Source organism: Phallusia mammillata, chromosome 6, assembly GCF_965637545.1.
Source record: "Phallusia mammillata chromosome 6, kaPhaMamm4.hap1.1, whole genome shotgun sequence".
Classification (NCBI taxonomy): domain Eukaryota; kingdom Metazoa; phylum Chordata; class Ascidiacea; order Phlebobranchia; family Ascidiidae; genus Phallusia; species Phallusia mammillata.
This window is the reverse complement of record NC_137257.1, coordinates 15664931-15947888: the sequence shown is the minus strand read 5'-3', so window position 1 is coordinate 15947888 and position 282958 is coordinate 15664931. Positions and strand designations below refer to the sequence as shown.

General features: G+C 36.9%; 25 protein-coding genes across 33 annotated transcripts; 14 read left to right on the top strand and 11 right to left on the bottom strand.

The window, feature by feature from the left end:
- Positions 1-2987: 2987 nt before the first annotated feature.
- LOC145232547 (GRB2-associated and regulator of MAPK protein-like) lies at positions 2988-26086 on the bottom strand. Its single transcript, XM_080097190.1, has 15 exons — positions 25968-26086; positions 25217-25325; positions 24709-24797; positions 24067-24190; positions 23104-23271; positions 20397-20488; positions 18746-18947; positions 16026-16133; positions 13436-13536; positions 9260-9748; positions 8378-8514; positions 7423-7779; positions 6410-6507; positions 6268-6338; positions 2988-5635 (listed from the first exon to the last, which is right to left on the bottom strand). Exons 2-15 carry the CDS (start codon positions 25316-25318, stop codon positions 5449-5451), a joined length of 2325 nt encoding a protein of 774 aa, XP_079953316.1. The 5' UTR covers positions 25319-25325; positions 25968-26086; the 3' UTR covers positions 2988-5448.
- A 2108-nt stretch (positions 26087-28194) lies between these two features.
- LOC145234396 (uncharacterized) lies at positions 28195-30347 on the bottom strand. Its single transcript, XM_080099133.1, has 4 exons — positions 30092-30347; positions 29321-29462; positions 28793-28899; positions 28195-28518 (listed from the first exon to the last, which is right to left on the bottom strand). Exons 1-4 carry the CDS (start codon positions 30338-30340, stop codon positions 28252-28254), a joined length of 765 nt encoding a protein of 254 aa, XP_079955259.1. The 5' UTR covers positions 30341-30347; the 3' UTR covers positions 28195-28251.
- Positions 30348-39019: 8672 nt separating this feature from the next.
- Positions 39020-41699, bottom strand: LOC145233171 (uncharacterized). Its single transcript, XM_080097843.1, has 4 exons — positions 41406-41699; positions 40628-40769; positions 40295-40401; positions 39020-39694 (listed from the first exon to the last, which is right to left on the bottom strand). The coding sequence occupies exons 1-4, from the start codon at positions 41652-41654 to the stop codon at positions 39419-39421; spliced, it is 774 nt and encodes a 257-aa protein (XP_079953969.1). The 5' UTR covers positions 41655-41699; the 3' UTR covers positions 39020-39418.
- A 392-nt stretch (positions 41700-42091) lies between these two features.
- LOC145234697 (uncharacterized) lies at positions 42092-51774 on the bottom strand. The gene is made up of 24 exons (XM_080099423.1): positions 51494-51774; positions 51066-51191; positions 50701-50832; positions 50296-50400; positions 50093-50209; positions 49522-49641; positions 48966-49082; positions 48441-48557; positions 48073-48189; positions 47883-47999; positions 47607-47726; positions 47152-47268; positions 46964-47080; positions 46698-46814; positions 46497-46613; positions 46158-46274; positions 45967-46083; positions 45686-45802; positions 45494-45610; positions 44974-45093; positions 44254-44373; positions 43779-43895; positions 42661-42774; positions 42092-42370 (listed from the first exon to the last, which is right to left on the bottom strand). The coding sequence occupies exons 1-24, from the start codon at positions 51717-51719 to the stop codon at positions 42342-42344; spliced, it is 2850 nt and encodes a 949-aa protein (XP_079955549.1). The 5' UTR covers positions 51720-51774; the 3' UTR covers positions 42092-42341.
- Positions 51775-62450: 10676 nt separating this feature from the next.
- Positions 62451-73042, bottom strand: LOC145232645 (caspase-6-like). 2 transcript variants are annotated; one of them, XM_080097309.1, is made up of 6 exons: positions 72721-73042; positions 72428-72543; positions 71814-72002; positions 69428-69593; positions 69117-69206; positions 62451-64695 (listed from the first exon to the last, which is right to left on the bottom strand). In XM_080097309.1, the coding sequence occupies exons 1-6, from the start codon at positions 72983-72985 to the stop codon at positions 64496-64498; spliced, it is 1026 nt and encodes a 341-aa protein (XP_079953435.1). In that variant the 5' UTR covers positions 72986-73042; the 3' UTR covers positions 62451-64495. The 2 variants fall into 2 exon arrangements, with proteins under 2 accessions (XP_079953435.1, XP_079953434.1); XM_080097308.1 differs by lacking the exon at positions 62451-64695 and adding an exon at positions 65392-66898 and having other exon boundaries at positions 72721-72989.
- LOC145232647 (THUMP domain-containing protein 1-like) lies at positions 73014-74353 on the bottom strand. Its single transcript, XM_080097310.1, has one exon. It carries the CDS (start codon positions 74087-74089, stop codon positions 73175-73177), a length of 915 nt encoding a protein of 304 aa, XP_079953436.1. The 5' UTR covers positions 74090-74353; the 3' UTR covers positions 73014-73174.
- Positions 74354-74772: 419 nt separating this feature from the next.
- On the top strand, positions 74773-83083 carry LOC145232159 (protein DENND6A-like). The gene is made up of 10 exons (XM_080096685.1): positions 74773-75010; positions 75247-75441; positions 75922-76108; positions 76382-76521; positions 77137-77333; positions 77682-77759; positions 77971-78217; positions 78850-78993; positions 80497-80709; positions 81491-83083. The coding sequence occupies exons 1-10, from the start codon at positions 74885-74887 to the stop codon at positions 81686-81688; spliced, it is 1725 nt and encodes a 574-aa protein (XP_079952811.1). The 5' UTR covers positions 74773-74884; the 3' UTR covers positions 81689-83083.
- Positions 83084-83501: 418 nt separating this feature from the next.
- On the bottom strand, positions 83502-95578 carry LOC145232160 (E3 ubiquitin-protein ligase ARIH2-like). 2 transcript variants are annotated; one of them, XM_080096686.1, is made up of 10 exons: positions 95272-95578; positions 94664-94837; positions 93943-94169; positions 91183-91420; positions 90061-90178; positions 89188-89238; positions 88999-89020; positions 88354-88505; positions 87340-87483; positions 83502-84920 (listed from the first exon to the last, which is right to left on the bottom strand). In XM_080096686.1, the coding sequence occupies exons 1-10, from the start codon at positions 95424-95426 to the stop codon at positions 84696-84698; spliced, it is 1506 nt and encodes a 501-aa protein (XP_079952812.1). In that variant the 5' UTR covers positions 95427-95578; the 3' UTR covers positions 83502-84695. The 2 variants fall into 2 exon arrangements, with proteins under 2 accessions (XP_079952812.1, XP_079952813.1); XM_080096687.1 differs by lacking the exon at positions 94664-94837.
- A 614-nt stretch (positions 95579-96192) lies between these two features.
- Positions 96193-108580, top strand: LOC145232328 (DNA replication licensing factor mcm2-like). Of its 2 annotated transcripts, none has more exons than XM_080096920.1 (18): positions 96193-96347; positions 96731-96939; positions 97301-97470; positions 98675-98757; positions 98917-99091; positions 99336-99555; positions 100625-100791; positions 101171-101346; positions 101720-101911; positions 102669-102776; positions 103686-103922; positions 104272-104361; positions 104486-104620; positions 106476-106610; positions 106807-106881; positions 107208-107429; positions 107982-108137; positions 108340-108580. In XM_080096920.1, exons 1-18 carry the CDS (start codon positions 96342-96344, stop codon positions 108448-108450), a joined length of 2667 nt encoding a protein of 888 aa, XP_079953046.1. In that variant the 5' UTR covers positions 96193-96341; the 3' UTR covers positions 108451-108580. The 2 variants fall into 2 exon arrangements, with proteins under 2 accessions (XP_079953046.1, XP_079953047.1); XM_080096921.1 differs by lacking the exon at positions 96193-96347 and adding an exon at positions 96516-96617.
- Positions 108581-109246: 666 nt separating this feature from the next.
- Positions 109247-111015, top strand: LOC145232330 (putative protein-lysine deacylase ABHD14B). Its single transcript, XM_080096923.1, has 4 exons — positions 109247-109726; positions 109973-110113; positions 110434-110541; positions 110749-111015. The coding sequence occupies exons 1-4, from the start codon at positions 109537-109539 to the stop codon at positions 110910-110912; spliced, it is 603 nt and encodes a 200-aa protein (XP_079953049.1). The 5' UTR covers positions 109247-109536; the 3' UTR covers positions 110913-111015.
- LOC145232329 (germ cell nuclear acidic protein-like) lies at positions 110436-113832 on the bottom strand. The gene is made up of 2 exons (XM_080096922.1): positions 112250-113832; positions 110436-111414 (listed from the first exon to the last, which is right to left on the bottom strand). Exons 1-2 carry the CDS (start codon positions 113770-113772, stop codon positions 111147-111149), a joined length of 1791 nt encoding a protein of 596 aa, XP_079953048.1. The 5' UTR covers positions 113773-113832; the 3' UTR covers positions 110436-111146.
- Positions 113833-114642: 810 nt separating this feature from the next.
- LOC145233966 (COP9 signalosome complex subunit 6-like) lies at positions 114643-117840 on the top strand. The gene is made up of 6 exons (XM_080098732.1): positions 114643-114847; positions 115075-115206; positions 115269-115420; positions 115826-115988; positions 116427-116620; positions 117351-117840. Exons 1-6 carry the CDS (start codon positions 114733-114735, stop codon positions 117489-117491), a joined length of 897 nt encoding a protein of 298 aa, XP_079954858.1. The 5' UTR covers positions 114643-114732; the 3' UTR covers positions 117492-117840.
- A 759-nt stretch (positions 117841-118599) lies between these two features.
- On the top strand, positions 118600-125299 carry LOC145233869 (uncharacterized). Its single transcript, XM_080098637.1, has 10 exons — positions 118600-118947; positions 119006-119071; positions 119453-119574; positions 120158-120308; positions 120381-120495; positions 120707-120816; positions 122207-122386; positions 122924-123124; positions 124199-124292; positions 124989-125299. The coding sequence occupies exons 1-10, from the start codon at positions 118851-118853 to the stop codon at positions 125119-125121; spliced, it is 1269 nt and encodes a 422-aa protein (XP_079954763.1). The 5' UTR covers positions 118600-118850; the 3' UTR covers positions 125122-125299.
- An 11573-nt stretch (positions 125300-136872) lies between these two features.
- Positions 136873-147094, top strand: LOC145233713 (testis-specific gene 13 protein-like). 2 transcript variants are annotated; one of them, XM_080098489.1, is made up of 8 exons: positions 136873-136990; positions 137560-137768; positions 138041-138164; positions 138223-138323; positions 140762-140881; positions 142206-142345; positions 144346-144559; positions 146583-147094. In XM_080098489.1, the coding sequence occupies exons 1-8, from the start codon at positions 136984-136986 to the stop codon at positions 146865-146867; spliced, it is 1200 nt and encodes a 399-aa protein (XP_079954615.1). In that variant the 5' UTR covers positions 136873-136983; the 3' UTR covers positions 146868-147094. The 2 variants fall into 2 exon arrangements, with proteins under 2 accessions (XP_079954615.1, XP_079954614.1); XM_080098488.1 differs by lacking the exon at positions 136873-136990 and adding an exon at positions 137045-137361.
- A 1204-nt stretch (positions 147095-148298) lies between these two features.
- LOC145233844 (mitochondrial-processing peptidase subunit beta-like) lies at positions 148299-154030 on the bottom strand. Its single transcript, XM_080098623.1, has 11 exons — positions 153850-154030; positions 153375-153587; positions 152737-152866; positions 152566-152678; positions 151879-152012; positions 151648-151795; positions 151017-151121; positions 150256-150389; positions 150118-150183; positions 149277-149451; positions 148299-148575 (listed from the first exon to the last, which is right to left on the bottom strand). The coding sequence occupies exons 1-11, from the start codon at positions 153916-153918 to the stop codon at positions 148435-148437; spliced, it is 1428 nt and encodes a 475-aa protein (XP_079954749.1). The 5' UTR covers positions 153919-154030; the 3' UTR covers positions 148299-148434.
- A 753-nt stretch (positions 154031-154783) lies between these two features.
- LOC145232137 (histone-lysine N-methyltransferase NSD2-like) lies at positions 154784-178088 on the bottom strand. Of its 4 annotated transcripts, none has more exons than XM_080096649.1 (33): positions 177917-178088; positions 177218-177624; positions 176968-177013; positions 176765-176870; positions 176548-176677; positions 175574-175763; positions 174979-175117; positions 171476-174733; positions 170862-171015; positions 169922-170025; positions 169013-169174; positions 168823-168952; positions 168278-168355; positions 168089-168202; positions 167363-167631; positions 167068-167188; positions 166031-166208; positions 165494-165607; positions 164562-164728; positions 163890-164049; positions 162825-162969; positions 162119-162286; positions 161201-161360; positions 160585-160694; positions 160390-160506; positions 159789-159930; positions 159117-159223; positions 158744-158945; positions 157778-158049; positions 156331-156473; positions 155902-156017; positions 155556-155719; positions 154784-155132 (listed from the first exon to the last, which is right to left on the bottom strand). In XM_080096649.1, exons 2-32 carry the CDS (start codon positions 177618-177620, stop codon positions 155556-155558), a joined length of 7869 nt encoding a protein of 2622 aa, XP_079952775.1. In that variant the 5' UTR covers positions 177621-177624; positions 177917-178088; the 3' UTR covers positions 154784-155132. The 4 variants fall into 4 exon arrangements, with proteins under 4 accessions (XP_079952775.1, XP_079952773.1, XP_079952774.1 ...); XM_080096647.1 differs by having other exon boundaries at positions 155560-155719; XM_080096648.1 differs by lacking the exon at positions 177917-178088 and adding an exon at positions 177833-177910 and having other exon boundaries at positions 155560-155719.
- Positions 178089-180540: 2452 nt separating this feature from the next.
- LOC145233194 (D-aspartate oxidase-like) lies at positions 180541-183154 on the top strand. The gene is made up of 5 exons (XM_080097871.1): positions 180541-180683; positions 180874-181055; positions 181158-181365; positions 182290-182432; positions 182611-183154. The coding sequence occupies exons 1-5, from the start codon at positions 180547-180549 to the stop codon at positions 183021-183023; spliced, it is 1083 nt and encodes a 360-aa protein (XP_079953997.1). The 5' UTR covers positions 180541-180546; the 3' UTR covers positions 183024-183154.
- Positions 183155-183829: 675 nt separating this feature from the next.
- Positions 183830-187863, top strand: LOC145232644 (CD63 antigen-like). The gene is made up of 5 exons (XM_080097307.1): positions 183830-185574; positions 185668-185798; positions 186060-186168; positions 186247-186388; positions 186752-187863. The coding sequence occupies exons 1-5, from the start codon at positions 185328-185330 to the stop codon at positions 186987-186989; spliced, it is 867 nt and encodes a 288-aa protein (XP_079953433.1). The 5' UTR covers positions 183830-185327; the 3' UTR covers positions 186990-187863.
- Positions 187864-188864: 1001 nt separating this feature from the next.
- Positions 188865-206839, top strand: LOC145232643 (uncharacterized). Its single transcript, XM_080097306.1, has 9 exons — positions 188865-189886; positions 190539-190721; positions 191044-191184; positions 191865-192399; positions 193804-193934; positions 195335-195415; positions 197558-197715; positions 203986-204127; positions 206176-206839. The coding sequence occupies exons 1-9, from the start codon at positions 189017-189019 to the stop codon at positions 206260-206262; spliced, it is 2328 nt and encodes a 775-aa protein (XP_079953432.1). The 5' UTR covers positions 188865-189016; the 3' UTR covers positions 206263-206839.
- A 3040-nt stretch (positions 206840-209879) lies between these two features.
- On the top strand, positions 209880-213898 carry LOC145233726 (small ribosomal subunit protein eS8-like). Its single transcript, XM_080098500.1, has 3 exons — positions 209880-210285; positions 210747-210882; positions 213710-213898. Exons 1-3 carry the CDS (start codon positions 209951-209953, stop codon positions 213863-213865), a joined length of 627 nt encoding a protein of 208 aa, XP_079954626.1. The 5' UTR covers positions 209880-209950; the 3' UTR covers positions 213866-213898.
- A 1476-nt stretch (positions 213899-215374) lies between these two features.
- LOC145233329 (uncharacterized) lies at positions 215375-217043 on the top strand. The gene is made up of 3 exons (XM_080098039.1): positions 215375-216167; positions 216502-216572; positions 216635-217043. Exons 1-3 carry the CDS (start codon positions 215739-215741, stop codon positions 216864-216866), a joined length of 732 nt encoding a protein of 243 aa, XP_079954165.1. The 5' UTR covers positions 215375-215738; the 3' UTR covers positions 216867-217043.
- Positions 217044-218476: 1433 nt separating this feature from the next.
- LOC145232405 (maternal embryonic leucine zipper kinase-like) lies at positions 218477-235030 on the top strand. The gene is made up of 16 exons (XM_080097017.1): positions 218477-218727; positions 219019-219135; positions 219202-219345; positions 219947-220089; positions 220442-220559; positions 220891-221058; positions 221428-221514; positions 222983-223104; positions 227427-227514; positions 228734-228891; positions 229450-229569; positions 229916-230043; positions 231226-231301; positions 231884-232058; positions 232827-232930; positions 233897-235030. The coding sequence occupies exons 1-16, from the start codon at positions 218578-218580 to the stop codon at positions 234102-234104; spliced, it is 2106 nt and encodes a 701-aa protein (XP_079953143.1). The 5' UTR covers positions 218477-218577; the 3' UTR covers positions 234105-235030.
- Positions 235031-235912: 882 nt separating this feature from the next.
- Positions 235913-239223, bottom strand: LOC145232406 (uncharacterized). 2 transcript variants are annotated; one of them, XM_080097018.1, is made up of 7 exons: positions 239095-239223; positions 238843-239033; positions 238326-238586; positions 238059-238207; positions 237889-237974; positions 237633-237746; positions 235913-236331 (listed from the first exon to the last, which is right to left on the bottom strand). In XM_080097018.1, the coding sequence occupies exons 1-7, from the start codon at positions 239213-239215 to the stop codon at positions 236006-236008; spliced, it is 1248 nt and encodes a 415-aa protein (XP_079953144.1). In that variant the 5' UTR covers positions 239216-239223; the 3' UTR covers positions 235913-236005. The 2 variants fall into 2 exon arrangements, with proteins under 2 accessions (XP_079953144.1, XP_079953145.1); XM_080097019.1 differs by having other exon boundaries at positions 237889-237959.
- Positions 239224-239427: 204 nt separating this feature from the next.
- LOC145234395 (uncharacterized) lies at positions 239428-247153 on the top strand. The gene is made up of 10 exons (XM_080099132.1): positions 239428-239854; positions 239915-240258; positions 240352-240562; positions 242405-242530; positions 243154-243356; positions 243607-243766; positions 244915-245021; positions 246048-246222; positions 246721-246842; positions 246932-247153. Exons 1-10 carry the CDS (start codon positions 239461-239463, stop codon positions 247151-247153), a joined length of 2064 nt encoding a protein of 687 aa, XP_079955258.1. The 5' UTR covers positions 239428-239460.
- A 3809-nt stretch (positions 247154-250962) lies between these two features.
- LOC145232156 (bone morphogenetic protein 1-like) lies at positions 250963-277818 on the top strand. The gene is made up of 21 exons (XM_080096678.1): positions 250963-251787; positions 260159-260424; positions 261009-261189; positions 262176-262334; positions 266883-267000; positions 267635-267813; positions 267891-267998; positions 268768-268893; positions 269522-269675; positions 269957-270021; positions 270549-270658; positions 271327-271479; positions 272097-272250; positions 272790-272946; positions 273400-273571; positions 274256-274412; positions 274495-274644; positions 275091-275218; positions 275608-275821; positions 276518-276768; positions 277342-277818. The coding sequence occupies exons 1-21, from the start codon at positions 251382-251384 to the stop codon at positions 277480-277482; spliced, it is 3549 nt and encodes a 1182-aa protein (XP_079952804.1). The 5' UTR covers positions 250963-251381; the 3' UTR covers positions 277483-277818.
- Positions 277819-282958: the final 5140 nt, after the last annotated feature.

The following is a 282958-nucleotide window of genomic DNA, read 5'->3' as shown; positions in this document are numbered from 1 at the left end:
ATCCAACGACCTGTACAACAAATAGATATGGTGGTTAAATATACAATCAACACACTTTAATGTCAAAATACTGAATATTTCTTACCTTAAGTATGATGCTAAGACCTATGCGAAATGCTTTTTGGTAAGATTAAATTTAAAAATATTTTTACCCAAATTATGTTTCTTCTAGGAGGCAAAATATTCGTTGAAGTCATTTTTATCACTATTACTCAGTTTTTTGTCACTTTTCACCTGTTTAACAAATATTAAGACAAATAAAACAAATGCCAATTAACCTAAATCAACAATGCCGAAATTTGTACACCTAACTTATGAGCTTTGAAAACTTTCTACGGATCTGTTCATAAGTTTAGTGATAAAAATAACGACCTAAATAGACGAAAAAGGCGACATGCTTTATCTTTCAAACGATTCGGCAAATGCTCATGCTATCATCAGTGATATGAAAGGCACATCAATTATTCCCGGTAAAAAAAATCAATTATTCCCGGTAAAAAAATCAATTATTCCCGGTAAAAAGGCGAAAACTAGGGCTGTTATCAAACAAATAATTTTATTTGATTATTTGAAAATTTTAATTATTTGAAAATTTATCAAATATTTTTTTACTCAGTTTCAAATATTTTTTTCCTGTGCAGTAAACCTCAATTTAGGTGCGAAATCAATTGATTTGAACAGATTGGTGACAATGTTTTGAAATAGAGAGTAAATAAAAGCACTGCAACATGTGTTTCCACCCTTATATAACCCTTTTCCCAATATATTTTGGACTAAAGCATGATAATTTATATTTGAGCTTATATTTTGGGATTAATTACACCTCGTAACATTTAAGGTTATTCAAGCAAGTGATTGAAATGTAAAAGACCAAAGTTTAATTAACTAAGTGTCCACGAAGAACCTGGTAAAATGATGAGAAAAAATACCTGTGGAGAATTACGGAGAATAACTGAAGCACGTCTGTACCATTTTTTTACCAAAAAAAGGTTTAGCATAAATTTAATGACAAGGAGCACAACCACATTGCCATTTTTATTTAATAAGTTTGAAATATCCTGATCCTTTAATGGTTCTGGGCTTTACATCGTTGGATTTTAAAATTATTTAAATTATTCGATTATTTGATTTAAAAGGAAAAAAATTATTTGATTATTTGAAAAATTCGAAACGTTTGTTTGATAACAACCCTAGCGAAAACCATCGAAAAATAAAGCATGTCGCTTTTTACGTCTATTTGAGCCGTCGTTTCATCATTATGGGTCCCCTTCCCTGAAGGGGACACATATTGTTTTTGTCTATATTTTTTTTCCTTTTTTTCTATCTAACGCGGATTTGTTCCCACGTTTTAGTCAAGAAAAAATGGTTCAAACTTTTTCAAATTTACACACATTATAGATATTGATCTAAAGATGGTCCATGTGAATTTTGACCCCGTTTGATCCCTCGGTTCACCCACAGCCCCCCAAAACGTGAAATTTTTAAACGGCTATACTTGCTAAAGTACTTCATTTAGGAGTTATATGCTTTGTTGTTTGGTGCAATATAAGGTATTTCAAAGAATTTTGTACCTTAAAAAAAGATTTACCCATTTTCACCCCTTAAACCCCAAAATATTCGTTTCTGTCTAACGCTGGTTTGTTAAATGCGTTTGGTCAAGAAAGAGTGCCTATAAATGTATTCAAATTTGCACAGATGTTAGTTATTGTTCCGAATTTAATCCTCCTGAAGTTTGACCCCAAACGACCCGGTGGTTCACCCACAGGCCCCCAAAACGAAAAAAATTAAAAACGGCTGTACTGACCCAAGTACATAATCTGAGGGTTTCATGCTTTGTTGGTTGGTGCAATGTAAGCTATTCTAAAGAATTTTGTAACTTTTTATGGGATTCACCCATGTTTACCCCTTAAACCCCAAAATAATAAGTTTTAGGCCAGAAATACAAGCCCCAATGTGCTGAAATGTTAAACAATTGTTTGCAGTAGGTTGTTCGTTTAGTATTTAAAAATTTGCCTTAATCGGCCAAATAGTTACTTTTACAGTCCATAACATGTGTACACTGTCAGTCAGATAGAAGTCTCAAATCTCAAGGTAGTAATTCACTTGTTTACGATTAAGGCGGGTGAATACAGCGGGAGTGCTCAGAATTCACTCGTTTACGATTAAGACGGGTGAATGCAGTGGGAGTGCTCAGCTTGACGTCTGGATGGACGTTTTACGAGACAGTCGTGTTGGTGATTAGAAATCAGCTGTTTTTGCGCAGCCATGCTATGTCGTTTTGTTAAATTATCAAGCTCATTTTCAGTTTCGGAAAATTGTGTTTAAAAACTGACCTTGAACGACAATATCAAGGTCAAAGCATGAGATTAAATTGAAAGTATTTTTCTTGTTCTTATTTACTGTTTTTTTTTGTAATTATATGACAATAATGATGCAAAAAGAATACAGACAAAACTTTTAAAGTTGGGTTAAGGCTAAAGTTGGTTAAGTTTTTCCTTAAGAATCTAAAAATAACCAGGATGTTTGTTTACCATAAATCCGCACAAACGCGCGTGTGGGGACCCATTCATTTTTGCCTGCAAAAACAATCATATGTGTAGATCAAATGATGTGTATAGTAAATTGGTAAATATCTAACAATGATTGTGCCCTATTTTTACTGTTACCAAATCGCATATGCATATGTGTGGGGACCCATTAGATTATGCTTGCAGAAACAATTATGTTATAAAGTGCCAGGAAAAAGATAGGGACCCAATGCCAAATATATATCTATTATAAATATAGTAAATGGTATATGTGATACATCGTTAAATATGATGTAGTATATATAAACTGGCAATATATAGGAAAACCACTATTCTAGTTAAACGTATGAGTTCAGGTTTGACAGGAAACAAAAAAGTTTTTTTTACCTATTTAACATGCGTTTAAGCTTAACACTTCAAACTAGAGGAGCAACTATAACAGCATTTAAATACTATAGGTCACTCGGGTTTAAGACTTTTAACTCTTTTAGCAATAAACACGAACGGCATGAAATAATTCAATACATTAAAAGCAGCAAAAAGGGATACAGAAAAGATATTCGGAACATAGTGTAAAGATAAATCTTGCAATCGCGAAAACAGAATTGCGAAATAAGTTAATTTAAACCTTTCATAAATATAAAGTCCGAAATAGGTCTTTTAAACGGATAAACGAACACTTAAAGATAGCGATTTACAAAATTCAAAACAAATAAGTTGTAAATTAGCGATTAATTTGCAAATTTTGTAAAATTTACGGAACATGAAAGGAATGATTACGGTGTTTAAAGCCTGTAGGTTGGTAAGCAATTTCAATCATTATTCTACATCGAACAACAAAGTCAGCAATAAACACATTTTTCGGTAATCTAAATCCAGGGCGAGATAAAGCATTTAATTTTAAGCACAGTCTTACAATAGAATACGATAGTTCCATAAAACAGACCAACTTAATTATTAGGATTACTCGTATTTCACATATGGCAAGAAATAATGTTCTTTTCACTTTTCTTACTGCACATTGTAAGTTATATGGATTTAGCAGGTACAGATTTTTCACAAGTAAGAGTAAGGATTTCACAGCTGTAAAAACGAACAGTGTCACAAGTTTGAAGATAAGTACGTTAAGTGTTGCACATAAAACTATTTAAAATCATTTTGGCGCAGAATTCGGTAAAATTGGCGTTTTTTCCTTCGGTAAAATTGGCGTTTTTTCCTTTTTCCTATAGCAAATTCATTTTTTTTTTAATTGTCAAAGTTAAATATTTAAAATAGTAACGAACTACAGTAAACCTCGGTTACGCCGAACTCGGTTAATCCGGATCTTTGATTAATTCTGACAAAACTTAAGGTACAAATGATTTGTAATGTGGTAAGACATGGATTAATCGACATCGGTAAATCCGGATCTTCGCCTAGTCCGAATAAATTTTTGGTCGAATAGGGTCCGAATTAACCGAGGTTTACTGAATATGACATACGAGAATACAACATCGAATACTGCAGGGTTAAACAATAGTTGTAAGTTGACCCGAATCCGACTCAAAAAGTCCGGCCCGACTTGAATTTTTGGCCCGGGCTATTTCGTATTGCGTAGCTTAACATACAATAACGGTGAAAATATGTTTTGCAACCAGTCAGTTGGGTGTTTGAAATAGTGCCACATGAAGATTCAGTTGCTAAATGCAAATACAAAACCACTTGTGGTAGAACAGTGGACAGCTGCATGTGAATGAGTTTGCGGTATTATTATCGGCGTTATGCAAGGTGCATAGAACCTTTGCAGAAACAAGGCGACGTTCGTAGTAGAAAAGTATTTTGCACGGAAATACATACAGCGATCTCGTAACAACAACTTAACACACAAAAAAACGATTTCGGAAACAGAATGACGTCATAGTTTGCTTGCGATGACGCAACAACATTGCACTAACATTATTAGAGAGAAATTCTAAAAGCAAAGCAGTAGAACGGCGACAAGGCCAACACTAAATGTCTAAGAGTTAAATATTGCAAACAGGGGCGGATTCGAAATAACCTGTGAGGGGGTTTAGGGGGCTACGAACCCTCCCGCCCAAAAATCACGTTCAAGATTTTTTTTACTGCCAAGCATAAAATTATTTCACAAGTCGACCCCCTCTTGGTAATTTTTTTGCACCAGCCCTGATCAGTGACAACACTTCTTGTATCGAAATAACACACAATGAAACTTATAACTGCGGGAGAAAAAACACAATACACAATCTCACAATGATCATCAGTAATCGGGATACAGCATGGTCTTGCAATGAGTAGAAAATAAAGCACAAGTCAATAGAAAATCTGATATTTCTGTCTCAGTTTTATGCATCTTTGGTCGTATATTATCATAAATAAATCAGAACTCATTGGCAAAAATCTTTAGCTTAAAGTACTGCTATAGGAACATTTTAAATAATAACAAACCATTAAAAAATATAATTTGTTGAAGAAATATGGAAGCATTTGTTGAAGAAAATTGGTCTCGTACCTAAAATGTTTTGTTTGCCATCATAAAATTCTACAATAAACTCTGAATTAAAACACTTTGCTTTTGGGGGGTTGGGCCAAAACTGCAACGTTTTGATTAGCTGGGCGCCCCACTGGTGGAGGTATTCTGACGTCATAGTCATATGACGCAATCAAATTCGGTCGCCTTTTTTCATAAGTGGAAAACTCAAATTTTAAGGTAAATCTCCATCTATAAGGGAGAAAACGTTTCAAAGTTTTTGCGTGGTAATATGGTCAGCACAAAATATTTTTGCAATCTTTAGCTGATTCCAGTCGAGTACCGAGCACCAAAATAGGAAATGCTCGGTACTCAGTAACGGACCCAACCCTTTTCAAAAACTTCACATATTCGTGAAGGAAACAGACAGAGATCCCAATTTTCCGTGCTTTTTTACGTAGCAGTGCAGTGGTCAAGCTTGGGCCTCCATCCATCCGCAAATCGTCGAATTTTGAGACGATAAAGTTTGCCCAGTTCAAAATCCTCCTCTAGTATTGCGTCACTCAGTTCAGTTAGCATTTGTCCGTCAATTCTCTCGTTGTAAAAGTACTGCACCACGTCTTCACTCAAACCAATAAACCTATGTTGTTGATAGACGGGTTATACCAGACATCTGCATATTGTCTAAGACAGCGGTTCTCAACCGGGGGTTACGAGTTGTATTCTAAGGGGCCAAGAGGTACATTCGCCAAAAGACATTAAGAAGTTTTTTTCCACTGTGGCGTTTAACTTCTTTTCTTTTGCAAGGCATAGAATTAAGAATTGAGGATTACTTAAAGGGGGTATGAACCGGGGGTTACGAGTTGTATTCTAAGGGGCCAAGAGGTACATTCGCCAAAAGACATTAAGAAGTTTTTTTCCACTGTGGCGTTTAACTTCTTTTCTTTTGCAAGGCATAGAATTAAGAATTGAGGATTACTTAAAGGGGGTATGATCTATAAAAAGGTTGAGAACCAAAAGGCATACTGAATAGGCAAATATAGACAACGGCTGAAACAGAACTTTTTAGGGGCTGTTAGGCATAAGTTCAAGTCCAACTAAGCAACTAACTAATTAGCTAGGCAATATATATTGAAAAAAAATTAAGAAGACAGATTGTAAAGTTAGGCCCGAATTAGGTCCGTTTTTAACAAAATGCCTAAACCCGAATCCAACCCCGCTTCGACTTACAACTTTGAGCTACACCTTCATGTCGCAAAGAGGTTTACAAACCTTAATGAATGAACAACGTCTTCAACGCTCATCGTGGCCACTTGTTCAGGAGGTTCCCATCCTTTAGGCGACTGCAACAAGTATTTATCATTCTGGTCACTTCATTACTGGGTAAATTGTCTGAGAAAAAAATATCGCCTACCGGTACGTAATTCTTCTGAGACATCTTTGACCGTAGCGAGGTGAGGTCAATGTCTTCACTTAAACCTGAACGGGATCCGTCGTCAAATGGCGCCAAACCTGAAACAAAAGATTTTTAAGAACCATTGTTTATGATAATGTAACACAGGGACCAAGACTAAGAGAATGAAGGGCCACATTGTGGTTTGGTAAATACTTTGTTTTGAGATCTAAATTATTACCACAGAGCACATCTGCTAGCACTCATTTGAAGATTTTTTTGTTAGCCCGCGAAGTCCAACGTTTTAGTGACAACTATTTTTTTGGTTCTACTGGTCTAAAAAGGAGAAGTTTAAACGACACAAAATGCTGTAACATCTTCCATTGTGAGGCAAGAAAAGGCATTGTTATGTGTATTAAAGAGTTTCTGTATCAACAAACTCGTTGCGGTCGGTTATTTTTGCACGGTGTTACTGAAACTGAAAGTTTGTGAACGGGTTCTACTTACTAAAAATGAATAAAAGACAAAAGGGGAGCCTTCGAATGGCCCCAACCAACACTACTGTGGATACAAAGGCATCAGTAAAGGAAGCGCCTCAGCCACAGATGTCGCCTCTATGCTGGAATGGGGAATACTTTGAAAAAATACGTTCCAAAACTTACGTTGTAAACAAACTAATAAATGTAATGTATGAATTTTGGTATTGGTGTAATAATCTCGAGTCGAGAAACAGTATTTGTTGGGCACTCGTCCGCGGAGTTAGTTGACGATTTGTAATGGCCATCAGCAACAAAAGTTGGACCACACTGCTATAGATGACGATTAAAAATACAGACTGTTTCTGTATTTTAACGCCTGGTATTGGTTAAAATTCAGTCTCTGTAGTAATTGATGTCATGAAATTGAGAAATATGTTTTCAAAAAATTATTTTGGCCACTTAATACAAAAATTGCGCTCTTTCAAAATAACTACTTTAAAAGCTGTGCTTTTTGGCAGAACATCTTCCCATTTAAGTAAAAGACCACTAGCTCACCGTTAAGAGTATCAGGTGAACCCACAGCATCAGTGCTCGACACCGTCAACTCCCCCATACCGATGTGACGCGGGATCCTTAACATGTCACGTGACCCAAAAATATGGTCGCTAGGCAACTGACTGACGTCATCACCGGTTGCCTTGGCCACCTCTGGCGGCTTCTGCTCTTTAACGTCTCCTGCGGAAGCATAAATCGGGTCCAATGTTTGTTGAGGCTCATCAACTGGGATTTGAGAGATGGGAAGTTCAAAAGATGGGGATTCGGGTCGTGCTGGTGGAAGAGGTGGAGGTTGCGGACTTGAATTTGCGTCTTCTGGAGTTTCATGTTCCTCGCCGCTGACCTCATTGGATGAAACTGTAGAAAATAGGTGTTTAGATTAGGTCAGGGGAAACCTACGGCTTGAAGGCCAAATTGATGGAGCTACTAACACCATAACTCATGTCAGCCGCACATTTAGCTAAGTTTATTTGTTTATCAACAAATTTTTAGCTCTTTTAGCAATCTTTATTACAATATGTCGACGTTTCGATGTTTCGACCACTGACTACAAAGTATTGTGCGACAATCATGATAATTGATTGTTCAGTAATACGCGTGGTAACAAACAGCGGTAAACGAGAAAATGTTGTAGACTAGACAGTGGATTACATAAAACCCTTCTTTTGTTATTACGTCAACGCTACAGCACTTCGTGCATTTATTTACAAATAATTAGTTTTAAGTAAGTTATGCAGTTAATTTTTGGACATGTTTTTCTTATGTTTTCAACTGGGAGATCTCGAGCTATTTGGTGATCTTAAGGTAACGGTCATTCAAAAGGTTGTTTAGCTGAGTGAGTAGGGTATGGGCCAAAAATGTTAGAAACCCGCAAACGAAACATTAAAAAGTGTCTACACAAGTGGTTCCCAATCGGAGTGAATTTACTTTAATTTACACATATGGAAACTTTTACCCCCATTCATCTCAGTGGAAGTTCCAGCAATGCCTTCTCCATTTAATTGTGGTTCGACAGACGGTTCATTCCGATGTTCCACAGGCCTCCAAACATCCCATATCTCTTCTTCCTTTGATTGTTCTGAGCTTTGTTGGCTAAAAACAAACGACTGTGACACTTTCGATAGCAATTAATAGTAGTGATGCACCAAAGTTCGGTTCCGAACTTTTTATGAATGAAATTAATGCCTAAATTTCAATATTTCCAATTTTAAACATCATATGTAAAGGCATCGAGCCAATAAATGGCAGTACCAGAGTTGTGAGCGAGCCAGAAATTTGAGCTCGAACCCGGCCCGAACCTGAAAGTACAAGTCCAAAGCCCGGCCCGAACCCGAATCGTCTTGGAGAAGCCCGTTTAGGCTCGAAAGTTTAATTGCCAGGGCTATAATATAAAGAAGAAATACACAATGGACAATGGTAGAAAAAAATATCTAGAGCACGCAGTAATTAGGTAAACATTATTTCAAAATAGTTTAATCCGCGGGTAAAGAAACAATTTTGATGTGTTTAATGCTAAACAAAACACCTAATGACAAAGTCCGCGGTTACAGAACAAAAGTAATAATGCCCCGTGAAGTGAATTTGGGTGGTGAACCATGCATTTGTGCACGACAGCACTACCAAATTCAAGAATGTACACACTTTTTTTAACATCCCAATCTAATGTCTTTGGCTTCGTCAGTTTATAAGTCCGTTTCAATTAACACTTTTGCTATTTTTGTTCCACTGGAAGCCTTATCCATTGTTACGCCATACATTAGTGACGTCATGACATCTATGTGAGGAGAAAACAGCACGCAATATTGACTAATTGAATAAAAAGTATAACTGAACTTACATTGCTGTATCTTTGGCAATAGGTGTCGGTGGTAAACTGCTTGGAGGCGAAGGTGCCTCTTCCGAATGTGGAACTGGTGCAACCCTCAATGGCATGTCGCTTGGAAAGGCTTGAGAGTGCCGGTTTCGGGCCTTGGGTGGCACAGGGGGCACCCCACCTGTCCGCAAGCTCCTTCTGGGTGAAATAGGCGACGTACCGGCTGCGTTCCGTGGGGGCAAGGGTGGGCCGTCCATGCGGGCTGGTAACATGTTAGGCGTGGGTAGAGAACGGCGGGAGAGGCTTGAACCGCGCGCTGACGGTCGTGGGGTCGAGGATTCAGCAGGTTTTGTGAGAAGTTCAATGGCAGAGACGCCGCCGAATGGGTTTTTGCGTGGCAGGTTGGATTTGGGAGTCAGATTTGGAAGATGGGGTTGTCGGATATTGGCAATGGCAGGCAAAGGTGTTGGGTTGGTGGGACGAAGATGCCTTGGTACATGGAATCTTACCGATCTGTTGTACACAAAAGTTACATAACGTTTTTTTGCGGTATGAAAAACACATCTAACAAAAAAGTCCTTAGATTCTTAGAACATCTTGGAGAGCAAATATACTTTAGACAGTGGTACAAATTGGTTTAATAAGGCTTTATAAAAAACATTCAATTTAATAAAAATTTCAACCAGTTGCTGTATTTTACCAATGACCAATAAAGCACATAATAAATCCACCGAGAGTTGGCGCCCGAACCCGAAAGTACAAGCCCGATGCCTGACCCCAAGCCCGTTTAAGCCCTAAACAAAGGGTCTAAAGATTGATTTGACAGGACTACAATGAAGGAGATATACACAATGGATAAAAAAGGTAATGGCCTAACCAAGACGTTTTAAATAAGATTGTTAGGCATTAGTTATAAACAGCAACTAACTTCTTAGCTAAGGAATACATATTCTAAAAAATTACTGAATGTGGGGCCCGAATTAAGCACGTTTATAAAAGAAAACAGATCCCGACCTGACAAACACCGATAGATGGCGTAAAGAGCACAGTTATTTAAATTAAAAGGAGCTAAATTTAACATAAGAAACTAAGTTTTTACTTTGACTTTATTGTTATTATTATCATTATGAAACCTCAGCCCAAGCCTAATAGCCCTAACCGTAAGCATTTTTTACACAAAATGCATTTCAAATATTTGCGAACGCTCTTTGCGCCACCTAACGGTATTTAGCAAACTTGTGTGAAGTTCTTGTGTTAGTAGATTTGCTGCCATAATCTGGCAAAGTTTTTTGGTAATTCAATGCCGCTAAAGTAAAAAAAAACTCGACCTAGCGTAAGTATATCCCGTCTATTTTGCGATTGTGTGGATAGTCTTATGAAAGGCCCTGTTTTTTGTCTGACACTCACTTCCTGGTTGCAATTTAACAAAGCTATCATTCACTGTCATAGTTCCTCGTAAACACAATGCTGTACTTGCGAAACTATCATCCATTTTGCGCCATATTAAGTAAATGTATGTCCCCCTATATTTTCAACACTCATTATTACTGTTATTATTCATTCCTAAATCCAATTTAGATATGTAACTGCCATTTTCGTTCAGGTATAAGGCTCTACAATGTCTGAAAAAGCATGCCTAACTTAACTAGACTTACTTAGTTCGAAATAACATGACTGTTTAAAACACAGTGCACGCTATACTACGAGCTATAGACTTGCCCTAGTACAGAATACACTAAAAAGCCGATTTTGTTCTTAAACAAAGCTTAAACTGAAACTAATCATCTACAAGGCGTACATAAACATATTGCGTAGGTGATTCATTGCCGTGGCCTTCTGCACACTGACAGGCGTTGTTATACACACAGTAGCTACAAGAGTCAGGCCTAAACCAGGAAGCACTGTAATTTACTGAAGATATACAGAGGAAAAGGGTTTGTAAAGATTTTGGAAAATACAAGACAAAAGACTGCTGTCTCATTTGACACAACATGAAGCCCCCCCAAAAAAAAAAATTTTTTTTTTTTTTTTTTTTTTTCGAAGGGATAATGTGTGAAATTTGGATAAACTTCAATGGTGAACATCAGGGCCCAAATAGACGTGAAATGCGACGTGCTTTATTATTCAATCGTTTCGGAAAATGCTCATGCCATCATTGGTGATATGAAGGCCACATCAGTTACACCCCTTTACACGGATCTGTTCATAAATTTAATGATGAAAATAACGTCCCAAATATGGATAAATTTTACCAACAAAAAACCTGAAATACATTTCAGCATTCATTCAACCACTAAACTTACAAATACATAAACTGTGCTTATACAGAAATCGTCCTGGACCAACGGGCCCTCATTGCAAACGATTCCAGTTGTGGAAAATATATACTAAACTGACGCTATAAGTACACTTAATTTAGTCTGTGTTTAAGGAACTGAGGAGCAATTATATCAGCGAAATCGATTTTTATGTGTTACATTGCATAACGAAAAACACAGACTGAATTAAGTGTACTAAAAGCCTAAGTTAAGTATACTAAAACGAAGAGCTATGTAACGTTAGAAATTTTGCTGGTTTTAATATCCTACATTTGTGAAGCGTTATCACTGAAGGCTGCTGCCAGATTTTCTCCAAAGTTGCCCAATATTCGTAGCGTTATTATTTTATTTCCCAAGACTTCATTATGTTGCCCAATAATAATTTTGTGACAACATGATGTGATAATAGGAAATTCTGTTTGTGACGTCACAAAGTATGTGTTAGCTTACTGTTGAGAGCTGTCTGACTGATAATGTTTTGAACCCGCTCTCAAGTTCGGGCTAAATGGTAATGTTTGGTCGATAAAACGATTATTATTTGTTTGATAACTTAATTTTCAAAACTGGCGTTGTAATTTTCAAAAAACTTTCCTGAAAAAAACCTTTTCCTGACAAAAATACAACCAAAATAGTAAGAATGTATGTCCATGAGTCGCGAGAGACCACAAAACAAAATTTTGGGAAGTATTTGGGTCGCGTCAAAAAAGGTTGGGAACCACTGTTCTATTGTGTTGGTTGTCTTGGTATTTTCTGAGGCTTCACGTATAGGCATGTCAATCAAACTTTCGGGCCTAAACGAGCTTCTCAAAAAGGATTCGGGTTCGGCCCGGGTTTTCAGGCTTGTACTTTCGGGTTCAGGCCGGGTTCAGGCCCGTTTACAACACTGGGCTAAAGATATAGGGGTATTGCAGAAAATGGTTTCAGTCGTGACCAGTGCTCTATATGCTCAATATATTGACCAGTACAACTTGCATAGCCACATAGAGGAAATAGATAATGTTGAAATCAAAACACAAAGAACCGATGCAATCTGCATGACCTATGCTTAACCGTGCATGCACAACAGTCATCGAAGGACTCATATATGATTGAATAATATGATTCATATCACACAGTAATCATATCTGAAATGATGCCTGGTCTAATACGGGTTACCTAGCGGGCTTCATGCGGTCAAATATTGGGAGGTCGTTAAATTGATTCCAGGAATTTGCGGCCAATTAATATGCAAATTTGCACACTATGTGGTTTCGCTTGTGGCAAATTGCCCTTAATTTATTGCATAAGGGTCACAATAAATTCAGGAAATCTGTTTAGGCGTGCAGAGTCAGTCACCTTGGGCTTTTGGGGTCAGGTTCGGGCTTTGGTTTGAATAAAACGGGTTTGATTCGGGCCTGACTTTACGAAATTGTATCATAACTTAACCTGGTGAATTTGTTTCAGACTTAACCCGGGCTAAATCGGTGGTTCCCAGACGGGGAGGAATTGTTCCCACGAGAGGAATTTAAAAACTTAAGGGCAGAAATTTACATTAATTTTTGCATGTGGTTTGTAAATAGACACTTTAGCTCTGGGAATATAACCTGTGAAGCTGAAAAAAGACTCAATATGAAATGAACTTTGTATGAAGTAGCGTCTGCTATGTAGTATGTTGGGGAGAAACGAAACTGTTTTGGATTGTTGAGGGAGGAATCCGTCAAAATAGGTTGGGAACCACTGGTTTATAAGTATTAAAAAAGGGTTTTGGGCTTGTGCTTACGGGTTTGAGGCCCCGGTTTTGCCTATGGCATATATGACTCAAGTGCACAATAACATTTGCTGGTGAAAACAATGTCATAAAACGAAACGTACACCACTTCATACTTACAACAAAACCACTTACTTGCAGTAATTGTCGATATTGGTAACACTGGATTGGAGTTGGGTCGCCATGTACGTGCTTTGCAGATATGTCTGATATTGATTCCTATCTTTCTCGTTGCCCTGTTGAAAAACAGTGTAGGTTGATAGAGATTCCGTAAATCGATTGATTTCCACACAGACTGGGTGGAATCAACTGTGATAGCATTTTTTTGCTAAAAAGCGTTGGTCAATTGTTTTATCATTTTCTCCAAATGTTTTATAGGAATACTGTACATTTTCAACTTAAAAAAAGAACCTCCCAGCTCGTTGCTTGGTGGTTGAAGACTATAACAGGGTTCCCGCGCAATTTTTGTTTATAAATTCCATGACTTTTCCAAAACTTTTCAAGAAAAAAACCCCGAATTTCCACAACCTTAATCGAAAAAATCGAGCAATTCCCATAGCAAAACTAGAAAAAAGACTTTGATATATGTAGCCAATTTACCATACTTGCAACGAATATACAAACGTGACGTAATTTGAAATTCCTATCTCTATCTGGCATTTTCAGGCGCCAAATTCCACACTTTTTCAAGGACTTTTGGAAAAGTTGGCTTTTTTCAAAACTTTTCCAGGCCTTAAAAATACCACTTTAAATTCCATAACCTTTCCAGGTTTTCCATACCCGCGGGAACCCTGCTGTAATAAACTAAAGCTCATTGATTTAAGTGTAGGAAAAACATTATATCATTTATCCTAAAGATTTAAAGCATCATCGGTTCAAATTCAAATAGAATACATTCAGATTCTTAATGATGAGTGACTAATGTTTTCATAAACTGAAATTCTTGATAGGTCTACACAACGTGCACAAAAGCATGAAGCAGTTACTATCAATATTTGAGGTCAAATGGCTTTAAATTGACCAATATGTAAACAGTACAACTCATACTTTGCTAATACTCTGTTTGCAATTACAAGTGCCTTTAAATACATGTCTATTGGAATCTTAACAATTAAAAACAGTTATTAAAGGACCAATTGGCAAAACAACATCTACATCTTTCGACAAAACGATTTTATTAACCAATTCATCGAAGCTAAAAGCTGATCTACCACTATACTGCAACTGGCTGATATTCGAGACATGCATTTGCAAGGGAGAACGACGTTATGCGTTTTGCGGGTTTTCTTAACCAGTTTCCGGTAGCCAAACATGCCTATGTGCGAAATATCAGGAAATGGCTCCAGTTTATGGAAATTTGCATAACATATAATCAAATGCATTAAAAAAAGAAATTAAGGCCACTTTAGACATATCTTAACGATTGATTGCAAAAACCATTATCAAAACCACGTTTATTCACGGTCAAAAATAGAAGCAATGCCTTTACAATATCTAAAAGGAAAGGCAACCATTTACCCCGCGAGCTCAGGCGCCGTGTATTTACTGCACCAAAATCAGAAAAGACAAGACTGTCGGAAGTATATGCATGAATTGACCAGTAGGTAATACATGCTGTTATGCTAAAGGCAAGGTCTGTTTTCGAACCGATTGTGTTGTTTCATGTCATGTTTATATTGTAATGTCACGTCTTTGGGTTACATATCTACATTAACAATTTGCAAGAAAAAAACAAACTAAGCGCACCTTTTTATCAGCCTTTTGTGACTTAAGTCGCTATAAACGGGTGTTACTGATGTGGCCCCCTCATATCACCGATGGTGGCATGAGCATTTGCCGAAACATTTCAACAATAAATCATGTTGTTTTTATGTCTGTTTGGGTCGTTTTATGTTCGTCATTTATAACTTCGTGCATGTCACGACATCTATAGATTTACTTTTACTTGTAGCAGGGATTTGAGTTGAAATGTTAAATAAGATAAAATACGGACTCAAGTAAAAAAGGACATTTCTTAAAAGGACAATAAAGTTTTCCCAGACAATGTCCTTCAAAATAGGGCAAATCTTAGAAATAGGAAACGGTTTGGCAACCCTGAGTAAATAATTTACGTCCTTGCGTTAACACATTAGCGGCTACCGCTTCAATGGGAAAACGAAATCCTGCCATCAACATGTCCGTTTGTTATTATGACGTCACAACACGAACACGTGAAACAATAGCAAGGGCAATTTTTAATTGATAAGTGATTAATAAGGCATGTCGCTATTTAAGTCTATTTGGGCCGTGATTTTCCTCAATTAAGTATATTAATGTCCATTAAAACTGCTTATCATGCAATAAAATAATAACATGCAGTTTTATGGAATATTTAGTACAGTGGTTCCCAAACTATGCGCCGCGGCACACTGGTGTGCCGCCAGATGTCATTAGGTGTGCCGCAAAAAATATTGAAATTAAAATCAATCAAGTAGAGTAGTAGTACCAGGTGCTTAGACCACTAGGCCAACATGCTCCACGTCTCTGAGATGTTCAACTAGGCTATTTAACTATGAAAGTGACCTGTATAGCGGCTTTATGACCTCATAGTTAGTGCCTTTGTCAGCTAAAAAAATTATTCAAATGTTCGAAGTGCGCCAAATAAGTTTTGTTTTTCTAAAATGCGCTTTAAAAGAAAAAAGTTTGGGAACCACTGATTTAGTACCACCGTTCAATCATAATTTACCTGTGGATTTACGACTGAGGCAGGCAGGGAAAACGTATCACCATTGGCACTGAACTCGATGATTCTCTGGAAAGGCGTAACCGCAAGTACCACATCATGGTCTTCAACCTGTACCACAACACAATAGTTAGATACCACCATCCGCAATTCACTGGTCTGATAACTTAATCTTGAAAAGGCATTTTTGGAATTGTAGCTGGTCTTCTTAGTATCGCAGCAAGCGTACTGTTGGCCTTTGCACTGAGAACCTTGTGAAACTGCAGAGTGTTTGATCGAATAGTCTTAGCTGCTATGGTACACCCATCGAAAAATCGTCATATTTTTTAGGAAAACAGAACTGTTGTTGTTGTTTTTGGGAGGGATATTATTTATTGTACACAGTCCTCGGTTAATCCGGACCCGTTTGGACCCAAAAAATTACTCCGATTAGGCTAAGATCTGGATTAACTGATGTCAAATAGTTAAAGCCTTACCACATTACAAATCATTTGTACCTAAGTTTTTCCAAATTAGGCGAATATCTGGATTTACCAAATCCTGTTCTTTTGGTCCACCGCATTAGAACGTTTGTCAAACACAAATTATAATATAATTTTTACCATATATTTGACCTTTTTACAACAAAAACCCTTCAACATAATAAAAACAAAACAATTTATTGTAGCATAAAAAGTCAATCAGGAAATGTATTTGAAGCACACAAAGGCCTAGTTCATAAATTTTGACTCTTAAGAGCCCATTGGAGGTGATTAATAATCGGCTTTTGTATCACGATTTAATCACATAATTATGGAAATGACGACTGATTCAAAAGACCAGTCACGTTTGGGCAAAGTGCTTGAATGACGTATTAAACCAATTTCCTTTACCTCTGTGATCAATGCTGGTAATTGGTAATATCTCAGATGTAAGGTTCGGTGTAAAAAAACAAGCAGCAACTGGGTAAGAAAAGCTTTACCCAAAGATCGTTTTTTGACTGTATACTTAGCCACTACCCAGTAACGAAATGCGCTAAATGACGACCAATTACACAATGTAAGAATATTTATACCTAGAATTTACAAAAAAACATTTTAATGGTGAAAATAACGGCCCAAATAGATGTAAAAAGTGACATGCTTTATTGTTAAAACGGTCTGTTTTCGAATCAATTGTGTTGTTCCGTTTAATGCTTTATTGTTAAAACGTTTCGGCAAATGCTCATGCCATCACCAGTGATATGAACAGATCCGTATATAGTGTTCCAAAGACATTTTGGCCATACATCTGGGCAAATATCGAGAAATATCCTTCAATAGACGAGCATTTTTGAAATAAATGAGTTGTTTACGGCTTGCTCTTCAAGAGACATGTGCTTAATGAATGATAAAGGCAATTCATAAACCTGAATTTGTAAATATTACTCGGCAGCATTTACAGTTTCCGTGTTTTTTTTTCATTCCGAACCGCTTAACTACACTCTACTACGGTGGTTTTCAACCTGTGGAAGTGAGGAGCTTTCAGGTGGTACGTAAGTACTCAATTCCAGACATATAAAGAATTGAAACTCAAATGGCCTAATTGACCAGTCCTGGTTTTGGGCGAAAATCATGTCTTTGACGTTCGTTTGAAATTACTAACTTCGTTGGTTTTACAAATATGTTATCCTAGTTAAGAATAACATGCCTATCGTTTGGTCTACCATTTAAAAAGGGTTTAGGACTTTATGTGGTGTGCAGCGATAGAAAAAGTTATCAGGTCTAATACGATGAATGCAAAAACAGAAATTTCCAAACACTTGTACAGCACTAAACAACCGTTGTAACAGAATGTTAGCGTGGTATTTGCATCACTTTCGTTTTGCAGTCTTTATTGTGAGCTTATGAAACCAGCATGTTTTGTACGGTTTATTGTTGTTTTTAAGAGTTGAACGGGCGATTCTGTTTAGATAGGGAATCATGTACGCATTTACAACAATCACGTTTCAGTCCATTTTTTGTGCTTGATAAGAAGTAAGAAATTTTCTAAATGTGATTTGTAATAAATGGCAAACGTTACTCTATAACAGTGGTTCTCAACTCGTTTCGGGCCATGGACCACCGGTAAAAATAATATCGTGGACCACTTCTGTTTGGAGCAAGATTGAAGTATGCATACGAAATAACCACTTGGGCTTAAAACAGAACTCTTTAAAACCGATTTTTAAAAAGTGAGATATAATTATTAACAGCTAACATGTTGATACACTTTCAATATGTAATATGCAATCATCTCCAGTTTATCAACAAATTTAGTGGACGTCCTGTGGACCACCAAAAAACTCATCATGGACCGCTGGCCAGTTGAGAACCACTGCTCTATAAGCTTCCGCCTAATGCTAAACCCTTAAACTTTATCCTTTAAAAACCTTCTATATAATAGTTTCATCAATTACACATACATATTAGTTGTAACAACAAATACATTTCGTTAAAAAGGCATCTTCAGTGTCTATAAAAGTCAACAAAATTGATCAAAAATAGAAAAAGCTAATAGTTAAATAAACATTTCCCCAAGTGGTGATATATACACATAATGCAAGGTGGAAATCGTTGCAAGAATGGTAATAGAACAGGTGATGATTCACAAAATCAATTTACCAGGATTTACATAATAAGTAACTACGTAATAACTTAGTGCCGCCATTTAAATATAGTTCAAAATCTATTGCCCCAAGCCACAAAATAAAAATTCAAACTTACTCCTAAAAACTTGAGGTGCATTCCCGGTCTCAAGACAAATTCGTCTTTTGGTGAGCGTGTACGGTTTGACGTCACCACAACCGTTATGGGGTAGTTGACTTGTGACGTCAGATCTGCTAGTGACATGTCACGTGACCTGTGAGCTTGAGCAACCTCGATGGGAGTACGTGTGGCAAATTTTCCTCGCAAGGACAATGGCAACCTAAATAACACCTTGTTACTTAATCCAGTGGTTATCAACCTGTGGTACGCGGTCCCTTAGGTGTCCGCCACGCGATTTCAGGGAGACCGCAAAGACCTTAAAGTATTTCTACAATCTTATGTAACATGAGATCTTGCGAGCGTACAAGCAAAAATTAGATAGACAAACGAGTTTTCTTTAACAAGAAGTGGTTCTTTACTTCATTTCAAGTAACAAACAGAGGCAATTGTTCGCGCACTATGTTTATATTGCTTTAGTCTTGTTTGTGACGTTATAAATTGCCTTTGAAACATTCCCACGCAAAGTGATCTTACGAAACTAAACTAAATTCATTCTGTTGTGGAAATGCTTCCGAAATAAATAAATAAATTTTTATTTTGGTAACTGGACAGTTTTATTTTCCCCAGGTATTTTAAATTTTATGAGTATATTTAGCTTGGACCGCGAGTGCTCAAAAAAATTGCGAAAGGACTGTTATGACAAAAAATCAAAAAAGTTTGAGAACCGCTGCTCTAGTAGTACGCCAAAGCTTTTGAGGTGGTGCGCAAGTATATCTTTCTACTATACTTAATTCAAGTCAAACCATAAAATGCAACTTAACTAACCCCACTAGATAGTCCAGTGGTTCTTAAACTTATACTGATTGCGTACCACCTTGTAACTTTTTCTATCACTGTGTACCACCTAAATCTTGTTTAAATGGGTAGATCAAGAGTTCTTCTTGACTACTCTAGTTAATTTATGAAACCAGCATGTTAGTAATACCTAAAAAAATCCTGGACAACGCTTCTGCAAAAAAACAGGGCTGATCAGTTGGGTCAGTTGAGCAGCAATTCTTGATGTGGCTTGAATTAAGTACAGCAGAAAGCTACCCGTGTATCACCTAAAAAGCTTTGACAAACCACTAGTGGTACATGTACCACAGACAACCAACTAGATAGCCCCTAATTTTGGACCAAACTCGCGTCTTGAACATCGTTTTTGGAATTGTTAACCTTCCTTATTTCAGAAATATGCTTGCATATTCAAGCAGAATAGGCCTATCTCTTGGTCTACCCACTCAAACAGGGTTTAGGTGGTACCCTTGATAGAAAAACTTGTTAAAAAATGAATCGTTTCTATAAATTGCTTTATTGGTTTAACCTAGTGGTTTGCAACATGGCCGCTAAACAATAAAAGGGCAATTAAGGGTGTTGAGAGAAGATTAAGCAGTTAAAACAAAATAGAAACAACAAAGTAGTTTTTGTCATATCTCTTTTAGCGACCAGTGAAAAAAAACTAGACAAAAGTGTATTTGCATTGGTACAGTAAACCTTGATAAGAAACATAGCTTTCAGAAACATTCACTTAAATGCACTGTTTAAAATGCACTTTAAACTGCACTACTACCTTCAAACATGATTTGTACATGGGTAAATTTCGTTGAACAGAAAGAAAACCGAAACTTACGTTAGACTCTCATTAAGTCGAGTGTTGTGGACTATTAATGCAACATGTTGTGGCGATCTTGAGCGAACTTTTGAAATAAAGCGACTTGCTGGCTGTAACAAAAAATAAATCACTTTTAAACATTGGTCCCAACCCTCCTGCACTAACTTGTAATTATAAAAATCTTATGTGTATTTTACATTCAGGTAACCTTTTGAATCAGGGTGGTCCAACTTTATTTTGTTGCGGGCCATTTAAAATCGTTAACTTACTACGCGGGCCAAGGTTTAAATTTTTGCAGGAAAAACTTGTTTCTGGGTCAAACTCTACGGTAACTCTACACCTTGTTTTATCTATACTAAGTAGAAGGGTAGAACTACTAACACGATATGTTTCAGCAGATCCAAAAGTGCTTAATTTTCGATAGGTGGCGCCAAGAGCACTTTTTTCATTTAAAACGGTATATCTCAAAAAATGCTAACGGTTAGGGCAGGGGTTCTTAACCAGGGGTACATGTACCCCTTGGGGGTACGAAGCACCAAAGTAGGGGGTACGACAGTCAGTGTGAAATTATGCATTATTTAGGCATATTTGTGAAGAATGCGTAACAAGTTACTTTGTTATGTGTAGCTGATTTCAATTGACTGATTGTTGGTGTTCTGTAAATTTTGTTGAACTTTCAAGACTATTTTAATGCATGCATTCAACACGTAAGTTATAAATACACTGAGTTTAATTCCCATTATTGTTTACTTCCGTTGGCCATTGTAGACAGGGGGTACGAGAAAATGTCATGAAATCTCAAGGGGTACAAGCGCTAAAAAGGTTAAGAAACACTGGGTTAGGGCTATTCGGGTCGGGCTAAGGTATTAGCATTTGAAATTCAATAAAACTAGTTACTAATGCAATATTTTCAAAAACTTGCATCCCAAACCAACCCCTCTTTATCCGCTAAATAAATAGTTCAGCTCTTTACGCTACCTATCGAAAAGTAAGCACTTTTGGATCTGCTGAAACATATCGTGTTAATAGCTCTACCAAGTAGAAGCTGTCAAAAACATCCAGTTTCCACTCTAGCGCAAAAATGCCCCTGCACGGTTTAAAGAAGAACCCTTTATTACATAACAATGCCTTGTCATACGTCACAATAGGAGATTTTGCAGTATTTAGTGTGTGTAAATCCTCACACTAATAAAACATTGAATTATTGAAAACAACACTTATAGTTGTCTTTAAAATGTTGGGACTTTCGCGGGCCAACAAAATTATCTAGCGGGCCACAATTGGCCCGCGGGCCTGCAGTTGGACCACGCTGTTTTGAATCATCTACAGGTTCCCAGGAGTTTGTAAACCCAAGGACAGGAACCACTATTTGAAAACTTTTGTGTAGACCAGGGGTCACCAAACTACTACCAGCAGGCCAAATGGTCCCGCAAAGGGGGATTGTGGATCACTTTTTGGAATTGCATAGTGTTGAGGCTTAAAACCTAGGTGGCCCTCTCAAGATATTTTTAATGTTATCCAGCCTGCCATGAAAAAAGTTTGGTGACCCCTGCTATAGTCCGTTTCCAAACTTTATCGATGAATTTCTCACTTAACAATGCAAAGTATTCACATTATTTCCCATAAGACTACATAACAGATGGTAAACCATACAAAAATCTGAGGATCAATCGCTTAAACATATATAACCCTCTAACAGGAAGCATACTTATCAGAGATCACTGTTTTTTTCATATTTAGACCATACTAAGGTCATTTAAAAGTGTGCCGTAACAAACTTCTCAGGTTATATTCCCAAAGCTGAAGTGTCTATTTACCAACCCCCAAAAAATTCAAGTAAATTCTTCCCCTAAACTTTTACAATTCTAACCCGGTTGGGAACTACTGTATAATCCAATAATGCAAAATACAGCAATCATCATAAACAAGAAATAAGTTTAAGCAGATCATACATGATATGAACATGTATACAAGGGACACCATAGAAAACAATAAAAGTATTTCACATAACTATGACCAATAGGTGTAATAAATACAAACTGATACACCCACCACATATTCATGCACAATGTTGTTGCTTAAACAAGCAAGCGAAACAAAAACACATGTTACTGTTCAAACAGATAACAGCTATGCTAACAGTAGTACAAGTTTCTAGTTCCTGAATGTCATATTAAATACACCTTATCACTTTCTGTTGCTAGGAATTTACAACTTAACAACACCATATATGGCATGTTGAAAAATGCATATTAGTTGAGTGCGTATGTGTGTAACAAATTATTTATGTATGTACTACAGTTGTGCTTCTTTTACAAAATAATCACAGGCAAATTTTGAATTATTCATGTTTTGCAAACAAGTATATAATTAAAATATATCGAACATGCAAAAATTTAAAATTGATAGCGTAGAGCTCTTATGGTCTGGTGAACCAAACGGTGTAATTTATACACTTTTAGTAAGTGGTAATAAAGAAGCAAATGCTTCTGACTCAAAATTAGTAAACATGACTTGTTAACTATTTGCTTCTTTATTACCACTTCATGATAGACTTGGACTTAGTGATCAATGGATAACATTAACATGCTTACTATTTTTTTGTCCGAAGGGCGCTATTTTTAGGTTCAGATAAAAAAATTCAAAGTGTGCCAATTTTAAACTGTACATCTAATTAAAATGTGCAACACGTTAAAATAAACACAAAAAATACGAAAAAATGTACCTTATTGGGATTTCCAACCACTGGTTGAGCATCAGATCTGCTCACTAAGGTAAGTTCATCTCCATGATCAAGAAATACGTTTTCATCATTAATAGATACTGTCATCGCTACTTGGACATAAATCTTCGAGGGAAAGTAATCTGCCACTTCTTGTATGGATTTAAACATCTACAACAAAACAATAATACAAGACAATTGTAATATTTTATGTAATGTTCAAACCATTGTTTGCAAAACCTTTATAAGTTGCAGTAAGTTCATAGACAAAAAATATACAAAGACGCTAATTAAAACTGGTTTTAATTAGTGATGCACCGAAGTTTCGGTTGGCCGAAACAATTCAGCCGAATACGCTGTTTTTCGATGTTTCCTTTTTGATTGCATGGAATTAATCCCTAACTGTCATTTTCACCTAAACAGAACGTCATAAATTAACCAATTGTTGAATCCATAAAATACGAGCCATGTTGTCTGCAAAATATTACAAGTTTAGTAAAGCTTCCACATTGTGAAAGTGGTTTTGATTTGTAATAATTCACTTCACTCGCATTAACGACACAAGTTTCAGTTGAAAACATCCACAAGAACGGGGATTTTAGGTTCGGCCTGATTCGGCCAAATTTATTCGGCCTTGTGGCCGAATATTCGGTTTCAGCCCGAACCTGTTTAGGTGGGTTTGGTGCATCACTAGTTTTAATCTTTTTTATAAAACAAAAATGATTTTCTTATTTGTATATCTGCATGTTGTCGTCAATCCATAAAGCATTCCATCGATACCGAGCATCGGGTACCCGCCTCATTACTACTCTGTGTGTTTAAATTTTTTTAGTGTATGAATAATAATGTAAGAATAAAAGCTTTCCACATTAAAAGCAAGCATTCAGAGAAACACAAACCATTTGCATTAGAATGAGGACAGATAAAAAGGAAGGGGAATTAGACATTTTTATATTGATTGATTACCTTAAGAGGAGCTTCATCTCTTTCATAATCACTGCTAATGCGAAAGGATCCTATAAACTCATTGGAAATTTCAATTTGTTTTCCCATCACATAATGTCCTTCTTCAATTGTTTGTGCCACAGTCCTGACAAAAAAAACATGAAGTTTAAAGTGCTGAAAAATAGCCGCTCAGCATTGAAAAAAATGGCTGCTCAAATGTAAAAGCATAAAAGCACCAATACACCATAAGCTGCAGACAGTGCACACTGTTTCGACCTATTCTTCTGTCGTTAATGCCAAGTTGTGGCATCCAACAGGTTGGTGAGGCATGGCTAAACCTGAGGTCTCTATTTTCATTAAACTCGATTGTATGACAAGTTACAAACAAAATTAGTTTAAGGGTCAGGCCTAATGTACAAAATACTGGTGCCATAATCAGTCTATCTCTATTTCTAATGAAGGTGAACCATACCTAAATTTGCATAACAATCACATTGTTTTTATATGGTATATATATATTATTTCTTTTAAACTTGTTTTTTCATACGGTATTATTTCTCCATTTAGGCCATAACAAAATTGAAAAACGTTTTTTATCTGGTAACTATCTGTGAACAGGCAAAGGGTATTAAAGTTTGTATGAATGTATACTTGGTTGCCCACCTCAAGAGTTGACGTTTTCCATACAACATAACTGGTTCATTTTCAGGTAGTCCATATTTTTCTGAAGTTTCAGCAGTAACCTTCACAATCTGAAAATAAAACAGGTTAACAGAAAGGAAAACTTTACATTCAAAAAGACCCAAATATTCAAGCACAGTTTATGACTACAGGAAGCATTTTAAATCTATGAGTATTCATTTGTTTACTTTGTGAAAGAACACATAGCTACACAAATGCACTGAAATCTAAGCTAAAAACAGCTGTGCAACTAAAACATTATGAAGCTGAAATAGTATCAGACCCCATTTGTGGATTATAATAATTATCACTAAATGTGCTGCAGCTGTACCATATTATGATGGTGCCGGGAACTCACCAAAGAGTGGGTTTGGCGCATTGTGAGTTTAATACAACTGGAGGCAGCATTGGTGGGGTCAGTTAATCGGGGCACTAGAATCCAGCCACCAATTTAATTTTGGTCATCATTGGTTGAAAAATCTCTACTAACCTGCGGAAACCCATACATTTGTCCAATATCATTAATATCCACTGCTTGTTTTGTCCATTGGACACCTGAACCTGCCGCCAATATGTTATCGATGCTGTCCATGTTGACACTAAAAATAAAATGTATTATATTGTATTAACTTTGATACCAGACATACAAATGGTACATAACAAAAACACAAGTGCCACAGAATCGGGAAACAGCTGCAACAACTTCGCGATTGAAAATTCGTCATTGTAATATGTGCATTTATTGGACATGTTAAAACATGCAGCAGCTGCACCGTTAAGAATAAATTTATGCTTAACATGTGGCAGAGCCCATCTACAGAACATGGCAGTTCCTGATGAGATCTCGCGCGTGCAGGACCTACATGTCCCGCGTGCAGGACCTACATGTCCCGCGTGCACGTCCAGTAAGTTCACATGCAAGACCAATTTCAGCAGGCGCAAAGCAAGTAAAAGAGGTCAAGACAGGCCAATTAAATACCTTTGGTGCAAAATTTTTGCGTGCGAACCCCAAAACTTGGCGTGCAAACATTTTTTCAAAAAAATTGCACGTGCAGCTGCCATACTGCAGACTGGTGGCAGAGGATGAAAGCGTCATTTTATTTATGTGAGATAAAGACAAAAGATAGCAAGTCAATTTACCGAGAAAATGTTTGCAATTTTGAAATGTGGCAACTATGCAAAATAAACAGTAAAAACAGTTAATTTTAGAAAAATGGCAATGAAAAATATAACACACCCACCTGCATGCACACTAACTTGCTGGTTGCAGATTTGAAAATGAAATTACATTATAAGACTTCCGTTTTTCAACAACCCTACAGTCGTGTTTAGATTAAATGCTATTGAACAATAAAAAGTAAAAGTTAATCGTTACTAGTTAGCTAACAATCTGTTTACAAAACACTTTAGTCTTGATAATATAATTATATAGGTATGGTAATGTAACTCATTAACGCAGTAAGGCTTCCATCCACCCACTAAAACAAAGCGGAAGAAGGCAAGAGACCTAATCCTGGTAATCCATTTTTTTTTTTTTTTTTTTTTTTTTTTTTTTTTTTTTTTTTTTTTTTTTTTAATCCTGGTAATCCAAGAGTTCCGAAAACCGAAAGTCACAAACGCATCTTCCGATTCTTCCCGGCTTTAACTTGCATTTGCACTTCCCGAAACTAATACGTATACTTGCAAACCCAACAAACTTAATAAAACTTGTTGAAAAACTCCAAAAATCAAAATTTAAACAAAGAAAGATTGACATTTAAGTAATCGCTCTGTTTAAACAACGTTTTTACGAATATTTATGCATCATAAACGCTGAGACAATTTGATGCAAATTTGCATGCTTTTTGGTAGCCGTAAATTTCCGCATTGAAATCAGTCATGTGGAACCATAACAATAAACATTTGTTTTGATTCCGAAAGCACGGGTTTTGTGAAAACGCTCTTTCTATAATTTAGTTTGTAAGCATATTAAAGAACACCTATAATTATCTGATTGACAAATTGTAGTATTGTATAAAAAAACATAAAATTGTACTGTGTATTTTTATTTTTCAGGCAAGCGTTTTTTTATAAATGACTAGAAGTTAGGGTTGCCATATTTTATGATACACAATCCCTGACAAAATTTATCTCGGTTGCGTTAACCCAGTTTTTCTCAAACATGCTCGTTATTTCTTCCAAAGGGTCGCTTTGCCATTATTTCGAGGGCTCGCGGTCCGCAAGCCTGAATGTCATATTTCAGAAAAACTAAAGTTGATTACAGAAATTTAGCTAGTTATGCAAAATTACGCATAACAATTATCCAAAGCTGACATCACAGACAAGACAAAAAGTATTTACCTTTTTGCGCGAACAATTGCATTTTTGTTAGTTGGCATGCAATAAAGCCTATTGTTTAGCAATGGAGACGGTCGATCCTCACTTTCATTTTGTTTTAAACTTATTTAGTTACACAAACTGACGCCAAATATAAATATAGAATCACTTCCACCTTTTCGCGGTCCCCGCAAACTACTCTAAACTAAAGGACCGCGGATCCCAGTTTGAGAACACTTCTATTCCGGAATAAATTTGGAAAAATAGTCACACGGACGGCGACACGAGAAAACGTTAGATACGGTGCTCTGATCCTTGTCAATTAACTTTCTGTGTAGGCATCCGTTTAGGTTTATTAGACTAAGCTCACTACTCAGTCTAATAAACCTAAACGGATGCCTATTCGTGAAAAAATAAAGCACATATATCAGGGGTCGCCAACCTTTACCACTATAAAAACCATTCAGACCAATTTTACACAGAAAAAAAAGCTAACAACGGGAGCCACAAAGACCTTTTTAAATTTGAAATAAAATATCACTGAAAAAACGTTTTTATGTCTCACGACATTCGACTTTTCGTTGTTAGTTAGTTCCTTGCATATTAGGTACACAGTTAAAGCAAATGAAATTTCCCATGTAGCATCGAATGCTGTATTTTCTTGAAACGCGAATTTTTATTTGTGTTTTTACAACTTTGTAACCTCTTTACGTTTTATGGCAAAGACGCGGTTGTAGCAAACTTCTCCGTTGGTACATTAATTTCATAGTGTATATTTTTTCTTCTTAAATTCCTGACTTTTAAGTGCATTTTAACATTTCTCCCTGACGTATATTTGACGTATGGCAATCCTACTAAAAGTAAACAAATTGATACGCCTGTATTTTTGAATTTATTTTGCGCTGGTAAACGGTTGGCAGTGAATATAAATGTGTGCAAACCGACATAAAGGCTTGTTTAGTCACAAAAATGTCTGTTTAACTAAAAAATAAAACAAAGCGCGGAACCATACGAAAAAACGTTATAGTTTCCAAGAAGATTTGTTATAAGTAACATTGGCTAATTGCTGAATAAATATAATAAGTTCAAATTCTTTCAAACAAAAAACAAAAAACGATTTTTAAAAACAAAAATAAACAGCGTGCAGAAAGATATTTGTTATTTTTAAACAATTTCTCCACAAACAAAACATCCTAATTGTTAAGGTTATTACATTTTCGTGACATACTTAACCGCAGTTGGATAAGCAAAGTAACATCCAGCAGCAACTAACAACGACAATCCTGTCATTGCAATGATCATTTCATTTTTTATTTTTACGAAAACTGGGTGTTTTTCGATTGCTTTTTCCAACCCTTTCCCACGAATATTCTTGTGTGGAAACGGTGTCATCGGGTTCTCGGCACCCAAAAAGTCACAGAGCGGTCCCCAACCGTCTTTCACATCGTAAATCAAAAGTTTTTCTTTGGGGGCATTCTAGTAATGAAAAAAAAACGTTTCCGATTCATCAACCAGTCAAAACGGAGCTTAGGCGAACACCGGTTTGACCGTAAATAAGAACAAAAAGTCATTAAGCCATTGTGTAAATATAAAATGTTTAAGAACCACAATACTAAGCAAAATATGCTTAAGCATACCAAAAGGCACAACAAAGGGTGTAGCCTACGGTAATCGTTTGTAGCTTTATGTTACTGCTGCTTTGGAATACTACCAAGATAAAACAAACACAAATAATAAGTTTGACGTGTACCTGTAAGACATAGTTGTTGTGTCTCCGATAGACCTGCAGTGCTTTGCCCTTATCCAACCTTTGTTTTTGCCAGGGCAGTAATGGAGGTGTTCCGAAAACTGATATTGCTGAAAAAAATTACTGTTTTAAAATGGTTTTAAATCGCACTAAAAATTTCTAAAATATACTACGACTTTTTTCCACAAGTAACGTTTTGTTAGAAAACAACAAAGTTAAAAACATTAATTGAAGAATGATCTTTTACTGCCAGGCATACTTACGCAACACTATGTCTAACTATATTACCAAAAAACATCTAAACGTCAATTTTTAACACCCTTATGTACTTCTCAAAGCAACAAAATCTGTATTTTTTATAAATAACTGACAATTCTAAAGTAGCCTCAGAACAATAACCTAGAAACAAACACGATTTTGATTCTATTGTAAGTGACGGTTTTCAACAGAAATATTTGTACACAAGGTGTCGCTAATTCGTTATTGCTGCATTTGTGGAGGCGCCCACCATTCTCATTGATATTTTCTTACCTACGTAGTTAAAAAACTGATGTAAAGCATATCCGGTGGGACATAGGCACAACAAACGATGTACAATGCTGCTGTTAGCGGTGTTTACTTGTGACTGAAGACTTCTGTACCACGATTCCTCGTCTCTTACCATCAATACTACCTTTGATATAACGTATTTAGTGTTGAAACAAGGAATTACTAACAAAATCTCTTAGAAAGCAAGAGCAATTTAAAACACATTACTGGTGTTTTGTAATATTCAAAATTGCATGATTATATAAAAATTGCCATCATTTGTTATGTTTTATATTAGAGTGGTTTAAGCCCTGACACACGGTCGACATGCCAGGAACTTTTGTGCAACACTTTCTGCAAACAGTCATCTAATCACAGTCATCTAATCAAATGCAGTAGACACAGCCCTTTATAATGCACTCATCGTCGAATAGCAAGTTGATTAAATACGTATTTATTGTGGGGCAACAATTTAGGGCGTTTGCGCTCTATGTGATGAAGCAAACGCGTTAATTTTTTTTCCTGGTTGCAAACATGGAACTTTATAACAGTTGTAACTGCTCGTAATTCGTTTGATCTTGGACCACCCTGTTTTGAATAAAAGTATACTCCTTTGTACAATTTTTACATGACCCTGGGTATAAAATGCTTAAGTGCTGTAAATAACTGTTAATCAGTTAATGGCTTATTAAGCATTTGCCGACTGAGGATATAGCAGATGGCTTTTAACGTTTGTTTTAGCCAGTATGCTCCTCACATATTTTGTTTATCTACCTTGGCTTCTGGGAAAATTTCGAGCAGTTCTTGCCAGTAGTGAAAGACTGGAACATCACAAACTGCGTCAACATTTTTGTATTTCTCCTTTAAGCCAGAAACGTCGCCCGATTCCATACAAGCTATCCATTCTTTTCCCGCGTAGAAGAAATGCTCGAAACAATCATACACATTATATCCAAGCTGGGTCAGAGCAGCGTTCATTGTTGTTGTGCCAGTTTTTGAAAATCCTGCTACAATAACCTTCATTTTTTTCTGGCCTATCTATAGGCTGCTAAACTTATTGTTTCAAATTCTGTGTGCATTAAAAGAAAATACATTGTCATTAGTAATGTAATATGTAATATCTTATCATGACGATGCCTCACATGTTTTGAGTTTGTCTTGGCGTAGTCAAAGTTGCAACTGATTTTTGATTTCATTCTTTAAAGTCGTTCATACACAATTTGAAGCTCTAAAACAGTGGTTCCCAACCTTTTTGCAGTCACGGACCCCTTTTATAAATTTTATCGGTCTGCGGACCCCCAACGTACTTTAGCCTTTTTTCGTTTCCTTCATTATACCTATACGTTATTATACTATTTGGGGGGCAGAATTATCAACCTTCACAGTCCTTTAATCTCAATAAAGTTCTGTACTGTAGCACAGTGCTCTTCAACCCTCTTTGGTCTGGTGAACCCTTAAAGTTGTTGTGACGAACTCATGCACCCTGTTTACTTAAAATCAAAACATTTGACGTAAACATTTTTGATCAAAAACTTTTGACGTAAATTAACGTCAATCTGCACTGTGCGCAAAGCGTCTTTTGAAGTAGATATACGTCGACTGCACTGAAAGTGTTAGACATAAACAGTCAAAAAAATAAAAGGTTCGTTTATACATCAATTGAAACCTACACCCTTTTTCTAATATCCTGCAGGTCAAACATTAATGGTTCATTAAAGTTTGTGATGCACCCTTGTATACCATTTCGTACTGGTGCACCCCATGCATATTTTGGTGCACCCTAGGGTGCACCGTGCACACCGGTTGAAGAGCACTGCTGTAGCAGTCAATGCAACAAAGAGATAAATTTTGTAGTGTACAATGCTTAAAACAAAGCACAAAGAATTCTATTGTTATTGTATGTTGTGATGTCACAATGGAGGAACAATCACAAGTTTTTCTTGATCCAAGGATTTGATAAACAGTTTGCACTCAGATGCAGGATTGTAAAAACGGTTTGGGAACTTAAAAAATATTGTACTGTTGTTAATACTGCTACAAATGTTTGTCTCCACACGGACCCCCTGAAACCATCTCACGGACCCCTTGGGGGTCCGCGAACCCCAGGTTGGGAACCACTGCTCTAAAAGAACGGTTCCCAACCTTTATCGATAAATTCCTTACTTTAAAAAATATAGACTACATAGTAGATGCTAAACCATACAAAAAATGGGTCTTATATCAACTTCACATGTCATATTCCCAGAGCTAAGGTGTCAATTTACAAACCGCATGTACAAAATTAACTAATTTCTTCCCACAAGTTTTAAATTATCTCCCTTGGGAGGCAATCCCGATTTGGGACCACTGCTTAAATATATTCTTATCTATTTCTTTCAAATTGATAACCTTACAAGCTTTTTTTTAACGGACTTTTTAACTAGCTTAGTTAGTTGGTCATAAGCTGTACCCAGTATTTAACTATAGAACATATTGTATTCAAAGCGGTGTAGTATAAACATTGCCTAAATTTTCACATTTGTGTCACAATACTGATCTCTTACATGAATAGCAGTTAATTATACAACTAAACCCACACACACAAACAATCATAATGACGTAAAACTCTGTTATTGTCTTGTCACTGTCCAGCACACAGTCGTTTCGTAGAGACGTATTCCGACAGAACGTAAGTCATACCAGCTTCCGCTACTCAATTTAAATAAAAACATAAGTGTTCATGTTCAGAACACACATGTTATTGGTCATTTTCTAACGGCACACTGTCCAAATATATTGCCATGACCAGGATTTTTGTGAAAGCAAAGGTACCTTCTGGGCGAAGATACTTTGCAAGAACTGACCACAATTAAAATTAATATAGAATGATTTGCCCCAGGGCAAGATCAGTAGGTAGGACAAGGCTTGAAAAGTGTATTAAAACATAAGTTTAAAATTGCAAAGGAATCATCAGTGCAAAGCTGCTGAAATAGATTTGTAGGTCGTTTTTAGATCGATTTCACTAAGTTTATTTTGCCACCAACAACGAAACAATTAAAAATGCTAATTAACAAGCGAAACTTTAACCACAGTTTAAAGGCGACGGCTTGCGCATATATGTTTTATATTCATATTGTAACAGTTGCACCAACTTTATTTTGATAAGTTATTTTCATTTTCCTTGTAGCCTACACCTTTGACTTCAAATTAAAAAAAAAACAATTTTCTACAATAAAAAACGTCTTATAACTAAGACCAAAACAAGTTAGTAATAAACTTAGCTGCAGATGGATAAGCGAAATAACACCCTGTAGCAATTAACACCGACAGCCCTGCAAAAGTGACAGCCATTTCTCTTTTAATTCGCAGGAACACTGGATGATTTTGTATCGCTTCTTCAAGCACCGCTCCCCGAATATTCTTGTGTGGAAAAGTTGTATTTGGGTTTTCGACCTCCAAAAACTCACATAGCGGCCCCCAACCGTCTTTGACGTCGTAAATCAAAAGTTTATCCTTTGGTGCATTCTGCCAACCAACAAAATTGAATGACGATAACCACTGTGCAGCTATTCAATTACTATTAATAAGTTTATAGAGCTCTTCTGGCAAATGTAATTTTATTCCGACGTTTCGACGTCCTATACAGGTCCTGTTCCTCAGGGTAAATAACACTGCGACTAGTACAGTGCACAATAAACAAAGGAAAAAAGAATTAAACGCAAGCATGTCACAACGCAACCATTCTTTTTTCCATTGTTTATCGTACACTGTACTATAGTCGCATTCAGTGTTATTTACCCTGATGAAGACGACCTGTATAGGACTTCGAAACGTCGGGATAAAATTACATTTGCCAGAAGAGCTCTATAAACTTGATATTATACATGGTAGCAATAGCTTATATACTATTTATATGATTCAGCAAAAGGTGAGGATTTAATGTTAATTGTAAATCATGTAAGCTGTACGTTTTGCAATTCAAGTCTCCGAAGAGATAAATTACAAAATGATTATTATAACCCGATGGTTTTATTGTTATCTACATTTAAACAATGAACATAGGATAATTTTGCTATCCCTGTAAGTGTAATACAAAAGCGAATTTAAAACATTATGTAACAAGAATCATGTCCTATTACGCTGTAGTGCCACAAATACTCTTACATTTTAATGATCCTGATGATTAAAAACGAGCTGATACTTCTCATTAGGCTAAGACAGGGGCGCTCAACCATACGGTCACATGCGGCAGTAGAGACAAGTTTGTGCGGTCATGAACGTGTATATTAAAATATATTCATGCTGATAAGCTGTTTTGTACGAATTTAGGCAGCATCATGCACCAAACCAAGCCTAGACAACAGGTAAAAACGTAAACTTTTTAGTCCTTCAGGAAAAGTAATGTGAAAAGATTTTACGCCGAAATTCCGGACATGTCGAGAAAAAAAATTCAGTCGTCTGGTAATCCTAGCTATACCTGAAGGAGTTAGCATTTAACACGTAGACTGATTGTGATAACACGTTGTTGATTGTGACCAGCGATTTGAGAAGCACTGATGCAAAAGTAAATTTGTCAAAACCTTTGCATCCTAATACCTGCAAGACATGTTGGTTGTGCCTCCGATAAGCCATTAATGCCTTGCCTTCGGCTGTAAACTGTGTTTGCCAAGGCCATAAAGGCCGAGTTCCAAATAGCGATATGCCTGAATACACAAACAACGTCATTAAAGTTTGGTAATCAAGGAGTTTATTTTATGCACAAGGTGTTGCTACAGAGCAATTGTTTCATTATTTGTCAAACCTTTAATATCTGATCAAAGTTATCTCACCAATGTAGTTAAAGAACCAATGCAAAGCATATCCCGTTGGGCAGAGGCGAAGCAGTCGAAATATAACATTACTGTTGGCGGTGTTCATTTGTGTTTGAAGACTTTTATACCACGCTTTTTCATCCCTCAACATTAGTATAACCTAAAATAGACACAAATTTGAATGTTTAGAAATCTGCACACACAAAACAGCAGTTGAAGAAATTTAACTTAGCAATGAGCGGGTAGAATGAACGGTAATGATTAAGCGGTACTGCAAACCAAAAACTGGCCACAATACAGCAGCCAATGTTGATACGGCAGAAATAAATTTAGCGCTTCTTGAAAATGTACCCTTGACTGAGACCTAATGCACCGGAAAGTTGATTTTACTTGGAACTCAAAGAATCATTTGAACCGTCGCTAAGGCCATTTACGTGACTTTATTCGTTATCTTTCGTTTAGGCAGTGGTTCCCAACCTGGGGTTCGCGGACACCCAAGGGGTCCGTGAGATGGTTTCAGGGGGTCCGTGTGGAGACAAACATTTGTAGCAGTATTAACAACAGTACAATATTTTTAAGTTCCCAAACCGTTTTTACAATCCTGCATCTGAGTGCAAACTGTTTATCAAATCCTTGGATCAAGAAAAACTTGTGATTGTTCCTCCATTGTGACATCACAACATACAATAACAATAGAATTCTTTGTGCTTTGTTTTAAGCATTGTACACTACAAAATTTATCTCTTTGTTGCATTGACTGCTACAGCAGTGCTCTTCAACCGGTGTGCAAAATATGCATGGGGTGCACCAGTACGAAATGGTATACAAGGGTGCATCACAAACTTTAATGAACCATTAATGTTTGACCTTCAGGATATTAGAAAAAGGGTGTAGGTTTCAATTGATGTATAAACGAACCTTTTATTTTTTTGACTGTTTATGTCTAACAGTTTCAGTGCAGTCGACGTATATCTACTTCAAAAGACGCTTTGCGCACAGTGCAGATTGACGTAAATTTACGTCAAAAGTTTTGATTTTAAGTAAACAGGGTGCATGAGTTCGTCACAACAACTTTAAGGGTTCACCAGACCAAAGAGGGTTGAAGAGCACTGTGCTACAGTACAGAACTTTATTGAGATTAAAGGACTGTGAAGGTTGATAATTCTGCCCCCCAAATAGTATAATAACGTATAGGTATAATGAAGGAAACGAAAAACGGCTAAAGTACGTTGGGGGTCCGCAGACCGATAAAATTTATAAAAGGGGTTCGTGACTGCAAAAAGGTTGGGAACCACTGGTTTAGGCTATATGCAGGGTTGCCATGCCGTCATTATGTCTAAGATTTGTCCTTATTTTGAAAGACAATGTCATAAAATAGTTATTGTCCTCATTTCTATGAAATGTTTTTTTACTAATTCCTTACTTTGTCTTACAGGGAACAGGTGAGTAGAATTACAGTTAAATTCCTGCTACAAGTAAAAGCAATCCTAGACCTGAGCTGCGCCGTCCGATGCACAAAGTAATTTGTATGAAAAAGGAGTTACTGGAACAGATTGTTTCAAAGATTTGTTCAAAAGCGTTTGCTTTGTTTCGTGTAAAAATTAATTTTCGACTGTCCTTATTTTGGAGTCCACGGCTATGGTAACCCTGGCTGTATGTCTCTTGAGGTGCAACACGATAGTATAGGGTAGTGTTTTTCAATCTTTTTTGAGCCACTTAAAAAATGATTTTGCGGAACACCAAACAAAATTTTAAATGAAGCAATAAAATAAACAAGTTTACACACACAACCACTGCAATGTACTTGAGCAGCAACAGGCCCACGCCATTGCATACTTATTATTACACAACAAGTCTTATTATTACTCAACAATAAATGAAGCAAATATATATGGAACATTTTACTGGTATACCACTATTATAATAGTGGACAATAACTTTCACAAAAGAAAAGCTATTTACGTCCAAAAGTTCGATTTACTAAAGTGGCCGAGTGTAAAGACAAGAGCTGTTTTGAAGGACCTTGGCCAGGGATTCATTAGCTTTTACTGCTGACAAAACTAGTTTGCCAAGTGTGCCTAATATACAAGAAACTAGCTAACAACAAAAAGTCGAATGTCGTTTCTCGTGAGACAAATAACGTTTTGCAGTGGAATTTCCATTTCAAAACGGCTTTGTTACTCCCAGTGTTTTTTTACCAGCCTATATGAAAAAGTTTGCCCGACTTAGAACTCTGAAAGAGCTTAGCATACTTTATGCTGAAATCTATATGTACCTTGGCATCTGGGAAAAGTTCAAGCAGTTCTTGCCAGTAGTAATATGCAGGAACATCACAAACTGCGTCAACATTCTCATATTTCTCCTTTAAGCCTGAGTAGTCGCCCGATTCCATACAAGCTATCCATTCTTCCCCGGCGTACCAGAAATGCTCAAGAAAATCATACACATTATATCCAAGCTCGACAAGTGCAGCGTTTAACGTTTTTGTGCCGGTTTTGGAAAACCCTGCTACGATGACCTTCATATTGCTGGACAACAGCAATCAGATATGTAACTTATGATTTGAGATTCTGTACTATATATGTCACCAGTCAAATTGTATTAGTCGTTTTAACCTCCTATTTTAATCAGGAGCCCTAATGGTAGCTGAGTTAATAAACTTGACTTTTATATTTAAAGCATTTAGCACTTTAATCTTTTTACTTAAAGTCCCAAATCAAGCCTACACTTTTCTGCCGTACTTCACACAGTTTTGAACTTTTACATGCTTTGCCTTGACTTATAACTCCAAGCTCTCTGTCAGCAAGGTAACTTTATGATACTGAAGTTGACTTTAGCTCCGTCAATAAATAACGAACGTAAGTATGTCTGTTGGGGCAAAACAAGACTGTTGGGACTTGAATTGAATCAAACCACAAGTAAGCCGCTTGGCAAAATGTATTGAAGCGCATTTTTAGACAGTAGCGAAGTTTTCCTTTGTAAAAAAACTGCCTGGCAACTCTAAATGAGATCTAACGAGCTTAGTTGCCAAGTTGGTATTTCTTTGAGCCTGCAATTATAAGAAAAGTGGTTTGCTATTACAAAATAATCATGGGTTCATGAGAGCTGCTGAAACAGATTTGTCGGTCGTTTTCAAATCAAATTCACTAAGTTTATTTTGCGATCAATAGCAAAGGCGGTAAAACGATTAACAGTGAAGTAAAAGTAACACAAAGGTACAAACGTAGATCATAAAAATAAAAGTAAATCATGAAATGCAGAAAATTTTCCAAGTGGTTCAGCGCGAGTTGTTAGAAGATGCATTCACTTTTAGAACCAACAAAGAAACAATTGAAAACAGATTTAACAGATTGTTTCAAAGATTTGTTCAAAAGCGTTTGCTTTGTTTCGTGTAAAAATTAATTTTCGACTGTCCTTATTTTGGAGTCCACGGCTATGGTAACCCTGGCTGTATGTCTCTTGAGGTGCAACACGATAGTATAGGGTAGTGTTTTTCAATCTTTTTTGAGCCACTTAAAAAATGATTTTGCGGAACACCAAACAAAATTTTAAATGAAGCAATAAAATAAACAAGTTTACACACACAACCACTGCAATGTACTTGAGCAGCAACAGGCCCACGCCATTGCATACTTATTATTACACAACAAGTCTTATTATTACTCAACAATAAATGAAGCAAATATATATGGAACATTTTACTGGTATACCACTATTATAATAGTGGACAATAACTTTCACAAAAGAAAAGCTATTTACGTCCAAAAGTTCGATTTACTAAAGTGGCCGAGTGTAAAGACAAGAGCTGTTTTGAAGGACCTGGGCCAGGGATTCATTAGCTTTTACTGCTGACAAAACTAGTTTGCCAAGTGTGCCTAATATACAAGAAACTAGCTAACAACAAAAAGTCGAATGTCGTTTCTCGTGAGACAAATAACGTTTTGCAGTGGAATTTCCATTTCAAAACGGCTTTGTTACTCCCAGTGTTTTTTTACCAGCCTATATGAAAAAGTTTGCCCGACTTAGAACTCTGAAAGAGCTTAGCATACTTTATGCTGAAATCTATATGTACCTTGGCATCTGGGAAAAGTTCAAGCAGTTCTTGCCAGTAGTAATATGCAGGAACATCACAAACTGCGTCAACATTCTCATATTTCTCCTTTAAGCCTGAGTAGTCGCCCGATTCCATACAAGCTATCCATTCTTCCCCGGCGTACCAGAAATGCTCAAGAAAATCATACACATTATATCCAAGCTCGACAAGTGCAGCGTTTAACGTTTTTGTGCCGGTTTTGGAAAACCCTGCTACGATGACCTTCATATTGCTGGACAACAGCAATCAGATATGTAACTTATGATTTGAGATTCTGTACTATATATGTCACCAGTCAAATTGTATTAGTCGTTTTAACCTCCTATTTTAATCAGGAGCCCTAATGGTAGCTGAGTTAATAAACTTGACTTTTATATTTAAAGCATTTAGCACTTTAATCTTTTTACTTAAAGTCCCAAATCAAGCCTACACTTTTCTGCCGTACTTCACACAGTTTTGAACTTTTACATGCTTTGCCTTGACTTATAACTCCAAGCTCTCTGTCAGCAAGGTAACTTTATGATACTGAAGTTGACTTTAGCTCCGTCAATAAATAACGAACGTAAGTATGTCTGTTGGGGCAAAACAAGACTGTTGGGACTTGAATTGAATCAAACCACAAGTAAGCCGCTTGGCAAAATGTATTGAAGCGCATTTTTAGACAGTAGCGAAGTTTTCCTTTGTAAAAAAACTGCCTGGCAACTCTAAATGAGATCTAACGAGCTTAGTTGCCAAGTTGGTATTTCTTTGAGCCTGCAATTATAAGAAAAGTGGTTTGCTATTACAAAATAATCATGGGTTCATGAGAGCTGCTGAAACAGATTTGTCGGTCGTTTTCAAATCAAATTCACTAAGTTTATTTTGCGATCAATAGCAAAGGCGGTAAAACGATTAACAGTGAAGTAAAAGTAACACAAAGGTACAAACGTAGATCATAAAAATAAAAGTAAATCATGAAATGCAGAAAATTTTCCAAGTGGTTCAGCGCGAGTTGTTAGAAGATGCATTCACTTTTAGAACCAACAAAGAAACAATTGAAATGCTAATTATCAAGCGAAATTTTAAACACAACTTAAGGATGCGGCTTGCGCATATATTTTTCCATTTATATTGCAACTGTTGCACCAACATTATTTTGATAAGTTATAATCAATTTTCTTATACACCTTTGACTTTAAATTAAAAAAAACATTTTCTACAATAAAAAACGTCTTATAACTAGGACCAAAACATGTCAGTAATAGACTTAACGGCGGATGGATAAGCGAAATAACACCCTGTTGCAATTAATACCGACAAGCCTGCAAAAGTGACAGCCATTTCTTTTTTAATTCGCAGGAACACTGGATGATTTTGTATCGCTTCTTCGAGCGCCGCTCCCCGAATATTCTTGTGTGGAAAAGTTGTATTTGGGTTTTCGACCCCCAAGAACTCACATAGCGGCCCCCAACCGTCTTTGACGTCGTAAATTAAAAGTTTATCCTTTGGTGCGTTCTGATAATAAACAAACTTGCAGTCATACATTAGTGTGACGTAATAAAATGCGATTGTTGCAATTGTATGTTTTTATATCGCTTTTGATTGCAGGGAAATCTACTGTGTTTGCTACTTTTAAGTTAAGATTCTACAAAGTCTGACCGATGCTCAAGCTTAGAACGGTGGAGAACCACTGTACAGCCATATTTACAGCTTATAAGATTCAGTAAATGGTGAGGAGTTAATGTTACAATTCAAGTCTCCGACAGAATAAATTGCAAAACGATTATCCGGCGGTTTTATTAGAATTAAACTTAAAGCAATGAACTTATCATATTATTGTTAATTATCCCTGTGATACTAAAGCGAATTAAAAACATTCTGTAACAACAATCATAGTTTGATACGTCATAGTACCACAAATAGTTTTCGATCCAGATAGTTAAAAATAAGCTTTAGACAGAGCATTTATTAGGCTAGAAAGCTCTGAAAATGTTTGCAATCAAAACGTAGAATACTGGTAGTTAATTCTGACCGGCGGTTTAAGAAGCACTGTTTTAAAGTATGCGTTCTGAGAAACAACAAAACAAAATGTACTACATTACAAGCAATATATACCTGTAAGACATGTTGGTTGTGCCTCCGATAAGCCATTAATGCCTTGCCTTCGTATGTAAACTGTTTTTGCCAAGGCCATAAAGGGCGAGTTCCAAATAGCGATATGCCTGAATACAATCGCAACGTGACAAAAATACACTTCTTGCAGAATTTATTTCATACACAAGGTGTTGCTATACTAAGCAATTTGGCCGAATGTTCCGGCGCGCCTGACCCATGTACAGACATAAAAAAACCTGATCGGGATTCGTCCCCGGGAGAGTCCTGGGTTCGAACCCCGTGAAAAAAATAAATAAATAAAAACCGCTATTATTCGGATCAAAGTTATCTTACCTATGTAGTTAAAGAACCAATGCAAAGCATATCCTGTGGGACAAAGACAGACCAGTCGATGTATAACATTACTGTTGGCGGCGTCCATTTGTGTCTGAAGACTTTTGAACCACGCTTTTTCATCTCTTAACATCAGTATGACCTAAAATAGACATAAATTTGAATGTTTAGAATTCTAAGTTTGTATGTTTGCAACTTACAATGCGTGCACAAACAGCAGTTAAGGAAAATTAATTTTGCTGCAATGATTGACAACAGACCAAAAACAACAGACCAAAAACTGGCCACAATACAGCAGCCAATGTTGATACGGCAGAAATAATTTTAGCGCTTCTTGGAAATGTACCCTTGACTGAGACCTAATGCACCGAAAACTCGATTTTACTTGGAATTTAAAGAAATTGTTGAACCGCCGCTAAGGCCGTTGTGACTTATATCGTTGCGCTGCGCTTGGGTTACGTCTCTTGAGATGCCACACGATAGCATAGGGTCAGTTGATATTATAAAGAGGCAATAAAATGAACAAGTCTACACACAACTACTGTATTGCACGACATTCTATAGTTATTACACAACAATAAATGAAGCAAATATCGATGGAACATTCAAACTGGGTAATTGAAAACTAACTTTTTTTGAAAAAAGCTTGCCCGACTTATAACTCAACATGAAATAGCTTAGCATAAGAGTAGAGCATTACGATTTGACTGAAACTGTCAAATTTGAAACCTCTGTTTAAGATTTGTATAAATTGCTGCATGTTGCAATATTTATGTACCTTGGCATCTGGGAAAAGTTCAAGCAGTTCTTGCCAGTAGTAATATGCAGGAGCATCACAAACTGCGTCAACATTCTTATATTTCTCCTTTAAGCCTGAATAGTCGCCTGATTCCATGCAAGCTATCCATTCTTTCCCGGCGTACCAGAAATGCTCAAGAAAATCATACACATTATATCCAAGCTCGACAAGTGCAGCGTTTAACGTTTTTGTGCCAGTTTTTGAAAAACCTGCTACGATCACCTTCATATTGCTGGACAACAGCAATCAGGTTTGTAACTTATGATTTGAGATTCCCTGCTATAAAGGAGATATTGTCACGGTTCAAATAGTCATAGTCGTTTTAGCTTGCCATTTCAGTCGGGCACCTTAAGGGTAATTGAATTAGCACACTTTACTGCTGTACCTACAGCATTTACCACTGTAATCCTTTTATTTAAAGTCCCAAATAAAGTACTTTTCTGTCGTACATCACACATTTTTGAACCTCTACACGCTTTGCCTGGACTTATAACACCAAGCTGTCTCTCAGCGAAGTAACTGTATCATATTAATGTTAGCTTCAGTTCTGTCAATGAGTAACTAACGTATGTATGTCAACAAAACAAGACTTTTAAGCCTTATTGTATCGAATCAAACCACACGTGAACCGCTGCCGCCGTGCTACTTGGCAGATCACAGTTCAATGAATCTCAGTACATATTTTTATTCAAGCAGAAAGTGCTCCTTGGCGGAACGGGTAGCGAAAACAATTTTATCACAAAGCAAGATAATTAACACTAAAGAAGTGGCTTAAAGGAGTAAAATCTTCTGCCCTCGAGCAAGATCGTTAGGGAGGGCAAGGTCGGCAAAATGTATTGAAACGCATCTTTAGGCAGTAGCGAAGTTTTCCTTTATACAAAGCTGCCCAGAAACTCTAAATGAGACCTAGTGAGCTTATTTGCCATGTTGGTATTTCTTTGAGCCTGCAATGATAAGAAAAAGTGGTTAGCTATTGTTTTAAACGATAGATTTTAAACAAGGGTATCGCTTCATTGACAAATATAATTCGAGTTATTTTTATTGCCGAGTTATAAAATAGGCACAGGAAGATTACACTTGTCATTTGTTATTTTTTAGGTCGTAATTTTCGGAATTGAATCGTTTAACATGTGTATTATGGATAAAAATCTCATGTATTATGGTTGTACAAAATGTCATGGTTTTGTGTGCTTACACTTTGTAAGTTATTTCATTAACTTTTTGGCATACTTACAGTATTGGGCATAATCGGAACAACAGCTCTTGGTGTTTTTACATGCAGGGTGGCATTGGCAACTCCATGCTTTGTTGTAGAGTCCACATCGATTGTGGCAAGTCTGTTTGGGAGCTAAAAATAAAATACATGCATTAGTGACAGAACAATAAAAAATGTCCTCAGGAAACCAATGTTTTATGCTGTGTTTTTTTTACATGCCCACCCGAAAAAACGTTCAGTATTCGGTAAGAGTCTGTAATATGACGTGATAACAATCTTAGTGACGAAAAATGTATACTCATGTGTGTTTTGAAACGTCATTTTTCTGAGTCATGTTATGCTTTGACTAAACCTAGATTTAAAACCGTTTGTAAACAAGTGTCAACACGCCTAGAGCTGAAAGACTAATCCTCTTTATGTGCAGAAAAGTCCAACCACCGCTTAACAACACTGACATGTTAGCTAAACATGTCAATGCTTCTATAAATTTCGTAATTCCACGTTATTTTGTTTGTTGTTATTTTTAGTCTGTGCTTTTTAGGCTTAACTAATATGGAAAAGTCTGTTTCCAACTGTATGAAGTCATTTCCCTAAAAAACATCAATAAAAAATCCCCCTAATATTATTTGCCCATTTGCGTTGAGTGTGTAGTGTCATTGGCGGCAACACAGTGATACCAATCACGACGCCTAACTCTTGTAATTAAAAATCAAAAGATGGACACTCTCGGAATAATTAGGCCAGACATAAGAACTGCACCACGATAAAACGGTCAGTCCTTTCAAGGCTAACAATTAAAAATGCGCCAATCATTACTCTTATAGCATGTCGCGACTCCAACACGAAAACAGAAGGCTCCTGTCTCAAACGAATGGTAGCTTTGTAATTGGACTACAAAAATCCCATTGCCGGGCCGCGCGGCCTGGCACGGTCTAAGAACTAACCCGCGGACACGCCTCATTGCTTAAGCAGAAGCTTTACCACTTAAAGTAGTGACAACAAAGAAAAATACACGACTCGGAAAGAATGCGTTTTATGATTTAGCGTTTTGATCTCATGGCGCGGACCGGTCGGAATTTGAACGTAAACATTCTTTTTCAAGGATCACTGAACTTGTGACGTCAAGGTGTCCTTACCTGCGCAATGGTAGCCGTTGCCGTAGTAACCGGGCTTGCAGCGACACGTGTAACCCCAGAAGAAGTTGGCGGTACAGGTTGCGTATTCGTGACAGTTGTTGTTGTAACATCGGTCAGCTGTAAGGGAGCAAAAAAATGTAATTGGTTTCTACCACAAAGACACTAAATAAATTTTCTCTGTGCGTCTTTTTTCGTAAAATTGATTGGGTGAAAAAAAATCAAAATTGAAGAGCCATTTTTTGATATTAAACAATTTTTTGAATACTTTTAAGAGGCATTTTCTAATTTTTAATAATTTTAGGAGGCATTTTCTGATAATAAACGTTTTTTGACAAATTTAGGAGGCATTTTCTGATATGAACGATAATGTTTCATTTAAATCCACAAAAAAAACTTTTCTCTGACAAATATTCAGTTTTACAAAACTAATAATTATAAACTGACAAAAACATGGTCGTTTTTTATACATACTTACCAACGCAATATCCTCCTTTGCCTTTAACGTAGCCAGGTTTGCATTTACAAACTGCTTTTCCGTCTTTAGGAATACAAATCGAGTTATATCCGCATGCTCCGTAATAGCAAGGGTCGGGCTCTGTAAAAAAATATACGTGTTTGTTGATCATGGGCTACTTTGAACACAGACAAACAACCAGGGTGCATGATGAGAGTTGATTGGTTAAACAGGTAACAATTATTGGGTGGGGCGGGGATGCGTCCCGCTTTAAAAATGTGTAAAAGCCTCATGAACATTTTTTTGCGATAGCAGTTAAATATTGTGTTTTCAGTGCGTGATTATTACGTTACAACATAAAATCGTTATGAATATTGTGGCCTATTGTAATACATCTTTGCAATTCCCCTGAAAAGAATCTTTATGGAGTTGTCCATACCAAGAAGTTACACGGTAAACGATGTTATCCCTCCGATTAAATTTCCGATCTTGCATTTATTTTTGCATAACTAAGTTTACCACCGTTTTTTTTTCAAAAAAACTAGGCTCAAGGCATAACAAACACTGCTTAAAAATCAGAACCGTAAATACATCAAGCTTTACTGATAAGCTATTGCTGCTAGGCATTAGTCTTGCAAGATAGGCCATTATCCTGATGAAGACGTCTTGTATGGGACGTCGAAACGTCGATATAATAAAAACTGCTGAAAGAGCAATACTCGTTAACCGGTCTAAACTTACTTTTGCAGTATTGTCCGTCTCCTTTGTATCCATCATTACAAACACACTTGGCTTGTTTGTATGAGCTCACCACACATCGTGCATATTCGTGGCAGTTTATGTTGTAGCATGGGTCAACAGCTGAAATAGAGAAGCACAAAAATGGTCAATGTTATCAATAGCAGGGCAACATTTTTATCTTGCTATCGTAAAATCGGCCATTATCAAGAATTTAAGGGTGTAGCTGCAGCGCGTCTACCATTTATCCATCAATTTTGCCCTCAACTTTTTTGCACTTCTTAACGTTTGTACGTTGTGCAGCTATTTCCGGCTTGGTAAATATTGTAGCGCAATTGTGCTGCTACGATTTTGCCGGGCGAAATAAACTCAACTCAAAAACACATAACACTGTTTAATAGAGTATCCAGTCATTTTTTGGAGAGGGTTTAGCACATATCGTTACATGTGCGTTAAATAATGTTGATTGTTTGATTAGAGATGGGGGGATTGCATTTATTGAACTTTATCATGCTATGTTTACGTTTGCAAATTTTTCCGTTGCCTGTGTAACCGTGCTTGCATACGCATTTGTAAGTTTTCTGATAGCTTGTGCAAGTTGCATGTTCACTACAGTCGTGGTTGGCGCATGGGTCTGGGCCTAAAATAAGCAAAACAATTTTTTAGACTTTTTTTGTCAAAAAGCAGTGCTGTTCAAAAACGTCACTATTCTTACGTTTGCATCCATATTTGGTCTTGATGTAACCGTCATCACAAACACATCGTCTAACCTTTCCACTGTAAGTACAATGCGAGTATGCTGGACATTGGTAGCCATCGCATGGGTTGATTGCTGTAGTAAATAGAAGATTGGTAAAGTAAAAAAGACACAAAATCATTTAGACCACGATACCAGGGCCAAGGTTTGATTCAAGCGATATTTTATGCAATTTATTTCAAGTCGTTACCTTTGGTTATTACGTTTTGTAAATATAATGCTACCAAAAATCTACTTACGTTTGCAATACTTTCCGTTGCCTTGGTAACCGTGCTTGCAGACGCACTTGTAGGTTTTTTGGTAACCGGTGCAAGTTGCATGTTCACTACAGTCGTGGTTGGCGCATGGGTCTGGGCCTAAAAACAAGTTAATTTTTATTACTTTGGCGTGCCAAAACAACAGTAGTTTTGAAAGGGGGATTTTTCCTTACGTTTGCATCCATATTGGGTCTTGATGTAGCCGTCATCACAAACACATCGTCTAACTTTGCCACTGTAAGTGCAGTGTGAGTATGCTGGACATTGGTAACCGTCGCATGGGTTGATTGCTGCGAAAAAAATACATATTCATTCCTTTGTCTTAAAGATTTCAAAACTAAATTCTAAAATATGTGTTAACAGTGAATTGTAGTGTAAATATGAAAGCTACAAAGAATAACCTGGTTTAGTTATAACACACTCCGTGATGGAGAACTTAATGATATCTCATCGCCCATTTTTTATTCGTTACCTTTGTTTAATTTGTTTTAAACTTATTGGTATGTACTTACGTTTGCAAATCTTTCCGTTGCCTTGGTAACCGTGCTTGCAGACGCATTTGTAGGTCTTTTGATAACCGGTGCAAGTTGCATATTCACTGCAGTCGTGGTTGGCGCATGGGTCTGGGCCTAGCAAAAGATTTAATTTTAAAATCTTGTCTGATTGACAATATGGCAAAAAACAGTGGCATTGAAAGGGGAAGTTTTCCTTACGTTTGCATCCATATTGGGTATTGATGTAACCGTCATCACATACGCACTTGCGAACCTTTCCACTGTAAGTACAGTGTGAGTATGCTGGGCATTGGTAACCGTCGCATGGGTTGATTGCTGCGTAAAAATAAGTAGAAATTCATTTAAATCACAAAAAAACTTTCTTCGGATTTAAAAATGTACTTTAACGACAATTTGAAAACAGCATTGTGTCGTAATAGTATTATTGGGTGTTTTTAGCACCATTGTATTAATTTTATACTTACGTTTACAAATCTTTCCGTTGCCTTGGTAACCGTGTTTGCAGACGCATTTGTAGCTCTTCTGGTAACCGGTGCAAGTTGCATATTCACTACAGTCGTGGTTGGCGCATGGGTCTGGGCCTAAAAATCAAATCACGGTTATTATTACGAAGTCATTTAACACCAGAAATAGTGTTGTAAAATATACTTACGTTTGCATCCATATTGGGTCTTGACGTATCCGTCATCGCAAACACATTTGCGAACTTTTCCACTGTAGGAGCAATGGGAATAGGATGGGCATTTGTAGTTGCTGCACGGATTGTATGCTGTAAAATATACAAGATTTTTAATATTTGTTTAGTGTGTCAAGCATACAACAGCCTGTACAGTAAACCTCGGTTGATCCGGTCCCATTTGGACCAAGAAATTGTTGGGATTGCCCGATGTCGATTAGTGAAAGTCTTACCAGATTATTTGTACCTCAAGTTTTGTCCGAATTAATCGAATCCGGTTTGGCTGAGGTTTACCATATTTTTATTTTAACTAAACAATCATATGTACACGCTTATAATTGTCACAATACGTGTAAGTGCCTGAAATGTCACAAAACCCTCATACGGATATCTAATTAACCCAGCATTCATGGCAAATAACACAAACTTACGGCGGCACTTTCCGTATGAGCTTACATAACCAGTCTTGCACACGCATCGATAACCGTATCCCTTTCCTGATTGGCATACGCTGTGTTCTGGGCAGTTGGCTCTTGCGCAAGGATCTTTGGCTGAAAAACACATACACAGAATCGTTAAATTCGAATCACTCTGTAGAATTTGCCGATTCAGCAAATTTTTTTGTGTATTTGCACCCATTTGTATGTTACGTTTTTTGCTAATTCATGAAAATTGCATAGAGACCTAAGAATCAAAGTTAAACTTACGTCTGCAAACGTATCCAACCCTGACGTAGTCATCTTTGCATACACATCGGTAGGATTTTCCATAACCTTTGCATACTGATCCAGTGGGACACGCTTTACCGTAGCATGGGTCAACAGCTGGAAAAAGGGTCCAATGTTTAGGTAGGGATGGTCAGCTAATCGATGCATGTATTTGAAATTGTGTACTTACGAGTGCATCCATAACCGCTGCGCTTGTATCCATCTTTGCAAACACATCTGTAAGTTTTTCCGTATGGCTTGCAAACGCTGTTGTCATAGCACTTTTTGTTGTGGCAGGGGTCGCTTGCTGTAGAAACAATATGCGCGTTAAATGTTGGTATCGGACTAGAAACCTTTCGTAAAATTCTTAAATTCGATTTTCAAAGAAAACTGTGCCATATAAACTGTAGCATTTCTTCTACTATTATACGGAAAGATTGTTTCAAACCTTTGCCACTTTGATTTATTCTCGTACAGCAAACTAAATTTATTTAGTTAATACAACGGCTTTCGAAAGTCCTTCGCCAAACAACATAAAAAATGAAACGCATGACTTACGTTGGCAACCGTATCCACTTTGTACGTATCCATCCTTGCAAACACATCGGTATCCTTTAGCCGAGGATTGGCAAACACTGTGAGATGGACAAGTCACTTTGGCACAACGGTCCGTAGCTAAACATTGATACAGATTTGTTAAACCCTAGTCATCCACCGTTTGTAAAGATTAATTTGTATGTATCACTTGTCTTAAGTAATAGGGTACATATCTTATTATGTATTTATTGATAAACAATAACAATATCTTATTCGAATAGAATCATGACTGTGTAGTTTAAAGTTTATTCGTGTTGGCTTTAAGCTTTCTTGTATGTAGTCATGATTAAACTAAATTGCCAACTTTTACGTAATATTTGCCGTTTCTTGGTTTGTTGGTGCATTTTTATAAAATACTAGTCAAGTTAAACAATTAGAAGAAAATATTCTAATTTAATGAGCAATTTGAAAAGGACAGCGAAAAAATCAAAGTACAACTTATGAACACAGGTGACAATAAACAAACAGATAATTTGTCATGCTTACATTTGCAGCCTTCAGGCGTTTTGTAATATCCATCTGAGCACACACAACTGTACGATTTGCCATTTGGTTTGCATGTTGAATATTGTGGGCATGTTGCACTGGCGCATGGGTCTTTTGCTGCAAATTAATAGCAATAAGCTTGTGACGAATGGTTTATTATTAGAATTCAATTTCAATGTAATCATGTTACCAAGTAATTTGAAATAATTAGGTAACGATTTAATTAATCTGTTAGCTATTTTAATATGTTAGCGACATTTTAAATTTCTAGAAACCTTATATGGTTGTGAAATATTAAGTTAAAATTAGATAACAATATCATAAATGCCAACGCATTTCATGATCCTAATGTGTAATGTTATTCACGAATTAACAAAATATTAGATTATGAAATTTTATGAAATGACTTTGCAAACAAAACATTGTTTCGCTTTAAATATAGACATGTAAAACGTTTCCAAGAGTTTTCTGCACAGTAAAAGTTTTTATTAAACACAGCTACAACCGGCAGTGCGAAGCTCGTTCGTGAAACAGTAATGTTTAAGTAAACACTTACGTTTGCATGCTCCATCGTGGCCTGCGACGTAACCTTCTTTGCAGACACATACATGTGATTTTCCATTGGGCTGACATACTTTGTGTTCTCCACATAATACAAGAGCACATGGGTTGGAGGCTGCAGAACACAAAGTTTCGTCACAATTGTCATTGTCACGACAGCAACAATAGTAAAAATTGCAGTTTAAATCATGGAGAATATGTTTAAAAGCATTTTAAGGTGAGCAAAACAGAAGGAACACCAAAAGTTTTTTTTTGCTATAATTTATTTTTGGAAAAATGTTATTTAGGCATTATTGTCAAAAAGGTTATTAAAAATCCTCGTCAATTAAATTAACAAAAAAATCCGCAAAATACAGCATAGCAATCCACCAAATTTGTCTTCAAAAATCACAAATCCAAACTTGGATTTAGACACTATATAGAATTTCCAGGTATAAAACTACCTTAAAAAGTCCATTTAAAGTGCTTATCATATATAAAACTTTTCCTTTTAATGCTACTTTAAGCTACAATAACTCGGCTAATTCTAAAAAGTTCCCTAGTTAGATTTTTACAGCTCAACTCACGTTTGCAACTGCCTTGCGATTCAACATATCCATCCACGCATTTGCACTTGTAGGACTTTCCCGAGGGAACACATTTTGTGTTGTCAGGGCAGCTTACGCCGTCACATGGATCGCTTGCTGGAAAAGGGAGAAAATTGGCAAAGTTAGCCTTACGTCGTGACCGATTACAGCGTTACTGCGAATTAATTGGTGTTGTATCTTACGTCGGCACTCATTTCCATTGCCATAGAACCCAGGCTTGCAGACACATCGTCTGACGGTTCCAGAGCTGTAGCACATAGCGTTGGCGTGGCACGAAAAGCAAGGATCTGTAATTAAACATGAAGTACATCAAGAATTTTGTTTCCACTGTGACAAATTTTTGCAGTAAAAAGCGCGTGTATTAGGTTTTTTAAATCTTTTTGGCCATTTTTTAAGAACTTTGTCACAAAAAAGTGAAAGTTTAATAAAATAAATAAACATTTTTTTGCGAGTTTAAGTACATTTTAAATGCGCTTTTTTAAGCTACTTTGTAGTAAGCGCAATTTTTGGGGATTCTTTTGATTTTTAAAAATATTTTTTCCACTTATGTAACAAAAAAAAAGATTTTTTTTTATTTCTCCACGTACCTGTCTCGCAGTTGCTCCCGTCGCCAACGTAACCATCATTGCAAGTACAGATGTAACTGCTGTGATCGACTGAAGAACAAGAAGCGTGTTCGTGACACGGTGAAGGGTCGCAAGGGTTGGAAGGAGGAATTGCTGCAAAAAGATAAACATTTGCGACATTTTGAACGCATTTCTTCAACAACATTACAAACACTGAAAACACAATTTGTTCAGAATGTTTTCCAAAAAACAAAGATTTACAGCAAAAAATAACCAAATAAATCATTTTTTAAATATATTTTTTTTTGCTTTTTCGACTATTTTTCAGGCTAATACAATCGTAAGGTATTTTGAGTTTTTTTGTTGTTGAAACTTTTAGTGTTTACCTGAGCATTCGACTCCAGATCCTTGATAGCCGGAGTTACATGTGCATACAGCTATGCCGGCATGTACAGCGCAAGTTCCGTATTCAGAGCAAGGGCTCGGTGAGCAGGGATCAGAGACAGGCTCGGCTGTAATACAAAAACAATCGGTTTAATAGAATTTTTATGAAATGCAAAATTTAGAAACTCAAAGTAAATCTGTGCAAAAAAATGTGTTAGGAAATTAAAGCATTGCGCAATTGTAAGTTTCAGGGAAACCCTGAAAGAGTCATCCTTTTTTGGGAAAACAACTTCCAACTTAAAAATACCGTTGCTCGACCAAATTAAAAAAAAAAACAAAGAAAAACAAAAAAATGCAATGTGTCAGTTAGACGACACCGTTACGAATTTAAGCACGGAATAATATTTAAAACAATTTAAAAAATGCTTACGACTGCAAGTGAGACCGTCTCCAGTGTAGCCGTCAGAACAGGTGCAGGTGTAACTTTGGCCGTTACTTGCACAAATGGCATTGATATCACATGGAAAGGGTGGCGTTGTGCAACGATTTGGATGACCCGGGCCCTTAGGTGAGGAGCTCCCTGCGTACTGCGCATGCGCAAAGTGCGCCAAACAGACGATCGCGGCAGACAAGGTGAAGACCTTTGCTACCTGCATCTTTTTTCTCTGTCAGTTTCTGATATTTCTTTGTACTTAGCAGTAGTCGTTGTTACTGTTGAGTGCGTTATGACTCAATTTAGTCCCGGTCAGTCGCTTATATACCCGCATTCGAACCGCTACGCCCACAACCACGTGACAGATTAATTGCTGTGGGCTAAGTGGCCACAAGAGACGCTAATTTTGGGAGAAAACCTACGGCGCGGGCGCTCACTTCGTAGCAAACAAATCAACCCTCGCTTTCATCTGAACTAAACACAATTACGTCAAATTTCGACGGAGCTAATTGATATTTCATGAAGCGAGGCCAAATGACTAGCGTAATTGCAGTACTAATTGCTCAGCGCACGAAAAATTCGACAACAAGATGCCACTGGATAGAAATAGCTAGGCCGTGGCTTGTGCATGTTAACACAGACTCCCCCTCCTAAGCGGCATGTCCCAAAATGGAGCAGTGGTATTTGTGTACAAGACTTCTCTCTCTATCATAGATATATTTTAATTGGGGCACCAACAGCCGATTTGTTGCTAAATTGGTGGCGCAATTACAAGTGGCGTTGGATGTGCGCCAGTTATTTCCACGGCTTCTTTTATATTTACGGCCTTTCTGAGTCCCGACGAGCTTTGAATGTAAGTTGTTTTGATTGGGGTATATTTCTAATTATCGTGATGGAATTTGTGGACATTAGAATCGCCGAAAAGCGTCCGTTACAGTTGACGAGTTCAACAAAATGTTACGCTGTCTGTATAAGTTTAATTTTTGGCATTGAATTTGCTGTGTCTAATTAAATCATACGCACTTATTTGAAAAAAGTTAATCGGTTTAATTTACTGTTCTCTTTTCAATATACAAATAAAGAGTTTATTAACGTTTGTTTAAATTACACTTCAAAATATTTGCAATGATATGATTATGACTGTTCACATAAATAAGAGTTGGAAAAAATGTTTTAGAAAAAGCAAGTAGTAAATTTAGTCCATACCTCAGTAAGGAATAAATCGTAAAATAAAGATTGGCGAACTATTTCTCTATCTTGGAATAAATTTAATTTTCTATTCTTGTTGTTAGAATGTGTATTTTTGAAATTAAATTTGCATTTAAATTATTTTTTTGCATGTGTTTTCGGAAATTAAATTCATATTACAGTTGGCACAATTGCATAATCGCATGCAAGTTTGTGTTCCCGCAAAAGTCGGTCAGATCCACCACAAATTTTCATGTAATTGCCGCTAAGGTTAGCGACTAAATAGGCACCGCTTAAAATTTCCCTTTAATTAGTCGTGGACTAAATTCTCCAAGCGGTGGTGCCTTTTGGTGCCCGGGGCATTACACATACACCGAATGCCATCCACTTGAACGAGCTGGAATTAAAAACTGCGGTCTACCGAACATCAACATTACACCATCCCACATGTAATCCTATTTTTACAGATGCGGTGGTTTTGTAGTGTAGGCCGCTTTTAACGACTTTCTGCGGAGGCGCTAAACTTCCCATTCTAGTTTGAACATGTACAGCAGTTGTTTTCAAACTTTAAATACGGTGTAGCTGCAGCGCGTTTAGTAATATTACACCAATTGTGCCATTCAATGTTTTTGGGTTCCACAACGTTTTAACGTTGCGCAGCTATTTCTGGCCCGGTGGTTGTTTTAGTGCAATTGTGTTGCTATGTTTTTGTCACCAAGGGAAATAAACTTAACGTAATTCAATTTTGACAGGCGAAGGTCTTCCAAGTGATAAACAAGCTCACAGAAATTAGAAGAATTTAGACAAATTTTATTTTTATTATTTCTTTCAACCTTTTTTGTCCTATTTAATTATTTTTTTCTCTTCAAAAACCTAAAAGATGCTTCAAATACCAAAAAGACGAATAAAAAAATGTCTGTTTGGAATTGCATCGCTTTTTTGCGAAGAGAAGGATTAATAAGAAAGCAAACGCAATAGCTATTTTTTCTCATAAAAATCACGATTTCCAAAAACAAACAATAGAACCCTAAAACAACAAAACGTTTAATACAAAAAACGACCTTTATTATTGATATAAATAATCTTTAACTATTAGGTGATTTCTGGCCGTCAGATTTGGGCCTTAATTGATGTTACCAAAACAGGTCATACACAAGAACGACCTATTACCTGTAAATTAGGCCAAACCTTGTAGGCAGTAATTAAAAGTCGATTTTAGTCGTAACTTGCACCGCCCTAGCCAGTAGTCGCTACTGCTACTTGAAGTGACGTCACGATTCAGAGAGTTGGTGCCATTGGTGATGGGCTCTTTAATCGCAAGGCGCGCCTAGATTAGAACAATTCGACTTTTGCAAGCCAAACTTTAAACTTTAAAATCGATTAACTTACGGGGAATTTGCCATTGCTAATCGCATTTCATTTGCAGCGAAATGCCAGATAGCAAGTACCAACTCTCCAGGCCTTCTAGAATAGCCGAAATCATGCGATCGTCCAAACTATATTTAAAACTAGAAAAAGTCCACGCATTTAGAGTGATATGAGTTTCGTTGTCCATAAATGTCGCGGGTAATTTATGGCCTTAAATAATGCAAGTCATAATGGAGGAATTATTGCCATATCGTTTTGGCACTGAACAGCTTTTGTTTACATGTACGGCTTTGCGTTTGTACACTTTAAAACTTTTTTTACCCATTTTAACTTCACCCAAATTTTTGCAAGCTGGTGATAGCCAAACTAATATTGTTGGCAATTGTATTTGAATTTTGTAAGTATGGGTGATTGCAAATTTTTTTACCTATTTTACCTATAACATTTTTAGCGCTTTTAACGTTTTATTTTCTAACTTTGCATTTAAAACTGTCTGCAGGCAAATTTACTTACGCGTTGCTAACATACGAAAATCTTCATTGGCCACGAAGGCCTCAAATAGCCTTTAGCGTGGAGAAGGGAATTATTTCAGATTGACAAAAATTAATGCTTGCAATTCCGGCCAAACAAGCTTAAAGCTGTACAACATGAAGTTTTAAGTAAAGTATAGATGTTTGTTAGGATTAAAAGCGCCAACGCAATTGTATTAATCCGTAGTGAACACAGTACAACCTTCGCAATGTATGAATTACACACACACCAAAACAACTAATTAGTGAAGGTCTGAATGCTATGAATGGCGTTAAAAACCGTTTGATATAAAAATGTTACGTTTTCTTGAGTTGCCAGTCTAATTACAGACCCAAAAAAATACATTTGTTTACTCGCAAAATATGAAACAATTACAAAATAAAACTAAAAAGGCAATTGCACCACTTTAAATGCCGTTAAGTTTTGATAGCACCATTAGGCCGAAATTACGCAATTACGCAATATCACTGCGAACACTTAATTGAAAAATCGTTGTTTTTGCGCCGCATCTCATGTAGCAAACGCTTGACATATTTTGTACTTAACCGTAAGAAAAGGTGTTTGTAAATTAAAGAGTTTTGCAAATTCAGTTTTTGCATTTCCTTGGTATAATTGTCACAGTACAAGGAATAACATGCCTTGAGTCAATTTGTATTCAAATCGCATTTAGTTCGGGTGTTTTCCTTTAACCATATTGGCTCAATATCATTTGCATAACCACAAGCACTCGACGAGCGTCAGCCAATAAAACCGACAGACGGCCGAAAGTTCCCGGAACGTCGGCCACTGACGTACCAAACAAGAATCCGAAATAAGCAAATCGTAAATATAGTCTCACAAATTCTGTTTCCTGGCAAAACATGCAATTACTGTGAATTGCAATTGTTGGATAGGGTCCAGGGTTATCGAATAGCAAATTAATGTTTCTGCATTTTTGTGCTGGTCGTTTCGTAACATGGTGATTATGGTCGAAAACAGTGTTTCGATTTAGGGAACGCGTGCATTGACGCATTTGTAGGGGATTTTCTTTTACAAACACAAATCTACAGCTATTGAACAAAAACGTTTTTTGGAACACTATACACGGATCTGTTCTTAAGTTTAATGCGAAAAAAGCCCCCAAAATCGTGTTTTGCAAATCGTGCTTCCAAGGGCGACAACATTATATTTTTTTTCAAATCAACGTAACTTAGTTTGTAAATGCATCATTTGGTTTTACACAAAGAACCATTGCAAACATTCAAGAAATTGCATCCTTATGCTTACAAATGTCAAAAACCGAATGTTTAATGCAGGGGTGTCCAACTCGAAAGCACCGCCGAGCCAATCTAGGTTTTATATATATACTCGCGTGACAACGTTTGGTAGGCCTATGTCTTAAACGTCTAAACGGTAGAAAACAATATGTTGTCAAACGCGAGTAAACTTGTTTATGATGCTCCAGAAACCTTTTATAACATACCATGTCGCTTAAAGCGCAGAATCCATAACATGGAATATAATACGACAGCATAAAGGCCCGGAATTATCCAGAATTCGACAGTTTCAAGCGCCTATAAGTAGACGGATCGAGTCTAAAAACGACCCTAGAATAAAGGCCAAAAAGAATCAATAGAAAAATATTAATTGCGTGACAAATCCCAATGTTTACGATCTGAATGTCCAAAAATTGCGTGCCATTTTCAAATGCTCTGCGTGCCACTTTTGGCACGCGTGCCACGTGTTGGACACCCCTGGTTTAATGTCTCAGAAATCGCAACTGATACGATAATATTTTTCTGCAGAAAGAAACTACCAAAAATACCTCGAAACTGACGGGTTAAGAAGCAAAGTGCAATCTAGTTACGTCGCATTTAGTAAAGGACGAAGTACCCTTTAACCCACGACCCGCACACGTTTCGAGTCAAGGGATTCCCCATGTTAAGCAAGCAACGCAGGCGTCCGAATTGTAAACTGGAGGAAGAAATTGGTTGAAAAACTTAAAGCATGAAAAAATCTATTTTAAGCTTGTTGCAATGAATCTCCCTTGACTGACAAGTTTATGGGACAATCAATTAACGTTTTTGTGGCCTAAAGGGAATTTCTTTGGACGCAATCGGGATTTACGTCACCCCTTATTTGATTGTGTCTTGTCACGACATTATATGATGCTGTTTAGCAAAACCATGCAGCCGCGCAATTGCAGTGATATGAGTCGCATTAACATTTCGATCTAGATTGATTAAATTAAAATTTAATATCGTACTCTGCTTTTGAAATTTTGATCCTTACGCCATAAGAGTCAATTTTAGAAAACATTACACCGCCGTGCCACAAAAGCAAGACTTAAAAATCTTTAGGCTAAAACGGTTAAAAAGGCAAAAAGAATTTAGCTAATTACAAAATTTTCCTAGAAGCAGATGAAACAAAAAAGCGTATGGTGCAGTTATGAATTCACTATGAATAGCCACAAGACCGTATCGTGAGTTGGTTAAACAAAGCGAAGTGGTAGAAAAACAACGTTGCGCAAATACAAGTGATGTAGGTACGGAGGCTTGAAAACATTACTGACACCACGTTGACCTTTAGTGTATTTTATGTGAGTTATTTTATTTCCACAAAAACATTTCCATAAAGAAGCACACCATCAAAATATTACATACGACATTTAGAATTTTCAGCACTTCATTGTGTAAAATACGATAGTTTTTAAGCAAAATTGAGCGAATGTTTTATAAATAGCGTTCCACACAGTACCTGGGAACAACTTAATTATGCGCATTTTAGCACTAACAATATTTTCATCGAATTTGTTTGTTTTCCCACGGACCAACAACTAATTTCCACCTACATATATAACCACATTGTTCAAGTTAGTGCGAAAAACAACATCAATGGCATTGGCGAGTTATTTGTGGTGACCCGTCAATTGGTTAAATATGGGCCCAGAAAGTCACAATATGGGCGCAGTATCTTAGCGCTAACAACCAGTACAGACTACTTGACGCCTTGGTCAAGCATCGTTTGGCCTTGTCACATGACAACAAGGTCACCGACGTCATTACTACGATGCCGTGACCCCTTGGCGGCCCATAATAGAAGATGATAGCCAAGAGGTTCCACTTTAGCTGGTAAATTACCACTAACAAGTTTAAGTTGTTGTACTACGAGGTACCAAGATATGTGGAAGCGTTAAACTGATTTTATCTGGTGGAATAGCTACTACTGGCGGGTTCGTGAAGATTCCTTCTTGTTGCGGAATTCTGCGGTGCTAAAACGCGGAGAAATTTTCTAATTTGATCTTGTTTTAGTGGTTATTGCCTAAGGATTAGAAAATTTCCACGGCGTGCTAAAATACGGTACGTTAAAGGAACTGTCTTGAAATCACATTTTAAGCGTGGAATTTTATGAAAAAATATAAGCGAGATAATTCGATTATGTTTTGCATAAAGAAATCCAACCGCGTTTCTCGTTGTAAATTTTATTTTTGTGTTTGTGGAAGAAAACACTTAAACGTGACTGCAACAACAATTATTTCGGAAATAATTTATGCAAAGCTTAAGGTTTAAAGCAAAATGTGGAAAACCGTTTTCTCTTGTCTGTTGAACTTGGGACGTACAGACAGCAAATGCGGTTTAAATAAATTTCCCTTCAACTTGAATTAAGTTTGAATAAATAAGGATAATAGCCTGGGAACCATCAGCTTACACTACAGAGACATTGCATTTTAATCACAAAGTGGGTGTTATTGTTTAAATATTTCCTTTCAATCTGGTGTATCGTTTAGTCAAGAAGTGAACTTAAATAAAATACCCCGATTTTTCCGCCGATTTTTCTCAAAAATCATCATTTTTAGATCTTGTATAGTTTTTAAGTAATGTATATTGTCATGTGAATCATAAGCAGCATAGGAAACCAAAACTTAATATTTTTACATTTTAAGTATTTTAAAATAATTAAAGGTAATCTCTTTTGCTTTTCATACCAAGTAATAAACAATTAACAACATACCCAACTTACGGAATTTGAATTCAATGAAGTCGCACTTAAACCAATTTCGACCCACACCTTTAATTTGCGTGATTTCAAAACTTGCTTTTAAGTAGTTCAAGCCATGAGGTAGGGCTACTTGTTATAATCGAAACCAATTCGTAACAACTTTGCATAATTGTCAAGGGCCAGCTCCTAATAAGGGTGCTGCGGACTTTAATTGTTATGTTTACACGCGACCGCATACTACAATACTTACGTACCAAGAAGGGCTAAGTCAGCACAAGAATGCCTGGTCTGACGATGTCACGAATCGTCAAACAGGGGATCCACCCCTGTTAACAGCTTACTTCAAGGCAGAAATGCGGTAGGGCCAGGTTTTTTTTAAGGTTTGGTTTGGGTGACCGCTAAGTAGTATTAAGAGACCGCAAGTGTTTCATTTAAATACCAAAAAATAGCCATATTTGCTTTTTGGGAAACCGCTGGAGAAATTTGGGGGACCGAAACGGTCCTTAAAAAAACACTGGGTAGGGCTACTAACACCATAACGCAAATGACAACCAAAGTCGATAAGGGGGCGTAAAGAGCTGATTTTTTTATTTAGCGGCTTTCAATGGGTTGGTTTGGGAAATAAGTTTTTAAAATTGTTACATTAGTAACTAATTTTTTGGGTTAGTTTTATTGAATTTTAAGTGCTAATACCTTACCCCGACCCTATAATAGCCCTAACCGTGAGCATTTTTGGAGATATAACCAAATCGACTTTGCTTGTCATTTGCGTTATGGTGTTAGTAGCTCTACCCAGAAATGCATTTAGCTGACTTTAGATAGGTGGCGCAAAGAGCTAAATTATTTATTTATTTAAGAGCCAAAGAGGAAAAGGGTGATGAGAACTAAGTTTTTTTGTGCGCCACGAAAATTATCATTTGTGTTTCTCGGAACAAAAAAGTTGAGCGAAATTGCTCCAACCGATTGGAACTAAATTCAAGTCGTCGTGAAAATCAAATAAATAAAATCATTTGGTGGACCTGCAATAAAACATAGCAAAGAATAAAAAATTGAGTCTGCAGTGGGATTCGAACCCACCACAGGAGTCTGCCCTGATCGCTGGTCTCCATGGACGCTTCAGGGCTTATCCCATTATGAGTGTATTCATTTTAGAAAACAAATTGGGAGAACCATAAAAGTAGACAAAGGTAAAGTGTAATCGGATACTCAAGTGTAATTAAAAGAGGCTTAACGGCAAAACAACTTTGCACGCAAATTTTAGAACAAAAACTATTTTTTTTGCTTCCAATCAGTCTGGGCAAATTCTCAAAGAGCTCGTGTATGTATATTATTAGAGCAACAAGACTATATTGGTGATCGAAAACAACCGTTTTATTGTATTTTCCATACACATTTTTCCTACATTCTACATGTGCCTTGGAATCCAATTTTGAAAGAAATTTTAAGTGTTTATGATTAATGTGCATTTAGGCGTAGTATTAGCTTATAAATTACATAATCACGATGTGAAACAAATACCAAAACGTTTTTCGTTTCAGTTACACGAACGCAACGGTTTAATCTTTGACCTTAATACTCATAAATGCAAAAATATGTGTGAAAAAGTAATTAAAGTTGCGTGCCTGATTGCGTTAAATAATCTCTTAAAAAAAACTTGTTTCTAAACTCTTGAAAAACAAAATTAAACAATGCCATTCAACTTTGTATGTAAGATTTAAATAGTAGTTCGTTGACTGGAATTTGAACGCAAATAAATGCGAGATATCCAATAACATGGCCAAGACATAAAAATCAAAAACAATGCCAGCTTTAACATGCCTAAAAAAATAACGACAATTTAATGCGCAAAAATATAGGCTACTCTCAACAAGCTAGGTTTTCGAAATAAGTGCAAAAGGAAGAATCGTTAAAAGATTTCCTTTGTCTTTTTTAAGGGGACACTACTAGTTGAAAATTTATAATGCAAATTTTATGCTTATTTCACATGTGTAATTATTATTTTTATATCTTACTCTTTATAACTTAAATATGCTGATTGAGAAACATCTTTAAAAATTTTTATAAGTTCGAATAGAATTATCTTTATAACGACGTCTTAATCTGCGACATCAAGGACATATTTTATAATCGTTCTGTCCCAGTTACCAAGATGCTATGTTTGGCGATTTGGGGTTTAATATCGTGAATAATGTGGTTTTATGGTGCCCCGGCTAAAAACGACCTAAGAACCGATAATTCCCTCCCTAAAAGTTTACTAAATTTCTAACAGCATGTAATAGATGCAAAAATTGCTTTGACCTTAGTAATTAATCTAAATGCATTTTAAACTTAATTAAAAACGCAATGCAATGGCGGATATTGGAAAACCGCGAGTCGAAATCAATTAGATCAGGCCGACATCAAGTATGAACTTTTTTGATGAGTGGAAAGGGGTCTTTTCGATGGAACCAATTTCCTGAATCCTTAATTGCATTTTGAAAAGTTCAAATTTCGTGTGCAAGTTAAATGGTGCTACATTTGAATTTGTGTTTTCAAAGGTTAAGTGAGTTTTAAAAATGTGAAAACATTTCAAAATCACGCAAAACGTTATTCAACACAAAATACGATAAACAATGGCCATTGCAGAGTTGTAGGCGAGCCCGAACCCGAATCGTTTTTGAGAAGCCCATTAGGGCCCAAAAGTTTGATTTTCAGGCTTATATATACAAGACATATACAATAGACAATAGTAGACAATGTCCTAAACCCGTAGTATTAGGGCTGTTGGACATTAGGTTATATCCAGCTGGGTAACTTAATGTAAAAGCATGTATGCCCAGTTGTGGCATCGCACAGGCTAGGTGAGGCATGGGTATTTTACCTTACTCCCAGCAAACTGGAGTGCCGTTGAATGGCTACACTAGCCGATATCTCCTCACCATCTGCACTGATGAGACTTTATAGGTCGAATGGAGAAAAAAACAAAAACAAAAAAAAACAGTGTGCACTGTCTGCAGCTTAGGTAACTTAAATTTGAAAAAAATACAGACACAGAGTGTGAAGTCAGGCCCAACCCCGACCCGTATGTTAAAAAATACCTAAGCCCGAACTGGGCCCGAACCCGAACCGACTTACAACTCTGAGCAACTTGATTGTTCAAAATCGAATTTTGGTTTTTAGTCAATGGTAGGCCCTATACGTTTGTTTTTAGGTGGAACAACAGAGAGTGTTTAAACAAAGGGGTTGGAACTAGGTAACTAACCGCAACCAAATATATCCGTATGAGCCTCAAAAATTCACAAAAAAATGTTGTCACGCAAGTTCGAATGTCGACAACTAGGGGCTAATCGCGCGGCATAACGGTTTGAGTATCACTGCAATATATGCGAAAATAAAATTGTTTTTGCAACCCATAACTTTATTGTAAAACGAACGAAACAAGCGTTTTCACAATGCTGTAGAGTGGAGTACAGGGCATTGAATTCATTTGGAGTTCAAAAAACCATCTAAATTTATCAGATTTTAAAGAAAGTGTTTTAAGCCATTGAACTTTACAGATTGTGGTTGGAAACAGTGGGAACTAACGGGTTTAGCTTTGAAAATACTAGTTTAAATATAGAGATGCACCGATTCGGCTTAATTTGTTCGGCTTTAGATTGCAAGCCTGCCAAAAATTATTGATTTTTTTGTCAGGAGTGGGAACAACAATACTGTTTTAAAATTATAATCATTAATAAGATTTTAGTTAAGGCGTAGTTTAAAATATTTTGTGGTAGTTTATTAAGCAGAAATGACAAGTTTTACTCTTTAAGTTTTTGGTAACTTACTTAAAAGACTCGGTTTCGGTCGAATCGCAATAAATTATTCTTTCGGAACCGAATCTTTGTAAAAAATGGCCGATTCGGTCAAATACATTCGTCGACCCGGATATTTTTTATTTTAAAGTTTAAAACGATGCATTTCAGCAAACCAAGAAAACAAGTGAATATACAGATATGTAGCTAACTCTGATGAAAAGAGTCAATAAATCACACACAATTTTGATGCCGAAAGTCCAAAAGCAGTGTACGAAATTAAAATCAAATCAGACAAAAGAGTTACGATACGATTTCCAAATTCACCTAAAGTTACTTGACAGCTTATCTTCGAAAGTACCATAAAAAGAGCGACACTTTAAGGAAAGGTTATATATGATACACTTATTTGCAAAACGTCAGGTAATAATGTACATTGTATTAGAGATGTTGTGGCTGTAAAAATGGAAATACAGAAGCAAACAAAATTATGTGTAACAATTAGAATGAGAGGTAAAAAGTGAGCCACGTTTTTGAAAAACAGCAAAATTGGCCATATTTTGTAAGCAAATGTAATCTTTTGAATTCACTTTATTAAGCTTATATTTTTTTATTAAAATCGTGTCTATATAACAACAAAAAGCACCATTGCAAATTTTGTGAACAACCTGGCATTGAATAGGTATTCTTTTGGTAAACATGTTATTTTTGTTTTCAATTTTGATGACATTAAAAAATTCACGTCGAAAAGTTATGCAAAAAATGTTTTCAGTTTTACATTTGTAGGTAAAGTTAAACTCTACATGATTTTTTTTTTGCTACTGAATAATGGCAATGAAGATATCGAAACTGCAGTTCAGCATGTGCGCAATCCATTTGGCTTATCAAATGACAAGAAATAAAGGAAAAATGAGCAGTTTTATGACAGTGGATCGAAGTTAGACAGCAAGAATAATTTGTGTTGCTAAGGGTTTGAGTTTTCATGCAGAAATATATACAAGGTGAAAAAGCAATAGACAATTTGCATGAACGTCGTTAAAATATTGTTTTTTGTTTTTTCGTTTTAATATACACTAAACCTCGGTTAAACTGGATTCGGTTAATCCGGATCTTCGCCAAATTTCAGCAAAATTTGAGGTACAAATGATTTGTAATATGGTTAGGCTTTGACTAATCGACATCAGTTAATCCGGATCTTCGATTAATCCGGACAATTTTTTTTTGTCTAAACCGGTCCGGATTAAGCGAGGTTTACTGCATATAAAAAATAGTCTAGATAGATTTACGGAAAGAGCTTTAGGATATTAAATTTGCTGGAAACCAAAAATTAACCACACTTTCAAAAAACACGAAGGCAAAGTTAGAATGACATAATTTCCAAAAAACAGAAAACAGTTCAATACTGTGAATTTCAATACTATACTGATGTGCAACGTTGTTTGAAAATGTATATGAATATGAATGGAGGAAAAAATTACAGCTTTCATTTTTTGAGTAGTTTTAAAAGCTAAAAAATCACAACAAAACTGAAATTTCGCGAAAATGAAACGTAAAACGAAGAACTAAAAATCCACAAGAATAACAATAACTATTTTTTTTCAAGTGTATGCAATGCTAAACCTATTACAGTTTGCAAGATAGCGTTTTTGCTACAGAAGACGTTAAAGTACCAAAATTCGATTATTTATTTTATGATTTTACTTACTAATACACCACACTAAATTACTTTGCAGTTTATGCAATATTTATAGTAGGTTGCAATACTGCAATATTTGCCAGTTAGACTCCATGCATACAATGATGTGAGAGACCTAAGCAAAACACTATAGAGATTTTTCGTTGAGTCTGAAATAGATTTTTTTTTACTTTTAGACACAATACGGTAATCGTGATCCATGAAAAATTCCGCCAACTATAAATCAAACTTTTAGGTAAGTTTATTTGCCAGTTAGACCCCATGTATACAATGATATTATAGAGTTGACCAAAACACTTAGAGATTTCCTTACGAAACTGCCTTCTTTGAGTCTTGAAATACATTCTTTTAGTTTTAAACACAATGCGGTAATTGGCTACCATGAAAAATTCCACCAACTATGAATTAAACTTTCAATCAAACTGTCCCTTAAAGAAAATCCTGCAGTGCTTTAAGCTTGGGTTTTCAAACGTTTGTTGATTTTCTTGTTCTTTTTCTAGATTTCGGCAAAAGGTAAAACTTCTTTGTGAGCATTGAAAGATAACATGGCATCTGCTTCTTGCCGTACATGTCACGTGAGTTGGTACGGGTCACGTGACGACACGCAACTTTGAGATTGACGGCCGTCATGACGTCAATGAAGTCCACGTCATCACGTTGCTCGTCTAAAAACCGACATTTTTTTTTAAAAAAGCGCTTCTTTGCAGACATAATAAACAATAAAACAGAACATATTTCGATTTCAAAAGTAGATCGTATAAAATATCCTTTTGTGGGAATTTTACCAATCTTGTCTACTGGTAGTTTGTGCATTTTTCTTGTTTCTTATTGTATAAGAGGGATGGGCCATAAACGCAGATGTTTTGTTTTGTCAAACACCGAACATCTCACGTTAATGCATGGTGCATTGTGACATCTCAAACATTGCCAAATCCAGTCTAGTTTTTTAGCTTTTCAAGATCCCTTACGTCACCAGCAGTGTATTAAGCTGTACAGGCCCGAGAAGTAGGCATTATTTACCATCAAACGCATTTGAAAAAGGAGTCATTTTTGTTGTTGGATACCCTTTCGAACACAAGTTGATTATGTAAGCAGGGCATGAATATGCAAATTTAATGCTCGGGTCCGTTTGTGCAACTGCTCGGCCGAGCACCGAGCATCAGAAACAGAGATGCTCCGTACCGAGTAGTCGGGTTCTGGTGAGAGTCGGCCCATCTCTAGTGTAAGGATCAGCATAACTTAGCTGAAATTTAAAATTCGCAAAACGTTTGGTGAAGACAAATTTTTGCAAAGCTAATAAGCTATTTTGGCTGCTCGGTTAAATTACGTATAAACTACTAATCAAAACTGCAGGAAAAAAGTTGACTAAACACATAAAGTTTAATTTTCCCTGGTATTATCACAATGTAGAATTTGTCCATTAAAAAGAAACAAAAACTTACGATGGAAATTTATGAAGTTTAATAAAGGCTACAGAATGTGTGAAGAACAAGTATTACATTACAATGAAAGCACAACAGCAATATACAAACGACGTTTGAAGATACGTTTACATCAGATGCTAAATGAAACAGACTTTAAAATTCATCAACATACACCAATACAGTGAAGCTCGCTAGCGCACCCTAGCGGTCAAGCATTATTGGTCATGAATTTAATGGCAGATAATCCCGCAAAACGCTTGGAAACAGCAAAAATTGTCAATTGTCATTAAGGTATTACCATTGCACCATTTAAGTAATTGCAACGAGCCTTTAATACTGCGTACTTAGATACAACAAACTAGAAAATTAGCAATATTGTTATGAAGACTGTAAAAGTTCAAGATGTGTTATATTAAAAAGCGACAAATGGCAAGGAATAATTTTGAAAATGGCAATAGCATTTGATGTGCATTATTATAACAAGTGCTGAATATGGAAAAATGACAAATTTACTTTGTATGGTATTTTATGCTTTAAACTAAAAGCCAGATTAATATTTGGCAACCAAAAACGCAATTTTGAGTCGTAAATTTATATTTGACAGGCGAATAGGTGTGTAAAAATTGAGATTGGAATGGCTAACATAAGACAGTGAAAAATTGTTGAGGCGACTGTATAAGTATGATTTGGATGTAGATATTTGGAATGACTTAATTGACACTAGTGACTACACATCAAAGAAAATCCTACAAAAGCAGTTTTAAGTTTAACGAAGAAAACATATATTTGTGGCGCTTATGCTCTCACTGGTTTTTTAGAACACCTTGATACGCTATATACAAGTTTAAGGTACAGTTAGCCTCGGTTAAACCGGATTTGGTCAATTTCGGATCTTCGTCTAATTGGGACAAAACTTAAAGTACCAATGTTTGTAATGTGGTAAGGCTTTTACTAATCGACATCGGTTAATTTAGATCTACGTCTAATCCGGACATTTTTTGGTCGCAACGGGTCCGGATTACCCGAGGTTTACTGTTTGTGTAAATTTGCTACAAAAGTATAAAGAAATTTAAGACCTTTTTTCGTTCATACGAATCGGTCAAGGTTTAATTTGTTTTTGCCAAAATAGGAAAAAGTAAAATTCTGTGCAAGACCAAGAAAAAAAATGAAGATTTTGTGCAACTAAAACGTGACAAAAACGAGTAGATGTGATATAAAGCGATTCTTTACACAAAAAAGTCAAGTAAACCATGTTTCTTCTTATGTGGCCTATCGCCATTTTTCGGTACAAGAACAAGCTTTTTAGTTAACATGGAGAGGTAACAGGGCATTTGTTTTTTGCCGCGCGCGTTGACAGAACTCGACCTTGACACGTGACGTGACGCAACTTTCCGGTTGACCGCCGTCATGACGTCACAGAAGTCGACCACCTCTCGCTTGGCGTCTACGAAGCAAGAGGGGTGTTACTTGTTTGACAAACATTCGCGAACAAAACACTCATGACGTCACAAGCAAAAGATTATGACGTCACAAACGTTTTGCGAAATGTGACGTCACTTTTATTACCTCTAACAAAATAGGACAAGTAAACTATGTGGGCGGCGCGAATCCTTTTTAAACTATTCCGGCCCGCAGTGAACAAAAATGTTTGGTGACCCCTGCTGTAGATATAATCGGTCTATCCCAACATGAAATCCAATGACACCTACTGCTACTTTGTCTGTTGCATTTCATGATTGAGAAGAGTTCAGACAAGCTATCACGTCACGCTTACGCAAAAGATGTGAGACATAAAACGCAAGGTTTTGGCCAGTCGGCGGTGCCAAGCGGTAGAGCTACTAACACAAGATCTTACAACCAACCCAGTCTCCCTCCTATATTTAAATTAGGAGGGAGACTGGGTTGGGGTTAGGAACTACGTTTATAGGTTGATTTTATTTTATTTTTTTATGAAACTTTACCCCAACCCCAATAGCCCTAACCGTCAGCTTTTTTGCACAAATTGCATTTAAAATATTCGCGAAAGCTCATTGCGCCACCTAACGGTATTTAGCACACATGTCTGGTGTGAGTTCTTGTGTTAGTCGATTTTTTGCGCGCAGCGATGTAGTAGGCAGTTTTCTATGTTTATATTTGAGCTGTCAGCCAACCTATCAAAGTTATATCAGAATTTTCCCACAATGTAGTTGAAAGAATTTGGAAAAAGAATCCGTCTGTTTGTTCTACCGTTTAGGACGCACCACATATAGTGACTTTAATCAGTACAAACATTTTCCTACTATTTAACATTTAAATTCATTTTAAATTCTTGTCACAGTTTACTCATTGGTTGGTTCATTCTCGGAATTTTGTGAATTACTTTTTTGAGCAACAACGATTAAGAGTTCTTTTTTATTTTTAAATTATTTTTTTTTAAGGGTTATAGCATTTACCACGCATCATCAGAAGAACGTTTGTCGGACGTAATCTACCATATATAGTCATTAGTAATCGTAACAATGGTTGAAACCAGTAGTTACGTCAACAACCGGTTTTGAATTTACGCCTGGCTGAACAGAACTCACCACCCCCTCATTTCATCTGCTAGGTTTACAAAAATCCAATGTTACGAAACGACGTGCGTAGTTTTGTACTGTAAAGCTAATCCGGATATTCGCCTAATTCGGACAAAACTTGAGGTACAAATGATTTGCAATGTGGTAAGACTTTAACTAATTGACATCGGTTAATCCGAATCTTCACCTAATCCGGACAAACCTTTTGGTCGAAACGGGGCCGGATTAACCGTGGTTTACTGTACACTTAATATTGTAGTACAGCATTAGTCGTTTCATTGCTATTTGTCAATAGCAGTTTATACAGACAGAAATACAACAACTGCTGTACACATAGAACACATTAAAGATCATTGGCATCTATTTTCGCACGAAAGCAGGAACGCATTCTTACGACACATGTTCGAATGGATTCAATTCGGCCGCTGTGCTTGTTTAGGCAGAAAAACGTAATCAAACTTGTTTTGCTGTTAGGTTTCGCCATAATGACACATCTGTTTTGGCGTAAATGTGTTCCGCGTTCGCAGAAATCCGCGGTTAAGCAAACGGTTCCTGGTTTTACGATATGAGAGTGCAAACACATTGGACACATCAAAACATGGTACGCACATAAACACAAGGCCTTCATCCAACGATTACGCCATCATAAAGATTTTATGTCAGCAATAAACCGAAATGTAACCAAGCAACAACAGCATTACTGCCTTAGGCGTTTTTAAGAGGATCCCTCTTGGAATTGCACCATTATACCACAACTTGCAACTTTTAGTAATAAACAACCAAACGTAAATGTTTAAAAATAGCTGAAAATGTGTGAATGCCGTTTTTGCATATAGTACAAACACTAGCTTTTTGGTAGAGCATGGCTTTTCAGTTTGCTACTCCCAACAAACTGGAGGGCCTTATGTGGCTACACTTGCCTATATGCCTATGTGGTCAACATCTTGTTAACAGCAGCAATTATGAGACCCCATAAGGTTGAAACAATGTGCAACTGCACTGTTGACTTTTCTTGGACATAGTTGCACCGTTTTGAGTGAAAGTCAAAGGTAATGGCCAGGAGGATTTAAACTAGTCTTTAAGAAATATTTTTTTAGCTTGCCTTACCTGGGACATCTAAAACGAGTGATTCCATAACATCTGTGAATTCTTGAATGTACCAAGATCCAAAAAGTGTGTCACGAAAAGAGTAGAAGCCTGCAAAACAAAAAAAAAACTATTTTATTATTTACAATGACCATGCAACATTCTGCCTAACTATAAAAAAGATGAAAGTTATATCATTTTGTGAAACATTGTATTTTTTACATGTGGAGTTAGATTACGAAAAGACAGCATTGTTTAAATGTTTGCTCCATGCATAAATGTACTGTTAAAGTTCAGTGGATTCATACTGAAATATTAATTTGCTTTGTTACCTTCAGCAACAGAATAACAGAACAGAAAGTCTGATCCACATGGCAAAGTGGGTACAGGGCCACTGTCAACACAAAGAACATTTTCATCAGAATCTCCCTCCTGGCCAGCATCTACAACATCAACTGCTGGGCTCACTGGTATTTCATATTCCATACCCCTGCATGCCTGAAATTAATGTTGGAATATTGAGTTTTTTTTCAAAGCAAGGTATTGATACTAGAATCTGCAGTGTGACAGAAAAATTAAAGCATTAAAAACTGTTGTGTTATGTACAACAAGAATGCTGCTATGATCAAATTTTCACAGCTGTATTTGATGTTTAATGTCTTGCAAGACTAACTAAATTACATTGGTGGTACTAAATACCACATAATACAGCATGGTGTAAAGTATGCATAGTGGTTTTAATGGACATAAATATATTTCATGGACAAAATAAAAACGATAATTTTGAGGACCTAAAGCGATTAGGGTTGGAGCTATTCGTGTTGGTGTGAGATTACATAATTGAAACTAGAAGGGTGGCTTAGCACATTTTACTATAGCATATACACTACAACCTATTCTGCAAACTGTAATATATTCTCTATATTTATTTATATTGGGTCGTATATTAGCCAACATTTTTTATAATCTTGATTTGTTTCTGCAGGCAGAAACTCATGGGTCCCCAAAACCGCAAAGTTGTAAACAGACAAGCATAAGAAACGGTGCTATAAAGTCAAACACAGTGATTGGTAGTGTTCCTAAAAAAAAAAGTTATGTAAAGTACAAACTGTCTAAATCTCATGCAATTGAGACATTGTTATAAGTTTGTGTGCCTAAATAGCATAAAACACTGACATCTCAAAATGGCATATTATACAAACTGTCAAAATGTATTGTTGATTAATTCACACATTTTGGGGGGTTGGTAGGGTAAATAATAGGGCTGCAGGGTGAAACACAATATTCGACAGCTACAAATGCCAAATTCATAAAACTATCAAAAATTCATCCAAATCGGACGTTTTTTAAAAAATAGGTGGCTTAAGCAGTAAATATTGGGCTACATGGTGAAACACAATAATCGACGCCCTAAAATGGCATAATGAAGAAACTGTCCAAATTTCATCCGAATCGGACATTGTTTAAAAAAATCACCCATTTTAGGGGTCTACTGGGGTAAATATTGGGGCTACAGTGTAAAACACAACAAACGATGCCTTAAAAAAGCACAATGAACAAACTGTCCAAATTTCATCCGAATCGGACATTGTTTAAAAAAATCACCCATTTTAGGGGTCTACTGGGGTAAATATTGGGGCTACAGTGTAAAACACAACAAATGATGCCCTAAAAAAGCACAATGAACAAACTGTCCAAATTTCATCCAAATCGGACATTGTTTAAAAAATCACCCATTTTAGGGGTCTACTGGGGTAAATATTGGGGCTACAGTGTAAAACACAACAAACGATGCCATAAAAAAGCACAATGAACAAACTGTCCAAATTTCATCCAAATCGGACATTGTTTAAAAAAATCACCCATTTTAGGGGTCTACTGGGGTAAATATTGGGGCTACAGTGTAAAACACAACAAACGATGCCCTAAAAAAGCACAATGAACAAACTGTCCAAATGTCATCCGAATCGGACATTGTTTAAAAAAATCACCCATTTTAGGGGTCTACTGGGGTAAATATTGGGGCTACAGTGTAAAACACAACAAACGATGCCCTAAAAAAGCACAATGAACAAACTGTCCAAATTTCATCCAAATCGGACATTCTTTAAAAAATCACCCATTTTAGGGGTCTAGTGGGGTAAATATTGGGGCTACAGGGTAAAACACAACAAACGATGCCCTAAAATGGCACAATGAACAAACTTTTCAAATTTCATCCAATTCGGACATTGTTCAAAATTTACCCATTTTAGGGGGCTAGTGGGGTAAACACTGGGGCTATCGAGTCAAACAAAACAAATGGCACATCTACATAACTATATCTACCATCTGTGAAAATTTTATCCAAATCCATCAAACATTTCAAGGCAAAACGAGGTGGACAAACTTTGGGCAGAAAAAAAAAATCGAGTAAAATCAATATGTGTCCCCTTCAGGGAAGGGGACCCATAATAACACTAAAATTTGGTCTCATTTACACTTGTTGGGGCACATATTTTTACATTCCACAAACCATCCAGCATACTATGCTTTTAACCTCGTATTTATTGTGTGGTATGGTAGTACTACCCACAAAAGGGGCTTTTCTAAAGTGCCCAATCTACTATCCAAACCATGCAATTCATGGAATTTATTTCATTGACAAAGGTGATGCAATAAAAAAGTTTCCAATATGCACACATTTCATACAGCATAAACAGTTTGTTAGAATTTTACCTGAAACATGAATATTTTCGGCTTTCCTGCTAACGAAGGACAAATGTCACCACGAAATTTGTCAACAAGTTGTTTGATCCTGATAGTACCATCTGTTCCGTAGATGCATCCATTATCACCGTGGCTCAAAATGGCAAACATAAAGCAATCAGAATTGGAATGATCTTCTTTTGCATATTTATCAATTAACTGCACAAAAAATTAGTACCTTATTTCAGTAATTTACAAAATGTGTGTCATTGGATAAATTCCAAGTGTGTTTGGAACTAATTATTTTGAGTGCAACTTTTATTTTTTAGGACTAACTTGAGGTTGTGGATGTTCAAGACAACACTAGAATCCTATTTTCGTTTTGCTACTAAAAAAGTTCTATTAAATTAAGCAAACATATTGTTTCAAACAACTATCATGTCTTTAGTATGTGAAATGCATCAGAGAAAATTTAAATTGAAAAAAATATATATATAAAAAATATAAATTTATACCCAGAATTACCATTTATTCTCCTGAATTGCTATTTTCAAAATTACCCAGAATTGTAATTTTTAGGAATATTTAAGCGAAGAATATTGAATAATGTTCTGAATAGAGATTCATAACCAACAGTATGTTACCTCATGCAAGGCAATACATTTGATATCCTTTTGCATGTCCACTTCAAAACCAAGTCTTGTAAATATCATCTGTAAATTCCTTGCATCAATATCAGTTCCAACTCGCTTGTTCATTCCTTAAACAAAATAAAGATTTATTTCACATCACAACAGTTTTGAAAGCCAATACAGCCTATGTCCTGTAACCAGCTGCACTGATGAGACCCTTTAGGTGGAAAAAGTGTTCACAGTCTGCAGCTTACTACATAGAAAAATTTTTTTTTTAGCAATATTTGAAAAATAACAAATTATACCTGTTGACCAGTGAAAGTTTTCATTATTGACTATGACAGCATATCCTCGATTCTGAAAATCCATTTTGTAATGTGATACACAAGAGGGGGTGGTTTTTCTCTTGGTGAAAAATCCACTATCTCCGCTCGATCCACGAGCGTCAACATCAACTTTATTTTCCAGCTCTTTGTTGTTGTTATTTTTGTTTCCATCCCCCGAAATTCCTTTCATTAAAACCTGACCAGCACCAGGCCCATCTACCATGTCTACACTGCTTTCCGCCATAGCGTTAGCTCAGACAACAAAAATTAAATCTGAAATCAACAAACAACACCATTGAAAATTGTTATACCACTTTTAATTGCTTTAAAGGCAATCAGTGCACACAATAAACCTAAATGCTGCTTTTGATAAAAACAACCAAACCTTTAAACAAAACAGGTAATAATACACAAACTATTATTTGTTAAGACATCACTGGTCAACTTTTTCAGTATTTTCCGCAGGTTTGATTAATTTTTTTTTTTTAATAATTCCTTTTTCTTGTTTTTGGTCCACAACTTTTTCTGCATGTGGTTTGCATAGTTCTCGCAAATTAAACTTTTTATGATAAGCGTAGTTCTGCACCACAGACATCATGCACACAGTTTGAATGACATCAATCAAAAGCACGACATCATCTGTGCGGCAATTATAACTCCACTCAGGAACAACCAAATTTGCACTGTCACATACAGCCTCCACAACTATGTGCATGCCAAGATGATCATTGTTCCTTCCACGGTACAAGATTGCAAATTCTTTCTTGCAAGTATCCTCATTTTTCTTTAAAATTTCAGCAAGGACAATAGGTAGATAAGTTTCAACTTCAGCTTTTATGTCAATTAAGTGGGCTTTGCAACTTTTTGCGACTGGGTGCATTCTGAGAACATGTCTTGGCAATGGAAGGTCATCTAATTCATCTTCTTTGTAAACTGTTTCCATAATTCTTTGCACAAGTTCACTTGGCTTCAAATCTTTTGTTTTTATAAATATAATATTGTTGCAACCACTTTTCAATGAACAGAACCTCTGCATACTAGTTTTTTGTTTGGAGTTTACATCTTTAATATTTTTTATTTCTTCATTTAAAGCGGAATCAATGTCATTTTCATCATCACTTTCAGTACTTTGATCTTCTGAATTTTGTTTCAATTCTGAACCATACCAAAGATCAGCAAAATGATTTAGCACCTTAAAAACGTCATTTCGACATAGTTTTTCTCTTCCTCTATCATGGGTTACAATAATACCAGTAACACCTGGCGATATTTTACCACATTCGCCGTCTTTAAAGCGTTTATATTGATCCTGCTTGGATCCATTGTAAAATTTTCTCTTTTTACCCATGAAACCGCTGGTGCTGCGAAAATTTAAAACTGCAATAGAACCAAAACGATATAATACAAAAAAGCTAACAAAAAACTTAAAAATATTTTAAAGTTAATGTCAGAGTCAGACCTCTTTAGCTCTTTTTGTAAAAGACAAGAGACAACACAACACAAACACAATACAAAACAAACTCGTGCACTCAACAATCAACAGCAAGCTTTTGCTTTTAACGCTTGACCAGTCATGTTTGCCAGAGCGTGCATTTTATTCGCAAAAAAATTGAACTAACAAAGATTAATTTTTACATTTCATGTGCAATTACTTTGATTTTTTCAAACCGTGTGTGAAAAAGCATATAAAACTAACAGTTTTGATTTTTAATTACGTTTAAATCAGAGCAAAAAACATGTTTGATACACAGACTTTCATTTTTTTTTAATTTTTAGGTAAAATCACAAATTACATTATAATACTTTTTAATTTAAAATAAAATTTGATTATGTTTTTTATATTTGTTGAAAAATTTTATCATCTGGTTGGTATATATGCGTTATTTTAAGGCAGAAATTTGATTTATGGCTGGAATTTTGACATACTTTTAAAAAAATGTAGTTTAGATGAAGAAAAATGCTAGTTTTGTGTGGTACCCAAGTTTGTCAAACCAAGCGTGAAATTGAGCAGAACATTTTCTGAAGGTTGTTTATGTTGACATTTGTCATTATTTGTGACTTGCTACAGTTTTGTTATCAATAGTAGGGGAAAAGGCAGCGAAGTTTGTGTGTTCTGTTGCACTTACAGCCTTGCTTAAATAACATGGAGACTGCCGAAAATACAGACACCAAGGAGGTTTTGTCGGTTCTACCATGGGATCAGTTTTCAGAATGGATGCATTGTGTTTGTGTGGTTACTTTTGATCTGGAATTAGGACAAGCCTTGGAGGTAATAAGTTAATAACCATGTTTAATGTTTTGATACAAATTTAATGTTTGTAAAGTAAACTGCCATGGGATGTATACTTCAACGTTTAATGTGATAAATCATTGCAAAAAATGCATTTTACCTTAATTTAAAATATTTTGCCAAGATCTGAATCTTGCGGAAACAAATTTTATATGAATATCATTGCTTTGTTGTAACAATTCTATGTGCTATCTGACCCTTTGGTGTTTTTTCAGTTTATCTATCCCAATCACATTGAATTAAGTGAATCTGAAAGAAGCAACATTTGCTACTTAGCTTTTCCTGACTCAAATTCAGGATGTATGGGTGATACTCAGTATTGCTTTCGTATAAGAAAGGGAAGGTCTACAAGACGAAAACTTACAGAATCTGATTACCTTTGCTCAAAGGATTGTCCTGTAACATTACTGGTAATTTTGTGCAATGTTCAGAGCCTTAATTTAGTATAGTCCAGTAAGAGCGATATGTTTTTAAGCCAAAGTATACTGATAACTGAATAGTAAAGTGGATATTTATTTGCAGTAAAAGGCCAACATTTTTACCTTTTCAATGTCAAAAAACTTAAGTTTTTTTGGTAAATTTGAATGTTAGGAGATTGTATCACAGGGTAACAAAAATTGTAGTTCTGAAGCAGTGCTTTGCTATATGTGCTGTCTAAATACGAACAAACGTAACCAAGTAAAAATTAAACTCAAAAAGCCATGTCAGAGCACCAAGCTATCAGTGAATGACCAAGGCATAGGCACATTTGCTCCAAGCAAAATGACAAATGGTCTATTCTCGGTCTAGATCCCTTAAAAGCAAATCAGTAGGAATAGAACATTTGTAATAAATCTAATGTGTTTTGGCTATTGTTTTATCCAAAAACGTTTTCACATTTTTATTCACAGAAAGATGATACCCATTATTATGGCTATGTGTATTTCCGCCAAGTGAGGGATAAGACCTTGAAAAGAGGATATTTCCAGAAGTCAGTGGTGCTTTTAAGCTCATTGCCCTATTTCAATTTCTTCAAAGACATCGCTGATATCATTGCTCCAGAATATTTTGACAATGGAGAACCATGCTTGGAAGCAGGTAGTTAAGGCTACATATACTCTAAATTTGCGGTACTGTGACAAGCATAAGAACCAAATATGCAGTGATGCTAACACATTATGTCTTAGTTGTGATGGTTGTTGTTATTTTGGTTTTCGATCCTTTCGCACTACTTGCAAACTGAATCATAGTATGTCAGGCTTATTGACGGTGTTGCACAGAGTCAAGTGATGTTAACTGTTCTAAATATAGCCCCCCTTTTTTATATAAATATTTGCCCCCCTTTTTTATATGTGTTGTTGTTAATTGTAGCTTGTCATGATATTGATCAATGGCCAAGTCCAGTTCCTGGTAAACCCCTGACTCTTCCACTAATGGGAATGATACTACATGTGAGAATCCCAACAAAACAAGACAAACCAGGAAGAAAGTTGATTGAAGCATCAGATAACGTAAGTCACATTTTATTGCCTTCCATAGCTGTTTGTATGGTGGAAGTAAAGATGTCTTCATAAATGTGGAATCAAACAGCTTTTTGGCAATGTAGTCAAAGGGCCATTGTTATGTCAAAATAATTTTGGCTTTGCATTTCACAATTTTTTGTGTGTGCAATAGTGTATGTGCTGTTTTGAACAGTAGTTAGAGAACAGACATATTTGTAGGTATAGGTTTAATTATTTTGTCTATCACCTCATAACAAATGCAAACAGTTCAAATAATGTTTAAAAGTACTTAAATGCGATCTTTTGAATCATTTGGTGTGTCATGAATAATCTGCCAATCTTGTCATATGAGCCAGGGGCTGTCGACCCCTGCTGTAGTTTTACAAGCTACAGTGCATTGAAATCTTTTCTAAATTTTTAATTCTGTACAGAATGTGTGCAAACAGTAAAAAATCCATATTTATTGTTTGTTATATATATACCATACACTAAACCTCGGTTACCCCGCACCTATTTAAACCCAACATTACAAATCATTTGTACCTCAAGTTTTGTCTGAATTAGGTGAAGATCCGGTTAACCAAATGCATTTTAACTGACTTTTACTGTGTTTCCATTTTTCAGGTTGCATCTTTAGCACCTTTCACTTTATCTTCAATCAATCGCATCGACCTGTTTGAGAGTTTACAAGGAGTGCTGCCCCACATACATCTGCTTTGGGAGCTGGTATTACTTGGTGAACCATTGGTAGTTATGGCTCCATCCCCCACTGTTTGTGCTTCAACAGTTTTAGCACTAGTGTCTAGCATAAGCCCTTTAAGGTGAGTTATTGTGGCCAATTAACCAATGTACAGTAAGTAAACCGGATTCGGTTAATCTGGATCTTCGCCTATTTCGGCAAAACTTTAGGTACAAATGATTTGTTATGTGGTAAGGCCTTAACTAGTCAACATCACTAATCAGATCTTCGCCTTAATCCAGACACATTTTTTGGTCCAAACAGGCCCAGATTAACTGTGGTTTACTGTATGTTTGACACAATAAATGTTTTTAGCAGTTAGAGTTAAATAAATTTATTTGTGTGTGAATTGTGTAAATGGGACAGTGTATTGGTTGTTTTGTTGTTTATGACGCAATTAATTATCATGTGAAATATTTTTTATTTTTAGATGCTACTGTGATTATCGCCCATTTTTTACCATTCACGACAGTGAGTTCAAAGAATACACAACAAAAACTCAAGCACCGTAAGTTTTATGTTTCATATGCAATTGTGTCAAGACCAGATATACCATGCCCTTAGTGTAAAAACTAAAAATTGAGCTACAATGCCAATTAGCCTGTACAGCATAAGGATGTTGGGTTTTTATCCTAAAAAATATTGTTAGCATTAGTTTGTGCTCAAGTCAGTTTTTACGTTGACATGCAAATCATGACACAATGGAACTTTGTTTACAGACCCCGTGTCATTCTGGGAGTTACAAATCCATTTTTTGCCAAAACTTTTCAGCACTGGCCCCACATTGTAAGAATTGGGGACATGGGCTTAGGCAACTTTGGAGGATCAAATCCATCGCTGCTTTCGAATGATTCAAAACTAAAGAAGACATCGAAATTAAAAGCACTTGATTCCAAGACTGGTGTCTACACCAAGTATAAACCATTCCTGAAAAAAGACAAATTGTTTTTAAAGACATTTGCCAAAGTAAGGTTTATGTGCTTTATGTTTGCATTTTAAATTAATGAACACAAGTTTGGGAAATGTTTATTTCCAGTTTAAATCAGTTGCCAATGTTTTAAAGAAAAACATAATTTCACTAAAAAGCATCTTCAGTGTCAATAGAGAGCAATAAAAGGGATTAAAATTAGAAACAGGTAATAGTTCCATCATTCCTCAACTGAAAGCATACAAATTTGATTGTAAACACGGAATAAAAGATAAGAAACGCACGAAAGATAAAAACCGTGAAAGCGCATAACGCGAAGAAAAGAACACACGTCACTTACACCTCAGTAAAACTATTTTTTAACGAAGTTTTCTTTTTGTAGCTGCGAAGAGGCTCTCTCTGATACTTAGGTGATGAATTATTAAATGTGCCACATACGCTTACAAACTGTCTTGTTTCAAAAGCAACTGAAAAAAATACTTTTGCCACAAAGCCACATAGCATACATCGTACCACAAAGTACAACTACCCAAAAAAGGAAAAAATAATTGCATTTTAATATGAGTAAAATTAAAACCTTTTTTTGAGCAAACCAATTTCCTTCAAGTTACATAGTCATGACCTTGCAGATTCAAATTGCTTTTAACTATTGAACTACATTTTTTGTTAGGGTCTTGCTGGTAAGAGACCAGGAACTGCACAATCCACACTTTTGGAAAGACATTTTCTTGAACTAACGCAGAGTTTTATTATACCGTTGGAACGCTACCTTGCTAGTCTCATGCCTTTGCAGAAATGTATTTCTCCATTAAGGGTGAGTCACCTGTATTTTTTGTGCAAAGTAAAGCATTATTTTTTCATAAAACACTAATAACAATCCAAACAGCACATGTATGACAAAAGAACATTAATGTATGGCATCGTTTTTCAACCTATGTGGTGCTTCGGTCATTTTATCCATGTCAAAAAATTTTATCAATGACTTTTCAATAACCCTGTAAAAAATTGCAGCTTATTTTGACTGAAAAAGGTTTAATATAGTATGACAATTGTTTTAAACATAACTACAGGTTTAACAGATTTCTAGACACCAAAAAGACTGTTTGTCACATTGATATTTGACCATAAATCACTGCATAAATGCATTCATGGTTATTTGTAGTGCTTGTAAAGAGCTTGAACAGGGTCATATTATGTTTAAAAATCCTAAAGAGGGTCACTAAGTAAAAAAAGGGTTGAGAACCACTACCTTTGTGTCAGTTGCATATGCTAGAAAAGTTAAGTCCTACATTAAACAAGTTCCCTCATATATGTGCATGTTTAAATTTGAATAAGGGTTAGTGCCTTGTGGCTGCTTTATCTAATTGTACATTATCTCTGAAAATTGGCCAAAATGACTGCTTAAATTAAACATAAGCAACACTTAGCATTAGAGCTTGACATACAATTACAAACAACGAAAAACTTTTAACATTTAGCACACTTGTATAAACATTGTAGTACATCAGGGCCAGCAACTGTTGGCAGAGGTGATTATTGATATTAAACCTTAAATGTGTTATGGTATTTTAGTACTGTGCTAAATTTGAGCCCTACCCATCTACATCTACTAATAAACATTACACACCAAATTGGTTGGTCTGCGAAGCTATGGCCATTGAGTGATAACAAGTAAACTGGCATGGCCTCATTCAAAAGGTTGCGGACTCCTTTAGTACACTATAAAGGAATGCACTTCTAGGCCCAAATAGGTATCTACTAATCCAGTATGTCTTTTGGTTAAATCTACTTTGACTTGTAAGAGTTGTAAACGAACCTTTGGCCATTGTAAACCAGTTTCCTTTGTGGTTAATACACACTTGTGGCATTGAACAGAATTGGTCGAGGTATAGCTTTTCTGCCTGTTACGCCTAACAAACTTGAGTGCCGTAAATCAGTGGTCGGCAACCGCCGGTCCGCGGTCCGGTACCGGTCAGCGAGGAGTTCGTTACCGGGCCGTACAATTTTTCAGGTTAAATGCTATGAAACATTTTGCCCATGTATCCCGGGCATGATAAACTAATTTCAGCGTTTTTATAGCTATATATTTGTAGTTTTTTTGAAAATCGGTCCGCGATAAAATTTTAGTTTCAAAACCGGTCCGCAGTGCAAAAAAGGTTGCCGACCCCTGCCGTAAATGGCTATGTGGCCTATGTCTTGTCACCAGCTGCACTGAAGAGACCCTACATGTCAAAATCGGCGTGCACTCTCTGCAGTTTATTTACCATTTATTGGATTGGTGCTTTTATATCAAACCTTGGTGATTTTGCATTTTTAGGCCCCGCCTTCTCTAAAGCCATTCAGACCAGAAGAGTTTTTCCAAATGGTGGAAAACAATGGACCTCAACTGACATCTGGTACCAAGGGTGATTGGGTTGGATTGTATAAGCGTTTTATTCAAAGTCCCAACTTCGAGCAATGGTTTCTGAGAAGGAGATCTGAAATCGAAGCCAAAATCATGTCACTCCACCTTGTGGCCTTAAGTGAAACAGTAAGTTGTAAATGAGTTTGCAGTACCCCAAGTGGAAAATCTTTATTTTAATAAGCGTCCAGTATTTGAACCAGTAGTTCCCAACCTTTTTGACAAAATCCTCCCTTTACAGTTCAGACAACATAGCAGATGCTAAACCGTACAAAGATGATTTAAAATTGTTTTTTTTATCAACTTTACGGTTCATCGTTTCAAAGCTGAAGTGTCTATTTACAAACCACCTGTACAAATTTAAATTCCTTCCTGGTTGGAAAACCACTGTTTTAACTAATCGACGTCAGTTAAAACCAGTGTTTCATACCGGAACGGAACGAAATACCGTTATTTTTTATTCCGGTATTTCGTTCTGAACATTTGATATGAAACAATTGCTGAAAATTTCGCGCCGTTAAGCTCTTACAATTTACATTTGTTTGACCATCATTGACAAATGTGATGTGACGTAACAACACAACCACCGACAATAATTTTTGTGTGTTGCAACTTTCTTTTTTCGCTTAAAGACCAGAAAGAAATGTTCTTTTGTTAAGACCGAAATACCGAAAAAAAAGAACGAATTATACGTTATTTCGTTTCGTTCCGTTCCGGTATGAAACACTGGTTAAAACGAATCTTCGCCTAATCCAGACAAATTTTTCGGGTCCAAACGGGTCGGGATTAACCGAGGTTTACTTTTCTTTGTAATATACATTTACACTTGTAATTCAACTCATTTTAAGTTTATTGTAAAATCTGTAATCCTGCACACTCTTTAGTTCGTTCATCGTTGTATTTATTTTAGGATCTTGAATCATGGTGTCATGAAAAAAGTGAAGTCGAAATCGTTGACATGGTGTTGCGATTACGTCAGAAAATCTCCATGGTGACATCACACAGGCTCGAGGTGCCCGCAGCAACGCTAGAACGACTCAACAACCAAATCACCTCCATAACAGATTCCCTCCCCCCAGATTTACGTGGAATCCTGATTAAGGCGTAGTCACCGTTTTAAGCATCTTCAATGACCGAGTAATGAGGAAGTTCAAAATGGATTTTGTTTTGTGCCCAAGTGCAATATTTGTTCTGCGGAACGCGTGTTTGCATTGAAAAGCAATTTTAGAACCTTTTTCTTTGTTGCTGTGTTTGAATTAATTGAACTATGGGTGCTTCATTGTAACTTTTTGTCATTTTTGTTTGCACACCAGGTGGTTCTTAGCAAGATTGGTCCGGTCAACCCAATTCGTTTTTTTAACTGGCGATTTTTTAGTGGATATAACGCAGTGGTTCCCAACCTTTTCCGACGAATTCCTTCCTTAAAAATTCAAAACATGTATATTCCTCCGTAATATACTACATAGTAGATGCTAAACCATACCAAGATCATTTAAAATTGGGCATTTTTTAACTTCTCAGGTCCTATTTCCGAAAGCTTAAGTGTCTATTTTCAAACTACATGCAAAAACTAAAGTAAATGTTTGGGGTGAATTCCTTTCGGGTTGGGGACCAATGTTATAACGGATTATGGTCATTGGTGTATTCTTAAATATTGTCGAAACCCATCTGTTGAACAGGCCTTTATTGTAAGCACCAATATGCTAATAATTTATAATAAACATCAAATTTTGCCTCATTTTTCGGAAATAGATATTCTATAGTTCACTAAAAGATGTTTTTTAACTTCTATTTTTGTTTTTAATTGTGCAACTTATTTCTGCATTTTTGTTAGAAAAATATAGTATTTTTACCTGCTTAAAGGCCTTACTGTTGTAGTACAAGCTAGCGGCCTGTGTTTTGGGACATTTTTCGCTGTCGGACGCCATTGCTGACAAATATTTCAACTGCCTGTGCACTTTTCATGTCTGTTTAAAGGTGTATGGCAAACCTTTATAATGCATATTTGAAAATTTATGAACTATTGTAAGATCGAACTTACCTGCTGTTATGTGACAGTGTTTTTTTTGTATTGTTGGGATTTGGGGCTATTAAACATCTACTGCAGTGGTTCCCAACCTTTATCGACAAATTCCTCACTTAGCAATTCAATCCATTCCCCCCCCCCCAATATACTACATAGTAGATGCTAAACCAAACAAAGATCATTTAAAATTGGGTCTTTTATCAACTTTACATGTTACATTCCCAGAGCTAAAGTGTCTATTTTCAAACCACATTTAAAAATTAAAGTAAATTCCTCACCGGTTGGGAACCACTGATGTAATATATTGTTGTTTGAACCTCATCTTAGGTAATCAATTGTGTATGGTTTCACTGAATAGTTGCGACATTGTTAAATTGTTATGTCGCAACTAATCATTGGCCTATTTGACACTGAGGATCTGTAGGAAAACCAATTTTTACTTTATGTTTGTTGCGTAAATACATCGTGTCATTTTTATTGTTTTGTGTTATTCAACTACCGTATTTTTATCAGGTAAATGACGAAATTAGAATAGAGGCTTAGGCCCTCAAAGCTGTGGCTCTCAACCTGTGGTACACCGGAGCCCTTCAGGTGGTACGTGAGTAGATTTCTGCCATGTTCATTTAAGTCAGATCAAGAATTGGCCCAAACTGACCAGCCCTGGTTTGGGGCGAAACTCGTGTCTTGGACATAATTGGTTACCTTGCTGGTTTTAGAATGCTAGGCCTGGCCAGGACAAATACACCTATCTTATGGTCCACCCATTCAAACAGGGTAAGATGGTACGCAGCGACAGAACTAGTCGCCAGGTTCAGACCATCGTATTAACCTAAAAACTAGCGTTCAATACTAAATAGCATACCTTGTGTTACAACAAGAAGAGTCATGAAAAAAAAACGTTTCACGATACGGTGTTATAACAAGGCAAAAGTTTGCAAATTGTACGGAATAAGAATAACAGATCGGAAAGCGCAACATCGAACATAAGCAAAAAAATCAAGACCTACAACTTAGCAATTGCTTTTTTCTTTTGTGGGAATTGGAATCTAACGTTTATGAAAAAGTTGTTTTTTTAACTTCTCTAACAATCGATTACCAACTTGTGCCACAAAAATTCACAGTCTTTAGAAATAAGATAAAAATTCCACAAGTCAGACATTAAAAGGTGCAGAATAATCTTTGAAATTCCAGTTTTTAGGTGTGCAACATCTCCATGCAGGCATAATAAGTAACGAGTTTAAAAAATTCGCTGTGCGCAAAACACATTTAGAAAAAAATCGATATTTTCTGCACAGTTTCTATTTATATCAACAGAAAGCACACAAGTGGAAATCATTTTTGGCCGTTTGTTATCACTTGACTAAAGCAAACAACAACAAAATTGTGCCTGTCACATTATTTCGTTCGGATAATAATTGCAAACGGCGCTTCACACAGCTAAGCGTACAACAAGACACGGTGCATAACGATTCACAAACTCGGCATTTCATTCCTTACAGACTGCATAAAAACACACATTTTTAATTTTCGCCAGGCTTACGATGGGTAGGTGAAAATGTGCTGAGTCAGCATTTTTTGTAATTTGACAAATTTTTATACAGAACAGTTTGCTAAATACCGATAGGTGGCGTAAAGAGCGTAGTTTTTTAATTAAGGGTGACATGGGGAATTAAATTTAAATTTAGAAACTAAGTTTTTATGTTGATTTATTGTTATTATTATTATAAAACCTCAGCCCAGCCCTAATGACCCAAACAAATTGCATTTGAAATGTTCAAAGAAGTTCTTTGTGCCACCTGACGGTATTTATTAAAACTGTCTGGTGTAAGTTATAGTGTTAGAAAATGTTCGTTACGACCGGGCTATGGGCAGTTACCATGAAAAAAGAACAAAAAATTGGTAAAAGTGCGTGTTAACATGGTCATGAACAAAATGTTTTTGATTTTAACATGGGAATCCAGTATCTATCGATTACCAAAAACAAGAACAAAAACGAAACACATTGAGTCTAACACTGTCGTACACAAAAAAAAACAGAATACCGATGATTTTTACAGCTCAGCGCATTAAAAAGCCAAACAAGAAGGGATTAGTCTGAAACGAAACGGGCCAGCAACGTTTGTCTTCGTTTTTCTGCAACGTCCATTTGATTTTCAATTTCTCCTCTTTGATAGTCGCCAGCGTGTTCAAGCTTCCAGGCTAAACCTTCGATTTCAACTTCGAGCTGGGCTTGTTGATATTCGAATAATGTTTTTTCAGGCCCTGCTTCAGCATAATACACCAATGGGTATGTGTATTGAAGGGTGTACCGGCACTGTAGGATCAAAAACAGCATTTTTTATGTATTTGTGGCAATCGCAACGACCATTGCCTGTTTTGTATGGGTTGTAGGTAAGTTCTTGAGGCCCAAATTTTAGACAGAGCTACTAGAAAAAAGAACACAACAGAAAAAGTTTGCTTAATGCCCATAGGTTAAATTGTGTATAAATGTTGACCGTTCGGGCTTTTAGGGTAAGGGTAAGGTTTTCTTTGTCTGTTGTAAGATCTAACGTTAGTAGCAGTAGGTCTACCTACAGTTCGCACCTGAACCTGAAGGTTAGGCAAAAAATCCGACCTAAACTGTTTCAAAAAACATATTGAAACTGCACGAAAAACAAAGCAACATTTGTGTGAGGCAATTATAACCAGGGAGTCGAACCGGTTTAAGCGGTTTATTTCATTAAATCTGAACTGAACCCGAACCGGAAAATACGATTGCCTTAAAACCCGAACGGAAGTTGAACCTTATATTTGTTTGGTGTGGAATAAAAAACAAATTTCATTGATTCGAAACAACGTACTAAAAAATATATGAGACAAGGGCTATAGGGCGTGTCAAAGTTGAAATATACAGTGTTGCGCAGTGCACAGTCTTTGGTAAAGCGTAGAGTTAAAATTAAACAGAACAGGATTAAACCAGTTTAAAATCGCGATTTCGTATGCTTTGATCGTAAGTGTGTTTTTGAAAAAATAATGACCACACCAGGCAGACCTGTATGTAAATTTAATTGTCTTGTAGTTTGGTCTAGGTTGTAATTGGGAACCAATTTTGAGGATAATTGCAAACAGTTTAGCGCAGTGGTTCCCAACCAGGGCCCATGGCCCCCCAGGGGGGCCACCTGCTGTGTTCAGGGTAGATTTGGTGTAGACCACAGGTGTAGATTTACCAGAAACACCCACTAAAAATTCCCTAATTTAATAAACTATTTTGCATACTATTTGTGTATATTGAGGCTTTTTACGAATGCGGACCCTTATTTACTCTATTCGACCTGCGTTTGAAGCCGATATTAGCATCCAATTTCCACACGAGTTTGCCATTTACATTTTAAGGGGGCCACAGGACTTACAAGGTTACATGAAGGGGGCCACGAGACAAAAATGACACTTTTAGGGGGCCACTGTCCATGGAAGGTTGGGAACCACTGGTTTAGCCAAACACAATAGTTCATCTTTGTTTGTCTCTCTGCTTGAAATGAGTGTCATAGTTTCAACAAATACATAAAATTTTCAAAGCAATATATTGTATGAACATTTTTTTTATGATCCAAGTGTGTCTGGTCTGGCCACCACCACACATATAGTTGTTGTCATTTTACTTGTAATTAACCATATTAATGTGGGTATTTTTTGCAAAAGTTTGTAAACTAGTGCTTTAAAACCTGTTTATTTGGTAAAGCCTTTTATGAGTTATGTTTCATATAACTAACCACTAGGCATTAATTTATTTAATTGGCAAAACTTTTTTTAATGGGATATGCATTAACTGCCAAATGTTAATCTTATGCTATTAAAACTTATTCATTCAGTTTTCCATTTCAGCTGGCAAATAAAAAAGTCCTAATATACAATGAATGCTATTAGTACTTACCGTTTAGTTCAATCATTATGCATTCAATGTAGCAAAAAACAGTATAGGATATGTTTCAAAAAGAACAATCACAAATTAGGTTTTAGTGTTGACTTCTAATAAAGTATTTATTTACTTGGTAGTCTAGTAGGTCACAGGAATTGTAAATGACCTACATTTTTGTCAAAGGTCTTTACAACAACAGAACCTAATACAAGAGAAAGCTTAAAACCCAAGGGCTAACTCTGCCACTTTAAACAAGGGATGTAAATTGATGTGTTAACAAGCCTTATTTGAGTGGGTTACATAACAGCTCCATGCAATAAACCACAATGAAATCTTTAAAGAGCTTAAAAAATACACTTCGTAACACAAAAATGTCATTTTTTTTACATATTCTTTAAATTTTTGTGGTCTGTTTTTGCAAAACTATAGAATACATTCAATTTTCCTGTTTCAACATGTATTTTGTAACTAAATATACAGTAAACTGTGGTTAATCTAGATATTCGCCTTACTCAGACAAAACTTGAGGTACAAATGATTTTTAAGATAGGCTTTTAACTAATCGAAAGCGGTTAATTCGAATCTTCGTCTAGCCCGAATAAATTTTTTGGTCCAAATTAACAGAGGTTTACTGTATAATATTTCAAGTCAAAAAATACAGAAGCCTTGCCCTACCTAAAAAGAAAAACCTAAAATATATACCTATCCATCATGCATAGAAATTCAAAGGAAACTTAATTGAATACTTACAACATAAAAGGTCAGACTTAACATTGCCAGACAGTAAAATATGTAAAAATAATACTCCTATAGTGAATAAAACCCAGTAAATATGCACCTTAGCAAGAAGCTCTCCAGCCCGCATCAGATATTGCCAGTCAATCCATGTCCCTTGACATTTATTCACTTTTTCTTCAATTTGTTTTTGTATTCGTGTCCGAGCCTGAGCTTCTAACATCAAGCTCTGGTTGTGGTTTTCCCACTGGAATGTATCAAAGCAACGTAAACTGATGAATATTGCATGGCAGGCAAATGGAAATTTCAGTTGTAACTTGTTTTCCAGTAGAAAATCTTTTCTTATTAATGAATCTTCTTGCAAGTAAAGCAAAATACTGTTTTATCCAGATACTACTTGTTTTCAGACACTCATGATGCTTATAAAAGCGTATTGCATGTGTTATCAAAATACAGCGGATGATTTGATGTTTTTACTTTGAAATTTTGTTGCCAGCATTGTTTACGTTAAAAGCACTAAAAGTTCACTTCAATAAATAATTTGTTTATTACTGAAGTGTATATTAGGAATTTCAGACCATTTTTATCGTGAGGCATAAAGTTATTTCAATTTTTTTTTGTTACTGTCGTAAACAATGGTTTTGCAAAAAACATATTAGTTTAATTTTTAGCAACTACTGATGCTATCAATTGATTATAAAATTGGTTACAACCTAACCATTTTTGTTACATTTTTAATTGTTTTCCTTTTGTAAGTTTGAATACAGGCTGTAATTTTATAATCAGTAATAGTTCAAGATTAAACTAGTTTAATTATAAACTTAAGATACAGACAACCTATTTTTGTTACATTTTTAATTGTTTTCCTTTTGTAAATTTAACTATAAGCTAACATAGTTATGCAACTGTAAATATTGCCAGTTCCAAAGAATGAAAACAATTTTATACTAATCCCAATCATTTAGTTTTAGTCATTACAAAGTAAATGTTGGTACTCGATTTTTTATGCCAGTTTTTAAATTAAAAACAGCTTGGAAATGACTTACATTAGAACAAACCATAACTTGTATGAGCATGTTGTAAAAAATGTCATATAAGCAATAACAAGTCAACTTACTCTTTGGAAATAAAACAAATATTTTTTCAGTGCTTCACGAGCCTGCGTTTGTTGGCTCTTCTTGGCAATCTTAGGATTTTCTTTGTATCTGCTACATTCATAATATGAGTTGCCATGGTTTTTCCAATCACCCAAACACATCCAACAAAAATCTGCAATTATTTAATTAAGTTAATTAAACACTATTAACAAATTACATATTTGTTTAAAAAAATCGCAATTATAGAAAAACCTCAGTTAAACCGGATTCGATTAATCCCCATCTTCACCTAATTCTAAAAAAACTTGAGGTACAAATGAATGTTGTAAACTAAACGACATCCGTCAATTCAGACAATGTTTTTTTGGTCCAAACTGGTCCGGTTAAACAAGGTTTAATGTCTCATAAATACACTTAAAAATCAAAACAAGCAAAACAATTAGAAAATTTAAAGCAATTAGAAAATTGATTTAAATATCATTTATTCAAACAGAGACACTTTACTTTTTGTTTAATAAACTTAGAAAATGTCGACTCGTAACTTTATTTTGGAAAACTTAAAATTCAAGTTGATGACTGAAAAAAAACTATCAGTTTTTGGATCCATTACAATTTTCTGTATAATTAAATGCGTAGGCATGTCTACTTAAAAACAATTTACTTACTGTGCTTGCATTTGGAACATTGCTGCAAAAAACAAAAAATAAATGTCAAGTGAGTACACAAACTATTTATATAACCTCACAGTTAAGTGTCAAATAACTATAAATAGCTATGCTCATCAAATCAACAAAACCGCATAAGTTTTCTTTAGTGTTTACTTAAATTGTCAACATGAAGTTATTTAAACTTACAATGTGATTGCATCCTCCATTCTTCTCAATGCATATGTGACAGGCAGGACACTATAAAAAAATGATAAAGTGATGTTAGGCGTAAAGTTCACTGTTCAGAAAACTCAGGTATAAACATACAAACCAATGTATAACAGTACAGCATTATGGCAATACATTGAACAAATGAAAAACAATACCTAAGCATCAGACTCAACAAATAGTAAAAACTACCATTTTTGCCAAATTTAGCAGTATGTGAAATTTTCTCACTTTTATTCCTCTTGCAATTCAGGTAAGCTAAACTTTATAGTTTAATGATTTTTATTTAAACTTCTCTCTTTTGTATGAATTATATCCGCAAAAGTTTTTGTGGTTAAAGCACAAACCTATGTAACAAACTTAATAATGCATATAGTGTTGCTAAAATTCATTATGAAGTGTCAAAAAAGGACCAAAATATTACTTCTTGCTAAAAGGCAGCTTACTGAACATAAGGCTTACCACACCACGGTGTTCAATTATATGTGACACACATAGAATGGCTTGAAAGCAAGTAAACAGCAGACGTCATAAACCTTTTCAATATTGCATGCCAAATTACTTGTTAATTCAAAATGACACTAACTTGGCTTGCAAACATTTTTGTATGAAATAGTGGTTTGTGTCAGCTAATTTAGAATCAACTAAAATGGAAGCAGAATCATGTGTGTAGCGTGGTTATTAAGGCTATTATAACAATGAAATTATTTCAAAAAGTATGTGAATATGAGATAGCAAATCATTTGGCGTGCTTTAAAAAAATAATCCCACATTCCAACATTGACTCTTACACCAGGGGTTGCCCAAAACACATTTCATTATAAATAGGAATGAGAAAATACAAGTTCTTACATCTTTTGTGTTTGCACTGATGTAGTTTGCAGTTTCGGAATCATCAGCACACTTTGTCAGCCATTTTTGAATCGTCGAACAATCGGCTGGTGTGTGATAGGGATGGCCACATTCAAAACTGTTTGGAAAATACGAATTAGTTAAAGGAAATAATATTATTTTGTCACAACAAAATTGGGTATTTTTGTTATTTATGTCCTGAATATTTTGGTTTCACTCAGATCAAGGACATAACAATGCCAGTTCTTACTTTTTACATTCTGTAACAAACCTCAAGACACACGCTTTTATTATGATTACAACTGGAAGTATTATGGTCAACCGGTTTAAACTGGCTTATTGAATTGTCATTGTCATGTGGGTGGTCTTTCTGACAACATAAATGAGTGACAAACTTACAATATGTATGTTTGTAACACCTGTGTTTTATTTCTTTTTTGGAGGAATACATGTCACCCTGTCACCGTAAATCTATGCATATGAGGTGATTGTATTATATAATAGAATGTATTTGATATCTTAATTATCTATCAAAAAAAATGGTTGGCAAAATCTAGAATAAGCAGTATCCAACAGCACACATCTGTAAATATATACCTTATAGTAGTAGGGTAGTTTTAGATTTATAAAAAAGGTTTCAAAATTTCAAAATTAAAGTTTTTATCAATGGCTTTTAATCTTGCCCCCAAAACAGAATGCTAACACAGAAAAACAACAGAAGACAGCTGTAAACCATTACACTGTACCACAAACCTAAAAAGTGTGTTTACTTAACAGCTTACCAACAACCGCATTCGCAATTTAAACACTAAGCTGTGCTAGGATTGGGAGGTACTAAATACTGCATGGTGTGTTGAATGTGAGAATACCAGCCCGAACAAGGGAATTGAGACCAAACTGTACTGTTATTTCAATCACAAACCCCAAATCCAAACCTTAATACTTCACTGTCAGCGCTTTCAAAAGTACACAAAATTATAATTATCGCAAGGTATATTTGTGTCCAGTGAAACGGCTTACAATGTAGTAACATGCGGCATTGAGTACCACAGATAGGTTTTGGGCTTTTGACTAACACTGAAAAACCAGAATCAAAGCAGTACAGCTATTTTACCAACTTACCAACAAATGTATTTGCATTTTGAGCATTGCACTTTTCTAGGTTTTGGTTTTTCTGCGTACAGCGTCATATCACAGTCAGCACCAGGACAAAATCGCAGTTGGTAATGTTCCATCACTGATATTCTCAGCAGGTGACGTAAGTAGTTGCTTTCGAGACTTCCTGACTTGACAGATAGGAATTGATGAACAAAGTCCTCATGACACAACAATGTGCAGTTGTTTTCCATGCAGGGTATACCTGTTTTGTGAAGAAGGACAATAATGTTAACGCATATGACCCAGACAGGCATACCCTTTTTACAATAATGACTGACAATTATGCTTCAAAAAATTGATTAAAATGTCATGTGTCTTTGTTGTAATAATGTTACAGCAAGAACAGATAATGCTATGCATTTTGTATTGCTGTTTAATTGCTTTTATCCAATATCAAATAAACTACATCCAATAAACTACATATTTAAGTAAATGCAGCAACAGTCCATTATAAAACAATAGTCAAATTTTAAAAAAATGACAACCCAACATTTGTTTTACAAATAGTGTATATAACTTCTGAATCACATCATTAAAAATGTCTTATTTCTGGCTGTGTGGCAGTATTCTGTACAAAGAAACAAACAAAGTTTCTATTTATATGCACAAAAAAACTATCTAACTAGTATATCACAGTAACAAACCTCCTTACATTTTACAGAGAGTTTATAGGTTAACTGCAACAAATTGTATCAAACTGTATTTGTATTGACCAATGTTAAATGTGTCAAAACGAGTCAAAGACTTTTAATATTGTATTGGTTACAAGCAGGTTTTTTTTAAGGTTTGGTTTGGGTGACCGCTAAGTAGTTTTAAGAGACCGCAAGTGTTTCATTTAAATACCAAAAAATAACCATATTTGCTTTAACGAATTGCAAGTCCAAATTTTAGGAAACCGCTGGAGAAATTTGGGGGACCGTTTCGGTCCCCCAAAACACCTTAAAAAAACACTAGTTACAAGGTCAAACACAAAATCGTTTGTCACAATTATTGATTGATGTTACTAAAAAAAACGTTGGGCTCCCTCTCAAAATTTTCTGGATACACCTATTAAATAACTAGAAGAGTGGCTTTCTGATATACTTCCATTTTATATATTCTACATGATATTTACCAATTTACTATACACATCATTTGATCTACATGTATGATTGTTTTTGTACACAAAAATAAATGGGTCCCCACACGCGTGTTTGTGCGGATTGACAGTAAACAAATGTTGCGGTGATTTTTAGATTCTTAAGGACAAATTTTTAGAAAGCATTAACCCAACAATAAAACAAATTGTTCATATTCTTTTTGCACTATTATTGTCATATAATTACAAAAACATTAAAAAGAACGTAACAAATACTTTAATTTAATCTCTTGCTTTGACCCACATATTGTCGTCCAAGGTCGGGTTTTGAACACAATTTTTTCAGAAAGCTGTAACAGTTGTGTTACAGACACTTTAAATTAAAAAGCAATTTGCTGCAAGTGTATACATAACAAATTGTTTTTCATTTAACTTTGTTTCCCAAAACGAGTACCATTGATCTGTAGTAACCTCTCAGGGTGCACACGCCAAACGACTCTTTGACCTTTTGACACCGTTTTCAATAGCACGCCGTCCTGAGTGTTCAACAATACCGTTAAGCCTAATTTTTACATGCCTTTAGAGCATTGACTCCTAAATTGATTGTCAAAAAAAAAACGCTACCTTATGACGAAAGAAAGTTCTGAACAGTGTTTGTAATACCTACTAGTTGACCTTAAGTAACCCGTAATCATGCGGCGGCCAACCTGACAATGAACATTTAAAAAAACATTTATTTTGCAAAAAAGGCAAGTTTATTTTTTCATCTTTACTTTGATTAACAAAGTTTTGCTTGACATATACAAAACCAAAGCACGGTTATTAGGTTTAAATCACGTCATAGGTGTAAAACCTTCGCAAAAACCAAAAATGTGGGTGATAACTTAATAAAACGACATAGCATTGCTGTGCAAAACAGCTGATTTCTAATCACTGAAACGACGTCTCGTAAAACGTCTGTCCGACGTCAAGCTGAGCCCTCCCGCTATCGTAAACCAGTGAGTTACTCTCTTGGTACTTCTGCCTACAGTGTCTTTCTTGACCAAATGAGCGTTAGACACATTTACGTTTCGGGGGCCTGTGGGTGAACCGCTGGGTCATTCGGGGTCAAACTTCTAGGGGATCAAGTTCAGATTGATAACTAACATATGTCCAAATTTGAATAAATTTGAAGCACTCCTTCTTTACCAAACGAGCGTTAAAAATTTTATGTTTCGGGGGCCTGTGGGTGAATCGCTGGGTGATTCGGGGTTAAACTTCTGGAGGATCAAGTTTGGATTAATAACTAACATATGTCCAAATTTGAATAAATTTGAAGCACTTTTTCTTTACCACACGAGCATTACAAACCAGCGTTAAAAATTTTACGTTTCGGGGGCCTGTGGGTGAACCGAGGGATCAAACGGGGTCAAAATTCACATGGACCATCTTTAGACCAATATCTGTAATGTGTGTAAATTTGAAAAAGTTTGAACCATTCTTTCTTGACCAAAACGTGGGAACAAATCCGTGTTAGACGGAAAAAAAGAAAAAAAAAATACGGACAAAAACAATATGTGTCCCCTTCAGGGAAGGGGACCCATAATAAAGTATCTATCTTTAGGGATATATTAACTTTAGCCATGTAACAAACCACCAACAGGTACCTGATGACATGCCATCTTTTACAGCGAAGCCGATGTGTTGCTTCCAACATCCTTCGCAGAACATGTGTTTGCATGACAAGGCATAAAGGTCATTAGTTGCAAAGTTTTCCAGACAAACACCACAGTAGGGAATTTTCTTTGGCCGAACTGTCTTGATGTTGGGCCTACTTCTACATTGAACACCACTTTCCACAAGTAACTTGGTCTTTTCCGAAGGTAAACTACACCTAAAAAAATTCAGAGCTATTATTGTTGATTAGATCTTTCACACACATAAAAGTTATTATCAATTCATTCAACCAACTAATTGCCACCCAATTAGCCAATTTGAATGAATGTTTAAGCAGTTTTACACATGTTGTTTGTCTGAAACAGTATGTATTTAACCATCTCTTTATTGTACAAATGAAAAAAAACTAGACTACCTTTTCTACTAATGAAAGATTTGTTTCAAGTAACAAAATCAGTCAATGAATTTACATGAAATATATATACATTTCACCTAAAAGGCATCATCAGTTCTTCATACATAAACAGTGACTATAAATGACCGTGCTGTCGATTGAAAGGTCTAACACTCTTCAGTATTATCACTTAAATTATAGACTTGCATTAAGAATTACCCTTTTTCCTTACTTTAATATCAGTTTAATAAGACTTCATCAGTAACTGTTAAAATAGTACTAATTTGTTTGATTACAAACATATATTCTTTGCTTACTTTGTACTAACTACAGGCAGTTTCCATTTGACATGGTGTAAAACAATTCTTGCCAGTGAAGGTGATATATTTAATGTGCCACTGGCTGTTTCCATATCGTTTAACAACTTTGCTTTGACATTTTCAGTTGTGAATGTTTCATATTGAAAGTGTTCCAATTCCTGAATTCGCTTCCTGTATGAAACAACTCATAAATAAATTGCAAAACTGGTTTTGGAAAAAGGTGTTTAACATAGATTGTTGTGCAATATTCAAGTTAATTTTGTTGTGCATTTTGTACACACACTATTTTACCTGATTAATAGGAATGAAAATTCTTAAAAAAGCCTCATAAAGACAGCATTTCTTCTTAATGGAACAGTTTTCAAATAAAGATTAAACACTACACCACAAAGCAACTGTTTATCTATATCTATTCCAACACCAAACAATCATTCAAAAACAGTTGTATTCGTATAAAATGGACTGCCATAAGCTAACATACAAGTACACAATATATGTTTCTTTAAAGTACAAGATACAAAAACTTCACATTTTTTGTATGCAACGAATCTTACAATGTTATTTTTAAAAACAACTTGCCAAAGCTTTATTTTGATTTCACTTACTTTATGTTGTTGTTATTTGAAACAATTCCAGTTTCCTCATTTTTGCTATCAGCGTCGTTTTCGTCACTCTCAATGTAATCGTCGTTATTGTTGTAATAATCGTTTATATCTTCGTCATCATAATCGTCAGAAAAATCCTCATCACTGTCTGCCATTATCAATTTTTTTTGCGGATGATGTTATTCTTTAACAACTACAAACAAATAAACGAATTTAGGACTTATTTGCGCTGATTCATTCAAGGTTTCATTGGCTTTTCGTAGGTGCAATAATTCCCCCCCCAATCAGTTGAAGTTCGACGTTAAGAAAAAAAATGGAAAACAAACAACTTCGTCTCTCGTGGTCACGGTTAATCGATTTTAACACGTGATGCACCTTTAACACCATCGATTCAGCGATGTTATGAAACAAAAATACATTTGTAAAAGCATTAGGCCAATAAATACATCTCAATACACTAAACAAACTGTAAGAAGTTATGAATTTTAGCTGATGTATATATTGTATCATACTTGAACGCAATATTAATGTAAACTTTGTGGTTCGTTCGCCTTTAAACGTTTACTCAAGAATACAAAGAAATAAGAAACACTCTGTGGGGCTGTAATCAGTCAGCTGTAATTGAGATGCAAAGATCAGACTCACCAAACAATTTGCAATGAATATTATAGTTTACACTGTAGCCGCCTTTAACAAGTCGTCATCGAGGCAGGTCGGCCTACACACGCTTACCAATTTTAACGTGAAAACTGTAACATGAATCTTAATCTTTGTCAATTTTCTAATGCGTTTTCTTGCAATCTAAATAGTTTTTAAAAACAAATAAAATACAAATCCTAGTGTTATACATCAACAAAACTATAATCCCAAAATAAAGAATTTTTACTAAAATATTTTTCAGATATCTATGTTTGCCAGGTCATGCGTTTCGATTTCGCGGGAAAATGTTCCCCTTGGTTGCTCGTGAAACAAAAAATAACATTTTTGCACAGAAATTTGGCACCAATTTATAGAAGGAAACTAAGTATCGTCAATTTTCTACAATCAAAAACTTGGAAGAGATCTAAAAAATGGCGGTAAGATTGTACTCGGTTCTTGTTTGGTCTTGTATATCAATAAAACTCATTTGTTAGATAAACTAAAATTGCCAATAATTTTGTTGCAGTATATTTTTTTAGTTTAGGTGCACGTTAAACATTACTTGGATTTAAAAGTGAGTGTGTTCCTAAACAGGTGAACTTCTCTATATTGTTGGCAGAAATTAGTTAGCTTTAGTACAGAGAACTAAGAGATTTCGCTCATGCAACATCTTCAGTGTCTTTTTCAAATAGAATCTTATATGAAAGGTGGGAATTGTCGCAACAATAATAACAGAATGAGGATGATTCCCAGAATCATCCTACTGCTATGTTGCATATGTAACATTTGGTTAAATCTAAACCACTCGATAATTTTGCAGGATCGCTCAAGTGAAATGGACCAGTCTTCTGTGGGTGATGGAGCAACAAGTCCTTCCAACCGACCTCCTTTTGCATCAAGTCCTGCTCGTGGAGAAGGGGAAGATCTTCCACCATTTCAGGATGAAAGTGAGGCAGATGCGTTGCTAGGCAACATCGGAGAGGTTGAAGAAGGGGAAGGTGAAGAATTGTTTGGGGATGCGATGGAAAGGTAAACTAATCATTTTCTGGTGTTATGTTTTAAAGTTGCTGTTTATTGGCTATTGGATGTTGTTTTGTTGTAAAATAGTTTTGTTTCCATTCCAATCTAAAAGAACAGATGTTTTGTCCAAGCCAGTTGAAGAGGAATGACAATCTATTTTAAACTTCGATTTGCTTGATGATAAAACATATTTGTAATATTTAATCATTAAAACAAAACTAAAACTAGGATTTCTGTTTTTGAAAGTTGTGATAATAATTTTTTTTTTAATTTTACATACCAACAGAACAAAACATTTTGTTAAAGTTGGATTGATTTTTTATGATCTTTGTGATTTGATTCCAAAATTTTATACAATAAATCTTTCCAGGGATTACCGTCCTATTCCAGCACTTGATATTTACGATGCCAATGAGTTGGATGATGATGAGTATGAAGCTCTTTCACCATCTGCAAGAGCTGAGGTGGACCGCATGTTGAGAAAGCGAGACAGGGAAGAAGCTCTTGGCAAAGGAAGAATGAGACCAGGACTGCTTTATGGTATGTTATACCTTTCAGTTTAATTTTCATTTAACACCAGTCATATGGGTCACAGGGGTTGCAACATATATATTGTCACCCCTATTTCTTTAAATAATATATTGTCAGAATAACCACATATATGACTTTTAAGCTAGTTTAACCTGGTTATTCCTAATGTTTATTGTCTCGATAATAATAAACACAGTAACCTCATGGTTTGTTCAACAACCCAAAAGTTAAGAAAAGTTATATCATTTAAATGAGTAAAACCAGAGTATATCTCTTCCATGAAAGGCATGTGCCACAACCACTGGCGTAAAGTACGGGGGTGCGGGGGTGCCGCGCACCCCCGGCCTTATCCTTTGTATAACGTCAAAATCGCATCTTTGTTCAAGTTACGTCGGTTAATTAAAACGTGTTTCCAGCTAAACAAATGCGCTTGCATTCACGCCATTGATCGAACAGACGTCGGTTGAGACGTAACAATTGTAATTGTTTGGCAATAAATAGGCATTTTAATGCAATATAAACATGACTTATAGACTAACGTATTTGTCGCAATACTCCCTGCAATAAAAATAGTTAATATATTGATTTCTAAGCCGAGTTTAATGTCTGTTTGCAAAGCTCTGCAACGGCCTAAACTTGATCCAAGGTGAACTAAGTTTAAGCGTCAACAATACATAGCCGGCTATATTTAAAACGTGAATTGCTTTACTTTTATTTTCCCCGTAACATGTTACTTTAAACTTAATCGTTGTTAAAGTGGCTGATTCGGCAAATCGTCCTTTCGTTACATCAGACATTATTAGACGCACAGCAAACGTTCCAATCTAACACAAAGAAATGGCGCCAAGTGACTATTCGCAAATTAATGTGATAGAAACTACATGCTTAAGCACGTAAAAGCTGTCGTTATTTGGTCTTATACGGGTACAGATACTGTACATGGTATAGGCATCGTTTTTGGAAGATCGAACGGCGCACCCCTGGTATTTTTTAAAACTCTACGCCTATGGCCACAACAACTTTGAAACTGTAAGTGTGGAACACCTGAATGAATGACATACTGATCAAACCTGTAAAGGCCCCCCTCTTACTAATGATTAACCGATCAATGCCCATGACACCAGTCAAAGCTGTGCTTTGTCTTCGCAAAAAGTTTCATTGGAGATTTTGGGTAAAATGGGTAAATAATAATGATTTGTCTTGTAATTTTCAGAGAGTGATGAAGAAGATGATGAAACGCCCACCAGAAGAAGGAGGATGGCTGAGAGAGCAGCAGAAGGAGGAGATGATGAAGATGTAAGATCTTTCAGTCAATAATCCAAATTTTTACTTTTTTCACAACTTAATCAGTATTGGCTTCCATATTGGTGTCTGCAAGATTGCACAAGAAATTTGTAAAAAGTCTTGAAAGTGGACATGGTAAAAGGCACAAACGTAACTTTGTATCTCTTTTAGATGATTGAGAGTATTGAGAATTTGGAAGACACAAAGGGTCATCCAGTAAAAGAATGGGTGGTGATGCAAGCCCCGAGATTGGAAATCTTTAACAGATTCAAAAACTTCCTCAGGACAACTGTCGATGCCAAAGGAAACAACGTTTTCAAAGAAAAAGTCAAACAGATGGTTGAAGGTAGGAAAATGACAAAGGGTTGTGTTCAAAATTACCTGATTGCCATCTCGGGAACAGGATGAAGAAGTCTTGTGTCCATAAGAAATTCATTGTCTTTTCAAAAAACGTCTGAATATTTATGTGGGGGAAAAGTTAATTCATAAACTGTATTATTTCAAATGCCAGGTTGTTCTCAAACATCAAATGGTCTGTAATATTTCAAGCCATCAAAAACATATTATTTACAGCAAATTTTGTTACACAGATAACAAGGAGAGCTTGATAGTGGATTACAACTTACTGGCAAGCTCTCAAGAAGTCTTGGCCTTTTTTCTGCCGGAGGCCCCAACAGAAATGCTTCAGATTTTTGATGAAGCAGCTAAAGATGTTGTCCTTTCCATGTATCCAAAGTATGAAAATATTGCCAAAGAAATTCATGTCAGAATTGCTGAGCTACCATTGATTGAAGATATTCGTGCCTTGAGGTAGGTTACACAACTATTTCAGTATTTCATCACACAAAATCAAAGTGTTTGTTTGTCTGATTTGTGTTAATCTTAATAGGTAAAGTAATGTCTAAAAAACTTACTACCTGCTTTCATCTTATTTCAGCATGTTCATTTTGTTTAAAGCAGGGGTTCCCAACCTGTGGTACGCGTACCACTAGTGAAGGTTTTTCAGCTTCCATTTTGTTCACATAAACCTGGATTCACAACCTTATATTTTGTTTATCTGGTTTTGTTCACAAAAAACATTCCCCAGGCCTGTTGTCATTGTTACGTAACTATTTCTGTTGTTTCGTATCATTATGATCTTTAAAATACAGGTCATGTCAATTGTCAACAAAAAGCATGGTTAATGAAAAGCCGTACAACGCTGTGGCACAGTTGGCGTTAATTATGTCAAATGATTGCTCTTGATAGATATTATCTACTGTTTTGTAGCTTAAGCAACAAATAGCGTTGAATGAAATGTGATTCGAACAAATTAGTTGTTCTGCAAGAAGTGGTACCATAGAGCACATTAGTGCCCAATGGTGGTACGCGTGGCAGTGCAGAGCGTCCAAGTGGTACGAGATCGTAAAAAGGTTGGAAACCCCTGGTTTAAAGCAGTGGTTATCATCTTTATCTGATTCGCATACAATATTATGACATTTTCTACCCTGTTTGTATAATTGACCAAAGGCTAGGCCCCTTTTTTCAGCCAGGCTAACATTCTGGAAACAGCAAGGTAAAACATGACTTTTGTCCTACTAGAATTTTGTCGTGAGAATGAAAAGTTATTATAACTTTCGTTCCACAAAAGCCTTGGTTTTGTTGCAAGAATCTCCCAGAAGGAATTATGTTTCAAAGCATTTAACCTGACAAAAGTATCCGGAAACAGACTTCTCAGGGACTAGCACTGTGCCAGGGCCCAAAGGATGATGACCACTGGTTTATACGTAATAGGCAATAGTCACCAACCTTTAGACTTCCAATAAACTTTTGCTTCTAAAGCTTAGGTCTGCTGTGGTGCCTGCACAAAATCAACAAACATCTAAATAAACTTTTGCAGGCAGCTGCACCTTAATCAACTCATTCGAACATCTGGTGTTGTTACAAGTTGCACCACAATTTTGCCACAACTTCGATATGTTAAATATGATTGCCCAAAATGTGGCTATGTTCTTGGGCCCTATTTTCAGAACCAAAATCAAGAAGTCAAACCTGGGGCATGTCCAGGTCAGAAAATAGTTTGTTTATACTTTGTACTGTAACATTGCTAAATTGGTATCTTAATTGTGTGTGGATGTAGTTTGTTTTTGATTAAACAGCATGTTGTTTAAGAAATGTTTTTTTATATATGAATTGAGTTGTTGAGTTATGTAAGTTTGGTGAAAGAACACATAGCAACACAATTGCATTTTGACATTCACCAAAATATTGAAATTTTATTGAGGAAAAAACAGTTAAGGGTACAATAGAAGGACAGTGACAAAAAGTTCTGCAGCTACACTGTATAGAATGAAAGACAGGTCTTACTACATTTTTGGAATAGATGCACAAAAAACATAGTTCATTTAACCCAGTTAAATTTTATGTCCCATATTTTGCTTCATAGAATGTCAAAGCTATGGACCCTTTGAAATCAATATGGAACAGACCGTTTATCAAAACTATCAGCGGATCTCGATTCAAGAAAGTCCAGGCAAGATTGCAGCTGGTCGATTGCCAAGATCGAAGGATGCAGTTTTGTTGGCTGACTTGGTGGATATGTGTCATCCTGGTGATGAGATTGTAAGTCTTCCAAGAATAGGATTTCTGTTAATACCAACACAAAAAGGAAATGATTGTGCATTGTGCAAGGCTATATGCTAAGAATATGTGCTAGTGCTGGATGAAAAATCTTTTTTGTTTTTCTGGGAAACCACTGAATTTTTTGTAAATAAACAAATTTTTTTGTCTTTTATTCCTGCACATTTTCTGTTGAAAATGGTCAGTTCGTAGCTGGTACCTAAATAATGTTTATGGAATCAAGCCTTAACACAAGATGCTAATTTGAAGATAAATTGCAGTTTTTATTAGTAAAAATATCCTCACCATAATAATACTTATTTCACTGAAGTAACATCACAAATTTGATTTATTTAACATAAGACATTTCTTTCAGGAAATCACTGGAATTTACAGCAACAGTTATGATGGCTCTCTCAACACCAAGAACGGATTTCCAGTTTTTGCAACAATCATTATGGCCAACTACATTGAGAAGAATGATGACAAATTGGCCGTTTCATCATTAACTGATGAAGATGTACGAACTATTGTTGCACTATCGAAGGATGAAAGAATAACAGAACGTGTAAGGATTTTTTTTCATGCAAAACTATGCACAAGCAGTAGCTGTTTATTCAAGTTTATGAAAAGAATTAAGTCATTAAAATCATCCTTAGGATTTTATATCGCCTTTACAACGGTGTTTTTCAACCATTTTTGAGTCGCAGAACACTTCATGCATCAAAATAATCTTGAGAGCACCAACTCACAATTACAATCTTATTATTACACAACAAGTCTAAATATTTACACAACAATAAATGATGCAAATCATGACAGGACTTTAAAAGTGTTGAAATTAGATAATTACTGTCTTAACAGAATAGCTATTTGCATCATTTTGAAAAAACTAGTGATTTTGGGCTGAAGTTCCACGGACTAGTCAAACTACCAAATTTCCTGCGGAATCCCGGACAATCTTTTACTGTTAAAAATCACTGCTTTAACGCATCGTTGGTATCTGCATGTTAGCATAAAGACATCATGTTGCTGAAAACAGTACACGAAAAACATTGAACTGTGAAAAATGCATAAAATGAATGTAAAAAAGGAAACTGTCGCAGCTGAGACCATAACCTATTAAACTACCCTAGGTAAAACTTTTCTATGTAAAAAGTACAAGTTTTAATGACTAAGGTTTCCTGGGCTTGCTGTTTACTGGTTTATTGAAGCGCAGATCTAATATTTAAAGTCTTGTCTGCAACTCATTTTTACGTAAAGTTATGCAAAACATGTTCCATATATTAAAGATAGTATCTAAATTTGGCTAAAATTGTTTTTAGATAATACACAGCATCGCCCCTTCAATATACGGTCATGAATATATCAAGTATGCTATTGCTCTGGCAATGTTTGGTGGAGTTTCTAAAAATCCAGGTGGAAAACACAAGGTATATATTTGTAATGTGTAAAAATATGATGCTTTTTCACAGTGTTAGCTTAAGTCAAATATGTGAACATTTCCCGTGAAGTTAGCCATCAACTAAACAAAACTGTAGAGATGGGCCAAGCCAAGTCAGAACCTGAGTTCTCAGTACCAAGCATCGCTGTTTTTAATGCTCGGCCGAGCAGTTGTACACACTGACCCGAGCATGACTGTGAGATGCTCGGTGCTCGACCTAACAGAACATTTGCAGTTTTGCCCCATCCCTACAAAACTGTTTCAATAGGCTATTTTTGGAGCAATTTTAAACAAACTATATGTAAGTTATAACTACCAACAGAATCAGTCAGTAAATTAGAAAGTAGGAATATATATTTCGCCTAATAATGGCATCATCAGTTCCTGAAAAACGCAATAGATTTAATTTTTAATTTTATTTTATCTTTTTTATCGTTTTATCGGCTTTTAGTTGCGAGCGCCTTGGTTTCTTTTTGCCACCCCCCTTTTTCTCTTTACTTCTGTCCACGGTGTAGGTCTTGCCAGCTTTTCACAGGTGTTACCTTTAGGTTTTCCAGGCGTTGCTGGGTTTGCAAGGTTTTTAACGATTTTGTGTTTGGCGACACTCGCGTTGTTGAGTTGTTTAGAACATTGTGTTTGTTTTACATTCTTGATATTTTGGTGTTGATCTATTGCGTTTTTCAGGAACTGATGATGCCATTATTAGGCGAAATATATATTCCTACTTTCTAATTTACTGACTGATTCTGTTGGCAGTTGAGACAGTCCTCTCAAATTTCGAGTCTTTTAACAATTTGCACAGTTATCGTCGGTATGCATGGCGGCTGTTGGAGGTTTAGATATTGCCCATCCACGACAATTTCTAAGTTATAACTAGCTACATTTATACCATTTTTAGTTGAGAGGAGACATCAACATTTTGGTCTGTGGTGATCCTGGTACAGCGAAGTCCCAGTTTCTGAAATATGTGGAGAAGACAGCTCATCGGGCAGTGTTCACTACTGGTCAAGGTGCTTCGGCTGTGGGTCTAACTGCGTATGTCCAGAAACATCCAGTGACCAGAGAGTGGACACTAGAAGCTGGGGCCCTTGTACTTGCTGATAAAGGAGTTTGCCTTATTGATGAATTTGACAAGGTAATCTTGTTACCTTTTTTGTAGTCAGTGGGATTTTTTGTTTTGCAACTCTAAATTTAAAATGGTATTTGAAGGATTGACTGTTTAAGGGAAGCACATACTGGGATCAGCCCTGAATCAATCACGGCAAACTCTTATAAAGTTATAGTATGCCAGGCCTAGCATTCCAACATTTCCCATATGGTCACCAAGCATTCCCATATGCCAAGGCATAGGCTAGAAAAGTCCAAATGAGAATGCTTGGTGACTGGATAATTCAGTATAATGCCTTCAATGCACCTGGTGTTATATGATGAAGCATTGATTGTGGTTTAGATTTTAATCAATTGGTTGTTTGGTATGCTTACAGATGAATGATGCTGACCGTACAAGTATTCATGAAGCTATGGAACAACAAAGCATTTCGATTTCCAAAGCTGGAATTATTACATCACTGCAGGTAGCCAATTAACTCAAGAATTTCATGGGCGCTCATGCACATTTTCACGCTCTATTTCATGGGCGCCAAGAATAAAATAGAAAGTCAAATTGTTTTTAATTCTAACCACCAAAAAACATTACAGGCAAGATGTTGTGTTATTGCTGCTGCCAATCCCATTGGGGGAAGATATGACCCGTCGTTGACGTTTGCTGACAATGTCGACCTTTCGGAACCAATTTTGTCTCGATTTGATGTTCTCTGTGTGGTAAAAGACCAGGTACAAAAATGACCAGTTATACCTCAATTAATCCTATTTATGGGTCCCCTTCCCTGAAGGGGACACATATTGATTTTACTCAATTTGTTTTTTTTTCTTTTTCTTCCCAAAGTTTGTCCACCTCGTTTTGCCTTGAAATGTTTGATGGATTTGGATGAAATTTTCACAGATGGAAGATATAGTTATGTAGATGTGCCATTTGTTTTGTTTGACTCAATAGCCCCAGTATTTACCCCACTAGCCCCCTAAAATGGGTAAATTGTAAACAATGTCTGATTTGGATGAAATTTGGACAGTTTGTTCATTGTTCCATTTTAAGGCAACGATTGTTGTGTTTTACCCTGTAGCCCCAATATTTAGCCCACTAGCCCCCTAAAATGGGTAAAATTTTAAACAATGTCCGATTTGGATGAAATTTGGACAGTTTGTTCATTGTTCAACTTTAGGGCGTCCATTGTTGTGTTTCACCCTGTAGCCCCAATATTTACTCCACTAACCCCCTAAAATGGGTAAAATTTTAAACAATGTCTGATTTGGATGAAATTTGGACAGTTTGTTTATTATTCCATTTTAGGGCGTTGATTGTTGTGTTTCACCCTGTAGTCCCAATATTTACCCCACTAGCCCCCGAAAATGGGTGAAATTTTTAAACCATGTCCGAATTGGATGATTTTTTGACAGTTTGTAGAATTTGGCATTTATAGCTGTCGATTATTGTGTTTTACCCTGCTGCCCTAACATTTACCCTACTATCCCCTCAAAATGGGTGAATTTTTTAACAATATCTGAGTGAAATGCCATTTTGACAGTTTGTATAATATGCTATTTGAGATGTCAGTGCTTCACGCTATTTAGGCAAACAAACTTATAAAAATATCTGAATTGCATGAGATTAGGACAGTTTGTACTTTACATAACATGTTTATTTAGGGAACACTACCAATCACTGTGTTTGACTTTACAACACCCTTTCTTAGGGTTATCTGTTTACAACTTTGCGGTATCGGGGACCCATGAGTTTCTGCCTGCAGAAACAATCAAGGCTGTAAAAGATGTTGGATGATATGGGACCCAGTATATAATAAGCATAGGGAATATATTACAGTTGCAAAATAGGTTGTAGTGTATATGCTGTAGTAAAATGTGCTAAGCCACCCTTCTAGTTCTACCTACATATTGTCCTTATAAGGCAAAGATTAAAATGAACATCAATTCATAATTGGGATCAGCCCTGAAGCGTCTATGCAGACCAGCGATCATGGCACACTCGTATATAAATCACAGTATGCCAGGCCCATGGAAGGTGCCATACTGAATCAGCTTGTCAATAGCAAGGCATAGGTTAGAAAAATCTAGCCTGCGGTGGGATTCGAACCCATGACAGGAGTCTTTCCGGTACTTGCACTCTACCAACTGACCTACACAGGTTGTGGTAAATGCTTGGTGACCGGCTGATTCGGTATGGCGCCTTCAATGGGCCTGGCACACTGTGATATAAGGCGAAGATCTAGATTAACCGGTGTAGATTAGTTCAAGTCTTATAACATTACAAATCATTTTTGCCTCGTGTTTTTTTTTCGTATTAGGTGAAGATTCAGATTAACGGAATACAGTTTAACCAAGGTTTACTGCATAAAGTTCATAAAACAAGAGTATGCCTTTAATTAATTTGTATCTCTTCTAAAAGAATCGAATTTACCTATTCTGAAAAAAGTTAAATGAAATAATCTAAAGTTTACCAGGATTATAATAAGGCGATTTTTTTTTTTATGGCTAACATGTCATATTTGCAACTCATAACATTTCAATATCAAAGCAACAAATTTTTTCTGCAACCTTTTACTATTTCTCACAGGTTGATCCACTGAATGATGAAATGTTGGCTCGTTTTGTGGTAAGGAGTCATCGAAGACATCACCCGGCTGCAGGAGATGAAGATTTGGAATCTCCACCTGAGGTGAACCCCTCAAACATCGAGAAAATTCCACAGGTAAAAAAAAGTATTTAAAAATTCAGTGCTTGGTTTGACTCGAAAATTCTCTCACCATGATATGCTACAAAATTTGTTTGTTTCGCTTCGATAGCGTACTGCACCGTTATGTTCATTGTAATGAAATTAATGTTTGTTCATCGTTTCTGTATTTGTTTGAAAGCAATTTATTCTAAATGCTTGATTGTTTTTGTAGGAGTTGTTGAAGAAATACATCATCTACGCTCGTGAAAAGGTTGAACCGAAGCTTCATCAAATGGATCAGGATAAGGTATAGAAACATTGGTTTCATATGTTAGACGCACAAGTGACATAGAAAAAAATTGACAGATCGCTCCAGGGAAGTATTTTTTACTTTTAAAATTCTGGTTAGTATTAAATTACAAAATGGAGTTTTTGACATCATATTTTTTATAATTACTTAACTCATGTCATGTCACTGCGCAGTCTCTTGGTCTTCCAGTAAAGACTCTGTGTTAATATAGATTCATTAGATGAATGACTTAACTTTATTCAACTTGTAACGCAAGTGACTTAACTTTACATTAATATATCAGCGATTAGTCTAAACATAAATTTCCTTTTTCTATTTCGTAGGTGGCCAAACTGTACTCTGATCTTCGTCGTGAATCTATGGCCACTGGGAGCATTCCAATCACCGTACGTCACATTGAATCCATGATCCGATTGGCTGAGGCGAATGCGAGGATGAATTTGCGCTCTCACGTCAATGATGATGACGTCAACACAGCCATACGAATCATTCTGGACAGTTTTGTTGAGACCCAGAAGTTCAGTATTATGAGAGCCATGAAAAGGGTAGGAAAGTAGATAGAAGTGCTACAACTCCATGTCGACATAGGGTTATACATCTTATTAATTTTTTGAACACTATTTATATGGGGATGTGTTCATAATTCAAATAAAGAAAATGACCAACTAGGCTCACAAAGCGACATGCTTTATCACTCAAACGTTTCGGCAAATGCTTATGCCTATGCCAGTGATATGAGGTGTTTTTAACGGGTGTTGAGTGATGTAGCTTCATACCACTGATGACGGAATAAGCATTTTTCCAAAACGTTTGAATAATGAAGCATGTCACTTTTTACGCCTATTTGGGCCGTTTATTTGTTATTAGACTAATGAAATTAATTTTTACAAAGGAATGAAAAAAAATGAAAAGCACGTACTTATAATAACTTTGTTAACATAAAGTCAAATTTTAAAAACCGTTGATTTGTGGCCATGTCCTAAGTGCAAGTTTGAGTACATTTTTTTTCAATTTTGTATGGTGTTGTCCGTAGCCTGTAGAACGTTTCTTTCAATAACGGGCAATTCGGTCATTTTACTGTTTTCCCACTATTTCAGTCGTTTTCTCGCTACCTTAACTACAAAAAGGACAACAACGAGCTTCTGCTGTTCATCTTACGCCAACTAGTGTCCGACTACAACCGCTTTCAACGCAACAGATACGGTGACGTTCAGGAATATGCTCAAGTACAAGAGAAGGAACTGTCTGAAAAGGTACGCTGATGTATCTTAAGAACACTATGTTGTGAGGCATTTGCAAAAATGTAAACTTTGACACCATGGATACATAAAATATGCTTACGCCCTGACATATACACAATAGCTGTCCACGTTAAATATCACATTGCAAACTGTTTACCAATGACAAAACTATGGTCTTAACATAGCAGTGAAAATCTATTTTTCTTTTTTCAAGGCAAGAGCTATCAATATTCACAACTTGAGTTCGTTCTTCCAAAGCGAGTTGTTCAAGAGCAACAGGTTCAGTTACGACGCAAAGAAGAAAATTATCACCCAAATGGTTTGATTCCAGATCTCTGTACCTACGTAGCGTTGTATGTAAAGTCGTTTGTTTGCTGCTATACCATCGTGCCGTTAGCCGTGGATATTTTGTATTTTTGTACTGTTTGTGTTGCAATAAAACTGCCAACATCGTAGTGAGTTGAGTTTATTTCGCTTGGTGAAAGGAAACATAGCAACACAACAGCACTAAAAACAATCAACAAGCCGGAAAAAGCTGCGCAACTTTAAAACGTAACTTAATTGAGCGCAAAATAGCGAAGGGCACAATTAATGGATGATACCAAAACACCGAAACGCGCTGCAGCTACACCGAATTATGAAGCGTTATGTGACTGGGGCTCAGTGGCGTAGCCAGGGAGGGGCCAAAGGGGCCATGGCCCCTCCCAAATTTTTAAAGTTGTACATTGATAAACTTTAATTTAGTGTAGTTTCGTCCCTCATCATTGTGGTTTCGTTGCTCAACTCTCAAAGGAATATATAAATTACTAAAAATGAATTTTGTCATCAAGTTGTAAGCCGAAATCCATGCTTTTTTATTTATGCAGACATGAAATAAATCAATAAAGCGTTTGGCTGTCCCGTCGAACCACGGTTTGGTAAGTCACGTTTTTGGTAACAGCACGCCGAGCGTTAGCAAAAAGTTGTATTAGACAACAAATTATTTGGCCCCTCCCAAAATTTTTGGCTGCCTACGCCACTGCTGGGGCTTACAAGAGAGTGAAGTTGGCGCAGTGTTGATAAACACGACTGGGGAGGCCAAAGCCATGCCGCTCAAGTTCCTTACTCATGGCAAGATCAGAACCAACAACCTTGTGAACACAAATCGATTGCGCTAACTAACCACCGAGCCATCTTGATTGAACACCAACTAAACAACCGTGACTATTTAATCACGAAGAAAAACGGGCTATAAATTGGACTGAATTTCCAGAACAGATGCAAACACGTGCGGAATTGCTGCCTCATTGCAACAACCTTCTTTCATGTTCATCCAGTCCAATAGTGTTTGCACAACACACCATATTTACACTGCGACATTAAACGCTTTGCTCCATCAGTCAGCAACTTCATAACACAAGACAAGCACCATATGGCGTCAACAAATTACGTTGCTGTGGGTGATAGAAAGGTATTTTACCGTGAAATTTTACCAGCCCAGAAAATTGGCAATGTAGTTCTTTTGCATGGAATGAGATTTTCATCACAAAACTGGGAAGAAATTTTAACTCTTCAAAAACTTGCTAAATGGGGGTATAGAGCCGTAGCAGTCGACTTGCCAGGTAAAGCTCGTTTTTTGGGAGATTGTGTGGAAACTACTGTTCAAGTGCTATCCTAGAAACCTATTGTATGTTGTCATTACCAAGCTAGTACTACAAGTCTACAATACGTTATAATTGTAATAGTAATGTTGTTCTGTTGGTAATTTGCAACAGCTTGTAAAAATCAACAACTCTTATAAATAATCACAAATATTGGCGCTTTTTATAGTTGCGTGGAATCGGACTAAAGTGTATTTCGTTTCACAGGGTATGGCAATTCAAAGGAGGCATCAGAACCAGAAAACCTTGGCGGTTTTCTTGCTGACCTTCTGACAACGTTAAACTTGTCTGATGCGATCGTTATCAGCCCTTCTATGAGCGGCCAGTACTCCCTTCCACTTCTACATGGTAAATAGCAATCACCATAATTAAATGGCGGGCCGCACCTTTGTTTAACATATATCAGTAGCAGGAACACCATAACATTAGTTTTTCAAAGCAAAAGCTACTGTATAATACTCAAACATTGTGCAATATGTAAAAGAACACTGTCACCACATACAGCTTCTCTTACTATTTTATTTCCTATGACAATGAATAAACCAGATGTGTTGAACCCCTAAGACTTGACATACTACGGTTTGGTTCATTCTTCACTGAAAAACAAATTTGTTAGCTGATGGAAAGACACTTGAACCTTCAAAGTTCCAAATGCTCGATTTTAACAGAATACCCTGCGAAGATCAAAGCCTATATTCCAATTGCACCAATATGCACTGACAAATACAACAAGAATGATTACCTAAAAATTTCAACTCCAACATACATTGTCTTTGGTGAGTAACTTCATAATATTTACAACAAACTTTAAAAGCTTTTCAACCACGATTATTGTCATAGAAACTGCAATCAACATAAATGAAAATGTGTAAACCACCTGCATGTGGCTGTGTACACATAAATGCCATTTGTAGCATTTAGTTTTCACTGTACATGATAGGTTTTTTAAACTTAACTATATGATATGGTGTGTTATGGTAAAGGCGAAAATGACACTATGCTTGGATCTGTTTCACTGACCAACCTTTCCATGATTTCAAATCACAAAGTTTACAAGATGAAAAATGCTGGCCACGCCTGTTACCTGGATCAACCTGATATGTGGCATCAACATCTGAAGGAAATATTAGATGATATCTCCAAATAAGACTTATTACTAATCTGTGACATATATTTCTCTGGCAACGTACAGTATGATTGTCAATAAAAGTGAAAATGATTTCACACAAAAAAAGATATCAATTTTGTTACATTTCATTGTGATACATTTTTTTATGTATGACACAAAAAAATTTTTTTTACACAGGTAACTTTAAAATTTGCTTTACAATTTTTTTTTCAAAGTAATAAAAAACTGATTAATTATGCACTGTGCATTTATTCATGACAATGATACAGTTTTAAATTGCTCACTGAGTGATTTCATAATATCTCTATGTGCAACAGGCAGTCCATTGCTTGCAATTCTTGACCGAGTCTCTTTGTAATTGTCTTTGACAAAATTTGCAAAAGGATTAGCTCTTCTTGGCTTTGCAGGAGTTCCATTTTGCTTTTTTGAATTGTTTAACTCAAGTTTTCCATGGCATAGTCCACAAACCTTTTTGCTTGTGTCAAGTGATTTGGAATGTCTGCCTATTTCAGTCTTACACCTAAAACAATAAAAAAATATTTTTTACAGGAGCATGATATAATTAAGAAAGAATCAGGTTTTCTTAATTGTAACCATTTTTGGGTTATACTAGGGGACTTAAAGTAGGCCAATATGGCAAGGCTGATCATTGTCAATTAAAAACTTTATCTATTGTGCCTTTTAAATCAAATTCAATGCAAAATTTGGATTGTAACGAAAAACTTAGTAAGATGAAATTTGGTTAATCACATATTTGCCAAGATATCATGTAATTAACCAGATTTTTAAACCTTGGTTAATCCAGACCATTTAGACCAGGGGTGGGCAACCTGCGGCCCTTCATTACAGCTTGTGCGGCCCGCAGAGACGATCGGATTTCAAAAGTTCTGGCAAACGAGTTCAATTATTACATATTTTTGAGCTGATTAATGCGCCTGATGCTAGTTTTCTGCGATCTGGCAAAATGTGGCAAGAATCAAATATTATACTTGTAGTTAAGCATATTTGGTAAGAAACAAAGCAAAGTCACTTTGTGTGATGCACATATGCGGCCCTCGATCCAATTTAGACATTTATAATTGGCCCAACAGTAACAAAAGTTGCCCACCCCTGATTTAGACCCAAAAATTTGTGACTGGATTAACTGATGTCGATTAGTTCAAGTCTTACCACAATACAAATCCTTTGTACCCCATGTTTTGTATGAACTAAAGGTGAAGATTTGGATTAACAAAATCGGGTTTAACCGAGATTTACTGAATTGCTTATATGTATAATGTGCAGATCAACAGGGGGAACATTAGTTTATTATTATACCATACCCCACAAACAAATATTATCAGTTTGAAACTTACCTTGTGCACTGATATGTATACTTGTACTGTATATCATAATTATGACATCTTTCAATTAGAGGAAGCTCAGGGTGTATTCTCCTTGCCTTGGCCGCCCAGGATTTCCAAAACGGCCCATGGCTCTCATTGGCATTGTTAACCAGCCATACAGCAGCATGGCACATTTCATGAACAAGAGTGTCTCTTAGTCTACAAGCAGAGTCTATCACTTTGTCTGACAATGATATAGAAGCTTCGTACTGGCGAGAAATTATGCCATCGCCTGAAGAGTTTTTCACAGTTTTGGTGATACGCCTGCATTTTGTTATACCTGCAGTCTTAGTTAATCTCTTTGCCCAGGTTACTTCCATGCTTTCTGGCAGCTGGTCATCAAATATTGAAGAATTAAAAAGCTTAAACAACTTTCCTGTTAGTTCAAGTTTACTCCGTTGGAAACCTTTACCTGCATGTTTCGGATCACGCAAGTCCAAAGATGTTAAAAAACATCCCTTCACGGAGCAATGCATTCTAGACCTGTTGATTTTTTCAGTCTGTGCATGTTTGACGTAATGTTTTTTGTCTGGGGTTCTGTAACTACCAAACGAATCTCCTCTAGGATGCGGTATGCGGCCATTGCTGCTTTCAACCAGACCTGATTTAATAACATTAGGTTTTGTTTTGCCAATTCTTTCTATTAAAGGCAAACAACCATCAGTATCATCTGAAGCATCTTGAATTGTCCCTGATTTTAGTTTAATATTTGGTTTATTTATGCGGTCAAACAAAGATGGTGGTTTTGTGTTTTCACTGTCAGATTCACTGGAAGAAAGAAGTACCATTTTGGGCTTTTCCACACAAAGTTTAAAATCACTTTCATTTTCAGAGTCAGAAAATTGTAGTGGTGTTTTGGGGACAGTAGGACGGGACTGACTTGTCTGAAAAACATCATCTTCACTGTCGGATGAAAAAACAACCCTTCGAATAGGTGTAGTCACTGACTTTGTTGGATGTTTAAGCAGCTTACTAGGTGTCAGATAATCTGTATTTCTTGACTTTAACTTGGTCTTTTTAGTATTTTCAGTGAAAGGTTGATTTAAATCCTTTGTTTTTAAAACATTGTCTGCAACAAAACATGAATTTTCTCGTAATTCTTTATCACTTGATGTAAACTTTGTGTCTGAGAGGATGGTTTCTTTTGTTTTAGCAGTTATTTGGTCAATACTGTCATTTCCTTTGGACTTGGAAATAACTTCACCAGTAGTTTTGAACCTATCTTTGTTGCTTGCATGTAAGTCATAGTTTAAAAGGTTTTCTGAGTTTTTTACAGAAAACCTGTCCAATTCTTCTGTTGCACTCTCAGGATTTGAAGAAGATACAGATGAAAACTTAAAGCTGGAATTTTCATCATCATCTGACTTAACAATAAAATCTGATAAGCTTCCTGACGAATATCTGTACCGTACAGTCTTTGTCTTTGGTGTCTTTACAGCACTTAAAAATGCCTCAAAATCATCACTGTCTGATGACACATCATGGTGAGCCATTACATTTACTTAACAATGCACCTATATGACAAATGGTTTAACTGACGAAAATTTTCAACAATGAATAAAAATTGAAAAACAAAATTTCGCTGCAGCAATTTAGTTTTAATTGCTTTATATTATATGCTAAAGGTTATTTTTTTCCTTATCATCACTCTATGTTTGCTGTCACAGTTATAATAACATTATTGATTTATAAGTATTTACGTTAAAGCTTTTGTGGTTATCTGGGTGGAACGTTTGGCTTGTAATGTTCCAATTCTAATGGTCTTCAGGCTTGTACCGTAATGTTCCAACGGTCTTTAGTTTTTACACACGTTAAAAAACTATCTAGATTTTATAGCCATCATCTAGATTCCAAAATTTACATATAGTCTTAAGCCGTAACCAAAACTATCTGGATCTAGAGAAAAAATATAGAGAGAGGCAGCCCTGTTCTAACTTTCTAAATCTGAATTCGGAACGTTTTCAATTTCGCGCGTTTGTCTATTCACATAGAAATAATATTTTATCCAAAAAAATATATAAACTGTATACATTTTTTATAACACTTACCAAATCAAAGAATTGTTTTTATCAATCACTATTTTTACTATTAAAATGGCTGTGTAATAAACAAAAAATTGTAAACAATTTTTTTATTTTATTGTTGATAATCATCTGTTTTTGGTGTAAAAATGTAAAGTTCCATATAATACAAAGATTTCTAAAACGTATTGCAGATTTGTTTACAAAACTTAAAACAATTAATTACGGTGCGCAAAAGTGTTAATAACTTACGTCTGATACATCAGAGTAGCCGCAGCTGTTTATACGACAATGCAAATTAACACAACATTAGATTTTTTATTTTTGTTGAATAACTGAAAGTTTTGGTCTCAATTTTACGTGTAATAATATAATTGTGTAATGTCATTGCAGTTCCAACTTAATCAACACGATAAGTAATATTAAAGCACTATGGCTTCCACAAGTACATCAGGCAGCGTTTCTGTTAAACTTCATCCACTTGTCATTATGAATGTTTCTGACCATTGGACCAGAGTCAAAGCACAAGAAGGAAGATCAAAACAAGGTAATCAATAAATATGAGCTTCCAAGTCCACAACACAATATCTGGCTAGTTCTCTGTATACTGAGGTAATTAAAAAGTTGACCTGTTGTTGGACTTGGTAACATTACTTTGGTATATAGCAGTTGCTGAAATAAATCCTGCTTTGTGGCCTATTAGATAAAAATGTCCATACTCTATAGGTTTTAATGTAAAACGGTCCAATTTCACATTTTTCAATCTTATCATAGTTTTTGGAGCTTTAATTGGGAAGCAGAGTGGAAGATCTTTGGAAGTGCTCAATTCCTTCGAGTTGCATTACATGGAAGTTGAAGGCGATGTAGTTATTGATAGAAACTATTATTACACAAAGGAAGAACAATGTAAAATGTATTTTCAAAGATAAATTTAAATACATATTATTAAACAAAGATTTACTTTTCAGTTAAACAGGTTTTTAAAGATCTTGACTTCCTTGGCTGGTATACAACTGGGGGTGCCCCAAATGAAAGTGATGTAAAAATTCACAAGCAAATTTGTGGAATTAATGAAAGTCCGATTTTTCTTAAGCTAAATCCTCAAGTTTCATCCACTGATGTAAGTTTTTTTTGTGTGTTTTGGTTGTACATGTTAAATTGAGCTAGCCTTTAATGGTTGTTTAACCTAAGCTTAGGATACTAAGACATGTTTTGAACATATATTAAAAGGGTCACATACAGTAAAATAGTTTGTACTTCAAAAGGCAAGTTTGCATTCAACTTGGTTCCAGTTAAAAAACATATACCGCAGCTTAATTAAGTTAATTAGTTAATCAATTTTATTGCATAACAATTGTACATCCAAAAATATCAGGTTAAAAACTCTTGTATAGCTTAGAAAATGTTCTTAACCAGAATCACTTGTGTAGATGCACTCAACATTGTAGTACAATGCATATAAACGGGGAAAAAAACACCCAAACAAGTTAGCAAACAAGCACTTTTAGCTGTTTTTATTTTTTAGCTTCCTTTGTCAGTATATGAATCAGTAATTGACGTTGCTGATGGAAATGCTGTCACCCGATTGGTTGCTCTAAATTACACACTTGCCACAGAAGAAGCTGAACGCATTGGTGTGGATCATATTGCTCGTGTTTCTAACTTGGAATCCGGAACTGTCTCATCAGGTATTTACATGTTTATGGAAAGTAAAAATGGTGTGACAACCATTCAAAAGATTGTATATTAGGTGATTGTTTCTTATTCAGTTTTGAGAATTCAAAACAGTTTTTGTTGGTTTCATACCCAGGCTTGCGTTAAATACCCAATAATACATGTTTAATATTTTTGTTGGTGGAAGCCTTAACTTTCATGTGTAGACCAAGGTTTAGGCATGTTCTTCACTAGGTTAGCTTATTTTAAAACCAGCAAGGCTAGCAATTCCAGCGGATTGCTTTAAGACATGAGTTTTGTTCAACATGATCAACATTCCGGTATACCAGAAAGCTACTATCACACCACCACAAAAGCTCCGGTATACTGATAGTGGTATGCGTACCACATGTTAAGAACTACTTTTTAGATACATTTATACCTAACCCAGGTTACATTTTTTTATGTTTTAGCTTCTGATCACCTACACAGTCAACACAACGCCATTTCAATGTTGTACGCTCGCATTCAACTCGTCCTTGAGTACGTTCGTGCAGTGAAAAACGACGAACTTCCCAGAAATCACGAAATACTTCGAGCCGCGCACGCCCTCTGTCGGCGACTACCCGTCCTCGGATCCGAATATTTAACTGAGGATCTACAAGATGTAAGTTGAGCTATTCAATACAACCGAGATGAGCTTTTGTGTAAATTACATCTGTATATGAATCATACTATATCATAGTATACACCTATTAAAGGCGTATATCGAACCAGCTGGTTACCAAGCATTCCCATGTGTTACGGCTGTAGCTCTACCAACTGAGCTACACAGGCTCAGTGATTAAGCCGCCGAAAGTCGAATCACAAGCACCGTTGCCTGCCTCGTATGTTGCACATGTCAGCTTCGAGTGTGCCGTGATTGCTGGTCTGCATAAACGCTTTAGGGCTGATCCCAGTTATTATGTTCATATTAATTCGTTTGTATAAAAGAAATAACGTTTCAAAAATAGAAACAGTGCTTCGCAAACGGCAAGACTTAGTGCGCCATTGTAACGGGTATTTGCAGTTTATGTACTCATTATAACAGATCTAAATGTGAGAATAAATAGAGCAAATAAAAAAGTTTCTGTGTCATCGCAGTACTGTTGTTTGCATTTTAGTCACAAGTGCTCCGGCGAAATTTTTAAGTTTGACTTAAAGAAAAAATAGGTACCCAGCATTCTATTAGAGCACTGTAGGCTATAGGCTACATACGCTAATTAAACAATAGTTGAAATGATTAATATCTTTTTGCATAAATAACGCCAAAGGCTTGATAAAGTTGACTATCTTCCATACCGGCCGCATCCATCCCTGTTTTAGGCCTTACTTTAAACAAATGTTGTTTTTCACAGCAATACAGCGACGTGACATTGCTGATGTACCTCGGTGTTATGAGCAAAGGAAGCCAAACTTTAAACCAGTTTATTTCCAAGTTTAATGTTTTGTTTGATCGACACGGCGCCAGTCGAAGAATGCGAGGCTTGTTTTTGTGATTTTTATTGATGTACGTGAGGTTTGTGATTGGTCAATAGCGGTTATTTTCTAACCGCCATAACGCACATTTCTGCGCCAAGGAATTAAACACTGATGCTGTTTTCTGCCAAAAAATATTTTTGGCGGTTTGTCAGTTCGTGGCATTTTGTTTCTGGATATATTTTATTGCTGCATTGCACTGTTCCTAGGTTTGCAACAGGAGTTCAAAAGTACGACAATGAATTTTATAATTGTGCCTGATTTCTGTGTTGGCTTTCATTTGACAAACGATTAGGACAAACCATACGAGTTCAGTGCCATGTTTGCCTATGAACTATGATCCCACATAATACAAAGTTCTCCATTGTGTGTTGAAGCTATATTTAGTCTTAGGAGTTTTTTAAATGAAAAAAAAACTATTGTGTGTTCACAAAAAACGCAGTGTCAATAGTGAGAAACTGATTAAACGTAAACAGCGAATCATAGTACACCAGGCCCAATAAAGGCGTCATACCGAATCAGTCAGTCTCCCAAGCCTTCCCATATGACAAGGCGTAGGCTAGAAAAATCTAGCCTGCAGTGGGATTCGAGCCAATGACAGGAGACTTTCCGAGACTGGCGCTCTACCAACTGAGCTACAGAGGGTCAGGGCTGATCCCAGCTATGAATTTATGTTCATCTTAACTCAATACTTTATGGTTACGTTTTCATTCTGGTTTGTCATTAAAATTTAACGGTAAAATACAGGCCCCCAAAATCGATGGGTTTACGCCAAATGCAAGTTGATCAAATAAGTTAGAACCTAATTGAACAGTCCCTAATCAAACATAACCCATACAGGCATAAAACATTGTTGTTTTTATCATTGTGATTCATCATAATCAATTGCCTGATCGGGTGTAGTATTTACAACCAAGCACCGACTTTTACATGCCATAAAACGTCACCTTAAACCTACATACTCCATCAAACAACAATCCAAAGCTATCTTAATTGATTTCACCACAGCATGTAGTACATTTAAGCGTAAACATGTCATAAGTTAACGACTTTGAGTCAAGCATTGCGTGCAAACGCGTGCCCATATAACACCTCGTAATGTCATTCGCCTAATAGGGACGTTTCTTTTACGGCCGGATTGAACTAAGGCGTAAAACCTGAACACATCCTTCCTCTGGGCAAAACTACATACCTTTAAATGAACTTGACTGTCGAACTATGAATGACCTAACTAAAGGTAACAGCTAAAACAGGAAGTCTTGTAATTTTATCATATATAGCAGCTTTTAATTGTCAGGTTGCATAGCAGCAAAGCCTTGGGTTCCAACATATAGTGCGCATGCAAGCTCTCTACATTGCCCTATTCGTTAGCAGGAAATATGTCACGACAGTTTGTAATCTACTTAGTTTTGGGGACCTGTTATCTATGGCCTTTTGATTGGGTTGCTGGAAGCGATTTGTATGATCAAAATGAAGGTGAGTCTATACGTTGTATCGTCGCGTAACAGTTTTTAATTGATTTGGGTTGATACAGGTGGACCGAAGCCACTGGTTTGCAAACGAGTGGAAGATGACTCCGAAATAGATGCTCCGTTAGCACGTAAGTACAGCATACTATTTCGCGAGATATGCTTTATCTTGGCAGTTAGGTCTATGTAGGCTATGTGCCTTTCTTGAATGTTACCTATAAGTTTGGCAAAAATTCGACTCAATATTTTGAGAAAAAAATAGTATTTTGCTAAATGGTTCACCACACCAGAAATATTTCAGCTTCTCATACTTTCTGTTGATTTAAAAACGCCCCTTAATAAAAAAGATATCGATAAAGGTTTAGGCACATAGAGATTATTGCTTTAGGATTTCATGTGAGAAGTAGTTAATTTTACGAAATCATTTGTGTTGGAATAAAAAGTGGTCAAATTTGAAAGCACCAGGCTTTCTTTGGGCCAGGTGGTAAGTAATGTATTTTAATTTTGTATAGGGGCGTATGAGCCAAATATCCTCGTTCCTGTTTCACACCGTGTTTACTGTGATTGGAGAAAAGGCCAAGTTTGCAACACTGAAGAGTTTGAACGAAATGGCGGTGCAATCAATCTTGGACAGGTGTGAAATTGCGTAACTTGGCGAAAATTCTGCTAAATTAACCAAAGACAATTGAGTAAGCTGTAGACAGTCCACACTGCTTCAACCTATGAGATGTCATCAATGAAGCTGGTGACAAGACATATACCGTATATTAACTAGCATAGCCATCTAACGGCACTCCAGTTTATTGAGAGTAACCGGGTACCAATGGCCAAGCAAACTGCTCGAATGGTCCGACGCGCCTGACCCACATAATACAGACATAAAAAAACCTTGATCGGGTTTGTCCCAGGGCGCGTCCTAGGTTCGAATCCCGTAATATAGGCTACATGTGATGTCGGCTCAGTGTCAGTAGGCTATTTCAAAATAAAAGCATCAATGTCAAGTAAAATGCAGACAGTGTATACTGTTTTGGCCCATAAGGTCTCATCAGTGCAGCTGGTGACAAGACAGGTATTGGCTAATAACCGTCTAACGGCACTCCAGTTTGTTGGAGGTAACCAATTCTGTTAGATCTTACAACTGGACTTATTATTTTTATCCACCTTACAGCACTTTTTTGTATCAAAAACAAGTAAAACCTGTTCATTTTATCAACCAGGATATGGACTTGGGTGAAGAGAGCTTCAGTTTGTTTGCCCACATTCGTTTGCGACCCCGAGACGGAATGGATAATTGGGGTGGACGCATTCTAAGCAAGCGAACTTCATACAAGACAGGGTGGCAATTTGTTGTGCCCAGTTTCTACACACGTAAGTTCAACATGTATTCTACTTGCATGATTGAATTTGGGAACAGTAATTCACAAGAACGATATTCTATAGGAAGCATTTCAATGTATATGAATGACAAACCTGGACACATAACCTTCGGAGAGTCAATGATTCCTGACCTGACTTGGGTGACGGTTGGTGTAACTGTGGATAGAGACACATTCAGGTAGGACATTTTGTGTACTTTTGACAACTCAAGGTTTTTTTTATCTTCAAATCAAGGAAAACCAGTGACTTTAGTAACGAATTGTTCGCCCGTTTGTAATAGAGGTGACGTAGTAGAATTCCCAGCGGCCCGAGCCTGGTCTAAACCCGAACATACGACTGTTTCCCCCCAAAAAAATTGTGTTCTGTGTATTTTAACCTATTTTTTACAGAAAGCAAAATTTAGCTACTGTGCAAGCCTACTACAATGGACAGCCCGACGGAACGCCGTACATTGTTGTCATGAATACAACACTATCATCGGATGCACCGTTAACAATCGGTATATAACTATAGTAAAATACACAAAAGTTTCGGGAGATGAAAGTATGTAAGCTGTGGTTTCGGTTATGCTTTTCTACCATGCGGTATCGGTTATTTATTACTTTTTTAATTTTTTAAGACTTTACCCTGCGAAAACGGCTTGTGTGCAAATGAAATGGTAATATGAGTTGTTTTTAGGCCTCATAGGCTAGCCTACCTTTAAAACCAAGTCCGACTCGAAGAAAATAACCATTAGAAGCCCTTACTAGGCGCGAAAGGTACTATCTACTAAACCAGGGGCGGGCAACTTCTCCAGTCGGCGGGCCTGATATGGGAAAATGAAGTACTTGGCGGGCCGGACTCCTGAATCGATACATTAATCGCGTATTTATCCAGTGATTTAAAACGGATTTTTGACCACCTAAACCAGGGGTGGGGAACCTTTTCGTTTATAAAAGCTACCTAACGATTTATCGACACTCGTGTAGGCCGCATAGACTATTTCCCAGGCCAAGGGCAGTGATGTTCAAACTTTTTGACTTACACAATGGTCGTTTTGCTATTTCCTCGTAGTTTGTAGGACTTACGGTCCCAGCTAATTAAAATTCCTCACTACATTTTCATCTTCACTACAACATTCAGGATTTATTTAACCTAGAAATTGCTGAACCTGGAGTTTTTGGTAGTCCTAACTATGGAAATCGCTTTATGTACCACTATGGGACCACATGGGTCTTGTTTGAAAACCGCTGCCCTGGAACTAATCAAAAAATAATCTGCAATAAAGTCAAAAATACGTTTCTGTCTATTTTTTTCAGCGCCTGGTGCAGTCGGTTATATCAACGTCTTAAAAATGTATTTTGCCATCGAAGGCCGCACTTAGTGCCCTGAAAGACCGCATGTGGCCTTTAGGCCGCAGGTTCCCCACCCCTGCCTGAACTAGGCTATACGTGTGGAAACAAAGAAAACCGTTAAAGTAGGACACACACAAGGTTGGTAGTTATGTCGTAACAATGGACGTATGGTGCAATGGTAACAACGGCGGGAAATTTTTTTGCTATTGGGGATCGTTACTGTGCGTTACAACTGTAATTTGACGTAGTAAGCAAGTAATGGGGGATTGCGGCAGACTGTGGCCGCGGGCCACATTATCATGTAAGACCGGAAACTGTCCGCGGGCCGCTCAAAATCCCGTCGCGGGCCGGATCCGGCCCGCGGGCCGTATGTTGCCCACCCCTGTACTAAACGAATCAATAAATGTGGCACACCCAATGCATGTACACATTAGTGCAAACAAAATGACATTAGGACCGAATTAATACTTTTTACAGGAAAAAAACAAATCAGACGAAACGCCTTGCACAACTTTATACTCGGTTTTAAATGTTTTCACTCAAAATTCACTTAAGGTCATTGGATGTACGAAGACAACACACTTCACAGAGGCAGGAAAGATTGGAGAAGCCCACAACGAAAAAGACACGTGCACCGTTTCTTTGGTGACATCAGTGATTTGACTGTGTGGAAAACACCCCTCTCCCCGGAACATATGGTACAGTATTCTGACGATACTGTATCGAAGTGGATTGGTAGGTTTGGCGATGTGAAATAGCAAACAACTTATACGAAGGTCCAGTGCTGGATTAAGGGTCTGCTGGCCTGTAGGCACAATTTATAAGTGGCCTGAAAATCAGGATTGCCAATTAAAAAATTAGAATTATTAGTGTTGCCAAATCATTCTACTGATTTTAAAGTGGCCTGGATTTTTGACTGGCCTGTAGGCACGTGCCTACTTTGCTTAATGGTTAATCCGGCACTGCGAAGGTCTTAATTGAATGGCCGAATTTGATAAACTGGTAAAAAGCTTTGGTTTAAAACACGCCTAACCAGCAACAGTATTTATTTGTATCTTACCATGGCCCATTTGTGTGACTTTACATAGAGGCAAAACAGCTCAAAAATGACAATCATACTTAAAGTTCTCAGTCTGGGTATTTGATGAGATTCTATTTTGGGTGGAAATACTAAATGCACCAAAAAAGAATTGGTATCCGCGAATGGGGTATCAATAAACATTGACGATAAAATTATGGTTTTGTAGTTTAACTCGTATTTCTTACGCTAAGGCAATACGCAGCCATGCCCTCGTTCCTGGAGATATTTTGACTGCAAGTGTTACAAAGTTTTTCCCACGCCTCTCAACTTCGATAATGCGTGGATCAAATGTGAGGAGCAAGGTGGCCGCTTGGTGGTGATAGACGAAAGCCCGATTCAACAGTTCATTTGGAGCTTGGTTGTGACGTCATCTGACCAAGATTTTTGGATTGGTAAGATTTTTGTGAAGCTAAATTTTAGTGTGTCCGTTTTAGTTGAAATTGTGATTTTTATAGTGTGTCAAATTTAGTACGCCAGGCCCACCGAAGGCGCCATACCGAGTCAGCCGGTCACCAAGCATTCACCACCATATGGCAAGGCATGGGCTAGAAAAATCTAGCCTGCGATGGGATTCGAACCCACGACAGTCGTCTTTCCGGGACTCGCGCTCTACCAATTGAGCTGTGTCAATTTTAGTTGGGAATATGATTTATAGCATGTCCATTTTAGTTGAGAATATGATTTCTATACTGTTTAAGTTTTATTAAGGGAATATGGGTTGTAAGGTAGGCTATATGTTTTATAAAATTTATTCTATATTGTGTCCTTTCAAAGAAGATTATTTGCTATAAGGTTGAGGTGTTATATAAGTTAGCATGTTGTAGGCATTTTTGTACGCTACCGTACAACAATAATTATAATTTATGAAAAAGGGACATGTAAATAACAAGTCTGTAAAACGACAAAACTGACACTTGTAATTAAAGAGTGTGAAGCCATAGTTTAGGGGGAAATAGTAATTTTATCTAAAACTAATTTAAGTTCTGTAAAGTATCTTCTTTCGTTAGCCACAAAACCACTGCTTTTACCACATCATAGTCAAATTGTGGAGTTAGGTTGTCCTTCCTTCTAGGCCGCTTTACCTACGGCGGTAGAGCGGTGATGAATCGATTATACCTGGAAAAACCCCATGTTGCGGAATTTCCGTGGCTGGTGCAAGTTGTAAGCTATAGGCTACTGAAGCATTTTCACAAGCTGGAACGTCTTTCGTTTGCTTTAGTAAAAAAAAATATAAACATGAAGCATTACCAATGTCAAACTCAAGAAACACTTAAATTTAACAACAACAAGCATTTATATTCACTAAGGTGCTAAAAATTTAGCATGTGGGGATACACTCCAAAAGCCTTGTTTGAGGCTGTACACAAGATATTGCATGCGTTTGGAACCCAAGCTATGTGAAAGAGTTTTCGCCCACAACGTCATATGTAGCCACACAGACTGCACGAATCTCATTTGTTTTACAGGTTTGAACGACACACTTAACGAAAACATATGGAAGTTTTCATCGGGTTTTGAGCTGAACTATTTCTTAGGACAATGGAACAACTTTCCGAATAAGTAGGTGTATATTGTTAAACTCAGTCAGCTGTGCATATGTTTAAAACCACTTTTTCATCTTGCTGTGGTTTTATCTTTATACTTAATGATTTTGCAAAGATGGTCTGGTTGGCAAAGATTGTCTAATAAATAGGATTTGTGGCTTTGCCTTTTGTGATATTTTGCGCTAACCCAGCGTTTCTCAACCGGGGGCCACTAGGTGTTTCCCTGAGGTCTATACGTTCAGGTATAGATATACCCACAAAACACCTTCAAGTCGTCAAAATGACTACTTTTGTCAGATGAGCTATTTGCCTACACTTTGTGATACACTTTTTTCCATAATTCGTTATGCACGTAATTTTGTATTTTTTGTTGAGCAGAGACGGGATTTAACGGTTAATTCAATCAGGGGTCGGCAACCTTTTTTGTACTGCGGACCGGTTTGAAACTAAATTTTTCATCACGGACCGGTATTTAAAATTACAAATGTTCAACACTGAAAACTAATTACAGTTATTCCAACTTTGATACAATGTAAACCTTCAGAAATTTTTCTGCGGCCCGGTAACAAACCCCTCGCGGACCGGCACCGGGCCGCGGACCGGTGGTTGCCGACCACTGAATTAAATGGAAGATGTAGTCTAACTACCAAATGTGAAGGACTACTAACATTTTTTTGCCATTGCCACTTTACAGCAACATTTTAACTTTCAGATTCCCAGACAAGGAATACAAAACGGACGATTGCGCCGAATTACGTAAACTTTATGCCGGTCAGTGGAATGATGCAAACTGCAACAAGTTCAACCCGTACATATGTGAAAAAGAACCGGCATTCTGTCCTTAACACGATGCACTTGCCAAACAACACAAATCAAAAACTGGCCCTTTTTTATTTATGTAATTGTATGATGTGTTGATTTTTTACATGCTACCAGTCTAACAAAAATGCATTGTGTGTTTTTGCTAAAAATAATTGCGATTATGTATCGTCCATAAGGCATAAGTAAATGTCAGTTTTGGAAGTTCGTTTTAAAAGTCTTTGGCTCAGTTGGTAAACACTATTTTTTCACTGTTTAAATAGAAAGCAAAATGTCGTCCGCATACTGTAAAATTGATTGCAACCCTGATTGCTTCACACTAATTTAAAAAAAGGAAAATGAAATCACCCTAAAATGGAAAATGAAATAATCAGGCCTTACCCAAACGGCAAGTTATGTACGTATAGGGTATCAAGGGAAAGAGGGCGTCACATACTTTTGTAGTTGAGTTTTTTTACTGTCTCAGTATTCAATCGTAGGCTACAGTCAATTAAGAATTTTCCAGTGTACTGAATCTTTTATCATAAATGTTAAATACAACCATAAATTCAAATTTGAGGCTCGCTCAAGAGCCATCCATAGTATGGTGCACCGAAATTTTTGAGGGCAATAGGGTTAACCGGACCCTAAAACTAAGGCAACACACACGTAATTGGTAACCTAGTAGCCACACTAACACTGTAAAAAATACAAAACCGAGCAGTCCTTTTTTAGTAGTCAACAGTTTAAAGGTAAACGTTGGTTTAACGTTACTTTTTTCATTGCTCAAATATAACGGCCATCGATGGCCTTACGATCGTAAGCCGCAAAGTGTTTGGTAGATTAAGGGTGCAGGGTTGTAGGCTATCAGTCAGGATGCGGATATATGGAATTGACACGTCAAGTAACTGGGAAGGCGGTTACATAGGGCTCATCAGTATGCGTGTATCCGTTGTATTAAGGAAGGAACGCACAAGTCGATGCCACGACCGAACAGCCTGTTCACAGATAACCGACAATTGGGCCTTACTATACCTGACCTCGAATGCTTTGACTAGGTCACCGTACGTTTTAATACATTGCTTCAATGTTTTATTGGAAAAGTGACGCACCAATTATGATCTGGACTTTCAAGTTCAAAAGCATTTGCTTGTGTTTTGGTTTCTGTTACAACACATTGGGCGAGTGGGAAAACAAGGAACTGTCAATTTTGGTGTTCGAAAGCAAACTGGTTTTTAGTTCTAATAAGTTTTAGAGAAAACTTTTCTCTGGTCAATCCTGCAGCTTTTAGTTTTACGTACGAAAATGAGCATGAGAAACAAAATATGTTTATATCTTACACAACACAGAGAAATTAAAATCATTTGTTAAGTAAAATGACAAAACGCATCAAAAGCGTTTTTTTCAAAAAAAATGTTGTGTAGGCTAGTGTAGCCTATGGGAGATCATCTAAAAAAGTTACTTTAGGTCACAATTACACTATTCGTACACACATACACAATTAAGCCCACTACTGCATACACAGTACAAAACTTCGGTCAGCATAGTGAAAGCCGTAACGGATACATGTGGCTGTAATGCAACGCCTGCATGGTTATAGGCCTCATACCGGTATACTGACACCACATTGCCGAGTATAGAATTGAGCGTCTAACATCAACAGACCGCACTGACACCAGCGTTTCTGATGCTTTTCCGGAGTGCTAGCAAGCACCTTTCACCACAGAATGCACATAGCCATCAATGGATGCAGTTTTATACCCGCTAATGATCGACGGCAACGCTATGCTAAACGCCATGCATTAACTAGTGACTGGCTGACCAGCAAGACAACAGGTGAGCGGTTTAGATAGTTGTTATTCACTATGTTTTAAAGGGACTGATTTGACTTTTTAATAGCTTCAACCTTCTTTTAAATTAAAATACAAGTTCGTTTGACCTGCGGTTTCATAAAACAGCTGTTTAGAAACATTTTTATATTCTTCTGCTGGCCATGAGGCGGCGTATTGACCTAGAAACTGTTCAAAGAATATGAGCTAATTAATAAACCTATCATGTTACAGGTTTAACCAGCACAAAAGAAAGGCTTGGTCCTTAATAGTTTATTGGTAAACCCTAGTTTAAACTTTATCAAATGCCAAAACAAGTAAAATCCATGTCGCTTTTGTACCGTAGCCATGGCAAAAAGCAATTAAGGTTGCGCCAACGCAATGCACCTATTATATAAGTTTTTCCACTTTACCAAGTAATTTAACAGAAGGTGGTGTCGCCTTCCTAAGCAAACTATTTGATATAATATACCATGTTGCAATGTTATAACCAGCAATTTGCGACTGAATTTGTATAGAGGAAGTCCTTGTTTAGGTTTGCAGCTCTATCCAATCAAGTCCCAATATTGCATCACTACTTTCAGCCTGCTGCGTGGGTATAGAGACAACGAAACGTTCAAATTTATCTCTGACAAGGTAAGGTGCTGTGATCTTGCCTTAAGATCCTATCTAACATTTTCAAAAGTTAGATTGTTTGCATACTACAAAAAAGCAATTAGAGTCAAGTAACGTTAGATCTAATTATGTGCTACAAAGTTTTAAATGAATGCCAGACCAAGCAGAAAAGGCAATAGTTATAATGGTAAAGGTTGTAACAGGCATTTGTGGTAATCACTTGATATAACTGCAATATGTCCGTGGTGCGTTTTGAAAACTGATTTTGCTTACCGAGCACTGTTGTGACAACTGATCAAGCTCAGTATAACATTGACACATCTATAGCGATAGCCTTAACCAGTCCTGTAAGTTATCCAGCAATACATTTTACCTGACGTGTATGTTGTTAGTTCGATCAGTTATAGTAGAACACCAATATTATTCGTTTGAATGAACTACGGTTAATGGATTTACGTAGCAAAGCGTTCTAAACAGCTTTCAAGCAAAGCTGTAGGCTACCAGTTTGGGAAGTTTTCAAAAATTTTCTCGAAGAGTTGTTGCCATAAATGTGGGTAACATGCATTTGTTATAAATAGGGAAAACTTAGTCAAGTATTTGCATCGATCTAACTCGGGATTTCTAGTAACTTTTTTGCGTCGGTTTTGCATTTTCTAGTTGCCAATTAGCATGTAAAGATTCTTCAGCCATTGGAAACTATCTATGTACAGTGTGTTAGCATTTGCATCCAGAAACTTGTAAGCGAATGAATTTGGCGAAAGCATGAAAGCTTTTCTTAATGTGTCTTGGCGATGGGCAGCATCCTGCAAGTCGAGCTGTTCATTGTTCGTTGCTAAGTAACAAACGGTTTATGGAATGCACGCATTGTCATGAAAGTGCCCCGCAGGAAGTAACGCAAAGGAAAGGGGGAAATCAAGCCTTTGTTTACAATAAGGGGCCCTGGGAGTTAAAAGGCCCAGTTAAAATGCTAAAATAGTATTTTTAAGCCAAAAACTGAGATATGCAAGAATAAAGTGATACATGGTATCGCAAAATATTTTTTGCTGTAAGAAAATGCTTTAAGCTGCTAGAACAAACCGAATCAAATCATGTTTCGAACTGTCCACCTAATTTTCAACAACCCTCTTAGTTAATATTTCTAAACCACGCTGTTAAAACATGTAAAATTTTCCCGAAATTAGATACAATTATTTCAAAACGCTTTAACAAGCAAAAAAACTGAACGCCTATATTGTGCATGGTGCAAGACCACAATAGTCAAACCACCTGTGGTTTAGACGGTTAAATAAGGCCCGGATAAGGTCCACCGCGAGTTCAGATTGTACCACATTGTGGTTTCTTTTAGCTGTCGTGTGCATGCTTGCACATATACGATTTTGTATATGGCAAGACCATTTTCAAGATCTCCAATCTTCTGTTAAGTTGATTTGCACCTCTTCGAAGAACAAATTATCATTTGTGACTTAAATCTAGGTCAATTTGCTTTGTTTTTTTCTTCTCAATTTTCTCGCAAGTTTAATAAAGATATATGCATCTTGGTAAACGAGACACGGTACTTTAAAAGCTGATACAGATGCTGTAATAATGTAACAGCCATGGCATGCCAAACCATTTAAATGCCTGAATGCATGTAGTCAGTTTGGATAACATACTTTGTCACTAGGTGGCACTATATAACTAACAGAAACAGAGCATCCATTGCTGTGCATGTGTCGATCGAAATATGGGCCTACTTGGTGAACTTTGATCCCAATTGTTTTTTTAGTTTCTGACACAGGATTGTGGCCTTTGTTGTGTTATTTATAGATACATACCCTTGTTTCGGTGTTTTGTGGTGATCCTAAATGTCAATTTATGAAATCGTAGGTTGATAAATCGTAGAACAGTCTTACGTGTCACACAGCCGTCCCACACAATTTTGAGCTCCTCAATGGCTCACGAATATTTGTAAGCTGATACATGGTGGGACATCCGTTGCTATAAAAATGACCACATATAGACAAAAGCGTGGGCTGAACCGCATTTAAATCATTGTGCAATGCTGCTGCTGTATGCGGGGACCACGGCCTGCTGTTACGTCGGGCTGTTTACGGATACTGACGTCAGCAACGCGTGACGTCACCGGTTCCGGGCTCCCACGCGTTGTATCGTCAGCCGGTTTTAATCAAAACATTTGCGCAGGCTCTTTTCCACAACAGAACATGTCACGAATGGCAACAATGCAAAGAGAACGAACTGCGAGATCAGAACACGAATTGAGACGGACGATTGTTGCCACAACACTCGTCGTTCTATTTATATTATTGCAAAATCATTCCCGAATGGCACGCGTCGCGATTGTCATCCCACCATCACGCAGTTATACACGGAAGTATTTTCCTACTGAACAGTCACTTACCGAAGTTTGCAGGGACCGTGAGGGGGACAAAGTGGCTATGACCCTCTATTGTGGTTTCATTTTAAATAAGGACAAAATACAAACACGGCTCTTGTAGGCGTTTTTACTCTCCTCTCAGATTAAAAACCAAAATGGCGTTATACCGTTTCGTTACATGGCATGCAAGAGATTTCAGAAAGCTGTATACGATACATGTGGCTGTAATGCAACGCCTACATGGGTTATAGACCTCATACTAAGGACAAAATACAAACACAGCTCTTGTAGGCGTTTTAACTCTCCCTTAAGATGAAAAACCAAAATGGCGTTACAACGTTTCTTTACATGGAATGCAAAAGATTTCAGTTTCCAACAAAGTTAATTGTAATCAGCTTTCGAAACCTTTAATGTTTACAATCGTTTAGAAGCGTTTTTAATAGTTGCCGAATTGGTATACATTCGTTGCCGAAATGGTATACAAACGAAGGAGTAAAGAGTCCATTTCGTATGCTGGGAATGAAGACAGACTTTACATGCCACGTACACAGGGAAACGTTCGCAAATGCCCCTCATTAGCACTTCGTGGACGTGATAGGATATTACCGTTTCATGCAAAACTGAAAGCGTTCGGTTGCTGGAAATTATTCCCACTTTACGTCGCAATAATTGAACATCAATACATTTGCATAAACAGAAGGGGTAGGCGATGACAATGCTTGTTTAAGGGATTTATCAAAAGGATGTCTCTATTCTTGAAAGGCACAGTCAATGACAAAAGTTAAAACGGACAAATCAAATTTATAACATTCAACCTCATTGGAGATTATAATATGTTTTGTAGTTTCGATATATTTTGGTACAAAATACTACATGAAATTCACCCAACATGATTTGAACAGCAAACAGTTTTGTTGACAGAACAATCGGTCTGTTGCTGGTGTAACGACAAATTCGCTTTAACGTATTGCGGATATGATGCATCCCTAGCTTGTTGGGAGCACAGACATCGCTTGCGCTTTAGGCAAACTTTCCAACGCTAGGCATTTTACAGTGTTCCGTCGCTAACCAAAACAGCACAGGAGCAATAACTTAAGTCGCTCTACCCGGGTGTTGCCAGCATGGGCGGACGCCACATTTCCGGCTCGTTTGAGTCATGACTCGGCGCAACAGACACAAGACAGCAGTTCGAATCAAACAGGCACACGCAAGCAGGACACTTGCACAGCTTGCAATAGCGCAAGGCTTTCAGGGGATTAATGCCTTTGATGACCGATTATAAACGCGTGCAGGGCATGGAAGCGCAATCATTTACTGTATGCCTCCTCAGAGTAAAGAACCCTCTTCAGACTGTATGTTTTTATGCTTATTTGTTTTGCAACTGCATAAACCAGAGATAAACTACAGCAGTAACGTTTACTCAAAGCAAGGCTTCAAGCGCTTGTGTCCAGTGCTATGTTCGCCCATGACAGACGTGAACAGAAGAATGATCTTTGAGAGCACTGGGCTCCGTGGGCATGTTAGCTGAATTGACTTCACATGGTATCAGTTTCTGCAGGTATACAGAGCAGTCAATGAGTTACCGGTGTTAGACGCACAGCTATGCCAGCGACCTCATACGTGCTTCCTATAACCCCATCCAATGTGTCCTACTGTAATCATACGGGCACGCTGAGAGCAGCAGGGGAAGCTATCGATTGCGTCATAGTCCGTGCTTTTCGGTAAACCATAACCAAAACATAAGCTGTAAGCTGCATATACAGGTTTTTCAGTGGAGGTTGAGTTGGTAATAAAATGTTGTCCAGGATAAAACCGCATATAAGGACTTGTTTTTGCGCATTTTGCCGACATTGCGTAAAGTATACGTCCAAACGCGTCTAGTTCGCAAGAGGAAGAAGCTCCATCCGGTGGAAGCTCTTTTTTCTGTTATTTATCTTTTTCGTTTCTCCTCCTCTCTCGTCTGTCCCTTTTTCTTTCTTTTCTCTTTGTCGCTCTTGGGAGGCGCAAACGTAGAGGAAAGTGGGTGTGACAAATAATAGCACGATGTGCGGAGGCCAGGAGGGACAAAGAGATTATCCGAGGCTCAGTTCCTAACTAGTCCTGAGCCGAGCAGAGGCTAGCAAGAGAAGCGTACAGGAGGACTAGGGAAGACAGTTATCAAGATCAGGTCTCATTAGCCGCAGCTTGTAGATAGATTAGATATGGCTATAGCTGGTTTAAGTGCTAAAACATAATTCCAACCACGTACTCCCGGCACGGTAACCGTCCTCTTTTGGTGCAAGGAGTCCAATAAGTTACATCTAGCACCATTAGAAAATGGTAATTTTTACTGGGAACTCGCAACGGTTGAATTTTGACAGCAAGAAATAAACTCCCGTTATATTGCACAAAATTAAGAGTGTTAAAATTGAAGGGTCAGGATAAAGTTTATACTAAGCAATAATGAACATCAGTGTTTGTTGCAAAAAAGTGTGATAAAGTTGAAACAGGTTGTCGGCTGCTGTAATCAAAACAAAGATCTTTTCCTGTTCCAGTTTAATATAAACAATGCGCTCTAGGAAAACCCCGTCGTATCAGGTGTTGGTAAAAAATTAGCAGGGCCTATTTATCTTTTTTACGCGGCTCTTCATTATCAATCCCAATCTCTCTTAAAATTAACAGTTTATATTTAGGAAACTAATATGGGCGAAATAAGCTGCGCACAAAGCTTATGGTATGCTGGGAAGTAATCGAAATAATTTGCAGAAAAATGTACCCAGTAGCCTATAGCAGGGCTTCCCAAACTGGGGGTCGCGACCCCGGAAGGGGTCGCTTAACAAACTTGAGGGGTCGCAGAAAGCTGTACCAATTTTGCAGGAAGTACTCCATACACTGGGGTAGAGTACGGGAGTGCCGCACACCCCCGGCCTTGACCTTTGTATAACGTCACAATGTTGTTTTTGTTCAAGTTACGTCGGTTTCAAAACGTTTCCAGCTAAGCGCAAACGAGCTTGTAGAGACGCCATTGATCGAACAAACGTCGGTTGAAACGCAACAATTGCAATTGTTTTGAAATACACAGGCATTTTAATTGCAACATAAAGATGACACATAGTGTTACAGACTAACGTTTAAGTATTGTGTCATTGTGTGGCGCAATAACTTTCTCTGATAAAATACGTAATAAATTTACGATTTCTAAGCTGTGTTTAATGTCCGTTTGCAAAGCACTGCAACGACCTAAACTTGGTCCAAGGTGACAAGTGCCTGTTTGCAAAACAATGTGACAGAAACTAAAGGCTAAAGCACGTAAAAGGTATCGGTGTTTGAACTTGTAAAGTAGTAGACTCCGAGTACCGGTAGGTTGTTTTTAGTTTTCGCTCGAATTAGTCGTTTCAATAAATACAACAAACGTATTTTTTCATTGTTTATCATATTATCCGTGAAGGGTCGCGGAAAATTTAAAGAGATTAATAGGGGTCGCGATGAAAAAAGTTTGGGAAGCCCTGGCCTATAGACCTATTCACAGTGAAAGTAACGAAATGTATTTGAAATTTATACATGTTTATGTATTGCCAATTGGAGTATCTGATAGAATAATAGAGTAAAAACATTATTTAACAAATCACGATTTGCCAACGACGTATTCACTTTAAACTTCATAGGACGCAGGTACACTGCTATAAGTCTAATACAAATAACACATAAACAATTAAAAAATGGAGAAGTAAGGAAACGATGGTGCTTATAACGTAATATAACTTACTGGTATGACTTTGGCGTAATCAACCCTTTAAAACTGTTTGTATTAGGGGAAAAACTGTTTGGATCATTAAACTTTTTACGGGAGTGGTTTCTTTTTCTCACAGGTTGCAGGATATATATATATATATATACGGTCAGTTAATTAAATTGCGGTAAATTTGGTGACAGAAAATACATGCTAACAATATTAAATGCCTAGATCTGTCAAATAATACCTTCTAAATTTTTTTCTAAAGTTTTATACAAATTCAAGCAAACAAAATTGGGCTTAAAAATGTACTTATAAAAAATACGATTGTTATTATGTTGTGCACGTATGCATGTCATTGGATGTAGCACGTTGGTGTTGAAATGCGTGTAAGTCATGTAACCTAAATTAACGCTTCTAAAACTGCTGTTCAATATGTCACAAGGAAGAATTGCTACTTTGATCAAGGAAGAGAATATCCATTGCACGACTTTCGTGCTGTTCTGTGCGTCATTTCATTACCCCGCGTGCCATGCGAACACATTCACTAACGTCAATGAGCAAAATTGAACGCAAAAGCATGTGACAAACATTAATCTATTTTAAATGACATTTTTGTGTTCAGCTGTATGTAAACCCCAATCAATTGACAGTAAATCTTGTTAAAGATTTTACCAATTTGCCAAAGCTAGAAAATCAAACCAGAGCACAACGATGTGTTTAAACCTTCTAAGTTACCATAAAAAACAAAAAAATAATGATTGTTTTACTGCACGTAACTCGTTTGAGGACCCATGCAACGATTTGTGACAATAAAGCAAGCAATTATGACAATAAAGGCCTAAAAAACTCTCAAAATTAACAAAAACAAACACAATTCAAAGCATTTTTCAAATGCTGCCGATCATTAAAACAGCGTAATGCTTTCAAAAATCATAAAAAATTTTTTAAAGGCAGCAATTGTTTTAGCATGGCTGGATAAGACACTAGCGTCGGTCGCCATACGTTTGAATAACCACTTCCGTAGTACAGTATGACGACCACTACGGGGCTAAACCTGGCCCCGAGTGAACCGTTTTAAGTAAACGGCTTACAGTGTGTTTCAAAGCTACTGAATAGAATGGTAACAGATAGGCTTGGCGACAATTTATCATGATGGAAAGAAAATTAATGTAATAGAAAGCATAACATAGAAATCGTTAGCGTAGCAAACCTAAAACAATTACATAGGCTATCGGAAAATGTTTGTCCGTTTCGCAACACAAGACAGTTCCCTTTACGGCTAAAATCAATGTAAACAAATCACAAGCAGACAATCTGCTTTGTAATTACAAATTCTATGAAACTAGTTTACATGATTTTCCTCCTCCTCCATGCAAAAAGGAAAAACTAACTATCTTCTAACAAAGATCGCAACAAACAGCCGAGCTCAACAATACTAGTAAATGTAAAAATAACATCTTTCATTGTAAAACAAACACAATATCGCCTATACTAATCTTGACATCGAGAAAAACTGGCCGCCCCTAATACATGACTGCAAAAAAAATTTGCGCATTGGCATTTACAAGCATGTGCCATCGGGCATTAGGACTTGGTTTGTGAAATGAACAACTATATAATTTCACTACAAACTCAAAAATGCGTTGCTGTTTAAAAGTGAGTCGTATGTTAATACACCCATAACAACACATAAAGGACATGTTCAAAGGTAAAAGATAACGTATTTCCTGTAGACGAAAAAAATAATAATACACAACGAACAGGTCACAAACTTTTTATGACGTACATAATAGATTGTGAAATCGAATGAGACCAGAAAGCTTTTTCAAATACATCATGCAAAATATAGTGGACCTTAATAGTTATTAAGTACCTTAGTTAAATCAGTTTTATTACACAGCTCGGTCTGTTGTTAAACTTTAAGGAAAAAAAAAAAAAAATTGCGTACGCTATTAGCGCTTGTTCTGCCACTTGCAAAAGTTGCAATAACAATCGGTAATCCGAGGTTATGCGGTCCTGCTGCAAGGCTAATAGCGGAATATACTTGCACTTGTAGGGCGGTGACTAAACCGCAAAAAATCATAAACTTACATTTTAATTTTAAACTACAAAACGGGAAAACGCCAAATGCGCAAAAAGCACATGGTTGACGACAAAGTTTGGCTAATAATCAACAAAAGTATCGAATCTACTTTCACGAAATTAATAACCCGATGTCGTTAGTAGCAGTGTCAGTGATACGAAAAATTATTGGCCACGTAGTGACAGTAAAAAATTAAGTGACATATGTGTGTGAGCATGAACGAGTCAGAGTAGCGAAACCGAACCTTTCAAATCCTAAATCATCCAAAAAGGGTTTCGGTATCGATCTTTCAAACTTCATTATTATTTGTTTCGACGATAGTCATGTCCTGATGGGGTTGATTGTTTATTATAAAAGCAGAGAACCGAGACACGATACAACCTGGGTAATCAGCAAAACTCTTTCAGGTTCAAAACAACGAGTATAAATTTATTCGCAATTGCCGATTATCAGTTTGAAAATTAATATTCACGGACACTGTAGAAAGGCGTGGCACTCAGACTGCACCTTTTATTGGACTTGTCGCTATGGATGTAAACAAAAACGCCGCACACGGTCACGAAGAATTATTTTGTACTTAAAGCGATGAACACTATGCGTATCTTAATTGAAGGACAATTCTTTGGTTAATATTTGTCGACATAATAGCCTTTCCAGTGTTACCTTTTCTGTTTTTAACTGGGTAAAATTGAAATAAACATTGTTCAAAGACCAATATGCATGTTAACGTTATCATAACCCCCAAGCGGGTGCAATGCAAACAGCAATTAACACACAAACTTAATCATTAAAACCGGAAAAGCGTTACTATGCTAACTAGACGATGATTAATACCTGTTGAAAAGCGTTTTCTGAGATATAATTAGTACTTAAGGATCAGGACACTTGAACGACTTGATGACCATTTGATTCCGTGACGTTATTGAAGCGTGTCGCGTCGTCAAGGACCATACGCTCTTCACCAATAATCTAAAAGCCGTGAAAACCTGCGTCAAAAACTTCAGAATTTTCCTTTTTTTAGTCTCACTATAAAAAACCCATGTGGCATTTTTAATGCACGAAAATGCACTGCATCATTATGTAGATGTGTTTGTATTAAATCTGTTGTAAAAAACTTTACATCGGTTATGTTTTTTGACGTGTCACTTTATTTAACGAACGCCGCTTTTTCTACGCAATTCTATTGTGGATTTTGTCCAGGGACAGATTAGCTTTCAAATTGAACAGTCTGACTCGTGGACTGCCAATTCAAAAGCAGTGACCTGAATACGGCGTTTCATCGCTTCGCTGGCAATGGAAGGTAAAAATTGATAAATTATGTTTTGTATCGTTGTCTCACTATTGTAAAAACGTCGCTTTGGTGAAAACGAAAGGTGTATTCGGGCGTCAGTGAACAATACCCCGTCATCTCCTTGTGGTACTAATCCATCCATAATGGGATGAAGGCTTAACTTGAAATGAAAGTCACTGTACAGTCTTGGGGCTCTGCTGTCACTGTAATCCATTGGTTAAATATTTACTGTGAGTTTCAAGTTTGAGTTTACAAACTGTAAAACATGGCTGGCAGTCCAAACAAATCAACAAAGCGAGTGGTGATTAGAATCGACCCAGTACCTGTCATTAAAATTCAAGGTGAAACACATGATTCACCAGAAGGTGAAGTGTTTGAAAGTGAGTGAAAACAAGAAGTCCTATCTTTTGTTTTACTCCATACAGTGATTCTGAATGTGAAGAAGTCAGTGTACCGAGCTAGAATGTGTGATATGCAATTGAAAACATACAGTTGGCCTTAAAAATAATAGACTTTCAGTAGACAAAGCACATTTAGTGGAGCTGTTGACATGAATTTTTGCATTACCAATTTTACAGGGGTTCCTAAATCCTCATTGAAGTCCAGTCGTCGACAGTCTATGATATCTGTCTCCACACCAACATCCCAAGTAAAACATGTGACATTGCGGCGACTGTCAGAGCCACAAGAGTGGGATGAAATGCAACAAAGACCAACAAACATATCACATCCTCTTAATGATGTTTCCATGCAAGAGGAAAATGAAGTAGTGCCAGAACACCACCAGGTTGGATTTAAATTAATACCTTTATGTATCATGGGAAAATGTATCATTTTCAAGACAGGTGTGTGTATGGGACATAACATATATTAACATATTAACACACTGAGATAACAGGGCTTAAAAAAAACAAAAACAAGTGAAATGGTTTTTAATGGTTAGAATTTCTGCAAGAGCATGTACCATAGAAATTAGTAAAGAAGTAAGATTTTAAAGCTTGTTTTATAATTTGATAGCAACTCTGACACAGTCAAACAAACATTGGCAACTGTTTTAAGGTTCTATATGAACTTCTTGGTGCTGACAAGGCGGAATCTATTTTAAACCCAAAAATGGAAGAACCTGCTAAAAAAGAACTTGAAAGTAAAGCAGAATCGAGGCACAGAAGAAAAGTGCCAACAGGTAGAAATGGCCAAAAATATTGGACATACATGTTTCATGTTTTGTGATTTTTGAGCAGTTGATACTGGATTGGGTGCAGAAGCTTTGTGGAAAATTTTGAAGAAAGAATCAGATCGAAAATTAGCAACAATGGACAACAAAATTCGAAAAGATTGTAAGGTAACAACCAATGCTTGAATAAACCTGTTAGCAAAAACAAAACGAAAAACTATCTTCTGATTAAGGTCACAAACTATAGTTCTACTTTTGCCAAACCCTAGTTACAATTATTTTATGACCAACTGCAGTTGTAAAAGTTTGCCATTGGAACATATAAAATGATTCAGAACAAAAAGTTAACGACGTCGCTCAATTTAATGACTCTTTAAGTCAGGGGCGGGCAACGTGCGGCCCGCGGGCCGCATGCGGCCCTTTGACACTTTTTGTGCGGCCCTTCATGTTCTTCCAGCAATTTTCGTGTAAGGCTATTTGAGGGTTTATCATGCTGGAACTTTTGCTCTTTCAGTTTCCTGTTTAAAGTACGATGTAACCCATAGGCTACACCGCTAAACTAATGCAAACATTGACAATTTAGTTCAAAAAATCCAGCATCAACCTTCTCACTAACTTCTATTTGAACATCCATGTATCTGCTATGATATTTCATATACGATCGTACTTGTGATCTTCCAGTAAAAGCTTAAAATATGAATTTGTGTTTATTTGATGTGCGGCCCTCCTGTACGCATTGCATTGTCCTAAGTGGCCCTCGTGTTAAAAAGGTTGCCCACCCCTGCTTTAAGTCTTTAACCAGCACTTATTACTCAGCTTTCTATATACTGTATCCAGGCAAAAATATTGTTAGGGAACTTTAACAAACAAAAAACACATCACTAGGAAACTAAAAGTTAACAAAAAATTACAAAACCAAAAAAATCTTACTTTTGCACGGTGTTCTTGTATTTTGAAATGAAGTCAAGACTTTATCTTGCTTTATCATGGCATAGCTCATAGGTTCAAGGAAGAATTAGATTTCTTGCAGCTAAAATCTAACTTCGCCAACAGGCCATTTTACCCGCGCAAAATTGCGAAACTATCACGTGATGTTATCATAAACTTCATATTATGACGCTACAATCACACAATTAGTGTTTGATTTGTGTTTGTATTGGTTGAAGTTCAGATGTAGTTTGTGTAGGTCTTTGCTGGAAAGATACTGACTTGAAGGTAAAGTAAATAATTGCGTAGTATTGACGTTGTAAATTGACAATAATTTATCCGGAATTCGCGTAGAAAAGCTGTTAAGGTTTAAGCGATATTTTTAATGCCATAGAAACATCAAGTCTGTTCAAATCTTAAAGTAAATTTTCATAATTCATCTAAATAACGTTACTAAGACCTTAAACGGGCCAGGGTTTAACTACCGTATTTACTCGATGGTAAGCCGCCCTCGTTTATAAGCCGCCCTCGATTGTAAGCCGCATGTTGAGGTGTTAAAAAAATAATGTAAGCCGCACGCTGGAATTTTATACGATTGTTTCTTAATACATCTTTCTGTAGTTGTATGGTATGACTATTTGCCCATATCTGTTAGTTACGTTGATAAATGTACCCAACAGAACGTGTACCGACGTATAATCTGTACACGCATACATGTTTTGAACCCCAAATAATTTAAAATGTTGGAGTGTCGAAATAATTTCGGTATAAAATGAAAATATAAGCCGCCCTCGATTATAAGCCGCACAAACCGCAGCTAAAAAACAATATAAGCCGCGGCTTACAATCGAGTAAATACTGTATAACTAAGTTTTAGTTAGTTAGCCATAATTGCAGAGTGAGTCGTGGCAGTTTGTGATTGGTCAAAATCCACAAAGCAGACGCTAATAGAATGATATCATCAAATGTGATATGCCACACCAAGTTTTCAAAAAACAGGAAATAAGAGCTTTGGGAGTAAGTTTGTCAAACGCGGAAATGATTGCTTGCAGTGCCTGAATCGTCATAGGCTAATGCACGATTTGCGACAAAAGTTTGGCACGATTTCTTCAAGCGAATAATATACATTCGTGATTAATGGAACGACAGATACTTCCGTCTTGCAGACGTCTTGTCCTCGACACTGGCAGCTCATTATCTTTGAAGAGCTCTGCTTGGCAGTTTTTCTTACCCGTTATGACAATATTAGATGTAATGCATTACAGAGGGCATGTTATTACAAACTGCAGTAACGCAGGTCATGCACTTTTGACCAAATAGCTATATAAAGCTGAATATTTTTTCCAGCACTTTATAATCGTTCCAAGCATAGCGCTACTTCAGACCAACTCGCATAGGCTGACCTAAAGTTAATAGAAGGCAAGCGTGCATTAAGTGCCCCAATTGCCGGTATTCGTTGCTAAAAATCACACCCAATATACAGCCACTGCTTAACCGTATGATGTGTTAGTTTTATCGCTACAGCCTACACATTTTACTCTGATGATAAAACAGTATGAAGAAAGCACTGGAAATTGGTGATTTATGCATAATATCATAATTAGTCTTCTACTTAACATACACTCTACGAACGAAACAGGGTTATCATTTTGACATTGTTTTTGACGCATGTTTTGCAGGTAGCTTACGGGGCGTTTCTGCGCGAGAGCATCAACGAAAACCGAGTGATTGTCCATCGAAGTTTCACACAACATACCGACGTGCCCGAATTGGATAAGCTCATTGACAAAAAATACCAGGTACAAATAGGGCTGTTCCAGACGAGAAAAATTTTTCTCGGGATTTTTCATAATCAAGTCCAAATTTATAGGTGGAAAGATACCGACCAATAAGCGGTTGTTTCCATGCTATTGCAATTACGTAACACTATAAAAGCAAAACACGAATTTTAAGTTGGTTTGAAACTAGATAGGATAACTAAATGCGGATTAAATAAAACGGATTTTTACAATGAGAACGTTGATATGACTTTTCCTTTCGGTCTAACAATACAGATGTTCATATTATTAAATCTTTAAGTTTGACACATGTAAAAGCACCAAGCCAGTTAAATTTCTGTTATTTTTTAAATGTGTACTTCTAATGTTTTGAACCCTAAAAGTTTTTGAAAAACAACCTTTGTTTTCGAAATTTATTAATGGATAGAGAGACGATAAAACGTTAAAGGAACTCTGCTGTAGCACACGACGTGCAGTGTGTCTTGTTTACAGTTTCTCTTTTGCGTGGCATCGAGTTTGTTTTCAGTTCGCTGCCATTAGTCACATTTAAAGACGACGGCACGGCACATACAGTAGGCATGCGACAGTTTGCTACTAGCTAGTCAGTGGGTGATTTCATTTCCGTCGCTCTATGACTAGGTCCTCTCCTCCAGAAAAAACAGCCACCATAACATGTTTACGTGAAATGATAGCTTCCGACTTGTTTACGATACATCTTCCGAGTGATTTTGATAAAACCCATACTATCACTGAAGTATTGATCATAAAGATTTACTAATAGGATGATAGGCCTTACTTGCTAGTCAATCTTTGTTGTTGCCAGTTTCCGTTAGGAAATGGTAATAAATAGGGTGTTGTTGGCACGTTTCGATACCAAAATGATAACGCTTGTTTCGTTCACTACATTAAACTGTTGTAACAACAAAGTTTAGAAACAGGTTTTTGCAGAATACATACCTGCCTACTCAGCCAATCGTGTTTCTCCTGCGAATAATTCTGGTCTGTCACATTATACAATGTAACCGTGTGAACGTAATATATGTTTTTTTTATGTATAAGTTACACAACCGTTTTCCAAAGAGACAGACGCTTGGCTTTTCTGGAGCTTTAAGTGTCAACATTTCCTGCATGTCCATGCACGTTTTTTCATGAATTATTTGATGAATTAGGGTGAAACTTTTACAGATGGTAGTTATGGTCATGTAGTTTCGCCAGCCATTTATTTCGTTAGACTGGTCAGCCTCAACATTTACTCCACTAACCCCCTAAAACGGCAGAATTTTTAAACAATGTCCAAATTATTTTCAAGCTTAGCCATCCTTTTAGTTTATTTTGTTTTTAAAAGGGCCGTGTTCGACGTGCACGTCACCACACCAACGTAATGTACCGCGCATCCGAGAACAACAAGAACAAAACGTCGGTTCTACTGAATAACAACCCACTGCCAGACTACACTGACCGGGAAGGGGCCATGCCCATAACAAGGTGAGGAATAATAGTATCTACAAGTAAAATTAGCAGATAGTGGATTTGGTATGCGGAAATGGTTTTCAACCTTTTATTCCATGGCTTCATTTAACATTTAACGTACTTTAGAAGCCAAAACCCTTGCTGAATATACTTTTTGAGGAGTATTATGAGAAAAAAAGCTTTTACAATTAATCGACTCTAGTTACTACTTTTTGGATTAAAATTACTAGCTTTTGGATTAAAATTTTAATTAACAATTACACAAAAATTAATTAAGCACGAATCATTTGTAAACATATAAATACATGCTGTTGGGAAAACCCCTGCGTTATGGGGTCCGTAGTTCGAAATCTTATTATTACATTATACATTAATAATTTGAGCCCTATATTTGACCTAATTCGGCCAGACATGTCATCTGGACTTAATTGCAAAACTAAAGTTTTGAAGAAATAACACCAGTTGTGACGCAACACATGTAGTGTCCAAATGTCCACTTTTTTAAGAAATACAGTAAAACACGATTGAACCGAATTGGGTTAATCCGGATCTTTGCCTAATTCGGACGAATCTTGAGATACAAATGATTTGCAATGTGGTAAGACTTCAACTTATCGACATCGGTTATTCTGGATCTTCGCCTAATCGTTTTTGGGCCTAAACGCGTCCGGATTAACTGAAATTAATTGTAGTACAGCAATTTGCAAAAAAAATGGATTATTTATCGATTGCATACAATAAGTTTCAGGTACATGAAATCTAATTCGGATCATTACAATGCGTTTTTCCCGCAAAATCGCCTGCAACGCTTGTTAAAAGTGTATTGAGAAGCGACAATGCAAAAACACCCACAAATATTTTTGCACAACACGCGAGTTTCTCTTATTATATACGAAAAGTCGAAAGCGAGTAGTCTTACCAAGCAGGATACTCGTTACTCGGCGATTTGTAACGCAAAGTACTCGGTGCGTGCCTTGTAAGAAAACTCAAAAAAAATTGCGGGGCCTTACTGGCCAAGTCAAAAGCTTTGATATTCGCACATATTACAAAGTAGCGCTTGACAGCAGTATTAAATTACAAGTGGCGTGCGTAGCAAATAGTTTAATTGTGTCTGGCATGTTGATATTACGCGTTGTTGTGTATTGCGGTGTCATTGGGAACAGAAAGGGTTAAGTATCCTCTCGCCGTGGGTGGTTGTTGCGTTTTTGATTTTTGTTTGTTTTGCATCATCTTCCATGGACCGAAAATATGACTCAATAACGGTGGAAACAAACAATGGTGACACTTAAACAATCAAAAGTACCGGGCCTCTGCAATCCATGACTGGTAGTTAGATTGCGGACGTTTCTTACGCTAGTAGGCCTACCATACACATAAATATACATGACACAATATTTGTAATTTTAGGTCCACAAATGATCTATCAATGCTACTAAGACACTTATTCAATGCAGAGTATAAAATAAACAGTTTTTTTGTGTAATTTGGTTTGAAGGGCACAATATAGGACAAGGGATATCTTGATCATTCTTCATGGAAACACATTTATTACATCTTATCAAACAAACATATGTCAGCATATGGCAGCACCTGTTGTACCGTATTCGAGCCATAGTTTACAACGCAAATGCACTTACTCGATATGTTACGGGGCTTAAACTTTTCTAAGGGAGTTTTGAGACTACATTGCTTGGTATTGCAATAAACCCAATGGTATGTAACCTAGAAAATTGTACGCTTTTGTTTTGGCGTGCAGTTGTTAAAACACGTATCAATTTCTTAAAGTGAATGTGAGGCCTATTCGCATCTGATATTTGTTTAGCGTGGCATCATCTATCTACTTCTTTGTATATCAGGGAAAAATAAAAATGTTTTAAATCGTTAAAAATCAAGTAATTAGCAAAACAAGTAGATCACTGGTTTCCACTTGCATCAACCTGTTGTGCATTCTAACACAACATTGTTATGTGTATTGTAGCATTATAAATTGCATTCATAGTAAATCTGTTTTTTAGGTACTTTGCCGACGATTTGAAAGTACGTTTATGGGATGATAATAGCTTGCCAAAGATCGAGTCTCCACGTGCGATTGAGAATGACCCTTCCAACCCCAGTATAGGAGAAACTGTAAGAAGGCAATTCTCAAACCTTCACTTCCTCACAGAAGATCGGGCACGCACAAAAGGGACTTTTTACGGAAAATACGCGGACGACGACCTCGTTAAAATGGTAATTCGCAATTCATAGGTTAATTTAAGGGTTAAGTGAAGGTATCGAGGCAACACTCCAACACAGTGGTTCCCAACCGGGAGGAATTTTAAAACTTCGGGGGAGGAATTCACTTTAATTTGTACATCTGGTTTTTCAATAGTTCTGCTTTGGAAATACAACCTGTAGGGTTGACAAAAGACCCGATTTTAAATAATTGTACATCGACAAATATTCGTCGACACAGGTTGGGAACCACTGCTCTAGCACTTCCTTAACTGTACTTTGTTTTAAAGTAGAAATAAACATGTTTAATATCAATGCGATTTTGACAGTTTATTTCCAGACATGAATCATACAATTCCTTTTACAGTACAAATAAAGCATCGCAGAAAATTTTCAGTTTTATTAGCAACTGCGTTTTCGGTGCTGCTTTTTTTAAAGCAAGCATCAGGAAGCTGGTAAAGCCATAACTTACCTCAGCCCCACGTTTAACCAAACTTCGATAGGTGGCGCTAAGAGATGAATCATTAATTTTGCTGCTGAAGAGGGGTACGGTTGGGAAGTAAGTTTTTAAAAATTCTACATTAGCATCTAAGGTTTTTAAGTCAGTTTTATTTAACTTTTAATGATTATACCTAAACCCTAATAGCCCTATCCGTCAGCATTTACAGACATATACGTTTTTAAATAGGTGTTAGTGCTCTTTGCGCAACCTATCGAAAACTTGTTGAACGTTCGGCTGACGTGAGGTATGGAGTTAGTAGAATTTCCCAGAAAGCTATATCATTTTTGCTGAGTCAGCATAAAATCTCACCTTTAGACACTGCAACGCAATTTCATAAGTCACTATTCAGTATTGCATGGGCACTGTAAAGAATGGAAATTCCCAACGCTTTGTTCATGACATGTCGAAACCAATATGACAGCCAAGATTTTCAAGACGAAACCCCATTTTGGCTCTCGGCGTCTGTAGCTATAGCTGGAACATAGGAATAGCTCGGTCGCAAGGCTCTTCTGAGGTTCTTGTCATGAAACTCAGTCACGTATGGATTTTAACGGAAGCTCGTGCGCATGTGACTCGATGATAAACGAAGCGAAATCGTGTCGCTTGGAGAGCCTGCGACATTTAACGTTCTTTCCCTGATGTGTTGTGAAAGCAAATCCGAATTGCATCAAAGAAGGCTTAGTGATATCATGCGCCTATATCACAAAGCATAATTATAAACTGATCACAACTCGATTGAACAACAAAAATACGACTTTGTATTTTGAAACCTTACCGAACTATGTCCACGCATTCGTTGTCAGACTTGTCACTTGATAGATATGCATAACGTTTGTTGGCGTATGCTAGGAAACTATTAGTATAAATTATGCTAAAATGTATGTAAAATATTACAGGATTGTTCCAAAGCTGATTTAAAGGTACCGTAAGGAATGTTTATACCCCTGTCATATATTAGAGATATGATTTTTAAAGACAACCGTAAAAAAACGTTGTAATTTATGTCAAAATCCGATTTCAAAATATGAAACTTAAACACCTTTTTTGGAAGTTTTAAATTAAAAAAGCAACATTTAAAAACCTGTCGCCATGGTTCATAGAAAAAAACTCGTTGGAATAGCCGCTGTAAACGCGCAAGGTCGTTCTATTCTTTACTGGCATTTGATGCACATTGTTGCCCTTTGTTACAGTTTAACATTTGTCAGCTATGTTTCGTAGCATGCGAGGAACGAAAAGATCCGGATGCGGCGCGAACGTGTTTTATGTTTACGGAAGTGGGTTTGAAATATGGCGCGCCAGTCTGATTTACTGCATTAAATGCACCAACGTAACTGTTCATGAATATTTAAATTTTAAAGATAAGTAAATTGGTAAAACTGTGTTCACTGTGACGCCCCGCGTATCGGACATTTTCCAAAAAGTCCGTCAAAAAGATCTCAAAACATATAAATTGGCAGTCTTAAAATGTCTGATTTTAACGCATTTCATTTTAACGCTTAAAATTTAAAAGTTTTAACGTAAATTTCTAATCTGCAGGTTACTGATTTCCCTGGCTACAAAACCAAGTTGCCACCTTCAATGACCGCTAGGGTGACAGTCAGTGCGCCTGTACATGACACAACCGGCTACAGGGATTCCATCAACCAAGCTAGGCTATTTACACGTAGAAGTTTGCACCAACAAAAACGGGAACCGACTTGGCAGCCCTTAACCGTGGGTGCTCTGATGGAATATGCCCCTACTAAGCATGCCATGGGTGCCGGAGAGTTTAGGTTTGGACAGACATCAAGATGGAAAACACCCGCTCCCAGCACTGCATGAAATTGTATGTGAAGTGTTTTTCGCCTGAATGAGATTTTGATGTTTTACTTCGATCGTGAATTGCAATTTGTGCGTTTTGAAATGAAATTGAATTACTGTCTCTGGCGCAATTTTTCGACTGCCAGAGTAGAATCGTGTATTTCTTTTATAATATTGCATTTAAAGATTTCGCGTTCATTGAGAATTTAATAATTCATCCAAATAAATGCTGAACCATTTAAACTTAAGGTATGTCGGGTTTCCTATCAAACAAATGTCAGACGAAGAAATGATTGGCCACAAATCAACACTGGCATCTAGCGGAGGGAGATAATCATGAATGTTTTTTCTTAGTTGGACAACTAATTGAAACCAGCCAACAATCGCGACTACTTAAAACCTAAAATAGATACCGTACTGAATTTTTTACACAATATTCTACGCATTTTAAGCTTTTAATTGCACAAAATTTTGAAAAAAATATTTTTTAGTTATAAATAACGAGTATTTTGAAATTAACATTCATCGATATGAATCACAGTACGCCAGGCCCATTGATGAATTTATGTTCATCGATATGAGTTTGAAACAGAAGTAAAATTTTGTGTAGTATTTTATTGTGCGAAAACACTGCTCTCGCGGGGTTGGAAGTCCTAAAGTCTTTTGTATCCTGTGCCAATTTAAGCCAGTGTTTCATAACCCTAAGTTCGCGTTCGCGGAATCCAACAAGTCATAAACATTTGTCAAGAGTACATCACGACATACAGCGACTTTGTTCTATGTACTAGATCGGCATATGGTGATGCGGAGGAAACATGTTAAAATAACATTGTCCCAATTTTATTCCTCCGTTGGTCCCCAAAGTCTAAAAAGTGCCTCAACAGTATTTCAACAAATTCGTCTGCAGTCCCAATCCATTACTAGTTGATGTTACTTATAGGCGTGTAGCGGGAACCATTTTAGACACAAAAGGTAAAGTGTTACTTCAGTGACAACGTTGCAGTTAGGTCGTAAACTATAGGGATGATTCGTTTAGGTCCGTGGTTCTCAACCTAATACGGATCGCGTACCACGCGACAACTTTTTTTTATCGTTGCGTAGCACCTAACCCTGTTTGAATGGGTAGACCAAGAAATAGGCCTATCTTTTCGACCAGGCCAACATATTTCTGAAACCAGCAATTTCAAAAGAATTTCCAAAACAAGAGTAACGCCGCAAACCAGAGCTGATCAGTTGAATTGCAATTCTTGATCTGACATATGTATAACAGAAAGCTACTCTCATACCACCTAAAAAGGTCCGGCGGTCTGAGTACTGAAGGTTGAGAACCACTGGCTTAGATGGTACTGGTACTTAATTTAATAAATGAAAAACTAGAAGGGTGCCAGTGCCATCTGTTGCTAAACATGATTGGACCATGAACTTTTTACTTCAATAAAACACCACACACTGTAAACGTGAACATATATTTTACTAATCCACTTAATTCACTTTGGAACAACAAAACTGTGGTTCCGATTTTTTTTATCACGTTGCGAAATAGTTTGGAACAAAAACAAACAAAAGGGTTTAGCAGTTGGCTCTGAACTCAGTGAAAGACTTTGTACATCTTCGCACGGATATTGGCATAATCTGGCATTGACTCTGTGGGTCCAATGGATGCAACTGCTGGACAACTATCCCACACATATTTTCCCATCACACGTTTTACATCGCTAACCTGAACTTGCTGAAAAATGAAATAATCCGTTTAAACACATATGCTAACGCAAAGTCACTAAGCTTCCAATGACACATAGACATTATATCAGTGGTTCCCAACCGGAGAGAAATTTTAAAACTCCTGGGGCGGAATTAACTTTTATTTGTACTTGTGGTTTGTGAATGAACACTTCGGGTCTGGGAATATAGCTTGTGAATTTGATAAAAGACCAAATTTTAAATGGTCTTTGTATAGTTAAGCATCTACTATGTAGTATTTTGGAAGAAATGAAAATGTTTTGATTTGTTAAGGGAAGAATTCGATAAAAAAGGTTGGGAACTACTGCTTTACATTGATAAATTTAAACCCCCAAAGAGAAACCATAAAGGTTTGTGGGACCGAAATTGGTGTCCATACCCGAAAGTACTATCCCGAAACCAGAATATTTTTAAGAAAGGAAAATACAAAACAAAAGTTGTTAAGCGGAAAATCCGGCCTAAATCAGCAACATTTTATCTGAATTTAAGCAGGAACCAAACTTGACTTACAGTTTTTAAATGAAGTACATACATTATTGCATGTCGAATATGTAAAGTAGTCTTTGTGCAATTAACCAGAAAGTGCAAGTATTTTCTTAACATGTGATAAACTTTTGATGCACAATCCTATTGCTGTTTGGCAAAGAATAAAACTAGCCAGATTGTCTATGTATTTTCCAAACCCTTTACCTTAATTCGTTGAGCAATTTCAGGCCAAGGGATTCTACGGCCATAGCAAAGCATTTGTCTGCCAATGTCTTCACAAATAGGAGTGGTTCCATCCAGCATTAGTGCCATGTTAGTAAGGAGGGTGTTTTTAGCTCTTGACACTTCGAATTCAGTAAGGTTCGTACATAATCTTATCCTGAGCAAAAATTAGTAATTATTGTTTTGTATTGTTGTGGTCAGCAAACTAAACAAAGTAAGAAGGTATATGTCAAGAAACTGTCCTTTTGAACATCTGGCAATTATATTTGATCAATTTGATGTTGGGGAGCTACCCAACACATTCGATCTTATTATGCTAAACAGGGTGAACTCGGAAAGGACCTGCGCAAAAAGAGTGATAAAATGTTGATGAAAACTGTAGTTTGGCGGTGCAAAAGCGACCAATAGCTAATCAGCTTTACAACATCAGTTTTTACGTTCATTGTGTTGGCGAGCAAGTACATGGCCAGTTTGTCCAATAAATGGTAATGTTGTTAAGTTAAGCTAGTCTGGGTATAGAATCCAAATGACTTAGTGATAAAAAAACAACGCTGGTGAAAAAAGCTAGTGCCAGTGGTCGGCTTTACACACAGTCTGCTAAAATCCCCTTGCAATACTGACTTGATGCAAAAAGGTATCACTCTTTTCAAAAACTTGTTGCAATAAGGCTATCATTTCTTTTTAAAAATTGCCCAACCTACACCTATGCAACCCTGAGCTTAATTAAACCTACACAGGATTGACCTGGCGACACAATAGCTGTAGCAAAAAGTTGAAAAAAAAAACATAAAAATTTCATTTATAAGCATACATAAAATCTTACCATTCATCCTGTACACGAAGGGTGCAGTCGCCAAGATGGTCGTTGTCGGTAACATAGTAGATGCCCCTAAATATTCAAACATGTTTTATTGAGTTCTAATTCAATAAGGGGTCATTTTTGCAGTATCAGTGATCATACCAGAGACCAGTGTCCATGTAAAGGGTGTTAAAAGATTGGAAGCTAACACAGAGACCTTCGTTGGCCATTCTACGCACAAGTGGATTGGGGAAGTGAGAACCATTTACAGATGAACGATCCCATGTACCAATGATCTGAAATGAAACCAGATGTTTTTTTAAACAGCATCTTTTAAACAACACTAAAAAGCTAGAACAGTAATTCTTAAAGTGGACGATAGTGCATAATACAGAAGCATTGGAGAATTGATGAACAACTGGACAGTGGGTAAATATTGGAAGTTAGAACAGAATACAGTGACAAAGGAAGTATATGCATACATTTTTTTGTGACCTTCTGCAATCTTTAATATGGGTTTGAATGCTCCTACATTTCTTAAGTGTAGGAAAAGCATGGTAAAAATACAGTAAATTGAGCTGTTATAAGGGGTGATAAATTAGTATGTAGCCTTCATGGGCCGAAGGGTTCCTAACCCCACACTCAACTATCATAAACAGGCTAGAATTAGGATTTTATTAACTACACCATGGGAACGGTAACAGATTTAAGTGTAAAACAGGTTGCAATACTAACTAAGAAAAAAACATTAGAACATGTTGCTATGCTTGCTATTACTATGGCAGAGGTTGCAAAAACCACAAAGAGTTATAATGCATTTAAGTGAAAGTGGGATTACTTTTTAGGTTTTGCAGATATCACTTCTGCAAACAGATACTGAAAAAATCCTAACAGTCAATCAAAACAGCACCTTAGAGACTTACCTGATTAGCAATCATAAGCACCATGGTATCTGGATGTTGCCAACCGACACCTTCTACAGCCATTGCAACATGGACATATGGCATGTTGTCGTTACGGTGGCGAATCTACAAATATAACAACTGTTCAAAAAAGGCTGCATCACCTTGTGCACTTGTTCTTGATGAAAAAACATCAACATATTTTGAAACAATAACAGTGCGCATCATTAGTTCAAGTTTTGTCAAATAAAGCAAGTAGTTTTGTATCAATTATTGCCCATATAAAATGTATACTATCTGCGGGAGACGGGGATTCGAGCGTTTTTAGCACAATGTGCACATTTTTCCAATCTTTGCAGGTCAAAATGTGGATGTGCCAGTGTCAAAATGTGCTGGTAAAATTAGCTTATTGAATTTTTTATGATAATACCTTACCCAAATCCCAATGGCCAACTGTGCATATTTACACTTGCACAAAACGACAAAAAGGACATTCCCTAGAAAAATGGAAAATAAACTTTCTGGGATGTTGTCTTTAAAAATGAAACAGATCACAGAAATAAGAATGATATGGCAACCCTGCCTATAACAATTGACAATATGAGTGTACACTCACTTAAAGAAGTCACAAATCGCTAATTAGTAGACTTACATCACTTCCAGTATAGGTGCATGGTGCAAAGCCGGCGGTAACATGTGATTGGTCCTGGGAGACAGTGGTGCCGAAAAACTGCTTTGCAAGATCAACAAGTTTGTCGTGGTCCACTCCGCCAGCTGCTGCTAAAACCATGCGAGATGGACTGCAAAAATATGCTACATTTTACAAACTTACAAGGCCTTTGCCGTTTAACAAAGTTCAAAAAATTCAAAGTTTTAAAATTACTTGTAATGAGTCTTAATGTATGTTAAAAGATCTTCACGATTTATCCTCTTGATATTTTCTGACGGTCCGAGTATAGTTAAACCCAGTGGTGTTCCTTGGTAGGCTGTTGCATGAAGGTAATCGAACACAACTTCCTGTTATACACAAGTAACAGTTATAAAACACTGATCAACCCAGACTTTGAGCTGCATCATAAGCAATAAAACAATGAAGCAACTGACCCTTAATGAATATACTGTTGCTGCCAGGCATAATGTATCAACAAAATTTTAGCTCTTCCGGCAGTTTTTTTATTATAAGTTTTTTATTGAAATTTTGTTGATACAACTGACCCTTAGTTAAATACTACAGTTTGAAAGCTGAAAGTATCTGTAACTTTGTGAAGTAAAGTATATAAAAACTACGAACAAAGATTTTGTTGTTGATCAAGCCCACTTTCAGTAGTATATTATGGAAATGCAAATAGCTTGTATTTTATTGTTAACACTATCATGGAAAACAAAAGCATTTCTTTTGATATATGTCTATCTTGGATTAATGCGCTGTAAAATCTTTACAAAATTATCCATTTTCAATGTGACACATTTCACAAGCCTGGTATACTTTGGTTGTTAGGGCCATTTTTTTCATATATTTATTCATGCTTTCAGTAAAGTAGAGCATTGACACATAGCATTTTTAATGTACCTGTTGGTTTTGCTCAATCTCTTCCATTTCCCTTAATATCACTCCACGTTCTCTTTCAATCTCTGCCTCTCCAAGTGTGCTGTTTTGAATGATATCAGCCAAGATCTCAACAGCTATCAGACAATACAAATTAGCACACAAGAATATCATACAGTTTTAAGTTTGTCATACCTCTCGGTAGGTCTTTACTGAAAGCTTTGGCATAATACACAGTTTGTTCCCGGGATGTGTAGGCATTCAAATGTGCACCCATGTTTTCTACTTCCATTTCAAGGTCAAGTTGACTTCGATTTTGAGTGCCCTAGAGAAAAAATGGCATTAGTTTATGTTCTAACAAATCAAACAGTGTGTGTGCTTAGATGAATGCATTCACTGAGACCCGAAGCGTCCATTCAGACCAGCAATCACAACATACTCATTGATTAATCATAGTTCGCCAGGCCTATAAAAGGTGTCATGCCAATTAAAGCTGGTCTCCTAAGCAATCTCATCTGTGCCTTGCCATACAGGAATGCTTGGAAGACCGACTTGATTCGGTATAGTGCCTTCAAGAGGACTGGCATTGCGTACAATAGTGTATGTGCACATTCACTATAAAAACCATTTTAACAAACTTTTTCAGGTACACAGTACTAGGAACCATCATCATTAGCATCTTTATTCAAAACTTTTCTTTTTCTTACAAAAAATAAGGAAACATCATCATTAGTATATTTGTTTAAAACTTTTCTTTTTCTTACAAAAAATATTACACAGCCAATTTACAGTAAATTAAGACTAGATTTTTGAAATTAAAAAAGTTCAATTACCTTGAAGGCCATGTGCTCCAGAAAATGAGCTGTTCCATTGTTATTATTGTGTTCATATCGGCTCCCTGCATCAATCCACAACCCAACAGTGCAAGTAGAAATACCGGAATCTTCAGATGCTACCCTTAAACCGTTAGCCAACTTTGTGACCCTCGTTTCTGGGGTGTTAACATGCACTGCTGGCTGGCCAGACTGAAACCTTTTTAAGATGCCCTGCAAGAAGCAAAAAATGCAAAATATATTCCAAATCCATGTCTTATCACAAGGTGATGAAGCAATTGTGTTTTAGGAAGGTTTCATCTTGATATTAGCAGCAAAATGGATTTTTTTCTCTGGTACAAAAATTAATATGAAGGCACACTTTTTACAGTACAAGATCATTGTAATTGTTATTTGGAATAGTTAAGCAAAAGCAAAATGAAACGTTGTACGAAAACATGAAATCGCAAATTTGTAAAAAACTGAACAGGTGTACCTTGTTTTGACTTAAGGTGCATTTTCTTAGCGTCCTTGACAAATGACCGACAGCTTTGGATGCCAGCATTGTAGGGCGACAAATTATTTTAAGAACAATTCGCAAAAAAACAAGCCAAATCACACAGCCAGAACGTGAAGTCGTGAATTAAAAACTTGGTAACCTTGCGACTTGCGCACACGTAATCGAATGAGCGGTAAAAATAGTTACGATTGGTAAAGCATTTTGTGTGTTTCGATTTTTAGGTACCACTTGAAAACACTTACAAAACTTTTTACTGTTTGCCAAAAAACACATCATACCGAAAGATATTAGAAACTTGTCCAGTGATGCATCCCATTCAAATTTGTATTTTCGGTTTCAACCGCCTGTTGTGGAAGATTTGGTGAATTACTTTTTTGTTAACCCGAAGTTCCCTGTGCTTTTATTGCGGTTTTGGTTAAATTCATTCCTGATAAAGAGGCCCTGAATGGGACGTCGAAACGTCGCATGAGTTGTTTATATTTACCGGATGAATAAAGCAAAGTCCATAAAATATGCCTGGTAACGCATGTTGGTGTTGTTTTGCAAGGTTTTAATTAGGTAGTAGCGGTGATTGTAGTTTAGCATCATACCTTCATAAATGTTACTTGGTGACAATAACTTTTAAAAACAATTGTTTGTTATATCAGAGTATTACTAGGAATCGGAGTCTGTCGCGCTTTTCATCAGGAGCGAAGTCTGAAGCCTAAAAAATCTCTATTACTTCTGTTTAGCACGCGCACATTGCAAAGTAGGCTACGCTTTTAACATTACCTAAGTAGACAATTATAAATCAAGTTTATGCAGCTTTAAAATTTTTAGCTTGTTATCAATGGTGCGTGGTTACATGTAAAGAAAGTTAAGTAGCTCAACTGTCATGACACCTCAAAGTAATTACCAGCCCGATATCACATAAGTTTGTTGGCCTCTTTATTAATTTTCATGTCGCTTAAAAAGTAACGGCAACAACGCAACACGAAACAACTAGCACTTCGGCGAGAATGACGCGCATAAACGTATTGAACTACACAAACAAAAATCGCATATCACGATAGAAAATCGCAAGACGCCGTTTAATCGACAAAAAAACACATAAAAATCCTAAATCCACATATTATCACAAGGCGATGAAGCAATTGTGTTTTTGGTTTCGTTTTAGTATCAGCAGCAACAATGGACTTTCCTTGACCTTTTTGAAATTTCCACACGTACTTGGGATCCAACAAGAGCTAATCGCCGGACCAGATTTTCAGATTTCATACCTAAAAACATTTTGAACAAATGTCTTGTCTTGCACGATATGCAATTATCCTGATGAAGGCGTCTTGTGTAATAAACTGCTGGAAGAACTATACTCGTTTATATTTTCAACATATACTGGGGGAAAACATAAAGTACATAATATTCACCAGGAAGAGTTACGTTTGCAAAATACGTGGTGGTCTATTGACAGTTTAATTTGCCAAGATGGTGTAATTGATTTTTTAAAACGTTAACAAATCATCTTAACTTTTTGCCGAATTTATATATTAGAAACTGAATAACTTTTAACTTTAGAATGACCAAAAAAATTCAACGAATTTGTTTTGGCTGAATTTCTTAAAAGACTGATTTAAATTCCTAAAAAATTAATGTTTTTATTTTAGTGGCTGAACAACAAAGTAAAATATCAAAAAACAGCTGACCTACTCCACTTCTTTATCGCCCTCTTGTGGAGACGAGACGTTGCGATCTTTAATGGACTTTCGGCGTTTCTTCTTTCGACCTTTAAAGTATGGCGCCTTGGTGCGTTTGCGCTTTACTGGTGACGTCATCGTCGGTCCGAGCTCGTCATCAGAGTCGCCAACATCTGTGGCAGGAAAATTATTTGGTATTAAATAAAGGTAAGTCTAATGTTTAAAATCCTAATACTTTTTGACCGTTTCACATTTGGACTGTTTTTGAAGAATCTTATCCATATGTATTTGAAAACACGCTGTCAAGTTTTCGTTCCCATGTTTATTGGTTTATATATGATTTGAAAAAACGCACCCGATTCGATGTTATTTTCATCTGCGAATTGTGAAGAATCATTGCTAGACGGGACAGAGCACACCTCAGTCTTAATGGCATTAACGTCTGACTGGATGGGTGGAAGAGGCAAGCTTCTGCGATAAAAAAATTATTTCAGAAAAATACTATAATCAATGTAAAACCTTGCATGAATACATTCATACTGGGACCAGCCTCGAAGCGTCCATTCAGACCAGCAATCACGGCATACCCATTTTTAAATCATTGTACGCCAGGCCCATTGAAGGCGTTATACCAAATCAAGCCGGTCTCATATGGGAATGCTTGGGAGACCGGTTTGGCGTACAGTGATTTAATGTAAAATTTTGGTTGATTTTGAATCTCTCTTTTTAGTGAAACTAATCAAAAGGTTTTTTGTTAGTCAAAATATCAAACACCAATATTTACTTTCTTGGGCGCCCCCTTTTTCGTTTAGGCAGCTCCGTTTTTTCGTCAAGCTGGGTTTCCGGATCCGGTTCCATTTCCGGATCCGGCTCGGTCACTTTTGGCGCCTTTCTTGTTCTTCCCCTAGGTTTCGTTTCCGGAATAAACTGAAATAAAGAGTTAGGAGTTGATATGTGTCAAAACCATCACAAAAGCTAATTACAGTAAACTTCGGTTAATCCGGACCATTTTTTTGGGGTCCAAACGGGTCCGGATTAACCGAGGTTTACTGTAATTCATATTCAAACTCGTGATGCACTAAAGTTAATTGAAAACATTTTTCTCATACTTATTCGCCACTGATTTTAGTTTTAACTTCAAATGCAACAATTAAAAATCTAATGTAAACGATCCTAACCGGCGGTAGAATTTATTTTGGGGGGTAGATGGAAGTAAAATTAGATGTTCAATATAATTCTGCTCAAAACAATTCCAAATGTTGCAAATGTATAAAAGCCAAACGACCTAACATGCACCGCTACATATAAATGCCCAGCATACTGCTAAACTAGTATCATAATATTTGCAATACCCTATATTTACTGAGTAGAAGTCTTTTTCAGTTTTGTGTTTAGTGGTTTTTCATCATACAGTAAACCTCGGTTTTACCTAATTCCGACAAAACTCGAGATACAAATTATTTGTAATGTGGCAAGACTTTAACTAATCGACATCGGTTAATTTCGGATATTCACATAATCCGGACAATGTTTTGGGTACAGGTGCACACGGGTCCGGATTAACCGAGGTTTACTGTATAACAGTGTTTCTCAACCTGGGGGTCGCGACCCCCAAAGGGGTCGCCAAGCACTTTTGAGGGGGTCGCGAAGACGCAACTCAACTCGGAATGATTTTATCAGTAGCATAAAAACTTTCCCTGTGACTTCTGTTTAGCATAGTAACTCAGACGATTGTTTGACCTAGAACGGGCGCAACAGGAAACTTGGCCGAATGGCCTGGTGCGCCTGACCCATGTACAAAACCTGATCGGGTTTCGTCCCCGGGAGTATCCTGGATTCGAATCCCGTGAACGACAAAGGGCAATTTTCAGTTCTCGGACTGCCGCCTGATTGTCCCGGGCGCAACAATATTTGCGATTGTAGCCTATACTTCTATAATTGCAGTTTTTGGCTTTTCTTAACATAAAAAACACGAAATAGTGAAATGGTTAGTGAAAATGAGCCACAAACACAATTTTAAGGGTTTTCTTGAGTACAGCAAAACGCCGAACTATCGGAGCCACGTTAGATTGCAAATGTGTGATGAACACAATCAACACATTCTGGTAGTTAAACTTCTTGTGTGCGTGTATAAAGGGGTCGCGTTGTGTTAGAAAATCTCTGAAGGGGGTCGCATAGCAAAAAAGGTTGAGAACCACTGCTGTATAACAACCATAAAAAATTCCACTTACATCATAATTAGCGACAGAAACAGGGTCATCCACGCTTTCATTCCACGTTTCAGGTGGAATCATAGACTGTGCGACAGTGACTATAGCTTCTTCAATCTCATACTCGGCAACGTTAGGGTCATGATCAATACAGCAATCGTACTTGTTAGGAACGCTCTCTACCAACTGGTTCTTTACGTGCGATGCACAGAAGGAATTTGGGCAGAAATGACAAAAGCTTTGAGCTCGGCGACCACAGAAGTCGCAGTGGTGCCATGGACATTCCCATTTACCTGCGGAATGTATGTAATATTAGTTCACTGTAGACAAACACAAGTAAGCAATGGGGTTGTGGGACAGAAGCTACAAGCGGGTCTGAACCTGAAACCAGCCTGAGCACAATTTTTTAAACAAGGTTTAAAGAAGCCCTAAACTTTCCATGTAAATCAGGCCCGTTTTTGTTAAACTTAAACCGCAACCCGACACAAAACCTAGCTCAAGCCTCCGTTCACTAGAATGGGAATAACATTTCTATACGAAATTTTGAATATTAAGTATATTGAACCTGAGTAGACCATAAGTTTAAAGGCGAAAAGGTCACTGGTATCAACTGTATCATTAATTTATCATAAACTTTCGCGATAAGCTTCGCATTTTCTTGATAATGACTGTAATATTTGCCTCATTTTCATTGTTACACAGCCTGTTCATGTCTGTTACATAACAGGCAACCGTTTTGCGTTGCATTTCACTTTATCACAACCATAATTGGAATTTTGGTAGGATTTTACAAAATTTTTGGATCGTATTAAGTATAAATTCTCCTACTTTTTATCAACGCGTGTAAACAGTCTATTGTATAGATACATTATTTGCTTACAATCACAATGGTATTTTTAATGTCAAACGGCCCGCAGTGAAAAATAAGTTTGGTGACCCCTGCAATAGACGGTTCAAAATCCGTGGAATAAAAATTCAACGACTTACCAAACGGAGGCTTTGAGAGACGCAGACAGGAGAGGCAAAAAGCTCTTTGGCATCCGCGAACATCACAACACACTAGTGTTCCTGTTTGACGACATCGGAAGCAGAAGTCGTCATGCTTCGGTACGATCCGAGAGTCCGCCTTTTTCTTTTTTCTCTTGTTTCGGTGCGATTGCAGATTACCGTTACCTGCATTCATTTGCGGCTGCGCACCACAAACAGAAAACTTTGTTATTAGTAAGATATAAAACCCGAGACTGATTTCGTTTCTTTTAAAAAGGAGAATAACGCAGAAAAAAATGAAACAAAATTCAGGTATTTTGCTAACTTAAAAACAAATCAACCATTGCACAGATATTATGATTTACTGTCCTACCTTGGGTCTGACTCCAATAAATCCACTGCAGTTCTTTGCACCGCACATGCAAGGAGTCTTGTCGTTTCCCAGACAATCGAGGTTGTAATTGAAAGTCAACTCTCCTCCTGTATAACACAAAAAGTTATGCGGAAACTCGTTTGGGCCAATAAACAGCCCGGATTAGCCAATGTCGATTAGTTTGAGCCTTACTAGGGATGGGCCGATTCGAGTCAGAACCAGAGTACTCGGTACCGAGCATCGCTGTTTTTGATGCTCGGTGCTCGGCCAAGCAGTTGCACAAATTGATTCGAGCACTTAGTTTGCATATTCATACTAACGTACGAAAATTAACGTGAGATGCTCGGTGCTCGACCAAACAGAACACTTGAAGTTTTGGCACATCCCTAAGCCTTACCACATTACAAATCATTTGTACTTCGAGTTTTGCACGAATTAGATCCGGATGTATTCGACTTATAAATTACTTTAGTCCTTCCCTAACTGAAAGATTCATCCAGTAATTGTCAAAAAAAGTGTGGAGTATTTTTAAAAGGGTCGTGAGTTACATTTGGCTGTTAAAAATGGGTCAGTGCGGGAAAAAAGGTTATAAACCTCTTGGAAAAATAAATATACAAGTATAACAGGACACAGAAGACTTGGAATAAAATAAATACACGCGGCCATTCTTACCTTCAGGGATATCTTTCCTTGCAAAAAGTCCAACCCTCGTATCCCCATTCACAGTCCACTTTTGTGTTTCGCAACTCGGATCGCAAGAATGGTTCATGAAACGCGAATAGTTGCCCTTTGGCCCGGCATCTATGATACGATCCTTTAACACAAAATTTTGTTCAGTTTAAGTGGTTTTCAAAATTCATTTAGTGCAACCCCTGTACTGGTAGTTAAACCTGTTAGAGGCCTGAAAGCTTAATTGACAGGCCTATAATAAAGAGGAGATACACAATGGACAATAGGCTAAACAAGACGCATTAGATTATGTCCAACAAATTCATATTTAACAAATTACTGACACAGAATGTGAATTTGGCCCAAATCATTTCTGCCTAATCTCATAACGGATGTGTTGAGCAAAATCATGTACAAGTAAACTCATTTATGTCACAAATAGACAATGGTGTAAACAAGCCGTTTGGGGACTATTAGGGTTTCTTAAACAAGACGGTTTTGGGGTGGTTGTGTAACTTTGATTTTACACAAAAATGTTCGGTTTTGGTCGATGAATTTGAAGTGTATTGCCACTTTCATCTTTGGTCAAATTCGACTCACTTACCTTATCAATAGTTAGCATATAAAAGTTGGTAACGTTATTCTTATGAGCTTGCTCGATCCTTCGTAGACATTCCTCGTTGTCAACGAGTTCACCAACATACTCATTCACAAATTCGCCCTGTGTGTATAAAAATAGTCATGATCATGATGTCCATATTTTTTTTAACAGAGGCACAAATAAAAATGTTGTCTTTACCTTTTTGACTTTAACTTTCGTTCTAAGCCCCCATCCGCCCCAATTAGTCTTGAAAACTTCAGATTCCGGGTAAGCTCGCTTCTGGAAGTTCTGATTTTCGCATTTATCGCCTAAACAAAAAAATACATAATGTGACCGTTATTTCGCAGTTTAAAAAACATGCAATTCAAACGTATTCTGCAGAGTAGTAAGCGAGCCCGAACCCGAAAGTACAAGCTCCAAGCCCGACCCGAACCGCAATGGTTTTTACACAGTGATTTCAACCCCGATTGCTGTTAGGTGTTCAAGTTTTTTTTTTTTTAAAACAGACAGTTTGGCCAAGATGGCATTTTTCTCGCCCAATTGGGCTGGTTTCTGACCTCCAGTTGCGGGTCGATATCACTTTTTAGGTCAAAATGTTATTTTTTTAAATTTTACATGCACTTTGACATGCGTGTCTTTGCACGCGATTGAATGACGGTAACATTAGGCTCGTTCAGTATTGTTCTTAATTTACTTAACAGTTGCGGTTTTTGGGCTCGTTTTGACAAGCAGAGTAGCGGTTTTGAGAATTTGACCTGACTAGTGGCTGGTACGGCTAAACACACAGTTCACAAACTAACACACAAACCAGTACCTGCAGGGCAGAGAGTTGGATGACATTCGTACATCAACATTCGATTTAGACATTCCGACTCTGGGCCACACGGATGTTGATCAGAGCGTTTGCAAATACATCGGGATATTTCGCTAGGATCTGCTGTGTAGACTTGAACACTGCCACAAGGACGGTTGATCTGCAATAAGTGGGGAATTGTGTTCAGTATATAATATAAAAAATGTAGTATATTATATAATCACGAGAGATTTGGTACAAGAGTCGGAGACAACAGTTGCGTATAATAACAGACTCAAAACCTAAACGTCTAAATCATTTCACCATTTTTTTGTTTAGATATTTCATCCAATAAAAGGCATCATCAGTATCTAAAAACTACTAACAGGGTTCCAAAATTGTGCAAAAGTTAAACTGGAAAGCACTATAGTAAAAACATGTTAGGTTTACCACATCAAACCTATTCCTACAACAGTGTTTTCTAACCCAAAGAGCTAAATGGGTCACAACTAAAAGTCACAAAAAAAAATTAAAATACTTTACAATGCACCAACTAACAAAGTATGAAACTCTTGGATCATGTATTTTAATTGGTACAGACGTTTTAAAAATGTTACGTTTTGGGGCCTGTAGATGAACTGCTGGGTTAATCGGGGTCAAACTTTGAAAAGTACAACTATGGATAGCTAACTAAAATATGTAAAAATTTTAGTAAGTTTAAAGCACTCTTTCTTGACCAAACCCATGAAACAAACCAGCAGTAGACAGAAAAAAATATTGACAAAAACAATTTCAGGGAAGTGGACACATAATAACTTCATTTTGTTTTATTACTTCACTTTCTTATAGTTTGCGAGAAACAATGCCAAGGCAAAAAAAGGTGGTTGAAAAACTATTGAAATAAATTGCCACTACAATTGTCCCTTTTTCAATAGTCACCTTAATGTGTTTGTAACTCGGTTTCTTATTCTGTGTTTTCAGGTCTTGTATCTTTTGCTTGTGGGTGGCGATGTTTTCAAATCTTTCCCTTGCAACTTGTAAAGCTTTGTTAAAAACACTGCTGATGCCCCGTGAACAGTTTACTGCTGTTGCTCCCGTGTCGCCCTCCTAAAATTTCAAGTTAATACAAGCAAGTAAAAATTTGTAGTTTAAGCCAGAAATAGTTTGGGTAGACCAGCGGTTGTTTTACTTGGTTTAGTGAAGCTAGATTAAGCCTTGAAATCCACATAAGTATCAAACTTAAAAAGATTGAAGGAAATTGATTAAGGGGCTTTGGAATGTATTTAGGTTTATAACCAGTGTAATAAACAAAGTTTAAAGTAACATCATTTAGCCTTTAATTAATTCAGTAACATAAAACTGTCCTACAGGCCTGAATGATATGTAGTGCTTAGAAATCAGAATATTATTCAAAAATGTTTTTTAAGTATGAGACTGACAATGCCCATAATTGTACAATATTACAACTATTAGCCCATGTGTATTAACACTGATTTGCCATAGTTAAAAAATCTGTGAAAAGTTTATAATACAAGATTTTATTTTGTCAAGATACATTGTTGTATGACTTAAGTGTTAAAAACACAAACATGTTTTTAATATTCAAAGGTTTAAAGGAGACAAAAATAATATTTCTGTTATATACCTGGTATGCAAACACTCGTCGCTTGTTCAGCCAAAAATAGTCGTTGGATCCAAAAAACTTGACAACGAATTCTCCAATACCATGATGTAAACGTTGAATGTTGTCAGGAATTTCATTAGGATGAGTTATTTCACCAGGCCACCATCTAACAACAACAAAAAACTTACAAGTTATACTTTTATTTTCAACATTGTCAATCAAATTCCTAGATCTGCCTTGAAATTTTGAATTCTGCTGTTGTTAAATAGGTATAGACATATAGGACAACAAATCCAAAGGTTTGAAATCCAAAAAAAGTATTCTGGATTCGATTTAACTGTTCTAAGATGTAAAGAGCAAATCATCAAATTACAACGCAAAATCATCAAAATTCTTGCCTCTAAGCATTAGATGTTCAGCTCAAACAAGACATATGGTTAATGCCTTCAATGAGGTTCCAACAATTCATTGTCTAGTATTGTTGTGTGTGACAAGGCACGAACCAAAACTATTATTAGATTTGAACCAATGCTACGATGTCTAATAGTGTCACAGAAATTAGAATGCACAACAAATGAAACCATCTGTCAAATATTTTACTGGGGATGGGCCAAAACTGCAAATGTTCTGTTTGGTCACGCTCCGAGCATTTCACGTTAATGCTCAGTGCTTGGCTGAGCATGCTCGATGCATTGTGACGTCACAAACATTTCCAATTCTACACTAATTTTAGCTTTACAAGGTCCCTTATGTCACCAGAGATATATTAAGCTGTACAGGCCTCAGAAGTACACATTTTTCCACCATCTAATACATTTGAAAAATCATGTGTTTGTGTTCTTGGATACCCTTTCGAACACTAGTTTTGTATGTTAACAGGGCATGAATATGCAAATTAAATGTTCGGGTCAGTTTGTGCAACAGCTCGACCATGCACCAAAAACATGGATGCTCAGTAACGAGTATTAAGGTTCTGGCTTGGCTCGGCCCATCCCTAGATTTTACAGGACATATTGAAAGGGAAATGAAATTGCGCTAAATCAAATGCTTAGTGTTATACAAAAAAGTCAGGCGGCCTAGATTTACCTGTAAGACCCCAGTTTGACCCACACAATGTCCCCATAAAGGGGTCTACGGCGGTGTCGACAGTCATGACAGAACCACTCGCCATCTGGTGGACTTTCCATATCGACACAGGTTGGGTGGAATGCTGCAGGACAACCTTCGCAGCACATAAGTTGACCACCTATAACATAAATGATATTTACTCTAAAGTACTGTTGATGTCCCTGCAGAAGACCAAAGGCAAATATGTGTGTATCATAATATCGTCAAGGTAATCAAGAAAATTATGATTTTTGGACGGCAAAAAAATCAAATAATTTTAGACAAACTGTATTTAAGCCTTTACTGAACTATAGTTCTAGCAAGTTACTGCATTAATAATGAATTTGGAGTCACATTAAATACATAACATTCTTAAACAAAAGAAATAAGGATACAAATCAAAAAAAAATTGTAGAAATAGGGGCAATTAAAAATTCGACATTCATCAAAACAAGAAATAGTCACAAGGGTGCTATACCAACCCTTTCTATACTAAATGGTAGTTTTGTTGGTTTTCACCTCTTGAAAACAATGAACAGCAAAAAAACATAAACATATGACAACCTCACCCAAACATAAAAACAACTCACAAGCAAAATTGATACTGGGTAAAAAAAGATGAACATGGTATCAAAATTAACCACTTTTTACCTTTAGAACAGACAAAACACCAGCTGACATGTACAGGCTGATGGTGAGGAGTGGCTTTATGGGGTGAAAAGTGATCAGGGCATATTATGTTGAGACCTGGCAAGATGACTGACCCTGCAGCAATGCAATCATCCCCAGCGTGGTAAGCAGTAGGACAACGAACACATCTGTGACAAAAAATATATACATTTACACAGTTTTTGTGAAAAAAGGTACAAAGCAGAAGTCATTTCTTAAATTAATAGAAATATGTATTTTGCCACAAAAATTTTATGCATTTCTATTTGAATAACATACTGATGAATATTTGAAGTTAGAAACTAATACAGGGAACAAATTGAAGGTGGCAGTATTTCAAAACTCTTCTGCAACTTTTTTATTGCAATTGACTTTCTAGACCAGGGGTGGGCAACCTTTGTTACTGCGGGGCCAAATACAGATCGCGGGCCGCACCTGTGTATAACACAAGGTGATTTTTCTTTGTTGCTTACCAAATATACTTAACTACAAGTAAAATGCGCATTTGATTAGCAACAAATTGCCAGGTCGCAGAAAAATAGCATCGGGCGCATTAATCTGCTCAAAAGTATGTAATAGTTGGACTCGTTTGCCAGTACATTTGAAATCCAAGGCCCGCGGACCGCAGGTTGCCCACCCATGTTCTAGACTTAACAACACAAAAAACCATGACCAAAAATACATTTCAAATTTTACACCTTTTCATTGCTTTGGTAACAAACAAAGAAATAGTACAGTTATAATATTCTTAACATTTTTTTATAAAGCTGTTAGACATGTCAAGATTGTTGAATTGTGCAAAATTTATCTCTCATGACATAGTAGTGAGCTTTGGCAAAGCAGTTAAAGAACACTGGACTTAAAATTAAATTAAGAAATTAAGTTTTGCTTTTTATAAGACAAGCTTTACTTACTTAAACATTCGTTGCCGTCCTACGTTCATACAAGCTGTGCCGTCATCAACTGCTTTCGACGCACAGGTTGCACAATGGTGTAAAGTGCATCTGCTATTATTAATCAGGGAAAATCTATAAACCAAATACAAATAGTGCGTTTCTGACATTTTTTAAATAACATGTATTTTTTTACTTTAGTCACTTTTTAGTTTGTTGGATCATAGGTGTTAAAAAAATGATCAAATACAATTTATTTGATTTAATACAATTTATTTTTTAATCAAAATGTGTCCCCTTCACGAAATATTTTATTGTAAACTTCAATTCCAAACCCAGCTTGAGCCATAAGCATAAAATCATGTATTTGCTTAATTAAGCTGTTATATTGTGAGCTATAACCCAAAAGCTGGTTTAAGAACTCAGAAATTGAAAAACATGGGTCATGTAAAAAACTGTGGAAACCCCAACATGACCCATTTGTTCTCACAAAATAACCCATGACCTTCACATCCCCCCAAAAAATATTCACAAGTGAATGAGAAAATAAATTGTTACCTGTCAGATTTATCCGACTTATCAGACTCCAAGTCCCCAAGTATGGCAATTTTTCGAAGATGAAGACAGGTGGTGTGGTATGATCGGCCACAGTTTTGGACATTGCACTTTTTAATGTCGCCAAGGTCTGGACTGCTTTCTGCAGCATTCTTATTGCAAATAAAGCAAGGATGGGTGCCTAAATTCATTTATGTTATCAAATGATGAAATGACACCCAAAGTTGACAAAACAATACAGTAGAATGATAAATGGGTGAATCCAACTAAAAGTTACAAAATCAGTTAAAATACATTACAATGCACCAACCAACAAAGTATGAAAATCCTGCATCATGTACTTTAGTAAGTATAGCTATTTCAAAAATACACATTTTGGGGTTGTTTGGGTAAACCTCTGGGTCATTCTGGGTTAAACTTTAGGATGATCAACTTTGGGTAACTAACTAACATTTGTGTAAATTTGAATAAGTTTTTAGCATGCTTTCTTGACCAATAGCTTGGAACAAACAAGTCATAAAAATGTTTTCTTTAACACTGTAAAATTGTAAATACTCTGTAAAGAGGGATGTCCAAAGCACTGACAAATCGATTGTCCTACACCTCAGCAGGATAACAATATGTAAGCTTGGCAAAGCACCCAGCATTCATACAATATGCCTGTAGATAAGCATAACAAATACAGACAAATCAAGTAAATTACATGTGACCATTTTGCTAAGGTTGTTTAGGCAATCACCTCAATGTTTTTTAAATTGTGGGATTTTAATCCCCATGCAATTAAACAGATTATGCGATTAACCAGTATGTGCCTGGATTCAGCTGTATTTGAAGTTTGCCAAACTAATATTTGCCAACTTTCGCATGGTCCAATGCATAGTGGTCCTTATACCCTGACCTAACAAAATAATTGCTTTTGCTTATGCTGCATAATACATTTATATTGTTCAGGCTCAAAGAATGCAAATGCTATACTGATAAAAATGTAAATTACAAGCAAAAAAACAAAGAAAAAACAACAAAAAAGAAAATTCCATCACCTTCTTTACAGTTTTTGCAACTGAAGTTATCAGAACTAGGAAGGCCAGCACATGTTGGGTGGTAACTTTGGCAACATCCACCAGTGCATGAGACCAAGTCATCACTGAGTCTCTCACAAATCTGCACAAAGATTTCAAAAAAAAAACAATTGACTGAAAAAAAATCACAAATATTTTAACTTGCAACATTGGCATTGCTTTTTTTACAACATAAACTGAAGCATTTTCCACCCAGCTTTGTTTGTCATTATTATAAGTGTATAAATTGTAGATGACAAGCCTTACAGTTACTTACTGCACAAATATTTTCTCTCTTAGTTGTTGAACCAAGTTGTGGCCCTTTCCATCTTGATCTCCGAACAGTTCCATTACTTTCATCGCCATTGCTGCTGGCGTCGTCATGGTTACTGCTTCTTCTGCTGCTGCTTCGGTCATCTTGGTCCAAGCTTTTTCGTCTGCCAGCTTCATCTTGCAGGCCACCCTTTTTCCGAGGTAGGTCGGAACGGGAAAGGCTGGCTCGAGATGTTTTAAGTTTTTGTCGAGGTGATCGTGACACCAAAGAGGCTGAAGATAATTGATATTAAAGCTTGTGGTACCACTTTTGAAAACATATCTTAATCATTTCATTGTAAGCTGTAGATTGAAATGACTTTACCCTACTTTTTATACAGCTTTCAATCGAGGGCGCTTACATTTTGAATGTCATGCCAACGTTTTTATCAAAAGACCAGAATTTGATAGAAATCGCATTCAATTTTCCTTTGCACATAACCTACATTAAATTCCCAAATGCAAAATATTTTACTTTGGCATGCAATCAAGGGCAGTATAAAATCAGGTAAAAACAATATATATATGTTTTCATGAATTTTTCAAACATATATATTCTATTTTAATGCAAAAACTAAACTGTTTTCTAAATTGCACAATTTTCTATACACCTACTCCAAACAAACAAATTAATAGACTAAAAAGCAATTATACGAAAACTCGCAATAATTTAAAATTGTTTCAGACTTACTGGCCACATGGGAACAAAATTTGCGATGTATCTGTAATGCTTTTGCACTAAAGAACTTTTCGTGGCATTTTTCACAAGTAAAGGCGAAACCAGAAATTTCTGTGGTTCCATTTTCTGCAAAAAACAAACAAACAATATATTGTGGACCAGAACGACAAAACAAGTCAGAAACATATTTTATTTTCATACCTGACACAGAATTAGAGAAGTCATGGCTTGCTGCTAAGACTTTACCATTTTTGCCAGACATTTTTTTCGCCTTTGACTCTAAAATATAAAATATTGTATTATTTCCAAACTTAGAATCAATCGAATAAACAGTATCTAAACCACTGACAGACAGCAAAGTCATCAATGATCACCATTTTTTAATATAACTCTGAATATGGAAACAGATTCCCAAGGAAACAGAATCAGTCAATAAAAACCTAAGAATATTTATTTTACCTTATTGGCACTGTCAGTTTCTTATTGAAATGATTCAAAATATAAATATACATTTTCTTCAGTTTTCGCCAACTGATTATGTTTCCTTTGGAATCTGTTTCAATATTTAGAATTACTTTAAAAAATTAGTATTTTTAATAATCACGTATATGGACATTTTCAAGCTTCTGTGTAAGCCAAGTTAAGTAGAAACATGTTGACTCTCTACAATATTTATGTAACTCAAGTAAAGTGGTCTGTTTTTCAGCAGTAGTTAACTTAAACACTAATTTATCCCTAAATCTTACCATTGGCTGGAATACACCATCGTTTGTGTTGTCCCAGTGAAAACTTAGTGGGGTAACAAACATGGCAAACTGGACATGAAAACGTCTCCCCATCATCATTAAGTGGTAGAGGTTCTTCATCATACTTTGTCTAAACACGAAATGTAAAGTAAATGCCCAGTCCTATTTGAAAAAACATTAACAGAACTACCTCGTTTTGGGAGGAGCGCCGCTGTTGTTTTTTCGATCCAGCAAGATCATTTAGCTCCGATTCGACTGAAATTTTGCGCTCTTCGGTCGATAAGGCTTCCCATTCCATCCAAATCATTGCCTCTAACTGCTCAGGAGTCATTTCAGGATTCTGAGCAGCAATCTAGTCAGATAATAAGATACAGTAAACCTCAGATAATTCAGATCTTTGCCTAATTCGGACAAAACTTGAGATACCAATTATTTGTAATGTGACCAGACTTTAACTAATCGACATCGGTTAATCTGTATCTTCACTAAATTCTGACAATTTTTGGGTTTTTGGGTTAAGCGAGGTTTACTGTACTCATCAAGTAATGAGATCTTGGTATTATTATTGAAAGAACATCTAATTGTGATAGTTTAATCTATTTAGTTAGTTTTTTTTTCTGATTAACAAAAAAGTGCTCAATACTAGGGATGTGCCAAAACTGCAAATGTTCTGTTTGGTTGAGCAACGAGCATCTCACTTTAATGCGCGGTGCATTATGGCGTCACAAAAAATCCCCTTTCTACGTTTTAGCTCTATATGGTCTCTTACGTCACCGGCGGTGTTTTATTGAGCTGTACATGCCAGTAGAGAACGCGTTTTCCCACCATCTAATACATTTGAAAAATCATTCATTTTTTTTCTTGGATACCCTTTCGAACACTAGTTACGTATGTTAGCAGGACATGAATATGCAAATTTAACGCTTGGGTCAGTTTGTGCAACTGCTCAGCCGAGCACCGAGCATCAAAAACAGCGATGCTCGGTACCGAGTACTCGGGTTCTGGCTTGGCTCGGCCCATCCCTACTCAATACAGTACTGAAAACATAATTGAAACACACAAAAAAGATAAAAACATGACAAATATGTGTAATTCTTACAGATGGCTTGTGGCGTTGACAATACAACTCAAACATTTCTGTTTCGGGCAAGCTGAAATCAGATGAACTTTTTGGTCCATTAAGTAGCTTTTCTTTGAGTTCACCTTAAAACATAAAAATTACATAAATACGACAAAAAAAATACAAAGTGAAGGATCAGTTACCAACAACTATTATTTAAGGCCTACAAAAGGTATAATCTTCATTAAACCCCTTTGCTGTTAAAAAAATTCAAGAGACAAACTAATTGCTGTCCAGATTGCAAAGTCAGACACAGGGGAAAGGTTTCGAAGTCAGAACTTTTCCCAGGTTTCGAAGTCCGAACTCAAGTCTAATTACACTTTGCATAGCAATCTGCTGAAGGGTCAATTTTTGTTGATATTTGAAACAATTTTAAAGCAAACTTTCACTATTTTGTCAAAACATTACAACTAGTGATGCACCAAACCCACTACAAAAAGTTCGCTCCGAAACTGAATATTCGGCCGAATTAGGCTGAAATTAAAATCCCCTTGCTGATTGATGTTTTCAACTAAATGTTGAGTTGTTGATATAAGGGAACTGGTTTATGGCACTCCAAAATCACTTTCACAATCCGTAAACTTTGTTCAACTGCTAATATTTTGCAGTCAACATGTATTAATTAAATACAACAATTAGTTAATTTATGATATTTCAAATTGCCCATATTAAAAGTTTCGGCATTAATTTTATACAATCAAAAAGTTCAGCTTCGGCTGAATTTTCAAAAAAGTTTGGGCCGAAACAGAAACTTCGGTGCATCACTAATTACAACCATAAAGGATCTGCGTAGAAGTTGCAAAAAATTCTACAATAAATATTGGACAAAAATGCTGCCAGCATGTATTCCTTCTGACTTTGCAGCCCGGATTGCAGTGCCATGAACAGTTGTTAATTTGTCAACAAAATAAGAAGCTACCTTTTTCCTGCAGAATTTTCTGTTTCTGAATTTTTCTCAGTTTTTCGTTTTTCAATGCTCTTGCAGAATTCAGTCTTTTCACAGCGTGTCTCTGCTTGATTTTCTTCAACTTGCGACCAACATGAGTTTCATTTTCTGCAGTGAGATTCTCCACCTGCCAACATCAGAGCACAGATATAACAACAAATGAGGAGATATCGTCAAGCCCAGCAGTGTTTGTTAATAATGGCCAGTTGTTTTCGGACATGCCAAGCAAGAATTTGGAAACAATTGGATACTAGATTTTTTGCTGTACATTTTAAAACAGACATTCACTGTAAGTTCTGGAACAACAAACACTGCTGCGCATGACAATTTTGAAATCTTAATACAACAAATAAGCAAGAATACTGACACCTGTACGTTTGGAGCACCTGTGGAAACAACACATTTTTTGGTAAGTTTCCAATGCACACAAAGCACTCAAAAACAAAGTTTGCAGATAAAAAGTTTCGAAAAAACGTTTTTTTGTGCATGAAAAGGCAGTGAAAGTTGTTCCAGAACAAAACAGAAAATAACAGTCAAAAAGACCTTCAGTTTATATTCAGTTTTACAATACAAGTGTTCAAACGTACGTGTAAGGAGTTGTTGGAGGATTGCGGAGATTGTGAGCCCTGCAACGCCACTCTTGCTGATGTCCCAGCTCTTAGGCAAAACTCATGCAGTTTTTCATCACTAAATGTTTCAGCAGGGTACTTGTCACGGTTAATAGGAAATAAACCGCTTTCGTCGAAACACGAGACAATAGTCTCAGGTGTAAGTACATCAGTCCACATGTCTCTCGCTATCGACATAATATCAGAGGGCACAAATTTTTTCACAGATTTCGATGAAATGTTAGCCAAGGTTTCCTTGACCACTTTATTGTACGGTACATCAAACACAACACTGCTAGAGGCATGTGGAAGTTTTAATATGGCTACTTTCTTTTCCACCATGGAAAGAATAAGCCTAATGGGTAGCTTTGCCAAAGGACTGTCCAATAAAATCACTCCAGGTTGCTGCACTTTTAGAAAACTCTCCAGCCACGTTTCGAAGAGGTTTTGGTCGAACTGGCCATGCTCGGAAAAAGCACAACTGAGTTCAGGTCGCAATCCAGCAGCAGAGCGGCATGAATGATTCCATATTACACCTCCACTGACAATTACAAGTGGATTAAATTTCTCTCCACTAGCATTTATAATAGAAACAATACTGGAATTTTTTAGGTCAGTCAGTTTAACTAGAAACTCCTGAACCAAATACATTTGCGAAGGACTGTTATCAAGGCCTAGCACTTGGGATATTTTTTCCAGTTTGTCAAACATGGCATATGTGAGAAATGGGTCAGCTTCTGTAGGTGTGGTTTGCGCCTGTGGGTCACAGTATTCAATGTTGTTTCGAATACAAAAGTACTTCAACCAAATATCAGTCACTATATCGTTGTGATCAGTGATCAAAAGGTAATCGGAAATAAGCTTCGAAATCATATCCTTGCTCAATGAAAAGCCCCAATCTAGCTGGGTTTTCAGAGCAGAACTAATTTCTGCCTCTAGCTCGACAGCAAGACCATGTATGGCTCGACTGTTTCTTCGGCGGATCACTTTTGCAGGTTTTCGTCGACCAAATGCGTTGTCTTTAAGAGTTGAGTGAGGTATTCCATATGTTGCAGCAACCAAACCTATCCTGCCTCCCTTTTGAACTTCTGTAACTGCTTTGCTTAGATCTTCGCTTGTGTATTTCCACATTGAGAAGTTCCTACCAACCCAGCGGTGCTTTTGGTGCCGTTTTAACAAAGACTTATGTCTAAGTGAAACATTGTCTTCAAGTCTTACCGAGACCTTGGACAAATTATGTTTCAGCTCTTGAATGCGATTTGATTTCAAACCACCACTTGATGCCTTATGAGCCAAATGTGTTCTTTTACGTGAAATCCTTGGCCCTGCGATTCTAAATGAATCCTGATTTGCTTTCAGAATAATTAAGCGTTTTTCTTCAGGCATTCGCTTGGACCTTATCAGTTTTCGGTACAAGCTTGTATTGCGCTTCAAGCAATCTCTAATAGTGGTATTAGGGATTCCATACTCTCTCGTACAATGAGAAATCGAAGCAGAACCACTTAAAATTTTATCCATAGAAATAAGCACGTCTTCATTTGTGTAGTTGTGATCTTGAGTGTACTTTACTTGTGATTTACTGTTACTAGCTTTCTGCATGTCTTCCAAAATGTTGTGATGCGCTGGTCTTGCTTTGTTAATAACGTTATGTTGTGAACTAGATTGCGCTTTTGGCAGAACAAGTCCATTAGAGAAATACTTCACTCTGTTACAAAACGCTTGTATGGGAATGTTGTATGCGGCAGTAGCAACAAACACACTTGACCCTTGCATGCATTTTCTCATTGCAAGTCTATACTTACACTCTGTAAATTGTTCATTTGATGAAACATCTTTTTTGTACTGTTTCAAACTCTTGGGTTTTAGGTATGTTCGCCATGCTGAGAGCAGTTCACTGTGTGTAAATTGTATAATGTCTCCATTATCTGTATCAACAGGTGGTGGGGGTGGGGGTTTGGGAGCTGGAGTTTTTACTGTTTTTGCCAGTTTCGGTTTAGTGTGAAAGAAACGCTTCGCAGGCTGGTTAAGCTGCAGTCTGCGACATTCGCCAATCAATTTGATGTGGTGAATCTTGTGATCAATAATAACATACTTTCCACAAAAGAACATGGCACAGCTTGAATGGTGCTTAATAACAAGAATTTTCTTCCCTTTTGTGTAATCCCAAAGCGTTGTAGCTGGTATTCGGAAGTTAACAGCGACATGCCGATATGGAAAACCTTCCTCAACTCTTTTAATTGCATCAATGAGATTTTGAATTGTATATGTATTTTCACCGAAGCCACGATTTTCTTGCAATGCTGTGCAGGTACATACACTCAAATTAATATTTGTTTGTACTTTAAGAGCAGCAACTGCTTTTTCAGCTCGTTTAGTGGTGATAATGTTGCTTTCAGGTTTTGATACACTTGGGACCTTTGCAATTAAACCCAAGCATTGATGGAAAGTTATGTTTTTTTCTGAGCATTCACCAAGCTTTTCATCTGCTTTTTTACCACTTGTTTCATTCAGGTAAGTATCTTCACTCTCAAGGCCTAATAACTCTGGTGCTAGTTTGTCTGTGTGTAATTTTTCCAAGGCAACATTTGATTCTGATGTGCACTTTCTTCGCTTGTTGGGAGCCAGTTTTAATAAGTGGACTGGATCCAATGGTTTCAAACCACTATCATGCGTTGATGCTCGTAGATGTTTTTTCTTTGATCTAGTATAATGTATAAGCAGTTTGGCCTTCGCTTGAGGCAAAAATTGCTTGTTGTCTGCTATTTCCACGACATTTGAACAGTCAGAATTACTTGTTGAAACTGAGGTATTTACTGAAGTTATATTGTGCAAATTTTGGGAATGCATAGATGCACAGAGATCAAATGATAAGTCTTCAATCCCAGAATTGGAACTCAAACAACTATCAGACATTTTTTCTGTTCCAAGCTGACTACTTGTTTGTAGGCCATCAGTGCTAAAACCATTGGTCTGTAATTCAACATGTCCTGCAGCACACTGCTTGGGACAAAAATTTTGTGGGTTTGACTGAGCATTTTGAAAATTCTCTTTTTCTTTTGGCTTTTCATTAGAATTTAATATGCTTCCAGACATCACAGTGTTGCTATTTTTTTCTGGCAATGCTATGCCTTGAACTGGTTCAGGACCATCTTCATAAAAAGTCTCTTTTTCCAAAATTGCCAGGTCTTCTTCTAACGCGACCATCAGTAGATGATGAAATGAATTTTCATCACCGTTCTTGGTAAGATTTAATAAATTTGTTAAGCAACCAACATATTCATAGTTGCTTTTACAAGCACACATAAAGAATTAAAAACACACTTGCAAAATATGTAACATGTAATTGCTTTACTAGCATCCCAAAGAGCTCATTTAAAAATAAAACTCTATATTTAATCCCAATATTTATGTGAAAACCGATCAATCATTCATAAGCTTGCCAATATATCTTTAATAAATACTACTACAAGTGGCATACTTACATCAGGTTTTGGAGCAGGTTTTATCAACTTCTTGATGTAAGGTTTAAAGTCATAACCAAAGATCTTGATTCTCTCTTCAGCTGTGTGTGGTACCGCTTCTTGTATTTCATCTACTGCTGAATCCCAATCTTGTTTCAAACTGTAAAAGCAATTTAATCCACAAAAGTTATTTACATGAAAATTTTCTACCTGCATGTGTTATCAATTTTGGTAACTTATTAACTTTTAGGCACAAAAATGTTTCTGTTTTTGACCTGCATTGCACGGAGGGTTTGGAATAAAAGTAAATTAAAATATTTGGCTGAATAAGATCAATATTCCTGTGTAAAAAATAGTAAAATTTCATTGCTTGGGCAAGTTAACTAGTTATACAGCTCTAAAACACCTTTCTCAATGTTAGCTTGTTTTTTTAGTTGTAAAACTTTAGGCGTGGATCTCATACAATTTTCAGAGCACAAATGAGAACAAATTAAATAAACTGCATTGATGAAACTGATTCCCAAAAAGCACATACATTGAGCTTGATTACATGTAGTACATATGTGAACAATACAGCAATGGATAAGGTTAAAATAGTTTGTTAACAGTTGCTTACCGAACTGGAATATCTACTCTTGGCACTTTTAGAGCCATCTTCTTGCTTTGTGCTGTAAGATCAGTGATGATTTTTTCATAGTCTTCAGGACACTTGTATAGAAACACCCGACGTTCATTTATCCAGCCACGTTCTGGACGATCACCAAGAAACTGCACATGGTACACCCTGCAACCTTTTGGTCCTCGGCCTATTTTGCAAACCACATATGCCTGACTTTTTACAAGCAGCTCACTGTGTACTAGGCATTTATTTTTGATAAAAATAGTTTACTTTGAATTAATGCCAACAATTAATGTAAGTTATACACATCTGAATTTTTCGTAAACATACTGCTAAATATGAAAGCTATAAACAAGTGTTTCTCAACCTGGGGGTCATGACCAAGCACTTATAAAGGGGTAGCGAAGACACACCCTAATTTCATCTGTATCATAAAAACTTGACTTCTGTTTAGCAAAGTAACTCACACAACTGTTTAATTTGCAATTGGCACAACAGCTTCTGCAATTACGTACTTCTATGATTTTGGTTTTTGGCTTTTTGACATAAAAAAACACATAAAATAGTTAGGTTGATGGTGACAATGTTGATAGTGACATGAGCCATAACCACAATTTTAAGGGGTTTTCTGTGCAACATTTGTTGGTAAATGTATGAACACATTCTGGTGGGGAACATGTTGTGTTAGAAAACTAAAGGGGCTTACAGAGTAAAAAAAGGTTCAGAAACACCACTATAAGCCATTACATTTTAAGTCGACTGCAGAAAGTGCACACTGTTTAATCTTGTCAGGTCTCATCACTGCAGCTTGCATTTAGCTTTTATGCTTGTTATACTACACTGCTGTTATCTGGCTACTTCAGCCAATGTCTTGTCACCAGCTGCACTGATAAGACCCTATAATTATAAACAATATGCACTGTTTGCAAAAAGCTGTTAAAATATTTACAAAGCTTTTTGTGAACACTAACCATGCATTTTGGTAAAAATGTCTTCTTCTGGGTGAATAGTAATCATACATGGCCAAAGAGGATGGCCTGGCACATAAGCCCAAACTAAATCACCTAACTTCCAGTTGATTTCGGTCTCGACAGGTACAACCTTAGAAGAAGAAAAATATTCATTCTAAATGTGGATACTTAAACATGCATACACAGCACAACATTAACAAATGAGAAAGTTCCAAACCTTCTCTTTAACTGGTCGTGGAGGAGAAACTACTTTTTCCTCTTTCTTCTTGTCTTCATCATCATAATCCAATGACTTTTTTGGAACCCGCTTACGCTTTGACATCCTGAAAAGTAAAGTATTGATAGTCATACAGTCAAAAAACAGTAAAAGTAACAAATATTTTACCTAAAATGAAACAAAAAAATTATATCTATATTTACCTTGGAGATGGTGTGTCCACATTTGCTATGACAGTCATCAAATTTTCTAAAAAAAAAACGCTTGTAAATTTTTTTATGTTTCTCTTTCTAGTTGTTCACAGACCAAAAATAAAAATGTAGAAATTTATTGCAAATTAGAGTATGTCCAAAAAGTGCTATCTGCACCCCTCATTGCTTGTACACCTTTAATTAACAGACACATATTGATATAGATATGTACTAAAAATAATGGACAATCACTACAACATACTCTGTGGAAGGGGAGTTGCCGATTGGGGAGCAGATTCCTTGTTCACAGGCTTAGACAACTGCATGACTGATTCCAACATTTCTTCAATGATATGTTTGGAAACAAGCAAAGAATCATCCAGTTGAGCATCTGTGTTGTCCTTGTTACCTGTATCTTTTAACTTGGTGTCTTGTTCAAATGTACCAGTTCCAAGCGATTTATCGCTGCCTATTTTAGAGTGTGGCATGGAACTGACAGGTTCAATTTTAGCAGCTGTATTTTCGGTAATTTTTGCATCTGCAGTTTTACTTATCACAGTATTTGTGTTTGGTGATGCGCTTTGAACCAGTTTTTCCGTTGCAAAATGATTTGTTTCCATTGTATCATGTTCAGTTCCATTTACTGGTATTTCTGGATCATCCATAACTCTGTATTCAAAGTACAACACTAGTTAATATTGTTAGCTAGTTAAAATACTTTTTCTTTACAAAATCCTAATATGCAGTCTTTTGATGTATTTAATGCAAAAATAATTGTATAAATTACCATGATATTTGTATTTAAAGGCGAATAATTGTATAAATTACCATGATATTTTTACATCTTTATCAAAGAGAAGTTTTGCAGTGTATTTACCTGGCCCAGAGCACGTGGCTGCATAACCATAAAATAACAAACACATAACCGAATGTAATCGATTAAATTACTATGAGAACTTACACGGATTCAGCATGTATTCATTTTCGGTTCCATGAACCTGTACTTGACCGCAAAAATGGACAAAAACCGCCCAAAACGTTCGATGTCTGTAACAGCTGTATTGCCTTTCTCCTTATTTCTGGCGTGGAAACCCGCGCAAGAAGCTGGCCTCAGGTCACGTGACAGCCTAAAAGCATGGTTGTGGCCATCGGTTTGCTGCACTGTTGTGTGTCAGGGCCTTAACTATTAAATTTGTTTTGTAGTTTTTGAAGGTATTGTGGATCGATTTTAAACAAAGTAAACGACAAAGTCAAACATTTTGTTTCAGAAAAAATAGTTTTGTAAAAAATTCAACTACCGGTAATAGAAAAAAGTAATAACTGTACACACCTACAAAAATGTGTGAATTGTTGTCTAAGGCGAGTCATTTGAGCACTGAACGCCATCTTGACTTTAAATCACGCTTCAAAAGCATGAAAATGATTTACCAATACCACCTTTTTGGGGACCACACTATTGGAAATGTACACTTTTGTTACATTTTGACTTCACCTGATAGTTGGTATCTGTTTGGAAAATCATTTTTTGCCACATGTTCAAACTTGATTTGGGGTAATTTATACAACTAAGCATCGTTTATTGTAGGTTTTCTACAACGTTTAAAGTCTTTTTTTAAATATTCCAAAGAATACATTTTCAATTTCCAAAATATACTAGTCAACAAAAATATTGGGTTCAACCTATTTGATTTGATTTTGTTGAATACAATGGTTTGCTGGGTAAAGGATTTTGAAATCAGAAGTGGAACAACATTAAACACGTTTCGAAACAAATTCTAATCCATACAAAACAACTCCCTTTCCTCACCCAAGGGAAGGAAAGTTTGTTATCGCATTATACTGATGATTATGTTCGCGTTTTGAGCGTCAACCATTGCTGCGTGGCTTGAAATTTTTTGCGTCATCCAATCGTTCTCTTGACCATCGAGTTTGTCCCCCATCAGCATGAAATTCGTTTCCATTTGATGGGTCAATTTCCCCATTGAAGGCCATTTGATTTATTTTGCGTTAATGTTTTTGTTTGAAGCCCATTTGATCTATTTTGCATGATGTTTTTGTTTGTTAGTTTTGTTATTTTTTTGCAGAGATTCGCTGCTAAAATACTGTTACCGCAATTTGTCATACACCCAGCAAGTTGTAAACTGTGGCTAATAACCTTATTTGTAGGAATTGGCGTTCAAGTAAAATATTAACCAATAGAAAGGCAATATTAGGCAAAGTTGCAAAATGAAATTTTATTTGTTATAAACCGTTACCAATGATTGGTTAGGGTTATTAGGTGCAAAGATCAACTTTGCAGTGACACAGAACCTTTACCAATCCAAATTTGGCTTAGTAGCATTGATCTGCTGCGGATAGAGGGAGAGAATTAAAAGATAAACATTTCAGCGCCATTAACAGAGTGTTATTACAACACAAGTGTAAAGCAGCATTCCTCAGCGCATGTTGCAATGTCATAACTTATGAGTTCGGGTCAGGTTAACTCTCTTGACTATGGTAGATGTCATCCGTATGTTAAATACCGCTCGATCTTGAGTTTGCAATGGAGTCATTTAAATCTGTTGTATATGTTTATGGGCGCCGGCATAAAATTTTGCAAGAGGGGGCAAATTTTGGCTGATACTTTACCACAGTAGTTCTCAAACTGTGCGTCGCGACGCCCTGGTGCGTCGTTTTAATTTTCCAAGGGCGTCGCAGAATATTTCCGTTTCGTGGCTGAACTCAGTTTATCTCATAAAAATGAGGTTTCAGTGCGGTTGACGTATATGTACGTCCAAATACTTTTTGCGTAGAGTGCGGATTGACGTTTTACCTCAAATGTTTTTGATCAAAAGTCCGCACGTGATTGCCGGGTGCACTAAAAGTGTTGAGTGCAGTTTTATAACTTTGTCGAAAAACAGTTAGGCTAAAATTGTTCTCTAAGTGCTGTTTAATAGATTTAAATTAACTGTTTATTGATAAGTTTCCCCATTACCTTTTATTTGCTGGTGCGTCGCAAAACTTTTCCAGAGGCGACGCAACCAAAAAAAGTTTGAGAACCACTGCTTTACCACATCAAGAATTTGTTACATATGAAGGCGTAAATCGTGTACTTCACAATTGAGTTGCCTAAAGGTTAAAGCATTAAACGATGTTACAAATACCTGCGCTGCCACTTTAATTAGGTTTGCTGCAAAATATGTTAAATTGGGGTACATTGAAATTCCAACTGGGTCAATTAAGTGCCCCTACGTGCCGACGCCCATGTTTAATATTTACATAACACTTGCACAGTTGACACAACGCATTTGCACCATCTATATATGGCTTAATTTACTTCTGCATGGGAGTAGGCCAATGTTGAAATTGAGCGAGTTAAACAAAAGAACCTTCAGTTTTGACGGTAAACCATACTGTCTGTGGCATGTGTCCGTGTGTAAACAAAGACGTTTTATGTGATTGACAAAATGCGTTAATAAAGTGTCGGTGCAGTTTGCGTAGGCCATACCAGGCAAATCGTTTTAGGCACAGTTATACACAAATAAACTGTGTTATATAATGCAACTGTAATTTTAAAAAAAAAATTAGTTAAAAGCTGATTTGTGTATAAGAATGTCCTATAAAATAGCTGTAATTGGAGCTGGAGTACAGGGTCTTGCTTCTGCACTATGTCTTTCCCAACAATTTCTCCACTCTCATATTACAGTGATTGCATCAGAGTTTTACCCAGAAACAAGAAATATATGCAGGTAATCAAATATTGACAACTGTATTAACCTAATTGAGTTTAGTGCACTAAATCAAATAGACTCTCAAAGCAATAACTTTTTTTGGACCATCACATTTTACAGATACAATAAAATTTATACATGCCTTTTGTTTCAATCTTTTCTCAATCAAATGTTAAAATTGACAACCTAAATTTGTTACTTATAACAGCTCACATGGACTGGGCTTAGTCATATCCACTACTGTGGGAGAAATGGGAAATGAAGATATAACTGATTATATTGTGACAACTATGAAGTACTGCTCATCATTTAAAAAGGATTATGGAAAGATTGCTGGAATTCTTCCAATTGAAACGATTCTTTTTTGCAATGGCAAAGAGGGCTTGCAAAGTATATTGCTATAACTATGATATAGGGCAGGCTACATACACATACATTTTGATGTGGAAATTGATAAAATTAATGTCATTTTCTCGCAAAACTTTTGTTTAGTGTGTGCAAAAGACCAACAAAAACTCGGTTTTCAACGTCTCAGTGATGATGAAGCAAAACCGTATGATTACATCAAGGATAATGGAGCAAAATTGTTTCATGATTTCAGAAAAGATCATCTAACGGTTTATAAAATGACATCATATGTAATAGATTGTAACAGGTACCTTACATGGCTCAAGCAAAAGTTGGAATCGACAGTGGACAGGTAATATAAACGCTTGCTGGTATCGTGAAAAAGAAACACACTGTTTTGTGTTATTTAGTAAAAAAGTGCTTTATAACCAACAGCAATTTTTTGTACTAAGAACGTAAAAGTTCAAAACATTTACAAGATCAATGCAAAAACTGATATATAATTCGGTTTGTGCGAACAAAGGACTTGTCCGTGGCGTTACAATCCTGCTGTTTTGTACAATCCCTGCAGTTTGTAGTTTTAATTAACCTTTTATGCATTTGAACTGCAAAAGGAGAAAATTTATTGGGTATTGATATAGATTACTTTGTTGTTGAAAAGCTAAGACAGACAACGGCCTCTACGAGAGGCGACAAACTGTAGGGTAGCATTTACAAATACAAACAAAGAAGTTCCCAATCCCTGGCCTAATCATTAGAAAATTTCAATTATTGATCCCTGTAAAGAGATTCGAATCTAACTTACACATGCGGTTTAGATCGGTTAATTGCAACCTGTACCACTATATACTGTCGGGTTCGTTTAACAACAATATCATTGACATACACACGTGATACAGCACAAATTAACGCGTTGTGTTAGATTTTATGTCGATGGTTTTCAAAACTGTGGATAAACGAAACTGTGTCGAGTCAACAATAAATCGCGCCGTTAGGCTCGTGACTAATTACGGAAGCCTTTCTCTTTATGTTTGTACAAAATTTTGACTGCATTTGAAGGGTATAACTATGAATGGTCTATTGATATTGCAAAATGTTTAAAAGTTTATTATGCTGGCTGCCTCGCTGGACTTTATATTTTGCTTCGTCACATAAGATTTCCATGTTAAAAGGCTTGTACTGGTGTGATAAACATTTGTTTATTTGTGCGAAATCACTGCCTTTGCAACCAATTATTTTTTTCGAAACAAACCTACAGACAGAGGTATTTTTGCAGTAATGGGTCAAAAAGAATATCTTTCCAATCAAGGCATGTTGAATCATTTGCTGAACTTGCTCCTTTTTATGACTTGGTGATAAATTGTTCCGCACTGGGAGCCAAATACCTCGCAAACGATAACAACGTTGTTCCAATCAGAGGTATACAAATATGCAACTGTATTCATAATGGGGCGAAAATTCAAGTTTTACATTGTATAAAATGGGTCTATGAATTACTATATGTAGCCTGCTTTTGGGACAAATTTAAATGTTTTGATATGAATGACTTTTTGGTGAAGTTTTAAGTTATATTTGAACACAAATTGTGCATTTTCAGGACAGTACGTTAGTGTCGCAGCGCCCTTTGTGGATAAAGTTTACATGGCTGGAGAAACGATTGTTATACCGAGATGCGACGATGTGGGATTGGGTGTAACAGCGCAAGTCGGACGTTCCGACATTGATCCCGACCCAAAAGATTCCGACGACATTCGCCGAAGATGCGAAGCACTTTTCCCGCCGATCAAAAACGCCAAACTTCGATATTCCAACGTCGGTATTCGTCCGGCTAGAATCGGAGGAGCCCGTGTTGAATTGGAATTGGTTAACTTAAATTCAACAGTGAGTTCAAAACTTCCTGTGATTCACAATTATGGGCATGGTACAAAAGGATTTGCACAGCATTGGGGCTGTGCCCAAAAGGTTGTTAAGCTCGCTTCGCAGGCCTTGTCTTCTTCTTTCAAACTTTAAATGTTTTTACACTTATGATTGCTAAAAGTTGGGTAATGTTTTTACCACCTAAGCTTAATTGCATTTTTACAATTTTGGTAATTTAAAGTGTGATTTTGTTCTGCAATAGCTGTAACAGTGTATGTGTGTTTATTGCCAAAAACAGTCTGTTGACGTTTATAAATTATTTTAGTTGTAAAAAGTAGAAAAGGAAACTCTTTTAGGGGTGCGCCACCATGCTCGTAAGTCTGGAATAGAACAGGTTAGCGGTTTAAGGATAGTAATTGCATAGCTAACTTAAATCAGTTAAAGCTACTCTTTATCCGCGTTGAGGGTAGGCCTAGGCCTGGGCTAAATAAAGCTTAGGCCTATCCATAGCTTAGCCTGTAAGCCAATGTTGTAAAACTCCAACAGCGTTGTAAAGTAACGTGGAAAAATCAAGATAAACTTTTCGAGGAATCAGGAAAAACATCAAATTACATTTGGGTAAACTTTAAATTTTTAACTCCGGTAGACTGATGGTGCGTTTCTTTTAAGTGCTATCCTGTGTGCACAATATAGCGAAACATGCAACTTAATTCAATGCATTGAAGCAAAACGTACTAAAATAAATCCAGCTAAACAATGTGCAAATAGACACGTCGACTACATGCTTCTAATTCCAAAATCTCAAGAAGAATATCTGACATGTGAATATTGTTATCCGTTGGTGGGAAAAATTTTGACAAATTTTTTTTGCGTTTTGCATGAGCTGTTTTGTGAATCACTGAACTGTGACGATTATACATTTATCTACGAGAATGAAGTTTAGTATTGGGCTGGTTATTTTAACAGCAAGAACAACTGTCAAAGATAATTTAGTTCTATTTTATGTTCTCAAATGCTACAAGTTTTGTTTGAATTTGTTTGCCATACCCGTATTGGTGTTGTTGGTTTAAAATGGCAAGAATAAGTCTGAGGTGAAACTACTGGTCAAAAGCCGAAGGCCATTGCAAATGATGTCCATGAAACATGTTACACAAATTGAATAATAAAAGTAGCAATAATTGAACATGTTTTGTATCCGTAGTATACACTGATAAATGATTATAAAACACTTTTTAAAGAAATTGATTTTATTGGTAAACTATAGTAATCTACAGTTAACATTGCTTTATTTAGTTGAATGATATTGCACACAGTTAACTCAAATAACTATAAAACTATTTTTGCACAAACAGATCAGTGTACATGCTAAGAATGTCTAACAGTATAATTAGAGTTGTTTGTTCCTTCAAAGTTTTGCAAAGAGCTCAAAATACTATTCGACCAGCTTCCATTTTAAAGGGCAATCAACAACACTTCACTACAACAAGTTGTTTAAAAACAAACCAAGATCCTCCAAAGCCACCAAAAACAGAAAAAACTTCAACTGAATCTAAAGCATCTGCACCTCGAGTGGACCCAACACAATACAACACTCCAGAATATTATGCACATACAGAGTTTTCCTACTATGACATTGCAGCAGCATGTGTCAATAAACAGCTACCACAACCAAATGCTGAGATTAAGCCATAGCTTTTGTCAATAAAAGTTGATTATTAAAAAAGACTTTTTGTTTGTCTTTTGTATTTGTGCGACTGTACAAGTTCTTCTATATGTTAGTTGTTTACAGTTTATTGATCAACAAATATTATTATTTAAGTTTCTAAACCAAGTTCAAGTTTGTGTGGAATTAATACATTCAAATTTCGATGTACTCTTGTGTGACAATAAACATGTCCTAGGCACATGTTTATTTTTGCAAAAATATGTTTTTCTGTACCTGAATCTCTCTGTTTTCTCTGGAATAAAGGTGATAACCCACTTATTTTGCAACACTATTTGTTACTGTGCTTATAACAATAATTGGTATGGTTGTTTAGAATTAGCAAGTCCTCCGAAAATGACTGACATTCAAACCAACTGAAAACTGTGCCAGTCAACTAAGCATTGTAAACCAGGGTATCCTGAAAGAACCAAGTGTTGCACTCTAACAACTAGTGGCTTGCAGGCGTGTGTCAAGATATGTCACTCAAAAACTCACATAGCTGGGGCGTTTAACCTTGGGCGCACGTACCTTTACCGGGCGCGAGGACTGATCCTAAGGGGCTCGCGAATGCTGGATTATTAGGGTCAGAAATAATGAGTACTTTTAAAAAAAAATGCAGTGAGAATGAGAGAACTGGTTGGGAAAATGCTTAAAAGTGTGTATGGAAGGTGTAAAGACAAACGGATTGAGGTTGAAGATACGTTTGTTACGCTAACTTAGTTTGTTCTCGAGGATGATCAATCACGCTTCAAATGATTAGTGAACTACGACTTCAACGTTATTGTTTACTCAACAATGACCTTTATTCCATACAACAACCGATTATGTTGAGATGTTTTAAAATTCAGTGTCTGGAGTTCAAGATGGGCGGGTACGAGTGTGCAAGAAAATGTCTCATTGTATTAAACAGTGTCATCGCATTAGCGGGATTAGCATGTATTATATGTGGTGTGATTGTACAATCAAATGTAACTGACATCTTGAAGCATCTTCAATTCGGTAAGTTGATATTCATTGTTGAATTGGTGATGAAATTGACTTGTTTTGCTGGAAAACATTTTTACAACAAGTTTAAAAATGTATTTTTGCAAGATGAAGTGAAGACTGCCGTGGATTTTTTGGGAAGTGCTCCATTGTTATTTATTGTATTCGGCTCCGTTGTGCTTTTAATAGCCTTGTGTGGATGTTGTGGGGCTTATCTAGAATCAGGATGGATGCTGAAGGTATTCATAGGTTGCTTTGTTTTCTATTTTAAAGTCGTATTTCGTGCTCTTTGGCAAATAACTTGAGCTGAAATTAAACTAGTTTAAAAATTGCATTTGCTTCATTGAATTCAATTTGCTAAATCTGATCTATTTGATACAGTAACACTGCTCCAAAAGTTTCTACCGAGTAGTTTTTACCGGTGGCGAATGAATAAATAAAACAATACGTCTTGTTTGGTCATGCTGATGCTACTAGCTGTCATAATTGTTGTGTTTTAGATATACGTTGCTTGCCTTGTGTTGGTTTTGACAGCACTAGTAGCGGTATCTGCTTTGACCTTTTTCTACAAAGACTCCATTCAAACCGGACTTAAGGTTTCCACAGAAAGTAAGAAACTTTACCTGCGTTTTTCGGTAACAATGAAATGAAACCGTAAATCAAAGCGTTTTATGTTTTTTTTTGCAGAACTGCTTTTAGCTTACAACCATACCGGACAGATACTAGACTTTATTCAGTCGCAATTTTCCTGCTGTGGCGTTGACTCATACCTGGACTGGACTGATAGTATTCCATGGATGTACCAAGCACGACAGGACGCTGAAGCAAGGTATCACAGTAGTATATCGTTAATTTCGTATTGATGTCTGTAACACTACCGATAGTAACAGCTGTATTTAATTTATTGGGTCTTGTACACAGTGACTGTTATTGTTCATTTTGGGCTTGTGCCACATTGATAAATTACATTAATGTTCGTAAAAAGATTTGTAAGACTGCTTTTGTGTCAAAAAGATTAAACTGCAGTACTGCCGCAGTCGTATACATTCGGATTTCGTTACAAAGCCCTAAAAACAAAACGAATGTCTGGCGACAAAGTGGCTGAAAAGAATTATTAATACAGCTAAAACACTTCATATTTCGTTGTCCTTTGAACTATCTATCGCTGCTAAGTGTGGACACAAATGTGTAGCGTTTTGCCACTGGGGGAAAATCCGGTTCCGGACAGCTGCTGTACGACCTCTAGCGAAGGTTGCGGTCTTTCACACAGTGCGGTAGATGGCAGTATACATATGGATGGATGTGCCAAAGTGATTTGGAGAATGCTTTCTACCAACGTCGGAACAGTAGCCATAATCGGTTGTGTACTGGCCAGTATTCTGCTCATGTGCATAGTTTGCGCTTGTTGCGTTTCTAGCAATATTGTGTGACGAATTTCAGTGCTACATTAGGCTCTGTATCACACAAACATAAAATGCAGAATTACGGAGTGCTAACAAAGTCCGAATGGACACTACTTTAAAATAGACACTTAACACCACTGGAAAATTATGGATTATGGATATAAAAATGTATTTTAGGTCGTAATTTTCCGTCAGATCCTTAATTGGAAACGTCACCCCATAACTATGAACCTTATTTAGGCCGGTGGTTCTCTACCATTTTTGTCTTGTCAACCCCTAGTCTGTTTTTAAACATAAAGGTTATAAACCGTTGCAATAACCAAGTGACAAACATATGGGCGAACCAGATAAACAATTTATCACACAAGGAATAAAAAGTTTTATTTACCCAAAGCATGTAAAATTTTCCTAGGTAAAATCATCTAGTGTGGGCAGTTTTAAATTAAACTGTAGAAAAGCTTTTCAGAAAATCACTATTTGATACACTGTGACTATTAATAATTTGCAACAAAGCATTCCCCTGTTGGTCATCGCTGTTCAAGCAAGACCGGCACACCTGTGCACAAAAGGAATATAATTAGGGTCATACTTTGTTTTCTTTACACCTTAAAAACAAAAAATGCCTTTAGGCGCATTATTTCATACCCGTATGTTAAATACGACTAAGTGTGTTTGCACATGTAGTGGCGAAGGTTATACAGGCCTATTCACGTGACTGATTAACGATATATGATTGGTCACAGGCACCAAAAGGCAGAAATTTAGACACTCGTTTATTTACAATTTGTGGCACATTTTGAGTATCCATTGCGTTTTTATGTTTATCTGCTTATAAATGTCGCTATTTGTTGCTTACAAGTTGTGTTTCTATTTTAAATAAATACAATTAAAAATATCGCAATACGTTTGTCATTTTAAAATGTTTTGTTACGTATTTATAAGGCAAGCGAAAATAGGCGACATTGAGAAACATCATGCAATCCCACACATAAATAAAATAAGTTTTTCAGGAGGTTTCAAAAAGTGAATAAGTTAGGGCGTGCAACATTTATTGAAGGTTTATTATTGATCTTGCATATACCGCACTGTCAGCTGTGTCTTTACCGAAAACAGCTTTGCAATAAGGGAGAGGGTTCGTCATAGCTGATAGCGAAATGATTGCACCCAAACCGCCCATCAAAAATGCATGAGCGCTGACAAATAAAGGCTGGAAACTTATGCATGCCTGTTCAACCATCATCGGGCAATCTCTCAATACAACAAGGCCTTTCCGAGCCACCACATCTTTTCCATAAGAGCCGATATCATGCGCAACGCTATACCTCCCTTCCTCCTATAGTGACATAATGGACGCCGCAATTTGTCTGTAATTTGGCGATTGACTGCGCGGTATTGATCGCCGTTTCGCCTGAAGAAGTTCACGGCCCGGGTCCTTCTTTTGTTTACGTTCCAGGGGGCAAACAGACCGACTAGAATTGGACATGAAGCTGCCAATCAGCATGCATCATTGCGCTCGCCGTTTTTGCTTATTTATCGCTTGGTCGGTCGGTAGGCTCGCTCTTCGATTTTTAGCAATTAAAGGCTGTACAGGCTACAGAAGCTTTAAATATGAATAACTTTGCCATGGAGTTAAGCGAGCTTTTATCTGGCATATTAATATAAGCTTTATTAAGATATAAAGGGATGTTTATTTTCTTTAATCAGGTGTTGATGATAATCTTGATACATTAAAGCTTTGATGCGAGGCAGATAAAAGATCAGGGCTAAATGGAAGCATTTAAAATTTATGATGCCGCAAGTAATAGTGAATCGAATATATCGAAAAAATCCAATGAACTGTGCAGTTGCTTTAAAATCATCGATATCAATTATTTTTTTATCTACACGTGGCCTTAGTCTTCTGACAAGTGTTTTATGGTTGTTTAAGGGCTAAGTATGCAATAAATTTGTTTTGGACTGCAAATGCAACTTTATTTACTGAAGCCGTAGTTTCGCTCGTTTCCAACGTGATGAAAAAATGTCGGCAACCGTACCGTGACTTGAAATGAGTCGACATGAATTGGATTTACAGTTATTATAATCACTATCGCATTTCAAACGATGGGGAAAACCTTCCAGCATCTGAAAAACTTCAGTCAGTCCGTAAGCAAACGCAACCCAAGGTTGTGCCCAAGGATAGGTTTAAAGGTGATGATACCCTTCTTGAAACGGGGGAGGGGAGAGAAAAAAATGCCGACATAGTTTTTCTGTCGATTGACAACGGATCCAACATGGCCGCGGGGTGCTCGTGGAAAAAAGGGGGGACCGGAAACTTAACAACCAACTTTACGAGTCCGTCGCCTTTGTTAGAAAGGGCCATATGCAAAGATACGGAGCTCAAAGTCTTGTTCGTTCAGCAAACCATGTGTGACTCACATTCTTCAAACCGCGACAGCAAAAGTCCAAGCACCTCGCCGAGGGCGGCACTGTCGTCAGCAGCCCTTAAGAAAAGATCAGCTTGGAAAAGTGCAACTAATAACAGACAACAACATCAACAACGTCATAGCAGTACTTCGGAGGAAGGCAACTGTAACGTATCTTCCACTGAGTCAGGCTGTGTATTTCGTGCAGCTTTAAGTGGATCGCAAGAGTGTGAGGCTGCAAACAGCAATTTTCTTCAAGCGGAGCGGGATCAAGGTAACCTCTTGAAGGTTCCGTCGCCCTCTGGTGGGAGATCTCCTTTGTATTCAACTTCGCCATCCACGGACGAAGGCATCGTAACAGACGACTTGCATCCCGACGAAGGCACGCTACTCATGAAAGAAAAGGATAGCGCCTTAAGAATGGAAACAAAAAGTCGGTGTGCTTCACCACGTATCTCAAAGTCACGCGGTTCTCTTAACCGACACAGATTTCAATTATCTGAGGATGCCAATGGCAATCAGGTAGGTCTGCTTTAGTTTCACAAACAAACACTTCCTAATCGAATTGTGAACTATTGGAAAAAATGAACAACGACTAGTATTGAAATTCAGGGTCACAGGTAAAATGGTTAAATATATATAATTTGTATAATACAGTTTTAACTCAAGAGCAGACATTTTTCTGCTAAATCAAATCGGCGCGAAACAAATGTCACGTGTTGACTTTTCAAATTTACAAAAAAGCAAAACATCGCCTGTTTATTGGCAAGTTTAAACTGCGCACAATATATCGATTGTGCTTTATTGAAAAAGTCGATGACTCAAATATAATGCATATAGTGCTCAATCAACTTTGCATTTGAACAATAATATTTATTCAAAATCGCTTGCTATTTTTACCAGCATACCCAATGTTGTTGTTTTATACTTTAATACTTTTTTACTACTTTTCTATGAAAAAAATGTCACCAATTAAAAAAAAATTGTAACTGATTTTGTAAACTTAGCAAAAGTTACTGTGAAGTAAAGTAATAACAAATACAAGGCTATTGCCAATTAGGATTATAAAAGGCTGAATAGACGTAAAAAGCCACATACTATCGAACTGTTTGACAAATGTTCATGTCATTTTTAATGATGAATATAACTTACATATAACTTATTGTTGTTGCAGCCTGAAGTGTTCCTCAAAAATGATTACAAAATATCCAAACCTGAACAACGCAGTGACTTGGATCCAAACAACAATAGCAATCACGAACTTGTGCCACTTGTTTGTGCCCCAAGAAATCCCGTTGGCCACCAGCAGGCAAGGAATTTGGTGACGACCTACAGCGGGAAACCACATTCCAATCAGGTACACTACATTTCCAGTGAAGCAGATCGGTACAGGTTCGAGCGCAGTTGGCCAGAACCTTGATTAAATGTACAAAGGCCACTGCGTTTTTAGGCCATTGTGTGCAAACAATCTGTTCAGTGATTTGTGGTTTAAGAAAAGACGCATCGTATGTTTACAACAAGAACTTAGTTTGTTTTTCGCTTAAGTTGTTTGTTCGTTATGCTGGCAAAACATTTGCAATTACAAACTTTAAAATTATGTTTTCTTTGTGTTGGCAATGGCCCAGTTCTTACTAGTTGAGTAGACAGTGAAGTGTTTTTCGTGGTTTTGTGATTTTTAGAAGTCCGTGACGGCAAAAAGGGTTGTGTACAAAAAACGAGGCCCCTGCATTAGCGACACAGTCGAAGCAAGTCGTTTGCGTTGTGAAAGAAACTTGGAGATGGGTGCTGCGCATTCTGCTTCAAGGATACGAGGCCAGCAGGTAAATTAATGTTATAATAATCTCGGGAAACTGTTAAAAGTAAACAAGCTTTTGCCTTGGTGTTTTGGCACACAATTTGTGTTCAGAGGGTAAACGAACAGTCGCTTAAAATAGGAAAATGCGAAGGCATAGATTTGCCACCATGTTTAGGTACGTAACATTATTTTAGGGGTTTACCAGAAAATTAAAGTTACATAAGAGTACCTGTCAGTTGATGGTTACATGGTTACACCAGCGCTAAATAAATTGATGTTTTTATCTTTGTACAGCCTACTAACTATTATTGCATCAAACATATTCCGTTTCGTGTTGCCATGGAAAGTAACAAAAAGTATCTAATCTTCAAAAGATGAGTTCGTTTTTCAGCAGCATAGTCTTTGTGTGCTTTGTAACGGAACGAAAATGTCACGGTTGAGTTGATACGTTTATTGGCGGTTATAACTAAGATAAGATCATAACATAACAAACGAAGCCAATTTACAGTTACACAGGTTTTTACTTAAAGTTTAGTCATGGTTATCGAAAAGCTAAACCAAAAAGGCTAAACCAGTCTGTTTAAAGTCAAAATAAACTCAAAGGTAAAAAATTAAACCACAGTTTAATGTCAAAGGTTTAAGTAGGCCACAACCGAAATTTTGTTAGTTTTAGTTTACATGTTTCTTGTTGCTTCAAATTTTTAGCACCATCGTGGTCGCCAAATGAGTGTAGGATCAACACCTACTCGGCGTGAAGCCACAGCCACTTGGAGACAAACCCCGGGTCAAGAGTACAACCCAGATCTGAGCAGTGATGAAGATGACAGCCCTGTTGTTGTCTACTCCCGTCCGCCGAGTCACAAAAGGCAAATGGATACAAGGATGCTGTCGCTGTTTGAAGAGACTGATCCATTTCAAACTTCATCTAAGCCTGATACGAAATCACAGCCGGAGTTATCAACAAGTAACCAAACAGAAATTGACACAGGAAAAGTAAGCGGTACAAGTGGCACTAGAGATGCTGTAAAGCTTCAACAGCCTTTAGAGCAAACAAACCAACAAAACTTAAAGCCCGAAAGCGTTGCAAATCCACCTAAAAGTGACGCTGTTCCGACGAGCGTCGCACGTCAAACAAGCGTGACGTCACGAAACGAGAGCACCCCTCCGTTTCTTTCCAGCGGTTCATTAGCAAAGAGGACTGTATCACGCAGTGGATCAGTAAAGTCGGCATTGGTTGATGGTAAGGCATTTTGCTTTTAATCGTTTTCCTGTAAAATGTGTATGTGTAGGTTTATATAAGTAGTGCTAAAATACTGGTAATAACTGGTTGCTTTAAATTATGTGGAAACACAGAATTTGTTAGGCCTACACGAAGCTCTGTGAAATGTACAGCTGTACGCGACAAATCAATACACCCCACATACACACCTTGGTAAAAAGAATAAATTGAAACTGCTATATACGTACGGCAAGTGTGAATTCGGTCTCGCTTTTAACATTTATTTTAATTAAAACTTCAGCCGGATTAAATAAAATTTCAGCCGGTTAGGATACAATCTTTTTTTCTGTTTCGTAACTTTTTTTGTCAATCTGTAAGTTTAGCGTTTGAGAAAATAGGCAGTAATATGCAGGAATAAGCTGTAGCTCAGTGGTTTTAACACTGAGAAAATTTTAAGTTTAGGTGAGAAATTCGCTTCGATTTTTGTATGTGGTTTGCAAATAGACACTTAAGCTCTAGGAATATGTGTTTTGTACTTAAAATGACACGCATCTTAAAATGTATTTTGTGGTATATATCGGGGAAAAACATTTTTTAGACGTTAAGTGAAGAATTTGTCGAAAAGGTTGAGAACCAATGTTATAGCTGCAGTATTAGCATCAAGCTAAACGATTCAATAATTCGCTTGCACAAAACAGGGTGTTCGAACATTTCTAGAAATCAAAAGTTTTTCGATGAATAAAATTTCTAAAAAATTCCTTCTTTTCAAAACTACAGTCCCGCAATTTAGTACTTAAAGCGTAAGCGTCAACCATGGGTCGCATACCTACAACGACGACATTGATTGTGGTAACAAGCAAAACAATACAAAAGGCCGGAGGGTAGATTTACACTTATCTCTCTTAATTCGTCCTTATGCGGTTTTTAATGCAGATGACCTTTAAAGCAATTAAACGGCTACCGAAGTGTTTGTTGTTGTATTACTATACTTTTTCTTATGTATATCAAACACGTTCCTTGCGAATAAGTGTTTTTGGAAAAGTGTAATGTATATGTTAGCTTTTTTTGTCATTTAATGTAAGAGTATTTTTTACAACTTTTTTGCAAATGGGCCATGTGCATGTAACTATAGTTTTGCAAGTCGTAATCATTGTTTCGCCTAATGTGTCTGCGTCAAACACGAAAGCTCCTTGAGCACACTGAGGACCACTGTAAGCAGCTTTAGATGTGCACGCTGTCGCCACAAATTAGTATCACACCTGTGTTAACCAGAAGCAATCTCCAATTGTTTACCTTAACTGCAAGTGGTTTTGGACCACACCTTATGCACACGACCAGTTTGGAATTGCGCTTTGCGCAGCCTTATGGAAGGAACATTGATCGTGGTATTTCCTAAATTTCAAGTTCTGTTTTATTTTTGTGCAGCCGTGTCACATGTGGTGGGAGCCACGTCATCGCGTAACTTGTTGCCAAAGAACATGACGCCCAAAGAAAAGCAACAGACTCTAAGCGAGAGGTTGATGACTGTTGGGCCGAGTGACCCACGGCGGGTTCAGGTTTGTTGTCACCTTTTCCTGTTACTTGAACGTGCAGTTTTGCGTTTGTGGAAAAAGCCATTGATTGTTTTTGAAAATATAAATGCCATGCGCAGGATCTATCCCTAGGCATATACTTGAATAAGTTTTTAGAGACTGAACGATGCCTGTATAGATGAAATATATATCTCCATTTTAACAGCTTTGTGTCTGCTGATTTTACTGCTGAGTCAAAATCATTTTCTTCTTCATTATTGATTCATTAATCATGATTGGTTGTTTTCGGTTGTCTGTTCACGACCAAAGTTTATGCATAATATGTCCTCCATCTGTATTTTTGTCACTTGTTACATGTTTTTAAAGGTTTACATTTTCCAAAACGATCCAGCAGTGCAAACAAAAAGTGTTTTGTGTTGGGCCCGTGAAGCGTGATATCAAATTCAATTTTACGAAAATTGATTTAAAACGGGCTTTCGATTCAAATAATTGGAATTTGAATCTCTAAAATTGTGACCTTTTTGTTGCACATGTCCTGACGTGTAAAATTTTAGTTCAAAATTTGAAAAATTCTAAGCAAGAATTAAAAGCGTATGACGTAAGGGAAATACCCGCGATGAGTTAAGAAGCATTTAAACTTCCACTCGTTTGAAAAACAAGTTTATCTCATCTGAATAATGAATGAAAATAATTATGGGCTCAGCTAACGCGCTTCCAATAAACGAATGTCCTGAATCAAGAATTAAAGTAATTCGAGGAGACTTTTTACAAGTCCTTCAGAGCCTTTTCATTACTTACCAATAGGGACCATATTTTCATCTTATTTTTTGACAAGGACAAACCTAAGATTAATATTCTTTATATTAAACCACCTAACAAACAGGATTGCAGGGGGCTGTGTTTTGATAAATGAACAGTCGTTTGCAATTTTGCCAGAACTGTAACCGCACGTCCCACCACCACGTAAACTATTGAATCCATTGTTCAATAAGAATTCATTTGCACTATATTTTGTATTGATTGTCTGATTGAGCACATTAAATAATGATTTCAATTAATGAAAAAAAGCATTTTTTGTCACTTTTGAATGTTATGTCTGAATTAAATAAACCAAAAATAATTTTCGAGTTCATTTGTTTGACTTTGGCTCAAGTTGAACCCTGTCTAAGGTATGCAAATGCCACAAACTTAATTCAAAATTTAAATGAATAAATAGAAATTTAAAACTCTGTAACGAAAAATACATTTTTGGCATGTTGAAGTACTTTCCTAAATGTACTTCTGCATTTCGATTTGAAGACTTATTCTGTAGGTTTTGTGGTCCGTGGCAAAGTGCTGCATTTCAAATTTTACTCGACTTGTTATTATGATGTCACACTTAAAATATCAAAGCCTAGTCAGAAAAATCTTACTTTTTGTTGCAGAGCATTGTGGAGGATATTCTATGTGAAATGGGCGAGGAACGAATTGTCCAATACAAAAACGCATTTGCTAAATTCGACAAGGTAATTAAGATGCATCTATAAACATCTATGAATAGCGTTTTCAGTTGTGTGAACAAAAAACGAAAGATTGCATTCTTTTGGTTTTTGGCCTTAGGAAGGCTGTATTTTGCCGCACAGGGTTTTGTTTGTCAGGTTGAGAAAAATTACAAAAATCGACCAAGTAGCCGGCCAGAACGGGAAAACCTCGGTCATTCGGCCAACTTTTGCTTTTCTGGTCGGAAATCGGCCAACCTGATAATCCTGATGGGATCATCGAACCAGCTAACATGTGTTTTAATAATGTTAACTGGGTACCCATGCGCGTAAAACATACTTTACATGTCACTAAACAGTTAATGTACATTTCGAAATCGAAAAAATTAGAGCGTAAAATCAACCTTTAAGCTATGAATAGGATTAAAGGACATTCTACGAGTTATAAACAGGTTGGTACTCGCGAAATGTTTATAGGTCATCGGCCGAACTATTGAAATGAAGAATGCGTGATTTCGACTTGTTTCCGAATTTTTTCCATCATTTGTTCTGTTTCGGTTTCAACACACGCGAAATCTTTCAAGTTGGTTCACACGTATAGTGTCATTCGCAAATTGTGAATATTTTTTAAAAATATTAAATCCCAGTTTTTCCGATGTCACCAAGAACAACTTGTTAATTACTGAGGGTTCGATAGTTTTTTTACTCTATAGATGTTCCTTGAATGGTTAACTAAAAAAGACAAAGAGTGGTGTACTTCTGTGACTGTAGCGGGCCCAGAACCCGGCCCGAAACCATTTTTTTCAAAAAAGGTCGACTCAAAGATCGGCCTAAATGTAAAAGGTCAACCAAATGATTCACTAAATTGAAATTGCGGCACGAGTGTGGTCGAGTGTGAAGTCCAACCCATCTGAACGCGACCTAAAAATCTCGCCCGATTTCTACGTCTTTTTGCCATTATTAGCAGCATTAATCCAAACAAAACGCTAACATCGATTTGCCAATGGCCACCGCGCACGATAGACTCTGGTGCTTTGATTTGCTTTAATATGTCATCGACATCGATTTTAGCAGTTGAAAATCTTTTAATGTGACATTGTGTGCCGGTTGTTACAAGATGTGCAGCGACCCCCAAGACCAGGTTACGGTGCACTATCGATTATAGCAATTTGAAATGTTATTTAGGGTTTGTGGTCGAAGATATTTAAACAGTCCATCCTTTTTTTAACGCAGCGCTTGAATATACAGTTGGTATTTTCTTGTTTTTTTAATTTGCGTTTGAAACCTAAATTTAACTTGTTTTAATGTGTTTTTACAAATTTCAATTGTTCCATTTGTCCGTTTTGTTTCATTTTGTCATAAAAAGTGACTCTTAAAAGAGTATAATGCGCCATAATACCAAACGATATATACACACGTATTTTATGGCATTGAAAAAACTTGTAAACAGATTTCGCTCATGGTAGATATTATAGATGCGATACTGTCGGTTAAATTCTCAGTAATTTATAACAATTGCTACCGCGACTTGTTGCCTAACCAAAATTGATCTTAGCGAACCCATCATGGCCTCACCTTTTCGCTGTCCACTTGCTTTTGTGTACTGTCACTCACTTGTGCTGTGGTGCTATTTTCGTTGCGTTAAGCCCTCCCGGTCGATGAAGCGGGTGGCATGCACATTGAAAGACTATCGACAACCATACGCACACGACAACCTTGCACTCAGATTAAATGGTACAGCAGCTAATGTTAGCAATCGAGACAAAAGTTTCACTAAACTGTTGTATAACACAATGATCAGCAAAAAAATTAGTTGCAACAAACTACGACCTAAGTTACGAAAAGCATCGACATTGGCTTCAACACGACGTTTTAGGACTGTACGTGGACATTAGGTTTGGTTAAGTCAAGCAACTAGCTACTTAGCTAGGTATTTTTTTAAAATTATAGACTAAGGATGTGATGTCAGGCTCGAAACAAGCCCGTTGGTTAAAAAAAAAGGAAAAAAAAAGGTCTTTAGTATTAGCAGCAGCAGTGCGATATTTAAGTGCGCGTTCACTGCCTACTGTTTCGGGCAGGAATAAAAATGTTTTAAATTGACAAACCACTAATTGATCAAAAACTTACCACCACTGAGTTTAAACCAGCCGGGACCTTTTTAATCAACAGGACTCGAGCGGGATCATAAGTTCCAAGCAGCTTCGACGACTCCTGCGAACTCTGGGTCACAACCCGAGCGACATCGAACTGCGCGAACTCGTTAATCAAGTCGATATGGATGAAAATGGAAAAATCGATTTTAATGAGTTTATCATCATGATTGGATAGTAAGTAGCGTCTACAGGGACCACTGTAGTAAAGTTTAGGTTGATTCTTTGGGACGTTAAAGTTCAACTAAATTATAAATATTTATAACGAGGGTTTTCAACCTTTTACGTCTTATATACCCTTGACTGATTTTGTTCATGGAATTTATACCCTTATATTTTTTACATTAAATTTACAAGACCTTTGCAAAACAAGGGTTAAGCCGTTTTTTGACAAGTCATCATGCTCCAAGACAGAGTAGGGGGTCTTAAATTGGCGTCCTAAGCTGGTCCAAACCCGAAATTACGAACCCAAAACCTGGTCCAAACCTGATTACAAATAAACTAATTAGGCCAAAATGCAATCATAGTACGCCAGGCCCATACCCAATCAGCCGACCAACAGGCATTACCACATGGCGAGCGGTTAGATTTGAACCCAGCCTGCCGTTAGATTTGAACCCACGACTGGAAAATTTCCGAGACTCGCTCTTTAAAAACTGAAATACACAGCCTTAGGGGTTAGCCCGTCGAAAATCGAATCACAAGCACCGTTGCCTGCCTCTTATACTGCACGTGTCAGCTCCATTTAACAGGGGTAGCCAGTTCGTCCATTAGTGAGTTAGGATGAACATAAATCAAATACTGGGATCAGCCCTGAAGCATGCATGTGTTATTGAAATTGCGACACAAGTCAGGCCAAGCCTAAGTTGCCCGTTTTATTCAAAAGCCAGCCCAAACCGGATCCCAAAACCATGACTCAACTTATACTCTGCTCTAAAGGGTAATTTGTCTCTTACAAGTAGCAAGTGGCCGCTTTAGGCATTATCTAACATCAAAGCTCTCATGGTTTATTTATAGGAAACCCAAAGTTAGGCTGTAAAAGTGCAAACAGGATATTGAATTTAAAACTGATAAAAAATTAACGCGTTGAGTAAAGTCAAATCGAAAATTGTCGAAAGTGCTAGTCAATGGACGTATTAGACGTCACTGGGTAGCAGCGAACCGATTGCGATCAAAACATGTTCGCACTGCCCACATGCTTCAACGCTGGGGCAAAAGAACGAATTCGGAATGCCCACACTGTGGAGCAGATAAGCAAGAGGTGGATATCGGACAGTACATGAATTCGATACAGCATTCAGCGACTGGTTTCAAAATATATCCGATCACATCTAAGTTTTAGAGCAGGGGTCTCAAACTGCTTTGAGGGCAAAAAAAAACTTTTAAGTAAGTCGAGGGCCGCACTTTCGAAACAGTTGTTGCAGTGTAACATGACAACAAACATATTGCGCGATTAAAAAGGGAAATGTTCATTAATCCCATTATCTTTATTTAAAAAAAACAATATTGTAATAAATAATAAACAAATATACAGTGTAGCAAAGTGAAAGATCGTTCTTCATAGGCGACAAACCAAAATGCATTGTGACATTTTAACCCCATTGTGATGCAACAAAGGCAGATTTTCAGTGGCAAATCACGTCACATCACAATGTAATGGCTCTACAGTCCAGTGCTTTTCAACCGGGTGTATTGTACACCCCAGGGTGTACCATATTTTTTAAAGGGTGTACCACATTGATGGGGTGTACTGGGGTGTACCAGATTCAATGATACAAGACACTTATGGCCAGGTATCACAATAGACCAGTGGTTCTCAACTCGTTTCTGGCCATGGACCACCGGCCCAGTAAAAATAATATCGTGGACCATTTCTTTTTGAAGCAAGAATGAAGTTCGCATACGAAACAACCATTTGGGCTTGAAACATAATAATGTTTCTCTTGAGAATGTTTGGTTATGTTTTTTACCCACATGTTCGCTGAGTTATTTGCTACAAATAATGTTACAGGATTTGCGTTGTGCTCATCCTTATTCTTGTTAGGACAACAAACTCAGTGTATTACAAGGATGAAGACATTTTTGACCGGGGTGTACTAATTTTTGTGTAAACGTGAAAAGGGTGTACCATTTCAGAAAAGGTTGACAAGCACTGCTATAGTCTATATTATTGAGTTCCGATGTCGCAGCCCAGTCAAAGTGATTGAAATTTTGGTCCTGGACCAAACGTGGTTGGTATATTCTGCACCTTTTTTGGGTTGCTTGTTAATAAAAAAGGACAAAAAAACCTTCAAAGGGGTCCGCGATTAGCTTGACAGTATCAAAAGGGGTCCGCAAAGGCAAAAAGGTTGAGAACCACTGTTCTAAAAGTTCCTTCGCGGGCCGCACAAAAACCCTTGGAGGGCCGCGTGTTTGAGACCCCTGTTTTAGAGACTCATACGACAATATATTGTTGTGGAAATCATACGACAATATATAATGGACGTATAGACGACGTCGTATCACTTTGCCTGCGTATACCCTATACATTTTTGTTACAAAAAAGTAAATAAAGGCAACTTAAAAAAGTTTTTACATTGATATGAGAGTTTATTTCGCTTGGTGAAAGAAAACATAGCAACACATTAGCACTAAAACAATCACCGAACCGGAAATAGCTGCGCAACGAGAGACGTTATGGGGCACAAAAAAGTGTGTCGGGCACAATTGATGTATCATGACTAAATGCGCTGCCGCTATGCCGTATTATAAAGCGTTATATGTAACCGAATCCTACAAGAAAATGAAACTGTTGGTGGGGTAAGTCGAAGGGGTCCTTATAAAAACTAACCACCCGTGTTTGGGAAAAAGGATGTTGTTCGACAGGAAAACCAAAATGACATTTATAAAATATAGCACTTTGTCATAGTCCGCTACCAAATACTTCGTTCCTGCTGTGCACTGCATTGTAAATATAAATGCTTTTTACAGGATCTGTCCCCCTGATAGGCATGTTAATGTCAATAATCACTCAGTCAAACTGTCCTAGTAAATGAAATGCTTCGGACTCAAAATCAGCAAACAGGGCGTTAAAAATCGAGATATATATTTCACCTATTTTAGCATCGCCAGTCGCTAAAAACTGCCAACAACGAAGGTTAAAAAATAGAAAGCAGATGTAAAAGCAAAAAATGATTGTAATTCGTATACTACTATTTTTAACAACTTGGTGTTTACTGATTTTGAGTCAGAAGCACTTGCTTCGTTATTACCACTTTGCTTCGTTAAACGTTTTTGCACCTCAGCTTGTCCTCTTTCAATTTTGGCACATTCATATGTTTTCCCCCGCCAATATGTTTTCTGGTTACGGGCATGTATAATATATGTCGCTCCCACGCAAGTTTCTTTATTTTAATATGACTCACGTATCGGCCTTACGTCAAGTTAATGCACCCTGGACTGAAACCAAAATCGAATAAATTTTGTTTTTCCGTCTTTTTTACCGTATAACGCTAAAACATATTCTAAGAAACACCACCCATTGTCAATTTGACTCTAGCATTTCCAAATTGTAGGCTATTTAGGAAACTTTGGTACACAATGCACAGTTCTAAATATTCTGAGCAAAAAGATACAAGTCAGTATTTGGGTGTGAAACATGACTACGTTTCGACAATTTGATTTGCCATCGTCAGGTCGTCAGAAATAAAACCCACAGAAGGCATGCAACTTGGTACCGCACCACGATAAAAAACGGAGAGACACGATGTGTTTTACACGCAAATAATGGCTCTGATTTTTCTGCTCAGAATATTTAGGAAATGTTTATGTTTTTTCACAAAAGTTGATAACTAACTAATAACTTTACACATTTTACACAATTAAAGCAATATTTGCGTTTAATGCTTGTAATTGTTCACTCAAACCACTTTTTGTGTGCCAACAACGTCGACTATCGAAGTATAAGCCCCCTTTGGACTTAAACAAACCGCACTGGAGTTCAGACCCTAAAATTTAAATAACCTCGGAATATAAAATTGTTTCATGTCTTTTTGTCTCTGCGGTTGGTGTTCAATTTCAGCTGGCCTATAGTGGGGCAACATCGGCTAAATGTGACCGCTCTTATGTCAACGCCTCCCCCATCTACCTGCAGTTATTATTGTATCAAATATTTATCAAGTTTGCAAGGGAACTTGACAGGACTCGCGACGACAAGACGTTAATTATTGACGAACGTTTTTCTTATTTCCGCCTGTGATGCAATGGCCTTAATAGGAACTCCTCTTGCCTCGTAGAGAAGTTGTCGCCTTAAACTTTTAATTGTCAAGCCGAAGTATAGAAATTTTAACCTTTACAACTCATAAGTTTTCAAAAACTTTTAACTAGAACATGAAGCTTACTGCCAGCATATTATGCGCATTTTTATGTTTTAAACAAGCACTTACTGCTATCCAATTTAACTTTAATGTAATAATGGGTTTTCTGTTGGATTTTCAGCCAAAATTTAATTGCACCACAATTTTGGTCCATACCATCAAAATATTTTTGTAGTTCTAAATAACGTGTATTGCGCATTACAATAATAGCCTGTTTTACCAAATTGTGCGACACCTTTTGCAGTGCGACTAAAAAGGATTTAATGGTAAATATTTTAGTTTCATCTATTTCTATTGGGCTCAGTTTTCATATAAGGTCAAACACAACATATGGGTATTGCCCTCGGCCAAAATGAGTATTAGGCTGCAGATTAAAAATCCAAATTTTGGCACACATTTTAGCCAATGTGAAGGCTTTGGTTCGCAACCAGGGAGGAATTTTAAAACTTGAAGGGAGCAATTTATTTTAATTTTTACATGTAGTTTGTAAATAGTCACTTCAGCTCTGGGAATATAACCTATGTAGTCCTTTGGGTGGAAATGAAAATGTTTTGAATGGTTAAGGGACGAATTCGTCGATAAAGTTTGGAAACCGCTTTAAGGGGTGTGAAAGTTATATAATAAGACCCTAAGTAACCTTGGTTAAAGAAATCGGTCATTGCAAAGCAGTTCCGATTCTCGATAACCGCCACAATCGGAAATCGGATCAATTTGCGTTCGCGCAGGCAAAAAACTACACAAGACGATTTTGTCGACTCGTCAATAATTTACCACCTTCCTTAAATCTTTATATTCCCAAAGCTTGTAAGCGTTTTGTGCCTAGATTTACCTATCTGTTCTTTTTAACGGCGCGATATATATAGTACAGCTTATCAAACATTTTCATCTTGCTTATTTTGGCAGGGCTTAAGAAACGGCAGCTGTTTGGCGCTTTTTAGCTTTGCGAGAGGATATATGGGCGCTTTTTTACAGTTTTTTTATTCAGTCCAAAATGCTTGTTCCTATTTCGATGAATTTTCACTGTCAGAAAAAAATTAATACACCTTGACAGTGCTCTTACAAAAATGTTAACAAACTACTATAGGATTTATTTCAATGTCAAAAAAAAACTTTCGAAGTGGGAAATGCTCTAAGGCAGGGTGCACAACCTTTTCACTAAGACGACCGTATCACAAGGCCTTAATTCATCAAAGGCGGTCGATTGTCTCCATATTTTTCCTTCATAGGCTATGTTATTGATGTAAAGAATTAAGATTCATCTTTTAATACCCAATTTTATACTGGGGGCTAAAAGCCATTTTTTGTGTATACATTGATTCAGTTGAATGATTTGGTAATCAGTCTTAACTGATTACGACGTCACCGCCTGTATTGTTACGTTGTTTGTTGACTGTTTATTTATTTGTTTGCACATTTCACACTAGACAAAAATTCTGACCCCAATTGCTACTTGACTGGTAACATATTTTACCAGTTTCACAAAATGCATTCAGTGTTTAAAGCAAATCGTTTAGCAATCAAGTCTTAATCAATTCATGGCCGCAATTTCACGGATATACATTTAAATACACATTTTCACGGCCGCATGAATTTGACTTTACGGTCGCACGTTGTGCAACCAGCTCCAGGGATACCTACGAAACTAGCCTTAACCAAAAAGCAATACATTATCTATGGTTATAACGCCGCGTTTTGTTTATCCCGCAACGTTGGTTTATTTTGCCGTCAGTCAACGATGTAAATTATGAATGCGTGAAAATCCTTCGCATTTGAAACCATAACAGATACCAATTTACGACGTTGGGAGAATGTGGCTTAAAAAGTTGACGTGATGACATTTTTGTAAATCTTTTTCCCTATATCCTAAATCGTCTACCTTACCCCGTCACATAATTCTTTGTGGTAACAGAGTAGCTGCAGTGTGTTTACCATGTTACCACAAATTGTGCCCTCTAATGTCGCGCTCTATAACTTCCCAACGTTGGGCGACTACCTTTGCCAAGGTGCGGACTTCAAATTCTGTTACTACGATTGTTTCGCCGAGCATAACAAACTCAACTCAACTCAACAACTTAACAACGGTATTTTTCAGTTTTGACAAAGCAAACAATGAGGACGAAGATTTGTGCAACATTTTTCGGGTGTTCGATCGCGAACAACGAGGATGTATTGATGTCAACGAACTCAGAAACATCTGGAACGATTTTCTCACAGAAATGGCTCCGATGGATGAGGTGGGTCACGTGATTGCGATCGCTCATGTTATTGGTTAACGTTTCTAGCTGGATTTGTTATACTGCTGATATAAAAAGCGTCATTAAATGGTTTATTTTGAAAATAGCGTAAAGTTATCTTTTTGCTGTTTGGTAAAAAATAAGCCAAGTGATGTTTTAATTATGGGTCCCCTTCCCTAAAGGGGACGCATCTTGATTTCACTCAGTTTTTTTTTCGTTTTTTTCTTCCTTTTTTCCTTTTTCTCCGGTGAAGTTTGTCCAAGCACTTTTGGCATGAAATCTTTGGTGAATTTAGATGAAACTTTCACAGATGGTAGATATATTTATGCAGATGTGCCATTTGCTTTGTTTGACTTGATAACCCCAGTATTTACCCCGCTACACCCCAAAGTGTAAAACGTTTTTGTATGTTGCTGCGCACCACAAACGAAAGATTTCTGTGGTCTAATGCGGGTATTAACAGCCTTATGACGTCAGAAGCGTTGAGTAATGTTGCTGATAACACCTCTAGTGGTCAGAAGAAAAAAAGAATTTTTACCATTGTCCGATTTGGATAAAAATGTACGTGACTGTTGATGGGGTCATTGTGGTTTTATATTTTATACTTTTGTGTGTTGAACCCCATTAGTTACCCCACTAACCCTAATATGCAGTTTTTTAAAAAAGGTGTTGGAATTAAATGAAATTTAGACAGCTTGTAGAATTTGTCATTTATAAGTGTCAATTGTTGTGTTTAACCCTGTAACCCCAATATTTACCCCTCTAGCCCCCTAAAAAGGGTAATTTTTTTTAACATTGTCCGAATTTGATGAAATTTAGACAGCTTATAGAGTGTGCTATTTATAGTTGTTGTTTGTTATGTTTAACCCTGTCGCCCCAAGATTTACCCCACTATCCCCCCAAAATGGGTCCATTTTGTAAACAATGTCCCCAACATTTACCCCACTAGCCCCCCAAAATGGTTAAACTTTTTAAACAATGTCTGAATTGAATGAAATTCGGACAGTTTGTAGAGTGTACCATATGTAGGTGTTGGTTGTTGTGTTAAACTCTGTAGTACCTATCATTTACTCCACTAGACTCCTACAGTCATGTACAATTCACCATTACTAGGAGCTGATTGTTGTGTTCTAGCCTATTTTCAAACTATTTAACACTTTTTTCTCAGATAGTCATAAAATAGAAAAACCTTCAAAAATGTATGAAAGGAATGAATTTAAATAGTCTTTACTCCATATAGCATATTTATTTATGCACAGTACCGATCACTGTGTTTGACGATACAATGCCAAACTTTCTCATTATTATCTCTTGAAATGCATTATTTACAACTTTGCACGTGTGGGGACCCATGAGTTTCTGCTTTCAGAAACAACTAAGGTTATAAAAGAAGACAGTGGATGATATGGGACCCAATATAAAATAAGTGTCAGATGTAAATATATGTTAAGAAATAGGTCACAGTGTATGTGCAATGGCAGTATGTGCTAAGCCACCCTTCTAGTTTTTTTCTTAGCATCTCTAGCTTTGCAATTTAATTTCTTGGTATAAGTTGAATCCAACTTAACTTTGTTTTATCCGTTAAAGCAATGTGTACAACAAGTTAATTTCAACAGTAAAAAAATGTTTTCAAAGCATTTCTAATATCAATACAGATCTTTGATTTTGTACTATTTGGCTACAACTGGATTAATTCAGCATTTTTATTCAAGTTCAGTTCCACAATAGTTCAAATGTTTACTTCTCAAAGCTCTCATATTGATTTGCGGTTGAAACTTAAACGTTTATCTTTAACTCAGAGCTTTATTTAAATCGAATTCAATTGAATTGAAAGGCTTCATTCCTTTATTGATTTAATACGAAAATTTTTTTGCTGTCTCTTTAATCCGAAAAACATATAACTACCGATAAGACCTATCAATCTTCAATTTAATATTTGCAAAGGACTGTAGCAACTGCAGCCGACCTACTTATTAAAGTGTATTTTTTGTCTATTGCGACCCTAAATAGTGTATTATTGAATTTAATTGTTTATTTGATTTTAACAGTTTGAAGAAATGATCGACTTTATCGACAACGACCACAACGGCGAAATAAACAGAGTGGAGCTTTTGGAAATGCTCAGTACAAGATAGCTCGGTCGGCTCCTATTCTATTGCCAACTTAACCCTTTCCAAGAGCTGGTGAAATTGATTTCTCTCATTCAGCTATATACGCTTTTTCCATATTATGGTGTATGCCCATTTGCAAAGACATGCGTTCGGAGTCCAGTCAGTTTTCAGCAAGAATCTTTTATTGCCCGCTTTTAAAATTGACTTGCATGTGTAAATGCTACGTTTTGCCTCATTGCTTATATTCTTGAATTCATCCTTTTTCGTCAAATATTTTCGCATTTGCCTATGAATTGGAAAATGTTTGTAGGTAAAATTGGTTACCTTGATATGACATATACGGTGAATACTGAGCATTAACAGTGCAACAAAAAAACGATCAAAAATGCTCTAAATCATTGCATATAATCGGAAATAAAGTAAGTGATCAGAAATTAAAATCGGCAACGTTTATAGTAAACTCATGTGTTAATTGCGCCACCTTGTGAAAAACCATATTTATTCCTACAAGCGAAATTCTGCCGACTCCGCTTTGTTTAAACAAGTTACCGCATGTGAGGTATATTAGCTGCTACGAAATACATAATCAACTGGAAAAGAATTCTTTGTCAAAAAAAAAATAGAGTATTTTCTGAAAGTGCTCGAATTATTTCAAAAGGCTTTGGGATAAGAAAACCAGATGACCTATTTGTGGAATTGAATTTTGATTCACCGATAAAAAAAATGGCAATACCTGTTAAGCGCTACGAGGTGTTTATCGCAAATGGTGGCTGTATCGGAAATGTTTCATTTTTGCTGCTCAAGTCATAAATTATATGGCATAAATTAGTGCGGTGCATTAACAAAATCGCAGGCTTCCAACTTTTCTGTAGTATTATATTATGTCACAGCAGATTTTTCTGGACCTCTTTTAACAAAATAAGATGCTTATTTGAGTCCCTGTTACAGAAAGAGTTGAGTTACGTTTATTTCGAATAGGCCGAAATAACTGCGCAACATATAGTGAAGGGAGGATGCTATATTGGTGACAGAAACAAAAAAAATGTCTATTTGTTTGTAAGTAGTATATGTTTTGTCTTCGTTGTGTCGTATTTTTGAAACTATTTGGAACTTTAAAATGATGGTAGGCGAATTCTTTGGCATTGTTGACTCTCGGTCATCATCTTACGGACTCCTCACGAAACAGCGAATCCAAATTTGTCGCTGTTGAACGGTTTCGTAAAACAAGGACAGTAAAAACCATGGGTTATCGAGGTTATTTAAATCAGATGTCGGCAACCTTTTTTGCACTGTGGACCGCTTTGAAAGTGAAATGTTTATTACTGACCGTCCTTTAAAAACCAGAAGTGTTCAACAATAAAAACTAATTGATTCAATGTGCATTTTTATGCGGCCCGGTAACGAACTTCGGCGGCCCGATGGTTGCCGATCACATTTAATTTGCCACAAGGGACACTTTATTCAGGCTTTGTTTGGTAACGGGTCATACTTTTTAAATACAACGGTAACGAGCATTCCCTCAAGTTGGTTTTGCTTTTACACTTTCTATAGACCTACTGGCGCTTCCCAAACAGCAAGTATTTGTGACATTTAATTTGGCAAATCCATTGCAAGTTGATGTGGAATCTGGAATGTGCAGTTTCTCCTCTTCCGAGTATTGTCCTATTATTTTCAACAACAGAAGGCGATTGTTCGCGCATAACGCGATATTATCTTGTCTATGAGTTGAGTTGAGTTGAGTTTATTTCGCTTGGTGAAAGAACACATAGCGACACAATTGCACTAAAAACAATCACCAAGCCGAAAATAGCTGCGCAACGTTAAGACGTTATGGGGCGCAAAAAAAGTGGTGGGCACAATTGGTGGATCATGATTAAACGCGCTGCAGCTACACCGTATTATAAAGCGTTATGTGGCAGGAGCTCACCAGAAAGTGAGTTTGGCGCACTGTGAGTATAACACGACTGGGGGGAACGTTGGTGGGACCAGTCGAGGGGGCCCTAGAATCTAACCACCCGTGTTAGGAAGGAGGGTGGGGTTCGACAGGAAAAGAAACCACCGAAAGAAACCCTGCCGGATAGTTTCAAGCGCCGGAAGGAAGAGCACACACACACACACACACACACACACACACACACACACACACACACACACACACACACAGTTTTTTACTTTAACAGAGTTGGTAATTAAATCATTTACAGTAAATGAGGATTAAAAATAATTTAAACCATTTGAAATGGTAATAAAAGCATCGTTTATGAGACACATCAAGAACAAAAAAAATGACAAAAAAGAACAGAAAAAACACACAAAAAAGCAACAACAAAAATGCGAAAATAAATGCATTTGAATCGGTTGTCGTCAGCCCAGCTTACGCGGGACGCATGGCAAAAGGACGCTTCAAACTTGTAATTCCCCTGCAACAATAAAGAACAAAACCACAGCAGCAATTTACCAGTTCCAGGTTGTAGCTTATGCAATATAAATCAGCACATATACAAGACTAACTTATTACTTGACGGTTTGCTGTGTTTGTCTAAAACTTATGTGATAAAAGCTTGTGAAATATTAAAGAAAACAAAAACACTGCAAACTTGTGAGTGTGAGTGGTTAATATTGGCATACAATCGATTTTAGTGCACATGCAAGCACGCATAAAGACAGCGCTACCAGAACCGGTGCTAGTGATTTGAAAACACAAACAAAGCAAAAAATCGTGCACCAAGCAAGGCATCGGCAAAATCATGACGGTGTATTTTTTTTTATAGATGAACAGTTGTTGTGAGGTGAAAATAGGCTAAAAATACACGCTAGATTTAGTCGCCTGAAATTGTTAAAATGCGCGAGAATCTAGGGTATTGTGATATTTAAAATTCGTGTGAACAGAACGAAGTGACGTTTGCAATAAATTGTCTTGTTGAACTGGCATTTCGAAGTTCTGACGGAATGTCATTCCAGGCTTTTGGGCCAATATATCGCATAGATTGCTGATGGACACTACCACTAACAAAATGTTTCAAATAGTTAGAATTGGAACGTGTCGACATAGTTGTAACGTTGATCTTAAGGACATCAGCAAAAATAGCTGGAAGTATGTTATTGTTGTGCTTGTGCATAAAAGTTAATTTCAAGCATATGATGTAACAAACTTTCCTCAGCTGCATTAGAATTACCAGAAATCGATCCTGCGTGTGGTAGTAGCAATTAAATTAGGTTTTAACTGTTAAGTGAAGCTTTTGTGTTGCTGGGTGAATTTAACCACCCACATCAAAGGGGGGCGATTTTGTGCCAGTGCCCTTGAAAGGGGGCGATTTCTCTAAAAAGGTTGAAGACCTCTGCTATAGACTAATGACGACGCTTAATAGTGACGTAACGGATGTCTTTTTGCATAAAATCTGATTGTGGACGTTAAACTCTACATGTGTTCGATAACAAGCGATTGTCTCTAATCAAGCTTGCTTGGCTAGTCGAACGGACAAGTTTGGTAAAGATATTGGAGACAAAATATTGGAGGTTGAAAAGTAATTCTGTAAAAGTTTGAATGTGTATAGTAACTGAAAAAGGGCAGACCAAATTTCAACAAGTTACACCCCGTTAAAAATATAAAAATAATAACGTTTTCGCTACAGCGAACAAATATTTGGGGACAAATGCGTGCTGCTATAAAATCGGCCTTTTCGACTTCTGAGTGAACGTGCCAGTTGGCAAGATGGGTATTTCACAAGATTCGTGGCATAAACGGCGCGCAACCGGTGGTAAAAGGCCTCAGCCACGCAAGAAGCGCAAGTTTGAGTTAGGAAGGCCAGCGGCGAATACCAAAATCGGCGCCAAGAGGATCCATTTGGTCCGTACTCGTGGGGGCAACCTCAAATTTCGTGGCCTTAGGTTAGATTCCGGTAACTTCTCATGGGGTTCCGAGGCCTGTTCACGCAAGACCCGTATTATCGATGTGATGTACAACGCCAGTAACAATGAACTTCTGCGTACCAAAACCCTTGTGAAGAATTGCATTGTCCAAGTTGACAGCACACCATTCAGACAATGGTAAGGAAATTATGTTGTAATACAATGAATGCAGTCTGTATTACACAAAATTGTTTTTTTTAAGATAGATGTGTTTTCTTATGAAATATCTTAAAAATAAAAAACAAAACAGCATGCTTGACATAACGTTATCCAAACGTGCCAGGCTGCTGAGTATACAAGCTGCTAGTTGTTTTTAAAAAAACGCATTTTACAGCATTTTATTATTTGTTGCACATGGAAATTGAGCGTAAAGTACTGCCTGGTTCTGTTTATCACTACGTCTTTGGTATAATTGTCTTGCATCTGGTCTTGGAGTTTACGCAGGAGACATAGTGGTCCTCCAGTCTACAGAACATGACAATTCCCGACGAGATCTCTAGCGTGCAGGACCAACATGTCCTGCATGCGTGCTTGCATGACCCATAAGTCCACAAGCAAGACCAATTTCAGCAGTCTCAAATCAAGTGATTGCATTATAGGTATGAGGCACATTACACCATTCCTCTTGGACGCAAGAAGTCATCGAAACTTACAGAGGCTGAGGAAGAAACCTTGAACAAAAAGCGTTCCAAGAAACTGCAGAGGAAATATGATGAACGCAAAAAGGAACCGAAGGTAAAATTTGAAGAAAGTTGTCATGGTGTTTTTATCAGCATGGATGTCAATTTAGGGTTTGGTAGGGTGGCATGTTTTCCCTACAAAACAACAGTCATGACAACCTTGTTTATTGCAATGGTTCCCAACCAGGGGGTAATTCTCCACTAGGGGGGAATTTGTGTCACAATATTAATCTCTTACTGGTTGTCTGTGCTATGTGTTATGCATTTGCCATATATGAGCTGAGAAAAAGAAAGTTCTCACATAATCGATTAAAAGCAGTTTAGTTTCTGTTCTAAGGATTACATTAAAATGTTAATGTAAACGAAATTTTAGCAAACTGAATTTGTACGGCGGAATTAGATTTGAATATCGACTAAAAGGCTGCACAGGACAAAAAAGGTTGGGAACCACTGGTTTATTGTTACCCTTATTTAACGAAGTATTGTCGAAAAGACCACGTTCATGACTTAGTTAAGCTAGTTTAAACTGGTTGTTTCACTTGTTTGTAATATTTTGGGTCAAAATCATAAAAAAAACGCTATAGTCTTGTGGTTCAAAAAGTAAGAATTGGCATTGTATTTGAATGAGTAAAGCTTAAATATAGTCAAGTGGGGTAAAAAAAAAACAATTTTTTGAAACTTTGTTGCCAAACTTTTATTTTAGGCAACAAAAGGTCAGTTTTTCTTTCCAACAAAGCTAACAGGACTACTTTTATAGTTATGTGACAAGTTTTTGATTTTACTAAGAAACAAAAAAAATATTTGACAAAAACTGTTGTTCTTTTTTAACCCGAAAAAGGTACAAAAAAAACAATGTCGGGGTAAAAAAAAACAAGTGGACATTAGGACCATTTAAAAAAAAATAAGTGGCAGTTGGAACTTCAATTCAATTATATGAACTTAATAAACACTTGCTTGAAATAAATTTTTGCCATGCAATACGTAGTCGTATGGTTTTGTGTGTCCAGAACAGAAATAGTTAAAAAGGAGGATAAAAATTGGTGATACGCAAGTTTCGGGCCAAAACCGAAAAATATTTAGGCACAATTTGATGGATGCTTCGTGTACCTTTATTGCACTGCATTTATTGCCATTAATTTGGTCTTTTTTGTCATTTACCAGTCTTTTGTTGGTATGCAACTAGGTTTAAATAGAGCTCACCCACTTGCTGACCGGTCATGTAACCTAAAACCTTATTGAAATAATGTTTAATTTTCTACCCCAAACTGCTTGAATTACCACATAATGATTTGATAACCTCTTTTTCTTACTTTATAGCATTTTTCTGTAGGCCTGGATCCCAATTTGTACTTTTAGCCATGCAGGTATACTTTTTGGTAAAAAATCCTCCAAAACTGGGCCCCCAAAGCAATTTTATACAACTTTGGTTTAAGTACATGTTTTATAGGCTTTCTTTTTTATTTTCTAAACTTCCAGGTGACAAATAAAAATGTTTGGGCCAAAAAAATTTTTGGGGTGCAAAAAGTACATAGTTTTTTATTAACTCATTCCTATAGAACCGTTTGGGGTAAAAACGAACAACAAGATATCTGAAAAAATTTAGAAGCTAGCCAAGTGGAGTCTTTTTTGTTTAATAGGTCATAGTTATGACACAACACAGAACAAAGGTCATTGACACCAAACTTGTAATAAAAAATCTGCAGGAAAGTTTATAAAGGTTGTTGAAGACTTTTTAACATACAAATTTTACTACTGTTGTTTCAACCTGCAGAACATTGCCTAGAAACAAAATCTGAGAATGGTTTATGGCTTATTTTTTAGGCAGAGAATAAATACATCCTGTGAAAAAGAAAGCATTTAAAAAAATTGTGGTTTAGCTGTGAGGGTATTGTTTTTTTTTAACCCCAACTTCAGCAAAAATTTTTTTTACCCCATTTGACTATATGTCTCATTTAGGAAGAACACCTATTTAATTCGCTTATGTGATTTTTATACCCAGCCTTGCATGTTTGAGAGATGTATTTTAAACTGTTTTAGGCAAGATTTGCTGTTTACTGTGATTTGCACTTCAGTGTTCCATTACAATTGGTCAGCATAAAAAATCACAACCGATCCCAGTATTAAGTGTCCTGTTGCATGTGCATTCATATTTAGGTCAAACTAGATGGCCTATGCGAAGCTGACAAAATGCAGCATACAAACTGGCAGCCACCATGTCTTGGTAGCTTACTTTAAAGAACCATTCCAGAAAATACAGGCTTTTTTAAAAATTTGCTTTCCTTTGTTAGAATTTTTCTAGATATCAGACCAATCAAGCTAAAAACTAAAAAGTAATGATATTACCACCTGGTGTGTTAAATTTATACTTTTGAAATATGATTTGTTCTACCTATAAGGGTTACAACACTGCGGGTAGTTGTTGGATAGTCTTGCATGTTCACATAGTTGATGAATATGTTACCAAACTTTCAACAGAACTGCCCCGTTTTTTAGCAATACCCATAAGGTTTAAATTGATAGCCCTTTTTTCTTGTATAGCCCTTTTTTCAGCTTTTTCATGTTTTGAACACAAAATGTTATGTGTCCGTCTGGTAGTCTGGTAGTCTGGTAGACATAGTCGTAATATCTATATTATCATTATTCAGATACACACCACAAATTGAAATTTTCTGTACATATTGTGCATAAGAAATGCAGATAAACTGTTGACTGTACTGGTTACTTCTTAAACCAAAATTTTCACAGATGGTAGTTTACTAGTTTTAGGGCCCTGGGTATAACTTAGCAAGTGTCCAGAATATTTAATGTGTCCATACACACCAAATAGGGCAAACATTTAGATTTAGTGCTCAGTTAACTTGTGTTATTCTGTGTTCTTGTAGGTTGCCCACTCACTCGAAGAACAATTCGTGCAAGGTCGAATTCTGGCTTGCATTTCATCCAGACCTGGACAGAGTGGTCGTGCTGACGGTTACATCTTGGAAGGCAAGGAACTCGAATTCTACCAGAAAAAGATCCGTGCAAGAAAGGGCAAATAAGCGACTTGCTTGAAATAAATTTTTGCCATGCAATACGTAGTCGTATGGTTTTGTGTGTCCAGAACAGAAATAGTTAAAAAGGAGGATAAAAATTGGTGATACGCAAGTTTCGGGCCAAAACCGAAAAATATTTAGGCACAATTTGATGGATGCTTAGTGCATACACACATTTTTATGTTGTTGGATGTAAACTCAATTATGACTAGTGATGGGACGAGTACCTGGTGCTCGGCATCGAGAGATTTAAGTGGTATCGATACTCGCACTCCTCAATTTTCGATGCCGAAGGCCGTATACGGGTAACTTTTTGCCAGTACTTGCTTCGGACAGCACAAATCGATAAAAGTTCCTCCAGGTTACGTATATTTTTTTCACTATCGTGTGGAAATCTCATTTTTCTACATGCTTCTGCATGTGCGTATATACTCCGACCATGGCAGATAATTTAGCTAGCCATATACAGCTAAGTACAACATTATGTTTTTAAATGCTCGGTAATCGGCATCGAAGGTATATACACGTGGTAATCGGCATCGGTATTTAAAATCTGGTATCGTCCCATCCCTAATTATGACCCTTCGAAGAACTTTTATGACAGACAACATAAGCTGAACAAAACATCTAATATTTCTGCACGCACCGTTTAGTACAGGGGTCGGCAACCCCGAGGTGGTTTCTCATGGCACGCCAACCGATTTACGTGTTTATATTGAAGTAACAGTTTTACCTGTTACACTGCTTGTTTTTAGTTTTTATCATAACATTGTCTTAAAATTCAGCTTTACATGCACAAAACACTCTGCATTTTCTTTATTATTGATATCTACTGGCACGAACCACTATTATTTAAAAAAAACGTTGGTACGCGAGCGCATTAGCACATGGAAATAACAAGTAAATTGGCACGCGTCGCCTAAAAGGTTGCCCACCCCTGGTTTAGTATGGGAATTTTCTAATGATCGATTTGAAAAGTTCAGGCATTGATTTCAGAAAAGTTCAGTTGAGGCCAAATTTTTGAAAACTTTCGGACTGAAACCGATGCGTCAGAGAATCACACATAAAAATAATGCTTGTCAAAATGGACAAAATTGTACCTAAATTACTATTGGGAAAATGTTAAGATGAACATAAATTCATAACTGGGATCAGCCCTAAAGCGTCATTGCAGACCAGCGATCACGGAACACTCATATATAAATCACAGTACGTCAGGACCATGGAAGGCGACATACCGAATCAGCCAGTCACCAAGCATTCACCACCATATGGCAAGGTGTAGGCTAGAAATATCTAGCCTGTGGTGGGATTCGAACCCACGACAGGATTTCTTGAGTCATGGAATATTCACAATGAACATCAAAACAGATGTGATGCTTTTAGCGTGCTATAGGCACCTACTCAAAGATTAAGGGCCCAATCATTCATTATCGCAGTGTTTCCGTTGCGTTGTAGCGTGCTTGCGTTTAATTATTGTTTTTCCTTTGTTATCGTCACTGTACTACGCGCATTCAGTGTTATTTACCCTGATGAAGGCGACGTGTATAGGACGTCGAAACGTCGGAATAAAAATGCAATTGCCAGAAGAGCTCTACAAAGGGGAATATAGAACCAGACATAGTGAATGGAGCAAACATGATGTAGGTGCGCGCTAAAGGTTAGCGATCTGAAAGGGGGTCGTACAGAGGACACCAGAAACAAAAAAGGTTGCGTGCCCGATATAATGAAATAAAAGTCAATTGCCATAAATTTCGGTGGAAAAAAATCGTCTTTGTTATGCAAGCTAAAATAATCGATTTCGTTGGGAGTGTATAAGGAGACCCCCAAGCAAATTAACAGCAGTTTGATGTAAACCCGATCAGTGCGAAGCTACACTATGAATACCAGACCAAACAGAAACCTTCCTTCCATAAAAATGGCAGTCCTGGGCGAGTATGGGAGCGGGCGGGAGTTGTTTTTGCGTCGGTTCAAAGCAACGAAATTCGGCGAAGAAGAAGAACAGTTGTGTTGTGCAAAAAGAGATAAACTTTTCAAAGCAGTACCACGAAAATGTCCATCATTCTCTTGTTCTGTGTTTGTTTGCTGGAAAAGGAGCAGCAAAAGCAGTGGTCGAGATCTGCAAGAAATGTATGACATTTGCATTAAAGAGTCGCCTTTGATTTCTTGCTTTCCCAAAAATTCGCTTGAAGAATGGGACGCCGGTGCAATTGGCCTGAGATCCGTGGATGCTTACATTGTGCTGTACGACGTTTCCAAGCCGACAACCATATGTTATGCATTAAAAATAAGAGAAGAAATAATAAAGGTTGTGCAAACTTTTACGCTTTTTATTGATATCCTTTTATTAAAAGTTTAGATCTTAATAACTGGTTGTTCGTTAAAATTTTAATTTTAATTACTTGCAATTTTAATTTCAATTACTTTTCTAAAAAATCACCAAACCATTCAAACAAAAATTGCATATTCGTAGCATACATTGTCCCTGTAGAAAACAATACATTTTTTAAGATTTCGAACGTTTTAAACAATTCACGAATAGAGTTTTTAAATTTGACATTAGATTCAGATATTTGGAATTGTCCAGCAACAGAGAAAACACAATTTAAAATTTATGCAGTTCTTTCTCTACTTAATAACAGGCATTCGCACCACCAAGCTGTAGAGACCAATCCACCTTCAACAAAATATTTCGAAGAACTCCAAGTGGGCGGTAAATTTACATGTCCTCTTTTCTTTGTGGTATGATCCAGTTACCATACATAATTTTTGCAGCGTTTTTAGCCGACAATATAAATTTCCGTCTGTATTAATCGTTGAAAACGACCCTTCGTTACCACAAGCGAAAAGCAAAATGGGGGAAGAAAAGGTTAACCCCCAAATCCTGAAATTGCAGCACGAAATATCAAAATATACAACAATGAAGTGCTCGTTGGATAGTGGATGGGATGTTACCAACGTTGTAAAGGCAAGCATTGAAGCTGTTCTTGATGGGAAAGAAATATAAATCGGAATTTATAATTGCCCTTTTTTCACCAAACAACAAACAACATTTCTTGCTTTACTAATTCACTTTGTCTGCATTTGTGCTGTAGTGGTTACAAAACCACTGCTATAATGAGTATTATTGTTGCCCCCTTCATTTTGATTAAGTTATTTTTTTTATTCGAATTGTTTGTTTTTATCGCTTGTCCATCCCTTTTTGCCATAAAGTGTTTGATAGGTTGGAATGAAACTTTTACAACTGATAGATTGTCATGTAGATGCTTCTTTTTGTTTTACTCGATAGCCCCAGCTGTTTTACTCGATTGCTGCCGTTAGCTCCCAAACATTTTTGATATGACATGTCTTTGTTGATGGCCAGCACAAACAAAAGTTCCTGTAAAGTCTTGTAAATGCTACCTTTTATATCTTGAGATGTTTTATTTACAACTTTGCATGTGTGCGACCCATGAGTTTCTGTCTGCAGAAACAAACAGGGGTTAAAATAATAATTTTTTTTTTTACATAAACGATCTTTGCGACAATGATTTGGCAACACTGATAATTCTATTTTTTTAGTTGGCAACCCTGATTTTCGGGCCACTTATAAAATGTGCAATTAATTTAGGCTAGGCCTATATAGTGTCACAATATCAAACCTGATTTATGTTTTATTAGGCCCTCAAGCTTGCGTTAAAACATTATTGCTGCCACATGCCAATTGTCGTTGGCATGCTTAAAAAGTTTGAATAACAAAGCAAAACGTTATAATTTCGTCCGCTTATTGACGATGTTGCCATTTGCGCTGTATTGCATTTCGCGTCATTTTTGGATTTGGGTTGGTTTTTAAAACCGCGATCTTAAAAAATAAAAGAATTCTTTGAATACGTATGTAGTATTCAGATGGTAGTATTTTGCTTTAAGGCGTAATGTTTCGCATGATTAGTTAAGCATGACCGGCGCTTTTTCAAATTTGACGTCATATCATCGAAAAAGAAATTTTAAAATGATCTGATTCATTTGTGTTTTGTGTTGTGTCTGTTGTTTAGACGAGAAAGGATTGGCGTTGTCGTTTTCTGTGCCTGTAAGTAAAAGCGATAGTGGAAACAAATCGTCGTCACTTGTTTAAAACCAGTTTAAGTCTGTGTAGATGTTTTAAAGTTTTAAAACCAAAATCATTAAGTCAGATCATTTTTTTCACAAGTCACCAAAGGACAGATATTTTGGAACAGTATTTGCATTTTGCATCATTTTATGCTATTTAACTTTTCTAGTATTTTTTGTCATATTTAACAAAAAGTAGATGGTCCAATATATTTTTGTTTTTTAACAAATTTGTCGTTCAACTGGTGTAATGCTAAACCAATAGTCATTGTTTCAAGAACTTGTATTTGCTACTGTTTCGCCCACCAGACCGGCAGGGCTTCATCAGAGTAATGAATGATGTATTGCGAGCAATAACAGATAAGCGCAAGAACCACGGGATACGATGAAACACAATTAAAGCCAAACCACTCATTTATGTTTGTTTGACAATTTATTTACTTGTTTGTTTCATGTTAGAATTTGCCAAACTGTGAATTGCGTGGCTAAATTTTGTAAAACTTTTATGGTGTCTGTATGGATGGCAAACCCTTTAAACTTTTGTATGAAATTAGATTTGTAATAAACCATAGCAGATATTGCCAACTGAAAAAGTTTAATAACTCGGTGTAGCGAATTTATAATAAACCACAATGGTGGTCGAGGAATATAGTGCGATTGCATCACACTATCGCCTGAAAGAAACCATCGGGTCTGGCGGTTTTGCAAAAGTCAAGAGGGCAGTTCATCTACCAACTGGAGAAACTGTAGCAATTAAAATAATGGACAAGGTGGCGCTTGGGGTAAGTTGTGATGAAATTGATCATGAATTTAAAACTTTTGTATTACCATGAGAAGTTTTGATTGATATGTTGGTACAAAATTAAAATATTGCTTTTTTGTACACTGACAATGCTTATAGCAAAATAAATTTGTTTCATAAGAAAACCATTAAATAAGATTAATTTCAACTTTACATCACAAGAGGTAATTTCTAGCTGATTTTACTGTTGGCCCTTTTTACCCTTTTTAAATCCCTAATAAATACTTTATTCCCAATTGTTTTTGAGTGTTCATTCTTTGCAATCATTTAGGCTGACTTGCCAAGAGTGAAAACTGAAATCCAAGCAATGAAAAATTTGCACCATCACCACATATGCCGTCTGTATCAAGTCGTTGAAACGTCGCGTAAAATCTTTATGGTTCTTGAGGTAAGAGTTTGATATTAGTACCATGTAATGCCTCTTTTTAATCCTACATTTATGCATTTTTCACAGTATTGTTCTGGTGGGGAACTTTTTGATTACATTGTCCAAAAAGACAGACTCAGCGATTCAGAATCCAGAACATTTTTTCGGCAAATTGTGTCCGCTGTTTGTTACATGCACAGTCTGGGATATGCCCACAGAGATCTCAAACCTGTACGTTATTGTAAAAAAGTTTTTATATATTGTTGATTCTAGTGATGGGACGAGTACCCGGTACTCTGTATCGATGGTATCGAACGATTTCAGTGGTATCGGTACTCGGTATTGAAATATTTTGCCTCAGTTTTCGATACCAACGTGCAAGTACCGAAGGCCGATTTACACCATAAGAATAGAGGCAACTTTATGCCAATATTTGCTTTGGACAGCACAAAATTGGAAAAAAGTTCTTCTAGTTTACGTATATCTTTATCGCTATCACATGGAGATTACATTTTTCGCCATGTGTGTGTGCCCCCCGACCATGGCAGATAAATTAGCCAATGATGTACAACACTACACTTAAGTACTCGGTATCGAAGGTATATACATGTGTTACTCGTACTTGGTATCGGTACTCGCTTCAAAACCTGGTATCGTCCCATCACTAGTTGATTCTATGTGAATAAGACTAACGATGCCTTCTAAATAGGGAAAATTAATATTTCTATTACTAAAATAAAAGATTTAACTGACACTGATTGTCTGCCACTCATTTTGAGAAATTTGTATGTGATGTTAATAATTAGTTACATTGATTTAACATTGATGATAGGAAAATCTGTTGATCGATGAGGATCAAAATTTGAAACTGATTGACTTTGGTTTATGTGCCAAGCCCCGTGGTGGAATGGAAGATCACTTATATACTTGTTGTGGGAGTCCCGCCTATGCTGCCCCTGAGCTTATTGCAGGAAAGTATGTTATTACGTTAGTAAACTATTTTAGGTGGATTGCTTTAAAAAATATATTATACATGATAATTGACATGTGTCTGAATTACATTGCATAAGGTATGAAGTAAATAAGTAAGTTCCCTTAGAATGCCTTTTGGTGTGACTAATCTTAATGTACTTAAGAGGTAGAGACTTACACCAATCCAATCTCGGGAAAAGTCTTGTAGATATGTATAGAAAAATCTGCTTTGTAGAAAGAAGAATCAGTAAAAACAGATTATGTTAGTTCTATAAAGCCTTAACTGAGTTGTTTTACATCAGTGTTTACTTGTTTAGTTACTTATGCGCACCAATGTTTAAACTGTATTGTGCAGATCATACATTGGAAGTGAAGCCGATATTTGGAGTATGGGCGTTCTTTTATATGCACTTTTGAATGGATTTTTGCCATTTGATGATGACAACATTGGTTCACTCTATCGCAAGATTAAGGTCAAACATTAGGTTTTAAATGTGGTACAGTAAACCTTGGTTAATCCGGACCTAATTGTCCTCATTAGACCGAAAAATTGTCTTATTAGGCGAAGATCCAGATTAACTAATGTTGTTTAGTAGAAACACATTACCACTCATTTGTACCTCAAGTTTTGTCCCAATTAGGTAAAGATTTGGATCAACGGAATTCAGTTTAATAGAGATTTAGTATATTTGGCATTACTGTGTTTAATATAAACTATATATGTGTATTAGATACAATAGGTGGTTAAGTCCACTGATAGTTTCGAATGTTTCAAAAAATTATTAAGGTGTATTTTTATTCCAGTCAGGTAAGTATGACGTCCCAGACTGGCTTTCCAAAGAGAGTGTTGCTCTTCTTAAGCAACTTCTCCAGGTGGATCCAAAATATCGCATAACAGTAGAGAAGCTTTTATCGCATTCATGGATGACTGCAGAAATGGGTGTCCCTGTTGAGTGGCAGTCAAAATACCAGGTCTTTGAAGTTTATAATGTTTTTTTTTTGCTTTGCTTTTTACATTAAGACTGTCATATTTTATGATGGTGAAACTAGCTTACAAAAATTGCAAAACAACATAGGTTTGCTTTATTAAACATCTTGACAGGTAAACCTTTGCTGGTAAATAGAATTTTCTGATACACTTGGAACTATGATGATAAAGTGACTATGCAAAATTGACTTGGCTTAATACTGACACCAAAACAATTATGAAATGGATAACTGTTGCTTTTAAGTGCAATGGGAGAGACTAAATCATCGCATAATGTTTTTGACTGTTTGAATTTTCTTTAATTCAGTACCCTATGATAAATAGGAATTGTTTTTCAACAAATATTTATACAGAACACCGTTCTGGATGAAGATGTTATAACAGAGCTTAGTGTTCACCAAAAAGTTTCCCGTGAAACCATGAGAACTGAACTTAGTAAGGTAAACATTATAACGCTAAAGTATACTTTTGTAAATACATCATAGCTATACCTTCACTTTTCCTAAAATTGACAATGTTTTTAACTGTCTATGTTTTTTCTTTGGGCAATGCAGTTATTTAAAGTTTTTTTTTAAAGCATCTATATGTTTCAATTGTAAACCTATGTACTCAAGTTAGGGTGTTGTAGTTTTGTTAAAATACATACAGATACTAAACATAATAAGCAAAATATAAAGTCGTTGTCACATAATTTGGGTTATTAGTTGTGTTAAAAACTTACTTAAATACCCCAATTATGTGATAACAAGTTTTTGTTACAATACTACAAAAGTAAAATTGCCTTAAACGATGCAAGTACTATATATATTTAAACTCTGGGTTTTGTTTATTTGGTTTGGACCTGGTTTTAATAGAGCTTTCAATTACATGATTTATGACATAACCTCATTCATTCACTTGTTGGTAACTAAATATAGGCATAACCACATAATACTGCAAAAGTGGCCCAAGAGAGGCATGAGGCAGTTCTGTTTAAAATAGTCTGATATTTGGAATTTCCTTGTGAAGTAATTGTTTGGCTATTTATATGAAAACATATTTTGTGCAATTTCTGACAAAAATAATACAGCATGACTATTGACAAGCAAAATTTTACAAAATTTTAATCGCCTTTATTAATGTTGTTTTTTGTGGATGGTTATTACACCAACTACTATAGTTTCTTACCAGCTATACCTGCAATACAAATGCCATAAAATGTTTTTATTCACATGTTGACGTGCATTGTCACCAAAGCTTCCTGCAAAATTCAGACAACTAAGCCATGTTACATGATTGGCAGGACACATAGCTCAGGAAATTTATTAAAGCTGGTGTGGTATTGTCTATGTACATACCACTTTCCCACCGAAATCGGGTATTGTTTTCATTCCAATAAACCCTTTTGTTGTAGGTCAGTGGTTCCCAACCTTTATTGACGAATTCCTCCCTTAACAATTCAAAACACTTTCATATCTCCCCAATATACTACATAGTAGATGCTAGTCCATACAAACACATTTTAAGCTTTGGTCTTTATCAACTTTGCAGGTTATATTCCCAGAGATGAAAAGGCTTATTTATGAAATACATGTAAAAAATAAATTCCTCCCCTGAAGTTAATAAATTCCTTCTATAGAAGACTGTTAACAATAATTGTTTCTATAGAAGATCAAAGATATTATGCAACAGTTTTTTAATATTTCCAGTCTGAAATACGTTTATATGGCATTCTAAAACTTGTTATTTAAAATCAAGCAAGACCAAAAAGCAACCACAATAAAAAAATCTATGATTTTGTGACTAAATAATCAAAATAAATGAATTTCATTGACATCATACTCTTAATTTTTGCTTCAAAACAAGAAATGGTTGCTGATGTTGTATATTACCAACCTATTTTGTAAACAAAAAAATACTATTTTTTAGTGGAAATATGACTTTCTCACTGCTGCATACTTTCTACTGCTCAAGAAAAAGACAAGTGGTCGAGCTGTTAGGTTGCAGATGACACTTTCTACCATGCCACAAGCTGTTGTACCTGCTACAAGGTTTGCCATTATGTTTTTACATTTATGTGTTTTGTAAACAATGTCAGAATATGAAATAAAAATAAAGTAAACCTCAGTTGACCAGATTTGGTTAATCCAGTTTTTCGAATGATTCAAAACTTTAGGAATTAGGAACTGTCCTGAAAATGATATTTTAGGAAATAGTGGTGTAAAAATAGTTTTTGTCAATTACCACTAATACATTTTCATGTTTTTTGTAACTGTTTGACATTTGAAATTTGTAGTGATGACAACAAGAGAAATGTTCTAACATTTAGTGCATAAAATACCAAAAAATTTTGTTCAGTTGTTGATAAACAGAGACAATTTTTCATATGTGCAGGGCTAGTGGTGCACTGAACTGTTTATATTTTGGTTTAGAATAAAATCGTTCAATTATATGAGAAAATTCCCAGCAATAAACCTCTATCTAAATGTTGTTAAGCAACAAAGCAATTGAGATACTCATAAGTCACTTCTATCCACTCTCAGCCACACACCAGAAATTGTAAACCGATTGACGCTTTAACATTGCGTCATGTATGACGTCACTCTGCGAAGCGCGTACGATTTCCGTCACTGTAGCTGATGCGTAGTGCCTACAAACTCTCTCTGAATCATGTGCCACGCTTGTTTACATACTAGGTTATACGAGCGAAATGTACGGTTTTTTCTTGAAACCAGTTTTAGATTTGAAATCTTAACAGAAAACCCATTATAGAAGTGCATTGTTCTTAACCTTTTTGGTGTAGTTTCCCACAAAAGTCAATCATTCGAATTTCCCCATCTATTATTACATAGATGCTTTGTGCCTTACACAACAATAATGGTCTTTATACGATTAAAAAGACTTTATTTTGTGACTGAATAATCAGATTTATAATCTTAGATATTCGAGTCAAACTTAAAACAACAATTTAGGAACCATTGACTTATACAATTTCCCTCTGCATTTACATAATTTCCCAACGTTGAAAACCACTGCATTAAAGTATTTTTTATACTTTTGCGATTTAATCCCCACAAAGAACGATTTATCTTTTGTATTGGCAACTGTCGTCAAAAAAATGAATTTATGACCTTAAATAATTTGCATTTCCCCCAGAATTGACCTTATCACTAGTGATGCACCGAAGTTTCGGTTGGCCGAAACATTTCGGCCGAATCCGCTGTTTTCCAATGTTTCGGTTTCGGCCCGAACTTTTTTGAAAATTCGGCCGAAACCGAACTTTTTTATTGCATGGAATTAATGCCTTAAATTTCATTTACGCCCATACGAAACATTATTAATTAACTTTTTGTTGTATCTATGAAATACCAGCCACGTTGTCTGCAAAATATTAGATGTTTAGCAAAGTTTACCACGTGTGAAAGCGATTTTAGTTTGTCAAAATTGAGTTCACTCGCATCAACAATACAAGGTTCAGTTGAAACCATCCAAAAAACGGGGATTTTAGGTTCGGCCTGGCCTCATGGCCGAAATTTCGGTTTCGGCCCGAACCTTTTTAGGCGGGTTCTGTGCATCACTACTTATCACTAACATAAGTAATGAACTCTGGAGACAGTTGAAAATATTTTTAGAAAACCTAAAATAGATTTTTCCATACCTCTATGGTCATACAGAGTTAAAACGTTTCACAGGATTGTTTTTTATCCACTGTAAACGAACTATATTTTCGACCAGTTTTGAATAACCCTTCTACTGCAGCAGGGGTGGGCAACCTTTGTCACTGTGGGGCGAATAAAAATTGCAAAAATCAGATCGCGGGCCACACCTTTACATGACACAAGGTGATTTTACTTTGTTGCATACCAAAAATGCCTTACTACTGTACAAGTAAAATTCGCATTCGATTCTCGCAACATATTGTCAGGTCGCAGAAAAATAGCACCAGGCGCACTAATCTGCTCAAAAACATATAATAATTGGACTCGTTTGCCAGCACATTTGAAATCCAAGTGTCTCTGCGGGCCGCACAACTTTTATTCAAGGGCCGCAGGTTGCCCACCCCTGGACTACAGTATTCAATACTTATGGTCCATTAACACCCATTTACCAAGTGGTGGTACTACATACCACGACTGAATTACAAAAGGGGCGTTTTTGTATTGAATTTACTACCACATAGACTTAATGTAAAACCTGACCGCGTAAACCATATTATTTTGTCTACAATACTTGAATGAAAGTTTGGGTTTTGTTTTTTTAGCGCATGACAATTTGATATAAGGTGCACCAGGGACAAAATGTTGTTTTAAAATAAACATGTCCAGTAGCAGTTAAGATATGTATATACCAGTGGTTCTCAAACTGTGCGTCGCGACGCCCTGGTGCGTCGTTTCAATTTTCCAAGGGCGTCGCAGAATATTTCCGTTTCGTGACTGAACTCAGTTTATCTCATAAAAATGAGGTTTCAGTGCGGTTAACGTATATCTACGTCCAAATACTTTTTGCGAAGAGTGCGGATTAACGTAAATTTACCTCAAAAGTTTTTGATCAAAAACGCCACTGTCAGTTAATGTACGTCGAGACCAAAGGCGCGTGTCTGGGCCGACGCTTGGCGGGCATTAAACTTGATTATGTGAAAGTCTTCATAACAATGTAACAAAGGCGACTTTTCTAGCAAATGCTTGAGGTAGTTATAACCAGGGCTGCCAAAGCTTGGGTTTTGCCCCAAGATCTTGGGTTTTTACTTGTCGTCTTGGGTTCTTGGGTTTTATTTTGAAAATTATAGCAATTCTTGGGTTTTGAGTCCTATTGATGAAATAAATATATGTAAGAACTATTTTAACGAGAAAAGTGTTTCGGGTAGCTGCACTGTTTAGGCCTCACTTTTATTTTCTCTCTTACCTTAATTCTTTCGAGATAAGTATACAGTGATAGCAATCGTTGCATAAATTTAACATTTCATTATAAAATAACTGATACCCCATCAATATGAGCGAAAAATCTACTCCACTGAAAAAGAGAAAATGGTATGCTATGAGTTTTAAAGAAGAATGGTTGAAAGAAGTAGAATTTAAAGAATGGCTGATTCAAGATTCTAAAGATAGCGTTTCAAGCTATTGTAGGTGCTGTAATTAAAAATGCAAATAAATCAATGCTCGTTAAATATAAAAACTCTGCTAACCATCACAGAAGTTTTAAAGCTGCTAAATATACTGTAGACATTACTAATTTTATGAAAAAGAAAACAGATGATGATCATCAAACAGGCAAGAGTGAACCGGCAATTGCTGCATATTTTATTGAACATAATGCTTGCATTGACCATTTCCTACCAGTTTGTAAAGTTGCATTTCCGGACAGTAAATTTGTCAATGAAACGAGTAAATTTCCTATTTAATTTCATTTCTAACCACATTTTGCAATCTTGGGTTTTCATTTAAATTCTTGGGTTATTTTGCTGTGAGTCTTGGGTTTTGTTGAAACTCTCATTGGCAGCCCTGGTTATAACGTATAATTGTTAGCTAAAGTTTTAAGTGATTATTGTGCATGAGTTGCAGCAGTAAATTTTGTGCATCAGTTTATATTGTGCGTAAGTTGAAACATTACTTTCATTTTAATTCGTTATTGATGCTGCTGAGATCTTGCAGCAGACAAGACAATGCAATCGTGCGCAATAATTGAAACAATTAACAAAAGCCCGCACGTGATTGCCGGGTGCACTAAAAGTGTTGAGTGCAGTTTTATAACTTTGTCGAAAAACATTTAGGCTAAAATTGTTCTCTAAGTGCTGTTTAATAGATTTAAATTAACTGTTTATTGATAAGTTTCCTCATTACCTTTTATTTGCTGGTGCGTCGCAAGTCCAGAAAACTTTTCCAGAGGCGTCGCAACAAAAAAAAGTTTGAGAACCACTGGTATATACAATAAATCTCGGTAACTCCGGACCCGTTTGGACCAAAAAATTTGTCCGGATTAAGCGAAGATCCGCATTAACGGATGTCGATTAGTTCAAGTCTTACCACATTACAAATCATTTGTACCTCAAGGTTTGTCGGAAAGGTGAAGATCTGGATTAACCGAATCCTGTTTAACCGAGGTTACTGTCCTTACAAATTCATGACATGACAAACGCTATCCCGCATAGAATGGCTGTAGGACATGATCTTTAAATCCCATGGGAACTAGATGTTTTTAACATGCTCCTTGCTTCCTATAAATCCTTAAAAGGCTGGCTGTGATAAGGTTAAACGCTTTGGTGGATGAATCGCGTCCGCTTACAGCTTGTGCAACGTCAAATGGAAATCGCATGTTATTTTAACAAGCGCTATAGAAAATGGCAATTTGTCCAAACAAGGTAATGTTTTTTGTGCAGAATTGCGGACGCCGGAAAAGCTAGAACCCCTCGACCAAAGAAAACCCGACAACCGTTAACAACCAACAACAGAGACAATGTTTCAAAGGTATGTAATATATTGATGTCAGGCAGCGTTAATGTAAACTTGTAATTTCGGACTCCACACATATGAATTGCCGGTTACCACTTGTTGTTAAGTGTAAGGACTTCGGCTGATACTGACGCCACTATATCATGTTTATTGCAGTCTCAACCCGTAAGTACGAACCTTAAACCCATTTTAGCCAAAAGAGTCGGTAATTTAAGCTTACCAATGTGAAATTACGACAAAAATGTGATAGTGTAAAGTCAGGCCCGAAACAAGTCCTTTTTAAAAAAAATCATTTCATAATCCGACCCGAAAAACCCTACCCTATCCACAATCGTGGTTAAAATATTCATTTATACATGACGGAATCAAAACGATATGTATATGACTGATGATGCCCACGTGGGATATATATATTTATGTGTATCGTTTTAAAACAATGTAAAACGAAAACCACAGTTTGATTAAGGTGTACTGAATGCAGTTTACTATGATTATCCGTAACTTGAATCATCTGTATTGAGCGTACGTTGGTTTAGGACAGGGGTGCACAACCTTTTTGCTCAGACGGCCGCATCGCAGATCCTTATTTCACCAACGGCCGCCAATTACCTGCTTGTTTTTGTTTTTAAATTTATTATGTGAAAATATGGCTTGTAACACATACATAAACCATCTAATGGCGCCCAAAAAGCCCGGATAATTTAAAACTTAATCCACAGATTAAGCTAAACAGTCTGACGACCAGTCTGAGCTATTTATGACGTCATAATCTATATTGTGACGCAAGAGGTGACTGATTATTTGCATTGTTTGCACACAATAGGCGTATATAAAGTGTGATGTACAGGGTTACTAGGCTGGTAGCATTCTTTATAGTCTTACAAAATCTATTGGAAGCAGTTTAAAAGTCAAAATATGTAGCAAAAGAGTTTTTTTACGTCACGGCCGCCAGTGCATATATTTTAATAAACATGTGCACGGCCGCACAAAATCCTCTATTCGGCCGCAGGTTGTGCACCCCTGGTTTAGGACGATTTCTGTAAAAGCACAGTTTCATTTTCAGAAACAGTTTGCGGACTAAGTTTGATCCAGAATCACTGTTGCTTTGTCAATTATTCTTGACTGTGTAATGAGTTTTTCCCGGTTATCAATCGACCCTCATTGGTCATTGGTGTAAACAATGGTTAATTTTAGGAAATCTACTCTTTCTCAAATTTTTTTCACAATTAAACAGTCCCTGTATCTGCCTCCGCCCTCTGAGCCGATGACGCGCAAAAGTTATTACCGACGCGACAGTGACGATGGTTCCCTTGACAACGACATTTGGCCAACAGCTCTTGAACCATCACCAAGCATGGACGTAAATCGTATATCTACTCCGTCCAGTAGAAGGTAAAGTGATTATTCAATGCTAATGAAAGTATGTTGACGTATCTGTTTTCTAGGAAAATGGTAGACAATAGTGTTTAGTGTGTTTTATGTGGTTCTTATCAGTGTTGTGTTGTACTGTAATGTATTCTATCAGCATCTTTAAACAGTTGGATTTGGTATTTAAAACGCGAATTTGCATAAAGCGTAAAATTAACATACATATATTGCAAAAAAAAACGACGGTCAAATATTCGTTAAAGATTTTAGGTTGAACCAGCTCTAATGAAAAAGTTTTTTTATTTCGAATAATGTCTGTAATGAAATACGCATTTGACTAGAAAAAAATACTGTAAATGTTTTTATGTCGTTTGTTGGTAGTTTTAAAATGTTTCGCTTTAAATTTTGTCGATTTATGCTGGGTAATTTAACTTGTTTGAAAGGAGTTGAAACTGTTTTTAATTAACGTTAAAATTTTGCCCACCCAACTAAAAACATTTTTTAATTATTTTCTTATTTTATGTCTTTGTATTTAACATCGTGTAACTCAAATTTTAAACTCAATTTTTTCACTTATTTCAGGCGCACAAAATCGGTCGATGACAGCCTAAAAGAAAACCACTTCATCACTCCTCAACTCCCGAAACGTTTACAAGACGTCGCTACAGCGATTGCAACACCTTCAATTATTGCCAATAAAAAGTAAAAAAACGTCGTCTTTGTAGTTTTTAGCCAAAATTTAGTAATATTAAACGTCTATTAAAGTTTTATAAAACGGTTTTCTGACCTTATTATAACCTTTATAGTCATAGCTTACAATCCAAATTAATTAAGTTTGGGAGTAATTAATATCTAGTAAAATACGTGTAAAATATTTTCTGTTTTTAGATAATAATTGATGATTAACTTAAAAGCCGTTGCTGTAGTCAAAGTTGAGTTTCCGAAATGCGCCGTTTTAATTATTCCTAAAAAGTTTTTAATTAGAAGGAAATTTTTTGATTTAAAGTTGTACATTTTGCTTTTCTGAATACTTAATTGTTGTTTGCAGAACCGCGTTTCGAACAGAGGAAGCATCGAGCAGCAAAACTCCATCGGATGTTGTAGTGAAGAGGAGAAAGCCGCGAAGATCCAAAACTCCTCCTGTCTCAAGTATGAGTCCTCCAAAGTGGCAGCCAGGTACGTTTGTATAAACTTCTTCTCTTTGAGACCTTGTTCCAAAAAAAATTTGGGGGTGCATATGATAATTGTTGGTTCAATAGCAGTGGTTTCCAACCTTTATTGACGAATTTCAAAACATTTTCATTCCTTCCCAATAGATTACATATTCGATGCTAAACCATACAAAATCATTCAAAATTGGGTATTTTATCTTCACAGCATTAAGTGTATAATTACAAACCACATGTTCAAATTTAAGTAAATTCCTAAGTTTGTAAAAATTCCTCCCGGTTTGAGAACCACACTGGTCTATGTAGTGAAAAAAAAAGCAATCGTATAGAACTGCAGCATACGAGGCAGGCAACGGTGCTTGTGATTTGACTTTCGGTGGGTTTCACCACTGAGCTTTTTTAGATTTTTGTAGCCTGTACGCCTAGCCATGTAATAATGCTTGGTGACCGACTGACCTGATTCGGTATTACGTCTTCATATATGAGTGTGCCGTGGTTGCTGATCTGCATGAACGCTTTAGGGCTGATCCCAGTTATGAATTCATGTTGATTTGTAAAAGGCTGTTTTGCATAGTTTATGCATAGTTTGACGACTGGACCACCAGAAGCTCTTGTGGGAAAACAATGCTTTTAAAGTCACCAAACTATTACTAGCTTAATCCCCAATACTATCTACTGCAAAAGTTGCTGCTTTTAACTTACACAAATACCTTATCAGACTCCTCACACTTGGTCGTAATAACCAAGGGTCGCATAGATTTAGTTTAATCGGGTATTGCTCTACCAGCAGTTTTTATTGCCAATAATCTAGGTTTCGACGTCCCATACAAGACGCCTTCATCAGGATAATGGCATATCTGGAAGAGCAATACTCATTTATACATTTTGCCTTTAGCAATAGCTTATGTATAGATTTCGTTTGTTTGTTATGACATATTATCTGATAAAAATCGTAATTACATTCAACATTTCTATTTGAATAAGATGGAAACTGACGAAATTAATATTTCTGTTTTTTTTCTGTTTTTTTTTTTTCATTACACTGGCGCTGATCGTCTGCTGTTCTTTTGAGTATATTTTGTACATTAGATTCATCACGTTTTGTAAATGTAGGTATCAAGATCTCTTGATGTCTTTGTAAGATTTATATTTAAACCGTAATGACTATAGCGTTTTTTCAATTTTGCAGACAACCACAGAAAATCATTGAACGTGGAAATGGCGTCATTTCCGGAGTCCAATAATCCGTTGAGCCCTGACAGAAAGTAAGTACATACATAAGGCACAGACACAGCCATGACACATTGTTAAATTTCATAAACGTTTATATTCTGGATGTTTTGCAGTTAATATTATGTTTTCTTCATAGACATAGAAAAACAATACTGTGAAATTTAGGCACGGTATAACAGTGTTTATTACTATTTATAGGCCCATTTTTTCCTGTTTAATTGGCATTTGTTTACCAGTTTAGTGCTTTCTTATCACCAGGGTACGCAATTTTTATACTGTCTGGTTAGGAGAGCTGTTTAAACATTTATTTCGAGCAACATGTGGGCAAAAAAAAAATGTTATAGAAAACAGGCCATTGGTCCAATGTGGTCTTTATTACAAGTGATGCATAATTTAAGTAATACGGCCCTTGAGTAAATTCTTTATGCATAAATTGCCGTAGTGAGATGTACTTTTAGGAAAAAAATGACCAAATTTGGAGCCATTGTTGTTGTTTTATCGGCTAGCTTAAGTATTTTTCCAAATTAAACGAGGCATGCAACCTTTTTAAAGCCTTATTGTCATTTTCACTGTTTTGCTGAACTTGCTTACAAGTTACAACGTAATATGTTTAGATGCAAATCCGTGGATGATTCTTTGCACACTGCTCACTTTGAGCCGCTGACACCAACTAAACAGCGGAAGAATAAGATGTTTGGAAGTTTTGAACGTGGACTCGACAAGATGAAAATGATCCTCACTCCTGGACGCAAGAGGCTTGGCTCAGATGCAGGTCCCAGGAAGGTTAAGGTAAATTGTTGAATAAATTGACTATTTTCATCTACTTATAATCTGTATGTAGCATATTGTAATCACAATAGCGCATACTAGCAGACTGAAACCTTAGATCAGGGGTTCTTAACCGGGGGTGCGAGAACTGTTCCTAGGGGGTGCTGGGGTGCTGAATCATTAAGGTTGGTTAGGTATATTCTATGTAAATACAAAAACCCAGGGGGGTGCGAAAATTGGTTGGTGATTTGAAAGGGGTGCAGCAAGGGAAAAGGTTAAGAACCACTGCCTTAGATACTGAAGATGCCTTTTACTTAGGTGGAATATAACAAAACAGTGAACATCGGTTCCGGACCCGTTCGGACCAAAATTTTTGTCCGGATTAGGCGAAGATCCGGATTAACCGATGTCGATTAGTTGTCTTACCGCATTACAAATCATTTGTATCTTAAGTTTTGTCAGAATTGGGTAAAGTTTACTGTACATTTTTTAATTTTTTACATAGTATCTTTGCCACACTAATTTTGCACCTCTAGACATTTTTGGATAAAATAATATTTTTTCACCCCGAAAGCACTTTAAATTTTGCTTCCATTTCAGAACCACGGATCTTATATGTACACATTTACTATAGCACTAGAAGTTTAGATTACTAGAACTAGACCTGCAACTTTTCGAAAGCAGTTTTATTTGGAACTTTTTGCTTTTGTCAATAAATTTAAGGATTATTGCCCTATTGTATGCTCGCTGGTATTATACTACCTGTCTAATCACAGTGATATTTCACAGGCATCTTACAACATATCAAACATCTGTAAATGCGACGCCACTGCGCTTATGGGTGAACTTAAACGAATCGTACCCCTCAAACATATGGAGTACACAGAAAATGGGTAAGTCTTCTATCAAGTTAGGTTTACTAAACGAAACCTGTCTCGGCTACTGCAGCCATCCAACTGCACTCTATTTTATTGGGAGCAACATGTTTAAAAGCCATGCCTCACCTATTCTGTTCGATGCCACAACTGGGCTTAAACCACAGAGAAAAACTACTGAGAATGACCAAACAACTGCTTGGGAACCAAAGTGATGTCGACTCAGTGTCACAGTATCACTGTGAAAGCAAACCTGTCTCATTTAGAAGAGAAAATCGTTTTTGGTTATGTATTTGCATTTACACACGACTTCAGTTGATTGCAGGTCTAAATTGCAACGCATATTTATTAGACCAGTGATTTTCAACCGGTGTTCAGCGGAACGCTAGTGAAAGATCGTCAGGTTTTCCTTAAGAAATTCATTAGTTTTACTAGCGTTTCATGCAAAACCGGTCGAAAATCATTAGTTTAACACATTGGGTGTAAATAGCTTTTCTTCATATAAAAGTAATTATTGACTATCACCAGTTTGAATGTTCCATCGATATTTGCTTTATTTATTGTTGTTTAACAATAATACTCGTTGTGTAATAATAAGAATGAACTTGCAGCGGACCTGTTGCTGCTTAAGTACAATATATACCGTAGTTGGGTGTGAGCTTTTTTTATTGCATCATCATGACATTTCATTTGGTGTCCCGCAAGATTATTTTCATGACTAAAATGTTCCGTGGCTATAAAAAGGTTGAAAAACACCATATTAGACTGTGGTATTGTTGGGGTGTTTGTAATGCCACGTGACTGCCGTGAACAATATCGCGGTATTAACAGGCTGGCCACAGCGACAGCGGTCACACAATATTTACAAGTGGACCACAGCATTTAGAAAGCGTATGCATGCTGGCCACAGTGGCCAGTGGTATTTACATACAGCCGTATTATTGTGATATTGGTTTAAAAAATGCAAATGTTATTTTTTTGCAGTTATGTGGTGAGATGTCAGACAAGAGATGATTTCGGCAAAGTGAAACTCGACTTTGAATTGGAAGTGTGCCACCTAGCGGCCAAATCGTCGTTCGCCAGCTCATCGGATTTATGTGGCGTGCGACGCAAGCGTTTAAAGGGCGACGCTTTTGTGTACAAACGAGTTTGTGAAAGCATTTTGAAAGAAGTAGACACCAGTTGCTTGTAAATAGTAAAGATATTTTTCCGGTGAATTTGCCATCAGTACAATGTGCTGTAAACGTTTTGAGTCTAGAGGTTGGTTAAAAAATTCAGTTATTTATGTAACTGCGCATAAGTCGGTAGAGCGCCTGCCCCGGGTAAGCTTCTGTCGTGGGTTCGAATCCCACCGCAGGCTAGATTTTTCTGGCTTATGTCTTGCAGCATTGACTGACTTGGCGAAGCGTAAAACGTCGTTTTCTTTACTTTCCATAAATTATTTTGGCGCGTTTGTAAAAAAAACAGCTAAGTTCAGTATGTATCGCAGAGAGAGTACATTTTTGCATGTTTCCGTATATTTTTATTATTGATTTTCTGGTGAATAATTTGCATTGCACATAGTAGCAAAGATTGCAAGAGCGACCACAGGTCTACATGAATGATTTTTTTGCATAGATGGTGCCTGACAAACGTATTTCTTCAACTATTTTCCTAATGTTTGTTAACAAAACCGCTAAAACTGCCGAGTATTTTTTTCTATGCACAGCAATTACCAAAAAAATTGAAACTGCACAATGTAGGATATAAGCGTGTAATATGTAATGTATTTAATGTCTTTCCCGAATGTCTTGTTTTTATGGCTCTTTAAAAAAGCTTTAGGAAACAATTGCACGGTTACTTTTGGCAATTGGTAAAACTTCGTTTTTGCTCGGTTTCCACTTTCCAAGCATCAAAATTTATATTTTTGACATCGATTTTATTTGCATTGTTTAAAATAAATCATAATTCCAATTAGAGTAAGCCTACACATAGATTCAGCATATAACTGTATATTGGAACGAAATAATCCACTGCCGTAATACATTCCGAATTTACCACGAGTATGTTGATTGTGCGCTTTTCCTGACTGTGTATGTTTTGCCTTGTCTTCGTTGAAATACAATCTTGACGCTTGAATTGTTTGAACTTTAATGCACGAACACATCACACCGTTTCTTAATGGCATGTTATTTAAGAATGTATGATAGCTACCGACGGAAAGACAGTCTGCGCCAGGGTTTCTTATAGTTCGCAACACCCCTCTTGACTCATTTTTTATTTGATTTTAAGCTTCTATAAAACCAGTATAAGGGCATCAAATTTGGGCATTGATTTCAGGATGCTACTCCCAATCAACTGTGCCGTTGGATGGCTACACTAGCCAGCACGGCCTATGTCTTGTCACCAACTGCATAGATGAGACCGTGCAGGTCCAAACAGTGTGCCTTTATAATACGAAGACTGTTTTTGAAGGTGTTTAATTCTTGTTTTTGGGGGGTTCCTGTGTAGGCTTCTGTCGTGGGTTCAAATCCCACTGCAATCTTTCTGGTCTGTGCCTTGCATAAGGGAATACGCTTGAGAGACCGGCTTGATTCAATATGACGCCTTCGATGGGCCTGGCGTACTTTGATTTATGAATGAGCTGCAGTGAGTATGGTCTGCACGGACGCTTTTAGGCTGATCCTCGTGTAAATGTATTCACCTTAGATGGGTTTTGGGACGCCATATATGCATCGGTCGGTTGCACAGTCAAGTTAAATCCGAACGTTTTTCCTAACCCTTACAAGTGCACTTTAACACTGATCGGTTGCGAAAACGTAGAGTGAGTGCGTTGCGCAGAGCTACGTTACAACGCGGAAGCCCTCTCCTAACAAATGGTTAAGGCATTGATTGTAAATCGCCACAACCTCCAGTGCTGCAAAATGTTTAGCGCCTCTTATGTAAACACTTTACGACCCCCCAGTTTTTAGGCTTCTACCGGCCATATATAATCCATGTAATAAATGGCTATACTGCTGCTTATTGGCTTATCTTTTTATTGTCAGAACTATGATTTGCGTGTGTCAAATTCCAAGAAAGTAAAACCGACACGAGCAGTTCGGTTCACTTCGGTTAGCTGCGTGTGTTTTCCTGCTCATGAGTTGTTGTGCGCGCATTTCCGACCCCAACGTGCGAAGGCCGAAAAATTCTTCTAAAAATTCGTGGGCCACGGTTTGTCGGGACAACAATGACTTGAGGCAAGGCTATACTCGAACTAACAGTCGTAATGTTTTCGCTTCTTGTCATATGCGCTTGGCTTGATGACGTCACAACGTTCTCCGATGACGTATGACCGTTGGTTGTAGAGGTTTCAGGTGAACTGTTTTCATTGAGATCGTAAGATACTGAAACGTCTTCAGTGGCTAGGTCACGTCTGGAAGCTTCGGCTGTTTCTGACCCTAAACATTTTTTTGATGTTAAATGACTCTAACAATAGACTTTAGTTGGTACAAGTGGTGGTAAATTACCACTGGTAATGTCTAACCCAGGGGTGGGCAACTTTTGTTACTGTATAGGGCCAATTATAAATGTCAAAATTGGATCGCGGGCCGCACATGTGCATCACACAAAGTGATTTTGCTTTGTTTCTTACCAAATATGCTTAACTGCAAGTATAATTCCTATTTGATTCCAGCCATATGTTGCCAGATCGCAGAAAACTAGCATCAGGTGCATTAATCAGCTCAAAAATATGTAATAATTTGACTCGTTTGCCAGTACTTTTGAAATCCAAGCGTCACTGCGGGCCGCACAACCTTTAATGAAGAGCCGCATGCGGCCCGAGTGCCGCAGGTTGCCAACCCCTGGTCTAACCAGAGTCGAATCCGTTTGTTGTAATAGCCGATTAGGGCTCGACAGTTTAGCCCGAATTAAACGTTCCAGAGTAGTCAGTCGAGCGAGGCTTTTTAGTTCTTTTACAAACGCACTTGATTCGGGCATGACTTTACATTTAAAAAAAAAATGAATTACTAGTTGCTGGATATAACCTAATGCCCCACAGCCCTTGAACGTCTTGCATGTCTAACTTACAACTTTACATTTGACTTTACCTCAGATTCGTAGGCGGGTCTAAAATTGGGACCCGAATACGATTTTTTTAAATACGTCCCGAGTTACACCGATGAATAAATGAACCAACTTGAAATCAGGCCATAACATAGTCGGTAGAGCTACTAATACCATATGTTTCAGGAGATCCAAAAGTGCCTAATTTTCGACAGGTGGCGCAAAGAGCACTTTTTTCATTTAAATCGGTATATCTCAAAAAATGCTAACGGTTAGGGCTATTGGGGTCGGGGTAAGGTATTAGCATTTAAAATTCAACAAAACTAGCAAAAAAACTAGTTACTAATGTAACATTTTCAAAAACTTGCATCCCTAACCAACCCTTCTTTAGCCGCTAAATAAATAATTCAGCTTTTTACGCCACCTATCGAAAATTAAGCACTTTTGGATCTACTGAAACATATCGTGTTAGTAGCTCTACCCAGGTTGTTTTTTAAGGTTTGGTTTGGGTGACCGCTAAGTAGTTTTAAGAGACCGCAAGTGTTTCATTTAAATACCAAAAAATAGCCATATTTGCTTAAACGAATTATTTATTAGGCTACTGGCAAATTTTGGGAAACCGCTGGAGAAATTTGGGGGACCGTTTCGGTTTATCAATTTATAACTATCGTTGTAAAAATTTCTATAGGTTTACCGATTTGGTTTATTACTCGCAGCCAATCTTCTTCGGTCTTTACTACATCACCATATGCTGGGGGAGGCGTTGGAAGACGTCTACTGTTTGATGTGGAAGTAAAATCGTCTTCATCTGCAAATTAGGAATCATACAATTTTGCAAATAAAAATCTTTACTTTTAGGTAAAATTTCATTTCGAGGTTTTTAAATTTCCAAATCTTTTTCACAATGAGAAGCTGTGAAGGTATTTTTGTCAAAATGAACAAAGAAATACCTTCGTCCGTGGTAGCTGGCCCGCAGCACCTATTACGTCTTCTTCCATACTCGTCGTTATATTCAAATGCCCTTAAAAATGCAAAACTTAGTATGTGGTTGATTGCCAACAATTCATAAATCCAGCAAGTGGCGCTAAAGGGCTTTTTACGCAAGACGTAGCCTACACACCTCGCCATCATCTTACAAACTGACCCCAAGACCAACAGAATACCAATGCACATGCTGAGAAAAACCACAAGATAAAAGTTAAAAGTCTTCTTGTTTTCGTCTAATTCGATTTCCCAGTCGTTTTGACGATTCTCTTTGTCAGCATCTGTCTGTCAAGAAAATTTAATTATTTATTTTTAATCAATAAAAAATTTGAAAGCAATTTTCGCGTGACATTTTGAGACTTAAGTTTTAGATCCTCGTGAAAAATTACTTTGGTCAACTTACAATATGCTCAAATGTTGCCAAAAATCCTCTTCCAGGCTTCGATGCATCGGAGAAAAAATAGACATACAAGGTAGACCCAGCCAGAGCCGTAGTTCTTACTCTTGGGGGATTCAGACCACAATAACTGCCCCAAACTTTTTGTAAAACCACAGATCGACGTTTTTCCGACTTTCCATCATGATTCTTGCTATTAGACCCAGATTTAAGGCGATATCTTTCATATATGTGCACAAAGTCGTAAGCACATACGAATTTGCCGGTCTAAAACAAAGTTCAAGTGAAAAGCAATGCATTGTGAGTTGTGACCGACTAATGCAGTGGTTCCCAACCTTTTTCGACAAATTCCTCACGTAGCAATTGAAAAGTCAATTTAAAATTGGGTGTTTCATTAACTTCACAGGTTAAATTTCCAAAGCTAAAGTGTCTATTTACAAACCTCATGTACAAACGAAAGTCAATTCCTCCCATTAAGTTTTGAAATTCAGTTGGAAACCCTTGGAATAATGAATAAACAAACCTTTATGTCAGTAACTCCACCTTCTAGGTTAAAGTCTTCGAAAGATAGTCGGATAAAATACCCAGGTTGTGCTTCAAGTTTCCAAAAACATGTCGTGTTGTCATCGTAAGGCAAGGGATAGTTAGGACTGGCTATAACGCCTATTTTGGACTTTACCTTAATCTGCTTTTCACATTCATTCAGATTTGCGTCTTTGTATGCAAGAACAAAAAGTAAGTTGCAGTTTTAATAAAAATTCAAACCAGATCTTACCAGAAATATTTGTAGAATTTGCTGCACTGTTGACTTCTACATTGTGACTCGAATCCACACTGTTTAAATATTCGCATTTGACAAAAATAATACACAATAATAACAATAAAACTCTCAACATAGCTTTTTAGAATCTAAAAACGAAACGACGCATTTTATAAAATGCAGTGGCATTGCATTCGTATTAAATACTCAGTCATTGTTCGTCTTTAAACTTTCAACCACCACAAATTTGTCCAGACTTATGGTGACGAAACAGTTATATTCTATTTGACAACAATCACTTTAAATACCATAGTCAGCTTTTTTAACAACTGTAACCAAAGTTGTGTTGATGTGCTTGTGCCAGAAGCAGTCCAGAAATGAATGGAGTTTGGGCAATGCTTTAGGCTGTTTCGTGTTGCAGAGTATGTGTTGCTTTGCTTGTGCTGGCAGTACTGTACAGTTGTCGCTAGCTCTGCAACAGCAAACCTGACAACTTGGAACCTACTGCCAGCATGCCAAGAGAAGATACAAGATTTTCAACTTCCAGTTTCACCGCTAGCTGATTTGCCTCATTCGTTAAAGTTTAGGATCGCATTATCGCCCATTTGTACGAATGAAAGTGCTGAATGCCTCAACAGGTGCCTCGGTGCAGCCTCGAATACAGTCCAACTTTCTGATTGTGATGTTACATTAGAATCCCAGACATGGTTTCAATTAAATCGTTTGCTGGTGAATATACAGCAAGAAAAGTGTCTAACGTACAACGGCTTATCAGGTATGTTTGAATCGTTTATTTTATATATCGCACATTAAAACCAAAAAAATATGTTTACAGACAGTACGCCAACTTTGAAAACATGCAATGTTTCTGAAATCAATCAAAAATGGACCTGTACACAAGAAAACCTTTTGTCAGGAGTTTTGTTGCAAAGCAGTTCTGCATCACATCGCTACATCACAATGACCAATTCGTATTTGTTAAAAACTGCAAGCACGTCTTCTACTTTATGGCAAGTTCTTGGTGCAAATGGTGTTGCCACTGGACAGCCAAACAGCCTAGTGTGTCAAGAATTTCAACAGTTTTGTGGTCTCCCAATTCCTGGACTTCGGTCTTATATTGTGTCAAACCGTTTAGATTTTTCTGTTTTGGCACACGTACCTACATTACAACTGCAACAGGTAAAATTTGTGTGGCAAAGGTTCGTAATTGATTCATTTCAGTCATTTCTGTTTACTGTAGTGCTTTTTTACATGTAAAATACTTTTTTGTAGCCTCTTCAATACGATATGAAACTTTGCTACACAAGCGGTGAACGAATTCTAATCAGTTGTGCCCGAGGAAGTGTTGCCGTTGGAACGAACGGGTCAACTTACAAGCTAATGACTTGCATTGGTGGTGGTTTCTGGACAAATCCAAAGCCCTTGCATTGTGTGAAGAGGATATGTGGACATCCAAGATGGTATGAGCACACCGTAATAAAAGGTATTTTTTTGTCAAGTTTGTTGTACTGCATAGTTGGTAAAAAACACACAAAAAACAATGGATTATTATACAGACGAATCCGGTTAATCGCATACCGGTTAATCGCATAATCCGTTTAATTGCATCACAATTAAAAATCCCAAACCGTCGCCCAACGAAATATGCGATTAACCGGATTGATGATCTCTATGTGAAAGTCGAACAGCCCGAGTATTTGGAATAAAAAACGACGATATGATAGTAAAATCCTCCGGAGGTAATGTACGCGAAAAAGACGTAGATGCATTTTTGCATTCCACACCAAATAACGCGTCTAAACGTTAAAAATTACACGTCTCGACCATAAAATATTTTGGAAAAGTTATTAGGAGATTAAATCGGCGTTCAGTGTACCGCTGTGCGATAACAAGGAGTCGTTATCTTACAGCCGTGCACATTGATTTTATTGGCTTATCTAATCGCCAATAGTTTAAATCAAGCGTTTAAATAAAGAGTTCAACCTGTTAAAATTACGAAACTGGTGTTCCGGCAAAGACGCTGATTGCAATTTCTTACTAAGTGCGAACTGCACCGAATTCGAAGTGTTAAACTGTATTGCAATTTAAACAATGTTAAATGTAAAACAAATGTTTAAAAATGTTTTCTGTTATATTGTTCATGACCCGCCAAACACGTAATGGTTGTAAAAAATGTTAGATCGCAAGTAATCACACCATGTTGTTTAGATTCACGTAGTTGGTAACGTGCCAATGATTGCCATATTTTGTCTTCTGTTCGTGACCTTGCGCAGCTTATCAGGTAGAACACCGATTAGGAAAGGCATTTATTCCTGTAGTATTTGTTGCTGCTTCAAATTTTTGAAGCAACGATCACACGTTGATTACGTGACAGTCACGCTAATCTTGCAGCTGCAGTTTTGCTGAGTAAGCTAGAAAGTAGCGCCACAATCTAAGTCGTTAAAGTTTTGCTAAAATCAATTATTCTTTTTGTCGATTGGATAACGGGTTATAATAGAAACTGATGCAGCTCGCCTTAGTGCCCTTGCGCTGTAGAATGTGCCAAAGTTGTAAGTTTGACTAGGTTTCGGTCGTGTACTTGCGGGTTTGGGCTTGCTTACAAATATGCACCTAGCACTTTGCCACTTAACGCGTTGGTTTGAACTAGAAAACGAAATAGGTTAGAAACAACAGGCCATTTTACGTGTATATTAGGCGAGAGGCCTGGCACATTTATAAGGGAAACTACCCAAAACAATACTAAAACGTCATAAACCGTCTTCATAGGGAAGTTCCCAAATTTGAATGTTGGGCCGCTTAGCTACGATGTAACATATCTTTTCAAATAAACCTGACTGCAAGAGAAAGCACAAATCAACTAACTGTGGCGTGTGCGCCAATTAAGAGTGTGTGTGTGTGCGTTTCTACTGTTTCTTTAACACACTTAGGCGATTGCACCATAGCCACGACAGTTAGGAAGCATGACGTCATGCATTGCGCTGAGAGTAATAAATCTAGTTTTGACTTCAGAGTACTTTGTCAATTCTCGGCAACAAAGAGAGAAAATACTGCTCCGTTGCCATAGTTGAGCGTCACTGCAACTTTGTTTCAGCTGGGGAAATGAAAATGAGCACTGTTTACATAGCAACCGGATTATCGCATAATCCGGTTAATCGCATCAAATACCCTTGGCAAATCGATGATGCGATTAACCGGATTCGTCTGTAACTGCAAAAATTGCATCAAATTTTGGCAAAAGTGTAAACCGTTTGAACTTTATGATTAAATAAAATATACCTCAAGCCCCAAATGTAGTTTAAACACATATGTTGTAATTATTTTACAGGTGGAAGCGATTACATGTACGGTGATACGATTATGTACAGTTGTACATCACCTTACGTTGGGGAAGATGCTACGCAAGCCTGTGGGCCAGATGGACTGTGGATTGGTGAACAACCTCACTGCAAACGTAAGACTTGGATCCTTATTTTTTTTACACGTTACAAAACGAAATTTAAGAAACGTTGTCAAGAACAGTCGATGGGACTCTAAAACGTAATCACAAAACAAACAAAGCGTAGGAAACATTGTTGGCACTTCAAAAATAGTACAAACATATCACACTCCAGTCACATAGTGGAATAAAAGGGGGAGAAAATTACTTTTTTATATGTCGCTGACTATTAACAGAACTCAACTGTATCAATCAGAGTTTAATCCCTCAAATATATGGTACAAGAACTCACAGTACAAAAGTTTGCTAAATACCGATAGACGGCGTAAAGAGCGCAGTTATTTAAATTAACAGTGAGCCTGGGAGAGGGACTAAATTTAACATTAAAAAATAGTTTTATTGGTGTATTTTAATGTTATTATTATAAAATCTCGGCTCAACCCTAATATATTTTAAATAATTTGCGAATGCTCTTTGGGTCACCTATCGGAATTTCGCGAACGTGCACTGTGAGAATTTATTGTTAAAAGGTGTTTATTATATTCGCAAATCAGAATTAGTATGTGCTTTCACCATCGATATTTTTTATTTACAAAGGCATGACTGATAAGAACTTCTTTGGAACAATTTTTTTGCAGATTCTTGCCATTTTAACTTGACCGACCGGACAGGTCAAATAATCTCTCCAAACTATCCACAGCCCTATCCAAACAATGCCATGTGCGAGTGGGTGATATCTGTACCTCCAGGGTTGCGGATTGCTCTTTGGTTCCGTGATTTGTATCTTGAGGCTGGTTCACTTTTGGTGGGCGAGTGCAGATACGATGTCCTTTACATTCAAGTAAGTCTTATACTTCGATACTTTTATTTTATTCCTTGTATTTTTTCCTGTCAAAACCCTACCCTCTTTCCCTAACATGGGTGGTTATTTTATCGTGCTCTATGTGGGTCTATCAAGTCAAGGCCCACCAAACATTGTCGGGATTGTTCACGTAAACACCCTGGGTGGTCCTTATATCCAAACGTTCACCACTTAACCCAATCGTAACACACAGAAGCATTATCCTATATCACGGCTCACTACGCTTCAGGATACGCCAGTGGATAATAACAAGGGGGTCCTTCGACTTTGTGGATCTTATTATCCAAGCCATTGGTATTCGACGGCAAATGTGATAATGGTCGGTTTTCATTCGGATTACTTGGTGCAAGGCAAAGGATTCAAGATAGACTACACGACTTGGAACCAGAGTAAGTCGCTAGCTTTACTGGGCTCTGAACCTTCTGTGGTGTTTTTCGGTTTCGCCTGAGTTAGTGTAGGGCAGGGGTGTCCAACCCGTGGCCCGCGGGCCTCATGTGGCCCGCAGGAAGGTTCTGAGTGGCCCGCGCGGTATTTTTCGAAATGACTTATATTATGAACTTTAACGCATGTCCAATTTATGGCGACCTTATGTTTGCTTTATTTCTTTGTTAATAGAGTAATACACAACTGTTCAAGTTACTTTTATTGCATCACAATGCACACTGTTACGCATCACAATTTCTGCATTGTTACGTCTACAATCTTACTCTTGCTTCAAGAGTCAGTCAATATTTCTTGCTTCATTGTTGTACATCTGATATCAAACACTCGCGCAAAACGCATTCAGCAATGAAATATCTTACGAACTCTGCAGTGATATAGATTATGACAAATAAGAAACGAAAAGCAAGTAACGCTAACAGAATATACTAAGAAAAATGGACATGTGGACAGCCATTTTAAGATTACAAATTAGCAGTAAACACTCAAGTGGCCCGCGCAATCATTCGTAAACCGCATGTGGCCCTTTGAAAAAAGGGAGGTTGGACACCCCTGGTGTAGGGGTATTGCATTGGAAAAAATTCTGTTTTTTTTCTGCTGACAAATGCACTGCTTAACCACTAAGAAAGAAACCACTACTCCAGGGGTGTACCAAAGTGCAGCCCACGGCTGTTGTTTCAAATTGTGTTGCGTATTTGACCCGCCATATAGTTTGGATTAAGTTTTTGGATTGTGGCTACTTGCGACTTCACGCAAAAGCTTTTCATGGAACTTTATTTAGCAGTCAAAAGGAAGTATACATGGTGCTCATGCAACAAAATCCCACGATTTCCTTAAATCGCGTATATTTAAAATGAAAAAAAAAAAAAAAATGTTCGGAAAATGTTCGGACACCCCCACACTACACTGTTCCCATTTCTTCGAACTTTCTAGACGAAATAAACGTTTTGAACATGATAAAGTTTTGATTTTTATAAAACAAAACATTTTGCCAGGCGCAAATGAGATATTGGAACTACAAATTACTTTGTATCTATTAAAATTTCTTTAACCTGGCAAAATATACGTTTTTGAGAAAAAAAATCTGCTTTTCCAGGTGTGACTGCTCTGCCCACTGCGCCTGTACGAAATGGGACGTATCCCGACGAGGAAGACAAGAGCAACGTCTATGTTGCCACCGATTATGCAAACTTCATATTGCAGGTTTAGTGCGTTCTTATGTGCCAAGACGCTAATTTGTCCGAATACTACTGAGCTGCATTAAATAATTTACATTCATCTAAAAACCTTTCCGAAACATTAAATATGACAGTAGGTCCTCTAGTGATGGGACGATACCAGATTTTGAAGCGAGTACCGATACCGAGTAATACCTTCGATACCGAGTACGATTACCGAGTACTTAAGTGTAGTGTTGTACTTAGTTGTATATCACTAGCTAATTTATCTGCCATGCTCGGGGTAAAGGCGTGCGCACACACATGCCGAAAAATGTAATCACCACGTGATAGCGAAAAAGACGTACGTAAACTGGCGGGACTTTTGTACTGTCCGAAGCAAATATTGGCCAAAAGTTGCCCGTATTCTTATGGTGTAAATCGGCCTCCGGTACTCGCACGTTGGTATCGAAAACTGAGACAAAATATTTCGATACCGAGTACGAGTATCGATACCACTGAAATCGTTCGATACCGAGTACCGGGTACCGGGTACTCGTCCCATCACTAAGGTCCTCATATATATCAATAATCGATTAAGTGCGAACATTTTGAGGCGGGTTTGTTGCACCACAAATAAAGTTGATTAATAGTTGCTTAACACTCTTAACAAGTTATTTGTTGTTTTGAGTTGTACCATGCTGTAAACAGTTACTCATTTTCGACACGACTATTGTCACTAAACTAACCAGTCACGAACTATGCCAAAGTAAACTTCCGTTTTTTTAAAGCAATGTAACCGTTTTTACTTAAAAAAGCTAAATTTTGGAATGATAGATGCTGTGAGTTTTTGATTGTTATGTTTCTAGATAAGCATTTTTGTAAACCAGTTGCCTCAGTTTTGTCAGCTTTTGTAAAGGAAATTAACACGAATGGTATATAATAGGCAATTTATTTTTAAAGTTTCCTAATCGTCACAACGCTATTTGTATAACATTTCATAAAACTTGACTTAAATATAAACTGAACAGGAATGTACTCTTTTGCCAAACAGGAATGTACTCTTTTGCAGATCTTTTACGTTGCTGTGGTGGTTATTGCTGTAATGTTCGTGCTAAGAATCATCTGTGTTCATACGTACCACACTATCAAAGATCACATGCATGTTGAACCTGAAGAAGAGGACTTCATTGATGAACAGGAACGAAAAAGAAAACTTGCCCAACGCAGAATGACCACCGTATTTGGTATCAAAACTATATTCAACAAATTCTACCGCAGGCTAGATTTTTTTAGCCTACACCCAGTGGTGGGATTAAGCCGGTTCGCACCGGTTCTATAGAACTGTCTCACGATACTTCATGAGATCAGCGAACCGGTTAGCATTACTGGTTACTGCCAATAGGCTTTTTGTAACAGAACCGGCTGAAAAATATGACTTTTGTGATAGAACCGGCTGACAAAAAATTGAATTCCACCGCTGCCTACACCTTAATTGCTATGTGGAAATGCTTGTTGACCAGCTGATTCAGTATAACGTCTTCAATGGGCCTGGCGTACTATGATTAATATATAAGTGTGCCGTGATTGCTGGTCTGCATGAACGCTTCAGGGCTGATCCCAGTTATGAATTTATGTTCATCTTACCCCTACCATAAATTTTTTTGAAATATTTTAAAAATCCACCGTTTAAAACGAGGGTCGGTTTTATGACAATTTATGAGATATTATTTTTTGCGTAACAGACCCAATGGCTATCACACCTTCTCTCGTCATTAATCCAGCGCTACTGGGTACTAATTCATCGGACAGTACTACCAGCAGCAGCTCATCAAGATCTACGATCAAGGACTTTATGGTAACTGAGGTTTGTTGGGTGTCATCTTTGTAGGCTATTTTAAAAACTAAAAAATATTTTCCATTCCAACTGTGATTTTGATTTTGTAAATATTGCAGGAGACCAAAGAAGTTAAAAAACTGTGGAGTGCTGATAATGAAGATAGTGCTTTTGTACAACCAACGGGTACAGAAAGCGACGTTGACGCACAAAAAGATGATTCGCCCCCTGAAGAAGTAACACCTCCTAGAACGAGAAAGCCGTCAATATTAAAAGGAGCTCGCTTTTCTCGACCTCCGACCACGACTGCAAAAAATAAACCAAAGTTTGGCGACTTGTAAAAATCAAATCACGCATTTTTTCTCCACAAAGTTCTGCAACTTTTTAGGCAACAAAAGATAAAATGGTAGAGATTTTTGTGTAACTCCGAAAAGGGTGTAGGCTAAACTTAAAATAATAACAAACAAAGCCTACGTTCTTAAAGAGTGGTGGGACCAGTGTTTTTTTAAGGTGTTTTGCGGTCACCCAAACCAAACCTTAAAAAACTTGGGTGGGACACAAAGAAATTTCAAAAAAGGTAAGATTTTTTATCTTAATGCATTAACATAGGCCTATTTTACAACTGACACATTTTGCGCAAATATATGTAGGCCTATAGCCTATAGTACAGTGCTCTTCAACTGGTGTGCACGGTGCACCCTAGGGTGCGCCAAAATATGCGTGGGGTGCGCCAAAATATGCGTGGGGTGCACCAGTACGAAAAGGTATACAAGGGTGCATCACAAACTTTTTATGAACCATTAATATTTAACCTTCAGGATATTAGAAAAATTATGTAGGTTTAAACTGATGTATAAATGAACCTCTGTATTTAAAAAAAATTTTTTGATGTCTAACACTTCCAGTGCGGTTCACGCATATCTACGTCAAAAGACGTTTTGAACAGAGTGCGGATTGACGTTAATATACATCAAACGTTTTTGATCAAAAATGCAGCTGCCTGTTAATGTATGATTTTTCATATCGCTTTTTACCTCAGTTTAGCTACCTTTTAAGCAAACAGGGTGCATGAGTTCGTCACAACAACTTTATGGGTTCGCCAAACCAAAACAGGTTGAAGAGCACTGGCCTAGCCTACATACAAGCACTATCCACAATCACTTTTTTTCAACAGCGTTAGATCAACAAAACAACCAATGATCGAAGAAGTGCTTTCACGTAACCCGGTAGCCTAATTATATGGGGCTAATGTTTGTTTTCACAGGCACAAGTAAATTAACGTTTTTGTTACTTTTGCCTTAGATCACTTGCAGTTTTCGCCAGAAACCACCTGTCCGCGTTAATCCGCAAACGCTTTTTCGGTAAAACTGCAAAAACAAAACATTTTTACTAGAGGTCTGTCTGTCTGATTTTCACTTCCTCCAGCCAATGGTCTTGTTATTTTGCTCCATTCTGTCAACTGATTGATCTTCTGTGTCTGTCAATACTTAATTCCACTTGGGTCTGCATCTGCTGGCCAAAACTAACCTTCAAGCTGGTTCTACAAAAGTAAGCCCATTTCAACAAATCTATCACCTGGATTTCAAGTACTTGATTGCTACAAACAGTTCTTCAATAAATTACAATTAACGTGTTTGAGGTAGGCTAATTGTTTTGAAACAGAAACATTTAACAAACCAACGAAATTCAGTTGCTACCACCTGACCAACAAAATAGTTGTGATGTTTTATTAGTTTGTTCGCTTTCTTTTCCCTGAAATTTCCTCAAACAGTCTTTAACAGTTTTCCTCAAACAGAAAAAAACTGCACAATTTTATCCACAAAAATCGATTTACGACAAGTGATAACAAGTTGTTTCTTGTCTGAACGTTTGCACACAATGTATGACTAGTAATTCACTATAGTCGTTTTTCTCCTAATAGCGCAATAGTTTTTGCGAAAAACTTGGATCATTAAAGAGAGTTCGTTTCCTTGAAAACAGGATCAGATACTAAGCACCGAATACCACAAGTTCCAAAGCAAGTAATCTCAAATTTATCTTCATTTTCAAGCACCTACGCGTTTTATCTCAAAGACCGTGTCAAAACGTATCCGTAAAGTTGATCAGTCAAATACAACGGTTGATTTTTATTTATTTTGTCTTTTCTAATGATTGTTTTGTTTCAAAGTTTGAATTTAAATTTCATCCTAAAAAGTAGGCTGGATTTTTTTTGCTTCAAGTTTAACAACAAACTGCTAAAGATCAACATATTTGTGTAAAACAGTGACAAATTGAGTGAATAAGTTTGCACTACAAAAATACTTCGCGGACAGCAAATGTCACAAATTATGTACTTGAAGACAGTGCGCAACCTGTAGTTTGGCCTCTTGCGTCTTTAGCATGAACAACAGACACTTTTGTCGGAAATTTTGATTGGCAGTTTCGCTGAGCGTTTTCGAAGTAGCTAAATTTTTTATGTTGGCTATATTCGTAATAGCACAAAGTTGAAAAACATGTTTATTGGGTAAAACGCTGTGCCCAGCAAAATGCTGATTGGCTGTTTGTGGATAATTCTACAGCAAAAACATTCATTAATGTAAGAGAAGTGCGAAAACCTACATTAAAGTTTTATGTTTAATGATTAAACAGAAGATATGGGACACATTTCCCCATTCCGTTGTGGCATTAATTCGATAACGTAACGGGGATAAACTTTGTTGCGAAAAGTGCATTTTAAGCCACTATAAACATGATTTTTGTTAAAACCAGGGGAATATACTCAACCTAAGGGTACGAAAAAACACTTATGCGACTGTACATCGATAATATAATTTTTTACTATTGATTTGACTTTCTTGTGAAGAAAGATCTAGAATTTTTATACTTGAGCTTTTATTGCACGACGTAAGAATTTATGTTTTGTTAGAGTTTGTAATGGCCAGGCAAGTGAAACAATGTGAGATTTACAAACAAAAAAACGTTATATTACAAAAATATAACGCTGCTGAAAACCTATTAATTTATTCTATTAAATAGACAGTCGGCTTGTGGTAACTTATTAAATATAAACGCGATTAAATTCCATCACAGCATTTTCGCACCTGCTGAAATCTGAAACGAACTTAAATATCTATGATTGGAAGCGATAAGGTAAACAAGCTGGGCATAATGCAGTCGTGCTTTTTTCTTCTCCTTTATCTGGCGCGCTTGCATCGGCCCGCGACAGACTTGTTCGGTAATCAAACGACTTGGAGCTTCAAAAAGACGGTTTGGTCTTGAGCGACTGCTTGGTGCGAAGTTATATGAGAAGGACAAACATCCAGCCGAAGTCTTTTATGCCCCGCGTTTATATCGCTAGTCTTTCCTGTGGCGTAAATCAGTTTTAACTGAAACACTGTACAGTCTACAGTGGACCAGTATTGTGCCAGTGTGTTATGTCCACGCAGAATTAGAGGTTACATAGCTTGTTTTGTCCATTAGGTAAGAGGTTAGCACAGAGATAACGTGTCGCAACACATAAGGTGTGGTTTAGTATGACATTCATGACACCAGTAAATATATGCGAGGAGTACACAAGAATTTGCAGTACGCTGTTCCGATAATGTCGTCCGTAACCTAGATTGTATCTCTCAGTTTAGGTTGTTCGCTTTGCCTTCAGGGTTGTCACTCCAGTAAACGTTGTAAAAACTCCTAGCTGATAAGATGGCATCAGATTTTGACATTTCCAGGACTTAAGCCACACTGTGTTGCCACAATATATGAGTAATTTGTCAAGCCTTGTACATAGCGGTTTAGGGTTATCATTAAATCCATCTTCAATGTTGCAGAGATTGCGCACAAACGTCCCCAAAAACGGGCATTACCACTTGATGCTACGCAGAAAAAAAATGTTGTTTTAAAATTGCTTGAGGCTGTAAAACATATTTTTTTGTAAAAAAGATCGCACATTTGCAGCACTTACTTGCTGTAAACACTAAGTTCAGTTTATCAAATTTGGATTGTTACATAACAAATATATTCGAATGCAGGCGTTTTAACAATTACAGTTGGATGTTGTTATGTTTTTTTTGGGTTTGTAGACAAAAATCATTGCTAGCGGTTGGATAGGCTTGGTGTTGTCAGTTTGTTGGTTGTACTGTTTGATTTATTCATGTTCTCGCGTTATTCCCCCTAAGAGTGCAGTTTAATTTCAAGCTATTAAGCTGCGCCAAAACAAAGGCAATTAGCATTGATGTTAAAATTTAGAGTGCAGATTCGTGGCAATGCAATTAGCAAAGAACTTATCGATTACGTTTGTTTGCAGTGTAACTGTTCCGACATTCACTTTGCGTTTGATTCCTTGAGTTCGCGTGGCTGCTGTCTAAAACGTACGAAAAACGCCAACTTCTTCGTGCGTTTGCCATACCGCCACAGTTCGACGAGTGTTTGCTGGTGTACTGAGAGAAAAGAGACTCGGATGAGCAAGAATCCTGCTTGGAATAATTAAACAGCAGCACGAGGTTGCCATTGCCACGAGTTCATTTGCGCAAAAAAGAGTGCAAGCAAGGCTTGGTGAATATATGCAGGTTGCTTAGCGACCTGTCTTTCAGTATGGACTGGCAGCTGCCCCGTCCCCTAAGCGGTATATCTTCCTATGGTGCAAGCAAGAATAATTTATACCGAAGTATTAAGCAAACAGAGCTGTGCCAAAAAGAGACAATGTATTCGGAATGCCACAAAAGGCGTTTAAACAATAAAGCAAGGCCAAACAATGAACAACATTGGCGTCCTCATAACCGACATCGGACTCGGGCAACGATGTTTGCCTGTATTTTGGGACTCTTTTTGTCGCCAAGCTTAAGTTTTTTCCCCGGGGTTTCGGGTACATCTACAAGTTCCAGGAGCAGTACAAGGCAAGTTACTGTGACCACTGATCAACCGCAAACTGTTTCAGCATCGTGGGAAATACTGGAGGAGGCTGAAGATTTGGTTTCTACCAAGGACCCGTGTAAAGCTAGTAAGTCGATTTCATTTTATATTAATGAAGGCTTGGGTTTAAATTTCATGATAATGCCTGGTACTGTTGCATTTTTAATTTTGATGACGCCATCCCTTAGCCATTTCACTAAATCATGGACAATTTGAAGGGCACACAAGCTATCCAAAAACATTTATTTTGCCTGACATAGTTGGCCAAAGCAGTTAGCAGGCCTGACATTGAACAGAGAAATGATTTTGTGCTATCCAAAATATATAAAACATGTATTAAAACTGTCATTTATTTCGTTGGTTTGAACAAACAATGTTTAATTACTGTTTCTCATTTTGATTATGTGCCATCTGGGTGTTCCGCTAGCCATTTAATGTTCCAAAGCAAGGTTTAATTGGTCGCCAGCCTAATTGTCCAATCTCGTAATGCAACAATTAGCGCTTCGACGCCACAATTCTTCTTTGTTTGGTCGGCGTTGCCAGTTTGTTTGCTTTTCGGTTTCTACTCTCTTGTCAGCGGCGATTCGTTCGCCCCGGGTCGTTATCATTGCTACTTAGCAACGAAAAACCTCTAAAATTGGAGGCTCCAAGACGGACCACGAGCCGTGTGTTTTCGTTTTAGCCTAACTGCTCGCACCGGCACCGTGCTAATGAAGGCTCGAGCTTTATAGTTTGTTGGAATGCGATTTCGGTGTTAAACGCTTTATGATCGAGCTCGGGCGCCCGTATGGGACTTTTCCCCACACTTGGCTGGTGGCAGAAGCCTACACACAGTACGTACACTAATACTCTTTTCTGCTTCTAGGCATAATCTATAAAACACTTATAAAACAATCTATAAGCACTGCCGATATTTAGAGGTTACTTTTTACTTTCAATTAGTTTAATCTTTTGGCATTTTCTGGAGATGTGACGTCATAGCCGCAGTCAGAAGTGACGTCATGGCCAAATGATTTGATACTGTTACAACTGTGAGTAATTAAAACATACAAAGAGTAATTTAATCTCTCTATTCAAGTAAGGAAACATCGTTGTATTTCCCTCAATTACAGCCCTCACAAGACTATTACAGTAGTTCTCTTGATCCAACAGAAAGGCTCCAGACTTCTTTCATACATTGACATTGCGCTTTTTATGTTTGGCCGGATGTAGGGGATTCAGTATTGCGACCTTGGTAAATGTAACAGATCTAAACATCAATAGGAAATCGTCAATAACCTGTTTATAATCGCTAACCTTCAGTTTAAACGCATGTTGTCAATGTATCCTGACTTACATAAGTCTTGAACACCTGTTAATGCCTCGTGCGTTACTCGCTTAGGGCTTCAGTGAACCCTGTACGACTGGTATTAACTTCTTATCCATGGACCATGCGGAGCTATTAAAGTTCCAGAGCGGGGTGCCGTAAATGATTCGGGCCGCAAACATAGGACACTGGGTTAAACTCTTCCCATAATTATGCCTTTTAGTTCAAGGAGCGGCCTCCACTGCCGGTTATTGATAAGTGTTATGGCGTTTTGGTTTCAGAATGAAAGGTTTCATGGTTAAGGTCGCAAGAAATACGCTTATGTCCATGTTTAGATGTTTATTTACGTGTTTTGAAATATATACATACGTGTTATGAAATATATACATATGACAATATTGGCAAAAAAATATGCAACAAAAATATGCAAAAAATAATGTGTTAAATGATGTATTTGCGCGATAAAATTCAAATGGACAAAACCGTGACTGAACACTTTTTACTTCATCAAAGATATTGGTTTGTATGGGTCGAAATCGGAAATGTTTTTTTGTTGTTGAACTTTGTGTGTTTTAAGCATTTCACACAATCATACAGCAGTCAAACATGTCCAGAAATATTAAACAAATATATACCCTTTAAAAACGAATGCTCTACATGTGAAGGGATTGCCATCGTCTATCTTGACTCGGTTGCCAGCCATCTCGTTTTTTAATTAATCTTGCTTGAATCCACATACTTGGCGGCAATGGGATAATCATCTCTCTTGCCTTATCAAGTAGTCGGTCTCCAAACACCCAAACATTGATGAGCCGCGATTTTAAAATCAATCTATGCGCGTTATTGGTGTGCATATACATATCAGTCAGCACTTGGCACGCATAGTGTCGTGAAGAACAGATGTCACATCTTGCGTATCAGCCCGTGCAAATCCGTGCCATAATACAACCTGCTGAGCACGACCTTTGCTTGACTCTGTGATTGACAGGTTCTGCTTCTGTGCAAAGATATATTTTCCAGCGCTATCGAGGACTGACTCATTGCGAGTTGATCTAATTGCTATGACTGACTCAGGCCAAGTAATTGGACGGGAAAAGGAAATTTTCCGAGTCGAATTGAGTTAATGCCAATATTTTTTTATTACCCGTCGCTGTTGCAAAGCGTAACCAAAGAAGAGGTTTTGATATAGCCTCATTTTGCGTAGCGATGCGCCAATGCCCAATGGAATCAATTATATAAGGCCACGCACCGTAAACTCCACGCACGACCCACACAGAGAATTCCGTCTTTACAATCTCATTTCCAATTACACCCAAACCGCAGTTTCCTTTAGCCAAACAGTTGATTCGCGCTTGTCTCCCTGCAAATACTTTCCATCCGACTGTTAGGCCAAACGACTTCTGGACCTCACAAGAGCTTTTTATTGGTAGCAGCGTTTAGATTATACCTATTATGGTGACAAGGGTTCCACCGAATAGGCGCTCCCTTGCTATTTGCCCTGGCTTTGTGGTACGCGGCAAATTCGTGGCCCGCGATTGTGTATTGTTGCACGTTGAAGCATTTGGTGTTTGCTCTGGCTGCTTATCAATGCCATCATCTCGTCCTCCGATGATTTTACGCTCTCGGGCGATTTAAAGCGCACGGCGCGAAGGGTGAGAAATGCACAGGACGCAGAGCGCTTTGTCATAGCCCGCTGAGCAAATTGACCCCCTCGGCATAAGTTTGCACAGCATTCGAGCAAAGGTTTAGGTACGTGACGAATTCTGTCGACTTATCACCGGTGATGATTTTTCAATTAGTTGCATCACTCATGGCAGCTTTAAGTTGGTCCCTGGCGTCATACGGAAGCGCCGTAATCCTGACAGATCCCTGGTTAAGTAGCCCCCATATCGTGGTTTAATCCGACATGACTTTTCGCGATGAAATAATAACCGCAAGTCGGTGACTACTGTAATCCATCTATTGTTGTTCGACGGCGAGACACGAGTTCGACGCCGTTCCGAGATCTTCGTGTTGTTTGTTTACGATTCAGAAGGGTTTGTGACCAAAAGTTTGTACGAGAAGCAAACAACTAAACATCAACGACCAAATAGTATTTATGACAAACAAGCTGTGTTTGGTGCCACGACATTCACTACATAACAGCTGTATTTTGGTCAACGACACAATCCAAAGAGTGTATTTCTATGGCATGTGCTTTATCTCTATGTGCTGAATGCCCTTTGGCCATCACATCGGATAAAAACGCAATTTCTCACCAGTACGTCCAATTTCCTGGCAGTTGATGTGATTGCGCAGGGAAAGGGTCATTGATGGCAGCCTAATTTGCCCGTGACTCGGTGGCAATTTTCCCGCGGAGGGCCAATTTACTTCACTGTTCCCTGGCGGCGTTCACAGGCGCCCGTCCACCACAATTTGGCCCTTGTTTGTCATGCGGTCGAGGGATCTCGCTTCGACCTCACTCGCCGCAACAAACAAGCACACTTGGCGCCAGCGGCGTCATCAGACCTTTTCCAATACATCACGGTATCAAAAACAGTGGCGGGGGGAAAACGGTTTGAAAGGGTAGTCACACTCCCAATTACGTCACAAAAAGGTATCTGTTGTCTCCGCTGTCATAGGGATGCATTGTGACAAAAGAATTCGCTCTTTTCACCGCTTTTCCGGTTCTTTGTTATTTCGGATACCTCAAAGTCAACGGGCAACGACAACAAGGCAAACAACGCGAGAGTTGATCTTTTGTTGCAAGGATATCCATTGCCTTGCGTCATCAGTTGAATTCTAGAAGGTATACAAGTGTCTACAGTGACAGGTTCACATATTTTGCCGCCCGCGATTCAAGCACCTGAAACGCGTTTGCGGTAAAATTTCTTACAGGAGGTAATTGTTGTCTCAAACCTCGCACAGTTGCGTCATCACTTTACGCTGTCAATCAACGATGAGTTCACTCGACCGCAAGTGACGGTCATGCGTATTAAGGCCGAGATTAAAAGTGATTTTGGCGGTTAGAAATGTCGAAATTAAATATTGATTGCTTTTCTTGTTTTTCTTTGTTGACTTTTTCTTGCGACTTAGATTTGATTGTCAGGTAATTGCACACGCACATAGTATTTTTCTTTTTTTGCCAGCATGTTCACAAAATACGTGTTTAAAATAGGTTGCACTTATGTAATCATCTCCATAGGACAAGCCGAATAAAATACCTTGTCAGAAACGAAAACTAGCGTCTTAAGGCTCCGTATTTCTTTTCTAGGTCGCAAAAGGCAATTTCTTTCAAGTTGATAGAGTCTCTACTGTACCCATTACCGTTGACAAATCACTTTTTTCGAAGATAATGATAACAGAGGAATTAGATTGGCGCCTTCTTAGTTAACTTTGCAGTTGGCGAGGGCTTTTCGGAGCCAAAGCGTCACTCAGTAGTATTTCCGGGGACATTTTAGCCTCTCAGGATAAAAATCCTTATCTTGCTTAAACTATTATTGACCGTGTTCTGGGTATAGGAAAAGGTCACCCATGTGAAAACTTTGATGTAATGTTTGCTGATAAATGCTGTCGACGATAGACGTGTTGCCATCAGTGCTGACTTTTTGAAGATTGCTTTAGTCGTTTCGAATTTGTTCGGCGTTTTCTATAAGATCAGAACGTAAATGATACCAGTTTAACATATTTTCTTTTTGAAAACGGCTAGAAATATTTCATAGTATTATATATATTTTTTATCATGAATTCAAATTTCAAAATTTCTTAAAACGCAATAAATAAAGCGTGGTTAATGGTTATAACGATCTTTCAAAACGTTTAAACCTATCAGAACTTGTAAATTTGCCTAAAATTTGTGTTATTTAACATCGTCGTTTTATGGAAAAAAAGCATATAACCACAGTCCTAAATACACACTATAAAAGTAACCTTCATTCAAACAATGTGATCACTGCATTGACCTGCGATTGTATCATCCACAACAAACAACCGCATGTGCCGGTCATAGGTCACTTCCTATTGGCTACTTGACCTGTCACGTGAAGAGTTTACACTGCAAACTAGTCAGTGCAGTGATCCGAAGTATACCGACAAACACTTGACGACCACACACACCATGCACAAACCATAAAGCGGTGTGCTTGATTGTTGGTTTATGCACCAGGAACGTTTATTTCCAATGGTTGTATTGAATAACACATACATTTTAATTTGTTAATTATTTCTACTTTTGTGTTCAATAATGCGGACAATGTTAGAAGTCACGAAATTCGATATTTTGCCATGCATTAAAAAAATTCCCAAAGTTCGTTGGTCTTTTTTTGTTTGTTTTTCTATTTCATCCCAAAGCGTTTTTAAAACATACGGTATAAGTTTTAATGAAAGTTAAAAGTTTAGCAAATTTGAAAATTCAAATGAGTAAGTTAAAAAAAAACATAAATTCATATCGCTGCCCTAAATAACAGAACCTTAAAGCAAGCAACAGAGACAAACAAAACGAAACGCATTCGAAAAAGAGTCTAAAAATTTTTCTTTCATTTCCCAAATTTATCACTTTTTAAACACTTTTCAGCGGATGTTCAATTTCCAGGTCCTGAGGTGTTTTGACCAAAACCAATTCAGGGTTAAGATTGACAAATGTTTAACTCGCTTGTGGTTCGGTTTCGATTTCAACAGTTTGCTCAGAGCGCACTGTCCCCTGTGATGGATATTGCGTGGGAAGGTGCTGCCTTTTTGTCGGCCCTTTGTCTATGCTGAAGTGGGTCCCACCAAGCTAAAATTGAGATGTCCAGGTTAAGTGTTGGAAGCACTTTCAAAACACGCGAAACGCTGAAGTCGAATTCAGTGCAGTTAAAAGAGAATTAAACACACGCTACGTATGTGACGTCATTGCTGACGCTTCAGGTGCTAATTTTCGGTTATTTTCATACAACACGACGCGTGACAATAATTGAATTTCTGCCGTCAATTCGTGATTCGACTCCCAACGGACCTAGCCAATAATAGCAACCGCACTAAAATTTCAGGTGGCGCTTTTGTATTCCGCTGCCCCACCCTTACCCCCGTTCACCTGGCCTCTTGATTGGCATCTTCATGTTTACCATCGTTGCACGCGCCCTGTAACATCACCCGACACTTTTTCGTCGTCCACACGCCACTCGCCAAAAAGAGCGCCTCCTTGTCGATGTCTTCACCCGTAACCGCCATTAACCCCCGCTCGACCCCGTTTTATCGGGGTTTGGGCCACGCGCTTTAGTGTAACTTCTGGAATGCTCGTTACGCTTCTTGTGGCGTGAAACGAGGCGACGACAGAAATTGTAACTCAATCCGCTTTTTTACCTTTCGCCGCCTGGAGCTGTGAACGAAATGACGTTTAGACTGTTTAATGTAGTTTCAGATATAGCCAAATATACATTTAACACATTTTTTTACATTATAACTCTTGTAACTCTATTGGTGGCATGAGCACTTGCCGAAGCATTAAAATAAAAATGCATGTCGCTTTATCCGTTTATTTAGGGCCGTTATCTCCGTTATTAAACTTATGAACAGAACCGTGTATTGGTTTCTATCATTATTTCGACATTTCGTTTCAAATGGTGACAAAAAATGACCGAAAAGGCCATTAGCTACAATAAACGACGCTTTAGCTTGTTGGAAGTCATATAGGCCGAAAAGACATGCCTCACCAAGTCTGTTCGATTAATAATAGCTGTGTGTAACTAAGCAGCCAAACATCCAAGCAAAGTGACTCAATGTTTGTTATCGCAACTCATTAACTACTTTCTCGTTACTCTGGAATTGAACTTGCCAATCGGCATGTTTACCATGTGAATCATTCTCGATACAATCCCTTTAAGATAATGGCACCCTATTTTATATTACAAAATACACTGAGTATTTACAAAAAAACGTATTATCAAGTATATTTTTGAAACTATTTCTATCATGCCAGCAATAGTTTGAATTCCATCTGAAATAACCAGTAGTTAAGGATTAGTTTTGTTTGTCAAGCGGAAAAGATGCTCAAAGTATAGGATTGAAAGTAGTTTGTGCAGCGATGTATGACTGTGCTCATAACCTATTCATGACCTTGTGAAAACTTTTTCATGCTTGGGAAATCTGATTCGTGATCTATTTACGACCTTGTGAAAACTTATTCACGATCTTGTGAAAACCTATTTACCATATTTTCAGGACCTTGTGAAAACTAATTCACGACCTATTCAGGATCTTGTGAAAACTTATTCATAACCTATTCGTGACCTTGTGAAAACTGATTCATTACCTATTAATGCCTGGTGGAAATATACGTGGACAAACGATCGTTTATTGTATAGTTTAAAGGCGGTGTTATACGCTGAATATCACACATAAACCCACAAGCGTTGCGCGTGTTCATCCTCGAGGCTGATACGACTCAGTTCGTTTTTAAGTACAGCGTTATCCACGACCTTTTGAAAACAAACATTTCGATTTCCTTGCCCACAAACTGCAACCTCTGGGCCAAATTTAGTCATCTTTGGGGCACAGCGAAGCGAAGGGGCCTGCATACACCCTTGTTTGGTTTACGAGTCTTGGCGTTTCCGGGGCAAATGGAAAACCTACCAGGGCGAGTATGCTTTGCTCGGTTTAACAGCAGGTTCAGTTACCAACTAGGCACACCTTGTTTCCGCTGTTATCGCGTTTTTGATGCCAGGAATTGAGACCCACCGCGCAGTGACTTATATTGCTTATAGTGCAATCACGGTGGAGTGTGTGTAATCCATAGCGAAGCGGCGTGTTTTGCAAAATAATGTGCTAAACAAACGTCTCGCAGTTGTTGTTGGTTTCTAATTCATTGCAAACTAATAAGTAACGACAAAAGCACGCCCGTTTTGTTGGAGATAATCCCATTGCAACACGTGTTAAGACAAGACATCTGTTTGCAAAGATTCGTAAATATTAATTGTGCACATTTGTTCGATATCGTCTGTTGCAATGCTTTGCTTGAAGATACTTCTTGTCAATCTATTAAAATTCTTTCATTACAGTCAGCAAATCGATAAACTACTAAAAATTGATTGATACTTGTAATTACAATTGGCTAAACTGGCATCAACACAACTTAACGCAGTTAATGAACTATTTTCTTTTCGGACTAACTCACAACTTTATATCTTTAAATTTTTAGGAATGTTTCTTGGGGACATTGCACTTGACGAACAAGACGTGCAAGACATATTCGGTGAAACCGCCGACGAGTTCATTTCAAATGTTGGACATTTGTCGAAAGACTCTACTCCCACATCTCAGCCTCCTCAAAGACGCAGGGGATCAAGAAGAGGGAGTCGCAATCGAGCATCACAGACTGATACGGATGCTGATCTTCCACCGGCCATGCTCCGTGATCGCTACCCAGATAACAGAAGAGCAAATAGAAATGGGACTCTTGCTGTGGTATGTACAATTTTTTAGTTTCAATTACGTTGTGTAGGATTTAACATAAGAAAAAAAATCAAAAGTTGTTTCGGTAAACCAATTATGATTTGCAATTAAACTCCAGTTTGTCAAGATATTCATGTTCAAACTAAATCAACCTTTTACCTTTAACCAGTGGTGGGATTCAGCCGGTTCACACCGGTTCTATAGAACCGTCTCGCGAAATTTTATGAGATCAGCGAACCGGTTAGCATTAGTGGTTACTGTCAATGGACGTTTTGCAACAGAACCGACTGAAAAATATGACTTTTGTGATAGAACCGGCTGACAAAAAATTTGAATCCCACCACTGCCTTCAACCCATATTCTATGCCTGATTGATAAATTTACCCTAAGTTTCATAAACACTTGCATAATAATCAAAAAATGTGCTCACTTATATTTGCCAAAAATGTAATTCATATTTAATTCCTAAAACTCCCAATTGAATACTTAGGGCCAAATAGCTGAGCGTCACCAGTATCTAAAAAAAAACGTGCAGCGGTTTGGGAATTCTTAAACGTTTTTTTTTTTTTGACTAATCATGATATTTATTGATTCAGGGATCAAATGATGACGCAGCAGTGAGTGACGCGGATTTTCTTAACAGCTTTCTCGACCCTCGAACATTGTCCAATGTTCAGCCGACCTCAGATGGAATTGGGAGTGAATCGCAAAGAAGAATACTGAAAAAAGGCCGAAAATCCAAGAAAAACAGAATGAGAAGGAGGAAACGAAAAAGAAGTAAGAACAAGTATAATATAATATTTAATGCTAGCTAGCACACGGATAAAATCATTTGTCCTGCTTCTGAAAATTACTGGCTCCGAGTTACAATGTTGGAAGTGCGCTCAACTCAGCTTATAAAGTCCACATTGTAAATAAATTGGATGAAAATCGCTTTGCTGGGGCATAAAACAATTTTGCGATGTCGCGTCAATACTGAGTTGTAAGTCGGGCCGGGTTCGGGCTTAGTATGTTTTAACAAACCGGCTTGATTCGGGTCGGACTTGTGGCTGTGTCCTAACTCCTAAAACGACCTGCCAATCAAACTTTTGGGCCCAATCGGGATTCATAAAAGCGATTCAGGTTCTGGCGAAGCTTCAGGCCAGAGTTGCTAGCGGGCCCGAATTCTGAGCCCGAACCCGGCCCGAACCCGGCCCGAACCCGAACCCGGCCCGAACCCGGCCCGAACCCGGCCCGAACCCGGCCCGAACCCGGCCCGAACCCGAAAGTATAAGCCCGAAGCCCAGCCCGAACCCGAAACGTTTTTGGGAAGCCCGTTTAGGCCCGAAACTTTGATTGACAGGCCAATCCGCGAAAGCCTTGCAACAAAGTATGAGAAAGAAAAAAAGAGAAAAGACAACAAACACAATGAACAACAGTAGACAATGGGGTAAACAATACGTTTTGGAGTAGGGTGGGCATTAAGTCAAAGCCAGAAAATTGTTACTAAAAAATGGCGGAAACGGAACGTAAAGTCAGGCCCGTTTTGAGCCCGTTTTCTGACAAATACCTAAGCCCGAACCCGGCCCGAACCCGAACCCGGCCCGAAAAGCCCGGCCCGACTTGCAACTGTGCTTCAGGCTTCTACTTTCGAATCGGGCTGGGTTTGGGCTCGAATTTCGGGCCCGCTTACAACTCTGGGTCAATATATCACCAAAGCTGAAAACATTTCAAAATTACTCATTTAATAAAACCTTAAAGATTTAAATTTTTTGCTTTTATAGATCGGCGTAAAAGGCGAAAAGGGAAAAGAACCAAATATCGTACAAGAAATCAGCGTGCAGAAGATATTCACAAAAGAATGCGGAGAGCGGCCACTGCCCGACCTGAACGAATCTGGCCAAAAGGAGTCATCCCGTATTACATCAGTGCAAACTTTACAGGTATTTAATTTTAAGAAAGCCATGTAAGATTGTGTATAATGTATTTTTTGTTCTTTTATACAACTATGCTCTACAACAGTGGCTCAAACTTTTTCATTATTTTTTTAAACGGTTCCTTTGCCATTATTTTGAGAGCTCGCGGCCCTGAAGCCTGAATGTGTATTTTAGAAAAACGAAGGTTGATTGCAGGATTTTAGCTAGTTATGCAAAATTGCGCATAACAATGATCCAAAGACAGCTTGTGACATCACAGACAAGACAAAAAACTTTACGATTGTGCGCGAACAATTGCTTTTTTGTTAATTTTCATGCAATATGCTATTGTTTTTATCAACAGTCGATTCTCAATTCTACTTTGATTTAAACTTATTCAGTTGCACAAACTGATGCCAAATAAGATTATAAAAGTACTTCTATCTTTTCGCGGTCCCCCCAAAAAGAAAACCGCTGCTCTACAACTTGGTTTAAAAATGCACAAAAGTATAATTTCGGTGTTTAAGTTTATTATCATCGAAATCAAACAACAAATGTTTTTACGTCTTATGGCTTGATTAAAATCTGAAATACAATCTTAACAACCCAATTGTTAGATTCCCACCAAATTGCCTTAACCAGCAAGCAAAAAAAAATCGATTTTTCTTATTGTGTAACGTCAAATCTTTGCTTTTTATCTCTTAAATGTTCAGTTAATCTGTCCAAAAGGTTTTCACTTTGCACTATATAAAACGTTGTTTCACCGTGGTAAAATTTTGCAAAAAGGTTTCCCACACACTACTGAATTTTGAAAACACGCGAAAAGATATTTGGCAAGTTTTGGGAAATTTTGATGTTCATGGTTGCTCAATAATTGTTTTCTTTCAAAACTTAAACTGGATTGACTCCGTAAACAAAATTTAATGTATTTATTGGATATTCGTTCCAAAGTGGGGCTATTATTCCTTTACATAGTAGTTGCGCATCCAAAAATACCCGCTTTTGACAAAATTGAGATCCAAATTAACGTCATAAAAGAGGCTGCGGTTTTTAGTTCCGAATCCAGGGACCTTTGCGGTTAAGATTTAATTGCTGGACTTTGTTATTACCGCTGTTGTTCGCGGTTAACTGAGAAGGCTTCGGTGCCAATTTGGCTGCCAAAACCGAGTTCAATTGCTTTTGCCGGTAAGCAGGAAATAAGCAATTAGGCTTCAAACAGCCCCCTTTGGCGACATAAAAACATCAAATCCATTTGTTTTTGGCACAAGTTTATCCCTAGTGTGTTGTGTCTAGCAGGTTGTTTTGCTGGGATATTTCATATGTTCTTAGGCTATTTGTATATATGCTAGACGGCGTGTGATGTTACATCAAATTCAATGTATTGGTTTGAACATATGACGTACATAGATATCCCCTTGTGTTCTCTATCAATGTGGTATTAATAACTTAGTGTGAATTACCATACTTAGGCGACACAACTTGAATGAATACCGTGAACAGGAAACTATGGCAGACAGCGCTGCAGGCATTTGCTTCAAATCGTACCAGCAAATACTTTTTACCCTAAAGTTTAACTTAACCTAAACAATATAAAATGGGCAGTCAAATTTATCCAAAACGTGTTCACTAAAGGGAATGTACAGTAAACCTCACTAAAGGGAATGTAAACATTTTCTCCGGATTAGGCGAAGATCGGTATTAACCTATGTCAATTAGTTAAACCCTTACCACATTACAAATCATATGTACCTTAAGTATTGTCCGAATTAGGCGAAGATCCGGTTTACTGTATATGCAAAACTTTAAAACTTTTATTTAAATCATGTTCATTCAGTATCGTAGAAAACCCATTATGGATCAGTCGTACTAGTTTGTAAAGCGACTTTTGCTGGTAGAAAAGTCCCTGTACACGCTAGAAATATTGCAATAAATCACCACACAGACATACGCTAGTCTGGCATGACTGACAAATGGCGTCGTCACTCCTCAGTTGTCAACTGTCCGTTACACTTAGATTTATGATCCAAACAACAGAAAAAGCACTTAAACAAACTTGCTTCAGTTATACGCCGAATGTTAGAATCCACGATGGGTTTAACAAACCAACATCTTACAGCCTGTAAGCGGCAAATCAAAATTATGGCTGTCAAGTTCCCGTTGCTAAGTAACGACTCTCGAGGCCGCGTTGCTACCGCCACAGGTTCCGCAGAGTTTAATCACATCTCAAAAATGCCTTTTGATGTGCGTTTCGGTAGCTTGCATCTCTACTCGCTTCGGAAAAGTGCGTCCGTTAAACGGTCGCGTGGCGGAAAAGGGTGTATAATATTGCACGACACGGTTACTGGAATTCAAAGGCTAAGTTATATCCGACCAGCTGTTTCTTGCGATCTACCAGCAAAAAACGCTTGATCTTGCCTGAAAATTAGAGTCGCATTTAAGTAGCCAGCTTTAAAGTTTATTTTGTGCAATTTCCACATAATAAATTGTGGAAATCAGCAGTAAATTGTGAAAAATCAAACTTTATTCTGCTACCATTTTGTTACGATTTTCACCTTTCATATTGTAGGATCACAAGTTTGGAAAGGTTTATTTGGATTCTATTTGAACAAACCAATGAAGATGCTTGCATAAGCGATATATATATGTTCTATATACGATAGCAAGCTGATTTTAGCCTGGAAATAGATGTTTCCAAACTTGCAATTTCCAGTTAAAATGTCAAAAGCCCGGTTGTTTCAACAATCACTGGTAAAATAAAAAACTGCTATTTTAGTGTGTGCTTTCAGTAGAAATTGACCCTGTTATTCGTCGAAGTAGTCTGGACATCAAAGATCAGACACAGTACTGATAGGTTTCGGCTTAACCTTAGTGTAACATGATATCAAAATCGCCACACAAAGTTAACGGCCTTTTTACCGCCTGGTCCTGTGCCTTTATAGTTCTCTTTATATTTGATTGATGCGCCTTGTTCAAGCACTATGCCAGCCGATTGTGACGTCATAATGGGCATTGATAGTTGCTGTAAGAGAAGTCCTTGTTTGTTTTAGCGATCACTAGTTAACTGGTTCCCATATATTTCACCTTGAACTGCTTAGACGGTTGGCTTTAGCTAAACCTGGGAATGTTTAAGTACTGCTAATGGCAGGCAACTCTAACTGACCAAGTAATCCATAAGGCTTAAGGAATACCAACCAAATTTTCGATAAATTGTCCTTGCATCTTAACCAGTCAAGTTTTTGGAACCGTTTCTTTTTTGTCGTTTTGCTTGCAGTCTTAGGATCAAAAACGAATTTAGTTTACATAAACCAGCATAAATTTGGGACAACTAAATGCACTAAAGCAAAAACTTAATTAGGTCAGCATTTCTGTCCCTTTTCCTTTAAAAAATTGGCAAGAAACAGCGGATTTTAGATAAAAATAGCATTGTAGATAAAAGAAAAAAAGTCATTTCCCAAATGGCAAAAAGTAGCGTTGATTGCAAGAACATTAGTTACATAATATTCACATAAACATGTAATTTGTGTGTATTGTGTTTGTGTGATGTGTTGTGTTTTATAAACAACAAATAAAACGTATGTTTTAATACAAACTTATACTTGAATGTAACAACACACGACAGGTGACATCTACAAGCACATCAACATTAAATAGTTTTGACGCCTCAAGTAGTGTTCAAACATACCACTTGTTTTACGTCACCTTTCCTGCCAAAAACCGTGTCATGATTTATAACCCTGGAATCGTCCCACCGTTGTTTGCCTCCAATAAGCGTCACTATCGAAACACACCAACCCTTTAGGGGTGTTTGCCTTTCTTACTGGGTTCCGAAAAGAGACAACAGTTCTGTGTTGGGATTTAGTGACTGTCGTTATTTTTTCGCATGTCAGTGGGCCAATGTTTACTCTAAGTTATGGTGTGGTGTAACTGGTGCTAATAAAAAGCACAAAACAAGCCAGTTCCTTGTGTGGTTGAATTTTTCACACAAAGCCTATTCACAACAAACAGGAGCTGATTTGGTGGACCTATCGCCTTCACGTGTTTGATTTGTTTGCTTGTCGATTGTTATTTGGCTGATAAAGCGATGTGTCATGATAAGAAACGTTCCCGGCTTGTCATTGGTGATTAACTGTGGCTAGTAGAATTTGGGATTTTCCTTTTTCATTTGTAATTAGGTCCCATACTTACCCACCTCGTAGGAGCCCACGTGTTGCAAAATAAAATCATATCATGCTCCAGACTTAGTGTGCTGTACCCCGTAGACTGCAACTGTAGCTTTTGACCAGACATTGGCCTGAAAGGCAGTTCGCTTGTCTTATAATGTCTCCATATTTTATGGTGATATGTCAGTTGGTACAAAACACATGCACTAAAAGTGCGTTTTAAGAATTATTATCCTTCATTAATGGAAGAAAATCAAAGTCTATGTAAGCATTCGGAGTATTATTTCTAAATTCGACACTAGCAAAAGTTTGATATGTCTTTGTGAGAGTCTTTTAACTGCGTAACAATTATGACCAACTATTAAGTATAGAGCGACGTTACCTTTGGTTAATGGGCGTTTTCTTTCATTCTCAGGTTCACAACGCGCTATGTTCAAACAAGCGATGAGACATTGGGAAAGCCGCACATGCATTACCTTCATCGAAAGAACCAACGAAGTTTCTTACATTAAGTTTACCTACCGGCCTTGTGGGTAAGTACACTGGAAACGCTAAACAATAAACGACCAACATAAAAACATCAAGCCAACACATGATAAGCTGCAATAAACGACCATTTATCACACATTTAAAGTCGTCGTCTTTTTTCTTATTGAAAAGGCTAAAACAGTTCTGAAACCTATAACTCCTAATTTAAATTATCCCTATTTAATTGTCAAGTGTTTCTAAATCCTAAATCTGCGGACTTTCGCAAAAGAAACCTTTAACATACTAAAAAAGCTTTTATTTTAATTTATTGTTTAATATTTTCAGTAAGTTCACTAATGGTTATGCTAGGGCAAATATAGTCTCAGACTATAAGCGTTAAGAAACACCGCCTTAGCCCTAATGTTACATTTTTGTTGCTGTTTCGCTAGTCTGATACTGTCACGCTGCATGTAAATGTATACCAACAATCTGTACAAGTAACGGCATTGAAAAGACTTATTTGGGGAATGTACAAAACTACACCTATTTTCAACACACGATCGCACATACCTGCATGATAGCACCGGAACATTAGCGACCACACGACAAAGTCCAGGCCCTAACAACAAGCAATTTTACCCCATAAAAGCATTACAACCGGCAATTTAGACGCAACTGATATCCGATTTTTTTTACCAGCTGCTGTTCATACGTTGGAAGGAGGGGAGGCGGTCCCCAGGCAATCTCAATCGGAAAGAATTGCGACAAATTTGGTATAGTTGTGCATGAGTTAGGCCATGTTATCGGCTTTTGGCATGAACACACTCGCCCAGACCGGGATAGGCACATAGAAATCATATACAAGAATATTCAAGCTGGTAAGCTACATTGGATCTATAGTTTCAGTTGGCGTTGTGTATTATGGAATAAATTTTCTTTTATTACCATTTTTCAGGTCAAGAATATAACTTTGAGCAGATGAATCCAAGTGAAATCAATTCGTTGGGTGAAAAATACGATTATTACAGCATCATGCACTACGCCCGAAACACGTTCAGTAAAGGTACATTTTTGGGCCTTAAAAACGTTTTCTTCTGTACATAACATGAAAGATATTTTGTTGTCAAATTATTTTGGGTTTTCTTTCTGAATGGGATATCTCTTTATGCTTTCTTAAATTTGTTCACCTAATAATCTAGTCGTTAGACAAGCCCACTTTAAAATTTCGGAAAGATAATATGGGCACTTGCATTCCTTTTATAGTTGTTAAAATTGGCGTAACTCCAGCAGTCATTTATTGTTGGGAAATATACTGACTCATTTATAATGTATGACCTGAAATGTTGGCTGCATAATTTGTTTGCAACAAAACTGGATCCAGCTTCACAGGCTGAAAGTTTGTGGCTAACCCTACCTTCACAACACGTCGATTTCCATTAGGTCGACTTCGCTTTGCCAGTGCATTTGCCCTACTAAGCGGTTGAACGTCAATAATTTATGCCCCTCTTTGGCCATTTGAGGGGTAGCGATTTGTCCCCATTAATGTTTCCCTGGCTACTGTTCATTAGCCGTGGTCAGTCGAGCCCGCTTTTGTTATTAGATCGGGATTAAATGTTCTCCTCATGTTTTATTCAATTCAAAACACGTTTTTTTTGTGTTTTCGTTAACCCACACTTGTACATTTGTGTTTTCTTTTTTGTTGTTGTTTTTAGTGTAACTGTACGTTTTGTACGTATACGCTCAACAAGAAGTAGTTTAAACTCGATTTTTCTTGAATTACTCTCATTTACACGAACAGTCGGTTAAGTAAAACGGTTATTTTTCCATTTTAGGTATGTTTTTGGACACAATAAGGCCAATGGTCGACCAGAACACTGGCGTCCGTCCAAGCATCGGACAACGATTACGTTTGAGTGATGGTGACGTGGCACAAGCAAAGAAGCTGTACAGTTGTCCGAGTAAGTGCCAAAGCTGTTGCGACATTTCACATCAAGAAATGTTTCTGTTTCAAATGGACTTGTCGTTTTCGTATTTGTTTTCCTTCCAAAAACGAACTATATGAGACACTTTTAGTTGTAAATAAGGCCTTACTTCGAGTCGGGTTTGGGCTCAGGTATGAACAAATCGCACTTGATTCGAGCTTAAATTAGCATTTGGCATTATTTCAGACGAGGTTTTGTCAACTTTTGGGCTTTTTTTTAGCCTTGTGTAACAAAATCGGGTTTGGGACTGAACTATTAGTTATGGTCGGGTTTTGACCCTAATTTTGGGCACGCTTGCGACTTTGCTTATGCATACTGTAAATGTAATAGCTGTGTATAAAGTGGGTAGAGGGTTAGGCACTCAATAGGTTGATTTTATTGCTTCTATTTTATGAAACCTTACCTCAACCCTAATAGCCCTAACCGTCAGCATTTTCACTTAAAGTGCATTTGTAACATTCGCGAATGCTCTTTGCGCCACCTAACGGTAATTAGCAAACTTGTCTAATGTGAGTTCAAGGTGTGCTATTTTCTAATTATTTCAAAACAAAGTGCTGCACAGAAGTTAAATATAAAATCTTACTGAATAAAACATATTTTTTAGCTTGCGGATGTACCCTTCAAAACACCACTGGGAATGTGACGTCACCCAATTACCCTCAGGCATATCCCTCATACTCAAATTGTGAATGGAGAATAAGTGTAACCCCGGGAGAGAAGATCGTCATGGATTTTACCCACATGGATATTTACAGCAGGTTGGACATTTTTTAAATACAAATTAGGCTCATTTTTATTTAGCATTATTTGGAACTTTGTGCATTTTGCTACAACTTGACTAAAAAAATCGATATTATTGTTTTGTTGGCTATTTTTTGCTCAAAGAGTGTTTTATATGTGTATATGTGGTCGCGATTTGACTACATAAAATGGATAATATAATTGGTTTGCTGATTTTTAGTTTCGGAGTGTTTAAAGTTTGCATCTTTTGCCGTGACTTGACTGAAAAACTTTGGATATCATATTTTTTAATTTGCAGTCGCGGTTGCTGGTATGATTACGTGGAAATTCGAGACGGACACTGGGAACAATCCAACCTGATAGGTAAAATATTGAAATAATTAAAGGTTACTGAAAACCATCTTCAGACGACAAAATACAAGGCGAAAAAATGCACGCATGTATTTGTATGTACCCACATGGGATGTAATTATAAGATACAATCGATTTGTTTCACATGCACTAACCTAAGGTCAAACCTAAGGTCAAACCAGGACTTTTATACGTGCAAATGCCCACAAGGCGTACTTGCACTGATCTAACTAACCCCAGATAATCCTATTTTTACCTGCAGTAACTTTAAACCCTAGAACACAGACCCCAGATATAGTGTTTTTCAGTGATCGTTTCTCACGCATAAATGCATACAGTTATTCGGCATTTACTACAAGCTGTTTAAATACGGGACAATTCTGCCAACATTCTGCCAATTAGGTCGCAATAAAATTTATCTTTAAAATGATTTTAAATGATTTTCCAAAACGAAACAATAAATAATAAAACGTTATTTTTTCGCTACATTGCCTCACATTTTTTATTCAAATGCATTATATTAGGAAATTACATTGCAGGTCGATATTGTGGCAACGAACTTCCAAGCCAGATAATCTCCACTGACAGCAGAATATGGATGAAGTTCAGTAGCTCGAGTAATTATCAAGGAAGCGGTTTCCGATTGACGGTAAGGGGATTATATTAAATATTAATTGCAGGTTACCCTTTCAAGGCTGAAACCACTTTATCGATTTTGCTGTTTCTCGTCCACACTTTGTTCAGAGAAAAATACTTGCAATCTGAAACAGTCTTAAATGTTTTAGCAAAGACTATCCTTACATTATCATTGCAGAGAATAATGCTTTACAAATATTGTTTCTTCACATACAGTACATAATTGTCATAGCCAATACTACAATACAGCTCTTATATCCACATTACGTTACGTTTATTGACAACTTCAAAAATGCAATTCTTCTTTTCCAAAAACATGTGTTATTTGGAACACTACGTACGGATCTGTTCATAAGTTTATTGATGAAAATAACGGCCCAAATCTTTTACATGACTCATGTGGATATAAACGGGTGTAACTGATGTGGCCCTTTATATCGCTGACGATGGCATGAGCGTTTGCCGAAACGTTTAAACAATAAATCATGTCGCTTTTTACGTCTATTTGGGTTAGTTTCATCACTTATGTCCTTTGTTACTTCTGTTTTCTTAGACTTGAAAGCTAGGTTAGCTGTAATGAGTGATTTTGTTTAAAAGGTCATTTTTTAGCAACATGTCGAGTGCCACTTTGGTTACAGGTTTAAGGTGTGCTTTGTTTAATTTTGGAAATTGTTGTCACAGTATGAAGCAGTCTGCGGAGGTGATATCTTCAAAAATTCAGGACAAATTCAAAGTCCCAACTATCCGGACGATTACCGACCCGACAAAGAATGTGTTTGGACAGTTAACGTTGATGAAGGATTTCAAGTTGGCTTGTCCTTTCAATCCTTCAAGGTTTGCGTTTTGAATTTGTTTTTTTGCAACTTTGCTTGAGCTAATTACAATGTTTTACGCTGAAAATCTATATAGTGGTTCTTAACCTTTTGTCCTTGCTGCACCCCTTTCAAATCACCAACCAATTTTCGCACCCCCCATGAATTTTTGTATTTATATATAATAGACCTAACCAACCTTAATAAATCAGCATTCCCGCACCCCCTAGGAACAGTTCTCGCACCCCTGGTTAAGAACCCCTGATCTAAATTATGTTTTATGCTGGAACCCTAAACTCCATTAGTACGGCTGTAAAATGACTTGTTTAGTTGATCTAATTTGCTTGCCAACTTTTGACTAACAATAAAATTAACAATAATTAAGTAGGGTAGTTTTGAGTTAAAAAAAATATTGCCAAAGTATTTGTGAATTGCGACGTTACTTTTGCTGGCCCTCTAATTTGACGTCACTAACTTCCATTGTTGCGTAAGAACATCGCCTATAGTTATACTGTTTCATTCTAGATGAATTTTTCATTATCGACCCTTCAAAACGTACAAACGAATGTTTTAAAATTTCATGTTACCACAGATCAATTAAAACACGTTTAAACATGTAACAAGATACCTTTTATGCAGGTGGAACGACACGATACATGTTCATATGATTACCTTGAAGTACGTGATGGATCGACCGAAGATTCAGAACTGATCGGACGATTTTGTGGTTACGATAGGCCTGATGACATCAAGTCTACAGGGAACACGCTATGGATTAAATTTGTTTCCGATGGTAAGTACAATGCAGTACTAAATAAGGTAATTGCGTTTAAGCTTGCATGAACACAAAGGTATACGTTTACATGCATGTTTGAATATAAGAGCATGAAGACATAAGTAAGTTTTGAACAGAATTGATCTTTTGGCATTTCTTTTTTGGCATTTCTGCCTGTTGCCCCAAACCAACAAAGTGCGTTGAGTGGCTACACTAGCCAATACGGCCTATCTCTTGCTACCAGCTACACTGATGAGGGCTTATAGGTCGGAACAGTGTGCACAGTCGGCAGCTTACTTTTCATATTTAAATAGGTTTTTACAAAAAAAACGATCTATAATTTTTAAAACCCTACCCTTTTTTGACTATATTATTCGGGTGTGTCAATTTTATGCGCGTGAAAAGATATGTTTGTTTCAAATATAAAAAGCCATTTCAGCTTGACACACAGTTTAATAACTGAATATTAACAGTTGCACCTCGATAATCGCACATATTTTTCTCCCAATATTTTTCTTTATGAATCTAATTCATCGTTGTTTTTTTTGGCATCGTAGCTTCGGTGAACAAGGCTGGGTTCGCTGCGTCCTTCTTCAAAGAAAGAAATGAGTGTTCGACAGCCAACAATGGCGGTTGCCAGCAAAACTGCATCAACACTTTGGGCAGCTACAAATGCTCTTGTTTTCCCGGTTTCGAACTTCGCAGGGATGGAAGGTTAGTTTAGGTCAAAACCTTTAAATCAACATGAAAGTGTTTTTTGTTTTGTATCAATTTAGCAATTCAAATAGATAAGGACTACTGGGTAAACCAGGGCCAAAATTATGTTATTCTAACTTATCAAGTCATAACATTTTTTACCCCTTTTACATTTTCGAGTTCAAATTTTGTACTGCATACGTCACTGTAATAAACAATTATATCCAAGAAGTACACAATATAGTTTGTCACAAAACTAGCATAGGTGACCATTCGTTATTACTTTTTTTCAGAACAAATTACTTTTCTTTGGTCATCAGGACAAAATAAATTTAAGTCTTTATTTTTGAATCCTTCCATGTTTAAAAATTGAGCACAAATTTATTTCGTTAGGAATGCTTAAAATATTAACTAATAGCCTATTTTGTCAATTAAGAATTAGGACATGTACAAATAACATCGGCATTACAGGACCTGTGAAGCTGCGTGCGGTGGATTTGTAACCACACTGGATGGTGAAATAACATCACCGAACTGGCCTCAGGATTACCCAACAAATAAGCAGTGTACATGGCAAATCGTCGCCCCGCCCCAGCACAAAATCACGATACAGTTTGACAAGTTCGAATTGGAGGGCAATGAGGTAAGCTTTGTCGTAACCATCGGGAAACACAAATATTGTGCGCTAGCTTTACATCGGCTGATCAAGTGTTTGTTATGTGTAAACAGTTGGGGTTTTGGGTTACCAACGCATTTGAGTATATGTTTTTATTGTGGTTTCCCGTTGAAAATTGTTGTTTGTTTATGGGTTAGATTGATTACTGATTTTGCGTCAGTAACGTGGGAAGATGATAACATAGTGCCCATTTGAAAACTAAAGCTATACGATTGGTGTCCCAAGACTGCTAATTGGATCCAATTAAAGTCCGCACAAAACACAAGTTGTCCCTACCAATGTTACGTGATAGACCCTCCTGGCGTTTGTGTCCAAATTAGCAAATGACACACAAATTGTCTATTTTTTCAAACTGGAGAGGTTTAATGCAACTTTGATAAGCGAAACTGAACAAATCTTTTGGTTTGCATAATTTGAGCGTAATATTGCAAGTTAAACTGCTATTTTTCATGCAAATTTCCCGGCATATTTTCCGTATTGTTTAAGCTCTCCAGTACAAACAAGACAATTTAGGTGTTTTCCCCTCTGCGTGATGTATTACTTTGACGGCGTCCATGGGGATCTATCGTGTAACAATGGGTTGGATAACTTGTGTTTCTCGTAGACTTTGGACCTGAATAAGTAATCTAAACTAAAAACACACTTCTTTAGGTGTGCAAATACGATTACGTTGAAGTCAGAAGCGGTTTATCCGAGTCATCAAAACTGAACGGGAAATTTTGTGGAGCTGAGCTTCCTCCAATAATCACTTCCACTTCCAATCAAATGAGAATTAAGTTCTCATCAGACGACACAGTCGCCAAAAGAGGTAACACAAAATCCTCATAGCAAATTGTAAACTCTTTGGTGTCACCAAGCGGCCATTATAATTTCGATTTTTGCTTTTTCAGGGTTCAGGATCCGTTTTACGTCGGACAGAAACGAATGCGCTGAAGATAACGGAGGTTGCATGCACATGTGCCATAACACTGTAGGAAGCTTCACTTGCTCTTGTCGGAACGGATTTGTACTTCACGACAATGCCAGGGACTGCAAAGAAGGTGCTTTTTATGTTTGTTTTTTGTAATCAGCGTTTCTCAAACTTAGAGCATTGTTGCTGGGGTTGCTTTGTTCGCGCGGATTTACTATTGAAAACACTGGTCTAAATTTTATTTGTTAGTTTATTGTAGATTTTTTAGTAAGCGTGCTTTTCCAAATATTCCAATATAATAAGATCCTTACATTGTTTGTAACAGTGTTCTGTTTGATGTGAAATATGAGTCTGTTATATCACTTTACATCTATATTCGTATTAATTTAAAAATCTAAATTATAGCATTGCGATTGAAACACTAAACCAATTGTTACCCTCAACGAGTTCTAAAAATCTAAAGATTATTAACTGATAAAAAGTGGTCTGTTCAAGAAAGCGCAAAACGTGTATGACTTTGACAATGAGTTTTCGAACTTGAATTTGTTTTATATTTAAATTTATATTTTTATTCAGCTGGTTGTGAACATACGATTACATCCCATGTCGGCGAAATCACCAGTCCTAATTACCCCAACAAGTACCCGGGCAGAAAGGAATGCACCTGGCATATTTCAACAACAGCTGGTCATCGTGTGAAACTCGTAAGTTTGTAGTTGTGTTAAATACCATTTTTTTATTTTTTTGTTCAACTTCAAGTGATTGGCGGATAAAACGCTCCTTTTTACCTATTTATGAGCAAGAATCGTAAGCAGTGGCGCTTTAATATATTGCTCTCCCACTGATTGAATCAAGTAAAACTTTTTATGTATCTAAACGTGAAATAATATCGCCTCGTTATTGAATATTATAAAAGTTAAAATAATTTAAAACAAACTAAAACCAGGAAAAATCGACCCCTTGTTTACCGTTTGTTCAATTTGCTACAAAACGGAACGTGTGATTATCCGGAATGTAATTAATCAAAATCATATGATTTTTTCGCATGATTTGCGAATGATATGTATTGACTAACAGTCAATAATATTTTCAGGTTTTTGCTGAATTCGAGCTTGAGAATCAACCTGAATGTACCTACGACCACCTTGAAGTGTTTGATGGTGAAAACGGCACAGCTTCTATGCTTGGTCGTTATTGTGGCACAAAGAAACCTGTACCGATCATTGCCAGTGGCAACATCATGTTCGTAAAATTCTTTTCTGATGCTTCTGTGCAAAAGCGTGGATTTCAAGCTTCACACACTACAGGTAAAAAAATTGCTATGTTGTTTTTTACATATTAAGGCACATTGTTAAGGTAGAGTTAGGTACTCACAGGTACTCACAGTACAAAAGTTTGCTAAATACCGATAGATGGCGACAGAGAGCTGTTATTTAAATTAACAGTGAGGCTGGAATAGGGTTAGGGACTAAATTTAACATAAGGAACTGCGTTTTTGAGTTGATGTTGTTATTAATGTTATGAAACGTCAGCCCAGTCCTAATAGCCCTAGCTTTACTCAGTACCCATTGCCCAAAAAATACAAGCCCGAAAATGAACCAATCCCGGAAAATCCCGGAACCGAAGCACCATACTACACAAAGTGTACAGTGAGGCTCAACTCAAGCCAATTTATTCAAACATAAGCCCAAACCCTGTCCGAAAAGCTTGGTCAGGCATTTGGGACTAGTACACAAACGGTTAGATAAAACAGCAAGGATGTCGATAAAAACATGGGTTATCGAGTAAAGTGTCCTGCTGTCAACCAAAAATAATGACACAAAATATGTGAAGACAAAATTTCCATATGAAACAAATGACTTTATTATGAATTTAATCGTGTATTTTTAATTTTTGTTTTTAATATACAATTTTTGTCAGTAAAAATGTAACAATAATATTTATTTATGAAGTTACTTACTTGATTATGCACTTGATTAAATCTCTTACAAAATTTTGTTTAGTATGTGGAGGAAACCTCAGCGCAGCTTCGCGAAGGCGTGAATTGTTTTCGCACCCACAATATGGAGACACCAACTACATAAGTGGCAGGGAATGTGACTGGGTTGTTACCGCACAGCGGGGCTATGGAGTCGAACTTGTATTTCCCGCTTTTGAAGTGGAAGACGAAAGTGACTGCAGTTATGATTTTGTTGAAGTTTATGATGGAAACTCTGATAGCGCTGTCCGGTTTGGACGTTTTTGTGGCCAACGAGTGAGTATATTTTTAAGCCCCGTCTTTGTGTTTGCATTTTTTGGGCAATTTGAAATTTAAGAAATCTTATGCAAATATTACTGAGGCCAATTAAGATTGCTGTGTGTAAAAAATCAAAAACAAGCTGCACCGTATAATTGTTATGAAATGTAATTTATGTAAAAAAGCACTCTGCGTTTGTTTTGTGCTTGATTAAACAAATAGTTTAGTGTCCCTGACTATAAACGTTTAGACCAGTGGTTCTTGACCTGTGGGTAATTACGTAATTGCAGAGGGATATTGTATAATACAATGGCAGATAATTATTTGTTTCATGTTTTACTCAAATATTTAAGCTTATAAATTTAATTGTTTAGTCATAAAGTTAAGTATATTTAATCGAATAAAAAACATTATTGTATGTACTGTACAAAAAATCATGATAAAGGTAATAACGGGGGGAATTTGAGCGTGATTGATTTCAATTGGAAACTACACCAAAAAGGTTAAGAACTACTACTTTAGAACAACCTTAAGACCAGTTGGTTATTTTTTCTTAGCTGCCACTTAACTATTTACATTTCACACCGGCAGGCACCGTCAACGCTTCTCTCATCCAGCGACTCACTGCTCATCCGATTCCACTCCGACGACACGATCAACAAAAAGGGATTTCGCGCATCTTACAGGAGCACCAGATTGCGGGACCCACGTGTCGAAGTGAACACTGCATAACGATGACCAATACTTTGCTATAGCAATCCACATAACCACTGCCCAGAACGTGATGGTCAAATCTGGCCTTCGTACAAGTTTCATGCCCACTTATCAACTACTAAGTAGTGATTCGCATTTTTAAGAACAATATGAACACAGGTCTTTTTTGATAAGATCAGATTTTGCGGTTAAAGCACATAACTTTGAACACTGATTTGATTTAAAAAAAAGCATAGATTTTGTATTGGTCACGTCTGCAAATATATCTTTGCCGTCACCTTTTAGCTGAAATCTTTATACAAGCCGTACGGCCGCGCTGGCGCGTGTTAATCGTGCGGTGGTCGTTTGTGTTTTCACCTATGCTTTTTATGTTGTTTATATTTCGCGGGGATTGACGTATATACGCCATGTTTTACTTTGGCCGAACGTTTTTTTTTATCCCAATTTTTTACTGTTTGTCACTTTTGCTGTTATGTGCTTCCTAGGATTTTCACACACCGATTTTTTTCTCACTTGTGATTTTCACATTTTACACAGTTGTCACGTTTGACTTTTGTTCCCAATATGAAATAGATAAAAATAAGAGATATAGCAACTATATTGAACAGGTCTTGACATCTAAACTAGATTTCATGCACTGGGCAAATGCGTACAAACGGTCCTACAGTGTACAATGGTTATATATGATCATGCCACCTATTACAAATGGCTATGAGAACTTTCCGGAACCTCCAAGCTTTTGCGCCTTTTGCCGCTACTTTAAATTGCTATTACTAATTCAATGCTACAGCATTCATCACGCAATAAATGAATTCAACCAAAAAACATTTGCTTGAAACTGTATTTAGCTGGCCAGTGGTTTTCAACCTGTGTTACACCTGAGCTTCTGAGGTAGTACGCGAGTAGCTTTCTGCAATACCTAATTCAAGTGAGATCATAACAGAAAACTTAACTGATCCAACTGAATAGCTCTGGTTTTGGGCAAAACTCTTGTCTTGGAAACGTTTTTGAAATTGCTATCCTTGTTGGTTTTAAATATGCTAGACTGGTCGAGAAAATAGTCCCATTTCCTGGCAACCCGTTCAAACAGGATTTAGGTGGTACTCAGCGACAGAAAAAGTAGTCGGTGGTACGCAATCCGTAGAAGGTTGAGAACCACTGAGCTAATCTATATGACGAACTTGTTGTTAATTGGATTTGTTGGAATTTCTGGAAAACACCATCTCAAATCGATCTTGTTGCAGAGGTAAAAAACAAACATAAAATAGCCATTTCATAGATTGGGAGCCACTACACTAGTGTACTATTTGACATAATTTTACTGCCACAAGATGACGACAAAGTTCCATTATTATGACGTTGACTGCGTCATGGTGTATGGGCGCGAAATAGCGATGATTACGAACTTAATGATGCAGCAAGCTTGGTTTGTTGTGGAGCATTTCATGAGAATGCAAATACATTTTCATCACTCTGTTTTTATGAGGCGGCAGTTGGGCTGCCAGAGTCACCCTGTTTATGGTGGTAAGTGTTTAAAATTGCATATTAAATCATTTACACATATATCTCATAATTTGCAATAAAGTTTACATACATTTTAAAAGCTGACATAACATTTGTATGATATGACATAGATTTTCGGTTTTATCTTGATTTGCCCAAACAACCAATCTTGCCTTTTATCTTGGAATATTAAATATACATACAATTAGTCATTAGTGTCATGTAAAATTATGCCCACATAAAGTTTTGATTGACATTTTAACATCTTTCACTTGACTGCTTCTTGGTAATCAGATAAGGATTATCATGTTATGTAACCTGAACATTTTACATCCAAATACAACAGAACGGTGATTTCACACACTGATGTTTGTAGTTCTTTGCATGACTCATTGTATTTACTCATTTCCTTAAGCAATGTGAATTGTTTGTCAAATGATTGCTGTGGATGATGGCTTTAAAGCCAAATTCCTGGCTAAACTAATAATACAACTTGTGTTGAATGTTTATGCATTGCCGCCATATGTTTGTTTCAGGAAGTGGTCTATGATTTAATATTGTAATAGAATGACATTTATTATTTATGCTAATGTTTTTTTGTCTGTTAGCATATAAAATAATGAAATTGCCTTTGTGTTGACATAATTTGGTTAGTCTTTACCTTGCGATATAATGTATGTGAGTAACTATGTTTTTGTTTAGTTGTGTGTCAAAGCATGGACATGATTAGGGGACCTAAAGGGCCAAACTTTCTCCAGACTCAATTTTAATCGAAATGACTGAAAAGTATTTGGCCCAAATAGTTTGTATAAGCTTGTGTGTCAAAGTGAGGTATGCACAGCTTAGCAACTGGGATGTAATTTTTATTTGTTATGTTTTACTAAATTAATTCAGGTCGGTAATGATTGTTGTAATTTCATTTTTAATTTTTATTTGGTAAAAAAGTTTAACTTTGCTACAAAAAGTCCTACTTATTTCATCCATGTTTACAGCACAAATATTGACAATATAACATACTAATGACAAAAACTATTCTAAATAAAGCATAAAACTCTATTGTAAGGGTAAGTGTATCATGTTTCAGTTGTCGTTTGCGGTAGACTTTTCACTTCCTATAGCAAAATGTTAAAAAAGGTTTATGGAATAATTTTAATGAACATTGGTTAAGGTTAGACATGGCAATATGTGAAACTGTTGAAAATTCACAATGTAACATTATTGCCTCAGTTAGTGTTTGGAGAAAGTTTATTGCTTGGCTGCTCTGTTTGATATGCACTACTATTTCTGGTTTGCCTTTCAAATCACTGTTATTACAGTTTGTTTAACTTCGGTTGCGCTCGCCAGGTATTTCATAATGCCTATTGGGGCGTGGCGTCTTTTAGCTTGTCTCAACAGACAGGAAACATTTGACTTCTCAAATCGCTGTCAGACATGGTCACTTGCTTTAGGGCTAACAGTCATAGCAAATTAACCAGGGCCCTGGGACTCGGTTCGCCCCGCTTGCATGCTTCTGTATAGTAGTTGTATTTAAGAGCTTATTAAAGGCATGAAATAGTATCCCATGCTTCGTTTGCTACAAATGTATTTTCATTGTTCCGCAATGGGCATCGCGACTTGTAAAAAACGAGCGAGAATTTGAAAAAGATTGTGTCCCATTGAGAGCGTGGCTAATGTGAGGCGAAAGTCAGGTTGAAACAGGAAGGAAGTCGCTTTAAAGCGTATGACTCTGGCGCAAAAACAAACAAGAGTTTGAAGAAATGTCGCAAGGCGCTTAATGGTGGTGTGTTGATTTCCTGTTGAGCGTCAGTAGGTCAATGTCGTTTGTCCGACTGGCCCCAGTAGAGCGTACTTGAAATTGAGCGCAATAAAGGTTGGTCCCAAAACTCTGCAATTTGCGAAAAAAATGTCGTGACCGTCGCTCTCGTATCATAGGCGATGTTTGTTTCACGTGAATGCAATAAAAGCAAATTAGGAGATAGTGAAAGTTACAATAGATAAAAAAGGTTTAATTTAATTGATTGCAATATTTTCTTAATCTATAGTAAGAGCAAACAACAGTGAATCTTTATGAAAGCTATTTTGCAAAGGAATTTACTGAGCTTAGTGCAGATAACCAAAAGTTTAAGCTTATAACCTTACGAATTTAGGGTCTTAGAAAAAATTCATGTTACTCTTTTGTAAAACATGTTTAAAATCTTTTCGCTAATCCTATAGCAAAACCAGTAAACGAAATCGAACAAGAAGGCGTTTTCACAGGCAAGAAATAAAATTCACGAATTTTTTTGGTTTATAATTATTGCGCAAATGTAAGAAATGTATTTTGCAAGCAACATTGTACAACAAACAGTTAGTTTCATGGTAAACGATTGCGCAGGAATCTCACCCACACCACTCATCAATTGTCTCACTATGTCAACAAACCCGTGTTTTGAGTTGCAGGATTATAGTTGTCAATCACAGCCAACAGAGTAAGCTGACTCGGTTTTGTACGCTCACTAATTTCACTCGATTGTTAAAATTGCCTAAATTGCTGACTTAAACGTCTCCAATCCCTGCGTCATAAACCAGAGTAGGTCAACAAATCCAACAGTTTTGCGCAAATTGAAAGAAAATTTTTCTTATGTTAACTGCACCACTCATTTTTGTAACAGTGCAATGAAAGGTAATATTTTAAGTGTTGCAATTGTTTTCAATCGCCTTGTCTTTAAACTGAACACGTTGCGTTAATGTGTAATATTCGACTACAATAGCATTAAGCCCACCAAAATCACCTAAAGAATGTTACTATTTTTAGACCTTGGACTTTCCTTTTTCGCATGTCAGTGATAACGGACATATTTTTACCAAAAAGAAAATACAAATTAATCTTTGCGGTTACGCTTGTTATAGATTCGCTACAGCCTTTTTGTTTTGGCAAACGTGCACGTGATCGCGCTGACGTCATTGATGCGTCACAAACACGCAATGAAATATTTGCGTAGCCCCAAAATGCGAATAGCGATGGAAAGATTGATAAAATACTTCAAACGTTCAAAAGATGCCCGTATAAAGGGTAAAACATTTTTGTCACAAGTCAAAAGATCCTTATCAAAACATTCACAGATTTTAAGGTCAGGTAAAGATTTCGCACACACTGCCAGTAGGAATGAAAATCGCTTGGCTTAAACGTTCTTTCAACGAAAGACTACAGCGCATTAGGCGAATATACTCAAATACCTAAGACTACAATTTTTTCCCTGATTGTCGTGTTAATGGCAATTTTTAGGCATTCAGTTTTTTTGCTAATTTTTTGACGATTTGCATTTAAACTGATTGGTGTATTTCCAGTTTGTTACGAAATATGAGTACGTCTGTATAAAAACAATATTTTTGTCAGTTTAACTATAGTAGTGCAGCACTGAAATCTATCACAAAAAATACGAGAACATGGAAAGCCTTTAAAAATGCCATTTGACGGAATATCCGAACTGAAAGTGCCAAAAGGAAAGTTCAGCTGCAGTTTTTAACGCATTACAGCATCAGGACTTAACATTTAGGTTCTACGTCACTGAAAATTCAAGGCGCCCTTGAAAGTCGAAGAAAATGCACTTAGCAGCATAGTATTCAGTGATGCGTGTCGTTCAGCAACCCACTTATCTTAGGCAAGAAAAAAAAACACCTTTCATTTACTGCTCCATTAATCAAGATCTGTACAACGGTCATGGCAACCAGACAAGGATAATTTGATGTTTAGGGAGTAAACAAGACGAGCTTAACCTACAATCCAGTTTTGGCCTTTGTTCACGAATGATGGATAAGTAATTATATTCCAATATTAACACGAAATAGTCGAAAACCGCAGGTTACATAGTTATGAAAAACTGAACACATGTTTAACTGTCGTCCGTCATGAAAAGTGTGTTTTTCGAGTAGTGTGGTTGTATTCTTCGACGTATCGTGTCTAGAGCAATTAGTCAAAGGTTGTTTCAAGTCAGTGCTGTTGGTTTTAGGT

What these genes read in the sequence shown, in the direction of transcription:
- LOC145232547 (XM_080097190.1), bottom strand. Translation starts at nt 25,318, where the DNA reads ATGGACAGCATCGATAACATATTGGCGGCAGGTTCAGGTGTCCAATGG. An exon ending in TGCACCTCAAGTTTTTAGGA is followed by an intron (nt 16,134 to 18,745) that starts GTAAGTTTGAAT and finishes GTTGTGGTACAG; the next exon opens with GTTGAAGACCATGATGTGGT. An exon ending in TTCACCTGATACTCTTAACG is followed by an intron (nt 6,508 to 7,422) that starts GTGAGCTAGTGG and finishes CTTTTGTTTCAG; the next exon opens with GTTTGGCGCCATTTGACGAC.
- LOC145234396 (XM_080099133.1), bottom strand. Translation starts at nt 30,340, where the DNA reads ATGAAGGTTATTGTAGCAGGATTTTCAAAAACTGGCACAACAACAATG. An exon ending in AAATTTTCCCAGAAGCCAAG is followed by an intron (nt 29,463 to 30,091) that starts GTAGATAAACAA and finishes GTTATATCAAAG; the next exon opens with GTAGTATTGATGGTAAGAGA. An exon ending in TCAGTTTTTTAACTACGTAG is followed by an intron (nt 28,900 to 29,320) that starts GTAAGAAAATAT and finishes AATTTTTTTCAG; the next exon opens with CAATATCAGTTTTCGGAACA.
- LOC145233171 (XM_080097843.1), bottom strand. Translation starts at nt 41,654, where the DNA reads ATGAAGGTGATCGTAGCAGGTTTTTCAAAAACTGGCACAAAAACGTTA. An exon ending in TTGGTTCTTTAACTACATAG is followed by an intron (nt 40,402 to 40,627) that starts GTAAGATAACTT and finishes GATTGTATTCAG; the next exon opens with GCATATCGCTATTTGGAACT. An exon ending in ACAACCAACATGTCTTACAG is followed by an intron (nt 39,695 to 40,294) that starts GTATATATTGCT and finishes GTTTATTATCAG; the next exon opens with AACGCACCAAAGGATAAACT.
- LOC145234697 (XM_080099423.1), bottom strand. Translation starts at nt 51,719, where the DNA reads ATGCAGGTAGCAAAGGTCTTCACCTTGTCTGCCGCGATCGTCTGTTTG. An exon ending in CAGCGGTTATGGATGCACTC is followed by an intron (nt 48,000 to 48,072) that starts GTAAGTACACAA and finishes CCCTTTTTCCAG; the next exon opens with CTGTTGACCCATGCTACGGT. An exon ending in CAACGGAAAGTATTGCAAAC is followed by an intron (nt 45,803 to 45,966) that starts GTAAGTAGATTT and finishes TATTTACTACAG; the next exon opens with CAATCAACCCATGCGATGGC.
- LOC145232645 (XM_080097308.1), bottom strand. Translation starts at nt 72,985, where the DNA reads ATGGCGGAAAGCAGTGTAGACATGGTAGATGGGCCTGGTGCTGGTCAG. An exon ending in AATGTATTGCCTTGCATGAG is followed by an intron (nt 72,003 to 72,427) that starts GTAACATACTGT and finishes TTTTTTGTGCAG; the next exon opens with TTAATTGATAAATATGCAAA. An exon ending in ACTCGTTTTAGATGTCCCAG is followed by an intron (nt 66,899 to 69,116) that starts GTAAGGCAAGCT and finishes CTTGCTTCGTAG; the next exon opens with ACGCCAAGCGAGAGGTGGTC.
- LOC145232647 (XM_080097310.1), bottom strand. Translation starts at nt 74,089, where the DNA reads ATGGGTAAAAAGAGAAAATTTTACAATGGATCCAAGCAGGATCAATAT.
- LOC145232159 (XM_080096685.1), top strand. Translation starts at nt 74,885, where the DNA reads ATGGAGACTGCCGAAAATACAGACACCAAGGAGGTTTTGTCGGTTCTA. An exon ending in AATTAGGACAAGCCTTGGAG is followed by an intron (nt 75,011 to 75,246) that starts GTAATAAGTTAA and finishes GTGTTTTTTCAG; the next exon opens with TTTATCTATCCCAATCACAT. An exon ending in AGAACCATGCTTGGAAGCAG is followed by an intron (nt 76,109 to 76,381) that starts GTAGTTAAGGCT and finishes TGTTAATTGTAG; the next exon opens with CTTGTCATGATATTGATCAA.
- LOC145232160 (XM_080096686.1), bottom strand. Translation starts at nt 95,426, where the DNA reads ATGGCAGACAGTGATGAGGATTTTTCTGACGATTATGATGACGAAGAT. An exon ending in ATGGAGGATGCAATCACATT is followed by an intron (nt 89,021 to 89,187) that starts GTAAGTTTAAAT and finishes TGTTTTTTGCAG; the next exon opens with CAATGTTCCAAATGCAAGCA. An exon ending in ATTTGTTTTATTTCCAAAGA is followed by an intron (nt 87,484 to 88,353) that starts GTAAGTTGACTT and finishes GATACATTCCAG; the next exon opens with TGGGAAAACCACAACCAGAG.
- LOC145232328 (XM_080096920.1), top strand. An exon ending in AGTCAAACAGATGGTTGAAG is followed by an intron (nt 99,092 to 99,335) that starts GTAGGAAAATGA and finishes TTTGTTACACAG; the next exon opens with ATAACAAGGAGAGCTTGATA. An exon ending in ACATCGAGAAAATTCCACAG is followed by an intron (nt 106,611 to 106,806) that starts GTAAAAAAAAGT and finishes TTGTTTTTGTAG; the next exon opens with GAGTTGTTGAAGAAATACAT.
- LOC145232330 (XM_080096923.1), top strand. Translation starts at nt 109,537, where the DNA reads ATGGCGTCAACAAATTACGTTGCTGTGGGTGATAGAAAGGTATTTTAC. An exon ending in CTCCCTTCCACTTCTACATG is followed by an intron (nt 110,114 to 110,433) that starts GTAAATAGCAAT and finishes CGATTTTAACAG; the next exon opens with AATACCCTGCGAAGATCAAA. An exon ending in TCCAACATACATTGTCTTTG is followed by an intron (nt 110,542 to 110,748) that starts GTGAGTAACTTC and finishes GTTATGGTAAAG; the next exon opens with GCGAAAATGACACTATGCTT.
- LOC145232329 (XM_080096922.1), bottom strand. Translation starts at nt 113,772, where the DNA reads ATGGCTCACCATGATGTGTCATCAGACAGTGATGATTTTGAGGCATTT. An exon ending in TATACATATCAGTGCACAAG is followed by an intron (nt 111,415 to 112,249) that starts GTAAGTTTCAAA and finishes TTATTGTTTTAG; the next exon opens with GTGTAAGACTGAAATAGGCA.
- LOC145233966 (XM_080098732.1), top strand. Translation starts at nt 114,733, where the DNA reads ATGGCTTCCACAAGTACATCAGGCAGCGTTTCTGTTAAACTTCATCCA. An exon ending in TTACACAAAGGAAGAACAAT is followed by an intron (nt 115,207 to 115,268) that starts GTAAAATGTATT and finishes TTTACTTTTCAG; the next exon opens with TTAAACAGGTTTTTAAAGAT. An exon ending in TAACTGAGGATCTACAAGAT is followed by an intron (nt 116,621 to 117,350) that starts GTAAGTTGAGCT and finishes TGTTTTTCACAG; the next exon opens with CAATACAGCGACGTGACATT.
- LOC145233869 (XM_080098637.1), top strand. Translation starts at nt 118,851, where the DNA reads ATGTCACGACAGTTTGTAATCTACTTAGTTTTGGGGACCTGTTATCTA. An exon ending in GGATGCACCGTTAACAATCG is followed by an intron (nt 120,817 to 122,206) that starts GTATATAACTAT and finishes AATTCACTTAAG; the next exon opens with GTCATTGGATGTACGAAGAC. An exon ending in TGGAACAACTTTCCGAATAA is followed by an intron (nt 124,293 to 124,988) that starts GTAGGTGTATAT and finishes TTTAACTTTCAG; the next exon opens with ATTCCCAGACAAGGAATACA.
- LOC145233713 (XM_080098488.1), top strand. Translation starts at nt 137,247, where the DNA reads ATGGCTGGCAGTCCAAACAAATCAACAAAGCGAGTGGTGATTAGAATC. An exon ending in TCATTGACAAAAAATACCAG is followed by an intron (nt 140,882 to 142,205) that starts GTACAAATAGGG and finishes TGTTTTTAAAAG; the next exon opens with GGCCGTGTTCGACGTGCACG. An exon ending in ACGACGACCTCGTTAAAATG is followed by an intron (nt 144,560 to 146,582) that starts GTAATTCGCAAT and finishes TCTAATCTGCAG; the next exon opens with GTTACTGATTTCCCTGGCTA.
- LOC145233844 (XM_080098623.1), bottom strand. Translation starts at nt 153,918, where the DNA reads ATGCTGGCATCCAAAGCTGTCGGTCATTTGTCAAGGACGCTAAGAAAA. An exon ending in TGCTTATGATTGCTAATCAG is followed by an intron (nt 150,390 to 151,016) that starts GTAAGTCTCTAA and finishes GTTTCATTTCAG; the next exon opens with ATCATTGGTACATGGGATCG. An exon ending in CTTCGTGTACAGGATGAATG is followed by an intron (nt 149,452 to 150,117) that starts GTAAGATTTTAT and finishes ATTTTTGCTCAG; the next exon opens with GATAAGATTATGTACGAACC.
- LOC145232137 (XM_080096647.1), bottom strand. Translation starts at nt 177,620, where the DNA reads ATGGATGATCCAGAAATACCAGTAAATGGAACTGAACATGATACAATG. An exon ending in GTGGACACACCATCTCCAAG is followed by an intron (nt 176,871 to 176,967) that starts GTAAATATAGAT and finishes TTTACTTTTCAG; the next exon opens with GATGTCAAAGCGTAAGCGGG. An exon ending in AAGTCGGATAAATCTGACAG is followed by an intron (nt 165,608 to 166,030) that starts GTAACAATTTAT and finishes TTTGGTTTATAG; the next exon opens with ATTTTCCCTGATTAATAATA.
- LOC145233194 (XM_080097871.1), top strand. Translation starts at nt 180,547, where the DNA reads ATGTCCTATAAAATAGCTGTAATTGGAGCTGGAGTACAGGGTCTTGCT. An exon ending in TGGCAAAGAGGGCTTGCAAA is followed by an intron (nt 181,056 to 181,157) that starts GTATATTGCTAT and finishes ACTTTTGTTTAG; the next exon opens with TGTGTGCAAAAGACCAACAA. An exon ending in CAACGTTGTTCCAATCAGAG is followed by an intron (nt 182,433 to 182,610) that starts GTATACAAATAT and finishes GTGCATTTTCAG; the next exon opens with GACAGTACGTTAGTGTCGCA.
- LOC145232644 (XM_080097307.1), top strand. Translation starts at nt 185,328, where the DNA reads ATGATTAGTGAACTACGACTTCAACGTTATTGTTTACTCAACAATGAC. An exon ending in CTTGAAGCATCTTCAATTCG is followed by an intron (nt 185,575 to 185,667) that starts GTAAGTTGATAT and finishes TATTTTTGCAAG; the next exon opens with ATGAAGTGAAGACTGCCGTG. An exon ending in CGACAGGACGCTGAAGCAAG is followed by an intron (nt 186,389 to 186,751) that starts GTATCACAGTAG and finishes ACAAATGTGTAG; the next exon opens with CGTTTTGCCACTGGGGGAAA.
- LOC145232643 (XM_080097306.1), top strand. Translation starts at nt 189,017, where the DNA reads ATGAATTGGATTTACAGTTATTATAATCACTATCGCATTTCAAACGAT. An exon ending in CAAGGATACGAGGCCAGCAG is followed by an intron (nt 191,185 to 191,864) that starts GTAAATTAATGT and finishes TCAAATTTTTAG; the next exon opens with CACCATCGTGGTCGCCAAAT. An exon ending in GTGACCCACGGCGGGTTCAG is followed by an intron (nt 193,935 to 195,334) that starts GTTTGTTGTCAC and finishes TTTTTGTTGCAG; the next exon opens with AGCATTGTGGAGGATATTCT.
- LOC145233726 (XM_080098500.1), top strand. Translation starts at nt 209,951, where the DNA reads ATGGGTATTTCACAAGATTCGTGGCATAAACGGCGCGCAACCGGTGGT. An exon ending in AGCACACCATTCAGACAATG is followed by an intron (nt 210,286 to 210,746) that starts GTAAGGAAATTA and finishes ATTGCATTATAG; the next exon opens with GTATGAGGCACATTACACCA. An exon ending in AACGCAAAAAGGAACCGAAG is followed by an intron (nt 210,883 to 213,709) that starts GTAAAATTTGAA and finishes GTGTTCTTGTAG; the next exon opens with GTTGCCCACTCACTCGAAGA.
- LOC145233329 (XM_080098039.1), top strand. Translation starts at nt 215,739, where the DNA reads ATGAATACCAGACCAAACAGAAACCTTCCTTCCATAAAAATGGCAGTC. An exon ending in TAAGAGAAGAAATAATAAAG is followed by an intron (nt 216,168 to 216,501) that starts GTTGTGCAAACT and finishes ACTTAATAACAG; the next exon opens with GCATTCGCACCACCAAGCTG. An exon ending in CGAAGAACTCCAAGTGGGCG is followed by an intron (nt 216,573 to 216,634) that starts GTAAATTTACAT and finishes TAATTTTTGCAG; the next exon opens with CGTTTTTAGCCGACAATATA.
- LOC145232405 (XM_080097017.1), top strand. Translation starts at nt 218,578, where the DNA reads ATGGTGGTCGAGGAATATAGTGCGATTGCATCACACTATCGCCTGAAA. An exon ending in TCTACTCCGTCCAGTAGAAG is followed by an intron (nt 228,892 to 229,449) that starts GTAAAGTGATTA and finishes CACTTATTTCAG; the next exon opens with GCGCACAAAATCGGTCGATG. An exon ending in CAGGTCCCAGGAAGGTTAAG is followed by an intron (nt 232,059 to 232,826) that starts GTAAATTGTTGA and finishes GATATTTCACAG; the next exon opens with GCATCTTACAACATATCAAA.
- LOC145232406 (XM_080097018.1), bottom strand. Translation starts at nt 239,215, where the DNA reads ATGTTGAGAGTTTTATTGTTATTATTGTGTATTATTTTTGTCAAATGC. An exon ending in GTGGAGTTACTGACATAAAG is followed by an intron (nt 238,587 to 238,842) that starts GTTTGTTTATTC and finishes ACTTTGTTTTAG; the next exon opens with ACCGGCAAATTCGTATGTGC. An exon ending in TGGCAACATTTGAGCATATT is followed by an intron (nt 238,208 to 238,325) that starts GTAAGTTGACCA and finishes TTTTCTTGACAG; the next exon opens with ACAGATGCTGACAAAGAGAA.
- LOC145234395 (XM_080099132.1), top strand. Translation starts at nt 239,461, where the DNA reads ATGGAGTTTGGGCAATGCTTTAGGCTGTTTCGTGTTGCAGAGTATGTG. An exon ending in ATGCAAACTTCATATTGCAG is followed by an intron (nt 245,022 to 246,047) that starts GTTTAGTGCGTT and finishes ACTCTTTTGCAG; the next exon opens with ATCTTTTACGTTGCTGTGGT. An exon ending in CAGAATGACCACCGTATTTG is followed by an intron (nt 246,223 to 246,720) that starts GTATCAAAACTA and finishes TTTGCGTAACAG; the next exon opens with ACCCAATGGCTATCACACCT.
- LOC145232156 (XM_080096678.1), top strand. Translation starts at nt 251,382, where the DNA reads ATGGACTGGCAGCTGCCCCGTCCCCTAAGCGGTATATCTTCCTATGGT. An exon ending in CCGAAACACGTTCAGTAAAG is followed by an intron (nt 267,999 to 268,767) that starts GTACATTTTTGG and finishes TTTCCATTTTAG; the next exon opens with GTATGTTTTTGGACACAATA. An exon ending in GACGTTTTTGTGGCCAACGA is followed by an intron (nt 276,769 to 277,341) that starts GTGAGTATATTT and finishes TCACACCGGCAG; the next exon opens with GCACCGTCAACGCTTCTCTC.